The sequence below is a fragment of the Varanus komodoensis genome, unplaced genomic scaffold (genome assembly GCF_004798865.1).
Source record: "Varanus komodoensis strain SLA01 unplaced genomic scaffold, ASM479886v1 scaffold122, whole genome shotgun sequence".
In the NCBI taxonomy this organism is placed as follows: domain Eukaryota; kingdom Metazoa; phylum Chordata; class Lepidosauria; order Squamata; family Varanidae; genus Varanus; species Varanus komodoensis.
The window spans coordinates 101,565-354,077 of record NW_025335356.1 but is presented as its reverse complement, the minus strand read 5'-3'; the positions used below and the strand labels follow the sequence as shown (position 1 = coordinate 354,077).

The window sequence follows — 252,513 nt, the reverse complement described above, 5'->3', positions numbered from 1 at the left end:
TATTATTGCTTACATGAATTTTCAAAGTTTTTATCATAGTGCTTCAACAAACACCATCCAAAGCCAGACTCTGGTTTCCTTTATTACAGGAAAACCCAATTGCAATCTGTGTTAGAATGTACATAAGCTGATATTTTTCACAGGTTCAACTTTTTCATTCACACACAATAACATTTTGGACAACGTTGAGATGTTTAAGGACTAAAGACAAGGGACGCAGTGCATTTATCCATGTTAGCATCTATAGCCTCATCTTTCTGAAAAACAATCTGAAATGCAAGAATGGCGACTTGCTTCACATGCTGGATCGGACTCAGGAAATCCCATTTATTTTATTGGTGTTGTGTCCTTTCTTTCAAACAGTCCAATAATCCTCCTCCTCTCTCTTTTGTCATCACAACAAGTGCATGAGTTAGATTTTTCTCTGGGTCAGCAACTAGCCCAAAGTCACCCACTGATGTCCTTCAGACTTTCTTTCTATGAGATCCGGCACCAGAATGCTTCCAATTCACCACTACTATCAAAGCAGTTTCAGTCACAACAAAGCTGGTTTCCTGACATAAAATGACACTGTCATGGATTGACACCACTAACTGAAAGGCACACCGGGGGTGAGCGTGGTGAGTGCCAGGGCCGTTGTCCTCGGGATCATGGCCCCCTCCTTTTCATTGGCTGCGCAGCACCGGCGATGATCTGAAGTCGTGCTTCAGTGAGGACACTTCCCGTCACGGTTGCTCCAAAGTATTCTTTGCGTCTTCTCAAAGGTTGGTCTTTGGGGAGCTTGTCCATCCTCAACAGGACAAGGAGTAAGTGTGTCTTGTCCCCTGGAGGACTTTGATTGGTGTCACCAGTATAATTCCTAATAAGGCTTCACACAAACAGCAGTGTGCAGAAAACAGGAGTAGCAATAATTTTGCTCTGAGGCTTCTACTTTTATGGCTGGCTTTACCTTAGCGCTCCCTTGTATCATGGAGCAAGACTCTTATTCAGAAGTTGTTAATTAAAGGGGCCATGACACCCTGTGGATTTGTAAAAGACTGTTTATTTCTTTCAGAATACAAAGTCAGATGGGTTAAAGTCATTAAACATTTGCTGTATTGTGGGACTAAAGATGCACAAAAGCCCAGCATTTTCTTAGATTAATGTTGCCAACTTGATAGGTAGGCTGGTCTGTCTCCGTTTGGCTGGACTCTTTGTAGAGATCACTGTAGATTTGTTAAGTGCCTGACACACCCATACACAAGTGTAACCACCACCAGCTCCCTGTCTTGTGCACATACACACAAATGCACACATGAAGGAAGGTACTTAACGAGGTTAGAGAGAAAATTGTGGCTTTTAAAAATGTAACTATCTGACCCCTATTTACAGTCAAAATAAAATAGCTCTTTTAGGAAACTCTGACAAAGGACTGACATATAAATACAATGTGATTTGACAGTTCCCTTCTGTTGACTCAGCTTTGTTTATCAGCAAAGGGACAAGGTGGGCACTAAGCACTGGGGCTGAAACCTGGTTTTGAAATGCGGCGATGCTTGAAATGCAACAGTTGAGCATTTCACTGGGAAATGTGTTCAGAATAAGCATTCAGTCTGTATCAGCTCAAACGGGAAAACAGCAAATGTGAGTCAGGTTGTTGAAATGCTCTTGCATTAAAAGAACGCATGGGAAAAGCAAGCACTTCGAGTTAAAATTCTTTTCCCTCATATGCTACCTTTCTACATGCCAGATTTTATTACATGGGGGCATTCAGATACCTGATTCCTCTACCCCACTCCCCACAGTCTGAGCTGTTAGGGCCCCATGAGGACTGCATTGCATCCTTTTAATCTTAGAATATGAGAGTGCCTCTCAAGTCATTCTCTACTGGAATCTTTTACATGTCTACTCAAAAGGTAGCCCCATTAAGTTGAGTGAGCCTTACTCCCAGAAAAGTAGGCATAAGACTACAGCCTCAGTAGTGTTGCTTTCTCTCACTTCCCCAAGAGAAAGGAGGACTCAAAACTCTGCAACAAGTTTGTTTGGAAAGCAAATTTTGTAATTCTGTGTGGAGAGATTTTAATATTTTTTCAGAATTTTGTTGTTGAATATTTTTTCAGGATTTGGTCTTGAAATCTGGGCATCAAGCTCCCTAGAAGGGGAAGCCTAGGCTGAGAGCTGGGATTCTGTGCAGAACCGAGCCCAGTGGTAGAATGCATTAGCTTGCATGCATCGCGCGCACCAAGTCCTACTCTGGGGCCCTTTCGGTGAAAGGACCGGAGAGCAGGGCTGAGCAAGACTAGTTGTGCTTCCTCGGAGAAGCAAAGGACCGTGTTAGCCTGCTCCACAGCCTGGCTCACAATAATGCGGCAGCACTGGTACTGTACGTTCAATTGGAAACGTGGATGTAGAGCTTTTCACAAATCCCCAGGCACACTTGGTGGACAAATGGCAGAACTGACTCCCCTCTTCTGACAAATCCTTTCCACATCTCCCAGTTGCTTTCAGTAACAGCAGGTTCTTCCTGGCGTGCAAAGAGGAACCCTTGGTGAGCCGCAGTGTGCTCTCTTCTGCGCAGAGCTGGGAGATTCCTTTCACGTAAAGTAGGGGCTGGGAGTTGACCTGTGGCCTTCCGTTTCTAGTTAGCCTCCAAGGCCCATCAGCCCCAGGGCCAATAGTCAGGAAGGAACGGAGTCAGAGGTTCGCAAGCTTTCTTCCCCAAACCCACTACCCTCAACATGCCCTCCACCACAACACCCATCACCCCCAGCCACCATGCTGCTCCTTGGGGATGATAGGAACAGTCACCCAACATAGATGGAGCTTGACCAAAAGGCTAGCAAAATCTCTGCAGTTGCTCCCAGGGGGCGGGGGGGGGGGCCTCTTAGGAAGCCAGAACCGCATCCTATGCAGCATGTGCAGGGGTGGAGAGGGCTGGATGCTCGGGCTCGCTCTGGTGCTGCCGTGGCTGTTTCTGCCCAAAGCCAAGCGCCCTGGGTTTCCCAATGAGACAGCCACCCCAGGAACGCTCCTGTTATGCTGCTGGACTAGTGCCCAGAGGACTGACGCTGCTCAGTGCTGGGAACAGATTAGTCTGTTCTCGGAACGCAGAAGGCCAAGGGAAGAGGGACGGCTTGTGATGGAGACGCTCATCCCGCTTTTGCCTTGCCAAGCAGGTTTGGCAGACTGCGCTGTTTCCAAAAGCAGAGGTAAGGCACCGACTGCAGCTACCTTAAAAACAGATGGAGAGCCAAGCACACTCACACGTCCCTAAGCCTTTCTTTTGGCCTGCTTGAGCCCCACAACCCCACGGTGAGATTCCTGCAGGGCCTTTACCTCACTGTGATGTTGCTCCAGCTGAGCCTTCTTTGCACGCTTCCTGCAGTCTGAAGAAACCCTTTGAACAGGGAGTTGCTCCCATTCAATTCAATGGATCTAATATCCGACTAAACTTATTTATGCATATACTTTGACTGGTGGTTAGATTGCAGCCTTCTGTCTTCCCCCTTCCCACATCTAATAAAAACATGAATTTTTAAATAATGGTATCTTTGTAATAAATAGAACATATAATTTCCCCCTAGGATGTTAGTGATTAATGCTGTTAGGAGATAGGGATGTGGCAGGAAGAATTAGCTTGGTTACAAAGCCTGGAAAAATGAGTTTTGTTTTTTTTTTTTGCATCTACCTGGCTAACAAGTGCTTTGCTTAAAAAAAGCTGCATTAGGAATAATGAACGACAAATATTGGATAGTGCCTGTAGTTCTGCCAACTGGGATCACAGCTATTCAGCTCCTCTTCACAAACCCCAATTTGTCCTTGGTGGACATCTGCGTCATTGGTTGTGCTTGGGCTGTATTTCATGAATTCCCAACTTAAAGACAGATTTTTTTTCTTTCCTGATTTGACAGTAGCTTGATCAGCAAAATACAATATTTTTCTGTACAGTACTAACACAGACATACATGTGCTGGAGATGAAGGATGGGAAGAAACCTTGATAAGAAAGTCTCCAGAGGAAAAGAGGACCCTGATTCTGTAGGAGCGACAGTCACTTTCGCTACCATAGGAGAAACATGATGTGAACTTCAGATGCCTGACTCTCTATGCTGGGGCAGAGGAAGGGCATCACGTATCATTAAACTAGCTTGAAAAGCAGGAGTTGTCTTGAAAAAAAAATTAAAGGGTGAGCGGGAACTGCTGGATTCCTTCTGGGAGAGGCTCCAATTGTGATATGGAGATTTCTTTATTATTTATTAGAACTGTTGGAAATGTGATTGAGCCTTTGAGTTCTGCAGAACTCTTCAGTGTTGGGGAACTCAAAAACTTGCCCATTCCTTTGTGAAATGGTTGGTTAGCTTCTAATAAATGTGTCACCAAACTGTGGCTTTTGGATTGTTTTTGTTTCCCTCTCAGTAATGGAGTAACACAATTACCTACAATGTTTATTTGTCTTCTAGCTAAAGAGGAAATTTACTAATGAGAGGTTAGGTTTTTAAACGTAAGACTTATGACTCCAGAAAGTCATGAGATACATACAGCTAGTATTGTCGATTGGTTTGAGGAATCAAAGATGCTTCTTTTATCTCTTCCAGCACTATCAAAGATAGCTGGGATGCTGTTCTGGTTAACACAGCCAAGAGCAGTGACCTGTTTTGCTGAGTTTGAACAGCTCAAGGTAGGCCCTTTGCCCTCTGAAGAGGATGCATCCAAAAGAATATAAGTACCACAAGACGGAACAGCAAGTTGGCAGCAGAAATGGGCAGATGCTGTAGTCCTGTATCCTGGTATCAGAGGTTAAGATGCTGTAAAAGGCTAGGGAGCATCTGCAAGGTCACCTGTGAACACCATTGGCGCAGTATGGAAGGCTGAAGAGACCCTATTTTGAAATGGAATGTACATTCTAGGCCAGTGCCATTGACCCTCAGGCCCGTGGGCTAAATCCGGCCAACCTGGGGTCCCAATCCAGCTTTTCAGGCTCCCCCAGTTGGCCACGTCCCCTTTCCTGGCCCTCATCCTCTGTCCCCTGACCAATCATCATTCAGTAGTTTTCCGGCTTTTGCAATTCTTTCCAGTTCGAAAAAGTGGGAATGGTTCCCCAAAGGCTTAGTGACTTGCAGTAACAGCTTTAAGTTCTAATATTTGGGTATCTGGGGCCCCACCCCTTTTGCTTATGGCTCTGCCCACTGGGGGAATGAATTTGGCCTCTGGGCAAAAGAGGTTAAACAGCCGCGTTCTAGGCATTATAGCTGGGTTGTCTGCTTTATGGATGCAGAAGGGAAGTGCAACCGATCAATGCACGCCTGGAAAAAACTCTTCTGGGTGCATGACTGGGCATGATCTCTGCAGCTGCTCCTACCACCACTTCACTTCCCTCTGATCCTGTAAATGAAGACCACATGGGGCAGGTAGAAGGGAATTGTTTTGCCCAGGATACATATAAATAAATAACTGGACATCTCTAAGCACCTTCCTGATATTTTTTAAATGTAGGATATTGGCTTGTTAGCGCGCCTGAAACAGAGTTTGGTTCCCAGAGCTTAGAGATGCCTAAAAGCTGGGTCTCAAATATGAAATGGAAGCTTCGGATTGAAGCTGGCTGCTTTTCGGAACAGCGCAGGTGCATACTTGAGATTACTCAATTTATGCCAGGTGGGTTAATCTCACAGTGGTGATCACCATCTAGAATCAGCTCCCAGCTGCACACGTCAGTAGCGAGGATTAGAGTCGACACACTGCGTATCGTCAGTGTGCCATTGCCAAAGTGGGCTGAGACCACCCCCTTACTGTTCTGATGGGATATCCCAAAGAAGCTTGCGAAAAGTGGACAAACTATTCTGCTTTAACGTGATTTTCGGTACGTACTCCAAGGAAGGGGAAAATGCACTCAAAATCAGGACATCAAAGCCATTTGGTGGGGCTGGGATGTCTCAGGGTGGCCAGCTGGGCTGCTTGGCCAAGACGCGTGGCCAGGGCTTTCATTAGACTACAACAGTTCCAATGGGTGGAGGGCTGTGGGAGCTGCCGTGGTTGTGGGGTGGGGGGAAGGCCTCACTTGACTCGGATCTCTGCATATTCAGCCAGCTCCTCCGTCAGGGTGTAGCTGTCCTTGGTGGACAGCTTGGTGAAGTCTATGTTGGCGTAGTCAATGCCCAGGTCCTCACACTTGTTCAAGAGCCGTTTGTCGCAGCGTCTGTACTGCAGAGACAGGAGAGAGAAAATGTGAGTGAACACAGGCCCAGATCACACCTTTAATGGGTGGGACTCACATTCCTGGAGGCTCCCTCTCTGGATTATAAGATTAGACGTATTTATCCCTATGGGGCAGTGGTGTGTGACCTCAGGGCAGTGGGTTGTATTCCAGACACGCAATGCCAGCTTAAGGGGGTATCCATAAGACCATAAAGTCCAAAGTTGAAGATTGTCTATTTGCACCACTGCTTACAAAGCCAGTGCTGGTCCACGGACTATTTGTTTGTTTGTTTATTTAAAATTTTCTAGACTCCCTTACTGTGGTCTTGGGACAGTTTAGCAACAAGACAATATGAAATAAAAGGAAGCACAGCATCCTAATAAAATTTCCAACCAACAATAAAACCCCAATTAAAACAATCAAATCTTAAAACATTGGGAGAATAAAAAGGTTTTAGCCAGGCACTGAAAAGAATAAAGTGACGGTGCCAGGCGAACCTCTCTGGGGAGCAAATTTCACAATCGGGGTGCCACCACAGAGAAGGCCCTTTTCTGGGTAGTTACCCTCCTAATCTCATTCAGGGCGGGCTCCCAGGGAAGGGCGTCTGCGCCAGATCTTAAGGGGCAGGAAGACACATATGGAAGGAGATGCTCCTTCAGGTAACCAGGCCTTTAGGGCTTTATAGGTCATCACCCGCACATGAGGTGGGAAGCATATTACTATCTTCTAAATGTCGTTGGACTGCAGTTTCCCCCAGCCCTAGCTAGCATGGCCACATTGAGGCATAATGGGAGTTGCAGTCCCACATCATCTGCTCCCTAGAGATCTGGCCTTTGAGATCTGCGGGAGAGTCCCTTCTCCGGGAACCCTCCATGAAAGAAATTAGGAGAGTAAGTACCCGGAGGAGGGCTTTCTCTGCGGTGGCGCCCAACCTATGGAATTCACTCCCCAAAGAGGTCCGCCTGGCACCGTCGTTACTGGTTTTTCGGCGCCAGGTAAAGACCTTTTTATTTAAACATCATTTCAATTGTTAAAACATATGATCTGGCCTGGGCAACTTCTTCTTCCTTCTCTTTCTCCTCCTATATTTTTATTTTATACTGATAATTTTAATTTTGTATTTGTAAATCAATGTATTTTTTGTATTTTTATATGTAATGGTAATTTATTATGTACTATTGTATTTCAATGTATTTTATCATGTTGTAAGCCGCCCCGAGGTTTCGGCAAGGGGCGGCATAGAAATGTTAATAATAATAATAATAATAATAATAATAATAATAAGGCAGCCTGTGTCTCTTTCTGTGAAGAGGGTTGATCAAAGCTACTCCCCAGAAAGCATCCCAAGTTCCAGGGGTCTTAATTTCAGGAGAAGGAGCTATTGCAGATTCTTTCTGGAAACATGGCCATGTGATTTCAGGGCTCTCTGTAATGACTTGCTAGTGATGAAAAGCACTCTAGATGTGCATGGAGACACTTGGAAACTCTCAGGACTGCATTAAAATCAAACGTCACCAGTGAAAGCAGAGCTTTGCAGTTTGACAGAATGAAGGTGCAGAGGAAATGTCAGACTGGCAGGGCGCCCACAAACCCTCGACTTAATATTTTTGGCCAAGCCGCTGCAGAGATTCAAGGTCATTCAAGCATATGCTGCGTTGATGCACATGATCTAGAACATTTTCACACATGCAATTTATCTGCAGACAAAGACTGTTAAATGCAAGGCGGACTGTGGAAGGGCGCCGCATACGGCCTTCAAGTTAAACAGATGCTGGAGCACTGGAAGACAAAGCAATCACTTAAGCATCATGCATGGGACACTCCCTCCAAGTGGAAACCACCCTTTCTAGCTGCATCTGAAGTGGCTTAGCCAAGCCTCTATCAATGACTCCATCGCCCCTGGAAGCAGTAGCAGCCTAACATTACTGTGAACTGCTCTGGCTGGCATGCAGTCATTCCGCTCTATTATTTCTGCCCATGGAGGCGAGGGCCCCGCACCACTGCTCTGCCGTTGTCCCGATGCACCGTCTGTCTGGGTTCTCCGGCTGCCCCCACAGCTGGTTTGCTGCATGCACAATTCTGATTCGGCAGTCTAATCCGAGGCTGAACTCTCGGTAATACAAATGCAGCATATTTTGTATGAAGATCTTGGCTTGAGTTATTCTGCACAAGGTAACTCACTGATTTGCTTTAGTGAAAGTCTGGAGCCTGTGACTTTTCATGCTGGCCGTGCTTTCTTCTCTGGCATTCCAGCCCAGACCACTGCAAGGTGTGCTAGGCGCCCATCCTTTTCCTCAGGATGGCTTTCCATCACCCTCTTGCCTGCTGTAGCAGCAACGGGTGAGCCTCTGTTGGCGTTCGCCTGCCAGTCTCTAAATTGCCATGAACTATGGTTGCTGCTGTGCATTTTGGTGCTGTCTCCTTCAAAAATGCCTCTTTTACACGAGGCAAGGCCTGATCCTTGGCAATACACGATGGAGGCTCGAATGGGCGACTGGCATGAACCCCTTGCCAGGACTCAAAGCAGTTTCCTGTTAGTCCAGGGGACAAGCCAGAAAGACATTTTCAAAGTCCAAGAAGTCTTTGTTTGCTTCTGGGACCAGGGAGTTGGCCTAGGGCCTTTCTCCTTGCTCTTGGGATGCCTGCTATTCATATCTATTATGGAGACACAAATGGGAATGAAACCTGGAAAAAGCTGCCGTGGATTTCTGGCTATGTTGGCAAAGTGGGAATGCACATGACACAAGAGAGTTCCAGCTTCTGAAGCCCACAACACCGTACACAGCGAAAAGGGGAAGACGATGTTACACAAGGAGCGGGAAGTCCATACTTACCTGCCAGGGTCAGTGACTCTCCAGAGAGCAGATCTCCTTAGACTATTAGGAAAGGAAGAGCAGTCACTAGTGACCTGAGAGGGAAAGGATGCCCCTGCTGGCGTTCGCCAGCCTCCCAGCCCTGCCACTGGGCAAGATGAGATGGTGGGTTGGGGTACCACTGAGAGTGGAAGGCAGGCAGTTCTGAGTCGTGGTGGGCTCAGTCCAAGAGCATCGCACCCAGAGCTTCCTCCCTGAAACAGCAAGGCATATGGGCAAACCCCCCCTCCCCGCCCCCTCCCCACAGCTCTAGCTTCCACCTCATTGGCCAAACAGGTGGTGTAGGCTGCACGAGGATCACAGACCATTCAAACTGGCTTTGGCATTATTCCTAAACCCAGACAGGAGCTGAATTTGCCCCTTCCAAAATTTGATCGGCATGGATATTGCTGGACACATTTGGAATTGGCACATCTGACCAATTGCAGCATATCTGGGTCCTGATGGCAATAGAGTGGATACCCCCAACCCCTGGCCGAGAACGGGCATCAGGGATCAACCTCACTGGGCACCCACTGAGGCCCCTGATGCCAGTAGCTGAAATCTTTTGACCTGGCAACTCATCCTTTTTGCCTTCTTAAGTGTTCTTGTCCAAGTTAAGAGTTTTTCTATATGATGCATTTACTGTGTATTTATTATTCCCTATTCATTATTATGCTGGGTTTCCTTAAACAATAGAGTGACCCTTCAGATTCACTTCTGCTTTAAAACAGGCCTTTCACTGTTTTTCAGAGCAGGCAAATGTTGTATTGATTTAAAAAAGAAAGAAAGAAAATGCCATTTTCACTTGTGTAATTGTGTGATTCTGTAGCACCACAGCACCACCTAGAGGTTGTATATTGGAAGAGCAGGGAGCAAAATGCTGCTTGCGTAGTGCTCTGGTCAGGATTCTGCAATGAAAATGAAAGCAACTAGAACTCCATGTAGGGAAGCTCTTGGTGAGCTGTGAGAAGAGAAATGTGACCTCTTACCCTCCTACACTCGTGCAGCCCAGATGAAGAAGCAAGGGGACCTAGTGGTGGGCGGTAGAAATAATAGTGCAGAGGAAGAAGAGAAGATGTGCGTCTCTTGGGATGCAGAGGACCGGCGAGCATCTTGCCTACAGGCCTCCAGCACCTAGAACTTCCCACTGCTTCTGCCTACCCTGCCCTCCATTTCGTCAATACCTCTGATTTCTCCAGGTTGCCTGGAATCCTGTAGTCTCCACTGTAGGCAACGGGAGGGTTGTCAGTTTGCATGAAGCTAGAACTTTCATTCATGTTTTTCCTGGGAATGAAAAAAAAAAGGGGGGGGTCAAGGACTCAGAGTGGGAAAGTTGTCCACATTTCCAATCAATGTCTTCATTTTTTCATGTTTAACATAATTGTTCTGAACTCTATGTGGTCTGTTTATGTAGCATGTTGAGTTTCTGATTTTGCGATTGTGGTTGATTCAGTAATGAGAAAACAATTTAGTTGCTCAGTTACATGATCACAAACAAACAAGCCTATGCATATTAAGAACCTGAGGGCTTTTTATCAATCGTCTCCAACAAGCATAAAAGCTTACATCTTTATACTGTTGAGAAATCCTTAATTATATTCCGTTTATAACTATTGCTCAGATAATCTCATTGTTAGCTGGTGATGGGCAGGCAATATAAGGCCAGATTTGTTAGACCAGCTGATTTCAGACAACACAACAACCCACAGTTCAACAGTAACTCATGGACTGACAACAACCCACACTCAACCCATGAATCTTGTAGTTTGAATTCAGTCAATACTTCCAAGTAAGGTGACCGTGTGTCCTCTTCCTACAGTCTTCTATTTAAATGACTACTAGAGAATTGTCTCCTGTTCTGAACATGTCCCCTCTATTTGAAGGGCTGTCCTGTCCAACTCTGGTGTAAAGATGAAGCACCATCAGAAGGAAGAGCTAGACCTTGATGTTGCCAATCATTGCTGAGTGGCTAGACAACAACCAGGCCACCTGCTCTCAGTTTTTCAGAGTATACTGAGACAGCTTGTATTTCTGTTTAAATTACAACAATAATATCTATGTTTAAATATATACATCAACATGCGGATTATTTTTTGCAGGCTGGCATCCTCTTTTTTTGGTGATGCATTTCCATTGCTTTGGCTCGTCATCAAGGGCCATTCAGAGGTCTGGAGAGCATTGCCCCTGAATTCAGGCCCGGATCTCTTGCAGCAAGAAATGGTGGCATCGAAGGGAGAAGGACTTGACCCCAATGTCCAACTTACTTTTTCCTGGTCTGGCTGACATAACACACCACAGCTATGAGGATGGCAAAGGCAACCACTGCTCCCACAGGGCCCACTTTTGCCCACATCAGACTGTCTGGAAAAGAAAAAGACACACGCAGAGAATTGGCAACGAGGCAGTCCCTGCCCTCAGAGGAGAAAGGCATTAAAACGTCAGGGTGGTGATGCAGAGGAAGGGCACGGGCCGGAGGTGGGGAAGATTCACAGCATCCCTGATGGTCCCCTGGGCTAGGAAGAGCTGAGGACTGGACGGACGGGGCCATCAGGAAATGCTAGGAGCGGTGGCCATGAAGGACCTGAGTCTTGGAGGCAGTGTGCTTCCAAATGTGTGTTGCTGGGGGACACAAGCAGAAGGCTCCCCTCACCTGCCCACTGCCTTTGGGGCAAAGGAATGCTGGGCGGCTTGGGTAGCCTTCCTCAGGCTGGTCCTCCCAGATGTGTCGGCTTGCCACACCTTTGCTGTGCAGCAACATTTGGCATACACCAGATCGGGGAAGGCTGACGAAGGCCTTTGGTCTGTTCCAGCAGGTTCTTCTTATGTACTTCAAATCAGGTGCATCCAGCCCTGCTTGGATGGGGAGGGTGTGGGGACCTTCAGGGCTGGGGGAGCTGCGTGCTGGAAAGTATGTCTCCGGCCACCTGGCCAGACCCATCTGCCCCAGGCCAGAACAAGAGGCGTACGTGTGCTAGCTGCGGCCGCACTAAGCATATTCGCCGCCTGTGTTTGTTTGTCGCTCCGGTTGGCATGCAGCCCGGCCACTATTTTTCCTATGCAATCTGTATGCACGGGTATTGATTTCATTATTCCTCCTTTTGGGGACAATCCGATTCTTTCTGGAAAAGCCAACCTTGAGTTCCTTCTCTCAGACAAAGATGCTAAGATCACACATCAAGTAGCCAGTTTCTGCAGGGCAATACGTAGGTGAAGGGAATCTCATGCTTTAATAACAGATCTATTCCTTGTATACAATTCAGATTGTAGGGAATTTGAACAAAAGTTTTATTTATATTACCAATATGCACATCCCTGTGGCAGTATACGTCTTAGTTTTGTGGCCTAGGTTATTTTAATTTTTAGTGTTCATTCCTTACTTTTTGTTTTTAAGTTCATTTTAAACTGTTATTTTAATTGGAAAAGCATTGCTTAATCTGTTGTGTTGTTTTTGCTGGTCTATGACTGTAATAGATTAATTACATTAATTATGCACAGGTATGTGGACACACGAGAGAATGGAAATGCTGCTCCAATGGAAGCGGTGGCCATGTGCTGGCCTACAGGTTCCCTGAAGCCTCCAGAGCGAGTTGAAGATGTTTGCTGATTGCTTTTAGGGGCTCACAGATATTCTCTTGATGCACATTGACAAGATGGTGGCTCTGATTACCCATGAGACCTGCTTAGGTGGGCATTTGGCATTTGGGTGCTGCTTCGGTGAGATCTGTCTTCTGCTCACCTCTGATCTAGGAACAGCCCTTCGAGTATTTAGAGAGGGGTCTCACAATGGGGGTCCCTCCAACTGTCTTTCCTCCAAGCTAAGCCTCACCAACCCCTCCGCCCTTTCCTTCTCAGCTCGCTTTGATCCTCTGGGCCTAATCCACCACTCTCCAGAGGGAGAGGACAAGCCAAGGAGGTGCTCTCTCCTCTGTGCTCGCGTCGCATGGAGGAAAGGCAACGGCAGCAGCAAGGAGCAGGCAGGAGACACGGGAGGCGGTGTCTCAGCAGCAGAGGCGCTGCAGTCTGGGCCTCAGCAGAGGGTTGACAGGACAAGGGCAGCCCTTGGTGCCCGCTTGGACAGGGCCAATGGGAGCCTGGGCAGGCATCTGCAGGGACTCTCACTGGAGTGGTGGAATTGCAGCTGCTGGTTCCTGGTGCCGTAGACGTTTCGGGCTGAGCAGACGATGTAGAGCTGAGAGTCCACCTCCCTCTGAACAGTCAGGATGCTGGTGACGATGTAGCCTGTTTTCTGCGAGTATACAAACTCCCGGTCGGTCTCGTTCACCGTCACATTGCGTGTGGGCAGCTCAAAAGTGATCACGGCCTCTGGGTTGGATTTTGCTGCACAGATGCATTTCACCGTGTCCCGAGCAGCTGTACATTTGGAATCCGGAAGGATAAGGGGAGCAACTGCAGATAGAGAGGCGGGGGAGAGAGAGGAAAAGAGAGAACAGCTGATGTGCAACAGGACACCCCAAATCCGGGGAGAAGGGCAAGCAGGGGAGAAATGTGGCTCTGAAGCTCCATCCACACTGGCAGAAGAGGCATCTGGGATGGGCTCAGAGACACACGGTTTCTCTTTAATTAGTGCTTCCCATGCATGCAGGCCTCCAGGCATAGTATTAGTACGCCAAAGGCATTGCGCAGCTCTTCTGGTTTCTTTCCCTGGTAAGAAATCAGTTGGTAGAAACAGTGGGAAAACATAGGAGGGCTACACGTTGAAGATCTCTCTTGAAATCCTGAGAAAGAGGCACAGCTAAAGCCTTGCCTAGAAGCACTCCTTGGCACCCCAAGTGCTTGGCACCCCAAGGATCTCCCAGGGCCTGAGGGACAGCACTCACATTCGACGGTGAGGTTGAACGCAGTGCTGCGCTGGCCAAACTGGTTCTCGGCCGTGCACCAGTACTCCCCATCATCCTCGTGGGAAATGGATTCAAACTCCAGCGCCACCTCGTTCTGGTAGACTCCCATGGCCACTGCCTTCTTGTCCTTGAAGATGGTGATCATGGGCTCAGGGTTGCTCTGTGAGCTGCACAGGATGGTCACCGGCTCTCCCTCCACCGCCACCACCGATGTATTCACAACAGGTTTCCAAGGGGCGTCTGCAGAGGGGGGACAGCCCAAGAAGGAGGTGCATCACCTGCCCAAAGGCCATATCTAGAACCCCCCCCCCCCCAAACATCGTGGCCCTGGGTGGATCCAGGTGGAATCCTTTCTCGGAAACCAGAGATGGAGATTCCCTTCCAGGGAGAGGGCTCCCACCCAATTGGAGTCTGGACTCCCACATTCAAGTCCCTTTGGTAGAGTTATCTGTTCATTAGGAATCTGGAATTTGCAACACAAACCAGACCAGATGCCTAGCCCAAGCACAAGGAAACGGGGACCGCTTTCCTTTGGGGATGGTCTGCAGGGGTCACACACTGGCAAAGGCAGAGACTAAGGCCAGCAGGGCACTGGGGCCATAGCCGAACATAGACGGGGCCACCCTGTGGGGCAGTGGGACATTCTGAAGTGCAGGTGGTCAGCAGTGGCTGTCTCCTAGCTACACCCTCAAAGGGAGTCCAGACCTTCAGGCAGCTCTCTGGGTCCGTATCAACAAGCCAGTCCTAGTAGTTTTATCTCTGTCGGGAGCAGCTCTGTTGTAAAGACAATCAAGATCTGAACTGCTTTCTCAAGACCAAGCCACCACAAAACCCTTTGCATCACAACAGGGAGCAATAGGTGGCTCTGGGAACGTTCCTTTCCCTCCAGCTACAGTGAGGATTGGAACTCAGCTGAGAAGCAACAAGGAATCCTGAAGGCAGTGGCAGCAGCACCCCGCTAAGAAAATGGTGCCAGTGCCGTGTCCCAGCTCCACAGCACCACTGCCGCTGCCCCTTCTCCCGCTCCTTCCCTGACACCACCTTCTCTTTTTCCATCCCACTTTCCTCTCCCACTTCTTTCCCCTTCACTCTGATATATATACCTTTGTCTCTTCCCATTCCTCTCTCTTCCTCCCATTCTAGCAGGCTGCCAGGGGTGGGACAGATTAATTTTCCCAGAAGTCTGTTCGAATCACTTCCAAAAGACTTTAAGAATAATTAGGATAAAAGCTGTAGGCTGCCTGCCCCGATCTTGCCCGGTATTGTTGTTCTAGCTGGCAGCAGTTGTTCAGAGCTGTAGGCAGAAGTCTTTCACATCTCCTACTATCTGATCCATCTGCCTGCAACTGAAGCTGAGGCTTTCTCCATAAAGGCAGGTGGTATGCCACCAGGGATCTTTTACTATGGGCCATTCCATCACTGGCATGTCAAGCAAAACCTAGCATTCCCTGGGGATGTCCCAAGACCATGTTAGGTGTAGACTTCCAAGGTCAGAAGGTTGACCACACTATCCCAGACTTCCATCAGAGCAGACTTAATACCCATAATTCCTAATCCTGTTGCTGGCTAGGGAGGATGGCAGCTGTCATCCAGCTCATCTAGAAAGCACCACACTGGGAGAGGCTGCTGCAACATGTTTCAGAAGGTAGCTGAGCAATCCCTCTCAATCCTACTGAGAACATCTAAGGAAAGCCAACATGTCTCAATTATTCCTGGAATCAAATTAAATGAGACCCCTAGATTTGATAGGACGAAGCAGAGTTGATCGGATTTGAGGCAGCCTCCGAAGACCAAACTGAACCTCTTGATGGCCCGTCTGGGCTCCAGTCAGTCCCTAGAGAACTTCCCAGGATGAGGGCCCCACCCCATCCCACAGAGTTCAGGGTCTAGCCACTCACACAGCACTGACAAGGCCAGGGACTGGTTGTCCTTGCCGTAGATGTTCTCCGCCACGCAGGTGTAGATGCCATCATGCAGGTGAGTGGCATTATCTAGGTGCAGCGTGAGGTTTCCAGTCACATCCTCGTGCAGAACTTCATCTTCTCTGAACCAGGAGATCAGAGCCATGGGGCTGCTGTCCACTATGCACAGCAGCAGCACTTGGGAGCCATGGATCACCTCCACAGAGGAGTTCACCTGCAGGATGCGGGGTGGGTCTGGAGGAGAATGCCAGAGAGATCAGCTTTGTCCGGGCACGTCTTCAAGTTCCCTCCAGGAAGGATTGGATCGACTAGTAGACGGCTTTTTTAAAAAATAGATTTTCTCAAGGCCTTGCTCAAGCTGTGGCATTCCAATATTGATCTGAATGGTACACAGCTACTCAAAGGGATATAAACATCCATACAAATTAATAATAAATACCATTTCCCTCTTTTGTTTTGGCAAACATAGTTGTAACTTTCCCCAGATCTTTTAAACAAACAAACAAATTAAAAGCAGATGCAGAAAGCTTTCAAATTTAAGAACCCATGCTGGATCAGGTCAAGGTCCATCTAATCTAACCTTCTGTTGCAAGGGACCTTTGCATTAATGGAACTTTTTTTGTCTATGTAACCTTTAAAAGGATTTGGCCATAGGTTTAGCCGTTGCTTTAGCACTATTAAGTGCTGAATTGAATTGCTGTTTCAATTCTGTTTCCATGCGATTATAGAAAAGAAAAGCAGACAACAATGCTCTCCCCACTGCAGTTTTTGAGGGCAACCAAACCTGGCATAGGAACTCAGGATTCTGCCTTACACTGAGTCAGAGTCAGACCCTTGGTCCATCTAGTCCGGCACTGTCAATGCTTACTACTAATCCATTCTTTGGGGTTTTAGCCTGGATTTTTCCCAGACCTATCAGGAGATGCCAGGGACTGAAGCTGGGACCTCCTGCGGGCAAAGTGGAAGTTCAGTTACTGAGCCCCTGCCCTGCAGACTTCCTCCAAAGTTCTCCAGACCAAAAATGTTGGCTGCCCCATGACTCCTGCTTAGCAACCCCAACTTACATTTGACATCCAAGGTAGAGAAGCCATCGAACTCGAAAGTGGTGTTGGCATAAGTGACTTTGCAGCCCACCTCACGCCCATGGTTCTCCCGCAACGGCATGAACTTGAGCAGAGAGATGAGGGACCAGGTGCCATCCTCCTCCTCCACCTGGGCATAGACGGAATGCTCAGCCAGGTTCTCGTGGTTCATCCATGTGACGATGGGCTTCATGTCGGGGCAATTATCAGGCACCACACAGCGCAGTTCTACCTCGGATCCCTCCACCACTTCCGTGGGGACCACAATGGTGGGTTTGTCTATGGGGTTGAAAGGAGGCAGAGATTAGGCTAAGGTGGGATCTGCCTCTCCAAGCCCCTGTCTCTCCTTCCACATAGAGGGTCTAACCAGTAAATTCTACTCCCTTGTCTGAAGCTGAGAGCTGGAAGAAGAGCCCAGATCAGTCAGGCCAAAACTCTAACTCAATATTCTGATTCCCACAGTAGCCAACCAGATGCATCTAGGAAAACCACGAGCATGATTATGTACTCACAATTATTATTTAGGGGTGGAGCTAAAGATATCAGCATGTTTTAGCTTAAAACTGTTACTTGCAGGGGAGACATCTCAACCTTTAAAAATGAGGATGGGAAAATGGCACCAAAGCTGGGATACCACTGGGTGACTGGCAGTTGGGGAAAGGGGATGGGGCCAGGAGAATGGGGCAGAGCCATCTGGAGACCATGATGGGCCAGGCTGGAAACCCATCAGTTCCTGTTTTTGAGTACTGGACCTCCGTTTCTGTAGTACAGCCACAGAGTGGACCCTTACAAACATAATCTATAAGGCAGTTGCTTGTTAACACATCGATTGCCTTTCCAGGTGAAACCTGCCTGCATGAGCAGCTGGAGCCATCCCAGAGCCTCCAAGCCCTTCCGGATCAAAGCAACCTGGTTTGCAACTCGGCAGGATTCACCATACAGAGCAACTCAGCTCAGCTTCGGCATTTCTCATTTCTAGCGTCCGACCCTTAAATATCCTTCCTCACGCCCGGCATGAAAAGAATTCTGTCTGGATCTTTTACTAGCGCAACAGCATGGCTTTTCTGCGCCTCTAAATTCTGTGCCTAATTCTGAGACTGGGAGTAGACAGTACTGTAGTTCCTGCTGGACAGCTCCCTGTGGCTTGCGTTAAGTCCACATGCCTATTAGTCTCAATACGATAACCCATAGTCAAGGGTTGAGCATGGTTTGAGTGTGGGCTGCCATAGAATCATGAGATGTTGTTGAAAATGAGTTATTTTCTGAACCCAACAGAGATAACAAACCATGGTGAACAACTCACAATACACAAACCAAAAGCAAACCATCGGTTCTTTTCATGGGCTGTTCGTGGTTAATAAACCATGGCTTGTTAGTGCAGCTGTTTTTGGACAACAAGATACGTCAAGACAATCCATGGTTCAGCAACAACTCACACACTACCCCTGAGTGTGTGTAATTGCACCGTCTGAACTTTGTCATTACTGGAACTTGAGTAGCTTGTCTTGGCCCTCTCCAAATTTCTGGAACTTCACTGCTTGTATACTGAATTTTCTCCTACCAGTCTCAGCAACTAAGCGTGACACAACACCTTGACTGGAGCTTCCTTCCAAAGCTGCAAGCCACATATTTGTCTTAAGAGGCAACTATGCTAGCATAAAGGGATTAACTCTGACAGGCAGTGGCTCTTTAGGGCAGGGGTGTTCAATCTCAGCTATTCTTGGGAAAAATCTTGAGGTTCCAATCTGGGGCTCCCCAGAAGTGCACACCACCTTCTCCTAGCTCCATGTCTTCCTGCCCAACTCCACTTGGTAGGTGTTTTCCTGGCTTTTGTGCAGCATTTCCCCCATTCTCAAAGATTGGAATAAACCTTGGAAAACTCACTTAGGAACTTTAAAATATGGTGCATTTTTATTTTGGGTATTTCTGGTATTTTAGCTCATTTGCCTTTAGCCCTGCCCACCAGTGGAATAGGGGTCCTCCAAGAACTTCTCCAAAATTGATTTTTGTGTTTTTTTTTTCCTGAAAGAGGTGAGATATTCTTGCCCTAGGGACACAGGCAAACAGTTTCCCCAACTGAGAAGCCCGAGATACTGTTTGGAAGTCTGTGGGTGTGTGTGGAGGGAGAGTCCTTAGGACTTTCTCTATGCAGAGCAAATGCTCTGGCCACTGAGCTGTGACCCTGATTTCCAAGCAGGCAAGTTGAGGTGGTGAGTCTCAGCTGCATTCTTTGCCCAGACACCAGCACTAGGGACAGTATTCAATTCGGGTTTGTCAACTACATATTAATTAATTCCATTTATATCCCACCTTTCTCCCATGATGGAGCTCAAAGTGGCTACATGTGGTTCCCAGCTGGTCTCCCCTCCAAGCTCAGGCCAGCCCCAGACCTGCTTAGCTTCAACAAGGGGGCTTCTTATGTGCCTTCAGACCGTACTCCGGGCTTGTCTAGTGGCATACTATCTTTTGTACTTGTTTTGGAGTCTCCCACCCTTCAGTGACTAAGGATTCCTATCCCAGATGAAAGGGGCCGTTTCCCACAACCTGACCTGCAATAAGTGGTCAGAACTGGCCTCCCCTGATGGCACTGCCTGGAACTTACTGATGATCTCCAGGTTGCAATGTTCTGGGTAGGTGTACTGGTTGTAGCCGCCCAGGTCCCCACGGAAGTAATATTTGCCAGTGAGCTCAGGACTGAGGCGGGAGATCTGCAGGGTGCAGTTGCGGAAATTCAGTTCTCCCAGCAACCGGCTGCGCCCGAGATAGCTCTCGTGGACGATGTTGGTGCGGGACTTGTAGACCACAGGGGGGTAGTTCTTGGGATAGGGGCTGTTGAAGTACCAGATGCCATGCACGACCAACGGACGGAGTTCCTCGGGGTAGCTGAAGCGGCAAGGGATGACGACACAGGTGCCCTCAAAGGCACGAATGTGCTCGGGCATCCAGGCATTCCATGGTCCAGCCAGGAGCACTTGCAAGAGGAACAGAGAGAAGGGAGCGAGTGAGTGAGGCTGGAGGAGCAGAATCTGTCATAGCACCAGCCCCAGTTCTCAGCCCTTCGAGTGAACTGCACAGGATTCTGTTGTGGGTGAGGCACAAGCTATATTCCCTGGGGTAGAACAGTCAGGGCCTTCCCTGGAGTCTTCCCAGCCAGAGCCCTGCCATACTCGGCTGCCTTGGAAGATGAGTTCATGGCGGAAATGCCATCTCCCCAGCCTCAGGCTACAACATCAGGAGGACTGGAGCTGACAGCATGACAATTCTGGTCAGCCTATCTCAGCTTTCGCTCTCTGCTGAGACAACATTCTCCTATTGTCCTAGCAGGAGAGAGCTCCAGTCAGCAGGACTCAGTTCCACCCTTGATCTGCCTGGCTGCTTTGATCTTGCTACCAATTTTCTCCAAGAGATACGGTGAATATTGTCTACTTGGGCACTGCTGGGTCTGGCTGCTGCTTCCAAGACCAAACGATTCATATTGGTTTGGTGCTGGAAGAACCCACCCATCCATTTAGCAGTTATCTATCATTTTCTGACTATCAAATGTGTTCAGCATTTAAAATTCAAGAAGCTGGGCTGCCTCATACTGAGTCAGATGGCTGCGCAAACTAGCCCAGCTCAGTGTGACCCAAGGCTAAGCACCCGGCACCCTCCAGATTACATTGGATGACAATTCCCATTTTCCCTGATCTCTGCCATGCTGGCTGGGGTGACCTGCAGTCCAGTGATTATCTGCAAGGCCCTGGGCTGCCTACCCTGGTCTGCAATGATGGGCAGTGGTTCTGCAGGGATTCGGACAGGGATCTTTACCTGGCCTACATGGACATGTTGGAACTAAACCCCCTGGGACCCTGTGCATTTATTTGGCCACTGCGCCATGGCCAGCCAAGTGGGAAACTAGGTCATAGATAAGAGGTGGAAAAAAAATGTGAAACTACTTTCCATGAGTCTGCAAAGGTCTGCCTGGATCTTTCCACAGGGTGCTTGAATTAGGGAGTGAAAGCTACATGTTCCCTCTGACTTTCCCCCATTTTAGCCAGATTATGTGTCCCTCAACTGCAGCTTACTAAAATGAGTGGCTAAGGAAGCTATCATTTGCATACAATTTCCAGGTGCTAATTTTATGGATTGGTGCAAATTTAGAAATAATTACTATAATTCAGAGACCATTACTATAATTTAGAGACCCAATACCAATGCATCTCACCACCCGGGGGAAGGCTGACTAGGTAACCCGTGTCACCTCTGTCTGCTGTCTAATTGCTAATGTGATAGCAGCTGATGGGCAGCTTCAAAGGTTCTCTTCTTCCCTGCCAGCACTGCAGGCACGAGGGAAGCCTCCCTGCTTTTTAAAAACCAGATCTGGACTGGACAGTCCTTCAAAGAGAGGGCACCTTTAGGAAGGGGACTGTCAGCCCTTCAACTAGAGGATGACTTTAAAGAGAGGACCAGCATCACTTCCAGAATTGGCCTTTCTATAAAACTAGGATAAATGGCCAGGTGTTCCTGAGATTGGAGCACTCCACGCAGATCTGTTAGGTATAATCCTGTGCAATTTATCATGCGCTCTGCTTTAACAAGCTTATCACCCATGTCCTATGTCTCTTTGGTCTGCAGGCAGCAGGACACCCACTCGGATTACCCTGTCTTTGGAGGGCTACCATCCAGGCCTGGCGGGTTTGTCAAGTTGCGATTTTGCAAGCTGGGGAAGTGTTATAGAGACAGATTGCACTGTAGAATTCAGGAAATACCTTCAAATAGGACCCAAAGGAATGAGATGGTCTTGTAGAAGTGCTTCATAGTATTCGTATGTGGAAAACAGAGAAGGCCTGCCTAAAGAAACGGAGAAGCAAATTGAAAGTGAAGGCAGAGCAACCACTTTTCGTATGCTCTAGAGTAGCAAAACGTGTGATACTAAGTGCTGCTCAAGAGGCAGCGGTCTCTGCAAACTGGCCAGCTAGTCCCAGGGCTCCGTCCGGGTGCTTCTCATCCAGGTAGAGGTGCCCAGGGTTGGGGAAGGATGGACGATCTTGCTCCTGCCGGCTGCTGCTCTCACGTGTGCCTCAGGGCTGTAGTCTCCGGGGCCCACGGCTATTGTAGCCACTTACTCAGAGGGAGCTGTGCAGTGACGACCAGAACAAACAGAGTTCGGGTGCAAAGAACAGAGGCCAAGCTCTACTGGGCAGATGGGACACAGGGTTGGGCCCACCATGGAGGTGGGGACACGTCCAGTGTCTAAATGTATATCCACACCTTTGTGATGGGCCAGTTGGGATGTGGAAGGAAAGAGGAGTGAGGTTTCTTGTGTGTCTGAGTCAGTATGGCAAGGAAACGCTACAGTGTGTGATATTTTCATCCTTATTGTAAAAACCAGTGCTTTTTTTGTAAAAAAAAAAAAAATGGTGCCGGAACTCACGTCGCCGCCGGCAGTAAGCACACACACCAATCCCAAGCCGAGCAGTGGAGCAGCATCCCAAGCAGCTCTCTCTCACTATCAGATAGCAGATCGCAGACACAACAGCGGTCTGCAGGCACTATGTTAATGATGTTTGTTGCTGATCTGCTATGCTGTTGAAAATCACTTCGTAAAATCCATTGAAAAAAAGGAGCTGGAACGCCGTTCTGCTGACAAAAAAAGCCCTGGTAAAAACCATGCTAGGAAAATCTCCCTTCCCCACAGCAAGAGTTGGACGAAAATGCTTAAATCAGGATACAACCCAATGCATGTTCAGACAGAAAGGAAGTCCTCCAGTGCCCAGCATTCTCCAGCCAGCACAGCTGGGAAATGTAGGGCTTTTTCTATCTAAATATGCATGGGCTTGCACCCCAACTGAACAAATACTTCGGCTTGCTTTGTTCAAAGATGCCAGCAGAGGGCACCTGTCTTGCTACCGTACAGCAACTGTACAGCCCTAGTGCCTTCATGGGTGCACATAATTACTTTGGCAATCACGGGCTGGCAAAAACTCTTGATGTGCTTTCTACAGTTGCCAACCCGACCTTTTTGGGATGCTTCCTGACAGACAGGCAGAAATTTGCCAGTGAGGCTTTCCCGGGGATGCAGGTGGTGATGCCATGGGAAAAATAGTGGTGTTGAATCTTATCATTTTAAAATCTATTACAGCTAAAAAAAGATCATTATAAAAGTTGTCTGTATTTCCGGGGGAATCAAGCAAAATCTCGCGTTTCCTCCTCAAAGGCGCCTCAGGAAGTCATAAAGGTATGAAAAAGTCCATGCCTCTTCCACGTGCCATTAAAGGCCTACAGTTAACAGATATCTAGAATATAGCACTCAATGTCTGGGACATTCTAGTTCTTGACACGGACATAAGCAGCATGATTGTCTTTAGAATGTCTGATGCCTTGTTCTTTGTACTTGAATCTATCTGAAAGTTGCACCTGCTCAGAGTTGAAAGTACTACCATGCCGAGAGAAATCTTCTTTCACAGGTATAGGAAGAGCAAGTTCCTAGTTTAATTATTTGAGGGGGGGAAATGCCTTTATTGTTGAATATTGCATGGTCTGCCAATCTTACAAAATCAAATATGCATTTGTGTGTGGCTTGCAGGCCTCACCCCTGGCCCAGCTGTAGCAGAAAATAAAATTGTGCTTATAAAATGTGGATTATTGTGTTATCTGAAAAAGATGCAAACAACCATGGCTAGTTAACCACAAACAACTCATTGTTATATCAGTTGGGTTTGGGTAACATGGTAACACATGTTTAAAGACAAGACTCACTCAGTCCTTAAGTGTGGATTGCTGCATTGGGTGAGGCTAAGTATGGAGAAGAAAGGGAAACTTTGACTCACCTGCAAGTGTTCAGATGGTCCGTGGGGGCACAGGGAGCCAAAGCAAAAGGTCTTCAGGACAACAGCCGCCTATTTTCTGTGCGTTCCACACTGTCCACGCTGAATGAGGAAACGGTTCCATATTAGCAGTGCTTTGTCAGGCCCTTGGAACTAAAAGATTTCCCCCTGTTATTCTGTTTTATTTTTAACTTTTTTAATACACCTATTCCTAATATTTGAGGACACCTCTGAGATGTATGGCCCAGCATATGGTCTGGAGGCACATAAGGCATCCACCATGTGGAAGCTAAGCAGGTCTGGGGCTGGCCTGAGCTTGGAGGGGAGACCACCTGGGAAGCACACGTAGCCACCTTGAGTTCCACAGTGGGAGAAAGGTGGGATATAAATATAGTAAATGAATCAATCTAATCATAATGTATTTCAGTCCAGGGCCAATTTCCATTTCAGAGATGCTTTTTGGGGGGGTGGGGGAGGACACTCCAGTGGTGGGAAGGGGAAGACCAAAGAGGTGGGGTCAAAATTCTAGCTTAAGGCTCTTACTACCAGTAACGGTGTCGTAGAAGTGTTTCAACCTGCTAAAATGCAGTGGGGAGTCGAGGGCAAGCAGAAGCTGAGAAACCACCAAATGCTCCATGGTTGTAGGGAAAAGACGAGGCCTTCTGTGGATGTTTGATCTAAAGCACCCTTCTCTAGCCTGGTACCTTCCCGGATGAGTTGGACAACAAAGCCCATCATGCCCAGTCAACACGGTGGCTCAGCCCTGTCTGATTATTGCTGTCAGAATGGAATAAGCGAATGGTTTATACAGCCTGGAGAGAAACCAAAGCATGAAGGGAATAGGCAGAGTTTCGGAACCCTGCTAGGGAGACGAATGCGAAGGGACACCAGATCCTCCGCTAATGAGGGTATCCGATGTCTGATTGCATTGGCTCAACTGAGCTGGGCTCCCCGGTTGCAGCTCGCCTGTTCCCTTCAAACAGTGATGGAGTTGGTAGCCCAGCCCTGCGCTAACGACTCCCAGACTTAGGACACCACGAAGGCTTGCTAACCCAGTGCCTAACCCCAACCAGCCACTCTGAAGTCTCTGCCCAAGAGGGGTGTCCCTGTGTCAGGGCCGGGACCTCCATGGACCTCCATGTGGTGCTGCACTTCAACCCCAGTTGCCCCGAGCATTGGCAAGGCTGGCTGGAGCTCATGGGAGCTGGAGTCCAGTGACAGCTGGGAGGATGACAGGGTCCCCACCCTTGCTGTATGGGCTTCTGGGTTGGAGGGGAAGAGGAAGGAAGGGTGAAAGGGAGACACATGCAAAGAAGAGGTTAGAAGGACTGGATATAATTCACAGTCCCCATGGTCATCATGTGGATCTCGCTTTCCCACAGCTCATGGGCTGTACCCATTCTGTGGAGTGTGCAGGGTTTGACTGAGGCAGGAACAAAAAGATGGGAAGTGTGCTACTATAGACTGCCTCATTCACAGGAGGCTCTCCCGCCGGTTTAGATTCATCTCAAGCATTATAATCGACTCTGGTCCAGTATTCCCAAACCTAAGGCCTGACAGATGTTTTGGAACGATAACTCCCAGCACTCCTGGGCATTGGCCACACTAGGTGGGGCTGATGGGAGCTGCAGTTCAAAACATCTGGAGGATACCAGGGTGGCACCAAATTGCATTTCATCACCATGGACAACACCTATCACAAGTTCAGTCACATGTGGTGCAACATCTTTTGCTCTAGCAACACCATCTCAAACTGTCAGTATCACAAAAAGTTATGCTGCAGAACAAAGATTTCTTTCTACTCAAAAAACTTAGGGGAGCCAACTTGGGGTTCAGAGTCCTTTAGTTGCCTGTTGTAAGAGACCTGTTGGGTAAAGACCTGTTCTCCCCTGCAGAGGAAGGTAGGACGCGCCCCAAAGGAGCAAAGCTCAGGGAGCCAAGTTTTCGTTTGGGTGCCAGGAAGCACTTCCTGACAGTCAGGACCCTGAGGGTGTGGAATGGGCTTCCACGAGAGGTCGTTGAGGCCCCATCGGTGCGGGTGTTCAAGGATAGGCTGGACGTTCATATGGTAGGCATGTCATGAGCGGAGCCGGCTGGAGCTGGGGGTCAGACTAGACGGCCTGGGATGATTCACTCCATTTCTATGTTGCTAAATCTGAGTGCCAAGTGACAGATTCAGATTTTGGGATCCCGAACTCCGCTGAGGCCCCAGCGGAGTAAAATTCAGTAACTTATTTCCTTGTTTAATCAAACAATGTATAATAACTTCCAACTGAGGTATCTTACTCTTTTCCTTCACAAACTCACTCACAGATTCTCCTTGCTCTCCTGAGTGTACTTTGTCCAGTGTATTTTATTATCTCAGTTTATTCTTTCACTTCTGCACTCACGTTTCTGTCAGCTTCTACTTCTCACACCCTTAGAATACTTGACAATATTAGGTTTGGCTATTCCTAGTCACTAATATGTCCTCTAAGATGCCAGGAAGCACGGGAGGTCGTTGAGGCCCCATCGGTGCGGGTGTTCAAGGATAGGCTGGACGTGCACATGGTGGGCATGTTGTGAGTGCAGCCGGCTGGAGCCGGGGGTCAGACTAGATGGCCCGGGAGACCCCTTCTGACTCGCTCTGTTTCTATGCTTCTATGTAAGACATTTTTCACATGAACAGCCCCAAAGACCAGGCAATCTCACTCATAGCTGCTTCCTCTTGAATGCCCAGCCAAAACACCATTCTTTTTAGAACACAGATCTTTGCTTAAAAAGGAGGGACACAAGAAAGACTAACACAGCCACAGTGTAGAAAAGCGAGACAGCAAGGTTGAAATGTTCCCCTTGCTCCATCTCCTGTGGCTAGTATTTTTTTAAATGGACTTGGAAGACTAGGTGACTCCCCACTGGTGGATGCATCAGTGTGGGTCTCTTATTTAACATTCTAATTCGTTTGGGTTTTTTAAACTACGTCGTCCTACAGAATTGCTCCAGCAGGATGGGTGCAAGCCCCCCCTGCCCAAGGTCCCATCACAGGCAGCAAAAGGCTTGCTCTACCTAGGCTGCAGGGTTTGGGGGGGATGTGGCCGCGCCCCCTTTGCCCCACCGCCCGGTGGGACGCAGCACTTTCCGCGGAATTTCCCGGCGGCGGAGTCCGGCTCCCTGGCTGCGCGAGGCTCGGCGCCCTCTCCTCGCGGCGTCCCTGCGCACACGGGCGAGTGCGGCGCTCCTGCTCAGCGGGGAGGCTGGGCGTGCGTCTCCTCTGCCTGGCTGCCCCGCCGGGCGAGTACGCGCCGAGCCGGAGGGCCCGGCGGGCTATCGGGCGACTTCCCGGGCTCCCTGGAGCAGAGGGAGCCCGGTGTGCGGGGCCAGGCGCATCCCCGCGAGGCGGCGCCGGGGAGCGCGAGTCGCACGTGGCCCGGGCCCGGGCGGCGGCGGGCGGCCGGCTGGCCGCGGAGGCAGGGGAAACAGGCCCGCACTGTGGAGCGGCGGCGGGGTCACCCCCTGGGCTGCCTCCGTCGCGAGCAGCCCCAGAGCCGCTTCGCAGGCCCCGCAGGGGCTACCTGTGCGTTCGCCGGCCCCGCGCCTGCCCCGCGCAGCTTTCCAGCCGCCCCTCGCGCCTCCTCCGTGCGCCCCAAAGAGCCTGTCGAGCAAGCGCAGCTTCCCTCGCCTCACCTCCGCTGAGCGGCGGCCGCGAAGGGCTCGCTCTCGCCTGTCTGTCTGTCTGTCTTGGAAATGCTCCCGGGGTCGGCGGCAAATCCCCTTCCTCTGGCCGGTTGCGCTGCGAGTGGCGCTCCCTTGCCCGGCCACGCCAGCATCCCTCCTCCAGCAACTCGGAGGCAACTGACACTTAATCAGAGACACTGACACTGGCCTGGAACATTCAATCCTCAGAGAGTGAAGGGCAAAAGGGGTCAGTTCCAGAGCATGGGATGTGATAACGCAGGAGAGAGTGCCTCTGAGGACATGCAGAGAGCCATCTTCTCACCATCGCTTTCACAATGGGTGGCCCATTCTGGGATATGGGAAGGGGGAAAGGCTTCCGGTCAAAAAAATGTGGCTTATTCTAATTTAAATAGAAATGCAGTGTGTCTTCCTGTGATGGAGGAGACTTGTGAGTCCCTGAGGGCTGCTGTCCTGGTCCCAATTGCTGAGCGACACTTTCATGATTCTCTGCTCGCTCTTCTATTTTAGGATTCTTTCCCGTTAAACTGGACTGTGTGGCCCTTTGGGAACAGCGTCAAATGCTCCTTTAGCAGCCCTTTCATTCTTGCTAATGGTGCACTGATGCATATAAATTAGAATAGGCAAACATTATGCAAATTACTACCCTCTGTTTTGGCAATGCACTGCCTTTCTTTGTGGGGTGATCCATAAGTGGCCTCCCTACTTGGGGCCCTGTGTGATGAAGTACCTGGAAGCTGCCATTTTAATTTCCCACACTGCCGCTGGTGTAGCATTGCCGGGGCATTGTGGGAAATTGAAACAGGAGTGTGGAGTCACTGGGTGTTGATTCGAAGAGCCATTGCCTGCCTGTCCCTGCCACCACCAAAACGTGAGGATTCCCTAAGGGAAAGGGATGCAGGGACTGCTTGCTACGTCTTCCCTAGACCCAGAGTCAGCCCCCCGTCTCAGTGATCGCTACCTGGAGGGAAATCCCGGGTGAGCAAGCTTTCCTTTATAAAGCCACCTCTGGGGCACCCGGATTTGGGAGTGTGCTCTGCTGGATGCAGTGCATTTCCTTCTGTGAACCAGCCAGGGCTGGAAGTTGTAAGACTGGCCATGTGGCATGGAACTGGGAATGGCGCAAAGGTGGGGGGATCAGTGGCTTAAGAAAGGTGGGGGGGGGTTAGGGGAGATTATCTCGGAAAGGCAGTTCAAGCATCCATCCATTCCAAGCATCCACACAATTCTGAGATGACAGTCTTAGTGGTTCCCAAAGCCATTAGGGAAAGGGGGCTAGAAACCAAACCTCCATGTCTGGGCCTCGTCGCCCCCTGCACTTTTTATGTTTTGCTGTGAGCAGAAGTGAAACACGGCACCCCTCAATGCCTGCATCGCCAGGATCTGTTCACAGCTTTTGCCTCGCTCTCTGTTTGCCACACATTCCCAGCCAAGTGTGTGGTGTGCTGAAGACACACCAGACAGTTTCCCCTCTGTTTCCATTCCCTGCACCCATATAGTGCAGGGCATTGCTTAGGCAGAGCTGGAAAAGCATCCTCTGCTTCCCCGGTGTTTCATAATGTATCAGTTATTTCTTAAAAGGACCTGTATCTCTTCGGCTCTCTGGTCCTGTGCACTGAGGCTGCAAACTGATACGTACTTAGCTGGAAGCGAGCGCGAGGCAAATTGATAGGAAATACTTCTGGGCAGACATGCACAAAATTACACTGTTAGTAATGATTGCTATCAAGCGGCGGTAGGCGAGCCCGTGTCTTCCAGATGTTTTGAACGAGCGCTCTCAGAATCCCAGACCATGTTGCCTGGGGGCTGATGGAAGTCACAGTGCAAAGGACGGGAGGGTCGCAGATTGCCTACCGCTGTTAGAAACAATCAAAGAAGACTGCATTCCATATCTTCGTGTCACAGTTGGTAGCACTGCTCTAGAGGCTTAGAACATATCCCCTCAATAAATACTTAAAGCATTTTGATAAAGTAATTGAGGCACAGATCCTAAATGTGCCTTTTGGGGGAGAAAGTCCTACTGAACACACTGGGGCTGACTTCTGAGTAAACTTGCTCAGGCTTGCATTCTGAACTGGTATATATTTTTGCAAATAGGCCTTTAAATCTTGCTTGGCCCTCATGTACATCTCTGCCCTTCTCTACAGGAATCTGCAATCAATCTGACAGACAGACATATGTGTGCATGCACACACTCACACAGATGATCACCCATCCCACAGAAGGCAGAGATGAGCCCCCTTTAGGGCCTTCGGTGCCCCACTTTGAGTGCCTCCACCCAGATATCCTGGCTGTCCATCACTGTTCCTGCACTGGGTTCGGCATTCGGCTTTGGATGGCGCTCCTGCCAGATTGCATCAAAATAGCTGTCATCAGGAGCTCTCTCCCAAGGGCTCCTCATGACCACTGTCAAAGGACAGAAATCCTGTCATCGATGAGTGTGGATTTTTCCTAGACCCTACAATCAGGAGATCAGGGCCTCTTCAGTTGCCAGTGGGACTGCCTACCTCCCCCAGACAGAATTCAGGCAGAGAAACTGGGTGCTTTCACGCCCCTAGTGATGCAAAAGCAGACCTTTCTGTCTCGAGAAAGGAAGCACCACAAGAGATGGGCTCATGTAATAAGAAGACCTCTCAAGCACCCAGCTCTTGCTGATGGTCTCTACAGGATTGGGACTACAATTCCCATTACTGGCCATGCCAGCTGGACCTATAAGTGTTATAGTCCCAGACATCTGGAAGGCACTGCTGTTCTAAACTGTGTGGCCCTGAGCAGAGCTGGCTCATACCTCTTGATGGTTTGTCCACCTAGCAGCCTGGCATGGTCTGTACTCTGCTTGGCAAGGGCTCTCCGGAGTCTTAGGCACGGCTCTGCGTAATATCTGCTACCTGGCCAGTTCCTTTTTGCTGGAGTCACTATGGACCGAACTCTGTACCTTCTGCATGCCGTGCAGCCGTGAGTCATGGTCCCTCCCGAGAACAGAGCGATGGGAGCAACAGGGGTGGGCCAAACTATTTTGCTGTCTGGGATGAAAATGACTCCCACCCTCAAGGGTTTTTTTCCCAAGGACACCTTCTTTGCCCTGAGCCATCCAAGGGAATACGCACATGTTCCCTCCATCCATTGAATGGAGCAAGCCCCCCCCGGTCACAAAATACACCTGAACAGGTACACAGTTGCCCCAAATCTCACACCTGGTTTTCCTAGGGGTAGGAGAAGGACATCTTTGGAGATTTCCCAAGTAACCTGGGCCCACCAAAATTCTGCCTGTAGTGCCAGACAGGCTGGGTTGACCCCATAATCATGCCATGGGGAAGTCAGTGTGGCCAGAGAAGGGTCAGGAGGCCCCAGAAACCCCAGGGCATTCAGGCTTCAGCAGCTTTGAGATCGGCTTTGGTCGGGAGGGGAGTGAACTGCTCCGGCTGGAAAGACAAACAGCAAGCAATGGCGATGCTTCTGGGCTTCTACATTCAGGCTGGGCTTCAGGAGCGTGCAAACTGTTGCTCTGGAAGCCCAGGAGGAGTCCTGCTGAAGCTCTATGGGCACATTTCTGCTGGTAGGACTGCCCTTACCTTTCAGTAGCGTCTTGCTGGCGTTCTTGCCTCTTGATGTTTCCAGCATCGGGTTTGCCAAACTGGATGAGGATCTGGAACGGAGACAGCAAGCCGAATTGGAGCCTCAGTGTCTTGGGGGCAGGAAGGAAAAAAGGGCACCTTGCAGATGGCAGCAGAAAGAGGCTTGCCCTGGGGCTGCTGGCCACTAACAGAGACGGGGTGCTTTGGCTCGAGAGAGACAGTGCTGCGGAAAGTCCGGGTCAAGCTGGCCGATCTGAAGTTGGGGGTCTCCCTTTAGTCCTGTCCTGGGACAGTCGCACCCCACGCACAGCCCTCCAAGAGCGAGCAACATGGGCGATGCCAGACCACCCTACAGTTGGAACCTGCAGGCAGCTTCCTGGGCACGCGAGTGTTAGTGGGTGCCTGGCTATGTCAGCTCTGCATTTCTGCAAGTGGAGCCCACACACAAATTCCACCGGCTGTGTGTGCTTGTTGGGGATGGGGTGGGGGGTGGGGGAGAGAGCGAGAGCGAGAGGGGGAGAGGGAGAGCAGACAAGCTGCGGTAGGAGTGGGGGAAAGGCTTGGCTCAGTGCATTGGCTGCTTCTCGCAGCACATCTCCCTTCCTCTCTTGTGGGCGGATGCAATCGGGGCTGGGCCCTGGTGCTCCCCTAAAAGGAGCCGATCCTTCATTCGTGCCCGCCAGCTCTCGCGCGTGCCATTATCTCGCAATCAGTTAAAAGGCTGTTCCATTAAGCAGACTGCCTGCGTGACACCAGCAAGCAGCCCCAGGACGCACGCTGGAGCCTGGGAGACCAGCAGCTCGAAGGAACGCGGGCGGACTCCAGCATCGCCTGCTCTGACCGGCAGTGACTCCAGGGCCGAAGCAGAGCTCTTCCTCCCCATCCTGTGGCCGGCACCCGGTTGATCCGGGGCCCTCCTGCGTGCCGCTCATGGGTCCACCGTTAAGCGAGGGCACCTGTGTCCCTCTTGTCCCGGGTCCTTGTCCTTGCAAGTGCTTCCCTTTGGCTGTCCCACTGCAACCATCAGGGCAGAATGTGGAGGTGCCTCTTTCAGCTGTGAGCGCGCAAACTAGCCCTGGGTTCCAGCACCTGCTGGGGGGCTGGAGGAAACGAGGACTTTTCTAGGCTCAGCACAGAAACTCAGTGGCTTGTCCAAAAACAGACACCCCCCCCACCCCCAACCCATGTGCCTGAGAAATATGGAGGTCTCCTCTCCCCCTTGGTCTGGAGGCTGGCAATCCTGTTGCTTTGATGCAGATTTCTGCCAACTGCCTGGGCTACACATCTTTTAAGGGCTTACACCCCCCCCACCCTTCGCTTGTCTTTTTCGGACTCTACAATGTCCTTTTCTGGGTGCAGTGACCAAAATTAAACCCAGCATTCCAAGTGCACAAGCACCAGAGATTTGTAGAAGGGCAGAATGATCTTGGCAGCTTCTTCCGATGGAGCCTTTTTTCTGCGAGGAATTCCTGATGTGCCCAAAGGCACATTCCTTGCGAATTTCCCCTCCAGGACAGTGGGCAGGCGCACCTCCCCACGCCCTGCAGAAAAGGCAGCAAGCCACAAAAGCTCCCTGTTTAAGCCACACCAGCATCTGCGTCAAGGCTACCAACGTCAACAGAGCTTCAGAATCAGCCCTGTCCGGTGCTCCTAAACATTGCAAACAATTTATGTACATAAATCTGTCCTTGCTTTCCCTTGCCTCACTCATTGGATCATTCTGCACATTGTTCGCAAGGGCCTCTTCTTTGAGCAATGGCTAAGACTGAGTGGCATTATCTGCAAAGGGGGAGCACGGTGTTCCTCACCCCACCCTCCCTGGCAGCCACTTCTGGGGTGCAGCTTTGCAGCTGAGCGGCTCAGCGGAAGCCACGGGCAATTGTCTAGCCACCAGAGTCAAGGCAATGGAGGTGAGGGATGAAACAGCTCATTTAGGGTTGCTTGCATCAGCTCAGTGGACGTGGTCCACCATGGGTGTGAAGCGCTCTTACCTTAGGTATTCCCCACCTTCCTTTACAGAATGATGCTCAAGCTGGCATGGACCGCATTCCCAGGCAGCCTGCCATTCAGCCAGAAGCCGGATCCAGAGCACTCTCCGTGCTTCGGGTGGCCCCTTATGAATTGCCAGCAAGAACAAGAAGAGCAAAGGGGGGGGGCACATAGCTGCATAAAATTAGCTTGTGCTGATTCATCAGTATAGATGTAAATTTGGAAATATGTATCATAACTTCATGAGAAATGTAGTGCCTCTCAGTGCAGAAGATCCTGGCCTGTGACCTCCTTGCTCGGTCTGCTGCCTGGTGTGAAGCGTGGATGAGCCATGGCAGGTGTTTATTTTTAAGATGGAATTCAACAGGGCTGCCTTTCAAATATTTTATTTATTTTTATTTATTTAAAACATTTCTATGCCGCCCCCATCGCAGCAAAGCCTCGGGGTGGCTCACAAAAAATACAAAAAACATTTAACCCCCCCCCCCGTGGTGCATTCTCGGCTAATTTAAAATCCTAATAAATACAATAATTTAGCAATTTAAATAAGTTTTAAATAAAAAGGTCTTCACCTGGCACCGAAAAACAAATAATGAGGACGCCAGGCAGACCTCTCTGGGGAGCGCATTCCATAGATGGGATACAGTCCTCTAGCAGGACTGCCCTTGTCAAAAGGAAGCACATGGCCACCTGTGTTATACCACAAACCAAGATGGAGCATAGGAAACATAGAAACACAGAAACAGTGCGAGTCAGAAGGGCCCTCCCGGGCCATCTAGACTGACCCCCGGCTCCAGCCAGCTCCGCTCACGACACGCCCACCATGTGCACATCAATCACAATGGGTTGTGCGGACTCGAACTGGCAACCTTTCGATCAGCCAGCCCTGCAGCACAGCAGTTTAAACCACTGCGCCAGTGGTGAAGCTGGGCCTAGACTCTGGGGAGGGAGTCCAGGGCCCCAAAGTTCAGAGGGTGCCCAAATGACTACCGCAAGGTTGGCAGGGGAGGGGGGCCGGTGGCAAGCAGGTTCCTGAGCCAGCAAGGGTCTGTTGGGGCTGACGGGCACATCCTGTCTGCTGGTGCTTAATTATGTTTTGTAGCTGAGGGTGGCCAGCGGGGGCACACGGCTCGAGAGGCTCTTTGTTTTTCTTCATAAAATGAGCTTGGAGGTCTAAAATGATTTAGATGCACCCTAGGAGAAGCTGCTTATGCCAGAACTGGCCATCTGTGGACCTGGCCCAGTTGTAGCCACTTGGATTGGCAGCTGCTTTTTGGGGTCGCAGGGAGAGAAAAGGCCTTCCATCAGCAGCCTTGGTGGCTTGAATGGGACTGTACACACAAAGCAGGTGCCCCGGCACCTGCCCCTGCCCCTGCCCCGATCGGGGCAATTCCTAACAAAGTGCATTAGGATTGAGTAGGAGGCACTCGGGGGGTGAGCACCAGGCACAGCCTCAGAGAGACGCAAAGGATCTGCACACACAACCATGTTAGTGGAAATCAGGCTATCTGGACACCCCCAGAAGGACAGCCTTTGCCTTCGTTGCAAACAGGACCCTTAACTGCAGCGCTTTACTTCCCTCCCTAGCACCTGATGGGAACCCCGGATCAAAGGGATGAATCCTGAAGTTCCCCTCCAAAAAAACAACTGTTTGGCATTCCCTGGCTCGTATGCAAGCTCGTCCTCCATTCCATAAGTTCAAAATGACAGGAAGTCTTAGTTACTGGCAGTAAGAACTTTAAGCCGCGGTAGGCTGGTTTTGCTTTTTTGAACTTTTGGCCCAAGCCCCTTTGCCCACCTACTGGAATGCAGCCCTAGCCCCTGAGAACGTTTGCAAAATAGAATCCAACCATTTGGTAGAAAAAGGTTTGCCACCCCTACCCTGAGCCCCTGACTTTCAAGCACCCACAGCACTGATTTTTGAATTATCTTTAAGCATCGTGAATCTTGGAAAATGCCTTTATCTGCACACAACTCTAATGTGTCAGCCTTGCCCCAGAGGTAGGCACATCTCGGCATTAAGACCAGCCAACTTCACAGAGGATTGCTTTGCACTGGTCGCTGCTCTACTCCTTGGAGTAGGAGCTGCGTGAGGCAAAAGGCCTATTTTAATTTCACAGGCCTTTGCTCTGAACTCCGGTCACTAGCATAGATGTGACTCCAGTTCCACCCTGCTTCCCATGGCTGCAGCCTCTTTTAGCTCCTCTGGTGAAATGAAAGCAGAATCTGTCCTTAATTATTACTGTGAATTTGCATCACTCCAAAGAACATATGGGGGAGCCAGCATCCACTTCCTCCGAACGGCAGCTCCCGTCTGCCTGGGCTCGTGTGCCCTACACATTGCCATGGTGAATCTGATCGTGCTGTCTTCACAGCCAAGTAAACAGCCTCACACTTGGGCCTGCTTGGTTCCCATGCTCCCTCGAGCTCACCTAGATGTGGGGAAGGGATCTAGGGGACCAAAGGAAAGAAACAGAGACGCTCTCGAAAAAGAAGAGGGAACGGTGGACAGGGAAGCTTTGTAAATCAGAGCAAGTAAACCCAGCAGCACTTGGGGCTTGGGGGATTAGGTGTCCTGCTTTACAGAAGACAGAGCTCTGTTTGAAGGTGGCTTCTCTTTGAAGGTCTCTTTGGTTGAGTTTAAGGATAAAGAACTGTGGGAAAGGAGAGGCGGCCTGGCTCATGAAGTTGCCTGTCAACCTAGACAGCAGGGGGATGCACAGGTCACTGGGTCAAGTCTCCTCTACTATGATGAGAGGCATTGCTTTTGCCCACCTACAACATCTCAGCCTTGTCTGGATGAATTTTCTCCTGCTAGCATTGTCAACCAGTGCATTGTCGCGTCACACACCTTTCGCACATCCTCAGCTTCACCTGCTGAAGGTGGAAAAGAGAGATTGTTGAGCTGCGTGTCATGTATGGCAATGGGCTCCAAAACTCCAGATGACCCTACCCATTAGTTTCAGATAGATGCTGAACAGTGTGGAGGACAAGACTAACTGCTAAGCAACCCCATACTGAAGAATCCACAGGGCCAAGCAGTTACCTCCCAAGTACCACCTTCCAGAGTTGACCCTCAACGTAGGAGGAGAACCACTCCCAGCTCAGAAGGATGCCATGGTTGATGGTACTGAAAGCCTATAGGAGATACAGGAGTATCAGCAGAGTTGCACTCCCGCTCTCATTCTGCACAGGCCCTTGTACAGTGCGACCAATAGAGAGAAGAAAGGACTAGAACCAGCAGCAGAAATGGGGTAAGGAAGGCACCTTAGCTAAACTTGAGAAGAATGTTTCCAAACAAGGGTGAGCTGTTTGATCATGGAACGCGCTACCTTGGGAAGTGGTGGGCTGGGTCACCATAGGACGGTTAAGCTGAGTCCATCTGCCTTGTGATTCCTACACTGAGCAGGGGGTTGGACTAGATGACATCCAAGGTCCCTTCCAATCCTAAGTTTTATGTACAGTTGCAGCCAGATCATGGCTCTCCTTTGCCTTTCCAGGAACAGTAGTGGAAAGGACCATCACAAAGGTGAGAGGTGTCGCATTACTGTAACTGGCCATGAAGCTGCTGGCTTTACAGGTGAATGTAGGCTTCTGCTTGCCTGGGCTGTTGAATGCAGAGTCAAGGATGTGGCCTGAGGACCTTCCAGTGGTGCTTGCAGTAGTCCTGCTGAATCTTTAAGCTCCTGCAGTCCCTGCTGCTTTCTGCCACATGGCAAGACAGCCTAGAAAACCAAGGCTGAAGAAATGCAGCTACTGTACCGACTGCTGCAGGAACATTGGTTGCTGGCCGCAGGCATGAGTCTCCTGGAAAGCAGCAGGAGGGGTGATGGCAAAGGAGTAGAAAGAAAATCTAATTGCTATGGGATAATTGCAGTATGTGGAGGAAGGAAAAGAAAAGAAATTAGAACAGGCTGCATCACAGGAGGGATGCTGGAGGCAATTTCTCTGTTCAAGAAGGATAAACAAAGGAGCCAAACTCTAGCAGCCAACCCTTTCCTGTATCACTTCTTTGCCTTACCAAGAAGTGAGTCAGCTGCTAGGTTTTGTTTGCTCACTATGCAACTGTTCAAGGCAGAGGAACACTTTCAGTAAAGAAAGAGTTGGCAGGAGCCGTCCTAGATGCAACGGATAGGGAGAGCTGATCCTCCTGCTGGATCCATTTCAGGACGGTCTCCTGCAGGAGTACGGAAACTCTTTAAGCCTGAGGGGCAAAAGGCAAATGCAGCGGTATTCGAAACACCAGCACATGTTAGTTGAAAGCTGCTGGATGTGTCAGCCTTTTAGAATGGGGGAAAATGTGCAAGGTCCAGGAAGCCACAAAGCAATTGCAAGTTGAAGAGAAAGGGCCCAGGGGATGGGGCCAGGACACCCGAAGAACCCGAGAGCCAGGCTCAGCACCTGGGCCCACGGTTCTGCTCCCCTGAACTGCATGTTTATATCACCATACTTTGTCTTTTTGATGTCCTGGAGCATGTGAAGTTAATAGTAACGTGCTTGGTCAAAGAGGAAGCGGTGGAGAGAAAGGCTATTGTACAAAATGATTACCATCGAAAATTTTCATCGAATGCCAACCCCTCTGTGGGAGATCATGACAACCCCTGCATTTTTTCCTCTCCGTGGCATCTACTCAATTCTCCTTCTTAGCCTCACCGCAAGGGAAGGCCTAACCTTTTGCAAAAAAACTCTCAGCTCCTGTGTTTTAGAGAGCTGTGACTTGGCAAAAATTGTGCCGAGTCATTCAATTGTACCCAGGATTAGACATGACCCTCCTCTCGTTCAACCCACTGTTCAGTTCAGGATCTGCAATCTCAGCATGCAACTACATCAGTCCCGACTGTTGACCATTGAGATTCTGTTAAATCTCTGTTGAAATCCAACACTCCTGAAAGTTATCAGACTGGGGAAGGCTGGACTAGAAACTTGCTTTTAAAGAAAGCTGCGGCATCTGAAAAGGGCCAAGAAGACTATTGCTCATGATCACCCAGATCTGAAACATGCCCTTCACTGGGTTTATGGGTTGGTCAGACCTTAAATAAAGGAGCCCAAGGTCTGTAAAAATGGACATTTTAAGTCACAAACACTGTCATTGGTTTCACCTTGGTTGCACCAGAAGACATCTGAACCCACCTGAAACCATGGTTCTGCTTCTGAGAGCCCTAACGGCTACAACAATTGAGTGGTGATAGCAGTGCCAGTCTTGAGGACTGGAAACTTGCTTTGGTTGGGTCAGACTTGGTGTTAGGGTATGTTAAGGGACAAATCCAATGGCAAGTCAACAGATAGGCAACTGGACAAACGCAGAGGTATCTGTTCGAGGCAAGAGCAGTCAGGAAACAAGCAATGGTCAAAAACATAGAATTACCAGGAGCAAGAAGTTCCCAAAGAACGGTCTGAGACACAGCTAAGGTCCAACACGAGTGTGCCGTCAAACAAAGGAAGTCCATGAAGCAGATGTTGAAGGGTTGGCGACACACAGCAAGATCCCAGAAAATCAGCTAGGGAGCCGGCTCTAAGGGACACCTTAGCTGTCCAGAGCCCAACCCCAGCAGCCGTTCATCACAGGTCCTCTAGCAAAAGTCATGCTTTTGAGGAGGGCTGTGCTCATGAGAAGGCCTTCACTCTTGAGGGACTGTATCTCCCATAGGAATCCTACTGGCCTTTTGAGACAAGGAGGCTCCCAGAGGCTGAGAAGTTGCCGAGTCTCAGTCTCAGAGGCAGACTTCTCCATCTCTTGCAAGGATGGACCCAGGTCCACCTCTCATGAGGGCCCAGGTTCTTCCAGCTGTTCCCTCATCTCTGGGAGCTCCAGCTCCACCTCTGGGAAGGACTTTCCCAGTAGGGAAATGATGGATCCATAGACTCTTGTGGTAGTCAGAAGCTGCTGCTTCTGTCTTTTCAGGAAGACTCGGCAGTAAATACACCCACCAGGATGGATCATTCACTGGTTCATTACTCACCAGGTTCTTGACTCAGCCATTCAGTCTGCTGCTGCCAGTATCCCATTTGCCTCCTGTAGGGACAGCCCTAGATGGGGGTTAGTTTCTAAATCAGCCTCCCCCAACCTGCTGCCTTCCAGCTATTTTGGACTTCAGCTCTCACCAGCCCCAGCCAGCATGGTCAATGGTCAGGAATACTAGAAACTCCAGCCCAGAACATCTAGGAGCCACCAAGCTGGAGAAAGTTCTTCTAAAGACAGTGGTATCTGGGATTAAACCTGCTGGAAAGGCATATTCTGGGATTCAAAAACACATATTCAGGGTAGGTCTCCTTTGAATCCTATTGCTAGGGGCTGATCAGTTTTTCTGCCCCACATCTTGGTGTATGTGTGTCTGTGTGTGTTGTGGGGGGGGGACATTGTGTAAAAGCTTGCAATGGAAGCAGGGGTGGAATTTTGGTGATCCAGTGGGTCACGCCTGCTGCAGAATCTGTTGTCATAAGGTCCTGGCACAGTAGAAGGGAAATGGTATGTTTCTACAGGTGGCAATCGCGCTGAAGGCTGCCCCTTGCACCTTGACTTCCTGTGCCAGAGACTCTCCTGTGCCAAATGCCCAGACTCTTGCAATCCACATCATGGCCCTCTTTGGGGCAAGGCACAGAGTCCAAACTGGCAGAGTTGGTATAAAGGTCTCTCCCCTGCTGCTCTCTCCTCTCCAGCTGGCTTAGAGGAAACCTTAGAATCACGGTCATTTTACTAGAGCTTCACAAGTTGCAAAGCAGCATAAATCGAAATCACATTCTCTCTGGGATGCGGGAGAAGCATCTTCCCATTTGAAGAGCAGAATCCAAACTGAAACTTCCTGTCCTTCCTTCCCTCTCAGAAACTTTCTGCTGCTTAAGGGCCGGACAGCAGGAATGTCGGGTGCTTCTTAATTGGTCCACTCACTTTTCCTGTCATCTCCTTACAGAGTCAAGAAACGTCCCCTCAGTCCCATGCTCTGAAATGTCTCCCTCTTCTTCCAAGGCTAAGCTGGTTCCCACACTATGAGTATCTCCCCCAGGAGACCTTGAAGCTGCAAAGTCGGCTGCCTCGGTCGTCCCCGTTGCCTCTTCCTCAGAACTGGGCAAAACGACCTGGGCAGCCTGGGACCCCTCTCTTGAGAAGGCTCAATTCAGACAACATACAAATGGCCCCACTTGCAGGGAATGGGGGGGGGGCTCTAGCCCAACACCCCTGGAGCGTAGTGGATTCTGGCTGTCTAACTTTCAAAGATGGATGTAGTGAACACAAGTTTCTCTCATAGTCACACATCTCTTGAAACTGGGGCCTTGTGCGGTCGTATAATTGAAAAATTAATTGCAAACTGGTTGGGCTTTGACAACACCAGGATTCATTATTTGGTCCTTTTAGTTATATTCTGTGTGCAGGGAGTGATGTGAATTGGTAGTCAAGGGAACCATCCTTATAATTTAGCTGAATGAAAGGCAGACGCAAGGCAGATTAATCTAATCTTTCCTTTTCTACATTTTTCTGTTCTTGCTTCACCAAGGCTGTTAACACTATATATTCCTTACAGATGTCTTTGTTTTCTCTTCTTTTTCATCATAGCCAAGAACAACAATTCAGGTCACCAACAAGAGGACTAAGCAGAGAAAACAGAAACTACAGTAACATGGCATCCACCTGATCATTTGTTGCACAGATTATGACTAAAAATGGCAAGCGCTGGTGACCACACGGGGTCACCTGTGTCGTATGAACCCAGCCAATAACTCATTTCATTAACAGCCCAACTCAGCCAAGCTCAGCCCTGGAATCAGGATTAATATTATGACATTGCATTTATATCCCAGCTTTCTTCCTCTCTGAAGAATCCAAAGTACCCTGCATAGCTCCTTTATAGCCTTACAACATCCCTGTGAGGTAGCTTTTCTTGTGAGCCACCCCGAGGCTTTGGCAATGGGTGCAGCATAGACATGTTACAAATAAATAAACAGGTTGGCCCAAAGTCACCCAGTGAACTTCAGGGCTGAGCAGGTACTGGAACCCGGGTCTCCCAGGTCTGTTGGCTGAACCCAATCAATGCGATCTTGTCAGGTCAGCCTCCCTCAAGAGAAATGGGTCTTCACCCATGTATTAAATGAACAGTAACATTCCTTAGTCGCAACATTCCTTGGACAAAAACAGACCCTGCTGAAATGGTTGACTTTGTCCCATTTTTATCCTGTGTGTTCTCAAGTGGCTCTTGGATTAAGCGTGATTCTGAATCCATTCCTCCACAGCCTGTCAGACCACACTGAAGGCTCCCCACTTACATCTTGTTAAAAAAGAAGGGACAGGTTTGCACAAAATGTGTTCATGCTGTTTCAGAAATACCAATGCAAATTCTGCTGTCCAGGAGCAAAGTTCTTGGACAACTTCAAGGCTTGACTTTCTCCCTGTGTTTTTGGTGCATGATCTTTACACTGGACTTAGCTTGAACAGCCCTTCAAGAAGAACAGGGTGGGGGGCAGACATCAAGCTCCTGGCGCCTACTTTGGTTTTATTAGAGCCAACCAAAGCTGGGTGCAAAAGTTAAACATTTATATTTACACTGTTCTGAGCCAAGGGATGTGTTCAGAGCAGACAGCCCTTTCACACAAAAAGCAACCCCAGGCTCCAAGCTCCAAGCTTTCTTTGTTTCAGCAGATAATTGAGGGTGGAGGAAGCAGCTGTTTTGTTGTTGCTATTGTTAAAAAGCAAGTGTCTCCGATCAGCTACCACATCTCCCAGGGACCAACCAAGACCTATCTTACACCCTCTGCCAGAAGTACAGAATGGCTTCAAATAGCATGTTGTCTTCTGATAACCCAGGGGTGGGGAATTTCAAGCCTGGGTCCACCATCCTGCCCTCCTGGAGTCCCAGTCTAGCCCTCCAGGGTTCCCCTGCTTCCACAACCAGTTGTATTGAGAGTGATAACCGGAAGACATTGTGACACGGTGTCATGTTCACAGTCATTAAGGATAGCCTCAGATCTTTGTTAGGCTGAATTGCTGTGAGAAACCTGTAGGGCTTCACTGTAGCTACCAGGTGCTGGAAATTCCTTGAAAGAAGGATGGCCCCATCCCAATCCTTTTACTGAACTTAGCAAGGATAGCTGAGCCTTGTCTCCCAGCAAGTAGTGGGAGCTCGTGTCTACCGACAGCCTCGGAAACAGAGGGCATGAAGAGCTGGGCGAAATCCATGGCAAAGGGTGCTATTCTGTGGCTTTCCACTTGGAACCAGGAGCACAAAAGCTGTCCAAGCAACTAGCATCCCAGGAGCAACATCTGTCACATCAGGAAGCCCTGTGGGCAAAGGAGTGTCCGCTCAGGCTGATGGAGCAATAATCGGCATCCATTTTTCATCAGTGTACATAGTCAGTTTTGGCACAGGCGGTTTCTTTCATTTCTAGGCATCCCTGAATCTGCAGTGAAGTTCCCTAGCTGGACCAGGCCCCTGGGGTTAAAAGAAGCAACACCGATTGTTTCATGATTTTCTGCCACCCAGCCCCTGCAAGTTCTCAAAGGCTGAACGGCCTCTCCTGAGGTTTAGCTACTCGCAGTAAGAGCTTTCCCCTGAAATATGGTAACATGTTTCTGTGTTGGCCAGAGCCAGGGTTGACTTTTGCCCTAAGCACTGCAGACCAAAGAGCATCTCTGAGATGTCATTCAGCCCTCCAGCTGAAGGTTTTTCCCTGCCTCTTTGATAGTCCTTCCAGTCAAGGATGGTCTGCTGTGAAGGCCACATGAATCACACGGACACTTTCCCACTTCTGCAGGACTATTAGAAGCACACGAGTCTTGCCTTTGTTCTCCCACATCCCAGGTCCTAAGAAATGGAACTAAGAAGCAGGAACACCAGAAAGCAAACGGCTCACAGCCAGAGACATTTCCATGCATTGCAAGGCCAATCTACCCAGATAAGCTTCTGCAAATTAATCTGATGGTGAAACTGATTACAGGACAGAGGTGAAATTGAGAACCGTATCACTGCGGGACTCAGGTTCCCAAGTGGCTGCTGCAGAAGCTTTTGTAGAGGCACAAAAGGCATGGGAGCACCTCCTTGGTGGAGTGAGTGTGCCTGAGCGTGTGTTTGTGTATTCTAGAACACACAGGCATGTAGGCATGGGTGCTGGCTGACAGTCGCCTTTCCTGCCTCCTCTGTTGGTGTTAACTTCCCTCCTACAGGCAGCAGCTGCACCCGCCCACCTCTGGCAAGGGGCCCAGGACTGCTAGTAGCAGGAGCACCTCCGGCCGTATGGCTGCGGCGAACTTCTCCAAGGGAAAAGCTGATGACTGCTGCAAGGAGGATTTCACGAGGGGGACGTGCAGGAAAAGAGCCGGGGCAGGGGGGTTTTCTGCCCTCCCCTTTTCTCTGGCTGCTGAGCCACGAAGGGAGAGTTGCACTCTGAAAGACGGGGCAGAGCCGAGCTCCTGGGAACTGTGGATGCAATTTAAGAAGCTCATGGTCCATACAGGAGGAGTGCTTCTAAATACTACACCAGTCCCAATTCATGTTCATTCTGCCATCCTCCTCCTCCTCCTCTTTGTTTATTCGCAAAGTCATGCCCGACCCATCTTGACCCCATGGACAACATTTCTCCAGGCTCTCCTTTCCTCCACCATCCCTGGGAGTCCACCCAAGCCCACAACCACTGCCCCGGTGACTCCATCTAGCCACCTCATCCTCTGCTGACCCCTCCTCCTTTTTCTGTCAGTTGTTCCCAGCATCAGGGTCTTCTCCAGAGAGTTGTTCCTTCTCATTAGGTGGCCAAAGTATTTGAGTTTCATCTTCACCTTCTAAAGAGCAGTCAGGGTTGATCTCCTCTAGGACTGACCGGTTTGATCGCCTTGCAGTGCAAGGGACTCGCAGGAGTCTCCTCCAGCACCACAATTCAAAGGACTCAATCCTTCGGTGCTCAGCCTTCCTTATGGTCCAGCTTTCACAGCCATACATTGCAACTGGGAAAACCATGGCCTTGACTATACGCACTTTTGTTGGCAGGGTGATGTCTCTGCTTTTCAGTATGATATCTAGATCTGCCATAACTTCCCCCTCAAGGAGCAAGACCTATTTCATTAGGGGGTGTTATGTCTTGAAGTGGGTGTGGCTAGAACAGGACAGCAGCTTGGAGTCTTGCTGAGAATGCAAGGGCCAGTTATTCTTGGCATGTGTTCCAAGGTCAGGAAGATTTGGACTGAGGGTCCAGGGAACCACAGTTCTCAGACACTGAGATGGGAGAGGAAGAAGGGCTTATCTCCAGGGCATTCAGGAGCATGTTGAGAATAGTCAGGATCCACAACTGCAGGGGGAGGGGGTGGGAGAAGAACTCCTGCAGCCAGTTGAACCTGGTAGATCTTGACCCCATGACACGCTGCCAGGAGAGAGAGGCCAACCACCAAGAGGGGCAATGGACAGAGAAGAGGCTGTCCGTCTCCAAAAGGACCACCCCAAAGTGAGGGACCCAGAGGGACTCAAAAGGAGGGTTCTGGGAAGTAGTTGCTAAATTGCGTTCAACATCCCTCTCTGTGCATGCTCAGCTACTCATTCTCTGCTGGTCACTGGAGAAGAAAGAGCTTTTGCCAAAGAACAGCCTGTCGTTATGGAAGTGTGAATTCCATCCTTGACAGCTCCAGTGATTTTTTAAAAAATCAAAATAAAAATGACCTAGCTGGTGATACAAAAGACCTCTGTTTGAAAGTTTGGGAGAGTAGTTGCCAGATCAGGTTTCCCCCAACCTGATGCCCTCCAGATATATCTGGTACAGCTCCATCTTCCCCAGCTTGCTGCTCTTCAGATGTGTTGGTTGGTTGGTTGGTTGGTTGGCCTAGATGGGAAGTCTGCTGTAAAGCAGCATCTTCTCTCTGGGTTTGTATGACACAACACTGCTTATGGACTGCTTCTCATACGGAGTTGCTGTGTTGTGTGAATCCAGACCAATTTCCCCAGAACTGTTGCTCAGGGGCAGCAAGCCATCCCAATAACCCATGTGCTTTTTTAGGGGTTGTTGTATCCATGCTTGGTTGTCACATCATCTGAACCCAGGAAACTGACTCTATCATGGGTTTGGAGTATCAGCTACGAAACCACCTGGCAAGAGTTGCAAAAATTGTTGCAGCTTTTGCCAAGAAGTTCTGGGGCTAAATATAGTCTCTTTCTTTCTCTAGCTATATATAGAGTCTAGATCCCAGTATAATTTCTTGCCAAAAACAATTCTTTTAACCCTTTGTAAACTCCAGTTTAAAGACAAAGCATTAACTCTGATAGATGAAAAAGTTAATTACTCCTGCAAATTGGGTGCCTTGCACTTTTTTATGACTCATTAATCAGCAAAAAAACAACCAACCCCCTTGTAAAAACAGAACCCCCTTTTCATAAACTAAGAGCACTCACACCTTTGGTTACATTTGACAGCTCACCTCTTGACAGCTGTCAGATGTAACCCAAAGGAAAAAGAAACCTACCTGCAGCCTCTGTGGGGTTACGGCCATAGTGGGTTGCTGCTGGACTTTGCTACCCTGCAATTGCTCACCCAAAACATTTCACCAACTGTGCATCAGTTGTGCAAATGCAGATAGACATGTGCAAATATTAGGGAAATTATGTGCGACAGCCGTGGGCAGCTCCTCCAAGCTGCTGATAAGGTACTTTGAAGGGATTGTCCCTGGCTGTCAAAATGGAGAGCCAATCTGTAGATGCCAATGCAGAGGATCTGTCAGAATGGGAACTGTGAGTGCCAGTTTAACAAGCGTCTTTCACCGTTGCCAGAAGAAAAAGGAGGCTTATGGGAAAAAAGGTCACAATGAGACAAACGTGGCTCATCACTGGAACAGGGAGTAGGGAGACATCTGGATCCTCCCTTGGTGTCTCCAGGCATACCCATGGGAGGACCAATGGAGAAGGAGGGGGGAAACTGGTCTAAAACCAACAGTGAGCCTGGTCAAATGTTGGGTTCACTCATGGGTTGTTCTCAGGACAAGCAGCCCTCTGTGGCTCATCACCAGGCTGGGATACTGTGAGACAGGAACTGTGAGGAAGGCTGGTTTCGTTCTTTCGTTCGTTCTTTCGTTCTTTCCTTCGTTCTTTCCTTCGTTCTTTCCTTCGTTCTTTCGTTCTTTCGTTCTTTTGTTCTTTCTGCTTTCAGTTCATGGAAAATGTGCAAGTGGCCAGACAGGCCCTGACCTGTCATGTGGACCACGGGACTATTTGCCCGTGCTGTAAGCAAGGTCGGGCTTTTGCGCACGTTATTCCCCCTGCACCAGCTCCTTCCACTAGGGTTGCTTTCCGTAGCGCCCTGGACACCCCTCCCTCACCTTGCCCTCCTCCTCTTCCTTTCTCCTCTGCTCCAAGACGACAGCTTGTCCCACAAAGCAAATTGTGCTCAGTGAGGAGACTTTAGAATGGCACTGCCAAGCAGTGCCACTCAAGCGACGGTCGTGGAACAACGATGTTTGTCCGGGCTGTTTCCTGGAGAAGCGGGCCTGTTCCCTCGCATCGCAAAGAGCAAACAGTGGGCTCCAGATCCGAAGCAAGCAAAAGGGAATCGAGATTTGCCCCCTTTTGGACTGAAGATAATAAAGCTGCACAAACATACAATTTGGTGAGATTTTGAAGTCTGGCATATTCAATCTTCTGCCCTGGGTTTTGCCTAAGCAAGGCAATCTTAGGCCAGCTTGGTACCCTCCTGGTGTGTTTGACTATGGTCCCCATCATCCTCAATGACTGGGGATAATGGGGGTTCAGGGGGTTGGTTGTTTTTTGCTGATTGACGAGTCAGTTCAGGCTGCCATCTTGGACCCAGTTACCTGACAGGAAGCCTTGTGGACATAAATGGGACTTCATTCTAAGTAGACATTGCATTGTAGACCTGCCTAAACTTGCATAATCTGGGGATGGTGGGAGGCAACTTAGTTTTAGAATCTAAATACTTTCAGAAGCTTAGTTCAGACCATGCATGTGGATATTACAAATACTGTCTCCTGATCCAAATCATCCTTGTCTACACAAGAGCCAAGAGAGCTAAGAGGCATTTTATTAAAGATGTATATTAAAATTATTAATGTTTTTAAGCCTGGTTAATCTGACATTTCTTTGAGCTGATTAAAAAGATTGAAAAATCAGTTGCAACCCTAATTCTCCACAAAAAAGAAGGGAGGCACCCAAATATGAAAAAAGAACATATTCTCAAAGATACAGAAGGGAAATTGTTTAAACTCGATGTATTTTCTTTATTTACCCTAACACAGTTCGGAGACACAAACCCCATTTAGTAAGATCAAACTTCGGCGAATGGGGCGGCATAGCAATTTTCTCAATAAATAAATAAATAAAATACTAGAAAGAGATTAAGCTAGCAGAAAGTGCTGCCTATTCTCCATACAGTAAGCCATTTCTACCTTTTTCAGGAATTGCTTTCAAAGAGCAAAGGACACTTACAAGAAATGTAGATCAGAACCCTTGAAAACTTTCTGATTGCCACAAAACATAACCACCATTATATTCTGGCAGAGAAAGATCTGTCAACATAACCTCTCTGTGCAGGATGGGAAAATAGCTCTGCTATTAAAAACATCACCACATCCTACAGATACACTGAAGTAAACATAAGTTTGACTTGTTTGTATCCAAATGGTTCTTGCCTTGTTAAATTGTGAAGTAGAGACATACAGTGAGACCATTTGTCATGTTTTCACATTGTTACATTGCAGTACTTCTCCACGGAGAAGCTAAAAAGACATCATGAAGTTCTTAAGTAATTTTGAAAGCTTTCGAATGTGCATTTTGTCATTACGTTACCAGGCGACCGACTGGATGAGGAAGAAAGGGCTCTTAAAATCACCACTCTGGAATATTTATGAGCAATTGAATCGAGTAATTGAATTTGCGTGTAGCCATGATGCATATTCTGTAGGTCTTAATGCAGGAGGCAGAGGGAATATCTGAAGTTGGTTGATCTGTAGGGAGTCACAGCGGTGCGGTGGTGACAGCAGAGGGCTGTGGGTGACCTCAGAATCTCAGCCTAACTACCTGAAAAGTTTGTTGAGAGGATAAGACAGGAGAAGGTGGAGAAGAAACATGTGCCCTACTCTACGGTCCTCGGAGAAAGAGTGAGCTAAAACATCCCCTGTATCAGGCTGGATAGGGTTCAGACATCTATTTTATTTTTCACTAGAACCCTGAAATCCACCAACCCATGCCAAGCACCTCAAGAAAGTGGGCATGCAGAACAAGCTGCTTCTTGCCCTTGGAGAAAAACAGGAGTGGATTTGTGTAGGAAAGGATTTGTGGCCGTACTCCAGTTCTGGTCCTGCAAAAAAACCTCCTGGGTTGAGAGCCACCCTGAGGCTTCGGCAAGGGGTGGCATAGAAATGTTTTAATAAATAAATAAATAAAATAAATTTTCAAGGATCTACAGTATTAAATTAGGCTTTCAGTATTCCACCCTTGCTTGTTAAGAAAGCAACTGAAATATTTAGGACAGAAAGTTCACTGATCTGCTACATCTTTAGACTGGGTAAGCATTTGCAGCCTGGCTCCTATAACAGGCCAGAAAAAGCACCCATTTTATAAATGCTTAATTCTCTGCCTAATCTGTTTTCATGTGCATGTCATGCCCTGTCACTTGGTGGTTAGTGTGTGCACAACACCATGTGCCTGAGCATGCATTTCTAAATCACGTTCTGCATTGTGATGCAGTAGTTTGGGTTAGGGTAGTAATCTGGGTTGTCACCCATCTCTGCTTGGTGTACATGTGTGCATGTGTGGCGAGGGGCCACCTTTTACTTAAATTCAGGTCCCGCACCTGTATAAGGCTGCATTTGGCACTCTCAGTCCAGGTGTAATCCCCATAGTGGTTCAGTAAGCAATTCAGGATGCAGTCCACCGAGGCTGCTGATTCCCCTCTGAACTCAGAGGGTGATGGCTATCCTATGCAGAGCGAGGAGAGGGCAGCTTCCCTGTGCATCTCCGGCTCTGCAAAGCAACCCGATGTGATTTTGGCCATCTAACTGGGGCACTTTGGAGCACCAAGGAAAGAAGCTGTAGTGGCACCAGGCTGGCTGATATCCTGGCAGCACCTCTCCCCCGCCCCCTTCCCTGCCCTCTAAATCCCTTCTCTAGGGTTGCCCTTTGAGAAGTGGCCATGTGGTGGTCAGGTGTGGGAAGGCTGGTCCTCCAGGAAACCTTATGTTCCTCCAGACACCATCCTAGGAAGGCTCTGGAAGTATTCTTAACCCTCATGTTGCAGATGGAAGGAACTAAGCTGGGAGGGGAGCGGAGGGGAGGGGAGGGGAGGGGAGGAGGGATGGAGGGAGAGGGGCTAACCTAAAGGCATTTCAAGAGTTATATTTCTGTATTAACTGTCTTCCCACAGTAGCTTACAATATAAAATATAGAGCGTAATAAGAGTGTAATTACGCTGATTCAAAATCAGCATAATAAGCTTATAAAATCATAAATTGGTTTTAAACAAGGGTAAGAATGAACCAGTTAAAGCAAACCAGATCTGAAACTTAAGCAAGAAAAGTAGCATCTGTAAAGGAAATATCCACAGTAAAAAGCCAAAGAAGAGTTTAGAAACGAAACGAAAGGAGATGAAGCGAGATCAAACAAGACGGAACGCTCAAATGCAGCCAGCGGAGCCAGCCCTACTCAGGAGCAGATCCCAGGGGCAGAAGCCACCACCAAGGAGACTTTGTCTCTAGTGCCCTCCGAACTGTCCAGCCTTGGCTGTGTGACCTGCCCAGGCAGCCTTCTGCCACTGGGCACAATAGAAACAGCACACATACAATGGTGGACCCGCGAGTGATGGGCCAGCCAGTGGGCTTCCAACGGCAGTCTTAACACATGGGGAAGTTTATATGGGCATGAGCGATATTTCAAGGAACCTCGCAGGGTCCGAAGTCAAACCAGCACTTTGAACTGTGCCTGGAAATGCACCAGGGTGAGCAGACCAGGGCAGCTGGTACGGAATTCATGGTATCGACTCGAAACCACGTGGACTCAGCAAGGGTGTGAGTGGCTGCCTTCTGCATCAACAGAAGCATCTGGGCTGGCTAAACGCAGCTCTGTATGGAGTATGTGACAACAGTCCAGCCTGGAGGTCATTAGGACATGCATAACTGAGTCCCTGGCCAAGATCAGATATTTTATTAATTTTTCTATAATTGAATGTATAATCCACCTTAACCAATAAATTAAGTTTTTGAACCAGAGACATATGGATTTACAGCTCAGCCACTTTCCACCCACCCACCCTTTCCATCTTTGCCCATCTAAGATTCCCCTAGCTGGAATTTTCAGGATTGTCATCATATGTAAGTTATGCTGGAAGGAGAGAGAGAAACCCTCCTTTAGATATGAAATAGTGAGCGAAGGAGAAGTGGCTTAAAGGAGTGTAAAAGATAACTTAAAGGGGAGTTATTCCTGAATAACTGGGGAATCCTATACTGGGGAATCCTATCCTATCTAGTCAGAAGGAAGCCATACTGAGGTCAGTGGGTCTTAGTCCCAGGCAGTATGCATCTACTTAGAATTAAGTAGTTAAACACTTCTGGAATGGAAAAAAAAAATCCTTGTTCTTCTTCTATTTTGATATTTCTGCCATTACCAGAAAGGTAATCGGTCTGTTGCAGCAAAGAGTCTTATGGTATATTAAAGGCAGACACATTTACAATAGAATATGCTTTCCTAGACTCTAACTGACTTCCTTGGATACAAAAATTGTTAACCTCAAGTTGGCAGTTTTATGTACACACAGCCTGGGGTGACACTGGTAGTTTGTAAACAGGGAGGTTGGAGGGAACTGAAATGTAAGTAGTACAGCCAGTAGTAATTACTTTAACGGTTGCAATTTGCATCAGCATCTGTAGTTTTTGGATTTCAACTCCCTTGGATCAAATTCATTACAATCCATCCCTAAGTATATGTATATAAATCTGTCAACTTGACTTAAACATAACACTTCATGCATTGGCTGAAGCAAACAGTGTCTGCAAAACCTTCTGCCAGAATCAATTTATTAGTCCTCAGTATTCCACAAGACTAACAATTTATTCATGGCTACGAAAATATACTTTGATTCAGGCTGGATGACACTGTAGGTTCTCAAATGTTCTGTGGGTTTGAAAAGTATCACAAATGGAACAGTAGAGTTGGAAAGGACCAAAAAGTCACACGATCTGAGCCCAACCCATCTGCTGATGCAGAATATTTGCTTCTAGCAATGTGTGAAGTACATTTGCTTTAAATTGTCCTTCTGACTAATATGTCCCCAGCCAGCTAAAATCACGCAGACTAAGCACATAAATATATTTTGCCAGGGAGTGGATGTGATGAATACAGCTGTAGCTGCAGAAAACTAAACCTGCTGCTAAAACTTTGGCTTGCGCTGTTCAGAGCTGCCTTCACAATGTTGATGTGTTTCTGCTGCCCCCTGTTGGATGACACTAAGCAGGCATTAGCTGGGGGCCATGATGCTTCAGATTCCTGCATCCGAGGTTGGCGACAGACACCCAACCTCGGAGCTGGAGATCTGCACTCAGATTCCCTTCTCTCTGCAGCGGGCATGGAAAGAACGATGCCAGTTGCTTCTCTGATAGGAGAAGGGGCAGAGGGGGTATATGTTGGGGTGGCTGTGCAGAGGAGGAGGCAGTGGCCACTTGATTAGAAGACATTCTGGGGGGCTCCAGCCTCCTTTTCTCCCGCTCCGAAATACGACACTGGCCACCGAGCAGGGAGAGGAGAATGCCTCTGCCATTCTTCCTGCCCGGAAGAATGCACGCAGGCCTCTGAGTCTGGGGTCTTGCAAGTGTCAAGGGTGCAACCCACTCTTTCTCTGTAAACCAGAAGTGGCGTGGATCAAATAGTAGATGGAAGCCTTCAGATGGAGGATGGCCCTCTGTAAAGTAGGGCACATGGCCACCCTGCACTTGAAAACATTTCAATTGGCGTTGCTGGGATTGAACCGGGGACCTTTGGCATGCAAAACAAGGCTCTCTGCCACTCGGCTATGCAGCCCCTCTCCTTGCATGCTGCTCCTGCACCGCCAGTGTTACATGCCATGTAACATGACTTTTGCATTCCTATTTTATATCTTGTTTGATCTGGATTTTGCGACTCTCAGTTCCACATCAGCCTGCTCTTTTAATTTATGCTGCTCTTTCAGTTTATAGTAAATTTAGGGCGTATCCTATGGAATACATCCCATAGGTTCCCACAGGAATACTCATGGCCCTTCAGTCCTGGAGGACTGAGGCATCTTGAGTGGAGCTGGAGGGACTTGAAGGTGAAGGCAGCTGCTGTGCCCCCCACACCCTGCAAAGGGCCAGCTTCAGCTTCAGGTGGGGAGGGAGGGAGGCTGGGGTACCAGCAGGATCCCACACATCCTGATGGTGCCAGTCCCCATGCTCCCCACCCAAGGATGCCCCAAAGCCCTTTCTTCAGGGTTGCTTCCATGATCTCAGAGAAGCCACTGGACTGGTTCTTTCCATGTTGGCTGCAAGAGCTGGGAGGGCACTCCCAACATGGAGTCCCAGCTCCAGTACTGGGACTCTTCCCTAAGATTGGAGCTGGGACACCAGGAAACCCTATGGATCTCTAGACAGTGACATAAAATAAAGAATGACATGATTCAGTAGCTGCTTAGCCAGAAATAAGTCCTACACAGCCAAACAGAGGCCATTTCCCCCTCTTCTTGATACAACGAAGTGTAGTTTGCCACTGAAATTCAGTGCTGCAAGAGCACAGTAACAAACACAGATAACTTGAAAGCAAAGCAGCCCTTCCATGCTGGCAGCTGCAACTGGGCAGTAGTGGTGGGGGCAGAGATTGATTGATTGATTGATTGATTGATTTAAAACATTTCTATGCCGCCCCCATCGCAACAAAGCCTCGGGGCAGCTCACAACATAATTAAAACATATAGATAACAAATAATACACTTAAAGATTAAAAAACATCCCCGGCGGTACGCAGGCAGAGGGATTGCTTCCTAGACCCTCTGGAGTTGCCCACCCCACTTGTTGCTTTCCAACAAGTTGAAAGAGTGAGACTTTCAAAGTGGCCTAAGACTTCTCCACATCCAGCTGTTCAGTTCCAGAGGTGATGAAGTGTTCTACTCTGTCCCCATTCTGCGGTGATCCCTTCCAAAACAGAAGACAACCTATTGACCACGTATCTCTTGCTCCCATACTTTAAGCCAGAAATGGATGAATTCATGTAGGTCCACGATAGACATGCAATTGAAAAGGGCAATGCCACATTAAAATGTAGACGTCACTCTGTGCATTTCTTCAAATGCAACAGGATGTAGTGACAGAATCTTGAATTTAGCACAACTGCAGGAGAAGATAACCATTTCTAAAGGCTCTCTCTCATGTAAACATTCTCTCTAAATAATGAGCATTAAAACAAAAGAAAGAAAAGAGAAATCTAGTACATCAGGATTCAGGAAAGTTCTAGCCCAGTCGTTCCCCCACCCACTTGCGGGTAGATTTTCTATAGGGGAGCATTTGAAAATTGGCCCTCACCCCACAGCTGGAGTCTGAAGTGATAAAGTTCTCAGCATAGGATTCTGTGGAATTCTGCCTATTTATTCTGTTATAGAGCTGAATAGTTCAAATCTGTAAATTTGTTCTGTATAGATCAAATCTCAATTTTATTCTCTTTCTCTCCCCGCAACTTGGAAACATCCCCACCCATTTCTTCAGAGTGAAATTGTAATCAAGCTTTTTGTCTCTGTATCCTGATTAAAATTTTGCAGGATCAAAAAGCTTGGACCATTTTGATTGCTGAGTCAAAGGTGGCTCATCGGCCATACCTTTTCTTCCAAAAGACAGGTAAATATCCTGAGTGGATGTTCTCAAGTCCGATTCTCAGGGCTGACCTCTGGTGCAAACACGCAGCTTTAAACCCCAGGCTTACTAGTCTTGCATGCAGTCAGGTGTGCCCATGTATGCTGCGAAAGACACAACGAGCATTTCTCTTCATGCCACCCTCTACTACCACACTGTTCGTTACAACTTCTCCTACATGCTTGGTATGTTAGAAAAAGAACAATCACAAAACTGATTTTTAAAAATACTCAGTATGTGCAATTTTGGATTTTAAACTCACTTGAATCATAGCTTATCAGATGCCCTATCGACTGTAGCTTTCTACATGATAATTTTGGGTGTAGGGTGGACTGAGCTAAGGATTTGGGGGCTCTGCCCCCAAGGCCCTGCCCAAAATGTATCAGTGGGGCTGATGCCACAATCTTTCCTGACCCTCTGATACTTTGATCCACAACAGTTAAGCATTGCCAAAGCCCTCAAGGATCATCCAGGGCTTCTCTTGCTCCAGAAGCCAGCCAGCCGAACAGCAAAACTCAGAACTCACCCAGAATCCGAGATCAAGGTTCTTGTACTTGCTTTCCACGAAGAAGTAAGTCCTGGGAAGCCAGACAACTCTCCAGAGCCAGCCAGGGGTGCCAGGGTATGCCAGCCCCAGTGGCCAAGTCGAGGAAGATCAGCTCACAGGGAGAAACCGGCAACTCTGGAACAAAAGGCTCCTGTGTCACTTGAGCGCAAGGAACAGCCGTGGTGAGATGATGTCGGGATGAAGTGATGTGCAGATGCGGCAGGCGTGGCAACTGGGCTTAAGTATTGATGGAGGGTGGAGAGGGAGAGGCAGGCCAGGGTGGGAAAACCGAAGGAAGAGCAGGAAAGGAATGCTCTGCAGAAGTCAACGGGGATCTGCGATCTTGCTGCACAGCGAACCTTGCCAAGCCGTGCTTGCAGTGAATAATGTCATCTTATTCCTGCTAGTGGTTGTGGTGGTAGCATTTTACCCTCTGTGTAAATAATACTTTGCAATGGATATGTTGACAGGCTCCTACTCCAAGGGGCTTACTATCTAAAATAGACCTAGGAGGCAGGGAGGGGATGAACTTAGGGCTGTCTATCTACCCGTTAGACTAATGCATCCGATGACAGTACAAATGCTAATTAAAACTGAGAGACACCTCAAGGGAGGGGTGAGCCCTTCACTTTTATGTTAGGCCTGCTTCCTTTGCTCAGTTCTGTTTCGGAGCAGGACTAAAACTGCAGACTTTAAAGCTCTTCGCCTTTGCAGGGTCCTCTCCTGCCTTCGCATGGATACTGTTGTTACCTGCAGAAATACATCATCAAAGACTGGTGGGGGTTCTAAACGGTGGGGGTTAGAACAGAAACAATCTTGGCAAATGCAAATACATTCAAGCACTTCAGCATGTTTTATAACTGATTTTAATTTTATGGCATCGTTTTGCAGGATTGTATTCATTTTGCCACTCTTGTGCCCATGCTATTATTGCTTTTAAAAAATATCAGTCTTGTTATATATGGGTGTTTTGTTTTGTTTTGTTTGTTTCATTTTTACTAAAGGTACACTGAAAAGATGGTCTACCCTGAAATAAATAAGCACACATTCAATGAGCTTGTTTCCAATTATGTAAGTCACGGGGAAGATATTATCTATTCTAAGTTCAGGTTGTTATTTTCTGCCTTTAAAATCTCATCGCTTTGTGATGTGTCCATTTCTGTATTCTGCTGTTTTATTTGAAAAGAGGCATATATATTCCTTGAAAATAACATAAAATATTCTGGCCTTGCAAATGCCTCAGGTGTTTTTTCTGCCCTGCCCAGAAGCACCATGTGGACATTCTGACCGTCCACATCATTATGTATCCGTCTCCATCATTATGCATGGGTGGGAAAGCTGCATTCAAAATGCATGCATTTGAAACATGGCGCTGGAGGAGAGCTTTGTAAATGCCCTTGACTGACAGAAGGATGAACAAGTGGGTCCTGGATCAAAACAAGCCACAACTTGCCCTGGAAGCAGCAGTGATGAAACTGAGGCTGCTGAACTGTGGGCACATCATGAGAAGGCGAGACTCACTGGAGAAGGCAAGGCTGCCTGTGAAAGTTGCAAGCAGCAGAAGAAGAGGAAGAAGAGCTTTGGGGTGGATGCATTCCGTAAAGGAAGTCACAGCCTTGGACTTGCAAGAGCCGAGCAGGGCTGTCAAGGGTAGGTCATTTCGGAAGATAGTCACTCATTCAGAGGACCACCGTGGCCCAAAAGGACAACAAATCCCTGTGCAAGGTCATGTGTCATCTCTGACACAGGGTAGCTCTATTTGAAAGGCCACCTGGTCCCATTCAGGTTGGGAACCAGAGGACCCCTTGCCTATCCACACTTAGTGCCTGGATGGCCGACTGGACAGACATTTCTCCTGGTCAGACCCTTATGCATGGTGCCTGTAGGGTATTTCTGGTTAAATCACCATAATTATTTCTAAAGTTGCATCTACATTTATAAATGTGCACATGAGCATTTTATGCAAACCCATGTCCACTTTTTGGAAATGCATGTCCTCCTTTTTGGTGAGGCATTCCTTCATGCCCAGTGGTCCCCATCATTCTGAATCTGCCCCCAGCACAAGGCCTCCATGGGACAGATGGAACATGTGGCCCTCCAGGTGTCGGGTGGCCAATGGTAAGGGAAGATGCAAATTGCAGCGCAGTGATATCTGGGAGGGCCACAACTTATCCACCACTGCTCTAAATTCTCCAGGAGATTTGGCTGTCATTGAAGGAGTGCTCAGATTGGCAGGAGTGTCTTATCAAAGGGAAGCAATAATGTAAGGTAAGCATATTATTTATTTAGTCACAATGCTCCTTAGATTGCCCTCATGCCCTGCTTGTGATGGACATCATGTGAACAGAATACCGGACTTTGGTTTGATCCAGCACAAATCCTCTTATGTTACATGCTTGTGCACTTGGAAGTGAATCCAATGGAATTTCACGGAGACCATGTCATCACAAAGATGCTTGCAGCTTAAGCCAGGCCAGGCTTGGTGCGGCACATTCACGCCTTTCTCCCTGAGATGCTATTTCTTTAAGAGCAGCTTCTCGACCAGGGGTTTCAAACCCTTTGGGACCATGGCACGTTTGGGAATTTGAGAAACTGTTTTGGCAGCAACACAAAATGTCTAATTTGTGGATTGTCTAGTTGTCGTTTCTATGGAACATAGGCTGCCTCTTTTCTTTCATGCCCATTGGACACCAAGCATCTCCAATAAGTGATTGTCCAGCTTAGCTCATTGCTGGCGGTGCGATACGGCTAATGCTTCCTTTAAGCATATGATCTGGCGCTGTCCAGCAGTCCCTTCTTTTTACGGGGAGGTTAATAAACACATTTTGTACTGGAACAATTTTTAATATTCACTCTTTTAAATTACTCATTTGCTTCATGGAAAATAAGATAGGACTGCTGCAAATGGATTCTCGTGCCCTTTGAACAACTAAAAGACCGCTATTTCAACATGAAAATTCAACTTTGGCCACCTAATGGGAAAGAACAGCTCATTAAGAAGACTCTGATGCTGGGAACGATCGGCGGAAAAGGGGAAGAGGACGGCAGAGGATGAGCTGGCTGGGTGGGTGTGAGCTTGGGTGGGCTACAAGGGATGGTGGACGGCAGGAGAGCCTGGAGGAATGTTGTCCACGGGGTCAGGCATGGCTTTGCGACTAAACAAACAGTTTCAACATCGGAAGGACAAACACCTGCCTCTGATAATGCAAAGCATTGAGGACATCGCAACATTTTGCTAACTGAATGAGTGATGTACAGACACCATCTTCAAATGGGTACCTTGTTGAATGTTTGCTCTGCTCCTGTTGAAACCTCTGTTTAAGCACTAGAAAGCTGTGTGTGTTCCATATGCTTTCCTTGCTATGGATATAGGTGACCCATGCACTTGTATTAAAAAACAGAAAATACAATAAAGGGTGCAGGGACCCTGGGGGCTCCGCATTAGAACCTCGGCATGCACGTTCGTAGAGGAAGCTGTGGGCACCATGCGGGAGGAGACTTGCTGTGATAGTAAGAGTGATGGAGCCAATTACTTTGCTGGAAGTCTTCAAGCAGAGAACTGGGAGCCATCTGTTAGCTATGCTCTAGCGCAGGATTTTCAACATGAGGCATAGCTTGGAAGAGGTAGCCTGCAAGGCCCCCTCCAACTTGAATAGGACCAGACTTGGGAGCTGGGGTCCACTGTTTGCTTCTAGGGAACTCATTGCACAAAACCAGGTTCTGGGTACACGAGCCACACAATGGCCACACCATGGCAGAGCGAAGGCCTCGGGCAGGTTCATGTACAAGGCAGCAGCCCTTCAAAGGACTCACTCCCAAACTGCTCAGAACTTTAAAGGTGATCACCAGCACATTAAGTCGGGTCTGGAAATAGATGGGCAGGCAGTGCCAATTAGTGCTCTGTATTCAGGTTGCCCGGCTCCCACAAGCAACCAGTGCCTATGCTAGCTGAAGCTTCTGAGCTGTTTTTCAAGGCAGCCCCATGTAGAACAGGTTAACTTGTGGCAAGGTCCAGCTGTTTGCTCAGACTATGCAAATAAACGCAATTGAAGTTCTACAAAACATCATACGATTCCAATGAACTCATTAACAGGAAAGCAAACCAGATTACATGTTTGCAACCCGGAATTCTCCACACTCAGAGAAGTGGGGTGCGAGCAACTGGTGGAGTGCCACATTTTGAAGTGCGGGGGCTCATCATGACAGTCCCCACTGCCAGGACCCCAAAATGCAGCCATGTTAACCCATATCAACAAACCATTTCTATTCATGTTACCTCCATTGGGAGGAGGTCTGTTGGAAACAACATATTACTCTGGGGGTGGGGGAGGGAAAGATTATTGTTCCCTAGCTATTGTAAGGATTAGATATAAGATCAGAGAGGCAGGAATTCTGAGTAGTGAAGGTGGGCAGATGAGATCAGCATCCTGTTAATTAAAAAGTATGTGTCCTGCATCCCTGTGAGCCCTGGTAAAAGTGTAATATAGCAAGATGGTAGTGGTGGACTTGGTTAGCCATATCTTTGATATAAGAAAACATGTGCCATGCATGTTTTTATCTGTGGATTACAAGAGGCTGCATGCTCAGAAATACCCCTTGTATGGATTCACAGTCATTTGGCTGCCCCGGGGGCTCAAGCAGCCTCACAGTCCCACAGCAAATATGCGAGGAGCACGAGGTCCGGGCCATATAAGGGTGATTTCTGCAAACGAGGGCAGTTGCTTCACAGCAAACGATTAGGTATTTTCTGGGTTGGGTGGCACTTAAAATGTGCTTCTTTCTGAAAGCAGAGCTGCTCGTCCTTATGTGACTACACATTTACAATTTAAATGCACCACATGGATATGCTAATGAGCATGTGTCATTATATAAATGCTCCCTCACAGGGAGATGAGGCCTAGCGGCCCCTTGGCAGCCCTCCAGCGGCAACAGGGCTGTGCGGCGTATGCCAGGCACCTGCGGCCCTGACTGGCCGTGCAGAGACGCCGAGGGCCCACGCACAGGCGCCGTCCGGCTCAGCGTGCTTTGGGGAAGCCGGACCCCCGGCCGACTCGGATGCAGGAGGCGCTGGGGGGCAGGTGGCACGGAGCGTGCTGCTCAGCCTCCGGAGCCCCTCTTGTCCGCCCCTGCCTTTTGGGTGTGCGATGTGGGCACCTCGAGCCCAGTGCCTGGTTTCCCCCAGGAAGGAGCGGGCGAGAGTTTGCTTCCTCCGTGGAAAGAGGCAGTGCCCTTGCACCCTGTGCTGTCCCTGGCACAGGGCGGGGGAGCCGTGTCAGTCGCCCGCTGCGCCATCCTGGGAGCTGGACACAAAGGCTGCGGTTGTGAGTGGGCATGAGTCAGTCGACAGCCACCGTGTGCACCGGGTGTGTGATTCATTGTGGAGACAAAGGCTGCCCTGGCTGCTAAGCCACTGCAGTTGGAGGCAGAGAATCGCCTTATTGTCCCGGGGTGAAGCGTGTGGATGTTTCTATGCACTCTGCTGGGGGGGGGGGGGCGCTGACCGTTTTACTGGCCCTGGAGCACTCTGGTTTGAACTCCCGCAGCTCCCAGCTGCCCGGAGCACCCCTGCATCCACCCCGTATCTGTAAACAAGCAGCAGACATATTCCAGAGAGCCCCGGGCTCACGGTTGGCAGCATTTGATCGATGCATGCTCCTGTGGGGTCAGAAAGCTGAAATGTTTGCTAGCCTGCCTCAAAGGGGCGCAACTCTGCCATGGGAGCTGGGGATGATGGGAACTGTAGCCCAACCAGGCCAGGGAAGAGTTAGGGCAAGAGCCATTTCCTTCTTGCCATGAGCAGCAGTTTCAGCTTAACGATCTGCACAGGATTGCATCCCTGGGCGGGGGGGGGGGGGGGGTTGACCCTGTGATCCTGACCCCTCCCCCACTATAGGGAATGGCTCTTTTTATAAGAAAAATGAGGCCGACACAGTAAATGCACTTGTCCATTTAATGCATCAGAGTGTTTGCTCCAGAATCTGGAATCTGGCTGGTCTGTGGGCTCTCGGAAGAGCAGAGGGCTCTTTCTGGCAGGAATGGAGAGCCAAGCGGCCCTGCCGTGCCTGCCTCTCAGGCTGAGACACGAGGCCGGACGAGGCCTGAGGAAGCAGTGCTGCAGCCCCCAGGCAGCCCCTAGTCCCTTGACCAGCCGCTGCAGAAGCCAGAAGCGAGTGTCCTTCTGCTCTGCAGTCCCAGGACCTTATATGAGAAGCAACCCATGTGTACAAAAACGAGGGACACTGCATCAAGGATCAGCTGTCTGGGCAGCAATTTGTCGGGGATGCAGAACGGCACAGGGCTGGACCAGATGACCTTCAGGGCTCCTTCCTACTCTTATGATTCTAGCCCCACGTGGCTCCTGCATGTCTGCATGTTTTAATGCGTTTAAGAATGTTTCATGTTTCATATTCTATTACTTTGATGCTTCTATTGTACGTGACTTAATTTTTTACCTATGGCTATTTTATTCTTAATTTTGGGCTTTGTGACTGCAAAGTGCTTTAAGAGCAGAGAGCTTAGGCCTCCTCTCTGTCTAAACAGAATTGAGCTGCCAGGTTATTTTCGGGGACCGGCAGATACTCCCACATCATGCCAGTCCTATGCCATCTATACTGGCTGCCAATTGAAGTCTGGGCCCAATTTAAGGTGCTGGTAATGACCTATAAGGCCCTAAATGGCCTGCATCCTGGATACGTACCTAAAGGAGCATCTTCTTCCCTATGTGCCGGCCCACCCCTTGAGCTCTGAGGCAGAGGTCCTTCTCCGGGAGCCCTCTTTGAAGGAAATTAGGGGGGTAGCTACCCGGAGAAGGGCCTTTTCAGTGGTGGCACCCTGACTTTGGAACATGCTCCCCAGGGAGGTTTGCCTGGCGCCGTCACTTTATTCTTTTCAGCATCAGGCAAAACCCTTTTTATTTTCCTGACATTTTAATATTTAATTGGTTTTATCTTTGATTTTATCACTAATGGTCAGAGATAGTGTTGTTTGCTGGTATGTTGTGGTTGCTTTTTGTAAGCCGTCCAGAGACTGTGGTATTGGATGGCATAGAAAACCTTTAAATAAATAAAGTAAACATGCACCATCAGGCTCTCGGGTCTCTTCACATCTCGTACCTAAGAACAAACCTTTGTACCTGTTGCTGTTGAACGCCCTCCACTGTCCGCAGCAGCCTGGGGTTCCCCCGGTAAGACCCTTCAGGGGCACAGAGCTGGAATGCACGACCTCCAAGGGCTCCTTCAACATGCTGCACGTTTGCACGTCGTGTAACCTGGCAAAAGCCTCGGCGGATTGGCTCTTGTGTGAACCACCAGGGGGAGTCCTGGCGGATGAGTGGGTTGCAGTGGGTTGTCCTCTTTCTCTCTGCCTCCCTCGGCTTCCTGCAGGCACCCTAGGGGTTATCTTGGCCAAGTCTTTCCTCCCCCCGCCCCCCGCCCCGGTCCGTGGGCCATCTGGGGTTTGCCACGGTCACTTCACCTAGCACAACATCAGGGAGGAAGGGAAGTGTCAGCCGCTGCAGGAGCCACTTGGGCACCGAGGGGTCAGCTGGGGGCCGGAGCTTGTTTGGGTGGCCCATGTCAGGGGCGGCAAGGGCGTTCTGCCCCCCTGGCCTTGGGGATTCCCGATTCCTTGTACCCACCATTGACACAGCTACCCATCATGGGCAGAACAACCCACTCAATAAGCCGTGGGCTGTTCTGCCCATGCACAAGCCACCTTGGGAGGTTCATGCAACATGAAAGCCCAAGAACGCACTGCCCACATTGTTGTGGAAACGGGTTTACTGCCAGGCTTCCGACCTGCCTAAAGCCCATTCCTTTCATGCTAGGTATGTGTGGCAAATGTATTTTTATTTTAGAATTACTGGGGTCAGTGAGGAGCAGCACTCAGTACATGCTCAGAGGCTCCCCTCCCCAGCCATGTCAACAGGTATAAGCTATAGTCTGACTTTTCACCCACAGTTTGGCTTTCTGCCATGAATTGCAAGACACAAAGCCATTATAAAGGTAGAGAAGTCTGAAAAAGACTGTCCCAAGACTTTGTAGTCGGACAGGATATAAAAGCTTTAAATAAATAAATTTTTTAAAAGGTACCAAAAGAGGATTGGATGAGTTCCAACCTATTTCTTGACTCCTACTTCACATATTGGGAGGGGGATGGAAGCAAGGTGCCAGACCGAGCCCTGGCTAGATTTAAGGCACGGTGATCGCTGACAAGTAGCTGCCCAGCTGCCCATCTTCTCGCACAGTCTCTCTCTCTCTCTCTCTCTCTCTCTCTCTCTCTCTCTCTCGCTCTCGCTCTCGCTCTCTCTCTCTCTCAATCACACACACACACACACACACACACACACACACACAGAGAGAGAGAGAGAGAGAGAGAGAGAGAGAGAGAGAGAGAGCAGTCAGTGCTGATCCCACAGCGCCCTCTAGCGCCAGAGTCAGTGCATCGTGCCCAGTACTAACCTTGGCGTTAGTACACATTAATCTTGCTTTCGCCAAAGCCGGCTTGGCCACAGCCCCACCACTTCTGCCCTAGAGGCATGGAAGCCCGTGCCCTCAGAGGCAGCGGCCGGGCAACGGCTGAAGCAGGCCGCAGCGGGACAGCCTCCCACCACTCCGCCTTGCCCTGCGCATTTTATCTCGATGGCCGTTTTCAGCTGCCTAGAACAAGTGCCCGCGAGTGCCTGGAGAAGGAAGCTGGCCGCCGAGAGTAATCAGCCCCAGCCCTGGCATAGACATGCTTCCATCCTCAGAGAGACGGGGCAGGGGTTTGGCAGCCTGGAATCCTGTGGCCCCCAGAACAGTTTTAGGAGGCTGTAGAATTGTGCCCTTCCTAAAGCTGCCAGGAAGGAAGATGAAGGAAGGAAGGAAGGAAGGAAGGAAGGAAGGAAGGAAGGAAGGGCAGAAGGAACGAAGGGGTCAGGCTTAATGCAGCAAATTAAATGTCTTGTGGCTCCCACCATTTTTCCCTACTGAAAATTGGCCTGTTTCTATTTGCAAATTCCCAAATTCAACAAACTCCTTCAGTTATGTTTAAAGAGACTCCAAGGCACTGCATTTGAGTGGCAGGAAGGCCATAGGGAACAGGCTTAGAAAACACGTCCTATTATGCTGGCCAGGGAAAAGCCTGGGAGTTGCAGGACGTTTCCTGCCTCAACAGGTCTCAGAGATTCTGTCTGCAATAAGCATCACCTTAGGGGCCGTTCGCAGTGCGGGAGAAGTGGGATCTGGGCAGGAGGTTGGTGCAGTGCCACAACCTGGATTAGGAAAATGATGCCAGATCAGGACGCACAGAGATGTTTCTTCTGATGGATTCGGCAGCATTAAGAACACTTTGTGAAAAGCTTCCATGGATGGAACGTATGGTTTGGTCCTCGTACTCCACAAGGCCCTGCTTTTCCTGGCATCATGCGGAAGGACTCCTACCAGCATTGACTCTGAGCTTCCCCCTCCCTTCTTGCAGCTGCAAAGCTCAGCCGACCTGGGATGCACCGCCAGGCAATCTCTTTATTAGTCAGCCCTCCACGGCCCCATGCCTGCGATGTCCATGATGCTGCATTTTTAGACCATGGTGGTTCCTGGCTTCCTCCGACAGGACTGGATGATGCTGAGGAACATCAGGAAGACGAGGAAAATAGACAGCCCCACGACCAGGGCTTCGATGACCAAGTAGGTGTGGGACAGCTCCCCGGAAAGCGCCATGGAACCAGGCGAGGCCACCAGAAACTTGCCCGCCAGGTGCCCACTGACATAGCAATTGTAGAATTCACTGTGCAGGTCATTCTGGAAGGAGAGGTGCAGGATCCCACCCCCGGTGGCTTTGTCCAGGCTCTGGGAGCTGTTCTTCTGGAGGAGTCCGAGGCGTGTCAGTGAGGTGGGGCCTTCCTGCCAGTAAACAGGGCTGAACGAGGAAAGAACGACATTTAGCACATGCTGGGTGGGATCCAGGCAGGCAGACACCTCCGAAATTTTTGCAGACAGAAAAAAGGCTCTTAGCCAAATAAAGGACGCTCAGTTAACCAATTGCATGAGCTTGAGCTGCTTAAATTATTTTTTTGTGGAACAGACGCTTTGGGCAAGACATGCTCAGGCTTTCCCTTGTCCGATACTGCCAGCCTCCACGGCCACCTCCTCCTCCCTTGCCAATGTTATTTGCCTTCTTCTTTCTCTGGGCCCAGTCAGAATTACTTCCCCAGAAGGGAGAGGATGAGCCCTTCTATCTCTTCTCACTGCCCCCGAAAGAGGGAGAAAAGAAGAGACAGGTATGGCAAGGAGGAGAAATATGGCCGGCCAGCGGGCTCCAAGGCCTGGAAGTGCGCCCTCCACTGGGGCTTGGGGCTGCCTAGGCCCCCGGGAAGACCAATCCCTGATGCTGGACTTGCTGGATTCTGTCCTATCCATGCTGGATGTACATGGATAGATTTGTAAACATTCCCCTCAAATGTCATTCAGCTACATCTCTACACAGCTTTTCATCTAAAAACACCTTGCTGAAAATGGTCAAACTGAACGGTGCTTGGAGGTGAAAGTTTCCTGTAACCCGTCAATCATTAACCAGTTCAAGTTTATTGAGAGCTTACGAAATGCCCGAAAGAAAGTGTTGTGGAAATGCATAGGCGGATTGTTTCTTCATTCCTACAGCAAGCTCCTTATGACACCAACGTTACTTAGAATTCTGTGTCACTCACACCCAGTTAGAAAATCCAGAAATTTGGGTGATCACACAGAGGCTACAGTGTTAACCTATTTTAGATTTTATCTGCAAATGCCCCTAAGAGCTAAAAGCATGTTTATCCCCTGCTTGCCCAGTCTTATGTTCAGAATATAGCATGTACAGAAGCCTGAAAAGTATGTGTGGGGAATATTTAAGAAACATGTTTCTAGCCCCTATGGACACTTGCAGATAAAACCATTGCTGTTTGGAGGACTGAGTGACAGGGGTATTGGTCCAGAGATAGAAACGGGACTCCTGTGCTGCAAGGAATTCTTGGTCCACGGCTCAGCCTCATCACCATAACACACGGTAGCTCCCTTCCTGAACCTTTAACAGTCGTGTAGAAGAGGGAATTTCCACGGCCCCATCTTGTCCTGGAGCGGTGAGAAAAGCCACACCAGCTCAATGGCCTGCCCTGTGCAACTGCTGAATGCACCAGAACCCTGTCCTTCTCTCCACTGACACCTCATTTCCTTCTCCATTCCCAGGGAGGGAGCAGGACGTAGCCTGAGCTCTGTACCTGTAAATGGAAGAGGCTGGGCAGTGTAGGTGGGCCTTGAGCTGGGGATGGTAGGTAGCGAAGACAAGAGGTAGCTCCACGTTGGGCTTGTCCTGGCCCAGTAAGAACGATGCAGCGCAGGGCACCTGGCAGGTTTCCACTCTCAGCTCTGGTCCCCGCCATGGCAACGTGGGATGCTTCCTTCTGGCCATTCCACAAGGAAGAGGCTTTTTCAGCTGATGGTCCTTCCCAGTCACCTGGACGTAGCAGTATCCCACCTGCTTCCTTTCTCCAGGCTGGCTGCAGCGATCACAAGCCTGCCAAGGACTCCACGAAGTAAAAAGTGTGGCCACGTCCCCACTTGCTAACTTGACCGTGGTGTTGTCCAGGGTGGCCTCCCCCAGCTTAGCGTGTGAGACGTGGATGTACCCCGCATCCTGGAAATCCACGTGGTAGTAGGCGATGGTGGCATCCCCTGCGCTGCAGGTGTACAACCCAGAGTCCTCCACGCTGGGGCTTAGGATATACAGGTTTCCAGCAAGGAGCTGGGATTTGAAGTGTAGCCTCTGCAACTTGGCATGGATGAGCACAGGCGAAAAGGAGCCCCTTGAGCACTGGAAGGTGGCGGGCTGCTCCTGCACCCAGGCGGGGTCGAGGTACTGCCAGCTGACGTGGTCTCGGAAGTACACACGAGGGCAATGCAGGATCATGGGGTTCTCAGAGATAAAGGCGAGGATGCACGGGTGGCCCGGGAGGCACGATGAGCCCAGGGAGTAGCCTTCGTACAGGTCGCCCTCGGCCACAGCCAAGGCCAGGCCCAGGAGCAGCACCACGGAAGTCGCCCGACAGGACATGGCCAGTTGAGCATCCACTGCAAGGGGGACTGGGAAGGAAAGTTCCAGCTGACCTCACTGTGATGTCATCATGGTAAGCAAAAAGGGTGATGTCACAATGGCCACCCAAACTCTGCTGTTTCGCAATCCAGGGTCCTGAATCGCCTGAGCCAAGGCTGTTGTGGAACATTGTTGTCTTATTTCCAGGCAGAGACTGCAGAGTGGCATTTATTACTTCTGTTATTACCACAAAGGCAGCTTACAAGTAATATAAGCATGATAAAACCACGATAAACAATGTTTGCTTCATTTTTAATTGGAAGTTTCCACCCCTCAGGGCAGAGGGTGGATCATGGCCTTGGGACAAGTCGGTAGAGTCTAGGGCAGGTGCATGATGCAATCCTCACCCCCCCCCCCCCATGCTTGGAGTCCTTCCCAGAGGAAGGGAAGTTGGCAGAAGAAGGGGAAGGGGCAGGGGAGTCCAGCTAGAGTGGTCCCTGAGGCTTTCTCTGCCCCCCCTCCAAATGATTCACCCCTTCCAATCCATGCCTTGCTTGATCAAAATAATGAGTCGTCTTAATAAACAACTGGTAGGAAGAAATGATGGCGCTGCCATTTCTTTGCCTGGCCCAATCCTATGTATCAACAGAAAACTAGTAAACGTGGCTGCAGCAGAATGATTGTTGATGGCGTAGTTAGAGAAGCACTTCTCTTGATAAAAGTGTATGGGCTGGACCTATACAAAGTGTAAAGGAAGAAAAGAAAGGGGGCCATTAAAAGGATAGAGAAAGAGATCATGAGAGAATAGAAAATAGGGACAAGGAGACAAGGGACAAGGAGAAAAGACTTCTTGCTTTAGTGCTGTCCTTCTGGTCCCATCAACTATGTGGGAAATCCTGCCCACAAGTAAAGGAAGTTGGCCACATCACAGAGGCTGTATGTTTGTGGCTTGGAAGCGGTTGTGGAGGGGAGAAAACAGAAGAGAGATGCTCCAGAGCAAGAGGTAAGGAGGGCAAAGCCACTGCAGCCTTCAAAGAATTAAACAAGAAATGATATTTTAAAAGGCAAGAGAGCAATCAATCTGTTGCCTTAAAATTATGACTGGGATGCAAATCCTTTTAACATCATAATATTGTACTGCAAGGTAAGAAAGACTGAAGGCATAAGAAGGGGACAGCAGAGGACGAGGTGGCTGGATGGGGTCCCTGGTGCAAGGAACATGAATCTGGGTGAACTCCGGAAGACAGTGGAGGGCCGGGGCCTGGCGTGCTGTGGTCCATGGGGTCGCAAGTCAGGCACAACTTTGTGACCAAACAAAATGATCTCGGCTGTTGCAAACTTTCCTGGAAGGGGAGCTACTTCCGCCCCCTGGTTATTTTAAGCGCCTTTTCTGCATTTTTTTCGATTCTACAAAATCCTAAGGTGCAGTGGCAGTATGACAATGGCAGTTTTATTTTCAGTTCTTTCCTGATCACACCTCTCACGGAGTTGGCCTTTTTTACAGCTAGGGCTGCCCGGGTTGCCAGTTTCATCGCAAGTGCAGAGATCTCTGCACTCCTAGTGGGCAAAAATAATGACCGGCCCTTCATCCTTCACTCAGTTCAAAGTGTGGCACATGCTAAGAATTTGTTTCTGACCAATGGAGCAGCCTCTTGCACTAACCGTCCTTTGTCGACGCCAATCGCTCTCCTTTCCTTGCTCTTTTAAAACGGCTTTCCCGGGCAGTACCTGGGTGAGTTCACTTTCCTCTCAAGGGGAGGAGAGGAGGGTTAACAAAAGTTTATCCTCGCACCCCTCCCCTTTTCTCAAGTAGCTTGGCACGTTCTCAATATCTTCAAAGGGAAGGGAAGACTAAACTATTTTCATAACGGGGAGCACACGCACAGGTGAGGTTTACTGCCTTAAAAAAAGAATCCAGCTCGTTGCGCAAAGTTGGCCGAGGGAAGGAAAATAAACTGCAAGCCACGAAGAGTCTTCCGCAAGGAAGGTGCGCCTCAACGATCGCCTGCTCCCTCCCTCCGAGGGGAGTTGGTAGTTTCCATTCTCGGGGCGAGGCGCTGCGAGCGCGAGCCGCACCTGAGCTGCGCCCGGAGCTGGGCGCGCACGGAGGGCGAGCGGGTGGCGAGCGAGAGAGGCAGCCGTCCGTCCGTCGAGGAAGCGAGCAAAGCGCTCGCCACGGCGGCGGGGCCGGCTGGGAGCGACCGCACGAGGCCCCCGAGCGCCTGGCGCCCCCTCCTCCCTGGCGCCCCGGACCGTCTCCGGAGTCCGAGCGAAGCGGGTGGAAATGGAGACTCGGACGACGCGCCGGCCGGCCATGCTGCCCCTGCTGTGGTTTCTGAGCAGCGCCTGGATCTTAGGTAAAGCAGTCTGAAATGCGGGGTCCGCGCAGCACGCTCGTCGAAACACAGCACCTCGCACGCCCCTGCTCCCCCCTCGGAGGAGACGCTCCTTTGGGGGCTCCCGCTTTAGGGCACAGGGAATGCGGGGGGGGGGGGTCAGGGACTCGAGAGCTGATGGGCTCAAGCAATCCAAGGTGGCTTACAGAGCCCTTGTAAGGTTTTGCCCTTACAACAGCCGCGCGAGGTAGGTTCGTTGGGATTCTGTCACTGGCCAAAGTCACCCATTCATACCTGCATGGGGACTAGAACCTGGACTTGGAACACCCGCGCCTTTCAGGGTGGTTCCCTGGTGAGGGCAGGATGCCAGCTCCCCCGAGTGGTCCTAAAAGCTGTGTGGCAGGCAGAAGCGTACAAGGGGCAGCACTTCCTTGACATGGCGATTCCTCCCACCTTCATGGAGAATATGCACCTGTTGTGTTTCTACCTGTTCCTTAGTTGTCTAAAGCTATGCAGGCTGGTAATGAGGGGAGCTGCACTCAAATCTGTGTGGGGGGCATCTGTTTGGGGAAGATGGGTCTAAAGGCATGATTGCCATGTCAAGAGAAGTTGGCAACTGGGGGAGACAGGACAGGGGGTGATCCTAACACCCTTCCCCAGCATGGTCACAGGAGTTGTAGTTCTAGTACCCTGAGCAGGTATGTTTTACTCCTTGGGAGTCTTGGGCATCACACAGCCACAGTCACATGGGGGAGGCCTTCCTCTTTTGATGGGGTTCTGCAGTAGTTTTATTATTTATTTATTTATTTATTAATTAAAACATTTTAATGTTTTCCATGTGCCTTCTGGCCTGGCCCACATCTGAAGTCTCTGCTGCTTTCTTCATAGCCTGTTTTGGCAGTACCCTGCCAAATCCTGGGGTATACTGTATGCCAGCCAGAACCAGCTTGGAGTTCCTGCCTCCCCACTGTTCTTCCAGCCATATCTTTTCAGCAAGGTTTGTAACGTGGGAAGGCCAGGAAGCTTCAGTTTCCTGTAATCCGCTCCCATGTGTGCCTTATGGCTGACCAGTAGCCTCCTCATGTTATTCCCCTCCCTCTGGAATCTGGAGCATAAACTGTTTCTCTTCAGCCCCTCTTGGGCCCACCTTCTTAGAGTCAAGATCTAATTTGTCATCTTGGCTTCCGTCCCACTGGAAAGTCTTCCTTTTCCTCAGTGTGAGGTCATGTCTCTCTTGATTTTTGCACGGTTTCCTGCTCACAGCCTGAAGATCTGCTCTGTAGTTCTTAATCACCTAATGTGGCAGGAGGCGAGGCAGCAGCAGAATCTCTCTGCACCCCTGTCCTGTTGCCCGCTGAAGACGCTGCTACAGAAAGTTGCAGCGCACATAATGAGGGCCATGTGGGGAGGAAATGAAATGGTTTGGGGAAGCCATGACTAGCTGCCTCCCTGGGCACTGGGGAACTCAGTATTCCCACGTCCCTATCCAGAGATTGACAATCAACATGAAATGAAAGGCCTTTGTGTTCCAAAGGCATAGGTGGGCAATCTAATGCCTTCCAGTTGTTTTGGATTACACTTCCCATGAACCCAGATGTTGGCCATTCTGATGGGGCTTGTAGTCCAAAACATCGGGGGACCCAGAGTTGCCTATCACAGGCTCAGCATCTGAGACCATTGAAGCGACTGTTAACTGAAACTCCAGCAACTGGGAATCCATATAATCTCTTGGGCACCATAATTCCTAGCAGGAGGTGTGAGGGACTAAAAGCATTTTGTTCCCAGGGTAAAGATGGAGGTTGGCAGTGGGGACCCAAGGAGAACGTTCTCTGGTGGGTTGTGCTCAGGGCTGCTTTCATATCCCTTTCCCAGCACTGGCCAGGCTGTCGCTTGTGGGAGTGCTGGCAGGGTGTGTGCTTGGCGTGTAGCCGCCTTCTTCCAAAGTAAACACACCAGGACTGGCTGATAATTGCCAGTGCTCAACCCTAGCCTGTTAATGTAATCCTAGTTTCATGAGTCTGGGGAAGTGTTATGATTGGGCCTGTTGCCCTGCCTGTTCGAGTGTCTGTTCGGAGTGTAGGCTCTAGGTGTGCCTGATGGTGGGGAACATAACTCCCGTTTCTCCCCAGAAGAATGATGTCTGCAGCTGGCACGCAGTGGCCATGACACACAATGCTTCCTGTCCTTTGTGGGAGGAAACAGCTCTCGATACCAACCCCCTTCAGGTTGGAGTGAAACCGCAGGAGCAAATAAAAGGAATAAGGAAGAATGTTGATGCAAGCAGTGAATGGGCGCTTGCTTTGTTTCAGTGGAATGAAACTCTGGGGAAAAATAGCTGTCTTGTTAACTCAGGCAGTAGAAAGGAGAAGCTTAAAAAAACTTCTTTCCATCAGAAGGCTTACACAGAAACAATCTAAATAAAAGTGGTGATTCTCTGCTTGTGAAAAGAAGATGAAAACAGCTCTGTCCTTAGGAGGAGGACAGGCAGCAACAGGGGGCAGCTCTTTCAGTGGTCACTGGGGAACCATTAGCCCTGAGGGGGGAACCATTAGCCCTGAGGGGGTGACTTGCATCATTGCCTGTCCTTTAGGAACCAAGTTAAAATGGTTTTAATTGACGCTTTTGTGTGTGTTGATATTCCTGACCTCTTGAGTTTACTGCTGGTTTTTGTGACATTGCTTTTAAGTACAGGTTGCATAGATATGTTTTAAAGATACTGTATTCAAGCATTTTGTGTATGTTGTCTTGAACATATGTGGAAGGATGGGGTGGTCTGGGGACCATACAAGGTTTTTTCCACTTGAATTTGGCTAGAGCTTATGTTGCTTTTGAACAGTGGGAAGTTCACGATGTGGAAAAGATTGGCGCCTGTAGATGTTGTGAGTAGGTTAGGGTATGCTTGTATTTAACAACTTGCTTTGTCACCATACCTGAACAGGTGAGTGAGAAGGCTGGAGGAACAAGAGGTATGAATCTCTCCCCACACCTTTCCCTCACAGTCCACTTGGTTTCTGTGCTGGCTGAGGAGAAAGGAATACAGAGCACTGACCCTTGGAAAGGTGGAATGGATTGATCTGTGTCCCCCACACCAGTCCATTTGGGACAAGGCTTTTACACAAACAAACAAACACAAACCGGTGCTTGCTGAGTGGCATGAAGCCTGTGTTTCTGCGTGGCACATGGACACCGGAACTTCCCTTCTTTGGCCAGCATGGGAATGAAAGTTACAGAACATGTACTGTAACATCCCAGTTTTTGTTTTGCTTTGCTTTGTTTTGCTTTGCTTTGCTTTGCATTGCAAGTAAGTAACTTTGGTTGGATTATTTACAAGACTAGCTTAAGGAGTGTCTGTGGTCAATTGTCTTACTTGAGTGCTAGGATGATTACAGGGGAAAATTTAAGCATAAGAAAATGTCTCTTCACACAGGCTTGTAAATAGCTACTTTCCCTGTTTGTCTGTTATAAATAAGAATTTCCTTGAGTGACCAGGCATGACTGCTCTGCTAAACTGGAAAAACTGTTTTTTGTCAACAGGATGAAGAGGTGTAGTTGGAGACTGGTATACTTTTTATATGCTTTTTGGTTTGCAGGGTTTGGCTGATGAGTAGCACATGTTGGTAACACTGCTGGGGAGGATGGGAGTAGGAAATGCTAAAACCTAATTACCCCTCTGTTTGGTAATCCATAAACTGTGACCTTCAGTCTGGTTTTAAATGCTGGGGAGGTAGGCTTGATCTTTTCCTCTCCATCACCCTATTTCAGGCAGGACTTTGGTGGGTGGTTAAACCACCTGGTGTAGGTTATGTAATTCTGGCTCTGTTTGGCATGACCAGGCAAGCAGCTCAATTGCTGAACTTAGAGGAATAAGTTAGGGGGCTGGAGAAACTGCAGCTCTCCAAGCTCGCTATTTCAGTGAAAGTGGAAGAAGCAATCTTTTTGGGAATGAGAAGACACAGACTGGAAACTGAGGCTCCTGGTGTTTCTGTGCTTTCTTTCTGGAATCCTGTGTTTCCTCTTAGGTGAAGGATACATAGACATTATGACTGTCTGGCTCTCCATTCTGAGACGTGGCTGGTTTAAGAGTATGAATGAAGTTCAGTGCACAGTGATATTCTTGTCTGTGGTGGTCTTGTTCTTACTTCCTCAGGCCCTCTTCAGTCCAGTTCCCACTGCTTGTTGTAAATGTGACAAACTTTTTATTTGATAAATAAGCCTGCTTCTTCCTTCACGATAGCAAAGCTCTTGAGCCCACCTCATGGCTAGAAAGTTTTCCCTTTGCCAAGAGCTCGTGGACTAAGAGTATCCTTGCCCTGTCCATCACCATAGCAAGTGCAAACAACCAGCATTTTAGTTTAAGACAATATCATGTTTGATCTGAGCTTGTAGAAACCATGGCTGTCCCTTGATACATCCCATGCTGGATGCTCTAATGGTTTTCTCCTGCGGAAAGAGGAAGCAGAGAAGCCAAATTGGCTTCACAGGATGGTGGAAACAAGCCTTTAACAAGTGTGCGTGATGTTTGCTGAGAGGATAAGCTTGGTCTGGCAAAGGAAACGCCTTGCAATGAGAGAACAATGTAGCTTTTCTGCATATCGTCTTGCCTTGTCTGACCACCTGCTCCTGTTCCAGGCCCCGCCACTGCGATGCAAGTAACAGTGCTGAACCCCTTCAATGTAGCCATCCTGTTTCAGCCGGTCACGCTGCAGTGCAACTACCAAACCACAGCCACCCAGCCACCCATTGTTCTGTGGAAGTACAGGTCTTATTGCCGGAGTCGCCTGGCAGATGCTTTTAACCCCAGCAGCCAAGAGAGCCAGATTAACAGCCAGCTGCAGCAGAGCAACCCCGGCTACAACCCCTACGTGGAATGCCAGGACAGCTCCAGGACTGTGCGTGTGGTGGCCACCAAGCAGGGCAACACAGTGACTCTTGGCCAGTTCTACCAGGGCCGGCGAATCACCATCATCAATGGTAAGTGTGCAATGCCAGTGGCTGGCTGGCTTAGGCCTGTAGTAGCCTCTGGCCCTGTTGCTGGTGGGATGGGTGAACTACCTCCAGGCTACCAAGAGGGCAAGCTTTGCAAAGTCTTGTGCTTCTTCTAGAAGCCACAAATGATTAGCATAGCTGTGTGTGGCCAGATGAGTGTGAACATTTATGTGGGCTGAGAACTACTGTGGACTTACTTACAAGTCTGGCCTAGAGTAACTTTTTCTGGTCTCCAGGTGTGTTGGGCTCTTAACTTCTATCATCCCTGTCAATTCATTGAGAGGGCACTGGCTTGGGGAAGGCTGATCTGAAGCCTTTGCAAAACCCAGCTGGACCCAGGACTGTGAGGTACCTTCCCAGTACTAAACAGTGTGCGTGTTTGCACCTTGGAGTGAAGAAGTCAGGGCATTCTGACAACTTGATTTATGTCACACAAAGGGTAAAAGCTATCTAGTCTTACATCCTGCTTATGGTGGCCAACCCAAAGCCTGGGAGATGTCCACCTGCAGAATATGAATGGATCACAACACCCGCAGCACATGTTTGTCTCGAACTCTTCTCCAGTTACCTAGTTGACTAAATCTTTGTATGTTTGCATGAGAGAGGAAACAATGCTAAAGGGAAAAAAAAGAATATGATTACTGTTGATCATTACGTGTGTTGCAACAGCCATCCTCCTGGAGACATCTCCACCTTCTCTCTTGCATAGAGTAATACCTTGTAAATTTCCCTTGGCATCGGTAGTACTTATAAGCATTTTTATTTAAAGTGTCTTGTAAACAACCATGACTCTGCTGACAGAATAATCAGGAGCATATTTTCAGTTAATCAAAATATTTTGACTATGTTTAAGATTGCAACTTAATACACTTAATGGGGAGGGAATCCCACTGGTTGCAGTGGGAAATAGTGCCAAGTAAACATGCATTGATTTGTTTTGTAAATATTGCAGCCCTGGTCTCTTGCAAACTGGGACCAAATTTAGTTTCCCTTTTGTAATCCTTCTACCATATTGTCTGTGCTGAAAGACAGCCCCTGTTAAACTCTGTCCTGCTTCATTTTTTAAGTCTGTGTGGGTGTTTTTTATTTTATTTTATTTTATTTTATTTATTTATTTATTTATTTTACGTGAGCCCTGACAACAACAAGGATTTGAGTGGGAAGGCAAAACAAGAACAAACAGCATTTGCTGTTCTGGCAGGTCAAAAGTCCATGGCAAAAACCTCCAGCCGTGATAACATGTTTCAAAACAAGAGGTGGTGGTCAGATTCTGAAGCTTTGTATGCTGTGTTCTGTCTCTCCGCTCCCTGCACACCCACAGAAATTATACTGTGATTTAACAGAAGGTCATCTTCTCATGACTCAAGCTGCAAAAAGTCCCCCTTTGGATATCTGTATGGCATTTCCTTCTTTATAGTTCTCTTCCTGAACACAGAGTAGATCCAGGAGTGAAACCTGACTAGTTGGTCTGCTGCACCACAGACCTTGCTGTTAAATAACATACTTAAATTATATACCGCGCTGCAAACTTTCCATCCTCCCAGCACTTTCTAACTAATTGCACTTCTGAGAAGATGTACAGAAAAGTTTGATTGAAACCGTGTGTAGCTTGGGCTGATGATCAAATTATGGAAGATTCAGTCTGCAAAATGTGCTTTGTATTCTGAGCAAGGATGGGGAACTGACAGTTCGTAAGCCAGATGTGGCCCACGAAACTGCCTTCTTGCTTTTAAATAGTGGGCGTCCGTTGTCCAAATACCTAGGGGGACATAAAAAATAGGCCATGGGGACAATGAATCTGGACTTCAGCACTTGATCCTTTCAGTGATTTTACTGTTCAAATTTTGACACAAACCCTTGGAGCTATGAGGAACTGACACCCATCTTTAATCAATGGAAGTAGCCAAAACATCACTTGAATCACATTTCTTAACCTCCCTGTTGCATCATATCATGTGCAGTTTTGCAAAGTTGATTGCAGTTAGCAAACTCCTCTTGCTCCACTCAGAGCTGATGCCAGATTCTTGGCATAAGCCGATCAAGGGGTCTTTGCTGGCCCTGGCCCTGTACCCCCCTTCTACCCACCTAAGCCATCACCAGGCAGCCAGCCAGCTAACTAAATCCCCTCACCTACTGTTATCTGCCACCGAAGCTTGCCTCCCTTGCTCTGGGTTATTCTGAAGGGGGGGCACCCTCCTCCTCTTCGCCTGGCCAGCGCCCCGCTAGCAAAGCACTGGGCACTCACTGAAGTCTTCAGGCCCTGCGCTCAATTTGAAAGTCGTCTTATCTGCACTACAAGGCCCAAGGGCCCCCGGTGGCGCCCAGTCAAGGCCGGCAGGCCAGCACATCTGGAGACCACCAGGTTAGGGCAGGCTGCCGCACTGTACTGGATGCCCGTTCGTGCATTCGGGGGCCATTCCACGACTCCCTGCTCAGCTTTTCCTTTGTGCAGATGTGTGTTCGTGGCCAGTGCAAGTGCAAAGGTGGTGGTCTTCTCCTCTATTAACACTCCTTTGAGAGGTTGATCAGTTGACCACCCACCGGGTGACTTCCTGGTGAGCGTGGAATGTGGTGTCCTAGGAGACCTTTTTGCCAGTTTCCTGCTTCATTCCCTGGCAGGGTGTGGTGACTTGTCTTTAAGGAATTTTGCTTGAAAAAAGGTCTCTCTCGAACAATGAGTCTTCCACCAATTGAGAACTTCACACTTTGCATTTGAAGACCTACAATTGCGTATTTAGAACTTTGGAGACTACTAGCTTCATTTTCTTTGTCAGTATCTTACATTTTAACATATAGCTATTTATTCAGAAATTAATGTGTGTATTTCACTTGTGGAGTTCTGGTGGATTTTTGCATTGTTACCCTTCTGGAGATGCATGTTTGGATGTTGTTGCTTGGATGATACATTCTTATACCCTACATGTGATACACGCATAGGCACTTTATAATAATCTGGTCTTTGAAACTTTGGGGATGGGGAAGGGATGAAAGCTGAGGCTACTAGGACTCCACTGAAGTTGCAACATTCAGAGCAGGTCTGAAATCACTGAAGGCGTCCGCCAAGCTGCAGATAAGCAGGTCTGGGGCTGTAAATGGCTGTTTTGCCTCGTTCTTTGTGTCAACTGGTTGACCATGTGCAGATATCTTGGCGAGGCAGATTTTTTGCAGCCTTACTGTGAGTGATCTTGTGTGCATGGACATGTCTCACTTGCTCCTTTTTCCAGCAGGAGTTCCCCACATATCCCAGTGTTTTCCCCTGTATTTTGTCCATTGCAAGAAATCTGGCACAGCAGCATTTTCAGTCTTCTTTCCACCCTTCACTGAGCCTCACAGCTTGAGTTATTTTTTCTTTTTTAAAATGCAGTGCAGCTATTGTGCTTTGCACCTGTTGTGCCTGTATGTTGTGCCTCTGTTTGTCCACAGCAGTTCTTCCCTATACTCTTTACTGGGGCTGTAGGCATTCACTGATAACATTTTCATTGCAGCCCTATGCATGTTTGCTTGCAAATAAGCCCCACTGAATTCGGTGAGATTTTCTCCCATGTAAGCATTTGTGGGATTGCAGCCTTTCAATTGAAGCTTTCATACATTCATTCTGCAGTTCAGTTTTACTGATGGCGACAAACCTTAATGGATGTAAGACGTGGGTTAAGGGCGCTCTTATTTCTGAGGCTGTTTTGTTTCTGGCAAGTCCCTGTGGTGGGGGAAGGAAAAGACGATTCCATCTAACAATAAGTGACAGCGTTTGTTTTTTCAAACAGCATGTTACTTCTATATCCTGCAATATCTTAAAAGAACATCTGTACTGTTGACACATAGGTACGTTCATAGGCAGCTGGCTACCGGGTGATGTCCTGACTCTGGTTTATTTTTGCATCACGAGCGGTAGGCCTGTGCAAGAGCAAGGTGGCGGCACTGCCTTGGACAGCTTTCCCTCTTCTGATGCTCTCCAGATGTGTTGGCCCACAACATTATCATGTAGTCAACATTTCTGCAGGGCAACAGGTTGGGAAAGACTGGCTGGTAACAGCTGAGGGAGGGGTCCAATTTTCTCAGGAACGCTATTTCCCTATCCTGGGGGTAATGCTGTCTCCCTGCAGATGCCGCCTTGAGGGAAAATGCTGCGGAGACTTGAGGGAAAATGCGGAGACTCCGCATGGTGAAGGAAGAACATGCATCTGTTTTAGAAAATTACTTTCAGCATCCATGTGGACATATGTTTTTGGCCTTCTCTCTTCTCCTCTTCTAGATGCTGACCTCAGCATAGAACAGACGGCATGGGGGGACAGTGGGGTTTACTATTGCACCGTGACGTCCTCCCAAGACTTGCAAGGCAACAACGAAGCCTATGCCGAGCTCATCGTGTTGGGTAAGTCAGGAGCCCCCTGTATGCAAATTGCTCGTAGAGATCAAGGCAGCTTAATTGCACGTTTGGGGAGACTTCCCAGGAGAGGATGCATTCCTGTAAGTCTAGCTGGGCTTTCTAGATTAATCCCCTGAAGGGAAGGAAGCCAGGTTGGCTGGCAACATCCGTTTGCCCAGCAGAACTGGTGCCATGTTCGGTTCCTTCCCAAAGCCCACTCATTCAAGGTGAGAGCGTGAGTTTTGGTTTACCTGCAGAGCAGAATGATGGCACAGCTCCTCCATATTAAAAAAAAGACAAACCAGGCAAGAAGAAAAATAGTACAGGAGGGTAGACTCTGGCGTAGATATTTTTTTAATGCTGTGTTAGTTTTCTCTTTGGAAGATTTGATTTCTTAAAGGAAACGTACAAATGTAGGGAAGCATTCAGAATTCTGACCTCTCACTGGTGGTCTGGACTGGTATGATCCACTATTACATCATTCTGCCACATGGAGGTGCATGGGGCGCATTGTTAGGGCATCTGCACTATGCTTCCTGCCCCGGACTCAGTTGCAAGCTGTTCTATCATTCAGGCTGCTTGCTTGACAGCCACATCAATCCCACTGCCTTTCCTAGGTTTTTTGTGGCTGAAGCCTCCCTCTTTCTGCGCACATCCATCGTTGTGTTCTCTCTCTCTCTCTGTTTCTCTGCACCCCATGCCTTGGCAAAGAATCCGTTGCAGAAGTAGGTTACGTCCTGTATATTCCCGCTATTACTCTGCTGGGACAAAGCAGGGCCTCTGGACTGTTGCCAAGGTACAGGTTAAGCTTTGTTTACTATGAACACACAGCTATTTTTTTTGCACCCTGTGTGTGTGTGTGTGTGTGTGTGTGTGTCTCGGGTGCATGCATGCGCAATGGTAACATTGTTGTAGTGGAGGAACCAGTTCTGAGTAGCGCGTGGAGGAAAGCATTGCGGAGTTTCCTTTTTGTTCTGTGATAATAATCGTAGCCCTGGGGATTTGTGCCCTCCGAGCTGCTTAAATAGGCTTGTTCTCGAATAAGATGATTTTAGCAGACATGCTAATCATGCAGCAAGGCAGAACACATGGCTTATTTTGTAGTGTTCTCCCCTTCTCCTTGGTTAGCAGGAGTGAAGAGCTGCATGGGGTCCGAAAACTTGCATTCTACTCGCCGGGCTTTGACTCAGTCCTAGGCGTCTTCAGTTGCAGCCGTCTCTGGTGAGCAAGGCTGGGGATGACCCATCTTTGCCTGAGATCTTGGACAGGTGTTGACATTCTTCGAATGTGCCATCTCTGTAAGGCTGCGGCCTGTGTTCCTGAACATCCTTAACTGTAACTCTGAAATCCTGTGAGATTGGATGACCTCCTTAACGAATTACCTGTGTACTTTTAAGATTTCTTTGTATACATAAGAACTAGAAACTTTTAAAAAATGAATTCTGTTATGTGAATGAGATTTCTGTGTTTGCCCCCTGCACACAGCTCAGATCCACATGCAATGAGTGAGAAAAGATGAATATGCTAATTTCCGTTTCTATTAGTTTCCCTTTTTTAATCTTAATTCTGCACAAGCACATGATTTCTCTTTTTTAAAGTCTGTACGAAAAGGTGCATGTTTTCATGCTTTTTCTTCTACTAAAACATTCTTACAAGCAGTTTCCTCTACTATAATGCATTTTATGCTATTTTTCACTAATGTACACTATTGTGTGTACTTACCCATGATAAATGCATTTTGTAAACAATTTTGATTGGACTACTGCTTTGGAAATATTTAGAATGCAAATATCAAAAGATAACTACATTTTAATTTAGGAAGTGCTTTCTAAAGTACGCATTAAGGAGATTAATATTAAAATGTTAACTGAGCAATTTCCTGTCTTCCTTGTCCCCCAGTCGCAAGCAGGGGTCTCACTGTTTCAAGCTGAGAGAGAGAGTCGGTTCTCAGCAATGCTGGGATTCAGAATGTGGAAGCGATCTGGCTTCAGCACATGACTTGCTGAATAGTCACCTGAGGAGAGGCCCCTGCTGTTGAAAGAGAGCTAATAGGTGCAGGATAACCTGCAAAATATTTGGTTTAAAAGACCCTTGCTTATAGAGGAGTGCAATTCTTGCAAACAAAACTTTGGACCTTTTTCACTTGGCTTTACCTTGTCCATCCGCTGAGTTGCTCAGGGCAGTTTACTGCGTCGTCTTATTGTCCATCAAAACCATGCAAGGTGGATCAGGCTGGGAAACAGGCAGTGGGTCTTGGCCGGTCACTGAGTCTCATGGCTGACTCTCCCATTCTCTAGTCTAGCCTTTCCCAATGTGGTGCCTTCAAGCTCCTTTGGATTATAGCTCCCATCAGCCCCAGCTAACATAGCCAATGGTGAGGGATCATGGGAGTTCATGTCCAACTCATCTGAAGGGCGCCAGGTTGGAGAAGGTTGCTGGAGCTGGCTGGCGCAGCCTGATATGCAAGTACCCGGCATTTAAAACCTGTGATCTGATTCCCTCACTGTGCAGTTAAGTTGCTGACATTCCTCTGGGGGGCTTTGGGAATTCCCTCTGTGAATGGGAGCAGTGCAAGCAGGGGACCAGCTACTTCAGCGCACCCTTGGCACAGCCGAGAGTTATTGCCCGAGGCTTGGCTCCAAGCTGGCCAAAATAGGGAGTCCTCTCTCCCAGAAAGCAGGGTCTCCATGCAACCCCTGTCCGCAGCCTGCCACTTCTTCCCTCGACTTCCCCCTTTTATTTTCAGCGCCCCTCTGTGCTGAGAACTGCAGTGGAGGGTGTGCCTGCCTGTGCCAGGATTAATTGTTCTGAAAATGTCGGCTGCTTTACAGCAGGGTCCAGAAAGGAAATGCACTTCCAAACACTTCTGCCCCGTAGAGTGAGCGTCTCTGTGCGTGCCTGTTTCTGGTTTGCACGTGCTCCGTCACACACGGAGAGGCCGCAGGAATGCCTGAGCCTTGTCTCTGTTATTCCTCCATTTCTGTAAGATAAAAATTGTGGCTTTAGGGCAAGTTAGCACATGCATGTTGTTAGTTCTTGACTACCAAAGTTACGGCTTGTGCATGTGGCCAGCCCAGATGGAGGGTCTGGTGTTGCTGTGTGTGTCTCCTCCAGCCCAGAGGTTTTCCGTGAAGGAAGATCGTGCCGTGTTTTGCATGTGCAAATGGAGCAGATTATGAACAAGAAACGTGCTTGAATGGAGGGCCAAGGAGCTTTGCTGAGAGATTGTACAGCAGGAGTTGCTTGGAAGGAAATCGGGCCCTTCCAGAGCAGCATGTTGAACTTGCACATCTGCAGAGATTGTGCCTAAGGCTTGTCACCCACTGATGGTTCAGAAATGAGAAGTTGGTGTCGATTTTGCAGTGGTGCTACGCAAGCCTGTTTCATTACGCACTATTAACTTAGGTTTAAACGTACTTCAGAACAGAGGCAGGGAAATGTAATATGGCTTGGGGAGAATTCTCTTCTCTTTCAGTTGCTTCTGAGAAATTCCATTTGTCCACTGGGTCTGACTCAGCTGTACTCCTTTCCTTGCTGTTTTTATTTCTTCACAAAGCAGGCGCTTCAAAGGAGCAAGCCTGAGCAAAAGTCCTCAAACGCTACTAACCAGAAATCCTTTTGCTGGTTACCCATCTACCCATACACACCTTATTCATTTCTAACAACAGCTCACTTTAAAAAATTCTATCTCTTTACTGGCATCGGAGATGACAAATAATTTATGGAGTAAACTGAACCTGCTCTCTTTGCTCTTCACTCTGCTTAAATAGAGAAGGGAGAGGGGAGAAAAGGTTATGCAAAAAAGTACAGGAGAAAATAGAAGACGAGGGAAAGAGAGCACAGGAATGGGCAGCTTGTGGCCTTCTGAATGTTTTGGCCTGTAACTCTCACCATCCCTCACTAGTGGTGGTGCTGCTGCTGTGGCTTAGAGCATTTGTAGTCCAGGATATCTGGGGGGCTGCTGGTTCCTCTCTCCTGATGTAGCAGAAGTTGGAAGCTAAGCTGCATAAAGCGGGAGTGCTGGATGTCTGGCTTTACAGAGGCCAAAAGATCTGACTTTCAGAAAGCATTCCTGCCTCTGGCTTTGCCACAAGTGCCCCATCAGGTTCTTCCCTGAGACGTCAACTTCTTTTACTGGGGCGCTGCTGAGTTGGTGCTTTCCCAACCCAGCCTCCTCCACATGGGTTTGACTGTGCTCTCACCAACTTTAATCTGTCTGTCCGGGGATGATAGGAGGTGTAATGCAACCCATCTGGAGGATCCCGGGTTGGGGAAAGCTGCCTTAAATGATGACTCCATCCCTTTGATCCTTCTGGCCTAGAAGTGCCTCTGGGGCAGCCAGCTCTATTGAGTAACTCTCTTTTTCTGTGTTTTTTGTTCTGTAGGCAAATCCTCCGGTGTCTCAGAGCTTTTGCCAGGCTTTCAGATAGGGCATATGGAAGGTACTGGCTTTGCTTCTTTTTCCATGCTTTCTTTCCACGGGGTTGTTGTGGGGAGTTTTGATCTTTAATATTCCCTATCCTTCAGTGTCTCAAGGACAGAAATAGGAATGCTGGTTTCGAAAGGGTTCCAAAATCCTTCCTCTCTCTCTCCCTCTGTCTCTAGAGAGCGTCCATTGTTTTCCTGCTGTAATTAAAGCACGCTTTCACCTTTTCCAGATTTCACAACCAACATTGTGTTGTAACATGAGAAAGTGCCCTTTCCTCCTCATGGGCTGACTGTGTGAGCCAGTATCAGCGTCTCAGAGTGAGCGATTACATTGGAAATTTAGTCCGTGGTCCCCTTCATGCGCACATCCTATTTCTTGGGTGTGCACCCTAAAAAATGTAGCCAAAATATGCATCACACAGATATATATGTTGGAAAACTGGGATTGGATGCAGCTCTCCATTGAGTATAGACTTCATGGCAAAACCTGGGTCGTAGGCATGTAATGTGGGAAAGCGCCTTTTTGAAGACCTGGACTAGTAACCAGTCATCACTCTTGTCTCCTTGCCCCGTGGGCTTAAATCATGGGGGTGGGGGTGCTAATTTGAAGTATTGGACTGATTCTCTTGCTTAGTGATATGAATAGGAGACAGGGTCCCCATATTCGGTTGGTGAGGGTCTGCTTGGAATGCTCACAAAGCGCTTGTCAGCATAGTCAGGATCTCTGTGAGGGTGAACCCTTCAGAAGCAGGCAGTAACCAACAAAAGGTGTAAACCGAAGAGGAAGAAAGAGGCAAACCCGTTGGGAGTTGGCGTGGGGGTCCAGGGAGCAGTGCCTAAAATACTGCTCTGTAGCCAACTCGACACAGGAGCTGGTTCCAGAATTCAGTTTAACTTTTGATAGCCAAGGCCCAGTTGCACGGAATGACTTTATAAAGGGTACGTTCTGCATCATGGACCGTCATGGATGTGGCACACCGTGGCTCAAACCCACGTAATGTGTGAACCAGGAAGGCTGGCTTGTGGCGGGAGAGACAAGCCAGAGCTGAAGCACAGCGAACACGTGCCTGGCTTGTTTCTTTAATGTGGGTCTGTCTCAGTCCAGCACTGCTTGAAAAATGAAGGACTCGGGCTGACCACAGTCCTGTACTCCTCCACGGGAAAGAGAAAAGAAAGGAGGATTTTGAACCTGGGTCAGTTTTTATGTGAAACTGCTTGATGCAGCACGGGAAGCCTTGTGCTTCCATGACTAATTTAAGTCCAACATTTGCATGACCATGGGAGAGATGCTGCCTCCCCAGAGCTGTTATGGAGCAGTTCTCCTGGAACCGCAAGCTATTAAAGCGTGGCTGAGGCCTCAAGCTGTGGAAGGGGAGGAGATCAGCAAGGGGGTCCCCCAGACCTTGGATGGGGTAGAAATTGAGAAGCCTCCTGGAATCCCCGGCTTGGGTGGCTCTCTTGATGCCCGGCATGCTGCCGGTGCCGTGAGGAAGGGCTCCCGGGCTCTGGATGCAGGAGCTGTGGCCCAGCACTCCGGGAGGGCGCCGGAGTGAGAAGGCTGCCCCAGAAACCTGCCGGCTCCTCGCCCACTCTGCCTCAAGGGCCTCTCCCCTCTTCCCTCCCAGACTGGCTCTTTGTGGTCCTGGTGGTGCTGGGCTTCTTCCTCATGGTGCTGCTGTGTGGGATCTGCTGGTGCCAGTGCTGCCCTCACACCTGCTGCTGCTACGTCCGATGCCCCTGCTGCCCGGAGAAGTGCTGCTGCCCGAAAGCACGTAAGTTCCTCTCGCAGATCTGCGTCGCCTCTCCCGCTGGAGGGCCTCACGTTGCGGATTCCCCCTGAGCTCTCTGCCTGGCCCTTTGGCCAGCCTTCTGCCCAGGGGCCTGCCCCAGAGGTCGTCGTTTTTATTTATTTATTTATTTATTTTTTCGATTTATATCCTGCCTTTTTCCTACAAAGGGCTCAAGGCAGCTTACATCATTCTCCTCCTCCACCTTATCCCCACAACAACAACCCTGTGAGGTAGGTTGGGCTGAGAGTCTGTGACTGGCCCAAAGTCACCCAGTTGGCTCCATGGCCGAGCGGGGACTCGAACCCAGATCGTCTGAGTCCCAGTCCCATGCTCTTAACCACTGCACCACACTGGCTCGTTGGTCCGAATATTCCAGAAGCCATGAATATGGCTTTCCCAGGCAACCGGCGTTATACTGAGGAATGTGTGTTTTCTGGAAAATTTGGAAATTTAAGCTGGATCTGAACCAGGAAGGGCTTTTATTAATGCTTTAGAATAGCCTTGTCCTCCAGATGTTTGGAACTACAACTCCCAGGATTCTAATCATGCATCAGCCATATTGTCTGAAGCCGATAGAAGTTGACGTCCAAAACATTTGGTGGTTACCCTGTTGCTTAATACTTCCCTAGGGAGTGATCTAATTTAGCATATTTGTTTTACTAGTGTGATCAACAACGTTTTAAAAAAGAACCTCATATTAATGTTTCGTTACTAAGGGTCTAATGAAAAGTAGAGGGTGGGAAATTCACAGAAAAATGCAGCATTGGGATCTTTTTCACCATCTGTACGACAACAGAACGTTGTTGCAGGGAAACCTTGGATACGGAGGATGCTGTCTTGTTGAATGCTGAAAGGTGAAACTGGGGCGAGATAGCTTGATTCCTGACATGGGTGTGTTCAAGGTCATGCTGTTTCTATTTTGACGCAGCGTAAATTGCCTCCGTTTATGAATCATCTCTAAGACCACAATGCAAGTGATGCAACCCTTAGTGAAACTTTATTTGCAAATGCCAAGGCAGGTAAAAGAGGCACCAAGCACATTTACAGCAAATGTGTAAATGTTTAGCTTTAGAAGGCAGACCCCATCTCTGAATGGCTCTGTAACCACCCTTACTCTGTGATCAAAATGGGGAGTTACTCGGATAAGGAATGTTCAATTATTTCATAACCTGCCTGGTTATGAAAAGGAAAGATCCATTGTTTGTGAGCTACATGCGAAAGGGCTTTTTCTAGGGTGCTCCCAAACTGTGGAACAAGCTCCCTCAAGCTTTCAGAAAAGGTATGAAGACTAATATTTTAAAGTTTGCTTTTTAAATTATCCAGTTCTCTTCTTCATTTTCTCATTTTTATTGTGTTATGCTTTTGTTTTTCATTTTTTACAATTGTTTTGTATTGCCTTGATGGCTTATTAGCACATAAAGTAATATATAGACCTTAATAAGCAATGAAAGTGTGTGATTTTATGGACCCTCTTAGGGAGGAAATTAATCTGTGGGCCAGTTCAAAAAATGTCCATATAGGATTTTTTTTTGCCCCCTTGGCTGGCCTGGCTGTGGATTTCTCAGTGCTATGTCTTTAAGAACTGCCATTCACATGGGTGGGTTAATCCCAGAAGGGGCTTCAAATGATTTGAATTTTGCAGGGCAGTCTCTTTTCCAGGTTCCTCGGTCTAGAAGGGAGTGTTGTAGCTCTTAGTCAGGATCTTTACTGACGTGTATCCATGTGCATCCCTGTGCGACTGGAGTCATGCCAGCTTTACATGTGCACCTTTCATAACCGTGAAGCAGCATTTTGAATGTGGTTTGAAAAACTTGCGAAGTCTTTGATATAAAACTCTGTTCCTTTCTCCTTTCTTAAATCACTTCTGATTCCTACACAACTCTGTCTCCCTCCAGTCTACCTTGCAGGGAAAGCAGCGACTGCTGGAGCTCCCAGCGTTTATGCCCCCAGCCTCTACACATCCAGCAACCCGTTGCGACCAGCGCCCCCAGGCACCGTTGTCCCAATGGGCTCCATCGCTCCCATGTACAACGGCTATGGAGCGGATTACGACGGGGCCAGCTCAGGTGGGTGGCTTCCCTTAGCCTTGTTCACGCTGGCCCAGCGCTGGTTCCGAGCTGGTTTGAACTGACAGCTCTAAAAGGACTGGGGCTAGCTGGGGGCCTGATGATGCCTTTGAATTCTCATTTGGGCTCCTCCCCTGATCTGTGTGACGATATTGCTGGCTGCCCTCTTCGGAGACTCCCCAGTGTTATGGGCAGCCGCTGGCTGGATCAACACAGGAATAAGCCCATTTGACCTTGGTACCAGTTAGCCGACAAAACCAGCCTCCTTGTGAGTGGGGGCTTTCCCTCACCAGAGGCCTTCTGGAAGAGGCTGGATAGTCATCTGCTGGGCAGACTGTACCTCTGGATTTGCTTATGGAGCAGGAGCAGATGTTCTGCAAGCTCCTGTGGTAGCTTGTAGGCTTTGTGGTAAATGGCGTTCACTTTATAATGTAGACCTGTGGGGCCTGGAGCTGCAGCCACACCCTGAACAGGCTGAGGAAAGCTTGCAGGATCCAAGGTAGGCTTGGGTATCCCTCCTAGGCTTGCCTACCTGCCATTCCTCTAACAGATCCCCCTCTCTCCTTGGTTGCATTCCAGTTGGCGGAAACAGTTCCCAGGTGCCTCTCCTGAGGGATTCCGAGAGTGCCGGTAAGCAACACTTGTATGCCGTCCCGAATGTGTGAACAGATGGGGTGAGCCACCCTGTGCATGGGTAGTTGAGCATACCTGGTTGTGGGGAAGCTGCTGATAACTGGCTCCTGGACCTTGCATGTTAACCATTTACATGGCTGGTTTGGGGTGATCCAGTCACTTGTATTAGCAGGCGACGGAGAGGTGGGAAAAGACCATGTTGAAGGTTAGTGCTTCCCCCTACTGGACAGGACTAGAATTGCTTAGTCATGATGTCGGCATGAGGATGCCTGCGAGGGCTTTGTTCTTTGATGTGCAGACATGGCCTGCCCTGCAGAGTATATGAGGGTGTCCCACTGCTCTCTGCCTGGGATGCCTTCTCCTTTACTGCTGGAGAGGATGGCTCTGAACCTGGAGAGCTTGGTCCTTCCTCCTCTGAGCTAAGCGGGGCCAGCAGTGGCGCTGGAGGGCCGGGCCCCCATTTCTCCCAGCTGTGGAGAATCTGGTCCCTCATATCAAAGCTGTGGCCACTGTTAGCAGACCTTAGTGGGTAGGCAACGTCCTGTACTATTGAAATGTTAGAAGTGCATTTAGTTCCTCCAGGCAGCACTGCCTGAAATTGCAAATAGCTCCTCCAGACAGCGCGTATTTACTGCTGTCAGTTTGCATCCTCTGTTAGGGATGTGTTTAATACCATTTTTATACTTTTCCGTTCAGTGACACCCAAAGCAGCTAACTAGATGAAAGAAGGGGATGAGCCTTTTTCAAACCAGCTGAATGTAGCTTCCTGCCAATCATTACACCTTTTTATTTCAAACTTGAAGAAAGGGGGGAAATGCAGAAAGGCTGGGACCCCAGGCATGAGGTTCTGTGCCCTTGTTGTAAAACTAGCAACAATATGAACACCAAAGGGGGGGGGGTAACAAAACTAGAAGCAGAGCATCCATAAAAGCTAGCCCAAGAAAGACAGATGAAATGCCACATAAAATTAACCTGACAGATTTATTCAAAATACTTGCCAGAACAAATTTGTCTGCATGTAGGTGGCAAAAGAACATTAAAAAGGGCAGCAGACAAACAACCTGGGGGAGAGCTTGAGCAGCATAAGTCAAATGTGGATCTACAAGACTCCTGTCCCTGCATGGCGTGAGATCCCAGTGTCCCAGAAGTTTGGATGCTATGCTAGCGTTCGAATGCATTAAAGCAGCGAAGAGAATGAGAGATGAATAACTAACGCTTCTTTGCAAGAAACTCCCAGTTCAGTTGAGGAGCGACTTTACAGGTTACAGTAGGAAGGCCTTATCCCTTAACAGGCAAGGCGCAGACGCATGTAGATTTGTCCGTGGGGCATTCCTGCTGCAACCTGGAGCTTTCCCCTTTACCTTTCTAAGGCCACTGCTGAAGCAAGAGATAAGATGATTTCGCTCTGTGCCTGCTTCATGACCCGCCTGCTGCAGCAAGCTGGGTGGGTTGCAGAAATGTAGCCCTGCTTGGCAGGGGCGGACAGAAAGTCTGGGCAGGGATGGTGAGCAGGTGGGATCGCTGCTGCCGGCATCTCCTCCTGACTTCAGCTGCAGTTGTGAGCAGGGTGGGATGGGGTGGGGTAAGCTCCGCTGCCACGGAAGGGGCATGGCTCCCATGAAAGGAAAGGTGGGCCCAGTGTCCTAAAGCCTGCCCTGCCGTCTGCTCCCCAGCTGTTCGCAGTGGGTACCGCATCCAAGCCAACCAGCAGGACGACTCCATGCGGGTGCTGTACTACATGGAGAAAGAGCTGGCCAACTTTGACCCCACTCGCCCGGGCCAGCCGAATGGAAGGCTTGAGAAAGGTACTTTGCGTCTCCATGTTCTGAGGCATCGTGGGTTTCCCGTGGGGAAAGTTGCTTGTGAGGAGAGCATGCCTAGGTGATCCCGCGGGCTCTTTTCTTCAGCACAGTGCCCTCTAGGAGCGGTTGTGACCCTCTCTTGGTTCTGTTCTTCAGCCTCCGTGATGAGTGAACTGAGCTCTCTGCACGAAGAGGATCGGCGCTACGAGCTGCGGCAAGGCTTAGGGCGGCTGCGTGGCCAGGCCATGTCTCCCATCAGCGATGTGGAGGAGGAGAGCCTCCGGGGCAGCGAGAACAGGCGCCTGCTGCCCCCTGCGCGGCGGGAGCGCCACGAGGACTCGCCCCCACGCAGCTACGCCCGACGCCCACGATCCCGCTCCATGGATGCTCTGGATGATTGGGACAGGGACTCCTACCCTGCCCGGCCCAGAAGTCGGGGCCGCCGTGGCTCGGATGAGGAGTGGCACCACCGCGACTATTCCCCAGACTCCCGCAATGACTATGAGCGCTATGGTGGGCGGCGCAGCCGGAGCAGGGATGATCTGCGGGACGTGGAGAGGTCTCACTACGATGACCGGTTCTTGGAGGAAGCCCTGCACAAGAAGCGGCGGGCCGGCAACCGTGAGGATCTGGACCAAGCAAGCGCCTCCAGTGGAAGGTCTGGCAACCGGAAGCATCGAGATGACGACAGCAATGGCTTCCCACCACCGCCACCACCTCCGTACACAGAGACGGAGTCCGTCTCTTCCCATGGCAAGAACGACCGCAAGCTCCGGAAGGTAAGAACAGGCAATATGGGGCAGGGAGGCCGTTGAACATGATCGTACAGCCTTGTAGTTGCATGAAATGGGGTCTTCAAGGGGCTGCTGGAGCTATAACAATTTCGTGAGTTCTCATGACGAGGGAAACGGAGGAGAGATTGCAGCCCTTCCTGCCTCCTTTTCCTTCCTCTGAACAAAGTCATATTGAAAGGGGGAGTTAGTGAGGGAGTTTACGTGAGGTTTGTCCCAAATTGGAGAACCAGCGAGGGCAACTAATGGGGTCAGGTTGGTGGATCACCTTACTTTGTGAAGGTAAGAGTGAACCATGTTGACTTATTAAGGTGTTAATAAAGCGATTTCTGTAGGATGCACAAACTGGGGAGTTGTTGATCTCGTTGGATGGCAGAATAATGCACGGTGGGTGATGAACCATAGTTAGTGGTCATGCCATTCGAGCTAAGACCACTCTTCCCCAGGTGGCCTCTTTTGCCCTCAGCAAGACACCCTGAGAGCCCATGCTCTGCCTTGGGTTGGTTGGTTTCACCCATGGTGGGTTGGCATGTCATCCGAACCTGGACAACTTTCTTCACTGCTGGTTGAGTGAGTGGAAACAAGGAGCAATTCACTTAGCAACAGCCACAACCCTGCCCCCTTGCTGAGGTTGCTTTAGTCGTAGTCAGTGTCAGCCATGCCTCCAATGCTGTGCTCAGGAGCCAGGTTGGCTCCCCACATTTTCACCTTGGAACTGGTTTTTGGGACCTCCATTTTGACCGTCCCTTTAACGTGCGCATGAAGGCTATTGGAAGAGCTGTCAGTGATTCACCACCCTTAAAAAATGGTGCCCCAAATATGTGCAGGTAGTATTAGTTCATTAAAAAATAGCCAGAATTGTGTGATTCTTAAGGTCAGTTATCCTTTGCCATTTTCTTTATCTTTACAGCTGTTGAAAGGCAATGGCAAAGATGCAAGTGTTCTTTGCTCACACAATGGTGGAGGGATTTATTCCCCCTTGGTGCTGAGGTCCCCTATACTCCAAATGGCTGCTGGCTGGTAGTTTGAAGGGAATGGAGGGGACTGACGACTCACAGTTAGCTTGATTGTCCGTCAGATGCACTGTCATTTGTTCTTGCAACAACCAACCCAATCATGGCTTATTGCCAGGTTGATGGGATGTGCAGACCTGCTCATCGGAGCAAAGTATTCCTGGTAGCAGCTGCAGGATACTCAAATTCCTTCCCCTTTATGACCCACCAGTTTCTCTCTCTAAATTAAGGGATACTGGAAGCTGTGTAATGGTGCTTCAGGTTTCTACGCAGATCTGCATCTTAGTGAGATGACTCTGTGCACCTTCAGTTCATGCCATTTGCACTCTACCTTCTGGTGTTAGCTGGCTTGCATTGTTCCAAAGCCGAGGAGAGAAATAATGTCTCACATTTCTGTTTCCCCTACAGAATCATGCTGTCAGTAGAGAAAGTTTGGTGGTTTAACGGTTTCCATTTCTACACCTCTTCCTTGGGCGGATGAGAGGAGGACCTGAGCCTGGGATGGTTCCAGCTCGGTTTGTTGGTGTCCATTTTATTCAGCAGGGCTCTGAAGGCGGAGCTCTCATGTATCCAGCTGTCGACGGGACAGGACAACGGAATAACACTTGGGGAACTGTGCCTCTGTGCCTTCTTTTAACCTCATTGGCTGTAGGTTGAGATTCCTGGGTTTGGGTACCAAGTTTGCACTGCAGGAGAACACTTACCATCCTTTTTGGTACCCTTTTCAAACTTCAAGTCTAGATTTCTATTTTTAAATGTAGTTTCATAAGCAGAGACTCAAAATTTGTTCCTCTATGACTGGAAAGAAATGGCCTTATTCAACTAAATGCCAGATGGGAATTCACCTGTTTTTTATTATTTTATAATGTTTAAGATTATTCCAAAGAGAACCACTTGGCTGTATTTTCCATTTAATTTTAAAGCAATTGAAACACATTTGTTACTTATGTCATGCGGCCTTTTGTATGTATGATTTTTTTTCTGGGGGAGGAAGGGTGTTTGTTTTTAGCTGCTGGTGCTATAACTACTCTGAAATAATGAGCAGACAGATTTTCTAATTTGTATACATTTTTTTAGATTACAATTGCATAGAAATTAAAATAAAATGCGTAGAATGGAAATCTTTGCTAAAGTGTAATACTAGAAGGCAGTGGACAGAAGATGTCCTCACTTAGTAACTTTGCTGTATGGAGGTGCATGCCACTCGTCCCTTCATTTCACAACCCCTGCCACATGTCCACTCCCACGATCGCTGTCTCCCAAGGCCACGGCTTTCTTGGTTTCCCAACATCCCCACTGCTCCCCGCCCCCCTTTGATACCTCCTTGAGGTACCATTGAGTCCCTAGCTGATGGATCTCCTGTCATTTTCTGATAGGCAGGCGTCAACTGATAAAGGACAGAAGACTTAATGTTGATTTCAGATGTTTGAAGCATATTTTACAGGGTTACTTTTTAGAAGAGCCTTTTTAACAGAATTTTATCAGGTGAAGGTACAGCTATAAACATTGTATACATGTTGAAGTTTCTGCAGAAATAGTTAAGTCTGAATAGATAGCAGAACTGAAAGGTTTGTCACTGTGATATGGAATAGGTTTATGTCCCAGTATTATAACTTCATTCGAATTTGCAGGGCTGAAAACTGGTGATTACTAACTCTTGTCCCAAACTACGGTGCATAATTTCATTCCAGTTGGTTGTCTTTTTCTTGGCCTCCCATGTTAGAGGCATATCCTGTATCCTGCACTGCACCAGTTTTTAAAAAGGTAAGAAAAAGAGCTATACTGGATTCTACCATAGGTCCATCTCTTCAGAAGTTTGTTCATACAATGGCTAAGTAGCTGCTTGTGGGAAGCCAGAGGCTCCCTTCCCCTTGTATTCTGGTGCATATAAGCATGTTGCCTCTTCAAACCACATAGAAATGTTTATTACATTAAGTGGTATATAAGTATTGCTAAATAAATCCTGGAGGTAGCCAATGGCCATCTCAACTCATAGCCATCGATAGCCTTCCATGAATTTCTCATCTCCTTTTAAAGCCATCCAGATTGATGGCCATCATGAGATCTTGTTGTAGCAAATTCTGTAGTTTAACTATGTGCTTTGTGAAGAAATGTTTCCATTTTCTATCCTGAATCTTGAGGCAGCAAGTCTCCATCCTGCAAAGCAATTTTAAGTATATTTTCAAAACTTTTGCCAGAAGTTGCTCATGACGTACTAAAAGTGTCCGTTTGCAATTGATTTCCTTGCTGTGTTTCCCACTGAAGAACTCTGAACTGCAGTGTTGTAAATGGCTGAGGTGTTATTTCTTCTTTTTTTCATTTGAAGATCTTCTTCCAGCTCATAAGCAGCCCTTTTGGTAGGGGAGCATGATATTTAAACTCATTTGGGGCTGGAGTACATGTTGGAATGGATACTTTGCAAGATGGACAAAAAAATCTTGAGGGCGGTCTTTTGGTCATTGTCCCGTGGACCATGGGGCAGCTTGGACTCTCCCTGCAGAGCCTGGAGACCTTGGAAGGGGAACGAGAGCTGATCCCCCTCTTTGCTCTTGGAGAGAGCCAAGCCGGCTGCTTCTCAGAGGCAGGAATAGCCTTAAAGAGGGGCGAAAGGGGGATTTCTGGTAGGTGGGGCTGGGGAGGGAGACGACCGGAAATGACACATGATTTATCCTGACCTTCCTGCCCTCCCCTTCAGAGCTCCCTTCCTAGAAGGGCAAAATCAAAATCACCTCCCCCACTCCTTGTTCCTTGCTGGCTTCAGCCCTGCAGGGCTTGGGGATCTCAGAAGCCTGCAGCTTCAGAGGCTTCCTATGCAATTGAAAGTGGGATGGGATTCCACTGGATCTGATGCACATTCATTGGATTGCACTGTGGGCATGACGAGCATGCATGTAGCAATCCCCACCTCTCTGTAAGTGTTTCTGTATGTGCATATATGAGAAAATGAAAGGTATCCATGGAAGAAACCTTGACTGTGTAGGAAAAAGGATGGGGAAGGGAGCGGTTACTTCAGATTTTCTCGTGCCCTTTCATCTACTCAATACCTTCCACCCTTCAGCTGCTTTTCCAGTATGGGGAAAAGATGTATGTTGCCAGCAGCTGAAAAGCCACTGCTCAAGGAGGAAAAGCTGGGCCCTCTCTATGCCCTTCCTTCTGGCCAGAGCCTTCTACAACTGCTTTTGATAAAAAACCCAACCTTAGCAGGGGCTAGCTTGCTTGTACACATGCTTGCCATGTGGTTTGGCCATGGTGTGGTTGTTACACGTGGGAAATAAATGGACTACAGTGATGGCGAAACTGCCCAGGAGGGGGCAAATCACGCACAGCACCTGGGTTTATTTGGGTGATGGTCATGCAGTGGGTCCTTGCTGGGATGGTGGTGGTTGTTGTTGCTAGTCGCGAAGTCGTGTCCGACCCATCGCGACCCCGTGGACAACACTCCTCCAGGCCTTCCTGTCCTCCACCATCCCCCGGAGTCCACTCAAGCTCACACCAACTGCTTCCATGGCTCCATCCAGCCACCTCATCCTCTACCATGGGATGGTGGTATGAAAGGCTAAAGTGTACTTTACACACTGGCCACAAGGGGGACTGTTTGGGTTTTGTACTTTCACAGATTATGCTTCCTGAGCAGGGCCTGCCAGGGCATGTGAGAAATGCTTCTGTGGCTACAGGCAATGAAGGGCACAGGCCACGGAGAAGATGCTTTGACCGAGAAGTAAGAATGTAAAATGCTAGTATGTGCATCGTCAGCAGCCTAATCCACAGATACGTACAGCCCTCAGATACATGGTGCATATGTCTGTGAATACACACATGGCTTATAACGTGCTCTTTGGGGGCACAGGTAGAATTTAACACAACTCAAGTTTTGGGAGTGGTTGCAGGGCCAGTGTGAACTGGGGCTGAATTTTTGCTGTGTGTAATATTTGGCAGGCGGTCATGTGTATTTCAATCTGTTTGTCTTTATGACAGTGAAGATCGCTGATGCTATATATATGTATATACATCAGTCATGCTTGATAGACTCTGCACATAGTTACGGGGAAGATTCAGGGGGCTTTGGTTTGCACCCATCATGAGATGCTGCTGCGTGAGACCGCGATGCTCCGTGTCAGCCTTCCCCATCGTGGCTCCCTTCAGCTTGAGCTGGAGAACATCCCCCTCTGCTGCCAGCTAGGATGATGGGGGGGGGGGCTGATTCAGCACACCAAGGAGGCAGCGGGGGAGGGGAAGCTGGTCATGCACACTTAACCTGCCTGTAAATCTAACTGGATTCCACTGGGCTTCCTTTGAATAGCTGCACTCACGGCATTGTACTAGGATGCACGCATTGTATGGTCGGTCTTCACTTTCACCTTTGAAAGCTGGGCAAATAACGGGTTTTCACAAGTATGCGATTTCAGTTCAGCAATGAAGCAGTCGGTTTAGGCTGCAAGATCAAGATTCAGCCCTGTGGCGAGACTCGCATATAAAACAGGTTAAATGGAAGTTTTGCTTGTGCATCTCAGTGGGGACTTGGCCAAGCGGAGGATACAAATGTAGTCAGACAAACTACAGGGAACAAAAGGCTGGAGTAGGACCTGTGCTGACGCCTGTTCTCTAAAAACCCCACAGCTTTGGCTTGGGTTGGCCTTTGGTGAGGGCACCAAGGCCTGTACGTTGCCGCTGATCCTTGCTAGAGAATGAGCAGCCAGGCTCATCCTTAGAATCGGGTTTTGTCTTGGCATGCTGCTTCCGAGGGTGCAGCTCTCTTCCAGTCTTTCAGATTTGACAAGCCTGCAGGGCACATGTTCTGCCCTATTTCCACTGTGTTAAAGCTAAGCTGACATGGTGCTGGAAAGTTCAAGCCTTTGTACTTTAATACCTTGCGCAGATGTGGGTTTTGGGAAGGTGCAGCTGCTGGCATCGCAATGGCACTTCAAGTGGGAAAGTAAGTTATTTGGCTTTGTTTCAGAGAACTTACTGCAAACATTGGTTTTGTAAACGTGTTGATGGAATGAAAAGATGAGTGTTGATCGTTAGCCACTGAAAGTAATATTGAGTTTCCTCTAAGCAGTGGCGGAGTTAAAATTCTTGGTGGTTGCCCTTATCAATGGCCAGGGAGGAATGTAGGAGCTGTGTCACTCCCCACCCTCCGCTGCACCCGCCAATCAGGCCAATGCCCATGTGCCACTGATGGACAAGCTGAACTGCATTGGCTATACTTGTTCAAGTTGCTGTAGGCACTAGTGAAAATAAAATAACTAGAGAAGTGCACGACCCTGCTACTCTGAATCCCAGTGCTGCCTTTCTATTTTAGTTTGACTTTTGGAACAAATCATGTGTCCCAAGCACACTCCCCACAGCCCTCCTCTGAGTCTTATGTGCCATGCTGAATTATTTAAAATGCATTTTTTAAAATGCTGAGTCACTAAAATCCAGGTCAGTGAGGAGATGGGCTGCGGCGAGGCCTTGAAGATACCAGTGCAAGCTTGTCTGCTGGAGACTTTCTAAAGAATCAGCTGTGGAGACATTGCATAACATCTAATCTCCGTCTAGATCTGCTTGAATGATGTTCCTTCTTTCCAGCTGTCTAGGCAGGCAGCTGGGGACCTGCCGCATGGGTGTTATTGGAAATCGTCATATGGATGTCTGTTTTTGTCCCCTGCAGCTTCAGGTCATGTGCCAATTCTGCTCTCTGTCCAGTGCCTTTTCCTTCCTGTCTTTTCCTCTTGCTCTCGATCGTTCCTCTGTATTACTCTCTCTTGTAGCCTCATAGCTTCCCTTGTCTGCTGCATTTCAGGTGCTGGCCTGCTTCTGTCCCAGGCTCCTGTTTCTTCTAGTTCTCCTTCCCTAGACCCTTGCAGCCATCTTGTTTTTTGTAAGCTCCAACCAGCTTAGTCAACATTCACCAAAGAAACATCTGCTCTTCTGAGACATCAGGGCAGCTTATCTAATTACTGCCAAGAGCTTTATCACAGCTTCTCCCATGAAGGCTCTCAGCATGTAGCAATATATTTATTAAGAATGAAGGCCAACTACAAGAGTGGAATGCAGGGCCAGCCCTACCGTTAGGCAGCGCTTTCTGGGAGCTGGCAGGAACATGCCAAACCAGAGGGCCCTGCACCAGCTGGCTTGCCTTCCACTGCCTAAGCTGGCCTTCTACTTTCAGGTGCATTCAAGGACACCATCCTGTGCCAGTGCTGAAGAAACAATCTGACTGTCATCCAGTCTGCTTTTTCACATGGAAGTGGGGAGGCTGTGGGCACAATCTTTTGCCCTAGGCAGCAAAATATTTTGTGAAAGCCCTGGTGGAATGTGATGATGGCAAAAAGCTTTGCTTTGCTTTCCATTATTTGCTTTCCATTATTATAGCTCCATTATAGCTCCCCGAGGCTTTGGCAAAGGGCGGCATAGAAATGTTCTAATAAATAAATAAAACAAATAAATTATTCTTTCTGGAAAATCTACCTAAGAAAATTTACAGCCACTTGAGTAACAAAATGTATATAGCTGAGCAGGCTGGTCATGAATAACAAGCTTAATTCAAGAGACTTGAAAAATGGTTTCTGAACACCGCATTTAGTTGTACTTTTGCAAAACGTGAGTTTCTTGGCATATTAACATAAACACTGGTAGCAACTTTCAGTGAATCTGTTTAGATTTGTTTTATCCTAATAGCCCAGTTCACGCAAAGAATCTTGCATCCACCCGCACCATCTGATCATGTTCCACCTCCACCAATTTCTCTCTTTTGTAATTCCTTCCTTCGCCATGGCTGTCTGCCTCCCTTGCACGCGCCGCTGGATATCCTGATGGGCTATTTTTAGTCTCGCTTCACCACTGCCCCAGGCCGCCTGACCAATCTGCAGCAAAAGTCTGCAGAGCTGAAGTGCTTCTAGTCTCCAGCTGAACTCGCCTGTCCTCCAGCTCAGCCGGGGCATCTGTGGAAAGGATTGGGCTGGGCGACGGGTGTTGCAGGGACCATCTCAAGACAGCGCTCTTGAAACGACTGAGTCAGAGCAGGATGGGGCATCTGGCTGACACCACCTCTAGAGGAGACAGTCGCTTTGTCATATGGATCCACGCTGGCAGCTGCATTATTGACACTCATTGATTCTGACCCCACTGCCTGCTTTTTGATTCATTTACTTGGTGAGGGAAAATGTATTTTAAAACAGGGAGCATCTTGGTGTGCTGTCTTGACTCTTGCTAGATGGAGGATATTGGGTTGCCAATCTCTGTTCTACCAAGCACGATGAGTTCTATTCTGCTCCAAACTTGTCTTCTACTGTGTTCTATTTTATTGTTTTATGTTTGCCTTGTGAATGGCCCAGATAGTTTGGCTGACGGGCAGCACAGAAATGTAAACAGAGCATGCCAAGACCCATGCTGGAGAAGATCAACAACCCAACTAGTCCAACTTTTTGGTTTCATAGTGGCCAAGTGGATGCTTATGAGAAGCCTATAAGCAGGATGTGAGAACAGCACCACCTTCCTATTCATGTTCTCTAGCAACTGCTACAGGAATGGTGGGCAGTCCAGATGGCCACAAGTTCTTCTAGATGATGTTGGAGGTACTATATTGCCAGCATAATCAGGAGCCACTGGTCATGTCATCCTCCATGAATTTGTCTTGGTCGAAATGCTTGACCATTGCCACACCTCATAACAAATTTCATCATTTTTAATGCCACTGTGTGAAATGCGTGCTTTTGTCCTGAATCTCTCATCACTCAAATTCATTGGAGAAACCCCACGTTCTAGTATTTTTATCTGCTTTCTCCATCCCTTCATGCCTAATTCTTTGTGCCTCTACCATGTCTTCCTCTACTTGTCCAACATCAGGAGCACCAGAGTTTGCCCTGTTGTGGGCAATCCTGAGCCAGATGGATCGATAGTCCCTAATTCAGTATAAGGTGGCTTCCTATTTTCCTGTTCCTTCTCTTCATCATCAGAATTGAGGGAGAACAAGAACACACTGGAACTTTTGGCTCAGCCAATCTGGACAGACTTGTCATTCTGTTTAATGACAAGAAGTCTGTTCAAAACAGTTTTGGCCTGTTCCTTTCCTTGGAACTCTTGCTTCTGATGCTGCATATTATTCCAGGTTAAAATTGCTCTTCTTTGCAGAGTGTTCATGTTTCCCTTGAATGTCCAGCACAGAATTGTGTATAGGGCAGTCCCTGGGTTACAGATGAGTTCTGTTCCTGAGAAAATGGAAATTCATCTTTAAGTCAGATTTGTACAGAAGCCAGATCACTTATAATTGGCCCCCCACATTTGTGGGGGTTTAGGGTGCTGGACCTCCAAGGAAGTGAAAAAACTGAATAGCCCCTGACCCAACTCATTAGTGCCACTTCTTTGGAACAAAGAAATGCCGAAGAAATTTCCCTCTCTGGATGGGTGAGGCAGGGAGGTGTGCTTTGGAGACCCTCTCTCCCCTCGTACTTTCTCTCTATGGTGATGCTTCAGAGGCCCTCCCTCTCTCCCTTTTCACTTCTTCTCTATGGTGATCAGGATTTTCTGCAGTAATCTTTAAAAAATTAAAAGGCTGTATGGGAATTTGTTTGCAGTATGGGTTGTTGTATCTCAGGGACTACCTGTATGTGTGGTTGGGGTCACAGAGGAGAAAAAGAATATAATCCTTTGTCCCAATAATGAAAGGCAAGCAAACGGAGGGGGGACTTGCTCCCACATATTTGAAACATGTGTACTATCTCAAAATGGAATAGTATTTATTAGCAAGAATGTGTGTTTGTGAGGAAAAGGACTTGCTTCATTTTGATGGTAGAAACTGAGTTTCTCTTTGTTTCCCAACAGCCCTCCCTAACATGGTATCTAATATTAGTCCTATATAGAGGAGACCCATTGAAATGCATGGAAGAAGTTGTAACTTCATCCCCATTCCTTTCAATGGGTCTACTCTATGTAGACTAACATTGGCAACTACCCATGAGGCCATCTAGATCAGCCTTCCCCAACCTTGTGCCTTGCAGACGCGTTTGGACTACAACACCCAAAATTTCCAGTCAATGGATATGCAGGATGGGAATTCTGGGCATTGCAGTCCAAATGCCTCTGAAGGTCACCATGTTGGGAAAGGAACATCTAGATGTTCTAGGCCAGGGGTCGGCAACCTTTAACACTCAAAGAGCCATTTGGACCTGTTTCCCACACAAAAGAAAACACCAGGAGCCGCAAAACCCTTTTGACATCTAAAATGAAGATAACACTGCTTATATAGTTTTTTACCTTAATGCTATGTATATCTTCATTATGATTTAGCAGCAGCTCTTGTTCAGTCACTAAGAACTCTTATTTTTAATCTTATTATAAACTAGTAGGACTCCTTTCAAATATTTTGAATAGGAGAACAGCTTCCTGAAGAGTCAAAGTCAGTGCTAAAGGGCTGCATGCATTAAACAGCAAACCCCATAAGTTCGTCAGCAGTAAAAGCAAATGAATCTACCCACGTACCATTAAACTTTTGGGTTTTCTTCTGAAACTTTGCTTCAGTTTATCCATGGTTGGCCTACGGGTGGGGGTTGGGGAGCTGTGCTGGAGATAAAGGTATGTTTAGTGACTGATTAGCAGATAAACAGTCAAGTGCTGTGCATTGTGACAGGTCCCAAGCGCAGCTTTTAACATTCAGAGGAAGGAGATTAAGTTGGGACAAAGAGAATTCTTTCAGCCAGTTTCGTGTAACATGAGAGCGTGCAGGAAGCTTGTTTAGCAGCGGAATGTAGCGATTTACTTAACTAGCTGATTTACTTAACTAACTAGCGGTGCGTTACTGAGTGGAGCTTTGAGCTTGTTTTGAGCGACGGAGCCGCGGCAGAGGGGTTCAAGAGCCACGTGCAGCTCCAGAGCCACAGGTTGCCGACCTGTTCTAGACTATAGCTTCTGTCATCCCTGACCTTGCTGGCTGGGATTAATGGGAATTGTAGTTCAAAGCATTTGAATGGCTAATTGGTGGGGAAAGCATCTAGTTGATTCTTCGTCCAAGGTGCAACTTCTCGACTCGTCAGTTCACATTACCAGAAATTCCCTGGGGCTTTTTACAAGAGTGCAGAAAGATGTGGCTAGTAGTCATTGTAAAGTGAATGCCTGCGCTGGAAATGGGGTAGCTCTGAGTTTTGGGGGACACTTGGGCAAGGCAGCTTCAGTGGACCCCTTTCTTCAGTACAAGCTGCTCTTGCTGCTCATCTCTCTTTTCCGTGCTACTGCTTGCTAGGCAGGCGGAGAGCCAGGGAGCAGGTGTGTGAGCTTTCCCCATGGCCACTGGGCTGGAGCAGACGGCAAGGGTGGGCTGTGTTCTTCTCAGTGGGACCCTGCTGGAGTGGGGGTTCTTGGGAGGTGCCCAACCATACCTACCTTTGGTGCTGGTCCTGGCTGTGGGAGCAGGCTTCTCCTTGGGACAGGCCTTTTCAAAGTCATGGGTGAGAGCAGCTGCTTCCCTCCCACCCTATTTCTCCTGTCTCCTGCATTATTAACAGCTCAATTGTGCTGGCTCATTGCGACGTCAGCACGGAAGCCAGCTTGCGCTGTGGCTTCCCCCTCCCTTTCTGGCTGAGGGATGGAGGAAAGCAACAGCCAGCAGCAGCAGCACGCAACCTGTTTCCATCTCCGTCATCGTCTCTCTCGATCTGCCCCTCATTTTCCACTTAGAGAAACTTGGAATTCCTGCATGTATTTGCCCGCCTTTAATCATGACTCTATTTTACATGTATTTGGTTAGGCTATTATTCTGGTTGCCCTATTTTATTTTCTTGCTTCAATGGATGCAGAGTTTTATTCTGCAATTGTGGATGTGTATTTATAGGCATGAAGGAATGATCAAATGCACACATAAATATACAGCCTAAAAAACTGTCTTTGCAAGCCAAAACAAAGCCTATCCAATGGCAAAACAAAAAGACCAATTTTGTGCAAATTAAAAAGAAGATATTCTCTCCTTGGATTCTTAATTGCATTACAGTTTGGAATTTAAGTTCAATTATATTCCACATGTTCTAAACAGTATGTATGTATGTATGTATGTATGTGACTGTCAATTAAAATACGTTCTTTAAGCAGCTTAGAACATCCAGACAATTTGCACTGACTATTTGCATTGGCAACAATTATTCCAGCAGGAACACAGATTATAACTGTTCTCGACATTTATAAAGCACCTGAAAAATGAAAACATTTCACTGCAGAAGAATGAAAACATGACACAGGTTGGCTTGCAATAGTACAAAAGTAAAATAAAGGATAGGAAGGAGAGAAGCAGACAAGCTAATTCAATGCTTTGTTATATTCATTATTAATTCTAGTATCTATTATGACAAGGTTGTGTGAGCTTTTTAAAATTGATTCATCTTTCTGGAAATAAGAGCTACAAATATGACTTCCAAACTGGGAAATGTGCCGTTCTTAAATTGCTCGGAACCGTCGGCTATAGGACGGTATACAAATGCAATAAATAAATAAATAATCCGAGAGCTCCAGCCTGCAAGGAGGATAGAGAAAACCACAGGGCCCAGAAGCCACTGCGCATCATCCTCCCGCCACCACATCCACCCCTTGGCCGCGGCCACAGCCACCCGCACAGCAAGCTGCTCAAGGCGCAGAAGTGCGCATGCGGGCTCGCGGGCGCGCGCTTCGCGGCCGTTGCGAACGCCTCCGGGTACCACTTCGTCCTGCGCTCACGCGCGGCTGGCTCCGCGGGGAGAGGCGACGTCCGCCGGGCTGTTCCTCCCGCGCACGCGCGCTGTGGCTCCCTGGGCGTTCTCGGGGAGAGGCGGGGGCGTGTCCGTTCGCGGCTGAGGGCGGCAGGAAAGAAAGGGAAGGGCGGGGCGAGCCGTTGCTAGGCAGCGGAGCGGAGGGTATATAAGCGGCAGCCCGGCCGTTGCTCCGCTTGTTCGACGCCATCCTCCCTCTCGCTTGGGTAGACACTCAGGTGAGCGGCTGCGGAAAGTGGGTCCGGCTCCAGGTGGGGTGGGAGGCAGGTGCGGGGGAGATGGAGGGCGGGCCTGGAGGGAAGGGCAGCGTCGGTTGTCCAGCTGGCGGCTTGGGGGAGCCTGCCTTGTGCAGAAGATGCTAGAAGGGTGCGGGGGGAGGGAGGGCGGGGGGGGGGGGGGAGGGTGGGGGCCAACCCCAGGGGGGGGGGGGGAGGAGACTGCTGACTCCTGTGTCAGTGGGGCTTCCTACCCAGGGCAGCGTCTATTCTATGCTGCTGGGAGCTGTCCGTGGTGCTGAACTGTGCCTTCTTGGTAGGTGAGCCACCGTGGAGCACCACACATCGTTCCTCTAAAGTTTCGAGTAAAACTGCACGAGGCAAACAGCTCCATTGACACAGGAGTCATGCTGTGTACACATGGGTGTGTGTGTGGGGGGGGGGGGATAAGGGATGGAGTTATCCCAAAAGGTGGCTTGGCTTCAGCTGAGCTTTCTAAACTGGGAAAAAGGACCAAAAACCTCCAGAGTCTGTTCTCTGCTCTGAGACAGATGCCTGCATAAGGGGGTAGGATTGGTGTGAGCCCAGGTAGTCTGTGGCGGGGGGGGGGGGGAGTTACCTGTAGAGAAAAAGCCATGTTTTGGGCCATGAGAGCATTTGACAGAGTGGCAGCAAGTTGATTACCTGCCAGCACAGTGCTTTCCTTTGCAGTACCACGGGAAAAAAGGAGCCCAGAAGCAGGCTAGGGTGCAGGCCCCTAGATGGGGATGGCCATTATGGGGTGACTGCCTTCTGCAACCTGGAGCAATCCAGTTACATTGGATTACTATTTCCATCATCTCTCTAGCAGGATCCTGGCGGGAAGAAATAGGAATTGCAATCCAGTATAATATAGTATAAGGAGGGACCCGAGTTAGGGAAGGGGACTGCACTGGGGAATGTCATGTCTGTCTGGCTTAATGGATGTGGCACTAGAAGGATGTAGAGAGCGCAGATGGCGGAGAATGCTGCTGTGACGTGTTCGTAGCCCCTGGGAGGCAAGAGGTGGGATGCAGTATGCGGTTTGTGGGGGCCCAGGCTTGGTTGATGCAATGGCACACAAAACACACGGGCTGCTTGGGAATCAGACTGGGAAAGGGGAGATGGTGCTCAGCTTGGTTAGATTTGCTTCTGCTGTATTTGCAGCAGTAAGGATTATGGGCACCGAGGAAGCTTTTCCTCCTCGTGAGCCATCGGAGGAAGGATAAGCTACTGCTTAGAGAAGGCACTGAGAGTGGGAGATGATGCTGCAGATTCATGTGGTGGTGCTCTGCGTGGATGTCTCTAGAAATGCAGCTGCGTCAGAAAATCAACTCCAGGCAATCCTGGACAATCCCGTTTCATAAGATGGGCCTCTCCCGCCTTTGCCTTCGCTTACATATCCACTCTGCCATTCCTTACAGGGTTTTAGTGGGAAAAGATGTTTGGTTTGTTTCCTCTTATAGCAGATATAAGCCCAGCCTGCCTCTTACTTTCTACTACTCGTCCCTTTTCAGGGAAAGGGCTGGGTGAAAAATCCTGCACAGATTTCCCTGCAGGTAAACTGCACCATCAAAATAGGGTAGGATGCAGCGGTTAAGGCGCCCTGCCCTGCAGTATCGGTTTCAGGTGAGAGAAGGGTGTTTATGTACGGCGGCTTCACTTAGGCTGGGCTCATTCTTCTAATGCTTGGGAACGTTTTTGCTTCGTCAGGGAGGCAAAGACCCCTGTTGCCTAGTGAACCAGGGAGTTGCTTTTAGATCAGCAGCCAACTGTTGGGGTGGGGGGGCACCCTGTTCACGTGACTGTGTCATCAGGGGGATTAGGAAGCGATGGCATGCTGTGTGTGCAGGCAGGCATGCCGAGAGAGCAGTGGCTGAAGGTGGCCAGGATTCCTTGGGTATTTTAGGAATTGAAAAGCCAACTGAAAATTGTTGGGAAGGAAATTAATGTGCCCTTTTCTCCCTCCCTAGTGGGAACTAGTCTGTGCCATTGCAGATACAGTGCAAGAATTAGGCTTTGCAAGCACATTGCACCATATAGACGGATTCCACCCTCTCTCTGGCCAAGGGGCCTATGAGCAAAACAGAGTATAAATCCCAGTTATATCACTTGTGTTCATGTCGTGCGTGTATGGCCCTAAAAATGACGAGTCTTTTTTAAGACTCGTCAGAACTGGGTAATACTGCTGTGCTCCTGAATCGTCGAGCCCATTGAAAATCTTGAATGGCTTGCCAAGTGACAGAAGTGGAACTACGTAATCTTTCTGAAAAGACAGCTGTGGGTCTGCACTGCAGCTCTGGGCAGATAGTTAACTCTTACGTTGCTCCAGAGTCCCCTACGCATCCTAGTTGCGCCAGAGTTTAAATAGAATAGACTTTCTCTCTGCTTGTTGAAGTAAACTATGGGCTTTCGAGTGATGGGGAGAAGAAAACCTATTTTCTGATGGAAGATCTGGATCCCAGCTGCTAACACAGATATAGTCAGTGGTTATGGACAGCCATGTTTCTCGATGCCCCAGGCGTGCCTAAGACCATTCCATAAGCCCAGGCATGCCAAGCAGTGCAGGGCTGGGCTGCTGGTAGCCTTCCCTGCAGCACCACTGGCGGTCAAGGTCACTGCTGCTGCAGCAGCCAGGGTGTGATGGTTGTAAAGGCTCACAGGCTCTGAGTACGTGCCGAGACTGGCCTGGGCTGTGGTGTCGGCTTAATGCTCCCTTGGGCGGGTTTGGCGCCAGGCTGTGGCCGCTGAGCGTCACTGCAGCAAACGGGATGCCTGCGATAGGATGGAGCTGTACCCTTGTCTGTGCTAGGCTGGTGCTTCCGACCTGATCTGTAACATGCATGCAAGGTCAGAACGGTGATAAAGCAGCAGACGAAACAACACGTTGCATCAGGCTGGGACTCCTCTTTGTCTTGTCCATCTCCAGGGGCTGCTTTATTCTATCCTATTTTGGAATTTAACTTTTTGTGAGCTGCTGAGAGAGTTTTGGCTACGGGGCAGTATATGTCTTGTAGCAGTGCTGTGAAATACAAACCATTGCTACTGCTGAGGAAGAAATGTATGCTGTTTTCATTTTGAAAAGTGTACAAATTATTCTATCTATCCTGAGAAATAAAAAAAATCCCTTTTTGACCATACTGTGTTGTGCAAAGGTGTTAATATATAATATATTATATAATTCATATATATTATACACTGCCAGACTACGTAGATCTTATACACAACTAAAACATTGTTTTAGTATTAGAGTAATTTAAAATGTTTCTGCGGAAGTGTGGAAACGAGCTGGCTGTGTTAAAATAAAATGGCTTCTGCTTCCTTCCAGTAGTGGCTGCCTAGTTATTATATGGCATGCCATGTTATAAGAAAAAAAAGTGAAAATGCTGCAAATTTAATGAAGTTCTTGACTGAATCCAGGAAATCTGTTTCTTTCCCAAAGACAGGTTAATTGGCTTGAGACAATTTTTATCTCCTCATTTGGGGCAACACTGGAATTGACCTTGCTGGCTGGCAAGTGGCCACCACATTCATTGTACAGTTTGGTAGAATTGCTTCTTGCAGAGTTACGTGTGTGTGTGTGTGTGTGTGTGTGTATCTGCCAATCTGAGGATAACAGTTCTTGTATCTGATGAAGTGGACAATGTCCATGACTGTTTTTTTCCCCAAAGTAAATTAGTTACAGTTTAAGGAACAACAAGATTCATTGTTATTTTCTCTCCCAGAAGGAATTGTTACCACTTGATGTACACAATAGGTGCAACGTATTTTTCGTTGCGACACAAAAGTAAACAAAAACAAACTGGCACTTGTTGGTTGCATAAGTATCTACCCCTTTTGCTGCAACATGTCTAAATATGCTCTGGTGGAATGTGCTGCTTCCAGAAGTCACACATTGTAAGCATGAGTTGAATGGAGTCCACCCATGTGCAGCGCCAGTGCCGCATGTTCTCAGATCAAACATACCCCGGAGACTACAGAGTTTGTCGGGGAGCGTATCTAAATAAACGGCATCAAGAAGATGAAGGAACTGTCAAAACAATTCCAGGCAGAAATTGTTCAGAACCAGAACCCCCAAACAACGTTAGGCTATTAGAAAAGACCCCAAACAATCAGCATTCTTTGGAGCACAGTTAAACCCACCATTGGAAAACTTAAAGAATATGGCTCAACAGTGATTCTGCCTAGAGAAGACCACCCACCAAAACGTAGGGACTAGATAAGAAGGACATTTGCCAGAGAAGCAGAGCAAGAGGCCAGTGGTACCTCTGAAGGTGCTGAGATGCAAGAAAATGCCCATGAGGCACCTATGACTGGGAGGACCCACAGAGCTAGACTCGGCGGAAGAATGATGAAAGGAAAGCCATTGCTGAATTTGCAAAAGGGCGTGTGGGAGACACAGCAAACATGGGGGGAAATCCTCTCTGGTCTGTCGAGAGCAAAATTGAACTTCCGGGCCTTGCTGCAAAATGTGGTGTGCGGCACAAAGCTAGGAGTGCTCGTCGCCCTGAGAACACCATCCTCACGTTAAAGTATGGGGGCGGGAACATCAGGTTGTGGGGATGAGTTTCGTTGACAGGGAAATCAGCCAGGACTGCGGGCAAGAAGTATGAATCCAAATATATTGCAATTCTGGGGGCGGGGGGGAACTTGTTTGATTCTGTGGGGGACCTGGGATGGGGAGGAGGTTCCCCTTCAGGCAGCACAATGACCCTAAACAGCCAGAAGAACTGGAGTGGTTTAGAAACAAGCTGAGTGTCTTAGATGAGTTGAGAAGCTGTGGCAAGGAGTGAAAGTTTCCAGCTGAGAATCCGTGGCAAGAAGGGAAGGCTGCTGTTGACCAGTGGTTGCTAGTCAGAATGGGCAAACATTGCAGGATCCAGATGTGCACAGCTGAGAGAAACTTGCCCAAAGAGACTCACAATGGTAATTTTCACCAAAGATCTTCCATGAACCATTGGTGTGGGGTTGAATAGGTCTGCAACAAACCAGTGCCGGTCTGTTTCTGTTTACTTGACCTCTGTTTCACAATAAACGTATTTTGCACCATCACAGTGTTGAGTATCTTGTGTACATCAAGTGGTAACCATGCCAATGAAACCCATTTCTATTCCAGGGTGCAACACAAAAAAGGTAGAAAAATCAAGTGGCAGGGAGGGTGCGTACTTCCGTAAGGTGCTCTATGGCTATTTGGAAAGTTACCCAGAAGCCATCTTTTTACAGGTGGAAGTTAATGCATGAGAGCAATGGCTGCTCAGGATCAAGGTACTGAGATAGGATTATGACTGAGACTAGGAATTTGATTCCAGTTTCGTATTGTCGGACCACTTATCTCAGAAGTAGGGAGAAAGGAAACCAGGGGTTCAAGCTATCAAGAAAACAGCTCTCCTCAGCTCCTTTGTATTTTAGGAGATTTTTTTTCAGCTGCCAATGGCTAGACTAAGGAGCAGAACTCATGAAGTGAATGGGACAAAACCTGGGGAAAAACCTGCACCACCATGAGAAAATGGCAAGAGTTCCTCTTGTGCAAACCAAGTTCAGCTATGTTTGGAGACATTTCGGTTATGTTTGGAGCAGTTGATGTTTGAGAAGGTAGTTTGTGGCAAGCTAGAATTCTGAAGGCCAAACCTGGAAGTTCAGAGCAGACCTGTTAAAAACATTGGTTCTGCACTAAAAAGTGTAGCCAAAACTTTTACAATATCTGGAAATCCATATACTTTTCTCATGGTTGTTTAAGCATCTAGCTTAAGCTCAGTACAGATGATATAAACCGCACCCTGTATAAACCGCACTCACAGAGTCGTCCTGTTAAATGCAGACAGGAGACTCAGGGACACAAATGGAAAGGGTAAGATTATATAACTGTCCTAAAATGTGATGCTTCATGACTTCATTGAACATGTACTTCTGGGTCTAGGCAAAAGCCGTATTGGTTTTTCTGGTATTCTACCATGCCTGTCAGAGCCTCCCTCCATGAAAAAAAAAAAAAAAAGGTACCATCGCTTTTCAAGACTAATGGGTTATGCATAGGCCACTGAAGTACAAAACGGACTGAGAGCTGATACATTAACCTCCATGGCAGGGATCAGCTGTGCAGCGGTATTGGTATCATCACAGCCATTTCAAAAACTTCAAAATTGTGAGTTCCCATAAAGCATTACATTTGTGGTTATTTTCATCTCTGCAGAGATGGGTTGATAAAAGTTTATCGAAATCAGATCATTAGAGTAGAATTGGAACGCAGTCTAACTGAAGGTTCTAAACACCTGTAATTTTATTCTGAATTCTAGTCCTGTTCAAAGATGTGTCAACTTTTGCACACACATCACTGGAAGCTAGTTTTTATTTTTACACTGATGAGATTACTTTTACAGTAGTATTTCCAACACAGCAAGACACACAGACAATGTTTGAAGGTGTGTATCTAAGAAGCACTTCTCTGCCCCAGCCTTTACTCTTATTTTAGCCAACTTGTGATGCATATTAAGAATACATCAGGAAAATGCAAGTGCTGCTTTGAAAGGGTAGAAAAGATCCTCAGAATGATGGGTGCTAAAGGATCTCTGGAGTGGTTACAACAAGCTTAGCTGAGTAAAAGTTAACAAGTCTCTTGAAATCCTGTTTCAGTATTTCTAGGTAGAGAAACGGTAGATAGGTCAGCCAGCAAAATGAATCACCGCAGTAGCTCCCCAATAACGGAACAGGGCAGCACATCCGTTAGTGTCAAAGTTTTCAGGTAAGCAAATTTCTCATAGGGCTTCAGTTGGAATTCAAGTATAGCTTCCTTCTCCACGTGTTTATAGAGTCACCAACTGGTGGTAAGGTCTTTTGACTTACACACTTTAACAATACTAATGATAGGTCTGCAGATGCACAATAGTGCTTTCATAAAGGCTCCTATTCCATGTATATCTACAAACTAAGATCTCCGCAATGAACAAAGGCTATGGCTTGGAGCAGAAAATGTAACTGTTTGAGGTCTTCTGAATATTCCTTTGAAAGAATTATTTTTCCCCAAGGGAGCAACTCTCGACCAGATCCAAGATATTCAGGGGCTTCTTCTTGCATACAGTGAACTCATACTGAAATTACACTATAGTTGTGTGATCTATGGAAAAACATATTCTGGATATTAAGACAGCTTGAATATAAAGCCCATGTTAACATAGACAGGAACACTGGAATGTATTGTCCATGTCTCCTTGCTTGCCTGTCTTGGTGTATTCTGTGCTGAAACATCACAATTGTGATTCATGAGAGAACATACAGAAAATAACTAACGGACTTGTGCCATTTACATGCTCAAGGGCATATTTACTGTACATGATAGACCCATTCCTTCTGTCCTGGGGATTATAGTTCTATTGGAACTGCAATGTCCCACTCACAGAACTTTCAACAACCTCATGTGTCTGCAGTTCCCAGGAAAGGGGAACCCATGCTAGACCCTCTGAATCTCACCCTCTGAAATGGCTAACTAACAGTGATACGTGAGCAATTTCCATGTTGAATGGTTCAACAATTGTAGCCTGTAGAAAGCATACCTGGAAGTGACCAAACCTTTGAGCCAGCGTACACTTATTTTGTAGTATACTGTATCATCAAAGTGTGTCAAAAGTAAGAGTGGAGATCCTTTTAAACTCAGAGTGCTTAGGAAGAAGGATAAGGAGCTCTGGATAACAAAATGGCAGCCCAGTCATCTTTGCTAAGAAAACTGTTTTTGGAAATCTTGGATGTTAATGACAGAGTTTTTGGAGAAATAATTGGGAGTATCTGGAAAACAAGAGAAGATAATACAAAGATTATATCAACTTGTATAATATCTATACTAATCTAATGATCTCCATCTCCTTTTTGAAAAATCTTGGGAATGGTAATTAAAAGAAGTTGCTGACAATAATTTGAAATCTCAGATTTGCTCCTATCTTATCTATTCATTAAATACCCTGGGAGAAAGGGTATTTAAACCAATTAAAACCCAATGCAGATCTGTGATTTAGCTGCTTCTGTCCAAGCCACTATGCTTACCCCTTCTTGATTCTTCCAGACTTGAGATCAGTGAAGGGTCTCCTCCAAAGATCTCTCCTGAGCCAGTGCCACCCACCCCTGTACCAGAGCCGGAAACAGCACCACCAACCCCAGAGCCAGAGCCAGAAGCTCCTCCTCCACCACCTCCTCCACCTCCACCACCACCTCCAAAACGTATGGCTGAACTAGCTGTTGGGATCAATGGGTAAGCATTTTCCCCCTCTACGTGGGTAAGGATTTATATATTCATGATATTATAGCTGATTATCAAATAGGCACTTGCAAAGAGGCTTTCTAGATTTTTAGTGAACATGTATTTACACTGATGACAATAAAATAAGTAGCTTTCTTACTGGTTTCTTGCAACATTTTTTAAACTAGGATGGCAACACCCACCAACTGAAGCCAAGTACAGAATGGTAGCTTAGATGCAAAGCTAATTGCTTACTGTACCCCTTGAGCCATACTTTAGAAATACTAATCTCAATCTGCATATAAAAATACCAGCCTCGATCTGAGTTGCTAAAGATCATGGATTCTAATTTATATTCAGGACGGGGAAGGTGTTGCTGCTCTTCAACAAATCAATAATCGTAACCCCTTTTGGATCTACGGCAAATCACCCAGTGATCAACCTGTAGACCCAAATCTGTTTTTCTCCACCCTTGCTCTCAGGGCCCAGGTCTTCTGGTCCTCAGTCAATCTTAAGAAACCGAGCACAATGCTCTGCTATTGAAAGAGGGGAGCAAAATATTTGAAGAACTTCCTGATTCTCACCATGACTGAACTTCTGACTTAAGAAGCTTCTGGATAAAGTTCTAAGGAATCCCAATACTCCCAAGAAAACAGCTTGGTTTGAATATACCCTGTAATGAGCAACAGAGTTGAGTACTATTGGCAAGTTGAACTTCGACACGTAACTTTTGCAATCATTCTTTAATTACTTGAGATGGAGTCTTGTTATTTTCTGGAGTTAACTAAAAGGAAGCTCCAAGTATCCAAACAGAAGCAAAGAGCTTGGAATATCTTTCCTCTGCATAACTGTGCATTCTAAATTTCAAGGCAGGCATGTGCCCATGGGCTCTGAGCAAAATTTTGAGCTTATTTGTGCACACTGCATACCTTCATGACAACTGTGGGTCTCAGTAGAAAGGGGCCTTTTAATGCTGAAGAAACCTTCATAGCAGCTGAGAGAAGGACTGTTCCAGTTATATCTTCCCCTTGTCTAAATCGTGTAGCAGGATGGAGGGAAGTTTGCCACTCTAATGGGTTGGCTTCTCTGTTTTTGCAGATTTGGACGTATTGGGCGCTTGGTTCTCCGAGCCTGCGTTGAGAAAGGGATCAAAGTTGTGGCAGTCAATGATCCTTTCATTGACCTGAAATACATGGTATGTGGCCATCGAACGCCAAACTTAAGTCTGTTTCCCTGATAGACTCAAAAGGAGGAAGTTATGTAGAAAGCTGAACTAAATTAAGCATTCTTGATCTTGTTGGTTCAGCGGATGTCATCCCAAAGCTTGAGCTGAGCTGCAGTACACCGACAAGTAAGGTACTTCCTCCTCCTCCTATGTTCTTGGAGTACCGTATGCAGCCCATCTGCTTGACTTCTGCCACTGTGCTCTTGTACTGCACTACAAGGCAGAGATCTGTGGCCTTGTGACAACTGGAACATGAGCAAAGGGTACACCCTTTATACCAGGGGTGAGGAACCTCCAGACTTCAGGGGACCCTTGCCAGGTCCAAGGCAGCCTTTCTCTAGCATTAAGTGGAGACTTGTGCTTATGCATGATCACTGATGGGAAATATGAGTGCGGACCCCTGATCAGTGTGAGAGGGAGGCTGTCTTACCCTAACCAAAACACTGACCAACCGTTTTCTCCACCCATGCAGAGGCACTGAATGAGTGCTTCATTCCTCTCTGCGCATGGAGAAAGGGAGTCCTGTGACGTCAGAGGTGGGGTTGCAGGGGAAGGGACGACTCCCAGGCAGTGAGGGGGAGGGCAGTCTGGTCCCCGGGGCACAAACTGAGCACTGATTGGGCCTATAGTAAATAGTTCTTGCTTCAGAGGCAAACTCAGAACAGAGGGGTAGCTGGAGCAGTAGGCCTGGAAGTAAACACTCTTGCAGTGGGATGTTATGGCTCATGTGGATTTATGTCAGAGGAATCCCATCTTAGGACAACCTGGGTGTTATATCCTTTTAGCTATTTTATATTCCATAAACTGGGACAGCTAACTCACTCCTCCGTACCCACCATTTTACAACTGCTCCTAGCAAATGACCCCTGATCCTTACAGTCCTGGCTATGTGGTGAAGGATCATTGCAGCTGCCCCTGACCAGGCCCACCGTGGGATGCAACTTGCAGCCACGTCCTTACCTTGTTTGGACATAGCAGTGCTGTCCGGTGGCAAATCCTGGACTGTGTAACCCACAAACGGGAGAGTCACACGCTGTACCCAAGCTGCATGTGAGTCACTTCTTATGCCCGTTAATTTCAAGTACAGCATTGGAGGCTCATTTCTGTCATGTCCAAACAGGGACGCTGAAGATTGTTTACAGGTTACACAGCCCCAAGGTCAGCCAGGAACCAGCCGCAGGAGAACTTCCAGTTGTTTAACTAATGAGCCCCCCAAATGCCCCCATGTGGATGTTGCAGAAGCAACCCTTGAATTTGGCAACTGAAGGTGGTTAATGGGAACATGAAGCGACTCAGGAATCGCAAATGTCCCCGCGACTCCTGTTTTGTTTGACCCACACTTTAGGGCAAGATATTGTATAAGATGCCATTATACAGAGACACTGGCATCATGCTTGCAGAGGAGCTGACATGAGTGAAGTCCAGGCGCAAAGCACATGGAATTAGAATCAGGAAACTGGAGAATATGAGTGGCATAGCTTCTGCCTACACAAACTGGCTTCTGCAGAAGCAACCATAATGATATCAGATGGTACACTCCTCATGCTGGCTGCACAGGCCTCCTTTCCTAGTCAAGAAAGAAGAGACTGTACCATCTGTCTTGCAGAATCTGGTTTGGCTGACTCCTACCTTCTCCCCTAGGTCTACATGTTCAAGTTTGACTCTACCCATGGACGCTTCAAGGGAGAAGTGAAGGCTGAGGATGGCAAGCTAGTAGTGAACGGTTCAAAAATCTCTGTATTCCAGTGGTAAGTTGGAATAAATCTGCGTGCTTTTGTTCTATAGCTGTGTGGCATCTTAGCCGTGGTGCTCGACTGATGGCTTCTGAGGCTTACTGCTCTTAAACTGGCCAGAAGGCTGTCCTAAACTTTGCATCCTCATCTGCATGCCTTCACAATCTGGTTTGCATGCATGTTGATAAAATGCATGCCATCTTTCCGCAGGTGGTGACAGACTCAAAGAGCAGAGTCATTGTACTGCTTAGCCCTTGGTCAGTAGTTTTAAAACACCGATCATCTGTAGGCCCTGCAGTTCATCCGGGTCATGACTTTAAGGCTGCATGTGTTCTTTAGCTGCTAAGAATTTGAGGAGGGCAGTGGTTCTTTGTACAACCAGCTACTTAACCTGCTTGAGCAGAAGCTGGTTAGGCAGCTACTGATAAAAAGGACTACGCTCTTTTGTTTCACAGCATGAAACCCACCGAGATCCCCTGGGGAGAGGCAGGAGCTCTGTATGTAGTAGAATCCACTGGAGTCTTCCTCTCTGTTGATAAAGCTTCAGTAAGTATCTGGAGGCGTCAACCTTCCAGCTCCCTCTGAAAAGGGAGGCCAGGCTTGGGCCCTCTCATGATGTTATCCTGGGCTTCTCTCTATGCTGGGCTTCTGAGTGTCTCAGCACTGCTCCCTGGCGTTTTGGAGCATCTTTTGATGGACTGGTGTCTCTTCTGTCTGAGACTGACGTAAAGCCTTCCTTCGACAGGCTCATCTCCACGGGGGAGCCAAGCGCGTGGTGGTGAGCGCACCATCCCCTGATGCGCCTATGTTTGTTATGGGAGTGAACCATGAGAAATATGATCCATCTAGCATGAATATTGTGAGGTAAGATGAAACCTCTGGAACAGGTGAAAAGCTGGAATAAGAACTGCCCGAGTGTGATAAGATGTCAAGGTGAAGCTTCTGCGTTTGTCGTTAAGTGAAAATAACATGCGTGCAGAACGTTTCCGCTGGTGGGGATCACGGTTGATAGCTAGTAGGGAGATGATGCAGCAAAGAATAATGAAATCTTTCTTTGTGTCTCCACAACCTGAGTTGGCATTATAAAATAAAGTGCAGAGAAGTATATAGACAATAGAAAGTGTTCTCAGATGGTTTGGGAACACTTGCCCAGCTGAAATTTGGCACCTGGGAGTAGCCTGTTCTGCACATACGGATTACCAGGTAAGTATGAAAATGGGGCACTTCCCCTAACCACTGAAAACAGAAACAGAGAATTTTACCTCGCAACAGGAAAAAAAACTAAAAACAGGCCAAGCTGTTCATAAAATGGAATACCAGGAGTACTTACTTGAGCAGTAGAAGCTGTAGACATACATCTTGCCAGGTTCACTTGCGCGTGCACGTGTGTGCAACATTGTCACTGCCGATAGTAGTAATGCGGAGCCTTCAGCAGCGTGCAGGCTGGTGGGCTGATGGGTCTGCTGAGAATGTCCCCTTGCCTTTCAGCAATGCTTCCTGCACTACCAACTGCCTGGCGCCCTTGGCCAAGGTCATTCACGACAACTTTGGAATTGTGGAGGGCCTCATGGTAAGATTCCCTGTGGGAACAGAGCTTGCCCCCAAGAACAGGGCTGCTTCCTTGGCCAAAGCCTTGGGTATTCTCGCGTCTGTGCTCCCCTGCACATTGCACGCTTCTCAGAGGATTTGTGAATGTTTCCCACTTTGAGTAACTCAGTGTAGGAACACTGGACATATCCAAAACAAGAATGTTCCAGCTCCAGTCCTTATATACTAAGTCTTCTAATTACAGATGCCAGGGCAGTAATCCTGCCTGCAAGTGTCTATGACCATGAATTTACTCTTGCTCAGAGAGGCAAAATATACCAGAGGTGGTTTTAGGATGCAGCTCAGTCTTCATGTTCCAGCTTGCTTCTCCTCTGAAATACCTGGCAATTCTACGCTAACCGGCTTCTCCTGTTTCCAGACCACTGTCCATGCTTACACTGCCACTCAGAAGACTGTCGATGGCCCCTCTGCCAAGGCTTGGCGTGACGGGAGGGGGGCCCACCAGAACATCATTCCAGCTTCCACTGGTGCTGCGAAAGCTGTGGGCAAGGTCATCCCTGAGCTCAATGGGTATGGAATGCATCTCATTCTTGGAGGCCGCTGGGGAGGCTTTTTGTCCATGTCTTCCGAGCTGGCCTGGCTGTCTGGCTCTAGGGAACGCAGCTTCCACATTGCCGAGTATGACGAATGCTGCTTCAGTGTAGCCCTGCGGTGTGCGTGAGGACTGTATCACTGCCCCACTCTTAGGACAGCAGCTTCAGGTCTCTGCATCAGGCCCCTCGAGCATTTCCACCTGATTTCTTCTCTGTGGATTTTCTGGAAGAAGCTCAATATTAGTGGTAAAACCATGCGAGCGCCTTGGCTTGTTTGGCACAAAAACGCAGTCCTAGTCCTTAGCAGGACCATGATGGCACTTACTGCACGCCGTCCAGGTTTCCCCAAGAAACGCATTGTGCAGAGTTTTGGTCAGCCTTCCTCAGCCTGCTGGCCTTCAGAGGCATTTGGACCACAGGTCCCAGCATTCCCATCCAGCAGGTCATGGCCATTGACTGGGGACTGGGGGTGTTGCAGCCCAGATGTGATGGGAAGGCACACGGCTGGGGAAGCGTGGCTCTAAGGGATGAATGCCGTGTCCCAGGCCCACTAGTCGAACATGTATGTACTTCGGCTTGTATTAATAGTGTTCTTGGCGATCATGTTTCCCTCTTGATAACTAAACGTCCTTTTAACAGGAGGCTCACTGGCATGGCATTCCGTGTGCCCGTCTGTGATGTCTCAGTTGTCGACCTGACTTGCCGCCTCTCGAGGCCAGCCACCTACGCCCAGATAAAAGAAGCGGTCAAGAAGGCATCTAAAGGGTCAATGGCAGGGATCCTGGGATACACAGAAGATGAGGTGAGGATGGATAGTATTATCAGTTGGCCAAGGTGAGGAGAACTAGCTGTAGGCACTGAATCCGTCTGCCTCATGAATAGAAGAGAGGCGGCCTTGGGTTCTACTGGAGCCCAAGAGCCTTCCTGCACAAGGCAGTTATTGCGCACCCACGGGTCTCACACGTGGCCGTTTCTTCTGCATGAAGTCTTCATCCTCCAGGGCCTCTGCCATGCTTCCGAATGGAGTCAACCCATCTCCTACTTGTGGCTGAGTAATAGAACATACAGAAAGGCAGAGAAAGAAAACTGATGGAAGCAGGACGCCTAAAGGAACCTACCTTCACCCCATGAAGAATCTGGAAGCAGAAGCCTCATCAAAATGGAAAAATCCTAAACTTAAGAGTGTGCTCTTGGTCAGCAGCTGCTCTGTTCTACTCTCAATATCTAGAGAGTGTTCAAAAGAGCGTATTCCTTAGTGATGCTACCTCGGGTAACACGGACAAGCCTTGTGCACTGTTGACCTTGGGGTGCTGTTTTGTCACCTGCCTTTGCATCCCATTGATTTGTTAAGAATATTTTTTACCCTGCTCTTCATTCAAAAAGGCTTCCACAGCAGCTTACAAAAATCAATTACGTCCTGCCCTCAGACATAAAATCTAAAAGTCACTCCACAGAAAAGGATTAGGAGGGAGAAAGACAAAAGCGTGGTGGGTTGAGTCAGCTTCCCAAGGGAATGGCAGTGCACCTAATCTGGACGAGATTGCACTCTGATTTGCACTGCACCTGCTCCTTGGGGTTTGTCTGTTCTTGGATGACCTATTCCTGTCTGTTTCCTGCTCTTTTCTTTCTCCCTTTGCTTCTGAGCATAACATGCTGCCTCAGGCTCACCTTCGGGCAACCTGCTTTTCTTCTGGCGGCAGTTGGGTGGGTAGGGACAACCAGGCATAGCTGGATGGCATCTCAGGAATGAACAGTGACCTCCCCACCCTTCCTTCTAGGTTGTTTCTACTGATTTTATTGGTGACCATCGTTCCTCTATCTTTGATGCTGGAGCAGGGATCGCCCTCAACGATAACTTTGTGAAGCTCATCTCCTGGTAAGAAGCAGCAGAGGACTCTGCTATATCTCCTGGCTGGGCCTTCTTTGCCCAGTTATTCCCCGCTGGGACAGTCGGCCCATTACCTGGTAACCCCTTCCTGTGAGAATTGGCTGCAAGGAGAGCTGCTTTGCTTGAACAGCAATTCGACTTCCGTTGAAAGCTGAGCCCACCTAGTATGGGGCATTCCTTTCTGACTAAATGGGGTGCAAGTCAGAGCTTGCAGGTAAAGGTGAGATCTGGTTTGTCACTGAGTAACCTTACTGTTGAACACCAGCACGCAGATGAGCAGGCACACACAGACTGGGGCCAAAGGTGTGGGGAGCGCCGCGGGTCAGAGGCTGCGTGAAACGGGTACAGGGGCTGCTCATGAGGGTGTTTCTGTTCTGCAGGTATGATAACGAGTATGGCTACAGCTGCCGTGTCGCAGATCTCCTGAAGCACATGTTCAGCAAGGAGGAGCACTGAGCACGGCCCACATGCTACGGTCCAGGCGATCCGGCAGAGTGGCCTCACCCCTTTAGTCCGTAGGTTTGATCTCCTGGCCACTTCTTTGCTTCAACCACAGCATCCTGAACACTGCACCTTCTGTGTCCCTGTAAAGTTTTGTGCGTGTCCATGTGAGTGTGAATCCTGCTTTCCACAGCAGCTTGTATGAGCTTCAAAACTGTAGTGAAGAGAAATTGCACCAAATTCCCCCTAGAGAAAGAGAGTCCAGCCTCCAGGGTTGCACATTGGTTTGTGTGGCTGTAGTGTCCTTGAGATCTTGTAAATGTTGAATTAAACCACTGAAGTTATGTGAACCTGGAAGTATTCTCATGATTCTTTTAACTCCCCGGGAGTCCAGATACTCAGATTTTGGCCATATCAGAAATGGTACTGGAAAGGCGACAAATCCATATCAACTAAACATCTGAAGTTTTTAAAATGCCTATCTAGACATCTGAGACCTTTCAAATACCAAACTACATCCTTTGCCATTGAGTTAGAACTCTTTAAAGCAATTTTAAAAAAAAGATAAATTAAAAAAACCCTTAATTTTCATGGCGATAGAGCAGAATACTGCTGCTTCTGCCAAAGATACTGCCATTCAGAGATGGAATGCTGGGATATTCTGTCCTCAGGAAGGCAGCCATACTTCTAATGGTGCGCCCATTGCACAGCCCCTTCTGTGGCCATGGCTGCCAAGCGAGCTTGATGTGCTTAGTCTACTGATGATTTTCTTTGTGACTATGGCTCTTCTGTCGCTATTGAGATCTTGAATTGTTCATACCATGTCATCTTTCTCTTGGTAATCCTTAGAGTCCCATAGCTATTATCACTGATTGCTGGTGGGCAGCTAAAGCTAAAGGGGTGGTGATTTGCTTAAGACAAGCCTAATGAGTTTATGGCTGAGAAGAAGTTCGAACTGCGGGGTTTACTAGCTCACAGCTCAGACTTAGCCCAGCATTGCTGTACCAGGATCCTCTCCTTTGTACTGGAAGACACTGGGGGCCTTATAACCTACAATCCACCCATCAGAGGTCACTAACTGGCTAGGTAAGTGCCTCCCCACTAGTCAGATTCTTCAGATGAAGCTGCCCCTAATCTCCACCTCCCAGCTTTTTGAAAAGAGCTATTCAGTGTCTGCAGAGCGCTTATCTGAAAAGTGCTAAGTCATGTCCATAAGAACGGCTGTCAGTTTTTGGCCTGGCAAAGGCCCTTTTCCTCTTGCAATGCCTCAAGGAGCCCATTGTTGAGCAATTCTATCTCTTCCAGAGTTGGCGGTTTTGGCAAGTCCTTCTTGCCTCCAACACAGAATGGAATGCTTTCTGCTCTTAACTCTCCAGAAACTCTAGCTGTTATTCCACAAGCACTTTGCACAGTCAATGTATGACTGTAACAGCAGGCGCACAGTGCTCAGGATTGCCAAAAGTTAAATTGAACTTGCATATTGACTGCAACGGCTGGGATTGTTTCTAGGCTCTTTCAGGATATTCAAAACTCGTCTTTCTGGGTAAGGTGGGGAATTGATGTCAAGCACTGGCAAGAAGAACCTGCCACAGAAGTGCATGGGCAGGGGAACCAGGACAGAGCTGTCTGCCGTTTTAATGGCATTTTACTGCTTTTACAATACCTGGCCTACTTCTTCCCCCTCTCAGCAGCACCTGTGAGAATCTCCTATGGCTTACAGCAGAGGGGGGCAGAAGGTTGATCACCAGCCATTTAGGACTTCAGCTCCAAGAAGCCCCTGCCACTATGGTCAATGGTCAGGAATGCTGGGAGCTGATATCCGGAGATGTATCTTCTGCTCACCTCTAACTTAGAACTCACTGAGTTCCAGGTTCCAGACTCGATTCCTAGTACGGCCAGGTGAAGGACCCTGGGAAGCCAGGCAAGGAAAGACCCCTTGCAAAGCTGCTGCCAGTCAGGGTCAAGATACTGAGCTCAGTGAGCCATATTCTGACTTGCGCTCAGGCTGCTGATGCGTTGCCGGTTCTCACACTCCCAGATCCTGCAAGTAGTTGCGCACACCCTTGTAGCAAGAACTGCTTCAAATGCTGTGTTGTGGCCACGCACAAACAGCAGCGCAAAGGGGCTTAGAACTGTTGTTTGTTCAGAAGAACTGGGACTGGAAACGCTAGTCGCCTTCCTAGTCTTAATCTGACAGCAAGTGCCCTATGCTCCAACTGGTTATCTCCGTTGCAGATTTCCTGGACTTCAAACTAACTTTAGCGCACTGGAAACTATAACTGTTAGTGAAAGAGAAGGGTGTTGCCATCTCTGATGGAAGTAACAAAGATTTCACAAAAGCCAAGGTGGGTCAGCATAGAAGGCCAAACGCAATTTAGCCACCCAGAATACTTTCTATTTTCTTGATATGGAATAATAGCCTACAGTGTTCTTATCAGCTACAGCATCCGTCACAGCAGTTATTCCCTTAAAATGTTGAGAGAAACAACACAAAGGAGGATGGAATGTAGAAGCAATGTGTCAGGAGCCAAAGTTCCTCCTCTGAGCATTCAAAAGCCATAGGTCATTATCCTGGCAAAACATTCTTTGTTGACCCAAAAGCGCAAATCACCCAGAATGAATTTCTCTCTGAGCATGCGCAGAGCGGTCTGTTGAACCCAATCTAGTATTCACCTCCAGAAACTCTCCTTATGAACACATCCAGGCCCCATCCCTTCTGGAGGGGCCTTCTGAAAGCGAGTGCGCCACCTCTCCTCATTCCTATCCTGTATTTGGGCCTCTGCTGCCACTGCATCATGGGGTCACGAGCCAGGGCTGCCCGGCCTCCTTCAGGAAAAATCCCGTGTTCAGGGTCCCCTCCCACTCGCTGTATATCTTGAACATTCTCATGGGCTGCCTCCGCTTCTTTCATCTCCATGTCTTGGCATGGCCCATCCTCTCCAGCCCCTTCCTGTTCTGTTTCGCATTCCATTTTGGATTCTTCTGAAGTCCAGCCAGCAGTCCGTGCGAAAGAATGCCCACTCCCGACACAAAGGGCTGGGACTCTTTTTTGCTTCTGTTGTTCGAGAAGGGCTCAGCCGGGAGCTTGGTTAAAGCAGGGCAGTAAAAGGAATTAACCAACCAGGTCAGATGAGGGCGGGATTGCCTTGACTCTGCGGTCCAGCTGGAGTGCTTCACTCTAATGCAGCTGTTCTCTGCTCACGTCTGAGCTGTGCATGATAACACACCAAGAATGTTCCCAACTTCTGAAGAAAGTTGGCTTCTTGGCTACAGTGCCTCTGTGCACATACAGAGTACCACCTTAATTTTCCTTTCTCCCCCCCCCCCATCCACCTCACCACAAATGATTAATTTTCAAATAGAGATCCAAGCCCTGCTAAGCATATGCGGACTGAATGTACGCAGAACAGGGGTTTAGAAAAGGGGGCCCACGGAGCTTTACATGGATGTCCTTGCAGTAATGTACAGTTGATAAAGTACAGGAAGGGGCTGCAGTTCAGTACAAGGGCACAAGCTTTGCTTGCAAAGCATCCCAGGTTTAATTCCTAGTTTCTCCAGGGAAAACTCTAGTCTGAAACATTTGAAGTGCTGGTAGTCAGTGGGGAACAGAGGACTGCCTTCCTAACCTAGCCTCTCCCAGATGTGTTGGACTACAACTCCCAAAATGCCCTGGGCAGCTATGCCAACACTGGTTGGGCCACAGGTTGGCAAAGGCTGAGATAGACAATACCATGCCAGAGGCCGCAATGCGCTTGCTCAGCATGTAGCAGGGTCCCCAGCCCGTTTGGGCCCATAAGCACACTTGAGAAATTGCTGTGGACAAATGCCTAATTTGTGGCCCACCAGCATTTGCATCCAGCCACCACAGCTATGGATCTCACTCAACAAATTGTTCGCACTGTGTCTGTCGGACCTTTTACATCCCTTTCAAAATCTATAAACATCTCTTTAATAAGGGATAAATTGATTCAGCTAATTGCAATAAAGCTAATGGTTCTTTTAAACATATATTTTGGCAATGTGAAATAGTTGCTTTCCTGTGGAAGATTATTACAGAGATACATTTTGTACTGGAACAGTATGTAATATTCACCAGTGTATACACTCTTAAATAATTCACCTGCTTCATGAAAATTAACAGATGGACAGGGAGATGGATTCTGTGTGTCCTTTGGCAACAAAAAACTGTTATTACAATCCTGAAAGAATAAACACCACCTACATTGCAATGGTTTAAGCACCTTATAATGCTTTCAAGCTATGAATAGGGGCATATAGACAGTTATTTGGATATTGGGCTTGCTTGTTGAAGTCTAGGTATACGTGCTAGAAAGCTGTATGCATTTAATGCAATTTCATGTACATATATTAAAAAAGGGGGAAATTGTTATTTTTTCAAAAGATATTTGGGACTGGCTGGTTGATCCCATGTGGGGGACCCATGGCATAACAGATAGTTTCCTCCAGTCTACTGTCCCTTGACTACCCACAGGACAGACCATGCTCAGTCCAAGGTAATTGTGCATAGGCTCACAGCATCAGTGTGCCTGTCGCAGGACTGGAGGAACTTGTGTCCACCAGATGCCATAATCCACAACTTGTACAAGCTTCAGTCAGCATGACTACAGGGAGGTACAATGGAACTGTAGTCCAACGACATATGGAAGGGGCCAGGTTGACCATCCCAGCCTTGAGAAAATGTCTTTTTCAGTCTAAGAAATTAAGAGAGCGGACCTCTGGTGGCAAAGCTGGGAAGTTAAAGGGTGTCTTTCAGCTGCAACAACTGAAGTGTAAACAAATAAATAAAGACCGCATTAAAAGGCAGCCATCATTTCACTTGGTGTGATGCTCAAGCAGATGTAGATCTGCCATGGTGAGACATCTGCATGGAAACCAGAAAAGCATTCTAGAGAAAAACTAAAACCTCTGGTTTAAGTGAAGACCAGTTCCCCTCCTGACCTCTAGACTTGCCTAAATCTGAAATGGAGGTCGAGCTGATGCTTTACGGCTGGAAAATACGGGCTTCTCTCAATACAATTTCGCAGATGACCTCTTACGCTTTTCCATCTGGGTCTGCCTACAATCAATGCGTCTGTTCTCCCACAGTGCCGCCTAGAGCTTTCTCTTGCCATTACACAAAAGCAACCCATTTTTCAGCTCCTCAAGGTCACCCCGCCTTTATCATGTGGTTCCGTAGAGGCGCATGATGGTGTATGAACCACTCAGGTGATCACATCAGCAGCGGGAGGGGATCCTTTGACACAGAGAGAAGAGCACTGATCTGAAATGGCTGCTTTGTCAAGCCGGGTATACGCTCTCCATCCTTGCAATTGTGAAGACGATGCAAAATGGTGGATTCACCCCTGGCTGTCTAAACTGTGCCCTGCTTGTTTACAAAGCAGATTAGGGGACTAACTGAATTCCACTTCTTTCTTCTAACCCGTTCATAATCAAGGATCTGTCAAGCCAGAGACTTCATAAGCAGCAATATTGTTAAAGGATGCGTGCTAGTTTTTCACCAGTGAATGCAAAGATATGCTTGCAGTTCAGTGCTGTTGGGAACCCAAGTGCTGCCCAGTTGCCCATGCTTAAGAAACAACTCGACTGCCCTTCAGCTGGCATTTTAACATGGATGTGGAGTGGGGGCAGCAAAATATCATGTAAAGGCCCTGCCTCAGAGTCTTGTCTGGGAGGGCATTAGCAGGGGAGATCCTCAGTAAGAACCAGGGCTGGCGTTGGGTGCCGTACAGAGGGCGGCGGCAGCCTCCAAGCTCCTCTCTCCAGAGCCGTGTGCCTGCATGTTGCCTGGGCCATGGGCTAAAGGTCTGAGTGATCCCAAGGAATTGACATGCTAGGCCCAGCTTTGCCTACAAGGAGGCTTTATGGTTGCAACAAGCAAATTATTAGCTAGCTTTTCAAAGGTTTAGCAGCAAGTCACTTACAATGCTCAGCATGGACTTGCCTGCAAGGCAGACTCTGAACAGCAGGAACAGACATTCAGCAAAACCCCCTTGAGGATGGTGGCTTTATTCTCTACTCTTTCTGGCACCAGGTAAAGACCTTTTTATTTAACCACCATTTAATAATTAATATCAATAATTTTAATAATAATAATTTTACACAGTTGCATTTTCTTTTTTTTTCTTTTCCATCTGTTCTTTGTTCTTTAGTTATGAATTGTTGTTTATGCCATATTATTGAATGTTTAATTGTATTTTATATCATTATTTCTATTCTTTGTAAGTCATCCTGAGGTTTGTTGCAAAGGACGGCATAGAAATGTTTTAATTAAATTTAAAATTAAATGGTGGTAAGCAAACAAGACACAAAGGAAACTGGCTAGCTTATATAGACCATTTGTGGGAAAGGGGCCGGCTGTTATACAGGTACCGTGATTAAGTGGTGCAAAACCTGCTTACTCATTAGCAAGCTGAAATGTATCCCATGGGCAGCTTCCCATCATTAGACTCCATAGCCCTTGATGTTCCCCATCCTTGATAGCATGTCTCAAGACATAACAGTGGAGGTTTCCCATTTTAGCCAGTCAAGATTCTCATACACTTGAGAGTCTTATTCCTGTTTCCTGTGCCAAAATGAAAGGATAGAATAGCATAAGCTAATTAAACTAAGCACACAGCAAAGTATAAGCTCATTAGGTGGTTTGATAAGATGCATTCACTCAAAACAGGTCAGCTGCATGTTCGGACTTTGGCCATTTTTCTCAGGGCCAGCAAACAGTAACTAAAATGAATTAAGCGCAGCAAGATAACTAGAATGCAGCCCTCCACTCATGCTAAGCAAGGCTGATACTTTCAGGGGTTGACCCCCGGCCTGGATTTTTACAGCACAGGCCCATTGCACCCTGCCCTCCGTAAGCCAGCCGGAGGCCTTCAAGAGTTGTGCAGAGGCTGCTCCATTCCCAGTGTGGGCACAAGACAACTTCCAGTCCAGCCCGGTTCTGTAGGTATAACACATCATTTCAGATTACAAACCTATGTGGAACGGCTGCCTTGTTTAACCGATTCTGTGTAAGCCATTCCAGAGCTGTTTTGATTGAGCAGCTGCGTATGAATGAAGAAATAATTTTGGACAGCAAATCCCAACAGCCCCAGCCAGTATGACTGATGGTCAGTAATCCTGAGTGTGTTTACGAGCAGCAGCGGCTTTTGAGCATGGGGTGGGGGGAGCCAGTCAGGAGATGCTCTTCAGCCATCGAATCAACTGAATTGGAGATGGGAGTCAGGCTGGTATCCATTCTCTCCCCCACCCCATGCTCTGCAAACAAAGCTTCCTGCCTGGATGTCAACAGTTTTGTTACAGTGGTGGTTGGCTTCTTTTGAAAGGAAGCTTTTGTCCAAAACAAGCTTCAGTTCCAACTGGTCTCTTGCGGTTGTAGGGGCCGGCTGGGCTGGTGACTAGTAAAAGCAGCAAGGTGGGACGGGTTGGTCCTTGTTCTGATCTGTACCCCACCCCTCTGATCCTTTCACCTAAAATGGGGAAAGATAATCCCCCTTTATGTAATGGGATTAGGCATAAGGAAGAGAGAGAATCCCAAATGAACTGCGGAGGCATCAGCAGAGAACATCTGGCTCTGCTGAGATGGATTTAGCCTTCTTTAGCTTAGGAGAGGCTGATTGCAAAGGGAAGGGAGAGAGTCAACAGTAGCAGACTTGCAGGATTCATTCATGCCTTCATAACATCAAACGAATGGTGCCATTCAGGCAGGACTTTGGGGAAGATGCTCACGGCCCCATGCAGCAGAATGGGCAGTGGGGCATCTGGATGAAGCAGGGCTGGCTTAGCACAGTTTGAAGTAGCTGCAATAATGCACAATGCTAGCTAAAGTGCCTGATCTGTGCATGGCCGGGGCACACGCCACTCGCATGTTCTCATGGTGGCCTGCAAAATGTTCACTAGCTGCCCACAGGATCCCACAAACAGGACATGAATGCGACAGCGCCCTCCTGCCCATGTTCCCCAGCAGCTGGTGTACAAGGGCACACTGCCTATGCTACTGGAGGGAGCACTGAGTCTCAGGACCAGTAACCATCGATGGCCTCATCCCCCAGGAATTCGTTTCATCTCCCTTTAAAGTCATCCAAATTGGTGGTCATCACAGCCCCCTGTGGAAGTGAAGTCCATAGTTTAACTGTGCACTGTGGGAAGCAATCCAGCTTATCTGTCCTGAAGCTCGCCAGATAGAAACGTAGAAAACAGAGCGAGTCCGAACGGGTCTCCCGGGCCATCTAGTCTGACCTCCGGCACCAGCCGGCTCCGCTCACGACATGCCCGCCATGTGCATGTCCAGCCTATCCTTGAACACCCGCACCGATGGGGCCTCAACGACCTCTCGTGGAAGCCCCTTCCACACCCTCGGGGTCCTGACTGTCAGGAGGTGCTTCCTGGCATTCAAATGGAACCTGGGTTCCCTGAGCTTTGCTCCGTTGGAGCGCATCCTGCCTTCCTCTGCAGGGGAGAACAGGGCTCTACCCACCTCCGTGTGACACCCCCTCACATACCTGTATGTCGCCACAATCAGCTTCATGACATGGCGCCGCTGGGCTCTGGTATTAAGACAAAGGGAGAAACCTTCTCCTCACCCTGCCCCATTCTACACACCTCTGTTCTGCTACCCGGTGCCCCAACAGCAGAAAAATCTCCAGCCATCAGTGTTCTGGCAGAGGAGGCAGCCAGAGGTCTTTTTATTCTCCCAATATTTTAACTGTTAATTGGTTTCATCTTTGATTTTATCATTAATGGTTGGGTTGAAAACACCACTTTCCTCCCCTTGTTACAGCGGCGGGCCAGTGAAAGCTGATGGAAAACCACAATTCCCATAATGCAACGCAGGGATCAGTTCCCCTCTCCCGTCCTTCCGCCGCGCCGTTCCCAGAGTGCATCGCTTCCGGAAAGACGTATCTTCTTCTTCCCGTTCTTGCGGAAGGGGCGTCGTGGCTGCCGCAGGAAGGGTGTTTGAACGAGGGACTACGACTCCCGTCATGCAGCAGCTCCGCTCTTCCAGTGCATTCTGGGGATAGTGTTGTGCCGCGCGCCCTAGGCTCCGCGGAAGGAGAACCGGCGAGGGAAAGAGCTGAACTACAAGCCCCATCATAGAATGGGGCCGCTCCGAGGAGGGCCGCGGACGCATGCGCAGACGCCGCAAGGCAGGAAGACTCGCCCGTGTCCAGTAAGTTCCACCGGGACAGATGGAGGCGGCAGGGGGGGTGGGCCGCGGGGCGAGGCCGCGTGCTGAGAGGGGGCTGGGGCGACGCTGGGGCTCGCCGTGGTGCGCGCTGCTGCGGGTGAGTTAAGCAGTCCCCGCCCCGAGAAGCTTGCAGTCCGAACCGGGGTTCTCCTCTCTTTGGGACCGTGGCCCCATTTGGCGACTCGAGAAACTGCTGTGGGGACCGCCACGGACGGCCTCGCCCGTGCATGGGCGCGTCGGCCTCCCGTGGAGGGCCGGCGGGTTCGCGGCTGGGCCTTATTTGGCGAAAAAGTTCGTGCCGCGTTCGCGGGGCTTACTCCTAGGTAAACGTGCCGCAGCCAGGGGTGACAAGGGTGTGTGTGTGTGTACGATCCCTGATCTGGCCGGGAAAGGATGTGCGAAGGGCCCTGGTCCTTTGCTCTTTTTTCTTTCTTAACTCTTTCTTTCCCTACCCTCCACCTGCTTTCCCAAGGAAAATCCTAGCTGTGCTAGGTAGCGAGAAGCCCACGAAGCCAGCTGGTCCTGAACAGCGACCTGCCAGGCTGGCGCCGAGATGACCCTCTTCCACTTTGGGAACTGCTTTGCCTTGGCCTACTTCCCCTATTTCATCACCTACAAGTGCAGTGGTCTGTAAGTGGTGGCTTTGGCCTGGGTTTGGGGCTGTAAGGTGGGGTGATGCAGGGAGGTTATGGCAGGACTGAGGCAGGCTGGCTGGCTTCTTCATCGATGCACCATTTTTGAATGCTGCAGCGAAGTAGCAGATTTTACAGGCACTGCAGTAGTTGAACTGTCAAGATCACCAGCCTGGCAAAAAGCAGCAGTCACAGATAAAATGTCACATCCCCCAAGTATCTCATTCAGATTGCAATTTTCTTGCAGCTGCTGGGAAAAGAGCCAACTACCAGGGTTGCTGGGAAGTGTATGCACACATATAGGGGTGCGCCAGACATAGGTGTGTGCACATGGCCTTTAAGTCAGCATCTCTTTGGGGGCCTGGAAGCGTGTGCATCCTGCAGTAAAGGGTTAGGGCCCATCTCTTGTTGAGGGCTTGGCATTCCTATTCACTGTGTTTCATTTATTTCATTTCTGCACTTCTCAATAGCCAAAGATTTCTGGTTGGTTTGCACAGATTAAACATTTAAAATACTGTATATTTGTTTTCATACACATGCACAAGCAACATGCACAAATGTATCTAGAAAAATTAACCCGCAACAATAAGAGACATCCAGGACCAGATCCAGCCTTTGTCCTTCTAGTTGGTTTGGTTTTGTCCCTTGGCTTCTGTTGGATGGTGTGCAGCAGAGGACCTGACTGGGAGGCTCCAATTTTATTCTTGTTTACTGTCTTGGCCTATGCTCCTGCAAAATTCAATTTCTCCCAGTTTCTGTGAATGAGGTAGAGCTCATAGGGAAACCTGAGGCAGTCCATGTGCTTGTAAACTTCACCTCTCAGGCAGCATGGGAGGGGGAGGATAGGAGCTGTAGTTGAACAATGTCTGGATGGCCAGAATCTCCCCAGCCTTGAGATCAAGCGAGCATAGCATGGTGCTTTATAAAAGGGTCACGGATGTTGTGATGTCCCCATCTTTCTATTTTTGTCTCTTTCAGGTCAGAGTACAATGCCTTCTGGAGATGTGTGCAGGCGGGAGCCACCTACCTCTTTGTCCAGCTCTGCAAGGTACTGTTTTGCTACTTGCTTGTGGCCCTGGAAGCTTAGGGAGGAATGAAGTTGCAAATGAGAGCCACATAGAATGCCATTTTTCATAGAAAGTTGGGGTGTAAACCAGATAAAGCAATAAAATATTTGCTACTCAGTGAAACTTTTAAAATGCCAAATGGTATTAACCGTTGTTTCTTCCCAAATAGGCGGCTGATCTTTCTCTTTTTCTGTGTCGTAGATGCTGTTTTTAGCTACTTTCTTTCCAACCTGGGAGGGTGGTGCAGGCGCTTATGACTTCATTGGCGTAAGTTGGGTTCCGGGCCAGTGGGCAGGGGTTGAGGGCAGCACTGAATGCATTTGGAGATGGGGAAAGGTTGGCGCACCTTGCAGACAAGCAAGGGCAAAGCAGATTGGGGCTCTCTACAATTTTATTTTATTGGTTTTCATACATGGAGATCCCATACTTCTAAATATAAAACACTCAGACCATTGAATGGTTTCATTTAATAGCTGGCATTCAGGCAGAGCAAACCCCACCAGAAGAACTCAGCAGCAGTGTTGCTATGATTGAAGTGGTTAAAATGCAGCCAGGTTGGAAATTTGCTGAAATAAGATAGGCTTTTGCTCCCCACGTCAAGGGCAAGCAAAGACAGAGTAGCGGAACGGTTGTTGATAATGGGGTGCAGGAGAACATTTTTTCTTCCAAATACCTATTTTTCTTTGTTCTCATGGTCAGGGGGTGATCCTTTGATGCCCTGAATAGCTTTTTGCTCCTCCTCAGGGCTAGCAGAAGCAGAGTAAAGTACTCTTGTTTGATTGATTGATCCCGCATGCAATTCTTTGTTCTTCTCACTATAACATTGGGGTGTCTTGTTTCAGAATATTTGGGGAGTTTCTGCATGATGTGCATATACTCATGTCTGAATAGTAACATCCTATGTTTCTATTTCTGGATATCTGTATCATCGAAAGTACTGGATACTGCTAAGCAGGGATACTGCTTAGAGGCAGTATTGTGGTTCAAGCTACTGATAGTTGGTCCAAGGAGTGCCTATTGCTAATGTTTTGATGTTTGGGGACAGAGCTAAATGGAAGGAAGTTCCAGGGCTGGTTTGTTAAGGGCTGCAGGCCTGGCATTAAGGGGGAAATTTCAGGGGGCAAGGAAGCCAGAGGGGTGCCCATCCCACAGCTCTGAACCCTTTTTGTCATGGCAGGAATTCATGAAGGCCACCGTGGACCTGGCTGACTTGGTGGGGTTGCATCTGGTGATGTCCCGAAATGCAGGCAAAGGGGAATACAAGATCATGGTGGCTGCCATGGGATGGGCCACTGCAGAGCTCATTATGTCCCGGTGAGTCGGGTTCCTGGAAAAAAAGGATGGAATTGGATGCAAGTGGCAGCTCACATCAGCTGTGGGCAGAGCTCAGTTGGAGTGGCTGGTCACACATCCTTCGTGCCCATTGGCTTAGTGGTCTGGGATGTTAGAGCATGGGGTTGAAGGCGTTCCTAACAAGATTGCATGCCCATAATCCTCATTCATCTGAGCAATGGCTCGCTCATGCATTTAGCATGCAATTCTGTGCATGATTAGGCAGAAGAAAGATCCGCAACTCCCAGCCTTCTCCAGCTAACCATGCTGGCTGAGGGATGCTGGGAGTTGTAGAACTTCTTGCTCAATGCACATAGGATTGTCCCTTTAGCCATTAAAGGACTAACTTTCTGAATTTATCCACAGCATATGTTTATTTAACATGCACTATTACTGTTTTTCAAAAATATTGGTGCATATAATTCATAAGTCTTTTAATAAGAGAAAAACCTTCAGGGTGGCAGGTCCCTTCTTGCTGACCTCCCTGCCTCTGAAGCTCAGATGAGCACCAACATTGTTTTGGTTTTGGCATCAGCTGAAAATGCTTTTATTTCAGGAAGCCTTCCTGAACTAATTGGCCATGGTTTTATTGATTTGGTTTTTAAAATACTGTTGTTCATTTACCTGTTTTATCTTTTACTGTTCACCATTCTGAAATCTCCATACCAGACTATGGAACAGTATAAGAATCTTGTAAATGAATACAATATTAGTGCAGGAAAACAAACTTTAAACAGCCTTTGCAGTTTTGATGTCTTTGTAAAAGCTTTCCGTATCTTCCAATGTTCCTTTGTGTTTGTGTGTCTCCTGACTCCTTTTACACAGCTCCCCTAAGTACAACTGGGCATTTAAGGGGTACAAACAGGGGAATGCTACCTCACAAAGGGGTGGTCTGGGTTCTGAAGTGACAGATGCTGAAACTGAGGTTGGCCAGAAAGAGCTAATTTTTAACTACCCTGCATCTTGTCTCACAGTTGTTCATTGAAAGACAAAAAACACTCTCCACATGTTCAGGGGGATTGTCAGCATGTTCCAGTGTTAAACTGTGAAATTAAAATTGGGTGGTTGCATAAAACCAAACTCCATTTAGTTCTTGTGATAGGTAGTTTTTGAGCTGCACCCTTGAAGTTTAATACTGAATTTGGGAAGAGCTTCATACACAGACAGGAAGTTCCCGGGCTGTGGCTCGGAAGGGGATTTTTGGACTTGCCTTGTTTGAGTGGAGATGTGGCTCCTCTTCTGTTTTAAGCAGCCCTGTCCGCGTGGGTAAGTTTCCTGGCCCCTTTTGTGTTTCCAACAGATGCATCCCGCTGTGGGTGGGCGCTCGTGGCATCGAGTTTGACTGGAAATACATCCAGATGAGTATTGACTCTAACATAAGCCTGGTGAGTCCTAATTATGCCACTGCTTGCTGTGAGCTTCCCTTAAACTGTGCCCAGCTGGCGAAGAGGAAACTCTGAATGAAGGCTTTTGCCTTCGTAGCATTCTGTGACTTTTTGTAGTTACGTATTATTTATTTATTCATTGCTACATTTACATCCCTGCTTGGTTTCCTCCTGCAAGGACCCCGAGGTGGCTTACATGGTCCCCTTCCTTTCCATTTTATCCTTGCAAGACCCCTGTGAGGTAGGTCAGGCTGTGCATCTGTGCCTGGTCCAAAGTCACCCTGTCAACTTTATGGCTGAGCGGGGATTGGAATCCACACCTCCAGGCAATATTCATTGTGACACCCCGCTGGCTCTCCTGTTATTTCTGGGGACCTCCTTCCCCCGGTGGAGTGTTGTGGTCAATGGAAGAGAGCACACTTTTTGGGTCCATTGTTCCGTTTTTGTCCCATTTAAAACATCTGAATCAATCAATTGAGTTACTGAAACTGTGTAGCTATGCATACGGGGGTGGAAATAAGGGTTCAAATGGGATCAGCATTGCAGCCTTTCCCATGTTGGTCAGATGTGATTTTAAATCCAGGTCCATAAAAGTCCGCAAAAATTCAAGGTTTTTTTTTTTTTTTAAAGATTCCCTCCTCTTTCTCCCCTTGCTGTGAGGCTTTTGTAATAGGCAGCCCAAAATGTAATCTCTTGCCCATAGTAAGAGTAAACTCGGTCTCTTTGCCTGACTCTGTGTGTAGCACTGACAGCACCATCTACCCACAAGAAGAGGGGTTAGCTGCCATGAAGGAGCTGCTAATTTGAAGGACAAAAAATTCTTTAGAGAGAGATCCTTAACCCCAAGACAACCCAATGAGGACTGAGTATGATTGGTAGATAGTGCTGGCTGGCTGTCCAGTGAGCATGGGTGGGGAAAAGGAAAGCTAGAGAGGAGGGGGAATGGAATGGAGAATCCTGGGAAAGGGGCATGGCCAGCTGGCTGGAACCCAGAGCAGCAACACTGCAAACGGCAACGTTTTCTTGCAGCTCGTACTCGTATTGCGCGCTGGATATCTCACCGAAAGCCACTGCTTCATTCTCGACTGTTTTTCCCCCCGCTTCCATCCTGTTGTCCCCCTCCAGGTGCACTACATTGCCACGGCGGCCCTGGTGTGGATGTTTACACGCTACGATTTACCCAAGCACTATCGTCTGCCCCTCACTTTCCTCCTGGGCATCAGTGTTTACAAAGCCTTTTTCATGGAGTGAGTAACTGGATTTTCTTTGGTGGAGGCGGGAGAGGGAGTGGCTGTGGGCCTTGTCCGAGGAGCTGGTGATGCCTCGAGGTGCGGAAAGTGGACTCACGCAGCTGGCGCCGGGGTTCCGTGCTGCCCTTGAGACATCCTTGGGGGCCCCCCGGAGCCTGTGTGGGGCTTGCCTGAGCCGCACCACGTCCCTCGCCCTGCGCCAGGCCACTGGACCACTCACCAGGGGCACCACCACGCCTGGGCGACCAGGCACCGTCCAGGGCCTTGCAGCCCCAGGGGTCCTCAAGCAGGTTCCACGATGCCAGTTCTTAAAAAAGAGAGAGGGGCTCCTGTCCACACAAGAGGTCGGGCACTGCAGTGTCAAGCCGGAGTAATTCCCAGTATTGGTGTTTCCCTGGAGGGCCTCCCTGGGTGGCCCACATCAAAACATTGCCTGGCCCACGGCTTTGCTCAGTGCTGTGTGGGGTGAGGGGCGGGGGCTGGAATGAGGCGCCACCCAGCCTGCTGCTGCATTGTGAGGGGTGGAGTTCAAGCCGGGGGACCGCGGATGGGTCGGGGGGAAGAGGGGGAACACCGAGAGGTTGGGAAGAGCGTCATGATCACACAAGTTGTGGGTGGTGAGTTAGGGTGACGAGAGAGTGAGCAAACCCCGAGGTGAGTGCGAACGAGCAAGGAGAGCATGTGGGGTGTGAGGGCAGGGCAGAGACGGGGTCTCCGGGAGAGTGTGTGTGCTCCTGCGGGAGGGAAACGGAGAGGGAACCTCCTGGGAAGAGCGTGGCTGGCCGGCATCCTTGCTTGGTGCCCTCTGCCCTGCCTTGCCTTCGGTCCTGCTGCAGCGTTGCCTTGTGTGCGCTCAGGCGCCCAGGCTGAGGTCGCACAGGGAAAGCCTCTCGGTAGCTCATCCAGAAAGTCTGTTTCCCGAGATGCCAGAGCACCTTTCCAGCACCCCCACCCCCGTAAACGTGGCGGCGCAGCTGCCCTTGTCACTCCTCTTGTTCCGCCGCGCTCTTTCCGTGCCCTCCACAGCCAATCTCTCTCTCTCTCTCTCTCTCTCTCCGCAGATCTTTCGTTCATGTTTTCCTCCTAGGCAGCTGGATGGCGCTCTTGGTTAAAGCCGTGATCACCGGCCTGCTTTCCCTCAGCTCCCTCACCCTCTTCGTCACTCTGGTGCACAGTAACTGAGGCGCTGCCGGTCCCCTCCCCACGCAGGGGAGCTGTCGCCTGCGCCTCCAGGATCGTCCTGCCATGGCCCAGCTGGGGGCTTGGTCGTGCTCGCCGCAACGTCGGTTTCTGCATGGCCCCTGCTCTTGAGCCACAGGAATAATAGTAATAAAAAGGTTTTTTTAAAAAAATTGCTGCAGATTTTAGGATCTGGCTGTTGTTGGAGCATGCCCAGTGCATTCCGTGGGAGGGGGTGCAGTGGGACCTTCGGTCCGCTCCTTGGAGCGGTCATGCTGAGCAGAGGCCGGTGAGGCCTCTTGCTGGACGCCATCCGTTTGGCAGGTTGCAGGGAGTACGATGTCGGTCCCAGGCAGGGTGGCGAGCAGGTGTGTGGAGTGCGCATCGTGACGGCCCCCTGCTGGTGTGTCCTCACACCTGCCTGCCCCAGACATGGTTGGGGAAGCTGTAAGATTCTTTATAGTTGCAGCTTCTCAGCTGGGCACCTTGCAGTGGGAAAGAGCTGTGCTGGCAGGAGGAGGAGGGGGCATCCTAGGGGTAGGGAGGAGGGGAGGCTGCGGCTGCAGAATTGATCTGGTTCTGTTTGGTGACCCAGCATCCATCCTGCTTTGGTGCTAAATCTAGACAATCAAAAACGGCTGTCTTGAGAAAGTGAAGGGTGTGAGATGTGATGATTGTGGAAATGTGAGTATCTGTTGGGGGGCTGGTAGGATGTTGCCATAAATGTAGACCTTGGGGACAGAGTGAGGTTTTGGACAAATGCTATGAAGGAGATTATGAGTGGCCAGACGAAGCAAGGTGAAGTGGATTCTTTGTAGTGGCTCGGAGAGAGTGCAGCTACTTCTGCAGTGTGTCTGTTCAGGGTTAGTCCTGGCACAGGATTCTTGAACGCATGTGGGGTCTCTGTACATGTCTCCATGTGAACCTTCACCTTAGCCTTGTGTTTACTATTTCGCTGTAGGTGATCAGAAAGTCCAAGCTGGTGAGTCACCAAGTTGCCCTGGCATAGGGGGGACGGGTCACTGCATTCCTTTGTCAGCCTGCCTGGCTTGTTTGCTAACTGCAGAGGAAAAGAAGTCCCTTCCTTCACACATAGCAAAGAAATGCAGTGGACTGGCCTCCTCCAGAGGCCTGCTTGGCAAACTCGGGGTTCTTTCAGGAGCCTGTTTTCCCAAAAAAGTCCTGCTCATGGAGGGAGCTTGGAAATGCAGGCTGTTAGCCTCTTAGCGGTCTAATATGCCGTGCAGACTTACTTTCAAAAGGCGTATGTGCGTGCTAATGTCCATGCTAGCTTAGTGCATGAGGGTGCTGGAGGTTCGACTCCCTGCTCCTTAGGTGGAGGCAGAGTTGAATCCCTGCAGCACCAGCTGATCGTGTATTTTGGTACATCACTGCAAACGTCAGGATGGATTCAGGTGGCGGTGCCATGAAAGAGCAGTAGCCACTTCTGGCAGATTAACTGAGTGGCCTGTGGTTGGGATCTGCTGTGTGCAGAAGGTGGGGGAGAGACGGAAATCGATTGCTACAAACAAATGAGTCGTCACAGTCATACTTCACTGTGTCCTTGAGGCCTCTTGGGGCCCTTGCAAACTGACCACGAACAGTATTAGGTCGTAAAAGTGTTGGGTGCTTTTCAGTCCACGCATGGTGACGATCATGACTTACACCTTACAGAACTTGGAACGCTTCATCTCTGGTCACCTTGCATTGAGTGTGACTCAACATGGGTGAGCAGCTGCTTGGCTAGTTGGTAACAACCCCAGTTTGCTCCATTATCGACCCTGAGCTTAAATAAAATGAAGAAAAATGTTTAACGAAGGCAACTGGAAGTGAACACCACAACAAAGTTGAACTTGGGGTCCTGTAGGAAATGATCTTGATTTGCATAAATGTCCTTATTTGCTATTTTATCTTACATTTTATTTGAGTTCTGCTCCTCATAGGGAGGGACGGAGCTTCGCAGGGCACTTGCCCGGCCTTGCTGGTCCTCCTGCCCTCCCTCTTGTCTTGTTGAGATTTGGTTGATATTTGCGTGGTTTATCTTGGCAGCCTCTGAGGTGAGACCCCCCCACTTAAAAAAAAAAAGCACACTAAAATTTTCATACTGCAGAATTCTATGCCCAGTACCAATTTCTATACTTAGTCACCATCTCAGCGTATACACAGCTTTGTTCCGTTTCTTTCTGTCTTTGGACATCAGCAACCGCAAAGGGTCGTTATTTGCCCCAGAGCAGCTGGAGCAGGACCTGTGGAGCGGGAAGCGTTTGTCTTAGAGGCGTGAAAACAGCAGGCGCGATGCAGCAGGACTGATGATGGAGACAAATCCTTGGTTCCTTCTTACTGATTTCTTGCATCTCCAGGGAGCGGTGTGGACTGCACAAGCAGGGCGGGGTGAGAGAAGCGCGGTCCGAGAGGCTCCATCTTTAATAGTAAAGTTCTTTGTCCCACCAGCCTGAAAGAGGGAGAGAGGATGGAGTGAGGGGATGGCCCAGGAGGGCATCGGAAGACTGACACAGTCTCTCAGATGGGGGCGGAGGGCTCCGCAGAGGCCTTTCTAGACCTCCTGCCCCTGCTCCCTTCGGCTGCAGAATCTCCAAGCGAAGTTGAGAAAGGGGATGTTCCCAAGGGGCTCGTCCTTCACACGGAAGTGGGCAGGCTGGGGAGGAGAACCTGTGCACTGGTGTTACCCCCTTGCACTGGAGGTGGTGTCTGTTGTGTTTAAGTGAGAGCATTTTTCAGGATAGTGGTGCCTTTGGAGCAGAAGTCAAGGGCACCACTTGGGGATGCACAGGAGGGCCAGCACCATATGCTGAAGTTAGTGACGTGATACGCAAAGGCAGAATCCAGAGGGCTGCCTCCACCAGTTCCCTCCTGCAGGGGGTGGGCACCATCCGTTCAGTTGTGTAAGGGGGACCTGCGTCTTATGGAAGGGGAGTTAATGCTTCCTCAGGGGGCCCCAAAATGAGCAGGAGCACCAGGAAGGAGGCAGATTGGTGGGGCTCCCGTACACAAGCCCTGCCAACTGCCTCCTTCCAGCAAGCAGCGTTTCTGCTGGTTTTGGGTTGCCCTGGAAATGCTCAATTTCCATTCTGCAAGCAGCGAGGGCCATTTGTGCCATTCCGTTGGCAGGGGTGCAAGTTCCCAGCTGGATTCTGCTCATTATCTTCTATAGAGAAGGGGTGTGATTAAGCTGTTGAGTCCAGAGTCAATGGTGAACTGTAGCCCGATGGTTCTGACTCATCTGCTTGCTGGGGCTGATGGGAATCAGGGCAACAACATCTGGAGAACCACAAGGTCCTCATCCTGGGTCTTCACCTTCTCAGTTTGCACCGCTGCTTGGGAACGGGGCATTTCCAAGAATGACTTTGCACCCATTTGGTCTCAGATCAGACTAGCTGCCCACGCTTCTCTCTCGCCTGCTCTCCTCAACTGGCTATCATTGGGACTGGGAAGAAAAGGTGGTCTGGATGGCAGCCACTGCAGGACAAGTACAGCCATGGCTCCCCACCTTGGGTCTTGAGTTACTTTGGGACTGCAGCTGCCATCGCTTCTGGCCAACAGGGCCCGTGCTAAGGAATGATGGGCGTTGCAGGCAAGCTGCATCTGCAGGCCCCAGGCGAGGACGCGCTGGCGTGTGTCTGCTTACAGCAACAGACGTCTCTGCATTTGCAGATGCCAAACCGATGTGAGCCCATCCTCCCGCCCCCCGCAACTTACTTCCAGGATGCCTCCGGACTCCCAGCTTTCGGATTTCATCATAAACAAAGATGAGGATACCAAAGGGCAGTGGCACCAGCCACCACTGGAATCTAGAGTGGATCAGGGAATGGAAAACATGAACACGATGCCACAGTGCTGAACCCAGCTGAACACGCCTGGCTCTGCTTTGGCTCGGCCTGATGGAGACGGGGCGGGGAGGTGCTCCAGAACCCGAGCACGACCGGGACTGGTAGCCTTTTGCCACTGGCTTTCGGCTGATTCGTGGCCTGGGGTGCTTTACAGCCGTAATGAGGAATGGTAGGGTCCCTCAAGTTGCTTGGTAGGAGCTGGGCAGTTCACCGGCAAGGAGGAGCCAGCCAGGTCGTCGGATGGTTGTGACTGCTGCTCATGGTGCTGGCCTGAAAGAGCACCCGCATGCGCTCAGCTGCTGTGCGCAGCTCTTCTCCCCCTTGAGGCGAAATGAATTAGGCGAAATGAACGGAGAGAGCTGAGCAAAGGCATGATGATTGCAAATTGTGTCTCGGGATTGCCTCCAAACAGTGCGCACGGTTCGTGTCCACATTGTTGCTACTGTCTACAAAGTATTGGGGGGCTGACAGTCCCAGTGAGCTGGCAGCCTAACGTGAACGAGACAAGGAAGGGAGGCCTAGATGGAGGGAGCTGCGTTCATGTAAGTTGCAAGTACTGGGGGTTAGTTCAAGCAAGGTCTGGGGGCAAAGGAGCGTTGTGCAAAGGTGTCATGCAAAAGGTATGACCGGAAGGGAGCGAAGAGCCTTCCTTGAGGGAACCAGCAGAGACTGGTGGAGCTGGAGGAGCAAAGGTCACAGGTATGGGTGCGTTTTGGGATGCGGGAGCGGAGTGGAGGAGGGAAGCAAGTGTGTGTGCCTGTGTTTGTGTGGATGAGAAAGAGGAAGACGGGGAGAAGGTCTAATGAGAGCATACTCGGGGCAGATTGTCCCCCGTTTCGGCTTTCAGAGGCGGCCCTCCCCCAGTCCACCAAGGCTCCTGCACATACGCACCGTATTGGCATGAAGTTGAAGATATTGGGCATCCCAGGGCAGTAGCAGAGGAAGTTGCCCAGGCAGAGCTGAAACACGATGGCAATCACCAGGACTCGGTTTCTGGAAAGGAAAGGAGGAGAGGGGCTGGTCAGGGGAAGAGGAAGGCGGCGCGTTGCTGTCCATTTCTGTGTGTGGGTGGCAAAGTGGCGGGGGGCTCTCCTGCTCCCAACAGCTCGTTAAGTGGGGACGGGGAAAAGATGGATTCAGGAGGGGGCTGCAGGCATGCCGACCCTGCCCCGCTTGGGGCAACCGTCTCGGGGATGCAGGCAGTTCCAGATTTGGGACAGGGTGTAGGGAAAGTACCAGCTATGCTTGTATTATTTATTTTGTGTTCAATAACTTGGTTTGCTGAGTCCAGGGCTGAGCTAGTGTCACTCGCCGCCACTGCAGGCGGGATCGTGCGTATGAAGAGAAATGCAAGCGGCCAAAGCTGGGACCGAGCGGAGCGCGTGGTTGGTGGGGATGAGCGGGGAATTCCAGTCCAGAATTGGGAAGGCGGCAGCCTAGGGAAGGCTCGAGTGGAGGAAGGGTGCTGGATTCTGATGCGGTCAGTGGAAGTTCAGTGTGGCGCCAGAGGTGTCTTTGGTGAAAATGGGAATGGGGTGGGGTTCTCTCCCCAGCTCCGGGAGAAGGGAATGAAATCCACATGGGAATGGCAGAGGCCCTGTATCCTGTTCATGGAAGAGCACAGACTCTTGAAGTTCAGAGGTTGTCCTCTGGGAGGATAAGCAGGGCACTTAAATAAAATATAATGAAATACATCTGCTCTGCTTTTAAAAGGATTGCAAACATAATTATTATCTAGACATTCCGTTTCATACGCATTTGTTGATACAAATGGGCAACACTTTCATAATAAACATGATAATAAATACACAGGGAAGCAGCCCTATTCCTCCAGCCTTATAATGTAGTACCATCATCCAATTCAGGCAGAAATCCTATATAAATTTATCTGGGAGTAAGTCTTACTAAATGCATTGTAATTTGCATCTGAGTAGACACATACAGGATCACACTATTCATCTAACATTTCCTTAGTATAATAATGCAAAGGTGTTCTGGCTTATGTAATTACTATTATAATCCTGCCTTGCTTACTACATAATCCTACACATGTCTACTCAGATGTAAGCCCCATTTAGTTCAGTGTAATAATGAGGGGACTCACTGGCATGAGAGTAGCTATTGTATTGGAGCATTAGAATCTTAATAATCTGCAAAATGTCCCCAGTATTTTCTGCACTTGTTATTCCAATCCATTTCTCCTCAGAAGTAAGTCTCATTGAGTTCCATGGGTCTTACTGCCAGGTTCATGGGTGCAAGTTTGCAGTCTAATCCTACACTTTATTTGTTTAACCTCATTTTTGTTCAGGACTGCAGTGGTCCATATAGACAATTCCCTTCTCCCATGTAGACTTTTTCAGCGTGTAGCCAACAATAAGCTTGCTGCTAAAACCTGTGCAATGAAACATTCTCTTTGTCTGTATTTTGGTTTTAAATGGTCAATTCATGGAATAGGGAGGGATAAGCATTAAGATTGAGAGTATTATGCGTATCAGTGTATAAACGCTTTAAATAAGTAAGATTCCAGCTCTCAAGCACCCTGGGAGAAGCAGAATCGGACCTCTTGGAACCGTGTGCCCCACTTACCGGAAGAATCCTTGCTGGAAGACGGAGAGGCGCCGCGTCTTGCGGATGAGCACGTCCGCGATCTGGCACACCTCAATGCTGATGAAGAAGACGGTGTAGCATGTGTACTGCTGATACAGGCGCTGCCCAAAGGTCTGTGGAGCGGAAACGATGGCCGGCGGCCAAGACATGACATGCAGCGGGTCCTTCCTCATTGCCTGCATCCCAGCGTGGGGTGGACCCCTTGCTCGGTGCCCTCCGTGAGCCTCCCACATTTTTGTTTGCACGAGAAGGGAGGTGGGTACATCTGTATGAGATCATTGGCTCCAGACGGTGCAGGCCTGGGTCATCCCCACACCCTTGGGCAGCTGCTGGGCCCAGCCCCCCAGCAGGGCCCACTGCCATCGAGGCCTGCTCCTTGCTTGCAGGCGCCATTGGGGCACCGTTTTGCATTTCCCACAAGGCTGTCTGCCCATGAGGAAGAGGAGGAGAACATTTAGGGGGCTGTCGAAATGTTTTTGAGGGCATTACATGGTACATGCAGGTGGATGTCTGCAACCTTCCAAGTTTGGGAGGTGGTGGGCAGCCATACAGGATTGTGCCCATAACTGATTAATGTATCCAGTTACTTGATTAACTGTCAAATATTTAAAGTTTAAAATATCAGAAGTACCAGCCCAGACCTCCATCTCCAGCAGAAGGTGTGTGTATGGTTGCGGTGACTACGTTTTCCTGGCTTTCTAGCTATGGATCAGCCCCTTGTCTGCTGCCTTTTAGCCTTGTGAGGGTAGGGGTAGGAAAGAAATGGGCACTGCCCATATCTCCCACTCTAGGCAAAAAGTAGGTTGGGTGTAATCTGGAGATGAAAGCATGGCGGTCAGGAAAGGGTTAAGGTGGTCCCCTCCCCCTGCTGTTCATCTGCTCTTTAAGGGCATAGATTGCAACGTGCAACAGAGCATTCAGTATCATATCACCATCTGCCTTGACTTTTGGATGGTGGGAGTCCCGGCCCCTGTGGCGTCTCTTCCACTCACCCACTGCTGTCCGTAGCTGTCCTCCAGGTCCTGGAGATGGACGTTCTCCCACTGGGCCCGGAGGCCCAGGCACTTCAGTGGGTACCAGCCCTCCTGGGCCATGGCGGTGAAGTAATCGGTGAAGCCGGCAAAGGACTGTATGACTCCTGGATGGGGTGGAGGCATAAGGGGGTTTGGAAGAGGGGGCCACCGATCACACATACAGTGTTTCTCTCGGGCTGTTTAGCTCGCTCCAGAGCAGCCTTCTCGAAGACGGCGTCCTCTTTTGGCACCACAGCCTCCAGCCATGGCTGGGGTGGATGGAAGTTGGGATCTAAGACATCTGGAGAGACTCGCGTTTGCTGAGCCTGCCAGATGCCAAGCCACGTCCTCCTGATGGGAACTGTGGTCCCACTGGGAGATTCAGAGGACTCGACTTAAGCCATGCACTGTCGATCAAATGTTTGAGGATCTGTGATGTATCTGACAGACAACTGGGCTCATTGTGGGTTTGTGGCTGACCCCCTTCCCTTCCTTCCCATAGATACTCCTGCAGATGTCCAAGGGGGCACCGTGGAGGAATGTGTCCCTCCCTGCTCCCTCCCTGCTGGAGGAGTGGGGGAGGGTGCCAGCTTGAGAGGAGACCACCTCTGCTCTGCAGGCCATCCCAAGTACCACTTGGGCATTTGGGGGGGACCGCCTTCAGCACCCCTTGCAGCCGCTTGGCAAGACCATCTGGGGAAGGGGCTTGGGAAGAGGCTTCCTTGACCCATGATGGGCTGTTTTGCCCTGGGTCAACATGGTTAATCAAGGCAGTTTATAATCCAAAATTAAGCTGACCAGCCCATCGTGGGTTCCCAGGACACAAGAAGCCATGGGGATTTATAGTCCGTCGTGTGAACTCAACCAATGTCTTCTCTCTAACGCCTCCAAGGACAGAATCTCAGCAGAGGCAAGCTTTGCTTTTATTTCCTGAGACTCCGCCCTCCAGCCGTGATACGCACCAATCTGGAAGTAGGAATACGCAGCCAGTGCTTCATTGACCAGGCGGTCCCGTCGAGGGTTGCGCGGCTTCAGATGCATGATGTCGCTCTCCGCCTTTTCATAGGCCAGGGAAACTGATGGGAACTGCAGCGGGAGAGGGGAAAGCAGGGGGTCAGACACAGCCCTGGGAGTCTTGGGGGAAAGGGTCTGCCAGAAACTGCATGGAGACTGTGTTTGCCCCTACAGATCCTGCACACTCAGAAACATGGAATTCTCTCTGGCAGGCAGGAGTGGTCCTCCTGATCGGGAATCTGTGGGGAAGGTCCTTGAGAAGCAGCAGCTCTTCAGGCCTTTTCTGACACCAGTGCAAACACTGTTTGGATTCTGGGGGACTACGGAGCCCAGAAAGTGCCTTATGCATGGCCTGCTGTCAGTCCGTCAAACCAAGTGCTGTCCACTGTGCCTGGTAGTGCCAGGCCAGTGGTTCAGGCCATGCTGGATAACACATGAAACCCCAGCTTGCATTTCATGTGCTCTGAGATGGCCTGACCAGGAGTCAAGCCATGCCGTGCTGGGAGGGTGTCATTCCTCCCTCCCTCCCTCCACCACATCTCCATGAAAACTTTCTCCATGCCAGCTTGGCCATGTACCTCATGCCAGCAGAATTCCCCTCAAGGGAGAACGCCAGCAGCTTCAGGGGTGTGTGATGTTTTGCAGGAGCATGAGAGGGCATAAAAGGGTTAACCGTTCCTTCCTGCATTCCCAGCCCTGATCACCCCTTCTAATAAATAGATCTTCTATTTAATTAATAGAATTTTATTATTATTCTTTTATAGTATTCTGTTTTGTTCTATAGAATTTTATACAATTTTACCTTCTACTTTGATTTTAATAGAATTTAACAGAACTTTAACTCCCCCTTCCCTCCTCTTCCTGCTAAGTCCCTTTTAAAGCTATCAAAAGTAGTAGTCCTGATCACATCTTGAGGCAGTGAGTTCCAGAGGTTAACTATGTGTTCTTGAGTTAAGAAGACTTCTCCATTCTGGGTCTCCTGCCCATCAATTGCACTAGCCTGAGTTCCACGGATGGGAGAGGCCTGCTCTCTTCTTTCTACTTTCGTCACACCACAGATGCTTTTATAACCCCCCATCATGCATTCCGTGCTCCTCCCCCACAGGTTGAGATGGGGTGGGATTTGGGTGCATCATGTTGGCAGAGAGGGACGCTTTGAAACCCGATGTTGAAAGCCTGCTCACTTCCTTGAAGACCATCAGGAGCATCAGGTCATTAGAACAGGAGCTCAGGACCTGAGGCCCAGGGGCTGAATCCAGCCCAGCTGGGGGCCCAGTCTGGCCCCCTAGGGTTCCTTCATGACAGTGACCCCTTTCCCTAGGCCCGGCCCAGGCCACTGATGGTTTTGTGGCTTTCCAGCTTTTGCACAGCCTTTCCCCCCATTCTAGAAGGGTGTCTTCGCCCTCCGCCCCATTTTCAGTTGCAGCCCCCACTGGAATGCAACCCAAAGAGCTTCCCTGAAATAGAATCCATCTCTCAGTGGAAACAGGTTTGACACCCCTGGCTTTAGAGGCGTGTCCCCTAACCTGTTTCTCGCAAACCCCATCCCAGCATGTTGTTACTCACAATGTCCGTGCACAGTTCGATAAAGAGGATGGTGATGCAGCCCAGGGGAAGCGGGACGCTGGCGGTGATGTAGATCAGGTAGGGTGCCAGCTCTGGAATGTTCTTGGTCAGGGTGTAGGCAATGGATTTCTTGAGGTTGTCAAAGATCAGGCGCCCTGCAGAGGAGAGACAGACGTGGCTTTTCCCCGACCGCCCCCATTGCTGAGGGCAGTCCTCACCACAGGCCTTTCCTGCACTCTCCCCATGCAGCTCCACCAGCCATGATGTCCTTCAGAAGTGTCAGACGGATACCCCCATTATCCCCAGACAGCACGGCTTGGCCGGAAACAATGGGAGCTGCAGTCCAACACTTCTTTCTTTTTAAGTAATTATTCTGAATTGCAAAAATTTGTAACAAGAACAGAAAAACTTAAACGATAAAAGAAGGAAAATAGTTGCAATAAATATGTATGAAATATAGACACATATCTCTATATTCCATGTGTATATAAAAAAGATGCCACTGTCCATAGGGTTAGTTCTGCATAAGTAAGGAAAGGCAAGCTAGATATCCCCATGTTTCTTGGGGTGGGGAAAGGGAAGAATACATGTTTTTAAAGTGACTAAGGGCACACTCCTGTGGCCTCCTGACATTGTCTGGGTGGCCATAGGATTTTTTGGAGTCCCAGCTCCAAGATCCTGGGAACATGGAACTAGAAATCTGAAAGCTGAGTTCCTCCCCTGCCCCGTTGCAACTACCATGGAAAAATTGCTGCCTATCCTCTGGGACCACCATTGGATCACGGGGTGGTGGGTGGTGGAGGGAGAACAAACGTGCCTGGGGGAGAGGGAGGAGGCTGGGCCCAAGAACTTGAGCCAGCTGCTGCCAGCATCTCAGCCTCCTTCCCCCTGCATCCCTCTTCCAGCCACCTGGCAAAACACCTGGTGCAAGGTGAGGCAGCTGTGGGCTGCTGCCACAGCACCTAACTGGAGGCAGAGGATGCTTGTAAGCCTCTGAGTTTAGCAGGGATGCCAGGTGTGGCAGTACCAGCAGCATCGGTAGAACGTGGCACCTACGTAGTATCCTGAAAGTGAGCCCTGCTTCAGTGGTAGCACCGACTCTCGCCAGACATGGTGGGGTGCTTGGGCCAGAACCTGCGGGCTGGACTTGGGTGGCCACGGGGAGCAATCCCTGCAGGCCCCGTTGCTCAGAACGGCTGACGAGCTCCCTGGCAATTGCCGGGATCACACCAGAGGGTGCAAGCCCAGGGCGCCTCCCCTGCCCACTGTTGCCGCCGCATCCCCACGACCGACCCTGCTCGACACCGGTGACGATGGATGCAAAGTTGTCGTCCAGCAAGATCATGTCGGCAGCGTTCTTGGCCGCGTCGGATCCAGCAATGCCCATTGCCACGCCGATGTCAGCTTTCTTTAGAGCCGGGGAGTCGTTCACTCCATCCCCTGTGACTGCCACGATGGCACCCTGTGAGCAAGGAGAGCAAGAGGTGGGCATTCAGGGGTCTGCAAGAGAGACCTCAAGCAAAACGTTGCAGTGTGAATTGTTTGTGTTCAGGATTTGTGACAGCTGGGGCACTATTCTACTTTTCTAGGCATTGCCTTCCCTTTTCGTACTTGGCTTTCTGTCTCTGGTTCAGCCGCAAAGTCACGCTCGACTCTTTGCAACCCGATGGACAACATCCCTCCAGGCCTTCTTGTCCTCCACCATCCCCCGGAGTCCACTCAAGCTCACACCGACTGCATCAGTGGCTCCTTCCAGCCACCTCATCCTCTGCCGCCCCCTTTGCCATCTATTCTTCCCAGCATCAGGCTCTTCTCCAGGGAGTCCTTCCTTCTCATTAGGGGGCCAAAGTGTTTGAGTTTCATCTTCACTGGTGAGGTGGCAAGCTGGGGAAAGCTCCTCTTGGGCTTGGGGGTCTCTTACCAATTTCTGGCAGCTCTCTACAATGATGAGCTTCTGCTGTGGAGATGTGCGAGCAAAGACCATCTCTGGGTGCATCTTGAGGATCTCCACCAGTTCCTCGGCATCCATATCTTTCAGCTGCCCCCCATTGACTACACATGCCCGGGCGTCCCTGGGAGCAGAAATAGAAAAGGTCAGAATCCCTGATTCATAGCAACCAGGAAGGTCTTCCCACCAGGGTTTTCCCCATCTTTTCCTTGGGCACTTGATGGGTTTCCAGCAGTTTAGTCTCGTGTAGGATCAGTGCTGGAGGGAGGTAACTTCTGGGTGCCCGCTGCACAGCACGGCAGGTGCAGGTGCTCACCGCTTGTTGACCTGCTCCACAGGGATGCGCAGGCGGGTCGCAATATCTTCAACTGTTTCACTGCCCTCTGAGATGATTCCCACACTGGCAGCAATGGCCTTGGCCGTGATGGGATGGTCTCCCGTCACCATTATCACCTGGAAAAGAAATGGAAGCAGATGGGGAATGAACCTTCTCATGTGGGTTTCTTGGCTATGCTGACTGGACAGTCAACGCAGGGAAGCAAGGAGGTGGCTGGCTTGGGGCTGGTGGTTGAAAGAATGGAGTTCAAATCCCTACCCATCTGTGGAGTTGCCTCCATAGTCTGGGGCCAAATACACTCTTCCAGCCTAACCAACTTCTCAGGGGTCTAAGGAAGCTAAAGTAGAAGTAACCCCCATGCATATTGTGCAAACTGTCTTGGGGGAAGGGTAGAATATACATTATTTTTGGAAGGGCATAACATGGCCTGGATTAAACAAAGACTATAGGGATAAGGGAGCTAGGGACACGGCTTGAAGGTCCTAGTGGAGCAGGTCGCTCACCCGGATGCCCGCAGTGCGGCATTTCATGACCGCATCCGGCACAGTGGCTCTGGGGGGATCAATCATGGAGATGAGGCCTGCAAAGCAGAGTCCGCTGGTGGGAAAGTTCATTTCCTCCGCATCAAAGGTGTAGCCGCGTGGAAACTCATTCTGTGGAAGGTAGAGGTGGCAGAACCCTGTGGACAGACAAGAATTGGGTTGAAGTCTGCACCTCGGCCCATCACGCAGCTGCTGTTTCTGCGCTCACTGGTGTTTCTGCAAGGATTGTTTCCTCCGGTACAGGCATCCCATCAGCTGACACCCTGGTAGGTCGGGACACTGCCAGCCAGTGCCTGGCACTGTAAGGGGGGGAGCCAGCTCCCTTGGGCCTTCCCTTGAAAGTCCTATGTTGCATCATTCTGAGAAATTGTGGGGGTGTGAAAGGAGGCTCCATGCCGCTCATGGAAGCACTGTTGCTGCCACCAGTAAGCCTAAAGAGGGAGCCCCACCAAGAGTGAAGAGGGCCTTCCAGGGGACATGCTACTAAAGACCTTCCAAACCTGGAGCTGGCCCTGCCATTAGCTCAGTGGCAGACTTTGCTGGGATTGAATACCACGGGTCTCTTACCCAGCACACGCTCGCCCAGTCCACCAAGGTCCATATACGCTGTTTGGAAAGCTTCCTTCCACTGCTCATCGAGGGGCAGCTCTTGACCCTTGATCATGATGGTAGAGCAGCGTTCCAGGATGCGCTCGGGAGCACCTTTCATCACCAGCAGGTAGCGCTGGTCTCGCGGGTCTTCTAGCTCATGGATGGACAACTGAGTCAGGGGGGAAGAATGTGGGACCGGTGAGGATCTACTCACACATATACTGGGCTGGTTCCCGATAAGGATTTATGGATTTTGATAAATCTGTCCTATCTGTGTTTTATATATTGTCAGGTCTCCTTTGTCCTGTTGCCTGCTTACGGATGGAATTGTAGGAGAATTTTGTTCTCTTTGCATTAATTTGCACACATGCATAAATACTAAGGTGCATTAGGTAATGCAAACTTATGCAAATATCACCAAAAGTGATTGAAACACAGACGCACCCCAGCATCCACATTTCCATGCTTTCACTTACAGTGGGAATTGTAGAATTTTGTTTTTCTTCATATCTTTGTATAAATCAATATGCCATGGAAGGTCCCAATGCTAACAGCTGCCTTGGGTTCCCCTTAGATTTGTTTTTCAGCGTAGCAGCCCTCAACAGCAACATCTAGCTGCATATTCAGGACCCATGAGTGCAATGCTCTGGGCAATTTAAATGTTGGTTAGACCCGACTTTCTCTCAGAGAATTACTCCAGGACCTGTGAAGAGATGAGGAACCCGACTTGTTCCTGGGGCAGGCCCTTTCGTTGGAGATACTTTGGAGGAAGGAATAAGATCACTGCAGCTTACATTCCTGGAATGCAGTTGCATGCCTGTGTCCAACATAGACAGAGGAATGGTGGGCTGCTGTGACCACAGGCAGGACCTTTTTAGTTGTGGCCCCCTCTTTGTGGAATTCCCTCCACAGAAAAAGATTGCTTTTGCTATGTTTTGATGTCACAGAAACCCTCTCCCCCAGATTTGCCCAAGCTTTTTAACATAAGCTCATTTAATGCGGTCACTCAAACTGTTCTTTGTTGGATTTTAGTATATTTATTTATTTAAAACCTTTATATGCCATCACCACATGCCTTGGCATCTCGGGATGGCTTACAACATAAAAGTATAGCCTTATGTTTAATTTTTTATTTTATAAACTGCTCTGGAAACAATGGCTGAAGAACAGCAAGTACATCGTTTAATAGAAAGAAATACATGGTTGGTAGAAGTCAGGAAATCACCCACTTCAACAGGTGTTTAGCTTTGCTCAGCTCATGCTGAGCTGTGCAGACTTGTATGCTGGGTTTAAAAACTGCTCTTCCTGTTTCCTTGGTCACCCTTCCTCCCAACTTGCTTACCTGAGGGGAGGTGTGATAAATGGTTCCACAATGGTGGAAAACAAGGACACCAAGTCCTAGCTCTGTGTCTGAAGGCTGGGCACCTATTATTATCGATCAAATCAGAGGAGCCGAAAGGAAGGGCAGATTGTGGTCCGTAGCTCAAAGGAAATGCAGAATGCAGCCTGTGTTGATTTCTGGCATCTACTTTGAACAGCAAGACTGAGAAAGGCCTCTGCCAGGCCTCTTGGAGATCTGACCTATCATGGCAGAGAGCAAGAAGGACTATTTGGGTCAATGGATGGAGAGGGAACATCAGCCGCTGACCTGGAACTTGTTGGTAGAGTTGAAGGGGATCTCACAGACTTTGTTGTGGCGTTCTCGGTACTCCAACACGTTGCCCAGGGTGATCTCAGAGAATTTCAGCAAAGCAGTCTCCGATGCATCTCCGATCACAATCCTCTGGGGGTCAGGAAGGCCAAAAAGACATGGAGGCAGGTTGGTTAGTTCTGTTGAGATGCCCCATTGGAGGGGGACTGCCTAGCGCCATTCTAGATGATACATACAGGCAGCATGTCCCATAAAGGATCTGATAACTGTACATGCAGATGGACCACAGAGGACATAGCCTCCGAGCATGAGCAGAAAGTCTCCCCGCTTCACTAAATTGTCACTTATCTGGAAAAAGGTGAGCAGTGGGAAGGTTCACCTCACATCAGGTTTGACAGAGTAAGTGTTGGAGGTGTGGGCAGTGGAAGGATGCAACGGAGGATCAGCACCTGTATGGCTGCCTTTGTACTTCAGGCAGGAGGCCTGGAAGGGGGGTGGGCAGGAGCCTGGAGGACAGGCCATGGGCCGGTGGAGCTGCTCCCCAAAAGGGGTGGTGCGGCCAAGCCCAGTTCCTTCCGCTGGTTCTTGCCTGAGCTGGGGCGGAGCCACGGCATCATTGCCCTCTTCTCAGGGCGGCTCCAGGGTCCTGTCTGGGTGCAAGCTGCAATGTGCTTTCTGGCACTGCCCCAAGAACAGGCCAGCTTTGTGGAGCCAATGCCCTTCCACCAGGCGGCACCCCCACCCAGATGATTGCCACGGGAATGAGACACCCCTGCTCTTGTCTGGCAGGTTTACTTTCAGGTAGGAGTGGTGGGTGGTGTCCATTTGGGGGCAGGCCCACCCAGCTGGCCAGCCTTGCTCCTGCCCCAGAGAAGATCTATGGGGCACGAGTCAGGAGGAGATGGGATGATTCTGACAGCTGCACCAATCTGGGTCAGCCGTCAGCCGTGCTTCCTGGCTGGCTGCTTGGCAAGCGGATCAACAGCCTCTCACCTTGAGCAGCTCTCTTGTCTGGGGTTTCTACCACGATGGGTTGCATTGCCTGAGTTTGAATGACACAGCAAGCAGCTGTGGTGGGGAGCAATCTTAGTACTGACCATTGTGCCTAACTCTGGTTGACAGCCATGATAATTTATCATGGTTTGCTAGTTGTGTTGTGTGAACCCAACTGATGCTAGCAATGCATAGCATTTGCAGGGAGCTGGAGGGGCTGCTGTGGGAGCGAGGGAGTGGAGAAGGCCAGTGTAGTTGATCCAGCTTAAATCCCGATCCAGTCTGTTGGGTTGCAAAATGCAATATGCATTTTAACTGCAATTGTACGATGTTGTTTTGGCATGTTTTCTTGGGTGGTCGTCAGTTATGTCTAAATTCAGTGAATATTATTTGTATTCCATCTTTCTCTAGGAAGCTCAAGCATCTATTTGAGGTCCTCGGTCTGCCATCCAGGCCCTGACCAGACCTGACCAGTCTGCTGAGCTTCAGTGATGTATCATTAATCACAGTGAAATGTTCCCCATGATCATTCTTACCTTTGGCACTGGCACATTATCCTGGCCTGATTTGAAAAAGGCACGGTTGCAGAGGCTCACCACTTTGCATAGCGCTCTCCATGTCTCTGATGACTGATCGAAACTCTGCCCTGAAAGGAAGGACGAGAAAGTGGAACTGCAGAGTTGGCAGCTGCAGGACCAGAAGTGGCTGTGGCTTCTTGCAACCCAGCCCTGCCTGGCTCACGCTGCCTGGGAAGCAGCTGCCAAATCAAAGTGTTAACCGAAAGCATCAACAGCAAAGCTTGTGTCCACAAAGCAGTGGGATGCAGCCCAATGGCAGGAAGTCTTTCTCAAATTTTGTGTGGCCTCTGCTGTCAACAGAAGCAGCCACATAAGAAAGCTTGAAGCCAGAAATGCTTGGCAAACCTGACTGAGTCATGAACAGATCAATCGCTGGTTGAGCAGTCAGAAGCATGAAAGAGCAGAACAGGGCAGGGTTTCCAATAGAAACCACCCCTGCCGCTCAGCGCAGTAAGCGTGCTGGCCTTTTAAACACAAGAAACCCAAGCTAAGAAGGAAACCAATTTGGCTCGACTGAATCCGCCCTGTCCTACCAGCAAGCAATGCCTGCCACTGTTCCTGGCCTGGCCCCTTCTAAGTGCAGCTCTACCTGACTGGTCTTCTGTGGTGTCTGCAGTATGGATTTGGTTGTCGAACCAAAGATGGGAGACCGTCATGCGGTTCTGGGTGAGGGTCCCAGTTTTGTCAGAGCAGATGACAGAAGTCGAGCCCAGAGTCTCCACCGCCTCGAGATTCTTCACCACACAGTTCTTTCTGGCTAAGCGTTTGGCAGTGAGGGAAAGACAGACCTGCCCAGACAGAATCAAAGGGAAAGGGTGAAAGTACGAAAGTTAGGTCAGCTATCTCAAGTTGAGTCTCTCCATATCCCTTTGTCCTTCAAGCTCAGTTTTGTCTCAGATTGTCTCAAGCTCAGTTGGCAGTAGCTTTTCGAAGTTTGAGGCACATGTTCTGAATTTTTACTTGAGAGTCATAGGAATGGAGATGCTGGGGGCTGAACCAGGACAGGCTGTGGGCAAAGCATTTACTCTTCCAAAGCAGATGAGAAGCGGCCCTCTGGGACTCACCATGGGTCTGTGTTTGATCACTCCTTGAACCCCTGACCAGTGCTTGGAAGCAATGTGGCTGCTCAGGTAGCCTATAGGAAGTGGCTTCACCCACACAAGGGAAAGAAAGCTGCACACTTGGGGGGACCCCCCCCCAAAACCCATCCTAAGTGTGTGTGTGTGTGGGGGGTCAAAACAGGCCAGTGAAGATGGGGCATGCATAGTGGCCATGGAATACTGACTGACTGTTGGGGGAATGGAATGGGGTGTCATGCAAGGAGGCATTCGCTGGAACCTGGCACCCTGAAATCGGAGCCCTCTGCATGGCAATGTTTCGTTACAGGCCCCATCTTTTTATTCTAATCCAAATAGAAGCAACTATTCGGATCTTTTGGGATAACTGGAAAATACTGCCTGCTTAAGTTCTGTTTGTCATTCAGCTGTTAATGTTACAGGAGCCCTCTAAGATGGCCTAGCTATCCCCCGGCAGCATAAGTGGCTCTTCCCAGAAGTGATTCACCTCCATCCATAGAGAGGGAGGGAGAAGCCCCACCGAGATAGCACTGGTTTACTCCCAGGTAGCCACAACACATGTGGACAGGGCCATGGGATGTGTGTGCGGTGGGAGAAGATTGATGATCCTTACAGTGACAGGTAACTGATGAAGAGCGATACTTACCGTGACCGTTGCCAGAAGGCCCTCAGGGACATAGGCCACCACGATGGCCATGAAGAAGACCATAGCCCTGAGGAAAGGGTAGCCAATCACCATTGCAACCACAAAGAAGGTGGCACCAAAGAAGATGGCCAGGCCAGCGATGATGTCGACAAAGTGCTCTATCTCAATGGCGATGGGCGTTTTCTCATTCTCCACACCCGAGGCCAAGCTGGCGATGCGGCCAATGATGGTGCGGTCCCCAGTGTTGATGATGATGCCGGTGGCAGTGCCTGAGGGTCATGAGAAGATGCAGAGCTCAACGGGATCCATCACCATCCTGCCCCATGGGCATGTCCACCACGGTGCATTTGCCAGGAACACCACCATCATGGCAGGCTGGGCAGACAGTGGATGCCCCTTGTATGGACCCTTGTATGTGCCAAAGGACAACGTTCTCCATTGCAGAGAAACAGGCAGGGCACATGACTCCTGCTATATCAGGACAAGGCTTATGGTGCTATTTGGGCCTATTGGTGACAGAAAGAAAGTCTCAGGCTAAGTTTGGCTGGCTACTCAGGAAGCATCAGGAAAGAAAATGCATCAGCATAAAATGTGCATATATATACAGAGATGCAGTTTTATATCAAGTTAATATAATTTAGATAGAAATACAATACATCCCATAATAGCGTGGAAGACAATGACAGGGTCTCCTGCATGTGTTGACTCTGCTCTCTGGGTGCTAACTGGTGATGGCTCCAGTTAGCACCCAGATAAATAAATCAGATAAATAAAGATAAATCAGATATAAACAGATTTGGACAGCTGTTCAAATGGAGGACACCTTCAAATAGCAGGTGGACCTCTGGCAGCCCTTCGAGCAGAGAAATGTCCCATGCAAAAGAGGACATCCCTGTGTCAGCTCCAACTTGTCTTCCTACGAAGTTGCCGCAATCAGCATCTTTCTCCGGGGGTGTTCCTGACAATGCGATTCTACGCGTAGCAACAAATATTCTCCCACCTACTGATTAGAGGGATTTCCCCTGTCTGTCCATCAATAACTCCCTAACTACACAGAATAAGATTGGGAAAATTTTATCTTGTTTTGTCCACAGCTACGAGGAGCTAAAACAACATCTTCTTTTTTGTTTTAACTTAGAGAAAAGGCAAGTAAGGGATGGGGGACCTGATAGGGGTGCACAAATTTATACATGGGGAGGAGACACTGGATCTTTACTTGCACCCCCATAACACTAAATCTCTGGGTGATCCAGTGGAGCTGAATGGTGGGAGAAGCAGGGCTTCGGCCAGAGCATTGTCTAGTTTTTTGTATTTTTGTATTTAATGGTAATTTATTATGTTCTATTGTATTTCAATGTATTTTATTGTGTTGTAAGCCACCCCGAGGCTTCGGCAAGGAGCGGCATAGAAATGTTATATTAATAATAATAACAATAATAACAGTAATAATAATAATAATGGAATTTGCTGGTACAAGATGTGACAATGTACACCACCAGCTTGGATGGCTTTGGAAGGACACTGGAAAAATTCATGGAGAAGGCTATCAGTGGCTGCTGGTCATAATGGCTATAAATTACTTCCAGTATTGGAAGCAGTGGGCATATTTAAAAAGTTTGCCGGAGAACACAAGCTAATGTATTCACGTTCCCTTTGTGGGTTTCCCAAAAGTATCTGGTTGGCCACTGGGGACTAGATCGCCGCTGGTCTGATCCAGCAGAACTTGTAGCGTGTTCTTAGGTTCTTAATTTGACCCCTGCTTTCCACATGTACATTCTGAGACTTAGCTACATAATGGTTCAAAGTCAGCTACATAAAAGCTTTTTTATTTGATTTTCTGCTGTACACCATTCATTTATGCTTGATTAAATCTAACTTCAGTTGGACTCTGAGGTTTGTCTGCACAGCGTAAGCAAGCAGACATTTATCTCCTGTTGGCCAGATCTCTTGATGCTCATCCCATACACTGACCCAAGGGGGAGAACAAGTGGGCTGAACACTTTCTCAGTGGTGCCTGGGAACTTCATCTTGCAGTGCTCTTGCCTTCACAAATAGCCCATGTAATTCTGAGGACGCCTCCATCTTGTTCATGGTGCCCTCTATAGTGGGAAACCTGCTTCAGAAACGGATTTCAGCACCATGGACAGCTCTTCCGGAGCACAAAATGAAAACCAGTGTTAGATGACCAGCCCTATGGACAGCATCGAAGGCTCCCATGGCAGAATGTTTTTTAAAGGCAATGGCAGATCTGAAGGAAAGACTGGCAGAAGTCCTTCTTCACAGCCAACCTGTTCCCTGCAGAAACCAGTGATGAGGACGGCATGTGGTCCCATGCATGACCTTTTCAGCTACATGTATCTTCAGGGATGGTAAAGCACCTTGCCACTGGCAGAGCACAGGCCTATGCAGAAACCCCATCCTCCTACCTTCTAAGCACATGGTGGAGAAGAAGGCAATGTTCCTCGTTTCCAGGGGACTCTCATGAGTATACTCTGGGGTTCTTGCTTGGGGCTCTGATTCTCCTGTCAAAGAGGAGTTATCCACCTGAAAAGGGGGTGGGGGGGGAGAGAGAGAGAGAGAGAGGACTTGTCTTACTCATGGGGCTAACATGGACTCACATGGATCCACACATCCATTCCTTTGTGTGGATCAGCTCCCCCAGGTGGCTTGGCAGATTTAATTTTGAGTCTTGCAGCCCCATTACAATATGCAATTCCTTTCCCCATTAAAAAATCTCAAAATGGGTGGGAAGGACATACTCTTCTCCCTATAGTTTCTTAGTAGGAAATGTCTCTGGATTAGCATCATGTTCGTATTTCTGAGCCCAGGGTGTGTCTGAATGATTAAGTATTGATCTAAAAATGTGGGGGTGGATCCTGGACCTGCCTTCTGCAACAGCAAGATTTCCTTTCATGGAGGTCCCAGTTACTACCCTGGGAAACAGGGAGTGGGAAACATTGAACCCTTGAATTTTAGATATGTTTAAATAAATGGTTACATTTTTATCCCGCCTTGCTTCTGTAGAGTTCCAAGGCAGCCTACATGATCCTCTTGCTCTTGTTTTAAACCCTGCAAGGTAGGCTAGGCTGAAAGTCAGAGTTTGGCCCAAAGTCACCCCACAGGCTCCATGGGCAGGGTCAGGATTGGGATCCAGGTCTCCTGAGGCCCAGTTCAGCATTCAAACCACTACACCACACCAGTTCTCCCACTATTTATTACAGAACCATATATAATCATATATCAAATATCAACGTGTGTGTCTGAAACTAACAAACACTCAAAAGCAAAACTACTTGATATGTAGCCAAACAAAACCAAACCAACCAACCCACTAGCTGTGAAAGCAATAGCCATGTCTGTTCTTTTGCAACAGGGCTTGGAGAAAAGGTTTCTTGTGAAGAAGAAAGAATGAGCAGAGGAGGGGTTGCTTAACCCTTCCTCGGCTCATCATTTTCACTCTGAGTTATCCCCCACTGCAGTGGGATGCTGGAACCATTTCTAGCAGAAAGTCCACTGCGTGTGGACAGTAGCTGATGTAGGGAGAATTTCCACAGGTACATGAAGTGATGATGGGGAAAGGGTGAAGCTCCCACTTGCCCAGCTCTGCTTCGTGGCTGCAATGGCAAAGAAGCAATGGTTGCCAGGATTCCCACACAAAAGTGGCCATATGACATTCTCATTGCTTTCATAATGAATCCTTCTCTCCTCTAAACAAACCATCTAGTTCACAGCTTCCCCCAACATGCATTCTCAAGCTGCAAGAAGGGGAGGTCGGTTAGGACTGGGCTTCGTTTCCCACCCAGGCTGGTCGTACCTTGCACCCTTGCCCACTGATGATCCTGATATCCGCTGGGACTCGGTCTCCCCCTTTGATCTCCACCAGGTCACCCACCACCAGCTGATTGGCATTGATCTGGAACTTGTCCCCGTCTCGAATTACCGTGGCTTGCTGTGGTCAGGAGAAGCAAGAATCAGGCATAAGAACTCTAAACTTACTAACTTTGTTTATTTTCTATCCCCCACTTAGCCATGGCCATCTGAGTCTGGAATGAAAGGAGCTGCTTCAGGGCAGACTGTTGGTCTCGACTGCCTAGGACTGGACGTCTTTCCAGGTAGTGGGACCTGATTGTTTTTACTAGAGGCAAAAGAGGTCACATCTTTTGTATGCTCTGCCCCAAAGTCAAACTCTTTCCCCATGAGAGTAAGGTGCAAGTAAAGGAAAGGAAACCCATCTATTTTTTAAAATTGTTGGTCTAATCTATGACCATCTCCAGCCACATTTGCATCTGTGGGGACCGAGGCCCTTCTACTTACCTGTGGCACTAGATTCTTGAAGCTTGCAATGATGTTGGTGCTTTTGAATTCCTGATAGTAGCCGAAGCAGCCGGTTACAACCACCACTGCAATGAGGGCAATGGCCAAGTAAAGCTACATGGGTTGGGGGGGAGGCAGAGGAAAGCCAAAGGTTATTGCCCATCTGGGCCTACAGGAAGGGCAGGCATGCTTGGACACCCGCACCCCATCTGGCACGGGCCCTCTGGAGTGGCCCTCTGTTTCTCCACTGTAGCTTGGTTGAGCCTGCAACTCTCACTCGGACTCGGAGGCCACGAGGAGGAGGAGCTGCTGGCCTGTCAAGCAGACAAGTGGGCACGAAATTGGTGAGCCATCATGGGGGTGCCAGTGGCCTTGGGAGGTGGACCCATTGATGCAGGGGAGCCCACGGGGGGTGCTGTGCCCCACAGAGGCCCTCCCACTCCTGAAGCTGAACTGGCCCCCAGGATGCCTTGGCCACTCCAGTTCAGCATCTGCTTGTGCTATTTCTTGGCACAGCAAGCATCTTCCATTGCTGGGGAAAACTGGCTCCAGAAATCTGTGCTTCCAGCATCCTGCTGGGTACTTACATTGTCTGCACTGGTCAGATCTCCCTGACCACACTGGATGCCAAAGGCGATGAGGCAGATGGCAGCCGCCACCCACATGAGACACTGCAGTCCTCCGGCCAGCTGACGGGCGAATTTCACATACTCGGGGGTGCCCTTGGGGGGCTTCAGCTCATTGGGGCCGTCACGAAGAAGGATCTCTCCTGCCACAGTGCTTGTCAGACCCTGCAGGGGGAGCAAAGGGTAGACGGGACAATCAGAGGACCTCTCCTAGCCCAGGGGTTGGGGATGGGAAGAGACAGAGTTACTTAAAGTATCTCTTTGTATCCAAGCTTCTTGGAGCACCTTACATACAAGTGGTAAAATGAGGCAGCCTAAAAGGACCAGGGAAAAGGAATGGAGAGGGAAGGAGAAAGGTTTTATAGCAGTAAAACCTATGGAATGGTGCTACTTCTTAGTACACTGTGTTGGAAAGGCTAGTGCTTTGACACTTCCAATCCCCGGTCTAAATAAGGTACTCTCTGCACCAACACATTTGCATTCTTTTTCTTTTCCACCTGACAACTACAGAGTTCCCCATATTAGAACCAAAAGTAAAAATAGATGGGAGGAAAGTCTCATTAAACTAAAAAAAGCACAATGCAACACAGCACAACACAACACCAGTGTGAGAGCCAGTGTGGTGTAGTGGTGAAGAGCATGGGATTGGGACTGAGAGGATCCGGGTTCGAGTCCCCGCTCGGCCATGGAGCCAACTGGGTGACTTTGGGCCAGTCACAGACTCTCAGCCCAACCTACCTCACAGGGTTGCTGTTGTGGGGATAAGATGGAGGAGGAGAGATGATGTAAGCTGCCTTGAGCCCTTTGTAGGAAAAAGGCAGGATATAAATTGCAATATAAATAAATAAATAAATAAACATGAACAGCACTACGGTGATGGGCGTTAGTAATTTAAGCAGAAATCTAGAAAGGGCAAAAACTCCGCTTCTTCATTTTAATGGATGATAGTTAAGCTCTGGCATGGCTGAAGAAGAGATGCTCAAGCAGAAGGGAGCCTTCAGCTATTTCAGGAAACACTCTGTGTTAATGGGTTTCTTGCATTTCTCTAGAGAAGCACATTTTTTTTCAACCAAACCTAATAGTGATGGGGGAGGGCAAAGGCTTTTCACTCATATTTGTTGAATTTATGTGAAGAAGCCGATCTCTGAAAATTCTGGAGAGTAGTTTGAAGCATTTCTCCAGCACTATGGACCATGCCTGCTAAGTCAGATTAGCTTGACACTCACTCTGGTACAAAATCTGGGAAGGCATGGGAGCAGGGAAAATTGCACTTGCGAATGTTCAAAAAATATTCTCATTCAATCCCTCACTGCTCCTTTTTCCCTAAAGAAGGGACTGATCCTGTGCTCCCCACATAGTATGTGGGGACCCCAAAAGAGCTTGAATATCCAGATCTGAGGCTGGAGACTGCTCCATGACCTTGTGGTTGGGAATCTGAACTTTGATTCCTGGTCGGGGAAGAACCAAGGCAGCTGTCTCTCCAAGCAACTCTTCCTGCTCTTCATCTTATCCCCACAACAGCAACCCTGTGAGGTAGGTTGGGCTGAGAGCCTGTGACCGGCCCAAAGTCACCCAGTTGGCTCCATGGCCGAGCGGGGACTAGAACCCAGATAGCCTGAGTCCCAGTCCTGCACTTTCCCCCAATACACCACACTGGCTCTCGTTCCCTCTCCTTCCAAAGCACTCCATCTAGATGGCCAGAATCAGCCATCCAATGGAAATGCCCAGTGGGAGAAGATCACCTCTGCCACATCTTCCACTTTGCACTGGATGATGATCAGCTGCTGAGTTCGGAGTCTGATAATCATACCAGTAGGATTGTACCCTAAGAAAGTTGTTTGCTTTGGGGATTTCATGGGGTATGGAATCCAGCAGTACAATAGTGTGATCTTATAGAAGAATGCATGTAAAGAATACATTTAGTCTGAAGTACCTAATCCGGCCTAATCTTGTAAGCTAAGCAGGGTCAGGTCTGGTTGAAATCTGGAAGGGGGACTTAATGTTGTGAGCTGCCCAGAGAGCTTCGGCTGCAGGTGGTTTAGAAATGTAATTGTTGATGCTGCTGCTGCTGAACTCCACTTTGTTCCATGGGATTTTTTCATGGAACAAAGAGAAAATTCCATGCTATAAGAACGAATCTTAAAAGCATCATCGATAAAATTAATACTATTCCCTTAAAATGTATCATAGCATTGAAAGAAATCTACCAATTTGGGTCTGGAAGGTGGGGGGGGGGTGACATCTGAAAAAAAAATCTACAGTTTCTGAATGCTTTAGGCCACACTCTTATTTAAATGCTATATTATTTCCCAGCTCCAGGTGGCGCTCCTTCTTTCATTTGAGGAAGAAGTCTTCATAACATGCATCACTCGCTCTGCTTGCTTCATTTCTCCTCCTTGAACTGAGGGCATCACCTTGGTGACACTGGTCTGATATTTCAGTTCCAACTCCTCCACAGTCAACCGGTGATCATCCTAAAGGGAGAACAGGTCCAAGGTGAAGAGAAGATGACTTCAGAGAAGAGACAGCCCATCCCGGCGCCCCCCTTTGACTGTGACACAGTGCCCTGGTGTGTATGACACAGGAAAAGAAATGCAGTTTAATGCTCCGATGAGACAGACAGAAGAGCGATTAGCAGTCCTAACCGATGGCCGCTAGACAATGGTGGGATAAGATTTTCCAGAGTCCCAAGTCCAACCTTGGAGTGCTTGCCCTTTGTCCTTGAAGCTTGTGCAGAAAAAATTACCACAGACTGTGGCTCAGGGGTCACCAGAGTGACCTTAGGGACGGGAGTTGGTGGCTGAGAGGAGAAAAGGCGTGCTGTGCCAGTGTATGAGGCACCCTGGTGGCATCTCACGTACCTTCCTGCCTGCTCGGAGGCTGAACACCTGGATGGCTGAAGTTGGCCACCACTCAGCAAACCTGATGGCTTAGCAATGATTCGAGCCTGGATTCCAGCTACCTCCACTTCATATTATTTTTCCAAGAAGCAAAAAGCAACTGTACTGGATGGTTGAATCAAGAGAGCTTTTCTCTCAGTGCCTCTCTGTCTCGACACCACCCACTGCTGGCGGAATGAAACCCCCTTTGGGCCCACTCCATGCAAGAGCTGCTCCTGACTTACCACATCCATCTCTTTCTTCATATTCTCCAGCTTCTCCTTTTTCAAACCTTTTTTCTTTTTCTTCTTGATCTTAACATCCATCTCTCCTCCAGAGTCTTTCCCCATTTCCACTGAGTACATATCATACTTCTCCTGAAGGGAAACAAGAGAGCCAAAGAGAGAAGCAGAGAGACGGACCATGAATTCAAATTGAATCACCACTGCAATTAATCTCTGAATGCTTTATGACAAGGGACAGGCACTCTGTACATGCTCAAAGGCATTTTTTTAACCCTTCCACGCATTTCAAGGCTCAACTCTGGCAAGCAAAACAGAGTCCACAATCCTCAGCTGAAACCTGGCCTTATGACCTGTACAGAGTGACTACCCAAAAGTTCAAAAGCCATTGAAAATTGGCGTTTGGTTTTTTATGAGCAGTAAGGATTTTCTTAGAGTAAAAATTCCATCCTTTGGAGGTGGGGAGGGCTGTGGAACAGAAGCTAAGCAGGATGATTGCTTTCCATCCCAAATTTCCAAGCAGCATTTAACCAAAAATCTGACGTTCCATTTTGATATAAATCTGGCACTTGTTGCATTCCCTCGGCATGAGAAAACCAAGGGAACATTAGAGAGAACTGGAGCTATTAAGGAAATGTGAGTTGATTAACTGTACATGTTCTGGTTGATTACTCTGCATACATTTCTGCATGAGAACAAATCCAATGCTTTTGAAGACATGCTTCCTCTGGGTTAGATATTGACTGCTACCTTAGGAATGTCTACTTGGTAGTAAACCTCATTGAACAGTCAGTCTTACTTGGGCTATCATGAGGGTGAAGTTGGAGATAACTTCATTTGCGCCATTGATATCAATGGGAATGCAATTCAACTAGCTAACTGCACATATTCTGCATGTTTTCAGTGACACAAACCCCATGCATGTCTTCAGTGACACAAACCCCGTGCAGTTAAAAGAGTCTCACTCCCAGGTAATTGCATAGAACGTTCCTGGGGACACTTTCTCCAGTTAAGATCTGCCAGGGCCCTGTTGAAATGTATTGGTGTACAGATTTCAGGAGAGGACACAACTGGAGCAGAAAATGGGCAGGGCCAGAATAAAATGTGGGAGGAGCTATGCAAGCAACACTTTTTCAGTGTGCAATAGAGGAAAATGTTCCCCATCTGTGGAAGATTCTGTCCATTGGCTTTGTAGTTGGAGTGACAGAGCAAGACAGAAGAAACCACATCAAAATCTGGGTGTGGGGTGGGGGTGGCTTGGGGACAGTCAGGAGACTCGGGTTGAGAAGCTGGAAGTCCACATTCTTCTGAGATGCTGGAAGTTCCTGAACCCTTGAATACAGGACTGCCGCCTCCATCCAGATCTAACCATTTGTTCTGAAACAACGCGTCCATGTGCCACAGCAGGTAATCAGCTGTGTGGTGGCCTTTGTTCTCTTTCCAACAGAATGCTTCTTTTTAAATGGATGCTTGCCACTTACAGATTTCTTTTAAAATAAGCACTTGTAGTAAAAATGGCAAAAGTGAAGCCTCTCTCTGATCAATTTCATCCACACTTTGAGTTGCACAAAATGTTTTTAAGCAATTAATCTCTCCAGTGAAGTGCCTCCCATATTGCAGCCTTGGTAAAGAGGTTTTGCTTTTTAAAAGAACAATGTGGCTTCGCACACCCTCATTTCTCTGATGGGTGGACGTTCAGCGGTTCCTGCACTTATTGGATGGCTTTGATTCCCTTTGAATGAGGGCACTGGTTTATTGAGCCTTCTGTATGGTTTAGGCATAAGTGGGGGCTTCCCACATAATCAACCCAACAGGTATCTCAGAATTCACTTTTCCAGATCACATTTCTAGGGAGACAAGCCAGCAGCCCCAAATGCCATTACAGTGCACACCCACAGCCTTCTGAATCTACTCGGGTCTCTTCTGTCCATTCACTTGTTCCTTTATCGCATTTCTATACTACCCAATAGCCACGGTCCTCTAGGTAGCTAACAAAGGTTAAAACTATAAAAAACTGACCTACGACAATATATTGATGTTAAAAGAATCAACCGTAAATCCAGGACCCAGTACAAATATCAAATATTGCCAAATGCCCGGGAGTAGAGGAAAGCCTTGACTTGGTGCCAAGAAGAGGATAGTTGGTACCAGGTGGGCCTCACTGGGAGGAATGTTCCATGACCAGGTGGCCGCTATCAGGAAGGCCCTGTTGCTCTTCGCAAGAGCTGCCATCTCCTTTGCAGACTCAAAGCTTGCTGACCTCCTCCCAGCAGAAGCGAAGGGGAGAAGGTGGAGGAGGAAAGGTCTACTCCCAGCTAGCGGGAGTTTTTAGTCCAGCCTTCCCCAACCAGGTATGCTCCAGATGCGTTGGTTTAAAACAACCCTATCATGTCACTGCTCGGGAATTCAGGGAGCAGTAGTCTAAACACATCTGGATTTCACCAGATTGGGGAAGGCTGTTCTGCCCTTAGTCCTTAGCCTTTCTTCAGGCCAATCCTTAAAAAAATATTTGCAACATGATAGCAGTAAGAAGAATGAAAACATGCAAGCTATGCACGCATTATGTCTCAAGATTTACATCACGACCTTTGATCAAAGGAGCGAGATAACTTAGAATAGGTGGTAACAGGAGCCAATAAACTCTCTCCTCCCATCTGCACGTATGCTTGAACTGCCATCTAGTCCGACCCCCGGCTCCAGCCGGCTCCTCTCACAACATGCCTCCCATGTGCTTGTCCAGCCTATCCTTGCACACCCGCACCGATGGGGCCTCCACCACCTCCCGTGGGAACCTCTTGGGGCCCTAACAGTCAGGAAGCACTTCCTGGCATCCAAACTGAACCTTGGTTCCTTGAGCTTGGCTCCGCTGGAGCGCACCCTGCCTTCCTCTGCATCAAATAAGCAACAATTTCCTGTCCTTTCAGGACACCCCAATGTGCTCTGCGCGGTGGCTCTCCCTCTCTGCCTAATGGCTGGGTTGGCTCTGCGCCACAATGCTCTTTCCTTCAGTTCTGCAGTCTGGTGGTTCCATTCTTCCATTCCTGCACCCTCTGCAAGGGGGGCTTCTGAGCCTGCTTAGCTGATGCACATGGGGAGGACTGGAGATGTGCGGCTTGTGGATCTGCTCCCTGGCCAAGCCCACCCCAGGAAGTCCCTTTCTGCCCCTCGCAAGCTTACATGGGGGTGGGGGGAGCTGTGGCTGGAGGGCTGAATGAGTGCTTGTCCCTGTTCAGCTTTGGCTCTAGGTTTGTAGCTTTGTCAACAGCCTCAGGATGTGAGTGTTTTGTGAATCCCCAGTATCCCATGACTCCCCCCTCCCCACACACACACACTCCGTCCTGGATACTTGGAGGGGACCTGTTAACCAAGCTCTTTCTAGTCCCGTGGCTTAGATGGTCCAGCAGGGAGACTTGACCATCACAGTTGACCATCACACTTCATTTTAGTTCATGGGCAATTGTGGATCTTGTTTTTAGCAAAAGCTGACTATATTCCTCTTGGTCCTCATGAGGTTTTTTTTTAAACTTTCGAGCATGTGTTTGCTACGTTCTGCTCAGCTGGTTGGGTCCCTCCTGGTTCTGCTCTGTTCAGTGCACAGAATTTTGGCATAGAACCTGGATATGTGAAATCATTGGTTCTTTTGCTAAGCAAGCCCAAAATGGAATTTTATTTCTGTGCAAGTCCCAGCAGCTGCTTTAATTCTCTCTCCTGGAACTAGTGAAACCTTGCCGTGGAGCACTGTTATCAGCATCTGTTGCTCTCAACCTTGCTATCCTTTCCCTCCTAATTTCTCTAGGCTGACTAATACACTGCAGCAAAAGACACATGCCAATCATATGGGTTGCAATACCCATGTAAAAGTACACATTGAAAGGAAGAAAACGAAGTACCCTGTTTGCTCTTTCTAGCTGGCCAAATTGTGATCTTACAGGGAGTGTCATTGCCCTGCTTTAAACACAGAATTTTATGGGAGTCTAGCAGCTGCCATCTTCCATTTGCAGTCTTCCTGTCTTTCCCCAAAACTTCTGAACTTTTTTCTTATCAGGATAAATCCATTACAGAGGGAAAACAAAACAAAACAAAGTAAAACAAATACGCAGAAGAGCGCCACATGCCTTTTGACCATAGCTAGAAATAGTCCACCTGGAAGTGCCCACAGAGCACAGCCTTCTTTGCGTCCATTCAGTAATAGCATTAAGAAAGTTAATAGCAGTATACAAATAGAGTGAGACTAGAGGAACACAGACAAAGAGAGAAGGCGTTTAGCGGGGTGCTTCTGTATAGCACTGAAATATTTTGTTTTTCCTGCATTCATCTTTATTGGCTGGAATGTACCTTGGATTTAAAAATGGTTTTTTTTCCACTCCAGTTAGCATTCGTCTAAGCATACACATAACACAAAAAAGGCCCAAAACCTTTTCAAGTTTTATGGACAACAATCTTTTCTTTGGCTTTCTAGAATGATCTTTTCATACTTGAGGCACGAGTATTTTTTTTCTTCTTCTTCAAACGCATGTAATATGCAAATACCGAAACCACATTGGCTGGATTAGGAGATCAATTTGTCATTAGGTGCTGTCAAGTCATCTCTGACTTACCGCAACCTGATGAATGAATGCCTTCCAAAATGGATTGCGCACCACACAAATTGTGCAGTTAATGTTCAAATGCACGTATGAGCATCGTGCATGAAAATGATTCAGTGCGGACAGTCTCCCTAGAGAAACTCCCAGGCCTTCTGCATCAATAACAGAAAGAGGAAACCAACAGATTTTCATAGCTGCGGTTCAACATGTTTACTTGCTAGTGTGAGAAAGCAAACCACTCGTTTAAGGGGAAGCTTCAGCTGAAACGGGAAACCCAAAGCCTCCCTTTTCACTGGAGTATCCAGATGAAAACAGAAATGCCCTTACCGCTTTCCCCATCTTGATTCCTTTGGGCCGAGTTCCTTCTGAGATCAACAGGTCAGACCTGGGTAGGTCTTGAGTATTGGAGGCTGCTGCAGATGCTGCAAAGACAGCAGCAAAGCCGGGTAAACGGTGGACCCTCTCTGGCGCCCTCCTTTTATCAGTTCCTGTGGATGCCACCTTGCCCCAGGAGCAAGAGGCGGGCCCCAGTCCCACGCAGAAAGGCCCTCTTGCGTGCTTGAAGTCACACTCCAGGAGGTGACGGACCTGGAGGGGAGAAAACAAACACCCAGCAGAAAACCTCACCTTGGAGTGTCCTTTCCAGGCTATCTGCCTCTGGAGCAAACAGACCCAGCGGCCAAGGCAAAGACCTTGAAGGTCTGGAAGAACGAAGGAGTCCCTAGTAGAAAAGGACATAAATAAGAGGCCTGGGAGCTCTCATAAGGACACACGCATATCATTGTGGGATCAGAGCAAGGGTCTATTGACGCCATCATTCTGCTCCCCATGATGGCTAACCGCTTGCCTCTGGGAAGGTGACAAGATGGGTCTGAAGGCAATCTAGGGAGGGCCACATGTCCTATTTCACACAGGGAGTCTGTACCCCTGGTCCCAGTCTGGTTCCCCCATGATGCTGTCGACTGTAGCTTCCAGCACTTCTGGTCATTGGCCGTGCTGGCTGGAGTTGCTGGGAGCTGATGCCTTTCATAACCTATCAGTGACATGCACAGTTTGGAGGAGGGGTGGGGCACCAGGTGGGGGGGGCACATGCATAGTGTGCTAGAGGCAAGGTAGGGTAAAGCCAAAGGGATTAGGGCAACTCAAAGTGACGAGCCTTCAGGGCCGGCAGGTGTCACCATCTCTAAGGTGTGCCCCCAGAGGCAGACCTTTCAGGGCAGGCACAGGGGCATTTCTAAGGTGTACCTGCATGGAAAGCAAGACGTGCAACATGGATTCCCGATCGGATCAGGAATCCCACCTGAAGCCATTCTTACAGTGTCAGGCTTTTAGCAGCCATGCTATGGCAAAGCTTTTGCTTGTTTAGTCCTGACATGCCCTGACATGAAAGGCTGTTGAGGTGGTATTCTTCTGTTTGAAGGTGTCCTTCAGTTGCAGGGCTCTCTGGCCCAACTCTGGTGTGAACCCTAAGAACAGAGAGCAGGGGCCATGCCTTTGCCAGTCAGCCGTCATCAGCCAGGCATTGGACTGAAAGCCAGGCCAGCCACCTGGAAACTGTCTTAGCTCCCATGCTATGATGCATGTCTGTTTAAATTGCAGTAAATAGTTCAGTTCCAGAGCTAGTCATATTTCAAGTGCATCCATTGAAATGAAGGAGAATTTAGTTATTCCCATTGACATCAATGGGTCTACTTTTCGTTTGTCAATCAGGAGCTAATCTTTTATTTTTAAATTTGCACCTACAGCAACTTGCAACTATTTGCAGATTTTGGTCCTCTTTCTTCCTCTTTCCTTCCCCTTTCCCCTTTCCCCCTTCCTGAACATAAGGAAAGCTATGCGGGATCATACCAAAGGTCCATCTAGTCCAGCACTCGTACACATGGTGGCAAACCACCTGCCCATAGGATTCCTCGCTCAGGATGGGCTTGAGACCCTCTTCTGCCCATCTCCTCAGCAATTTCCCTTTTCCCTTTCCCTTTTCCAGAAGTGCATATACGGCCACTCTAGGCCTCTCCTCTTCTTGCTCCCCAACGTAGGGTTGCTGCTTTTAAAATGCAGTCTAAGATGAAATTCAGTGCCATTGGCAAGACATGCTCTTCATCTCTTTGGTGTCTTTCAGTGCTCGGCTCCAACCTCCACTGACATCAAAAGGAAGCGTCATTTTGCAGCAGTAGCGAAGCCCACGCCGTGGAGAGGAAGCCAGCAGCAAGCTTGCAGCAGAGATCACACATGGTGAGGCTACACCCTCGGGTGCTCTGAGGGCTATGGCGGACACCTCTTCATCCCTTTCCCTTTGTGGACGCTACGTAAAGAGTGTGCCACAGATGTGCACATGCGTCTGTTCTAAGGACGGAATGCTGGCATGCGTGTTCTGCAGCTCCCCAGCTTTGGGGGAGACTTCTTACTCCCAGAGTTTCTCAGAATGTTCTCTGAAGGCCAGCATGGAATACTGGTTTGTGCTGGACTGGGGACCACAGAATCTGGGTTCTAATCCCCACTTGGCCGTGGAGTCCACTGGATGACTTTGGGTCAGTCACTCACTCCCGGCCTAACCTTCCCCAAAGGACTGTTGTTGTGAGGAGAAAATGGAGCTGTGCAAGCCACCATGGGTATCCCACAAGAGGAAGAAAGATGGGGTTTACGAGCAACGTCGTTGTGATAATAACAATAATACTTCTCAAAGTGGCTGGACTTCACCACCTCCACTTCTCTTTGAAACCCTTGAGAGGACCTTGCACTAAATTGCCCCAGGGCTGGTCCGGAGCTGCTTCTGAGAGAGCTCAGAGACTCCCGCACTGTACTGGAACCAGAACTCTTTGGAGAAAGCTGTGCCCTCCCTCCTAGTTATCCACAGGTGACCTTCTGGAAAGAAAAGGAGAGATAGGGAGGAGGAGGAGCAATGCGCCGCGAGGCGGGCGCATGCAGCAGAACAGACCCATGCGCCAATTTGCCTTTTGCACTGTCGCTCAGAATATCTCCTCCCCACCCCTGTTAAATCTCTGCCTGGCTGCATGCTCAAGGCTTGGAGTTTTGCCAGGGAGCTGTGTATAACCTTGAAAATAAGCTGTGTGTCCCAGCTTGTGGTGGCGGCATACACAACAGGCCTGTGAGCACATCCGTGACGTACGATTTGCAATCAGCGGCTTGGAAGGCAAACTCCGGTAAGGTGGCATTTCACGTTTCAGAGGCATACCGCTGTGGGTGGGTGTGGTGGAGAGAGCATGTCAGGACAACCCAAATGGTGCTGCAGCATTTTAGATGTCCATATTCCTAATTGGAGTCAACAGGACTGATAAAACATGATGCAGTGCCTAGAGTGATGACGTGCCGTGATGTATGGAGCTGGGATGGATGCCAAGAGGTCACTGAAACGGCAAACAGGTTCACTATTTTAGGGTAATAAGTATGCATTAAAAGGAGCACAGAGCACACACAGGGAACGAATGTGGTGTAGTGAATAATGTGTCTGTTGGCTCTGGATTGGGCCAATCCAGTTTCAGACCAGCCCTTGGCCACAACATTTTCTGCATTGCACTCCGTTCTCCTGGATTAATTGCTTACTGTCCCTTTGAGGACAGCCCCGTATCTCAATGTTCTTCCCCATCTTCCCTTGGATTGGGATGTGCAGTGTTGCAGGTCCAGGAGATCATGGTCACATTTCCCTCCTACGTTTCCTTCCTCTTGCGAGGGACCCAAAGTGGCTTACAGGGTTCTCATTCCCTCAATTTTATCCTCACAACAAGACCCTACAAAGTAGGTTTGCGTGAGAGTCTCTCACTGGTCCACAGTGAATTCCATAGCTGAATGGGGACCAGAACCCAGACCAGATGGAGTGTCCATCCAGCACTTAATCACTGCAGCACAGTGGCTCTCTTGCAAATATAGCCATGAAGTTTACAAAGAGCTGTGTGAAGCCTTATTGGGCCCTTCCAACTCTACTGCCCTCTGATTCTATGATGCTTCATGGTGCTACTCACTCCTTGCTTTGCTTAACTGGTATTTGACTGATGAGCCTTCTGGGATCTTTCCTATGCTGAAGGTCTTGGAGCCTGACCCTTAGCTGTTCCTCCCAGAATCCAGGCTCTGCTTTGACTGGACCCAGTTCTTCAGACCCTGTCACTCAACTTGCTGATCAGCTTCCTGGAAACCTGGGAACAGTGGTACTTTCAGCTGGGCTAAAGCCATATTCAGCAGGATTCAAGACCCAACAGAGTGCCCCAGAGAGAAAGCCAAGACCTTTCATAGAAAATACCCATTAACTGTACAATGAAAATCAGTACAATGGTACAATATAATTTCATGTTGATTTATTTGTTTAGTTCCAGGAGGATCTCAAAGGATTACAAAGCTTGTGCAAGATTCTTGCAGTTATAATCACAATCAAGGATAGGATCAGGAACAGAATGCACGTACATGGACATTTAGCTGCTTTGCTTTAGAGCTGGTCGTACCACACGGAGAAAGTCAGGCACGGTTTTGAACCCTTGATCACAGACAATGGAAAAGATAAGTTTTTCTAGTGGCTCTTTTCAAGGAAAGGACAACCACCTTCTTAGTGTTTAAAGCAAGACATGCAAGCCATTGCAGAGGAAATGAGGTGGAACATGGAGCTGAGCAATGGCTGTTGGGGGACAGCAGTGGGGGACAGAGTGTAAGACTAAAGTTATTACAAACCTGAAGCCTATTTTTCACGAAACAGTGAAAAGTGGGAGGATTTGTAAGCACCTGGAGCCAGGGCAGATGTCCCAGTAAACCTTTAACTTGCACTAATTCTAGTCATTAGCTGCAAGCCTTTACGCATAATCCTAATAAAGATCCAGAGCTACCAGATCACCACAAGGCTATTTGAAAAGCATCAGTCAATGTGCATCACAAGAAAAGACCCAGCCATCCTGAGCTCAGCACACGAGTCCCAAGAAGTTCACAGTCCAGGAAAAGCAGGGACCCTTCCAGATGTAGTTTCCAGCAAAGTTTAGTGCAGGTTGCTTGAGGTTAAATACAGGGGAATAGCTGCTAATGATCATTTTATTCTGGCTGGGGAACTTGGCTCTCAGGAGGTAGCTCTGTTTCCCAAGATGTCTTTGCCCTGCGCTTTTTGTTGTCCTCCCAAACACCCTTTCCTGCAGAGACCGCCTCCTGCTGTCCCGCCCTCATGGGAGATGTCTCTGGTTTAGAAACATGGACCTCTTTCAGAGTCATGTCTCCCAGGCAAGGAAGATAAGCTGTATCAGAATCCTGCATTTCACCCCCTCTTGGCTTGCCAGGGGAAGTGGGAGACCTGGTCAGACTGATTTCTCAGACATCTGCTTCCTGTGGTTGGACCTGACTCTTTCGCTTCTGACTCAAAACTGGTGTCACATGCTATTGTTTTGTGTTGACTGGGGCAAGGTCTCACAGCAGTAGACTAAAGAAGGCAAGCGGTATATTTGGGCTGGTCAGGAGAGGGAGTGGCCCAGAGGAACCAGAGACAGAGGGAAGGGCTGAAGGAAGGGGGTTAGAATAGGGAGGAGATCCAGTGAGTGGTAGAATGAGATTAAAGGGGAGGAACTGATCTAAGGCCATCTCATTCTAAGAGGATGGATCATGATATTTGGTCACTAGAGATACTAAGACAATTTGGTCAACCCAGAAGAGAATATGGGTGCTCGCCAGACCTCAGATGCTTCCTACCTGACTTGGTGCCCTGTTACTTTGCCTGTCCATGTTTTGTTGTTAGTTTTGCATCATACAGCTGTGTTGTGTGCAGTGGACGGGCCATCACTCGGTAGGACTTCCAGCTCACTTGACATCACCTCCCATGTGAAGGTTTGCGGTTCACACAGTCCATTGCTGGTTCCGTCCCATGATGTACGTGTCTGGGTGAGCCAGTCCATTTGTTTCCCATGATGGGATGATCCAATAGTCATGATGTTATAACAAGGCTTCTCTGATTTGTTCAGCGGATGGGGATGAGGGAGATCATTATTTTTTTCTTTCATGAAGGGATATGGCCATTGTGCAGTGCAGTTCTCAAGGGCTTCTCAGGGATGTGTCATTTCTCTAAACACTCTGGCTCTGGACTATTATTAGGGTGAGATAAAAAATCCAAATTGCAATCCCAAATCCGAGAGATAAATGGCCCATCAGATATGCCAGCCTGGAATTTTTCTGAGCAGATGTGCTATTTTCTATGCGGTTGGCTTCTTTAGTCTGGGGAGAGAGAGAGATAAGTATTGAATCAGTGAATACCTGCAACTGGAGAACACATTTTCTCAGCATGTAGAAACAGGCAGTCTTGTGTACCACAATCTTCATAAGCTCACTGTCTGGGCCTGAATCCTAGCAAAGCAAGAATCATGTTTTACTGGCAGCTCACCAGATTTGTTTCCCAGATTCCAAGAATCCACTCTCTGGAGCCAGATGCAAAATATGTTGTTTGAATACGAAGATCTTTGAGTACAAAGATCTGAAAGATGAAACAGGTACCTTCAAGCACAGCTGTAGCCAGGGAATGTGTGCTTGGCACAACAGCCAAGCTCAAAAATCCTTTCACGGATACATTTGCTCCTGTCCCCCCCAACCCCCCCCCCCAGCGCATGAGTTCCTGTTTCAGTTGCTTTTAGGTGATGTCAAGTTTTCTCTGACTTAGGGCAACCCTATGAATGAATGCTCTTCAAAACATCTTGTTCTTGGCAACTCTGCTCAGCTCTTGCAAACAACTGAATTTCGGAGGAGGAAGACCCTTTTGTGCTGCATCAGTCAGCGATCTACTAATAGATCCAGGTCTCCCTTCTGCCCTTCCCTGATGTATGGTCAAGGCTCAAACCATCCCTTTGGATGATCCTCTCAGATTCTGTAGACACAGATCTGACCACTGGTGTGCTCTCCCTGTGAGCAGTTTGCATATTATTCCATCACCCCTCCTACACACATAATCCGGACCGTTCACAAAGAATGCCACGCTTTCAGAGCCAACTTTATTGCAATGCCCACTCCATCCTCATCTCAATGTTTCCTTCTCTCCCTCCAACTACAGTGGTACCTTGGCTCATGAACCTAATCCATTCCAGGACTCTGGTTGTGACCCAAACTGGCCATGAGCCAAGTTAAATTTCCCCATAAGGTTCAATGTAAATAAGGTTAATCCGTTCTGTAACTATTTTTTAAATCAGAAAAATGTGAAGTGAAGTGACATAGAACAACAAAGATTGCAGTCATCTGCACCTCCCCCCCCCACAAGCACAAGTGCGGCCATCTCCCCGCGCCCCCAGACCATGATCGCGCCCATTATCCCTGCATGCACCGGTCATCCCGACACGCTGGCGGGGGGTGGGGGGAGACGGGCGTAAATGTGGGCGTGCTGGGGGCGGGGAGATGGGCTTGATCATGCTGTGGGGAGGAGATGGCTGAGATTGCGGTTGCACTCATGCAGGAAAGACAGGCGCAATCACAGGTACGCTTCTGCAGGAAAGACGGGCGTGATCTCAGCCATCTCCCCACTCAGGGGTGGGGTGGGGTGGGGAGATGGCTGCTATTGTAGCTGCCACCCAATGCAGAGTTCGCAACCTAGGTCAAATTTTTAATGACATTTTTGTTCACCACCCGATTTGGTTGTGAACTGAGGTGTTCGTGAGCCGAGGTACCACTGTAATTGACTCACACAGTGACTGCCCCTACTGCATATGGATTGCTTGCATGCATTCCTTTTTGCTGACAAATTCACAAGCTCACGCACCATGAGTGCTTGTGTAATCCGAAGTCTGTGCAAAAGGGGAGACTAAGGAAAGGAGGAGGCACCGATCGGACACCAAGGAAAAGGCCTCAAATCAATTCTTGCTCTGCAACTGGGTTGCATCCTGATTTACAATTCCCAGCCTATGGCTACAGCCCCTAGCTGGGGAAAGGCCAGACTGGTGCCAGGAATAAAATATTGGCGGACAGACCCAGAGCAGACAGTTGTGGCCGGTCACAGTTTCCAGCCAGCTCCTGGACAAGGCTGATTGAATTACGGGGCTGGACGGGGGCGTCTGCGTCATTGTGTTGAGCCCGTCCGCACCAGTCTCTGCTCGAGTCCCTCCAGCAACAGCCCCAGTGCGTGGCTGCGTTGAGCATTTGCTTGCCAACGCCACAATATCTTTGTTGTCATGAGCACTGCCTTGTGAATGGCTGCAATAGCCATGCTTAATGCCCGACCTTCTTTCATTCCTTGCTTACAGTGTTGAAGCGGACTTTAGTCCATGGTGCCCCAAACATTGCCAGGTGCCACAGAAGTCACTGTGGGTTTCGCTGCCCTAAGGTGTTCACAGTGCTGGTGCTGCTACCGTTTTCTTTATGTCAAATTGTTTATGCTGACTTGAAAGGAGAGGGAAAGGGAAGGAGGAGGAGCAGAGAGAAGGACTGTGAAAGAGAGAGAGAGGAGGAGACAAAACCAGGGAAATGAAACAAAACATATATATGCCCCACCGCCCTGGCTCCTTGTGTGTACTTCTAAAGTGTGTCCAGTCTGTTGTGGTAAAACCAACAAAGGTCTTGCACTACCTTAAAGACCAGGAGCACAATGCTCTGTATGTTTAGACAGAAAACATGACTGAATGGGGGTGCTGAGAGTTGGAGCCCTTGTTTCTGCCTCAATGTGTATAGGCTCGGGCCTAACAAATCTTACCTATTTTTTTAGCATGAGCTTTTGGGGACACCTACCACTGGGTGCCTGTACCAGAGAAAACCATGGTGCAATTACTCTGGTGCGGGCACTAATGTCCCCTGCTTCCTGGTATGGAGAAAGAAAGGCCATCCACTTCCTTTTCTAGTGGAGAAGACTCCTTTGGTCCTTCTTCCCTGCAGCATCTCTATTGCTTTGTCTGCTGGTGATCTGGTTATGGCTTATGTGCTGTAGCTGTGCAGCTTTGAGATGAGCTGTAAATTGGGTTGGATTGTCCACCATGACTTCATCTGGAATGGCAAAGCAAATGGAGGCATTCTTCAATTACGCATCAGTGCTATGGCACATAATATCAGGTGAGGGGAGTACCTTGATAGAACTGTAGAGCAGGGCTGCTAACATTAGCCAACCAATTCCTAGAAGCCAATGGCTAGCATTTCCCAAAGTCTATAGCAGGGATGGATAACGGGGTGCTCCTGCAGCTCCCCAGGGTGGACCCAGAACTCCCCAAAATTCACCTTCTTCAAAATGTGACATCTTCTCTCAAACAAAAGGGTGTCCAGTGCTGCTAGGAAGTGCCCAAAGAGGCAAAGTCAGTGGTTTGCAATTGTGGTGCTTGGGGGACCCCAAAGGAGCTATACATCTGCCAATATGTTTGGAGGCATAGTCTGGTGCATAGGCGGTTTACAAAAACACTGGCAGGTTCTGTATTAGCGATGGTTTCATTGCATCAGAAGCCTGATCTGGTTTATACTGTTGAGTATTTGGCCAGCAGTTTCTCTGTTTATACTCATTAACATTTTCCAAGCAGTTCCCTCTTCGATTCAGTTTACTTTATTTTGCAACCACTGCTAACTTGTTCCACATTTTGTGCATGCTATCTGAACACATGGACTGCCTTCCCTCCTGTGACAGAGTGCTTTTCAAAATGATGGGCTGCTTTTCCTGGCCAAAATCCTGGCATGGGGAGTGAGTGAACCAACCTTTTTTCAGAATGACTTCCCTGCTGGTTCTACTGTGCAGTGGAGTAGAAAGTCTGGCTTCCAACTCACTGCCAAGATGGTTTTGCTCTGGATTTTGATCCATGGAAACCCACACCTCTATGGCTTTCAGCAGGGTTACATCCCTTTTAGACTACATTTCAGAAAGTCCTTTTACCAAAGCACCAATCTAAAGTGGCCCTCCGTTTTATCAGTAAAGAAACAGTATTCAGTCTGTTCTTAAGATCCAGCAAAAGGAGGGACCACATGCTCCTCAAGGCACCAGGGGAATTTTCCCAACCAGTGTGCCCATTTTCCCCATCAGTTTTCCCACACATCGGTGTGCCAATCCGTGTGCAGAAGGCATGGCTGCTCAGAGCAGCTGTTAGCTTGCATGGCTCCACAGCCCTCTCTTCAATGTGTGTGTGTTTCTTCTAGTGCAAACAGTGATATTGCTGTGCTGAGTGGTGACTTAACAACCATTTGTTTGTGATGAACTGGCTAGCTGTAAGATCTAGCTGAGTGGAGACCCCCTTAATCTACAGAAACCAGGAAGGGGTCCAATGCTCCCTAAGGCTTGAAGGGATGCTCCAGAAGGTCCTTTTGCCAAGCCATGACATGCACAGCAGCTATGGCACAAGGGGACAAGGCTCTCTCCTGAGCTTAGCAAAGCCGAAGCAGAAGTAACACCAGAGCGATGCTTGATCTCCACAGGGCTCCGCAGTGATATGTCGCAGCTCACCTGGTGGGTCTCCAATCTATCAGAATGGATGCCACTCTACATGGGTTTAAATTGCTGTCTTCTTTCGCTGTAACGGAACAGCTGCAGCTCCAGAATTCCCCTGAGGCGATGCAGAGCCTCTCTGCACCTGTCGCTCGCTACACCAGGGTTTGCTTTATGGGAGGAAAGGTCCCTTCCAGAAACCCAGAAGCCCCGGGGTTTCTGAATTTGGGACAGACCATTGGCCTCCCCACAGGCTTCTAAATACAGCTGCTAAGAAACTTGCAAGGCAAAAATAAGCCCTGCTCCATCCTTGGTTATTCCAGCATTGCACATACACACATAACCCAGGCTTACCTTTACAGAGAAAATCAAGGCGGCAATGCCAAAGGGCAGGCAGCAGCAAAGCATGGTGAAGATGGAGTAGGCCAGGTGATCTGGCTGGCTGCTATACTGGGCAGGTGCAATGAAGACATCCTGTGGAGCCTGGAGATTTGGACCTTGGCTGGATGCTTCCTCAGTGGGGGCATAATACGCCTGGTACTGGGATGGCATCTGCTGAGGTACCCCATAGGGGGGCGGAGGTCTAACAGGAAGTTTCAGTGGTCTGTTCTCCTCGTAGTGTTGTTGTTCTGAGTAAGTGGTAGGGTTCGGAGCAGCGGGAGCGCTGTCTTTGATCTCTTCATAGTTTCGGTGGCTCATAGTGCAGCCTGTTCCTGTTCTCAGTTCCCACTCTACGATTCAGCAAGCATGCTCGCCCTTCTTTCTCAGCGGTTAACATTCAGCTCTCTCTCCTTGGCTGCACACTCAGTCTGTTCCCTGCTTTATATCTTCCTTCTCCCCCTGTGCCTGACTCATCCCGCCTTCTTTTGGCAAGACGATGCCCAACTTATGGATTGCTCTGTCTCCTGGACAGGATGACCTCACTGTGTCTTACAACCTAGAAGGGAGGCTAGAATGGACATTAGGCGAGACAGGCAAACACATGCAGACTGTTGCTGCGGGGTGTGGAAGCCAGAGCCTTGAGAACAAGCACTGCGGAGTGGCCCGAACCTGTAGCTCTCTTTCTACAGGGGTCTTTTAGCACCCTTTATTGATACCAAGGCCCTTTTGGCCAGCCTTGCCACCTTCTCTATTATGCATCTTTGGAGGTTATGTATCCCTTGCTCTGTTTGTTGATTCCCTGTCCTCCACTAAACTGAAACATGCTGAGAGGGTAGCAGGGCTTTTGCTTAAGGACCTACTCAAGGGAAGAACACCATTGCCTTGCTTGAAGTCAACCCTCTGCAGCCGCTGGGCCCATCATTCCGTGATGCCTCCGCATGCATGTGCGTGCAGCCTTCTGAGGCATGTGCAACAGAGGAATACCTGTGGCCACCCACCCAAGCACAGAGAAACCGAGAGTCTGAAGACTTTGCGGAAGAGACTGAATCCCGAGATGGGACAAGGTATCATCACCCATGAACAATGTTTTAATGAGACATCCCCTAAACTACAAAAATAGGGGCAAAGCAGGGCCTGTGACTTAGCAGAGCCATGGCTGAAAGTAGGGATGCTCATTCTAAAATAGGGAGATGTGCAGCTTCTGTGGCAGCACACAGATGGGATGGTCGTGTACATCTGCAGGATCGTTTTCACATCATCACGCATGTGAAAAACTCCCTCTTCTAGGGCCTTTAATGTGTTTGCAGTCATGGCAGGCTTGGTCCCCCACGAACTGGGGGTCCTGCTTGCACCCTGGAGTGGGTGCCGTGGTGGGAAAGGCGGAAGCCGGCTCGGCCTGGGTCTGCATACAAACCGCTCTGTGTGTGTGTGGGGGGTGGTGGTGCAGGGACTGCTGCACAGTCCGCGGCTCTTCGGGCCACTCAGGAGTGCCTACTGGGCTCGGGGGCGGGGCACCACTGGGACCAGGGTGGGTGGGCGGTTCCCCCCCGTCCGCTCCACGGCTGGGAAAGGGGACCATGCCCTGGGCTTCTCCTTCCCTGTGCAGAGGCCATCAAGATCTCGCCTTTCCCACCATGTTGCCTGGAGTGATCGATCTGCATGCCACACCGGGTTTTGCCTCCCCACAACAGTGCTAGCACTGAATCGACCTGCGGGCCGTGGCATCAGACCCTCAGCGCAGATGGCAGCGCTCTGAGTCGACTGTGGAGGAAAAGGGGTATCTGCCCCCTCCTGTGCAGGGAACGGTGGCAAGCACCAACCTGCAGCACCCTGCAGGGGCGGCATCACCCCCAGGGGAGCAAGGAAACACGCAAACAGCAAGGGCACCCCTTCCTTTGGTAGAACATCCATCCCTCTTGCAGCCTGGGTGTGAATTGGCCAGCTCATCCATACTGGAGCCATGTCAAACTTGGAGCTGCCGTTCCTAAAATTGAGGTCAAATTATAACCCAGTCCAAGTCAATCTCCCTGCTCAGTGCTTTCATGAAGACCTTCCACGAGGGAAAGCCCGTTCCCTTCTAGTCATTAGTTTCCCCCTCTCTGTCTATCCCTCTGATTCAAGATCTGCCTTCTGGGGCAGCAGAGCAAAAGTTTACCCACTCCCTTTCACTTTTCATCCACAGATTAAGCCTGCCCGATTCTTTCAGTTTTCCCTTTCAGGACTTGCTTGCCGATCATCCTCACCCTGCTCCTCTGAATGCAATTAAGTTGACACATCCTTCTTACAGTGCAGCAGCCAGAACTGGACACAGCTCCAGATGAGGTCTGGCCAGTGCAGCACGGAAAGGAAAGGCAATTTCTAATTACTTGGAGCCTTGGATTTTGTTTTGGCTGCAGCTAATCACATTAAGTGTTTCTGAAGACACATCACATTGCTAACTCCTGTGCATTAGATTATTACTTATTGTTGCTATTACTTTGGCCTGAGCCAAGGACTTTGCATTTGTTTCTGTTGAATTTCATTTTGTAAATTTCCACTTGGTTTTCCATTTTCTTGAGATTCTTTGGGACGATAGTCCTCTCCTTTGAGGAATTGATGCTCCTTCTTTTTTGGCATCCTCTGCAAGTTCATAAGGATTGCCTCCACCCCCTCATCTGAATATTTGATTAAAATATTCAAGAGTGCTGGGCCTAGGAAGCTTTTTACTGCACCCCACTGGCAACATCTTAGCACTCTGATGAGGAACTATTCATGAGCACACCTTGAATGGGCTCATGAATATTCCGGCTCTGCCCGGCTCTGATAGCGTTCCTTCCTAGTGTTCCAATCTAGCCCCCACAGAACCAACTTGTGAGCCAAAATGCCATAAGGCATTTTGTCAAACGCCTTGTTGAGATAAATTACACCTGTAGCATTCCCACTATCCATCAGGCTAAGCTAAGCAGGGCTTATTCCGTTAGCCTGGCTGGAAGATTTATTTCTCCCTCTTCCCTCCCCATCCCTTAAAAATGTTGTGTCTTTGTAGACAGTAAGCCTGCAGGCTGGGAGGGTCATATTTTACTGATATGTAAAATGCTCTGGGAGACATTTGGAGTACAAATGTTTCAGTAAGTACAACTCCAACCCAAGTATTTGAGTTTTATTTTCAGTATCTGACCTTCTAAAGAGCAGTCAGGGTTGATCACCTCTAAGACTGACTGGTTTGATCTCCTTGTAGTCCAAGGGACTCGCAGGAGTCTTCTCCAGCACCACAATTCAAAGGCCTCATTTCTTTGGCACTCAGCCTTCCTTATGCTCCAACTCTCACAGCCATACATTGCAACTGGGAAAACCATAGCTCTGACTATACAAACTTTTGTCGGCAGTGTGATGTCTCTGCTTTTTAGTATGCTGTCTAGATCTGCCATAGCTTTCCTCCCAAGGAACAAGCGTCTTGGCTGCAGTCCCCATCTGCGGTGATCTTGGAGCCCAGGAAAATAAAATCTGTCACTACCTCCATTTCTTCCTCATCTATTTGCCAGGAAGTGATAGGACCTGATGACATGATCTTAGTTTTCTTAATGTTGAGTTTCAAGCCAACTTTTGCACTCTCCTCTTTCACCCACATCAAGAGGCTCTTTAGTTTCTCTTCATTTTCTGCCATGAGAGTGGAATCGCCTGCATATCTGAGGTTGTTGATATTTGCCCTATCAAACTTAATTCTAGCTTGTGATTCATTGTCATACTGCACTTCTATTCAAATAAAGATACTTCTCAGTTTGCCTTGGCACATATAGATTAGCATATGCAAATTGTTATGCAGTCTGGCATGCTCTTTGCCCCCTCTTTTAGTGCTTCATCGCTACAGAGAACAGTGTCTGGGCCTGAGCAAGAGGGCTGCTCTACCTCGAATTTGGAATTTTACTGAGCGGATTAAGATGCCTTGCACGTACCAACATGTGCCCTCAGTCCAAGCTAGACATTACTTTAATCATGTGGCTAGAAGCCAAGTCTCTTTCTTTCTTTTTTTAAATGACAGGCCAAAAAGTTAGTTTGGACCACAGCACACAGGGGGGCTTAACCCTTCTCTCCCCAGACACGAACCTGACAAAATCCCCCAGCCCATCCTGTCCTTTGCTTCTACTGGTTCCCGCAGGAGCCCTCCCCCAGGGCTAATTGTGAATCTGGGACGGGGGATTTGTATTGAGCTCCTGGTGGGCAACAGAGGGTTAAATATCCCATCCCATGCATTTTGGTCCTAATGAAAATTGCCTCTCCATCCCTGGGAAAAATATTATTATATATGATCAAATTTATTCTAATTAAAAAAACCAGACACAGCGGCTTGCCGTGCCATCATAGTAGCATCTCCTTTCATCCTTCTTCCAGGGCCACATGTAGTGTCCTATTTTAGTTCACCGTATTTCATGCCTGATCCCTGGAGGTTTTCCTCTCTTGACATTCCAGCTCTTACATCAACCGTGCGGAGCATCTTTCAGCCCAGGGCTGCATCCTGTCAGAGAAATTCTCAGGGTGCTGCATCCCAGAGTTGGGTGGTGCGGAAGGCGGCGGTGCACTGGGCCCAAGGCGAAAGCAGCCTATTGAGGGCGCCTTGCCCAAGCACCTTCCGAAACCCGGAGCCGGCACCAGAAGCAGCCAGGCATCGCAACAACAGGCATTTCGCTCATCGGGGATAAAAGCAACAGAATCCCTGAGGCCAGAGGGATTTCAGATAACTTTAATGAAGCAAACAGCTTTTGTTGGCTAGTAAATAACTAGGAAAGCCATCCTCATGCCTTGCATCAAGCGAAATAAACCCAGTTCATGAAATGCACAGATGGATAAATGCTGAGGGGACTATCATATTTCCTACTTGTTGTGGCCCGGGCTATTGTTCAATGGTGTAGATATTCCCTTGATCATTGGACACAGTCTATTTTATAGCTGCTATGTACATTTCCTATTTGTTGTATTACAATCCTAACTTGTGCTCCCCTATTTTGTAAGCCACCAAGAAACTAAGTAATGCTAAAACAGACATTCCTTTCATTTATCACATTATTACTAGACATTTATGAGGGTCAGCAAAACATGCTTTCAAGCTTCGACCCTAAGATCTGGTTAATGAACTTGTTAAATATCATTACAGAACCAGCACTGGAAATGAGTGCATGCATGTGTGTGTGCTTTCTAAAGGTGATCACAATCAAATTGAAGCTTGCAATCATGTATACATTCATATAATTAATTTATATACATATAGCATCTGTATTAAAATGCAGTAAATAATTTTGCATGGAATTTACTCTCCTGCAGGGAAAGGACTGTACTTCAGGAGCATGCTTTGCATGTAGAAGTTCTCAGGTTCAATTCAAGGGATCTCCAGGTGTGAAAATACTTCTGCATGAATCCCTGGACAGCTGCTACTCCATGTAGATCAGAGGCGGAAAGCGTGTAGGTCTCCAGATGATGTTGGACTCCTATTCCCATCACTCTAGTCTGTGGCCAATGGGCAGGATGCAGAAGGCTGTAGTCCAACAATCTTTGGAAAACTTTTGGTATAGAAAATACTGATATGGTGCAATGGTGAGGCAGCTTCATATGCTGATATTTTATGTGGCATCTTTGATTATTGATGGGGCAACATTGCTATATTTTCTCATAGAATCTAGAGCCATAGCTGTTAGCACTGAAAACAGGGCAGGGCAGGGCCTGCAGACTAAACAAGAGATTTTTATGTGCTGTCAAGTCATCTCTGACCTTATATATGAAAGCCCCCCAAAATGTCCTATTTATAACAGTCTTATTCAGCCTTGGTAAACTGAAGATGGTGACTTCCTTTATGCAGTCAATCCTTCTCAAATTTGGTCTTCCTTTCCTTCTCCTACTTTTCCTAGCATGATTGTCTTCTCCAGGGAGCTTTGCCTCTTATGATACATCCAAAATATGACATCCTCATTATTTACCTTTTTTTTTGCTACTGGGGAAAGTTCTGCTTTGATGTGATCAAGAATCCCCTTGTTTGTCTTTCTGCTGGTGGAGAAACTCCTGAAGGGCAGCTCCAGGGCAGCAGCAGGAGCTGAAAGTGACACTGGTGGAGGATCTTTCACAGCGAATGGGGCGCTCAAGCTAACTCTGGTTAGTACAGCATGGAAGAAGGACATGGTAAACCACTTCTGAATTTTCTGTGATGAAACAGTCCAAAATGAAGAGAGTAGATTGCATATAGAGCCGTAAATGGGATGGAGTTAGAAAGCAAGACCTGGGTAGTAGTTCATGGTATGAAAACAGGGCTTTTCCTCTGTGAAATGTTGGAGGGCAATGGCAGCAGGTCAAGGGAAGACAGGGAGCTTAGGCAGGAAGCCTGGAAAAGGGAGTGATCCAGGGAAAGATCGAGGGAAGAAGGTTGGAGAATAGGAAGTAATCCTAGGAAAGGGGAGGAAAAAGGAGCTATGCATCAGGGAGGATAGGTTATGCCTCCACTGAATAATGTTAAAGGGATGGATATTTTATTCTTGGCAATACAGGGGTCAAAAATAGGAGCCGTGTCCCTCCATCAACTGGGCCAGTGATTTAAATGTGACCTTGGTGACAACCAGTATACCTGTTCTCATGGTATAGTTTTGAGTTGGGATCTTTCTTTCTCGTAGAGCTGCATCAAGTATGATGTTAAACATTTGATGCTACTGGGCCATTGCAAAGCTATTAGTAGCTCTGCCTTCCACAACCTGGGGCCCTCCGGATAGTTTGGCCTGCAGCTCCCCACTTCCATTGCCATTGGCCAGGCTGGCCATGGAAGCTGAAGTCCAAAGCATCCAGAGCAGACTCGGCTGGGGCAGGCAGGCTGCACTAGGCAGAGCTTCCAGATCCCTTGAGGGTCCCTCAAATGCAGTCCTTTGCAGTGTGCACAGTTTGGTCACGCATTTAATTGTATGGAAATCGCCTTGTGTATATGCGTATGCGAAGCAGCGGTTCTTGATGAAACGATGCAAAGCGCGTGATGGCAAAACGGATTTTCTCTGACTTGTGCATCAGGGCGAATGCTCTTTATGAATGATCCTGAGGCTTGTATGGTGGGTGCTGATCGATGTTCTTATGCCCTTAAATAACTCTAATTAAAATGAAATACAAAACTGAACCCACTATCCCCACCCCAAGTGATACGTGGCCCAAGGTGCGAGCCAGTGACGAATATTGCCGAGCAGCTCTGCTGTTTCCGGAGCGGTTGGCATTTTTAGTCTGGGGAGCAAAAGAGATAAGCGATGGTCAAATAAAAATGCAACTGGATAATATCCCTTGAATGAGGTACTGCCTGGACCTCAGCAGTTGCCATCTATATCCTTAAGAGAAAACAATGGAGTTAAATGCTCAGATTAAATCACCTTTCCCAGTGATCCTGCATTTTGTTTTCCTAAGCAGCAGTCAGCTCTGACCACTAAACTGCATTAACATACAATTAAATACGGCCTTATACAGCACATTGCACTGTAGTGCAGCAGACTGCAGCCAAGGAACCTGCTTGCCTTGCTCCGTCTTCTGTACTCAGGTGCTAACTGTTGATGGACACAGTTCTTAAAGTTTAAACTGAAATTGGGCAGGATAACTCTTCAAATGGAGGACACCTTCAAAGAGAAGAGCATCCTTTAGCAGTCCTTCAAAGGGAGGATAGTCCTGTAACAGAGGACATCAGCCACCCTAACTGGTATTGCTCCTATTGCACAGAGGGAAGCAACAGTGTCTCCACCTTCCCACTCTCCGTCATGCACCTTCTCAGTCTTGAATATCTCTGCACCTGCATGGAGAGACCTACCCTTTGACTATGACCTCTGCACATAGAATCCATTGCATGTAGGCCTGAATCATGCAACTGATATCCAGATCTAATATGGGAAATGATTTACGTGATCCTCGCCTATGCTTATTCGGTCTCGCATTTGTGTAGTTCATAAAATAGCAGAGTTGGAAGAGGCCATGAAGACCATCTGGTCCAACCCCCCGCTGTTGCAGGACACCACATTACACTACCCCACTCAGATGGCTGTCCAGCTTCTTTCTGAATGCCTCTAGTATGGGAGAGCCCCCCACCTCTCCAGGCAGCTGGTCCCACTGTTGTACTGCTCTGACAGTGAGGAAGCTCTTCCTGATGTCCAGCCTGGATCTGGGTTCCTGATGTCCAGCCTGTGACTCTATGATTCCTCCATGTGATAGGACAGACGGGTGAAGGATTATCCAATATGGCTCTCCTCTCCCTGATGTTATGTACGAGTTAGAATGTGACCACAGGGTGCATATATTCGAAACTGTTCCTCTCCAGCACTGTTCCAACAGAGCAAAGAGCCCCATCTAAAGATGCAAGAAAGGGGTAGTCTTCATTGCATGGCAGGATGTGCCAGACCACCATCTTGCCCAACGGTAACAGGATCAAGTGCTGTGCTGATGGTGCTTTCTGAGTCACCCACACTCCCAGCTGCCATCGAGACTGTTTAACGAAATTTGGAAGGAAGCAACATGCATAACAATGCTCACATATATGGCAGTACTTCATAGTGGCACTTGGGAGCCCTGATCCCACACTAACGTAAGTTCTGGTTGACAAAAAAAGCTGCCACATTAAAGCTGCCTGCAAAAATTGCTCCCTGTTTTTGCTTCTGTGCAGTCTGCATAAGAGTTAAGAGTGCCACAAGAAGTTTGAAAGCATCACTCGAACACTTTCATTTCCCTGTTTTGGCTCTCTTTGTAGTAGTGCAGAGATATTGCCCACACCTTCAATAACTCATCAAATCCAGGCTTCAATTATGGGTGGAAAGGGCCTTAATCAAATTATGAAGCCCTGATGCCCCCAGATTTAGCCATTGTCTAACTCATAGTCTTCTTCAGTCAGTAGCAGTGGTCCAGCACAAACATTTTATCTGTCTGCCTCTCTCTTACACCCACAGACAAACAGACACACACGCCTCACCTTTACAGAATAGATCACGGCAGCGATCCCCACGGGTATGAAGCAACAGAGCATGGTAAAGATGGAGTAGGCCAGGTAATCGGGTTCATGGACAGGCTGGGCAACTGAGAAGACGACAGTCTGTGCAGATTGAAGGGCCAGACCGTGGTTGAATCCTTCCCCAGGTGCAGCATGGCAGGGTTGGTACTGGGGTGGCATAAGGAGAGGAGCTGCAGATGCCATGGGGGGTGCTGATGGATCAGGTGCCTTGTAGGGCTGCACAGCTGGATAGGGTGGTGGATTCTGAATGGCTGCAGGACTGACCTCAATTTTCTCAGCATTTGGGTTGTTCATAATGCAGGTTTACCCTTGTCTTTTTCCTCCTTTCCACAGTCAGCCCCTTCCTTTGGCGGTTCTTCCTTTTGCTGGGCCTGGGCACAGGTATTCTGCTCACTTCTTGTTCGTTGCACCTTCTTTAGTCTGTCTTCTGCTGTGGCCTGGATAATGGCTGGACAACACAGGCTGCTTTGCTCTGCGTTGCTTCTCTACTTCAGGAGACTTTACGCATTGTTTGGGGTCCTGGACAGAATGACGTTGCTATGCCTTGCAGTCCAGAAGAATGAACAGGTAGAATGGAAATGCAGCAATGTATATCCAGATCAGACCAATTTGAACTAAGTGTAGAAACTCTGGTGAGAGGAAATATATTCCCCAAAAGCAGGGGGTCTTGAGCACGTCACTTCCCTCCCTTTCAGTAGACTCAAAGTGAAACCTTCAAAGCCCAACACTTTATCAACACTTCTCTGTTTCCTGCACAGTCACGATCAGAGAAGCAAACACTCTGAGATGTGGGAGAAGCCTCTGCCCATGCCCAGGGCTGAATCCAAGTGGGAATCTCCCCTCCTTTTCTCCCTTTTGGCAAAACGTCTGGCTCTGTGCTTGAGGTGGATCCAGCTGCTTGTGGGTTAGGTGAAACCTTCAGAGCTGGTCTTCTCTTCACATGATATCCCCTGACTGGATCAAGGGACTCTGTTTCTATCAGTCCCCCCTGCAGCTCTGAAACATCTCCCTGCCTTTCTCCATCTGGAAGTCTTCACTCGGTAATCTTGAAACCTCAAAGCCCTCACCCCGCACTTGCTCCTCTGCCTCCTCCTCAGAGTTGGACGACTCTGTCTGAGCGGCCTGCCGTGTGTGTCTCTGTGGTTTCACTTTCCCCGCTTCTGTGGTGTGGGCGCATGTGTGCTTGCACGCTTGGACACATCTGCTCGCCACATCCCTCACTCTTGTACAGCAGAAAGTAGAAACAGGCTCCTAAATTCACACCACGGATCAATCTGAAAGTTTTGCCACCTCGCTTTTGGTGCCTTGTCCATGGTCCTTCCCTGTAACCATGATCTCTCTGTCCTCCACTGACTGGAAAATGCCGAGGGGGAGCTGTGCTCTTGGTTGCAGACACGCCAGAAGAAAAGACACCATTGCCTCACAGACAGCTTAAAACCACATGCTGTGGTTGCCATGCATGGCGTGACAAGCTGCGCCACTCCACAAAGCTCCAGAGCATTTGAATGCGTATGCACCAGACACACGGTGCACCCACCAACCCCCCCAGAGATTGAACTTCTGGTGCTCTCAAGGAGCTCAGGGTTGATTCTCGGGGCAAGTCAACATGAGCGGCACCTTCACACCATGTTCTGCCAAGGCATCCCCTAATGACTTCCTGCACGTTGTTGAAGACTAGTTATCAAAAAGCATCAGTGACAAAAAGGCTGCATAGTTGTTGATACAGCTCTGTGCAAAGGGTAAGTCTGCAGAGTGTCTCTGTGCCTAATTCCTGCCATGTGCTTCAGGTTGTTTGCTCGCCATGTCAAAGGCAGCAAATACAATCCCTGTGTATGTATTTACTGGAAGGGGGGCAGCCTCGGGCAATCCACACTTTTGCAGGCATTGTAATACCTGACTAACTGGTGTCTCACAAGATGCTCACCCCAACCCTCCTCCTCACATGGTTTCTGAGGACTTTTTTTTGCTGAAAGAACACTATATAAAAGTCTTCAATAAATAAAATAACATTTCTGACCATTATATCCCAGGTTTCTTCATACCAGTTACATCATGGCCATTTTATTGTTGTTTAGTTGCAAAGTTGTGCCCGACTCAGCACAACCCCATGGCGATCATTCCTCCAGGCTCTCCTGTTGTTCACCATCCCTTGGAGTCCACCCAGCCCTACACCCATCTGTCCAGTGACTCCATCCAGCCACCTCAACCTCTGCTGTCCCCTTCTCCTTTTGCTATCAATCGTTCTCAGCATCAGGCTCTTCTCCAGTGAGTCCTTCCTTCTCATTAGGTGGCCAAAGTATTTGAGTTTCATCTTCAGGAACTGGCCTTCTAAAGAGCAGTCAGGGCTGATCTCCTCTAGGACTGACCGGTTTGATCGCCTTGCGGTCCAAGGGACTCGCTGGAGTCTCCTCCAGCACCACAATTCAAAGGCCTCAATCCTTCAGTGCTCAGCCTTCCTTGTGGTCCAACTTTCACAGCCATAAATTACAACTGGAATTAACCATAGCTTTGACTATATGCCATTTTATATGTTATGCTTTTCTTATGCAGTTTATTTTAGTGTGTGCTAAACTTGAGGCACTGTTCTCTCTGTGGGGAGAGAAGCAGTTTTAATGTGTTGAGGCAGGGAGTGGTACTAATCTGATCAGACCAAACTGATCTGACCTCATTCGCTTTCTCACCTCCCTTGTGCCCCCTTCCTTCCTGCAGTTTCTCTCTACTGCTTCCCCCTCCCCTCTTTTCCCTGCCCTTGCCTTTGAAAAAGAGTGTTTGCACTGTCTTTTCAAGCCTTCCTGTTTGCCCCTGAATGAACAACTAGTTGAACCACCTGTCTTCTCAAATGCAGACCATAGTCTCTTCAATGACCTTACTCAGAAGTAAATCACATTGCCTTCCATGGAGCTTCCTTGGGGGGAAATCAGCATGGGAGAGCGGCTGCATTCACTTGTTTTCAAGTGGAATTGGGGGAATTGGGGGTGTCACCCACATAGAGAGATGGTGCCTGAAGCACCAGCACCATCTGCTGCCTTTCCCTTTCCCCTTCTTCATGATTTTTTGCAAGAGGTCAGAAAGAGATGTCTTCACCCACCCTTTTAAAGGTCCCCTCCTTTGCACCTGTGCCTGAGTAATTCTTTTAAAAAGGAGTAATTGCTTGCCCACATCACCTGCCAACCTGCTCCTGCTTCTCTCTCTGGGTGAAGAAAGACCATACTTTCAACTCAGGGCAGTTTAATGTGTCACAACAAGCAGGGCTGCGGGTTTGCCACCACTGGCCGTAGCCCACCAGGCTTCCACTCGCAGAGGACTGCATAGCCTGGCTTGTTTCCTCATTTTCTGCCCGCTTCATCATGCATCCTGGGAGCCCCTGGGAGCAATACCCCTTCCATTATTATTTGGAGAGAAAATAGCAGGGGTTGAGATTATGGGACAGGAGGCCTGGGTCCTAGTCCTGGCTCAGCCATGCAGCCAACTGGGTTACTTTGGGCCAGTCACAGGCTCCCAGCCTGACATCCAGATAAGCCCCATCGGGGATAAGATTGAGAGAAGCAGTAGGAGCATGAGGTAAGCCTCTCTGAGTTCTTTGCAAGAAAAAAGGCAAGGTATGCACCTAATAAACATCTTGCTTCTTCTTGATTAGTCCTCTGAGGTTTTGAGGTGAGCTCTCCCTCTTGCCACCCATCTCTTCAATGCTTCCTAGCCAATCCTGTCCCTAAGGGGGGTGCTTTGACATTAAACTAAACACCTTTGCTGTGACTGTGCCCTTCTCTGGATATGTACTTGCCTGCTTTCTCCATCTTTAGAAACCAGGGTGATTGGCAGAGTGCTCAGCCAATGGGACAGAGATCGGATGTCTGAAGTGGACCTCTCCCTTACATCTCTTTCCACAGGACTCCAGCAATGGAAGAATGGAGTTCCACAACAGACAACCCCAGTGAACAGAAACCATACAACAGACCATTGTTTTCTGTCATGGTTTTCTGGCTTGAAACAAGCTGTGGAGTCCAGACAACATGACATCCCCTCCATGGGAAAACCCGTGATTGCTTGTGTTGGCATGTGGACCCAGTCAGTGGAGACAACAGTGCATTTGTCAGCACGCGTCCCAACTGTGATTAACATGTTTTGTGTGAAGATTGCAACTGTGCTTCCTCATAAACAGAGGGGGCCCCTGTGTAGGATTCCCCGTGGTACCTAAATCCCCTGCCACAGCCGAGCTGGTTCACCATCTTCCACCTTTCATTCCATTTGTTAAAGCCTGCACCTTATCTGGGTCGCAGGAGCACTTCCTCTGAGATGTCAGATGTACCAAGTCACACTTCAGATTCCAAATGCAAGAAGCTTTATTCAGATGAGCGAGAAATCGGAATGGCAGCACGGAATACAAATAAAACACTTCACTTTCCAACCTCGTAATCGTAGGGGTATCTACTCATGAGTAGACCCCATTGAGTTCAATGGGCCTTACTTCAGATGGGTTGGAGAGGGGATAGCAGGAAACCCATGTTGTGAGTACAGGACAATTGTAAAGAGAGATTACGCATGTATTTCAGCCTTCTGAACAAAGTCTGTTGCAACAGTAACTGCTTTTGCCATTAAAACAGAAACTATGATAATATCAACAATCACCAGCAGAATCCCCAGTCCGAGTGCTGTGTGGGATAAAATAAGCGCCAGCTTGGAGTACTGCCGAGCAGCCATGCTGTTCCCAGAGCGGTTGGCTTCCCGGGTCTGCAGACAGAGAACAGTGATGGATTAGTTACAAAAATGCATGTGGTCACAGCCGCGTGTGTCCTTTCTCCGTTGTCCTCTTCTGGCATGGAGAGAGGAACTCAAGGGGTGCCAAGAGGAGCTCCTTCCTGGGGCAGCTGAGTTGGGCCCCTTCTCATGCTCCAACAAGGGGAACCCTCTTCTGAAAACATTCAGCTCCCAGTCACTGGCTTTGCTCAGGAGTCACCCATGCCTGTGCTCCAGGGAAGAACATCAAGGGTCCACTTTACCTCCAAGAAGAAGAGAGCTGAATGGCGCACCAAGCCTGTGCTTCAAACTGCAAGGTTGGCAGGAGCTGGGACGGAGCAACGGGAACTCACCCTGTTGTGCAGATTCGAACCGGCGACCTTTTGATCAACCAGCCCAGCAGCACAGCAGTTTAAAGCACTGCGCCACCTGCATCCCAAGAGGGGTGGGTGCAAAGGACTCTTAATCCAATTATGCAGCTCAAACTGTCCCCACATTTGGCGAAATCACTGTCCACCCTGCAGGCTTGTAAAAACAGGAGCAACCAGAACCATCTCTAAGCCAGGCTGCCTGCCTGCCTGCCTGCCTGCCTGTCCGTCTGCCTGCCCCTCTCGTGCGCACACAGAGACGCACATACATGCACGCCTCACGTTTACAGAATAGACCACGGCAGCGATCCCCACGGGTAGGAAGCAACAAATTAAGGTGGAGATGGAGTAGGCCAGGTAATCGGGTTCATGGACAGGCTGGGCAAGTGAGACGAAGATGGTCTGCGCAGGTTGAAGGACCAGACCCTGGTTGAATGCTGCCCCAGGTGTAGCATAAGAAGCCTGGCACTGGGGGGGCATGCTGGGAGGTGCCCCGGTGCCCATTCTGGATGCTGACAGATCCGCTTCTCCGAAGGGTTGTTTCTCAGAGGCAGGGGGTGGATGCTGAGTGGTTGCAGGATTGATCTCGACTTTCTCACCTTTTGGGTTGCTCATAGTGCAGGTCTGCTCTTGTCTTTTTCCTCCTTTCCACAGTTCTGCAGGTGCTGCCTTGGCCGCTTTTGCACCCGGTTTCTCCTTTTTGCTGGGCTCGATTCTCGGCCGGGTGCCCTGCTCTCTCTCTCTCTCCTCTGTGGAACCTTCAGTCCTCTGTCTTTCTTCTGCTGTGGAATGAATCTTCTTTCTTTCTGCTTGGAGGTTTGCTATATAATACAGGGAGCCTTGCTTTGCTCCTCTATTTCAGGGACTCTTATGGGTTGCTTTGGGTCTCGGACAAGATGCTTTGGTGTATCTTGCACCCAGAAGAATGGGTAGGGTGGACATGTAGCGATGTGTCTCCAAATCAGACCAATTTGTACTAGGCATGGAAACTCTCATAAGAGGAAATATATTTCCCAAAAGCAGAGTGGTGTAAGAAAAGTTTCCCCACTTTTGTGGTGGGAACACGCACACTCGCCACACCTTCCTCTGTCACACAGCTGAGAGCAGGTGTAGATTTTGTTGACTCTCTGTTCATGGTATGAATCTCTTCAAGAGCTTCGTGACTCGCCTAGTACATATTGCAGATGGTTCTTTCCCTCTTACTGTATTCATTCAATCTCTGCCCACCATTGCCTGAAAAACGCTAACACGGCAGTGGCACTTTTGATGAAGGACACGCTAGAAGAGACCACCACTGCTCAGAATGAAACCTCTTCAGTTGCGCGGTGAGGCAGGGCAGTTTGCATCAGTCTGTGATGCTTCATGCCACACAGCACCTGAAGTGCAATGCTGCACATGTTTAGACTGGGACATGCTGGATGTTGCTGTCCTTGTTTCCTGTCTCAGCATGCACAGAATATGCCTTAGATGTGTCTTTAGCAGAGACAAGATGTAGCCATTGACTTTGGGACCGGACTTCTGGAGTCATAGAAACATGGAAACAGAGAAAACATACGGCATCCCCTGCAAACCGGCCACCAACCTTGTGGCCCTACACTGCACTGACTCCAACCTGGCTATATCCTTTCTGTAATGAGGGGCCCAGAACTGAGCACAATACCCCAGTTGCGGGTGCACTAAAGTCATGTAGAGTGGTAGTAATACCTCTCTTGATCTAGAAGCCACACTTCTGGCTATGCAACCAAGGGTGGCGTTCGCCCTCTTGACCACTGCATCACACTGCTGACTCATGTTTAGCCTGCAGTCAACCAGCACCCTGAGGTCCCTTTCACAAGTGCTGCTCTCCAGCCACTTGTCACCTAACCTGTACTTATGACAGCTATTCCTATGCCCCAAGTGCAAGACCTTGCACTTATCCACATTGAACGCCATCCTGTTGTCTCCTGCCCACTTCCATAGTCTGTCCAGATCCTTTTGGATCTGGAGTACCTGCTCCTCAGTTGTGGCCACTGCTCCAGTTTTAGTGTCATCTGTGAATTTGATCAGCAGACTGTTCACCCCTTCTTCCATGTCGTTAATGAAAAGATTAAACAGGATCAGCCCCAGGACAGAGCCTTGGGGGACCCCGCTTGTCACTGGCCGCCTTCCCGATGATTCCCCGCTAATGGTTACCTTCTGCTTTCGGTCAGTCAACCATGCCCTAATCCACCAGACTGTGCTTTGGTGTATCCCAAAACTCGTCAGTTTCTCCACCAGAGTATCATGGGGCACTTTGTCAAAGGTCTTGCTGAAATCCAGGTATACCACATCCACTGCATCCCCTCCATCTAGACATCTCAAAACCTTGTCATAGAATTCCGCAAGGTTTGTCTGGCAGGACCTGTTTTTGCGGAAGCTGTGTTGTGTGGCTGTCAGCTTCCCTTCTCTATCTAGCATCACTAGATTTCTCTCTATTATGAGCCTTTCCATTGTTTTTTCTACAATGGATGTAAGGCTAACTGGTCTATAATTCCCCATGTCCTTTCTACTACCCTTTTTGAAAATTGGGACCACTGATGCCACCATCCAGTCCTCTGGAACTTCACCCATTCTCCACAAGTCCTCAAAAATGGAGGCCGGCGGGCGTGAGAGAACCCCTGCCAACTCTCTAAGTACTCTTGGGTGTAACCCGTCAGGGCCTGGCGCCTTTGTAATGTCCAATGCCCCGAGGAGCCCCTCGACTTCAAGGGGGGTGACTCTAATCTGTGCCCCCAAGTCCCCAGCCTCATCTAATCTCCTATGCGGATATCCCCCGTCCTGCTTTGGGGAGAACACAGAGGCAAAATAGTCATTTAGCATCTGTGCCTGTTCCCTCATATCAGTCACTGGATCTCCTTCCTCCTTATTTAGTGGTCCCACCACTTGTCTCCCCTTCCTCTTCCTATTTACATGCTGAAAGAAGCCCTTTTTGTTGCTCTTGATATTCTTGGCAAGAGGTTCCTCTTTCGTCTAATCCCTCTAACCACCTCCTTTTGCATCCATGGTGGCACTCTCCTCTGCCTCCCCACCTTACTGACTAGAGGTATTGTCAAGGCTTGCACCTCCAAAACCTCCCTTTTGAGTGCCATCCACTCCTCTTCAACTTGGTTACCTTCCTGTAACCTATCCCAGGAGACTTTCCCCAGTCTGGACTTCAGTTGGCCAAAGTTGGCCCTCTTGAAGTCCCAGCTTCTAGTGCTCGACCTGCTGCATGTCCGCAGTCCCCTGATCTCAAAGCAAAGGATGGAATGATCACTCGCATCCAGAGCTCCCCTAATCTGTACTTCACCTATCAGCTCCTCCCTGTTGGTCAAGACCAAGTCAAGGATGTTTCCCCCTGTTGTCGCCTCTCAGACCCTCTGTGTGAAAAACCCTCCCTCTATAGCTTCTAGGAAGCAACGTGACCTGGCTGTCATTGCCGAGTGAGTCCCTAACTAATATCCGGGAGATTGAAATCTCCCATAATTACTGTGTCTCTCCCCCAAGGTATCCTTAGAATCTGGCCTGTCAGGACATCATCCAGGGTCTCAAGTTGACCTGGAGGGCGATAACATACCCCCACTGTCAGGTCTCTTTCCCTGTCAAAACCCCTAAGTGTCACCCAGACTGCCTCTACCGATCCCCATCTGTGCTACATTCTATCTCACTGCATCCTATCCCTTCCCTGACGTATAAAGCCACACTCCCACCTCTCTTTCCCTTCCTGTCCTTTCTAAAAAGTTGATACCCTTCTATGTTCACATTCCAGACTTGCCTTTCTGTGATTCCCACCAGGCCATACCCTCCTATTCCCAGGAGAGCCTCAAGCTCTTCCTGCTTATTACCCATGCTCCTAGCATTGGTGTACATGCACCTCAACTCCTTCCCACCGCTTCCCTTCCTTGGAGTTCCCAGCCTCCTCCTTCCTTCCATCCTCCCTGATACCTGGCCCCTCTCTGTAGGAGTCCTGTCAGTCCCTGCAGTATCTCTAAAACCCTGCTCCCAGAGCCCTGATCCTCCCCCCACACTTGACCAGTGCAGACACGTTACTGGGGGGCCTGAACGCCCCCCCCCTCCGGCTCAGTTTAAAGTCTTCCGGACGAAGTTCACTAGAGCATCTCCAAAGGATCTTTTCCCCATCCTCGTGAGGTGTAACCCTTCCCTTGCCAGAAGTCCATTGGCAAGAAAACGAGTGCCGTGGTCGAGGAACCCGAAGCGTTCCTTCGGGCACCACACCCTAAGCCAGTCGTTCACCTCGGAGGCCCTCCTGTCCCTTCCTGGCCCAAATCCCCGGACAGGTAAGATTGACGAGAAGGCCACTTGGGCCTTCAGCTCCCTGAGTTTCTTCCCCAAGGCCTCGGAGTCCCTGGTGGTCTCGACCACACCCTGCCTGGCCACATCGTTTGTGCCCACATGGATCACCAGGAGCGGCCGGTGACCCCCGGAGCGAACAAGACACTCCACTCTGTCCTTCACGTGCCGGATGCGTGTGCCCGGCAGGCAGCAAACCTCCCTTGTCTTCAGGTTGGGGCGGCACACTGCCGGCTCAGTGCCCCTCAGCAGGGAGTCCCCAACAACAGTCACCCGCCGCCGTACCTTCCCAGTGCTGGTGGGCGGCCGTGCCCTGGCCCTCGCCTCTCCCGCAGCGGCCCCCTTGCTGCTTAATGTCCCAGGCTGGGGGTCCTGCTGGTCCCCCGAGGCCTCATCAGCCCCAGCCTCCCCAAATGGAGAGAACCTGTTTCCCAGCTCCAGATTGGTGCCAGGAGGAGGAGGAGGTCCTGTGGGTGACATGCCTCCAGGTCTCCGCAGCTGCTCCTCCCGTGGCCTCTCCCTCAATCCTCTGTCCAGAGGGGGGCTGCTCCGGGGGGGGCCTGGAGAGCTCTCTCGCCCACAGGCACCTCACCTCCTCCTCTAGCAGGGTCACCATCTTGCACCGAGGGCAAGTGTATCCCTGCCTCTCCTGGGGGAGAAGGGCGAACATGTCACAGCTGTCGCAGCGGACAGCAACACCCGTGGCTCCCGCCAAGGCCATCTCCTGGTCTGCCATCGGGATCCCTTCCGAGACCCTACCTTGGTCCCCTGCCTTGTCTGCCTTGCAGTTCCTCTCACTTGCCCAGTTCTCCCAGACAAAAACCCACTCGCACACACACAAGGATAAAATAAACTTAAATTGGAAGAAAAACAAAGCAAAGCACAGCACAGCAAAGCGCAAACAAAAACAAACAAACAATCAACCCTCTGCATCCCAGGGAAGGGCGTCTCCGGACAGCCCGGGCCGCAGCCAAGGGACGCAGACAAGGGATGATGCCTTATCAGTCCCTCCGGCCGGTGGCCCTGCCCCCTGCTCCCTCCTGGCCCCTCCCACCCCTCTGGCTCCGCCCCCTTCCTCTCCGCTGCTCCTGGCCCCCTGCTCCCCTCCCAGCCCCTCCCTTGCCTTCGCCAGTCCCCTGGCCACTCAGCCTCTCTCCCAGCCTGTGCCTCTGCTGCTCTGCCAAGAGGCCAGAGCCAAAAGAGTCTTTGAGGAAGGGGCCAATGTTGAACTCTGATGGGGTCGGTGGTTGCAACCCCCCCAAACGATGTTGTGGCAAGGCATTTCCTAATTCCTTGTTGCATCTTTTTGAAGTCTCTTTGCCACATGCGGAGTTCATTGGTCCTGCAATATCCCTTTCCTCTACTGACTGAAAAGTGCTATCAGGACAGCAATTCCCAGGACAGCAACACGCCCCCCCCCCCCAAAAAAAAACAGCACTGACCAAAATTATCTTGGACACTGCTCCTTCCTCCTGCCCTGCAGGGTAGGCCAGGCTGCCGAATCCCTCCGTTCACAGTCTCGGCCACCACACACCAAGTTGATCAAGATCTTAGGTGACAGGTCACAGCATTCAGCGGGCTTTTACCTGGCAGGAAGCAACTAGCAGCCAAGTCCCTTGCCCTGTTTGACCTACTCCAGCATCTTTCCCAGTTTCCTTTTCCTTCTCTTTGTTAAATCAGGAAGGCAGCAGGGAAAAATCTCTGGGTTACTAAAAGCAAGGAGTCAAATTCCAGGTTCTAAATGCAAGAAGGTATATTTAGATTAAGGGATGAGATAGATTAAGATTTGGGATGAAGGAGAAATCACAGAGGTAGCATTGAAAAGACACAAAACAGTTTTGTGTCAGTGCAGTTGTTTGTCTATTCAGAGGTGATCCTATTGATTGCAATGGGATAAATAAAGATGTGACTTGGTACAGGGTTAGGGTTAGGGTCTTTGACAAAAAGTCAATAGGAAGGAAAAGCTGAATAAGGTAATAGGAAGAGAGATGTACACCGAAGACGAGATCAGGCTTCTGCAGCTTGGTACCGCCTAGATTCTTTGGACTACCATGTCATAACCACTGAACACTGGGAAAGGTGAGGGTTGATGGGAGTTGTCTCATAGGATATGGGCATTATACAGGGGTTGCTTGTTGGCCAAGCTTGCCTAGTTAGGAGTTTCCACCTTTATGATAATCTAAAGAAACCAGAATATGAACTGCACTCAAAATATCAGAAGAGTATCAGCATGGATTTTCTCTAAGCTGCCATGTCGTTCCCAACACAATTCCTTGTCAGGTTAAGGACAAAGAGAGATAAACAATGGATTAGTGAAAAATTGCCAGAGAACTCTTCCTCTCTGCAGAAGTTGGTGCTCTTCAGCAGTCATGAACAGCTGCCCTTGCGTTGAATAGAAAGAATTGAGTAAGGTCCTTATCAGTACTTTCCAGAGACTGGTTATGCAAAGCAAGACTCCTTTATGAGTGGACTTTATGACCTGGCTGAGACTCAAACTGCTTGTTTGGAAAAGACTTTCTTTCAACTTTTAAGGCACAGATGTGACGTTTGCTTGAATGCATCCCTTAGGAATTCTTATTTTCTTTCGCACCAGACATGGGCATGGTCTATGAAGTATGCTACACTTGTTAAAAACTTTTCTTTGTCATCTCTCTTGTCACAGGTCTTGTTTGCCTGGTTTTAAAAGGAAAGAGACTGGAGGCAGAGATAGGGAAATAAGACAGCAAGGGACTGGGAGATTAAACATGCATGCAGAGAAAGATTAGATGTACACAGAGTCACATGCACACACAGTTATTGGTTTTACGTATCTACAATCTCTTCAAATGTTATGTTTCCATGTACAAGTGCATAGCTACTTCAGGCACAGCAAGTTCATGCGGTGGGAGAGGCATGTGCTTTCTTCCCCTGTGATAGGCCGGATTGGGAGTAGTACTGGAAATTATGTCTCCTTCTCTCTCTCTTTGACGTGCAGGATACTCAGGGAAATTAGACACCCACACACTAAGTGGAAACTTGCAATAAACTGATCATCTTTAACAAGTGGAGAACTTGGTTTGGACTGAAAGATGCAAGGTAGGAATTCAATACCCCTTGGTGCTTGCAAGGATATCCCAGAGAATTATCTTGCCAAGTGGTAATAAGAAGAACTTCTGTGAGGATTGGCTGGATCTATCTGGAGTCCTACACTGAGCTAGGTGTCAAACCCAAGAAGTGTTGTCATGCATGTGACTTTATCTGCATCAAACTGTTTAGGGTTGGGACCACTTCTTAGTAATTTGGAAGATCCATTTTTTGCTTCCCTGAACTCAAATCATACTAATTATGCCTTTTCTTGGTTGATCTACTGAATGAAAAGCTTTGAATATGAAATAACTTGGGATGGTGTTTAAATAAATAAAGGATGCAAGATTCAGTTTACATGCCTGGAAGTACTTCCTGACAGTTAGGACCCCAAGAATACGGAATGGGAGGTGATTAAAGCCCCATCGGTGCGAGTGTTCAAGGATACTCAAGGAGTGTTCAAGCCAGGGGTCAGACTAGATGGCTCAGGAGGACCCTTCTGACTTGCTCTGTTTCTGTTTCTATGTTACTATAAGTTCCTTCGAATTTTATGGTTCTATAATTGCTTCTCTCACGCTTGCAGGAAATAATCCTGTACTAACCAACCCAGGCAAAAATATTGTCCAAAACAATAGTCAGAGTCCTGAGTTCCATGATAGCATCCCAGAGAGCACAAAGAACATTGACTGACAAAAGAACCCTCGCTCAAGGGCTGAATATTATCCATTTTAACAATGGTATTATATGCTGTTTTCAGCATTTGTAAGCTGCCCAAAGAATCATTTCATCAATTGCATTATATGCTGCTTTCAGCATTGGTAAACTGCCCAGAGAACCGTAAGGTTATGGGAAGGCATAGAAGTGGAATGAAACAAGCAAACAAATTAATGTTAAGGGAACTGGGTCTCTTCAGCTTGGAGAAGAGGAGACTCAGAGGCGTTGGCGACATACAGGTATGTGAGGGGATGTCACATGGAGAAGGGTAGAGACCTGTTCTCCCCTGCAGAGGAAGGCAGGACACACTTCAGTGGAGCAAAGCTCAGGGAGCCAAGGTTCTGTTTGGATGCCAGGAAGCACTTCCTGACAGATGGGACCCCGAGGGTGTGGAATGGGCTTCCACGAGAGGTCGTTGAGGCCCCATCGGTGAGGGTGTTCAAAGATAGGCTGGACATGCACATGGCGGGCATGTCGTGAGCGGAGCCGGCTGGTGCCGGAGGTCAGACCAGATGGCCCGGGAGGCCCATTCTGACTCGCTCTGTTTCTATGTTGCAGCTGAAAATAGGACTGCATTTCTAAAACCACATATTAATCACTGGTGGCTGGTTAGAAGGGCAGCAGGGCAGCTAAAGGGAAGTAAATTCAAGGCAACCCCTTGCACAGAAAAGGGAAACAAAGGGGAATTAATTTTGAAATGCCTAGAAAGCAGGTGTGGGTGTAGAGAACCATACAGCAAGATATAAAAGCAGCATTTTGAATCTCCAGTTAACAACTCATGGCAAAGAGAAAGGAAATGGAGGCAAATTAACTTTGGACTCACACCTGGAAGTCAGGTTCAGTAATGAACATAAAAGCACACATTTATTTGGACTTACATTTATTCAGCTACCATTCCCAAGGCAGAGAAAATGGCAAAATGAAGCAAGAAACTTTAAGACTGGAAGAGTGTTGAGCAGTACCTTCCTTTGGATAGCGGTTTAGCTTGCAGTGACCCTGTTACACAAAAAAGGGGAATTGCAAAATCACGCAAACCACAGCAGTGGAAAATCAAGGACTTGCTTTCTTCTCTCTCTCTCTCTTTTGTGTGGATATTGCTCACTCTGATAAAAGGTGGTGGGGGACTCAGCACTCAGCTGTGCCCCTGACACGAGATGAAGTGCTATAGGAGATGAGTTGCTGGTCAGTCTAGGCACAAGAAATATTTTATTTCATTTTTACTTTTTAAAATCAGACTCCCTTTGGTGACAGCTATCCCACACTCTGAATACAAATGCTTACAGAGACACACTACATGTGCATGGAGATCACCATGGTATTTATTTATATCATAGTCGTCATGTGAGGGCTGGCTTCCCCCAGGAGTGCTTCTGTCTGCATCTGTGAGGTGGTGCATGGAAAATAGACCAAACGATGCTGGGAAGCCTAGGCTGGATTGCCGGAAAAGTTATCAGCAGAAGTTTCTTCGGCTTTGTCCAGGGATGCTGGGGCTTGGACCTGGAGCACAGCACCATGACCCTTCTCAACATCAAGTATACAGAACTCATGCCATTGCAGATGTCCATTTCTGGAATGTTTTAAGAGAAGAACATCAAGCCAGGACATGCACATTGTATAGGATACCCTCAGAAGTTGTTTGGTGGCTTAATATTTCCCTGAAGTAATGATCTTTACTAAGATGATGGACACACTTAAGAGCATGAGCCCCGTCCCAAGTGTGGCGTGGGCCAAGTTTCATGCTTTCCCAGAGTTGTGCCGAGCAGCCATGCCATTTCCCACGCTGTTCGCTTCTCGGGTCTACGTAGGAAGAAAGAAAGAAAGAAAAGGTGATGGATTAGTGGGGGCGGGGGAAAGAACTGTATGCAGCTAGAGAAGGCGAGGGTTGGGAGGAACCCTTTTGGAATCCATCCTCCAGCATCCACAGACTTCCTCGAATTCTTGGCCTGGTCCTGCACCATTCTCAAGGACCAAACTTCTTCTCCACCTGGTGTAGCTGATGTGGCAGAACCAGATGTGGAAGAGGGGTGCTGTGTGTGAAGTGTGTGGGGCTCCCCCACAGGTGCTGGGCACACACAAGAGGAATTTGCACCCAGGGCAGCTGCGAAGCGGACTGGAGTCCCGGGAGCTGAGCCCAAGGAATCTAGCAGATTCCCACCTCTAAATTCTTTCCTCACACACCCCTAGAGAAGACACTCTCCTGTTTGCAGGTGGATGGTTCCTGAGCAGTGATAGAACAGCTGCTGAGAAAGAATCTTTTTGTCTCAGCCTGCAAGTAGGTCATCCGAGGCCCATTCGGTGGTCACCTGAGCCCAGGGGAGCAGAATCACAAGCCTGGGGCTGAAATCCAGACCCCAGGGGATCCCAATCTGGCCCTTGATGCTCCTCAGGGGGCCACAGCAGCTTCTGGTCCCGTCCCTTTCCCCACCCACCTGCTATCTTTTGGTGGCTTTTGACTTTTGTGCAGTTCCCCCTTTACAGAAGACTGAACTGCCTCTCCTAAGACTTAGGCATTGGCAGTGAAACAGTGTCACGAAATGAATTTTTTAAAAAATCCTGGCATCGCTCTTCATGCCACTGGCCACACCCACCTCTGGAGGTATCTCCCAAAATGGAATTCGACTTTTGGTCCTGTATCACAGCCTGCGGTTCAAAGGGGAAGCTTATGGGGCCAGGGGACCCTTGCCCAGACCCATCTGGAAACAATGTCCCAGTAGGTCGGGTCTGATCAAGCTCAGCAAAAGCAGATGTCCTTTTGTAGCAATGGGAGCTGCATCAGGGCCATGGAAGCCACTGGGCAGGCATTGCTGGCTGGAACTCCAGCTGATTAGAGATGCGGGCAATGCTGGCATCAGCATCGAGCTAATGCTGCGTGGAGGCAGCGGTGGGCCAGATCGGCCCCAAGCTTTTACTGCCGTCCTCTGTCACCGGAGTCACTGCTGCAGCACACGACTCTGCTTGCTTCCATCTCAGGGGTAGTGCTCCTCTGCTTTTATTCCAGAGTTGCTGGGACCAGCGTTGCTCCCACATTGCTCCCTCTTGCACCTGTGTTGTGGAGTAGGGGTGTGCAAACCTGGTGCGTTCATGCTGTTGGGAGTGAGAAAGATGGCTGGCTTGGGTGCGCATTCTCAAGGACTGCTGGCTGGACTTCAGGGGAATCAGGGTGCGAAGCAGAACCGGGGTTGCCTGGGAATGAGGGCCAAGCCGAGTCTCTGAGATGTGAGAAGCAGGGACGCTTATCTCAAGGCCAGACTCCCCAGGTGGGCAGCCAGTCCCTGGGAGTAACCGGGATATACAGCTGGCAGGAGGGGCCTTGGAACAGGGGAGCTTCTCAGATTCAGGTGAGGTAAGCATGGCTCTTGCTCCTTGATGTGTCACCAGAGGAGGAGGGCAGTCCGACTAGAGGATCGGTGCGCAGAGTGGAGGCGTGCTCATTTTCAGAAGCCCCTCCCCATAGGGATGGGGTCCAGTCTTTCTCATAAGGAGAGCTTCCAGAGGGGATTGTGTTAAAAAAACTGCTCTGTGCCTGCTCGGAGATTCATTCCTGGTGATGTGTGCTTTGGGGTCAATAAAGGACACTTTGCAAGGAAAAAGTCTGGGGTTTTTGAATGAGCGAAGGGGAACTGCTTCTCCGATGCTTCCCTTCCCTCCTGGGAGGGGATGGAGAGAGGAAGTGTCCCTTTGGGGCCTGGGATCCAGCCAAACACGGAGCTTCTCCACTTGCCAGCGTGCCTCCTGCACCCCCTTCAGTGCTCTCTGGCTTGCAAATACCCCCTCCCCTTCTCCTCCCATCACCCCTAAAAATAGTTTGAGGTGTGTTTTCAAGCCTTCCTCATGGTTGTTTTTGTGCTCCTGATAAAAGCAACTAACTGAAAGGCTTTCCTACTCAGAGGTAAATTGCTTCATCTTCAGCCTCTTACTAGACTAGGTTGGTGCAGACACAAGCTGGAACGGAAAACTACACCCAGTGGTGGCTTTTCAACAAGCTGTACATGCCCACCTGTTCTTCTGCAACACTGTGCAAGTCGAGAAAACAGCCCCGGTGCAAGGAAGTGGTCAGGCCCTCTTCTGTGCTTCGCAGGATGTGCCATACCATCCTATTGCTCTGTGGTGACATGCAGAACCATGAGGGTAATTTATGCCTTTGTAAATAGTCCTCTGTTCCAGGATATGGCCCTCGGAGCAGGAAACGCAATCAGAAATCATGTCCGTGGCAACACTTGGATTCCAAAGTCCAGGCTGTAACTCAGATACAAAGCTGTAGGGAGCGCATGCACTGCAAATAGAAGCACAGCGAATCTGCTTGCACTGCAGCTTTACAAGACCTGTCCTTGTTTTTCCTGTTAAAGGAGTTCCTATTTAAGAAGAATCATGTGCTGTAGCAAGTCTCCTATCCATGCTCCTGGAGGAACCACCAGCCACTTGCATCCCACAGTTCTCTGTCAGTCCCCTTTCCAGTAGCTGTGCCCATCCCAGCCCTAGAAAAATAATGAGCTGCCACATACTGAGTCAGACTCTTGCTCCATGCAGCCTAGTATCGTCAACACAGGCAGGCAGCTACTCTCTGGTACTTCCTGCAAGTCCTCTCCTAGTACTACCTTGAGAAAAGGAATCAGACTTGGGTCCTTCCGCATGCCAGCCTGCTGCTGTGCTACTGGATTCGACGCTTCCTGCTTCACCTGTAGCACGTCACACTCATGGGCGGGAAAGCCTCTTTCGCAGAACCTTGGTCCCCAACTCCTCCTGGGCTTCGCCAAATCATGGCCAGTCCCTTCCAAAAGCAGGTGTTCTGCAGGCCTATAGGGAAGATGAACCGGCCAGCCTCCTCTGTCCCCTGTTTTCCTCCATGGCATCAGGCCCCTGCCCTCCAACACAGACTCATCTGTGTGGCATAAACCAAGGCAACAATGCCCAGGGGCAGGCAACAGCAGAGCATGGTGCAGATGGAGTAGGCCAGGTGATCCGGTTCATGGGTGGGCTGGGCAGGTCTGATGATGGTGACCTGAGGAGGCTGGAAGACCGGACTGTGGTTACCCCCGGTGCCAGGGAGGCCAGGGTAAGGCTGGTATCAGTTGGTGGCTGCCCCATAGCCCAGGGGTGGCGAGGGCTCACCGGGACATCCCAGCTGATCATGGGTTTCCCCAGCCACTTCCCAGCTGAAGCCAACTGAACAAAGCAAGACACTGAGACAGGCCAGTGCTCAGGCACCCAGGCTTCCGTTCCATGGGGACTGGGCTGAGGCAGGAGTGTTTGTGGTAGAGGCAGAGCTCAAAGGACAGCTAAGCAGTCAGATAGGTTGGCTCAAGCTGAGGCAGGAATGGTCAAGAGAGAGCCAGTGAAGGTCAAAACACAGTTTGGCCATCACAGAACAAGCACCAGCCACTGACTCCCGAAAAGCAGCCTTGGTTGGGTGGCCATGGAAGGCTTCATTGGTGGGGCCAGCTGAGCCCACCTCCAGGAGCTTAGGACAACTGACCGCTGCCTGAACAAGCATGGGACCAATGCGAGGTCTGCCTAGAACTTCCTAGAATGCCGTCATTGTCCTCTCCAAGCAGCCAAGCACAGCAAGGGCGAGAAGCCATGGCCGAGGCTGCCATGGGGCTGCTTGGGAACCAGCCGCCTCGACGTATTTCCAGCTGCCTAAGTCTGCTGCATGCTTTCGCTGTGGCCTTTGCAGCGACCCAAAGGGATGTGGCCAACGGCTTGGGCATCCCAGACTTGGACGAATGGTTGCCATTACCTCCTGTGGCAGGGATGGGAACCTGCCCCCCACCCCCAGATGGTGTTGAAGTACAGTTCCTAGAATGCCTGTCCGTCAGCCATGCTGGCTGGGCCCGGTGCAAATTGGTGTCCAGCAGGAACATCTGGAGAGCCGCAGGGTTCTCACGCTTGTCCTGTGCGATAAAGGAGCACTTGCAGAGAGCGTGGCAGTGGGACAAGGTCCCAGCAGGGCACCTGTGTGGCCGGCGGCTCATTGGCACGAATCCCACCAGCCATGTCTCGTGCGTCTGTCTTATGTACACAGAGCTGTAATGTGACTTTGCCATGACACACCAGGTTTCTACACTTTGTAGGCACCCCCAACTAACAAAACAAGAAGCCTTTTGTTAGTTTGAAAGGAAATCCCACAGCATTTTGAGGATTTCAGAGCTCTTTAATGAAGGTGATGCCTCCCCTTGATTAAATAACGTTAGTAAACCAACTTCATTCCCTGTGACAAGTGATCCATACACAGTTCATGGAATGCACAAGGAGGGTGGAGGTGCTATTAGAACAGGGGTCTCAAACTCAACTTACCGGGGGGCTGCTGGAAGAAGAGTCTGGGTGAGGCTGGGCTGCATCAAGTATTCCACCCCCGCGGTGTTGGGGGGCCGCTCATCCCGCCTCGCTCCCAGAGGCTGCAGGGCCCCTCCCCGTGCCCCACCCGTCCCGGGAATTGGCCCGCGGGCCATGAGTTTGAGACCCCTGTATTAGAACCAACTTCAGTTGTAGCTAGGAATGCATGATTCTGATAGGAATTTGTTCATTGGTCACTGCCCATAATATATTTGGTTTTATGCTTTATTTATTTATTTAAAACATTTCTATGCCGCCCCCCATTGCAACAAAGCCTTGTGGCAGCTCACAACAAAAACAAAAACAAACAAAATCATACCAAAATTATACACTAACAATATTAAAACCTTGTGCACCTCGGCTTAAAATTTAAAAAAAAATCCTGCATAATAAATTAACACTTAAAATTAGTTTTAAATAAAAAGGTCTTAGCCTGGAGCCAAAACACAAATAACGACGGTGCCAGGCGGACCTCTCTGGGGAGCGCATTCCATAGGTGGGGCGCCACTGCAGAGAAAGCCCTCCTCCGGGTACTCACCCTCCTAATATCATTCACAGAGGGTTCCTGGAGAAGGGCATCTGTTGCTGATCTCAAGGGGCGGGAGGGCATATATGGATGCAAGCGTTCCTTTAGATACCCAGGGCCCAAGCCATTGAGGGCTTTATAGGTCATGACCAACACCTTGAATTGGGCCCGGACTTCAATCGGGAGCCAGTGGAGCTGACGGAGAACTGGGGTTATATGGGAACAACACCCATTCCCCGTCAGCAGCCTGGCAGCTCTATTCTGCACCAATTGAAATATCCGGACCGTCTTCAAGGGTAGCCCCACGTAGATCGCGTTGAAGAAATCTAATCGGGAAGTTACCAACGCATGTGTCACTGTCGCCAGGCAGTCGTTCTCCAGGAAGGGACGCAGCTGATGGATCAGCCGAAGCTGAAGGAAAGTGCTCCTCACCCCCGCCGTCACCTGGGCTTCTAAAGACAGCTCAGGGTTGAGGATCATTCCTAAGCTGTGAACCCTGTCCCTCAGAGGGAGTGCAACCCCATTTAGGACAAGGCCCAAGTCCCCATCCCGAGTCCCGAACCACCCACCAACAGGACCTCTGTCTTGTCTGGATTGAGCTTCAGTTTATTGGCCCTCATCCAGCCCATTACCTCAGCCAGGCACTGGTTCAGCACAGCCACTGCCTCACCTGGGTTGGTTGAAAAAGAGAGGTAGAGCTGGGTATCATCAGTGTACTGATGATTCCGCAGCCTACACCTCCTAATGACCTCTCCCAGCGGTTTCATGTAGATGTTGAATAGCAAGGGGGAAAAAATGGACCCCTGCGGAACTCCATGGCATAACTGCCATGGCGCAGAGCCATAGTCCCCCAGCACCACCTTCTGAAATCGGCCGTTGAGATAGGAGCGGAACCACCACCACGCGGTGTCTCCAACTCCCAATCCCGCCAGCCTATTCAGAAGGATACCATGGTCGATGGTATCGAAAGCCGCTGAGAGGTCCAGGAGAACTAACAGGGACGCACTCCCCCTCTCTCTCCCTGCACAGGTCATCGTACAGGGCGACCAAGGCAGATTCAGTGCCGTACCCGGGTCTGAAGCCAGACTGAAATGGGTCCAGATAATCAGTTTCATCCAAGAATGCTTGGAGTTGTCCCGCCACCACCTGCTCTAGCACCTTGCCCAGGAACGGGATGTTGGCCACCGGTCTATAATTGGCAGCCACCTCTGGATCCAGGGATGCCTTCTTTAGGACTGGTCGGACTACCCGACCGTCTCTTAAAGAGGTGTTGACCACCTCCAGGATCCAGGTGCCAATCCTGTCCTTGGCTTTCTTAAGTAGCCAGGATGGGCATGGGTCTAGTAAGCAGGTGGTAGGGTGTACTTGTCCAAGCACCTTGTCCACATCATCAGGCCGCAACAACTGAAATTCATCCATTAATTGTGGACTCGACGGCGTCGTTGGCATCTCCTCAGTAGAATCTGGTACAATAGTAGAGTCAAGCTCGTGACGAATCTGAGCGATTTTCTCCCTGAAATGCCTGGCAAAGTCGTCACAGTGGGCCTTTGAGGGTGGTACGAGATCTTTCTTTGGGCCTGGATGTATCAGCCCTTGCACCACCCAAAAGAGCTCCGCCGGACGGCATTGTGAGGAGGCAATGGAAGCGGAGAAGAATTTCTTCTTCGCCGTCCTCACCACCACAGCATAGGCCCGATAATACGCTCTTAAGTGTGTTCGGCCAGATTCACCCCGTGATCTCCTCCACCTACGCTCTAGACATCTCCCAGCCTGCTTCATCGCCCGTAATTCAGGTGTATACCAAGGAGATGAACAGGCTCTGCCAGGTGGGAGAGGACGCTTGGGAGCGATCATGTCAATAGCCCTGGTCATCTCCCCATTCCACAGTTCAGCCAGGGCATCGACAGGATCACCAGCCTTGTCAACTGGAAAATCCCCCAGAGCTTTCAGGAATCCATCAGGATCCATCCGGCTCCGGGGGAGGACCAATACAATCTGGTCTGCACCCTTACAGAGGGAAAGGCTGCTCTCGAGCTCAAACCTTATGAGGAAGTGATCTGACCATGACAAGGGCGTCAAACTTAAATTCTAAATCTGTGCATTGTGTATGTTTTGCTGAATTGCAAGTCTCATGCTTGTTGCCCTGTTTTGAAATTATTGGCAGCTGTAAGGAACTACATTATGCTGAACCTGAAACAAGAATTCATTTGTTAGGGTACTCGGAGGGCAGAGATCTCTGGGTGAGAGATCCACTGCTGCAAATAGCGGGTGGGCAGGGCTCCACCACTGCGACCAGTAAAAGGCTTCTGCTCCATCCGAGTTCTGCATGTTTTCAGGGACCTTTTGTGCCACGTCCACTCACTGATGGGAATGGATTTTGTGCAAATGTGTTCATGGACATTTACATTTGCACAAAACTATGCAGATTCCTGAAAAACATACCTTTTCATGCTCTGGTGCTGTATGTGTGCAAATGCATATTTTCAGGGCAGGGGGTTGTATTTTTCTATGACTTGACTTGTGCAAAAGAATCAAAAGTTTAAAAAAGGTAAAAGAATCAAAAGTAAAAAAAACAAGAATAAAACCTGACTTTTCCATACCTAGCATCCTGAAGTTTATTACCTCTGTCCCAAGTCTCTCTACTCCTTAGTTCTGGTTACACTAGCTGATGCAGCTGTTTTAATCTGCTGAAATAAGAAACCGGGGGCTATTAAGCCATGTCAGCATTGGCTTCTGGCTTCTTGTAGGTAAGAACCTGACCTGCTTTGAAAATCAGCCTTCTCTAAGGAGGTGCCCTCCAGATGCACTGGATTGCAATCCCCATCATTGCATGCCACCAAGCCCCAGCCTTCCCCACTCTGGTACCCCCCCCCCCCCCGTTGTGTTGGACTACAGCTCATTATCCAATTCAGCAGGCCAGCAGCTATGTTGGCCAGGGATGATAGGACTAGTGGTTCCACAGGTGTTGCAATGTTTGGAGAGCTGGAATGGGAGTCAGGAAATCTAGGTTTTAGTTCCTTACTCTCGGGGTGACTTTGGACCAGTCAGACTCTTAGCCTGATCTGCCTCACAGGGTTGTTCTGAGGACAGAAAGTGCGGAGACAGATGTAAGATGCCTTGCGTTTCTTCCAAGAAGAAAAAGCCAGGCTTTAAATGTAGTGTAATACTGTTTAGTGGGCAAGGCCAACTTCGATTTTAAGGAGAGCACCCTCTGCTTTAGGAAGCTGGTGAACTGAACAGATTAAGCCCAAGATGAAGGCTGCAAGCCTACATGCACTTCCTTGGGGAACAGCCGTCTTGAACGCAGTGAGACGGGGAGGTAGTTCTGCGTAAACATGTGTAGGCCCCCGCTGTTAGCGGCATCAGTCGAAATCCTATGAAATGATGAGGATCTGTGCTGGATCCAAGCAATAATCAAGGATCGGGTCCATGATCGTGGGTCAACACTGCAGAGTAAAATGGCGGGTTTGTGGGGGGGGGCCTTTCGTAATCCGGTCGCTCCCTTTTAAACAGGCCGTGACAGTGTATTTTGTTTCTTTATTCCTTCATTTTCCATACTGCCCAGCAGCCAAAGCTCTCTGGGTACTTGTTCACAACAGCACATGCAGCAAATCACAACAGTTGGGCTTGAATGCCCACACAATATTCTGTGCTAACAATGGGGTTATATCTGACAGTTGCAGGACAGGGGAAAAGAGAGCAATCCAGTGAAAGCAGCCCAGCCAGCCAACTAAAGAATGCGGCCAGCAGGATCCAACCGGTGGCACGACGGGGACTCGAATTGAAAGAATGCACGGGGGCGTAGAGCGACCCGTGGCTTGCCATATTTCAAATTCACTGAGACCGGAGCTCCATTCTGAAGCAAAAGGCAGTAGGAACCCACTGGCAGGCCTCGCTTACAAGTGATCCCACCAGAGCCACCCGAGGTGGCCTGGACAGCATCCAGGTGGCCCAGCTGAGCAGGTTTGCTGCACTTCCATCCCGCAACGGATTCCTCAGGCATCTCCCCCACTATTTGAGTGTTAAGAAAATCACCAAGGTGATGTACAGGATCAGAAAGCAGAGGCCCACCCCAACCGCTGCGTGGGCCATGATGCGTGCCAGCCGGGAGTTTCGCTGTGCTGCGGTCAGGTTCCCCGCAAAGTTGGCTTCTCGGGTCTGGGGAGGAAGAGCAATAAAGGCTGGATTAGTGAACGCATGACAGTGCTTGCCACCTTGGGCAGGCAGCAGAGGGTGGTCCCGAGCCGCTGTGGCACTGGCCTGTGCACTGGCTAGCAGACTTTTTTTTTGCCACAAGTAACCCTATGGTCTGAGATTGTGTATGTGAGGGAGTGCCAGAAAATGGGTGGTTCCTGATGGGCAGCTCCTAAAAGTATAAATCAGAAGGCATCATCCAGCTATTCCAACTTCCCCTTCTTTATCAGTGTCTGCGTTGGGATTTGAGAAGGAAAAATGCCAGGGAGATGAGTTGGGAAGACATGGCGGGTTAGGAGTAGCTGCCTGGTAAACATTCCATGCTCGCCACAGAGGGGCCACACAGCAAAAGCTGCGTCTGGAAGCAGCCCAAGAAAGGGGAAATGGAAATACAATGTGCTGAAGCGTAAACAGAAGGCTTCTCTGCACAAGGCATTCCTTCTGTGCTTGTGAACTCCTCAGTCACGGAAGTTTGCAGGGCCTTTTCACCCGAGCATTTTCCTCTGGGGCCTCTCTCACAGAAACCCCAATGCCTGAAAATGGTTAACATGCACATAAGCAGTAAGAGAGTGTGTGTGTGTGTGTGTGTGTGTGTGTGTGTGTGTGTGTGTGTGTGTGTAGATGGGGTATTGCAGGAACAAGGCGTGTCTCCAGTCCCCAAGCTTGTACTACGGACCTGTGCAATAGTCCAGAGAACCCAACACCTGGCTCACACCCTGGTTCCTCCTACAGCTTCCTTATCTTTTGTCATGAAGACTTACAACTTCGGATGAAATTAGATAGCCTCTCCTCCTAGGTCTGCCCTATTGTACGGCAGGGAGCGAGAGAGACGGGAGATGTCTGTGAAAACAGCTGTAACTGGAAATCCACTCACCTTTAAGGTTTCACAAGATTCGCTCTTGTATTTGAGCAGCAGGCAATGGTGGCTTTCCCTGGGGAAGTTAGTACTGCTCAAGGGCAAACACGCTTCCTCAGATCCTGCTCTTTCTGCTTTTTGATTGCCATCAACCTTTGTACTTTGCTGGGCCTTTTCCCTCTAGGCAGCTGCAGGCTTCCTACCTTTAGGACAGTGCTTTAGTGGCTGAAAGATGAGTGGGGGTTCCTGAAACCCAGGAGCCCTGATAACTCCCCCCTCCCACCATCATTACCAAAAGCTTGGCTAACACCAAAGTTAAGGGGTTGCCTCCTGGTCGCACTCAGGAAGAGACCAGTCCTAATGTGATTCTAGCTTTGGAGCTCCACCCCACCAGCTACCACCTTCCTTCACACAGGCTTACCAGTATAGAGAAAACCAAGGCAGTGATCCCCAGTGGGAAGAAGCAGCAGAACATGGTGAAGATGGAGTAGGCCAGATAGTCGGGTTCCTGGGTGGGCTGGACAGGTGTGATGAAGACGGCCTGAGGAGGCAAGATGCTGGGGCCCTGCTTGAATCCTGTCCCAGGTGCACCATATGGAGGCTGGCCCTGGCTGGGCTCAGGGAGAGCTGCCCCGTAGCCGATGGGGGCCAGTGGCTCAGGATGCCTTAGGCTGTCTACTTCTGAGTAGCGGGGTGGCTCGGGGAGGTCGGGCGCCTTGCCTTCGACCGTCTCGTAGCTTGGTTTGCTCATTGCGCAGCTCTCCTCTGCTCTCCCGCCCTTCTCCGGCGATGTCCCGCTGCTTCCGTCGAGCTGCTGCGGAGCCCCTTCCCTCCTCTCTCGTTTGCACTCCTTCTCCCCGCTTCAGCGCGCTCCCCGCAGCCTTCGCCTTCCTCCTCCTTGGGTGGTCTCCTCGTGGGGATGAACCCCCCTTGGCTGGACCCTCGCCGGGCGACGCAGCCCCCTGCTCCCCGCTTCTTTGCTCACGGGCGCTCTTGCGTGTTGCTCGCAGCCAGGACTTGCCCAGCCGTTCGGGAGAAGGAATGAGCAGAAGTTGGATCTGATCAGTGAACGATGCGGGGCGGGCTGGATGAGCAGGAGCGCGGGCTCCGGTTTCACTTCCCGCTTAGATGCGAAGGACACGCTCTTTCTCTGGAGCGCATGACCTCACCCATGACTTCAGAGCTGCGAACAGGGACTGCGTTATATTAACCGATATCCATCCCGAGGATCTTCTTGCCAGCCACCCCCCACACCGTCATTTTAACACATTATGCAGATAATCGTGTTTTGCTGTTCCTTTTGGAGGAACGGGTATCTCTGCAGAATCAAATCAGCACAGAACTCTTAGTTTAGATTTGATATTGATGCAACAGGAAGAACTTGACTTGAATGCAATGCTTTCTTTAAAAACCTTAACTCATTGCACTGCTTTGCTGTAAGAAAATGAATCCTTTGTAAAGCAGCCTATAATGACAACCCACATTCAACTCATAGTCAGATCGTGAGTGTGAGTTACCATGTTGTCTGAACCCAGCTACTGCCTGATGACTTTCCTTCCTCTCCCACTCCATGTGAGGGTATATGCATGGGTTAATGCCACCCATAATTTTAGAATCCCCCGTGTGGAATCACAACACTGGGCAGAATACAGGTGGGGTTCTCCTGAGTCCACCACAGGGGCCAGTGGGATGACACACCATCACCTCCCACTCCAGACTGGAGTATCCCAGGAGCATACTGTAAAAATGCAGGTACCATAAATTGTTTTGTGGAATTCTTAGGGTTAAAGGAAGCTTGGCAACAAGTTAGTCTACCCCCCCCCCCTTTCTAGGACATACCGAAGAGTTACTGCCCAGCCTCTTCCTGAAGACCTCCTTAAGAGAACCTACTCACTCCTCCTGGTAGTTGGTTCCTATAGAAAGGCCAGGGAACAAGCTATACTATCCAGATGTTTCTCCAAATATTCAAACAAAAGCTACCCTCCAGAAACACACACCCATTAGATATAGTCCTGCTGTCTGGGGAAGCAGAGACAGAGGGTCTCACAAACACACACAGCAAGGACAACAGAAGACATACATTTGCATGTGTTTTGAACATGCTGATCTATACATATAGCTGCACTGTTATAATAACAGTTCTAATTTATTCAGTCTGTCTCACCATAAAATTGGAGATTGTGAGCAGGGGACCTTTGTGCCTACCTGTTCAGTCTGCTGTCCAGGTGGTGCGGATAGACAATGTCAAAGCCCAGCTCTTCCTTCTGGTGGTTCATGATCTTTAATCTGGAGTTTTGCACAGCACATCCAATAGACGTCTTCTGGCAACCCTTCAAGTAGAGGCCTGCTCTCTCTAAAAGAGGACACTTGGCCACCCTGTAACAAGACTTTGCCTTTTTCTGTGTCACAACGTTTGGTGTCCCTCCATCTTCTCTTCTTCAGGCTGAATGCACTGAGTTCCTTTAACCTTTCTTCATAAGAATCAGTGTTTGCATTACTGACCATCTTTGTAGCCTTCCTCCGAAACCACGGCTCCCTTGATACAGCCTGAAATCCCATTAGCTTTTTTTCTTTTATGCTGACTCGGATTTCATTTGTGATCGATTGCTATCTTGAGGTCCTTTCCAAATATACTACTGCCAAGTCAGGTAGCTCCCATATGATAAATGGGCATTGAACCTATCCACTCCATCACACACGATGCAGAACTTTGCACAGAATTGTGCTGAATTTCCTTGTGTTAATTTCTGCCTCATTTTCAGGTTTTCAAGGTTATTTGGAATGGGATCCCTTTCTTTTGAAAAGTTGGCATTCCCCTCCTCAGTTTCATGTCATCTGCACATTTGATATGAAATGAAGCCATTTCCTAATTGAAGAGGAAGTGAAATGTGCTGATCTTTCTCTCTTTCTCCCTGCCTGCCTTTATTCTGTTTCAACAAACAGATGCATAGCATCATGGGTAGACATGACTGGGCAGCTGCTGAGGGCCCACACTCCACCAGGATCCCACTGATAATGGCCCGGCGCTTGTGTTCCCTCTTCTCCCCTGAAGCCTGCTTGTCCACCTGCCTTTCATGGAGGCCCAGGTCACAGTGGTAGGGAGAGAGAGCAGCAGCACATACTGTGACGTGTTCTCTTACCGCCTCTCTGCCTGTCAAGCAGGTGATGGGGAGCAAAGATGAGAAAGAAGATGAGGAGCAAGAGCGACTGGGGACGATGTTGGTGAGGAGCATCTGGAGCTGGCACTGCTCTCTCTCACGCACACCACTCATGCCAATAGCAGGGTTTCACAGACCTGAGCATGAAAAGGGGCTCTGGAAACAGAAGGTAGTGCTTGAGGCTGAAGAGCAGGATATTATGGAGGGAGAAGTGGCTAAACATGCTGGTTCAGGCCTCAAGATAAGCTGAGTCAGATCTGGTACCGCACTTTTGTGAACTCAGTGGGTAGGGCTTATTTATAATTCTGCCTAGTTAGGGACATACTGCATCCTTCTGGTGGTCCCCCTTTATCAAATGCAGCTTTCATTCTAGCTTCATAGGAACCATCTGCATTGCTTCATGGTCGAGACCAGCAACACAGGTTGTTCCCATAAAGCTCAGAATAGAATAAAAGGTGGTATATAAATGCTATCATTTACTCAGTGGATCAACCAATGAATCAATCAATTGTTGTCTTGCTGGGCGAGAATGGCAAGAACCTGTTGCCACTTGTGCCAAGTGTGTCCTTGAACTTTCCGGTGTCAACTTTCCCCACATGGCCCAGATGACACATGGAGGCAGCTGGCATTGGATTTTCTCTTCCCACGTGTAATTGTGGCTGTTTTGGGCTTGCTGTGGTTTTTTTCCCCTCTTCCGATATTTTGTAGAGGGTGGAGTTCGAGAAAACTGGTTGCCATGATTCACATTGTAACATGCCCCAGTGGAAGCTTGGATGGGGTGCTCCTGGCTGATACATATTTTGTTTTTAATTCCCCATTAATATTCCCAAACATGCCTATTTTGTATGCACATGTGAGATTTAAGACATCCACCATTGTGCAGGTTGGAAACTGGGTACCTTGAACGGGCAGTGGGCAGGGAGGCGCCTAGCAGCAAAGTCCAGCAGGTAGCCACCTTGGGCATCACTCCACAGGACTTGTAGGTAACTTTATTTCCCCATTTGACAGCTGTCAGAAGGTGAGCTGTCAAATGTCTCCCAGGGCATGAACAATCTTAGCTCACAAAAGTGGGGCAGCAGCTTCTTGATCCCCTCTGTTTCTTTGATTTTGGACTCATGTGTCCTAAGGTTGCCATCACTTCTGGAGTTATTTGCAAGTTTCTGCCACTAACCTAATGACTTCCAAATCCATTGGATCACAAGAGACAGTATGGGGTAGCAGCTAGCATGTCCGACTGGGACATTAGAAGACGTGGGTGCTACTCCTTATTCAGCCATGAAACACATTGGGTGACTCTGGCCACTCACTAAAGCTCAGCCTAACCTCACAGGGACGTTGTCAGGAAAAATGCAGAGGAGAAGGACCATGTCAACCAACTTGGGCTCCTCAGTGGGAAGTTGGAATAAATGTAACAAATACCTCACACCCATGCTGGCTGGGCACGAGGAGACTAGTAGTGCAACACTTGCGCAGTGCGCCAGGTTGAGGAAGGCCGAATCAGAGCAAGCTGTGTGTGTGTGTGTGTGTGTAGGAAGGGCTTAGAGAGCAATCGGGGCTTTATAAATGTGTCCCTATTTCATCTGTGAAAGATGGGAGAGTGGGGGAGCAGACTAAATAAATTGGGAAGCATAGGCAGGAGGGTTGGAAATGGGAGCTATCAAGTAAAAAATGAAGAAGCAATGATTAGAATCAGAAGGGAGGGTGAGTGAAAGAATGGGCAAACAGTAGAAATGCACCTGGAAAAGGCAATCATAACTAACCCATCTCATGATTTTGGGACAGGGGAGTCAGACCATGTTTCCAGTTTTCAGAAGACCAATCTTAATTTATATATGGTACTTAAAATTATTTTTAGACTATCTTTAAGGTTAAAATCATGTGACCTATGGATCCAATTGCATTGCCTGTTCTCATTGTACTCTTGTGCTATGTGGGTGTCATACAGCCTGATCACACACGGTGTTTATCCCTTGCTGTGGACGACCCATCACAAATCTTTCACTAGACTGAACTGTCAGATCCCCTGAAGTCATTTCAAATGTAGCACTGTGCATTTGACACAGTTGATCATGGGTCATCAATGTACGTGAATGTACATACATGTATGTTCAAATGCATGTTATTTGCCTGATGTGCATGCACACGTAAACCAGCCTGAGGCACATCCTTTTGCTGGTTGACTCAAAGAGCATGGTCAACCCAAGATTTCTTTGATGTGCATCAGTGGGGAGGTCTCTTAGGATACCTTAGGATTAATGTGTCCTTGCATGTACTTCTCCCCCATAGGCTGAAAGCTGGCCTGCTCAGAAGGGTTCACCAAACAAGTATGGTGATATACACAATCCAACATGCAAGCCCCACTCCCAGCGCCATGTTGGCCAAGATGAGTGCCAGCCTGGAATACTGTTGAGCAGCGGTGCTGTTTCCAGAGTCGTTGGCATCTTGGGTCTAGGCAGAAAGGGAAAGAAGTCATGCCTCAGTGAAAAAAGCAATAGGCCGACATTCCTCGTCTTCCCACAGGCGATGGGATTTGCATTGGCTAACAAAGAATTGTTTTGTTTGCTCCGAGCTAGACCGGTTTTAGACAGTACGTTCTTGGTACAGCTGCAGTGGGAGATACAGAGGGTTGGCTGGGTTTCTACATCTAACAACTTTACCAAGAATGTAATCTCATCATTTTAGGTTTAAATGGGGAAAGGAAGAAGGAAAGAAATGAAATGAAATAGAAAGGAAAGAAGGAGGAGAATTATACAATGAGAAAGATGATACACACACACACACTCACACACATTAGGTGTAACCAACACACAAGAATTCCCCTATTAACCCATCTCCTCTTCCACTCTGCTTCAAGGAACAAAATATCCAATAAATTGGCATAGCTGAAACTTTTGGTTCTTTATAGAATCAGTCATTCATCTGTGCCACACCCCATCTCTTCCTAATTCTTTCTCTTTCTCCTCACAAAAAAGTTTAACTAGATGGCATTTCTCTTCTTATCTGAGCTATTACATGGAGGGGAACAGAAAAACTCAGCTGGCACATCTGGCCTACGTACAATACTACCAACCTTCAAAGAGACCAGTGTTTGAATACAGACCATGCATGTCAAATCCAGTGTGTAGGCCCAACACATGCAGCTGATTTTATTTGGTAAGTTAAGCATCGTTTTATTCAATGCTCATTGGACTTTGTGCAAAGAGGTCATATTCTTAAGTTAAGTTGTGTTGCACTTCATATGGAAGTGGCAGGATGGTTGAACCTGGAGGGCAGGGGATGTGCTCTCCCCCTCCTCTCTCCAGGATGTGCTAGAAGAAGGGAGAAGCATAGTCCAGTCTGATCTCTCTGTCTTTATGTCATATTAGAAATGTAATAATAATAATAATAATAATAGTAATAATAATAATAAGAGTAATAATAAGCAGAGATCTGTCTTGGACCTTGCCAGTCTGTATGGGACAAGCTGGTCATCTGCAACTTTCACCAGGTGGAGCCCGAGCCCCTGGCCAAAAGATGCAAGAAAGGTAACATTACCCTTCCCTCTTGAAAGGGTATTCCAGAGAATCATCTTGCCAGGTGGCATTTCTAACATGTTAAGTTACCCCTTGGTAAATTTTCCTGCAATTGATTCCTTCATGCACCCTCTTGAAGCAAATTCCTGCCAAAGCTCTGAAAAACAGACGTTTGCATTCCAGAGTTTGACGATGGCATGTCGCAGCTCAGATAAAACACCAGCATGTCTTGAAAACAGCTGCTACCCTAAATCCATACAGCTCTATCTTGCCTGTGCTGCAGTGGACTTAACACAGCTTCCCCTCTGGGGACTAACAGGACATGCAGCAAGCGGCATATCGTGGTCTCCATGCATCCAGCCTCATTCTCTCCACTGCACATCGTTCTAGTACTGGAGTTATGGGGTTCAGGGAAGGGCTTTTGGAAAATGCAGAAGCCCAGGCTCTCCCTGGTGTAAGGCAAACCATTCCCAGCCCCAATAAAAGAGCAGCCGCCATGGGGTAGGGGGTGGGGGTCAGGCCTTCACTAACTATGAAAGCAGGCTCTCACCCATGTTATTCTAGCACTGCATCTCCTGCTTCCACCCCCACATACTTACCTGGATAGAGTAAACCAGGGCAGCAATACCCAGGGGTAGGAAACAGCAAAGCATAGTAAAGATGGAGTAGGATACATAATCAGGTGCTCTGGTAGACTGGACAGTTGAGATGAAGACAGCCTGTGAAGGTCGCAGGACAGGACCTTGGTTGGCTTCTGCTGCAGGTGGGCCATAATAAGGTTGGTGCTCAGGTGGCATAGGGAGAGCTGTCTCATAGTACATAGGGAGTGCTGGCACAGTGGGAAGTTTCCACGGATCGAGATCTCCATAGGGCTGGTTCTCTGAATACGGAGGCGGACTCAGAGAGGCAGGATCATTGCCTTCCATGTTCTCATAGTTCGGGTTGTCCATGTTGTGGGTCTGCTCTCTTGCTTCCCCCCTTGTGGTAGTTTTGCAGGTGGTGCCTCTCCGCTTCACTCAGTGCTCCATGTTCCTCCTTTTCAGCCACTGGGATCAGCTGTGGGACGCCCTGTTCTTTCACCTTCAGTCTTTTCTCCACCCTTCGTTTTCCTTCTGCTGTGGTACCCAGCTGATCTCTCCGTCTCCTCTTTTGGCTGGATGCTTGCCTTACACAACAGCCCGCTTTGTTCTGCTTCTCCGATTAAGGGATTCTTAAGTATTGCGCTGGCTCTTGGACAAAACCACCACACTTCACCTCTTAGAAGAAATGAGTGGGTAGCATGGGGAAGTAGGTGATCAATAATCCAGGCAAAGAGATTGATAAGGGGTGTTTTGCTTTCCCCATTCCTGCTGTGGGGCTGGAGGGGCACATGCAGATTGCATACCCAGTGTGATTTCAGAGCTGAAAGTGGGACATGGACCTAACGCAGATAGGGCAGCTCCAACCATCATGCTCACTGGGGCCGATGTGAGTTGGAACACAGGAAGATTGGGAGGGTCAGTGGCTGCCTGGCACCTCCTCCTGATACTTCTGGATGGTTAGAAACTTAGACAGGAGATGGATAATGGGCCCAGGGGTGCTGGAGGGAATTGCCCTGCTTGTCCTGGCAAAGTTGCCACTGGCTTCTGAGAGAGAGGGGGGGAGAGGGAGAGGGGGGCTGGGGTTATTGTAGTCTGTGTTTCAGTGCACAGCAACCGGACAGGTTCTGAGCCTGAGGACATGGTGAAGAGGCGTACGGAAGACTACATTTGGGCTCTGCAAGCAGCTTAGCACACCGGTTGTCTTCACAACAATGTGATGTTGGAGTACTGGATTTGGCCATCCAAATGTTTAAGGGTGCAATCCTTCCTTCCTTCCTTCCTTCCTTCCTTCCTTCCTTCCTTCCTTCCATGTATAAACTGCCTCATCACCCATGGGGTTCTCTGGGCTGTGCATAGAATAAAAACAGAATTGCCTGGAACTCAGCAACTCAACTAGGCCATAACAAGAAGTAATACAACTTATTTAGACAATAAAAGGCCCACAGCTCATGGCATTCCCTAGCCAGCATGCGTAGGATTGCTCCTGATACTCTCTGGATGTGGTGGACATCAACTCCCATCAGCCTCAGTCAGCATGGCCAGGAGGAATGCTGGGAGTGAGTTATGGTACTGAAGGTCTGGTGTAAGTGATGTGCATCCAGCTATGTTCCACTTGCTTATTTTTAAATCTGTGCACATGTTACAGAAGGACAACAGGGTTCCAGGAGCTCCTTCCTAAGGAACCAAGCCCAGGTGGGTGGTGCACCTCCACAATGCCTGTTAGTTCAGAGAAGCTGTGGCCCCAGCATCTTAGAAGGGCGTGTGGGTGGGTCAGTGGCAGAGTGCAAGCTCTGCATGCAGAAAGCCCCAGGTCCAGTTTCGGCATCTCCAGGCACATCTGGAAACTGTGCAGAGCTGCTGCCAGCCTGCGGCTACAATACTGGGCTAGATGAATAAATGGATTGGATTGGAGGCAGCTGCCTGTTTTCCTAACAGTACCAGGAATCATTTTGCATAGCTGTCTCCACCACTGGTATTAGAGGCTGTAGAAGAAACAAATAGGGAGTGAATTTGAAGCTGGTGCTGAGTCGGGAAATTACTGGAGTCAATAAAAATGATTGCACAATCAATATGTGTCAAGGAATGTTTATATCCTCTTGTTTCAATTCATTCTAATATATTCTTTACCCCTTACCAGCTGGAAGTTTGCCTCTGTTGCATTTTGCCGCTTTTTATTAAATGCATTTCCCAGTGTCCCCAGTATTTAAGGATTCCGAGAACATGGAGATTATGTTGACAGAGAGGCAAAGTCACAGCTGGTGTCTGGTGCTGTGCACATCCCTGGCAATCTGCAGAGGTGGTACAGGGCTTAGGCCACTCATGGGCAGAGTTTTCCAGCAGGTCGGTATCCCTATTTCACATATCAAGTAAACCCTGCACAATTCATTAAATGAATCACATGTAGGTAGGGACTATCTTATATTAGAGATTTAAAGACTGGGCTATGTGTCATGAGCATGTTCTGCTCCTTCCCTCTTTTCCAGCAGATCAAGACAAGTCTTCTAAACACACAGTTCTTTATTCAAGCTGGACTGGTTTGTGTTACAAGTCGGTAATACAGAAGTGACATAAATCAAAGTAACCATCACTCTGGTTTGAAGGAGAAGCTTCTGCCCATTAGTCCAAAGCAGCTGAAGACTCCCTCCTCCTTCTCTTCCCCCAAAGACTTGGCTCAGTCTTCAAGGAGGTTGGGGGCCCATCAGCAGGAAATGCTAGATGCTAGTTAATCGGTCTGCTAATTTGGATTGATGGTGGATCATTCAGTAGATAAACTCACACCCATCCTCTCCTTCAAGTAGCTCACATTCTGAGGCCAGCTGTCTAGTTTGGAAAGCTGTATATTGAGAGAACTGATTCTTGATCCCTGTACTATCCTCTTAGTAGCATTTATATGCTTTTTCATTTGAAATCATCTACTGTATAACTGGTTCTATGTCTTGGACTTAAATAGAGTGGAGTTTGCTGTACTGTGATGCTAACATTTGCTTCTGATTAGCAGTCACAAGGAACTAAACAATGCTAAAACCAGAACTTCCATTAATTTTCAACATTGCCACTCGGCATGGAGGATGGTTCTGATGAGAATCCAAGGAATGATCCAATTTTACACTGCTGATGCACTGCACGGGCTTCAGGACGAATATTGAGCTCATTGTGTCTATTTTACAGCAGGGCAAATTCAGAATTGGACTCTTATTTGATCGTCGGCTTCCGAGTCCATTAATATGGGTCTTGACTGACCATCACATGGGCCAAAAGCTCCCAGATGACCATTGATGCTTATCTGTTTGCCCCTCCCCATTCTATTGTTTTGAGTCACCATTGTAAATTTATCAGGTACAGCTTTCAGATTGCTGGATGTTCCATCAAGTGCGACGCGTTGCAGTCGGTGCATTCTGTTTCTAGGCATTTAGTCAAGGGTGGAGAAATCGCATGGCATGAAAGCACATGTGAACTGGCTCATGGCAGATCCCTTGACTGAGTGATTCCAAGAGCAGGACTCTAAGCCAAGACTCCTCTGACTTGTGCATCACTCAGCTAGGGGTGGGTGGCGGGTGCCCAGGTGGGAAGTGCCACTTCAGATGGGAGCCTCATGGCACCGTGATAGGTGATTAGGGGTTGTACTCAGTCTTGCTGCCTGTCTGGTTAGTAACAAAAAAGATGATGTACAGAATCAGGAAGCTGAGCCCCACCCCAAGTGCTGCATGGGACAAAATGAGCGCCAGCCTGGAGTTTCGCCGAGCAGCTATGATGTTTCCAGCGCGGTTGGCATCTTGTGTCTGGAGGTAAAGAGATGAATGGTGGATCAGTGGGAAAATGCACCTGGAAACCATTTCTGTCATGCTGAAGTGGCTAGTCCCTTGTGTTTGTCTTGGGCTGTCAGGTACTTGCCAGAAATCATGAGGTCTGAGGCTGGAGCCCAGCAGAGGTACTCAAGCCTTGATCTGCATGTTCTGGCTGAATCTCACACTGTTAGTTTGGATAGTCCCTGGCTTCTTTGTGTGTATATGCGTGTGCATGTTCAGACACACACTGTTAGGAATTTAGACATTATCCTCTTGCTCATGTTAGACGTGCAGAAAGAGAACCAATGCAATAACACAAGCTTTCAAAGGCATTATTATTATTATTATTATTATTATTATTATTATTATTATTACATTTTTATACCGCCCATAGCCAAAGCTCTCTAGGCAGTTGACAGCAACAATCATAGAAACATACACTCAGGTCACCCATCCCACTTCTGCCCAGGCCTGACCCTGCTTAGCTTCCAAGATTAGGCAGGATCAGGCACTTCAGGCTACATGGAAGCTACCTTCACTGAGAGAGAAGGCATTTATATTTCCAGCCCAGTCCAGTGCTGTTAGACACATTTCAAAGGGGTGCTTCCCAGATTTCACTTGGGAAATCGACCATGCCATTTTAGGTGATGCTCAATGAGCTTTGTGCATTTCTTACTGAAATGTTGCATCTTCATGCAACACGGAGCTGATGAGAGGCACAGCAGGGCCCCCCGAGGGTGCTGGGTGGGGGAGACGTTCCTCTCCCTTTGATGGGTAGGGCTGGGGGCGTAATGCCACCCTTCCCTCTTCCTTGATGTGCCAGGTCCTGGGGGAACATGGAAACTTGGTGGGACTAACTGGGAAGTTACCACAGTCTGCAAAAGGCATGGAGGTTTTGGCATGTGGCAACCCGTCCCTAGAAGGCAAGGAAGAGATGTGGTTCTCTCTACTGTCCGACAGGTGGTTCCAACTGGCCATAGGATCCTTGTGGTACTTTACTCCTTGGAAAAGAGTCACAAATTCTATCTGTGCAATGCCAGCTCTGGGCATCGCGTATTCTCATTTGGGCAAGGCACTTCAGTGGGCCCCCTCCCTCAGGAAGTATGCCTTTGCATCGCCATTGCCCTGGCAATGGGTATTCTTCCATTGCTCCTTCCTTTCTTTCTCCTGACTTTCTTCCTCATCATTGCTCCCACCTGCTTTCTTGGCAGGAGAAGAGCCTTTGAGCAAAGAGGCCGTGGCAGAAGCACCATTCTTAGAAGCGTCGTTGTCCGGGCCAGACCAAGAGGCACAAGAACAAGCAGGTTGCCAGGGTGAAGAAGAGAAGCAAACCCAGGGAGCGTTTGCTAATGGGTCTCTCCTGGGGTTTGGGCCCTTGGCAGATGCCCCTCCTTGCTCCCGCCACTGCTGATCCTACATAGTGGCTACAGACGACTTCATTTATATTGAGAGAACACAGCAAATTCCTGGGCTGCGGGATTCAGTGGGGACATGCCATGCCTCGGATAAAACGCAGAAGAAAACCCTAGCCTGTGAAAATGCATGCAGCACTATGCCAGGCTGTATTTAGGCTGTTGCACAACTCTTGTGTTTGTTTGCAACTGACTGACAAGGTTACTTTGGTATTTACCATTTATGAGTTAATCATCGACTGCCACCACCAACTTGATCTGGACCTTGCTGGAATGGTTTCCGGTGGCTCAGGCCTGAGGATGTGGACTGGCCGAGCCTGTTCAGTCACCTCTGTGCTCGTTTGGCCCTTTGTGTCTTGTTAAATCTGGTTGGGAGGGAATAACTGACCAGGTCCAAGGAGGTGCAATTTTTCTTGAGAGGGATGGTGGCAGCCTCTTTACAGGAGATGGTTGATAGGCCGCTTCTGGAAAAGCCTAAACTGGATCTGGTCAATAGCCAACATCCCTTTCCTTGACCTAATGCTTGGCCGGGTTGTCACTAGTCACTCATGAATGAAATTGTGTACCTGAACCCATTTCAAAAGGGCTTCAGGTCTGTTTCAGGGACCGGATCTGCCTGTCTTGTCCTGTGGGATGACTTTTGTTGAGATAGTGGCATGGGGAGTATGAGCCTGTTGATTCTTGTGCACCATTTATTTATTTTTGGATTTACAGGCCACTGAAGAGCCTTCTAAGGGCTCTCTAAGTGGGTAACAACATTAAAAACAGGCTAAAATACCATTATAAGTACAGGTGGGGAGGAGGGGGGACCTGTTGGTAGCAGGGTCAGCTCTTTCAAGCAGGCATTAAAGTCTGATTTAAAAACCTGGAAAAATCTGAAAAGCAGCAACCACTGTATCCTTGGGAAGGAATGCCTGGGCTGGGAGCTGGGGGTGGTGCGCTGCGGGGGCCCCGTTCCCACTCGGGTGGCTGCTTCCGGAAGTGATGTCGAGGGGGCATTGTGCTGCATCTCCATGGTGCTCAGCATCTATTGGAAAGCAATGGGGAGGCTATCCATAGGACTGCAAGCACCAGGCCCCAATCCAGCCTCCTTGCACTCAGCAGATTCCTTTGCCATTCTTGGCCTGGCCAGGAGGCGAGCTGAGCCAAGATCTAGTCCACAAACACTTGGGAAGGCCAGCGGCTTCCTTACATAAACGTTGCCAGGTGCACAAGTCTTTGCACAATCGGGCCAAATGCATAATTGTTTGCACAAAGTATGCAAAATGTGCAAACCCTGCAGGTCACATGCATGGAAGCAGAACTCTGCTTGCACAATGGGACAGACACTTGCTGTGCACCCGTTGTGCAAGCGTGTGTGCAAGCTGGCTGCAGGGACTCACACGGACTTAGGGCAGAGGTAGACCTAGGGCAGAGAGAAAGCAGGCGAGAGCCTGGGGAGCTGAGCCGAGAAAATCCGATGGATTCCTACCCTTGAACCAGACTCCTCACGCATCAGTGGGCTAAAGTCTCTCCAACATGTAGTTGACTCCAAGCTCTATCTTTCCTTTTTTATCAAGGGCTCTTCTGAGCCAGAGCCTGGGCAGAGTAATGGACCAAATGAAGGTCTGCAATCTTAGACTTAATCCAGACAAAGCTGGAGGCACTGTCAGTGGTTAGTGGATCAGGGCCATCATTTGGATCCAGCATGGTCCCTAGAGGCACAGGTGGTCTGATATACCAGCTCTGTCTTTATTTGGCCAGAGGCAGCCTACATACTTCTCATCTGGGTTGCTGCAATGAGTTATGTCTGCCAGTCCATTTCCAAACCCAACTCAAGCTGTTGGCATTAGCAGTTAAAGTTCCACAGGGTTTGTGACCTGGTTACCTGAAGGATTGTCTTCTCTCATTGAACCTGCCTGATCTCTAAGATAGAAGCACAGAAACAGAGCAAGTCAGAAGGGGTCTCCCAGGCCATCTAGTCTGACCCCCGGCTCCAGCTGCTCTGCTCATGACATGCCAAGATGATCGTCAGTAGTCCTTCCCAGTGTGATGATCTGAAAACACATCAAGGACCACTCCTATGGCCTCCTGACATCATCTGGAAGACCTTAAATTTACTCGGAGTCCCATCCTGAGAGCTTGTGATCTCCAAGTTGGAGCACCAAAGCCTGGTGTTTGGTTGCACTTTCCGTCCTTCCTTCTCTGGGTCATGCTGAGGGGCGAGAAGGGGATAAGGGTGGGACCATGGAGTGATGCCAGCTCCTGTCAGTACTCAGCCTCCTTCCCTCCTGCTCCCTGGAGCTAAATTAGGTGGCAGTTGAGGAAAAGTGCAGGGCGTGAGTACGGGGGCGAGCGAGGTGCCAGAACACCGTCTCTCTCCTTGCGTAGATGTTCGCCAGCCCTGTGTTCAGAGGCTTAGGAGTTTCTGCTGCAGGGGTGATATAGGGCTGCTCCCCGGGGCCCATAGGACAGCTTGAAGTCCCAGGTCTGAGGCTGGAGAACAAGGGTTGTGCTCCGATCCCCTTCCCCTCCTTGCAGCCAGCATAGGAAGACACCTGCCAGATGCCTCTGCAAGGCCACTAAATCTATCTCAGAGAGGGGGTAAAGTGGGCAGGGAAGGGGGCAGAGAGGAGAGGAGATGGGGGTCAGCAGGTTGCAAACTCTTCTTGATGATGCCCCAGCCCAGCTCCTTCCCTCCTGCTTCAAAGCACAACTATATAGCCACTCTTGGGCTATCTGGAATGGAGAGCAGTATGCATGGTGAGGCCTCTTGATGTTTTCTAGAGGCCTCTCCGACCCTGTGTCCTTCCCTCTCTCTCCTCCACCCGCCACTCTCACCTGTGTTGAGTAAACCAAGGCAGCGATGCCCAGGGGCAGGCAGCAGCAGAGCATAGTGAAGATGGAGTAGGCCAGGTGGTCCGGTTCATGGCTGGGCTGGCCTTGTCTCATGATGATGGTCTGCGGAAGCTGAAGGACTGGTACTTGGTGGGTTTCTGCTCCAAGTGGGCTCCTGCAGGTCTCGTACTTGGGGGGCATGGATGGAGGTGACTTGTAGCCCATGGAAGGTACTGGTCCCGCTGAAGGCTCTTCGTAGGGGGGCAGAGGAGGAGTGGCAAACTTACTGTCATCGATCTGCACATATTTTGGGTTGCTCATGGTGCAGGCCTTCTTTTTCTTCTTTGCACAGTTCTCTGTGTTCTTCTCTGATCACCCCGACTGCCCCTTTGATTGCTTGCAGAGTGTCCTGTTTTCTCTTTTTGGTGGCACCTCCACTTCTTTGCTCGAGTGACTTGTAGCTATGGCTCCGGCTCTTGGGCAGCACAAGATCACTGTGACTCACAGCTCAAAAGTCAAAGTGGTTATAGAGAAGAATTAGGCAGTGAATAACCCAGCCTGACAGACTGTCATTGGGCAGCAGAAGGACAGAAAGGGTTTCATGTAGCTCATCTTTGTGGTAGCAATAGGCAGACAAACAAAAATGCCCCCCTCCCCACGCTCTTGACAACACCCTCAGAGCTGTTTCATAGCCACCCTCTTAGAGAGCTAACTGGGGAAACCTAATTAGGGGGAAAGCTAATTGCTCCATCTGTCTTTTGGAATATTTCTTTATCAATGTTATTTATTACTACCTTTATATCCCACCATTTTTTTCCATGAAAGGACCCGCAGGGGCCCACAGGTTCCTTCTCCTCTTCTCTATGTTTATCTTCACACCCATCCCATGAAATAGGTTAGGCCAAGAGTGAGTGAGTGACTGGACCAAGCTCACCCAGCGAGCATCTTGGCTGAACGCAGATCTCCCAGGCCCCAGTCCAGTAGTGCAACACACCAGTTCCACCTATGTTCAGTTTCTGTATTTCTAAAGAAATGCGAATCCTAGGAAAGGCTTTCTGAAGGAGGAATCAAACCAGGATAAGGTCTGTCTGGTGGAATTTAATCCTTACAAATCCATGCTGGATTGAACGGACCACTGACCTGGCATCAAATATTTATTTACTGCTTTTGCATACCATTCACGCAGGTATCAAAGCTCTCCGAATGGTTTACAGCAGAACAGATATCAGGGTCCTTACTGTCCTTTCTCACCTCTTCAGGTGGTTTGGGCAGAACCCTTTGCTGCAGGTGAAGCACCTTGCCCCCACCCCCGCCATCATCTGAATAATGACTGAACTGAGAAAAAATATTCACACAAAATAAATAGAATCCCCAGTAAGAGGCTAATTGGGTCAGAGCAATTCCTTCACATGTTAAATGTTCCTGGGGTAGTCCTTGGCATCTCCAGGTACCAGGTGATGCTACCAGGTGATCCACCTGAGATCTTGCAGAGCAGTCAGAACAGAGCAGGTCTGTCTAGGCCAAATGGGCTCATCTTGTTTTCCTACTCTGGTCTTCCTGGGTTTCCCAGGTTGCTGCACCCCCTTTCCTGGACTGAACCCCCCCCCCCCGCAACTGTTGTATTGGCTTTTCCATCTTTTAAAAGGTTGAAGCACCTGCCTGGCGTTGTGGTTCCTGTCATTAAAAGCTTTATAGGAAAATAGGTGGGTATTCTGACTTTTGGCCCGGTGTGTTTTGCCTTCAGTCCCATCCCCTTTTGCCATTGGCTCTACCCATTATCTGAAACAAACCCCAACATCGACCCCCAGAGATGACTGGAAATGGTATTTGGCTCTGCAGCTGTTTGGACATGCCGTCCATCTCTGGATAAAGGGACCGGGAAGACTATAAAGGCTTATCTTGACATCCTGCAGTCATGTTTTAAAGCTGAAGAAAGACGGAGCGTGTGCATACCAGCCGGCTTTGCCCTTCATCACACGCACTGGCATGTTGCACAGGGAGAAGGAAGGCGGGAAATCCCAGGTTTAAGAAGTTTTTGTTGCTTGCCTTGGAGAATCCTGGAGGGTAAATGTGTCCAGTGCCCTTCCCTGCAGTGGCTAAATGAAGGCTTGCTGACCGCGAGACAGTGCAGTTGCCACAATGTTCTCATTGCGTTTGCTGATTTGTTGACTTTTAGCAGTTTCTGGGAAGGTCCTATGATCTCATCCGAGCGGTTACAAAACTTGTTCTTTTCTCCAGATTCAGTGCAGTAACAGCTTTCTGGGGTCACTGACCCACTGGTAAGTGCTAGCTGTATTTTTCTTTTCTTTTTAAGAACTGGCAGTTATGACATCTGGAATAAAGGTGGTGGAGGGATGCTATGAGATAAAGAGAAGACAAATGCCAGAAGTGTTTCCCCAGCTTTTATTCCTACTTCTGTTAGTTTAAAAGCCCTTGTTTTGTATCTCCAACTGCTCTACATGGGCTTTTCAACGCTGTTGTTTCTGCACATGTGGTGGACACTACTTAATTTTTTTAAAAATTTGCCAGCCGTTTCCCTTTGGGACATAGGTGGGAGCCTAATGCTACAGGATCAAGACCATAGGACCTCTCAAAAGTCTTAAACTTAAAACATGGGGTGGTGGAAGCTGGACTAACAGGGTTGAAACCCAGAGATTTGCTGGCATCTGCCTACCCAACTCACATCAGGCTTCTCGGCTTTCTCCGGGTTAAGCTGCCATACTAACAGTTGCGGGAGGAACAGCTGAGCAGTTGGAAGAAGACACATGGGGTTCACCTCCTGAGCCACAGCTGTTTCCTGAGCCTGGAGCTGGGACCCCCCCAAAATGCTAGCGCTCTCTAGACACTACCTAGATGCATACACCTCTAGGGCTGCCTCTGCAGGCATACAGTGACTGCCGGCTGATTAATTTTTCATTAAATCTTTCCGACGTTGCATAAGGATAAAGAGGTATTTCTAAGGGTGTGGGGACACATGCCCTCTTAATTTCAGATGCAAATTTTGGAAGGGGACACACATTGCTTAGTACTAAGAACCAATTTTTAGCAAGCCTGTTAATTATATTGCTTGCACCTAAGCAGGATATAGCCCTAAAGACATTTCATAAAGCAAACAGAGCTATAGCAAACATTTAGGTTCTTTCTTGCTTTGAAAGTGCAAAATTGCCAGACTAATTTCTCCCCCAGCTTGCAGCTTTTATTAACATCTTCTCCAAATTCAGGAATAAGCTACCAGTTTTTATTTCTTTATTGAATTTCCTAAAACATTGATCCTGCTTTCATTTCTCAGTGTAGAAACCCAAATCATGTTTTCAGAAAAATACATCATCCTGAGCCTATAATATATATTTATTTAGAATATTTATATCCCCCTTAATTCCCAAAGAGTCTCCCAATACTGCTTACAAAATATTCTCACAGTACAGTCACATTCTGCAGTAGGAGTTCAAGAAGAGAAATAAGATCACTGAAGCAATACTTTCCCCTTCATCCTCAGTTTTCCAGATTTCTATCCTTAGGCCTTCATTTGGTAGGTAGCGGAAGCCTGCAAGGTTCTCCATGATTAGGTAACAGGGATGCATACTTGGTCCACCAGGGAGGCAGGATGTTTATTTCCTGCAGTTAGCAGCAAAAGAGGAGAGCACCCAGACATTAGAAAGGAAGCAAAGGGAGGGTGCATTCCAAGGTGGTGCAGAATCTGGAATTTATGGGGGTGGCTAATAATGCTTATGTCTATCAATGTGTGAGTTCTTCAAGGATGATTCACATTCTCTTCTTTGAGTCCATTCCAACAAATCCTTCATTCCAAAGCAGCTGGAGCTTCCATAAGGCCACTAAAATTTTCTGAGGACAACCCTGGTGAAAATGCAAGGAATGCCCTCATCTTTATGTTGCTCATCAATTCAGCCTTAATGTTTTGTTGCGTTCCTTAAAAGAGTGCAGATTCAAAATTGAAATTGTAACTGGGTTGTTGTTAAGTATTAAGTCACAATGAAAGTGTGTGTGTGTGTATGTATGGGGCAGGAAGGAGGGTGGGAGAAAGGAAGGGAGAGAGGGAAATGTCTATGAATCATACTATCTAGTGGAGTAAAGATTTTTGTCATGGCAGTGAAACTGTTGACAGCTTAAGGGGTCCCGATAATGACAGAAGGGACAATGTATTGGCTGACCCCTTCTGATCCTGGAAAGAATCAGGGCAGGCTTATAAGAATCAGCTGAATGGCTTAGGGAGAATGGGCATATACCTGAGATGAAATTCACACATTCCAGCAAACTCCAGTTTAAATTAATGGGGATACTGGGCCAGTCTTCTGGACCCTGGTACGCTTTGCCTTTTGGAAATATCTTGTGGAAACTGATTAGCATGAGTTACTGACATTACCCTTCAGCAGCCTGCCTAGGGTCTGTAGACATGAAAATCTCTGAGTGGGGGCTGGAAGGGGCTGAGGAAACATCCTCCAAAGCACACCCACAGCAACGCACATTTGTGAATGTTGAGGTGCCTGACCACGGAGTGCACGGCCTGCCATCTTTACACGCCAAGGACGATCGCAGATTGCAGGGCAGCCGTGTTTCCCCATCGTATCTTTTTGCTGCAAGTGCAACCATCATTTTGGCAGCGGAAACATACAGGGCAGGCAACTAAAGGAGCAGGACAGGCCACAATGAGAGCAATGCATGCTGGTGGCATAGCTCGGGCACTGCTTCATTCTCGGAAAATAGGCATATTGCTTGAGTGACTCCTGCTCTCTTCTCTGTGGCAGAGCTAAAGAACCCACAGGGGTAAAGCAGGAAGGCTGGAGCGGGGAACACTTGGAAGAATGAGAGAAGGCCAGAGAAGGAAATGCAGAATAGGAAGGAAAGCTGGGCAGGGGCGATGATCTAAGCCCATTTTATGATCTTAAGGGCAGTCATGATAGTTTATTCGTGGGTCAGTGGATATGAGTATTGCCCCCCTCCCCATGAAATAAGCCAATGTTTCCTGTTTGATCATTGACAGTAATCCCATTGCCTGGTCTATTGTTGTCTGGTTGCTATTGTTTGTGTGGGAAGCGCTGTGTATTGTACAGCTGGATCACAACTGGTATTCAGCATTTGATGCTGGTGGCCCTCGCTAACCTATCACTGGATCACCTGCTGCCACCTCGGTCGCAATGCTTTGCAAGTCACACCTGGTGCCTCTGGTCCTCAAGCCAAGCATGTGGGAATCAAATGGCATGCGTTGGCGTGCGATCCAGCCTGCACTGCATGCATTTATGGAACATTTCAAATGGCACGATGCCAGACCAGGACGCCCCTGAATTGTACACTGACCAGCTAATCTTTTTCAGGATGAACACTGTGCAGCACATTCTTGGAGTGTCACTTGGTGGCTGCTAACTTTCCTAGTGAAAAACATAAATCTGTAATATGAAATACATGACACAGAACGCTATTCCCACCCCAAGTGCTGAATGAGCCAAGATGAGTGCTCGCTGCGAGTTTCGGTGAGCAAGTGTGCCATTCCCAACACTATTGGCTCTTTGGGTCTGTGAAGAAAGAGAGATCAGAGATAGATTAGTGGGAGAAAGTGCAAATGGGTAGCATGTCTCAGACACAGAGGATGGCGGTTGCCTTAGTATTGGCAGACAAGGGCTCCTTTAGTTCAGGCTGACCTTTACCAGCGGCCTCTTGGCCTTGGATGGGGAACTAGAAGAGCAAAGCATTACTTGAACAGTGTGCTCTGGCTGAGGCTTGAACCATCCATTTGGATGCCGCTCAGGGATTCTGCAGAGACAGATAGGACCAAGCTCAGATCTGTCCATGCACAATGGGCATATTGTGCAGCTGAGGGACGCAGAGTGAGAACGGCCCATTTCACCCTTTCACCCCGTCCTGGGTTCTTGTGGCGCTCTCCCTCTACCCGTCTACAGTGTTGTGCTCTTGGTTGATACTGAATTAAATGAGAGAGAGAGAGAGAGAGAGAGAGAGAGAGAGAGAGAGAGAGAGAGAGAAGGGGAAAACAGGAGAGGGGAAAGGTAGAGAGGGAAAAAAGTAAATGAAGCATATAAAGAAAGGCAAGCCCAAAGGTATTTTCGCTGCTGGTTGAAAGTGTGAAGCCTCCATTCAAAGTTGCGCCTCCATTTGGAGGAGCAGAGCTGGGCAAGGAATGAATAGAAGCTTTCTCACTGCCTTCCACATGATCACTATGTAGGTCACTGCAACATCGTGCCAAGTGGAGAACCAGCACCTGATCCAAAGCTGGAAGGAGGGCTTCCTGTTTGAGAGTGAGCAAGAGCCCACAGGGTTCACAGGAAGGCAGTGGAGATGCTACAGTTCCTAGGGAGCAATTTGGTCTTACACAGTCTGAGTCCAGACTGAAGCCTTGGATGCTCCCTTCTAGACTCTCTCCCAGTTGCTATCTCTTCCACAGAATGGAAGCCATAAAAAAGGGCCTCTGGCAAGGACTCCTCAGCCTCTCCAAGGACTCATGCCAAGGAGAGTGGCAGAGCTGCTGCACTGACTTCATGGACCATGGAACTCTTGAGAAGGTCATGCTGGAAGCAGGTTCATGGACCAAAAATGTTGATTTGTGCTTGGGATCTTGAGTTCAGGGTTCTTTGCTTCCACCATGGTGACTGGGGCCAGAGCCTCCTCCATTGGCACCATTGGTTCTTCAGCTTCTGTTTCTGCTAGTCCACATGAACAAAACTGATCCAGATGTGCTAAATGGTCTGACTCAATATAAGCCAATGTCTGGTGTGCCTGTGGGAGGCCCCATTGGTGTGGGTGTTCAAAGCTAGCCTGGACATGCACATGGTGGGCATGTCGTGAGTGGAGCCGGCTGGAGCCAGGAGTCAGACTAGATGGCCCGGGAGGCCCCTTCTGACTCGCTCTGTTTCTATGTTTCTATAGCCAAGTCCTTTGTGGACTTTGGAGGCTCACCCATCCTCCCTGTTGCAGTAACTTCCTTGTAGAAGCCTCCAGAGATGCCTTGCCCTGGATCTACCCATCGTGTGTGGCTTTATTAAGATCAAAGCTGCTCCAGGGACAGCCAGAGCAATATTGCACAGGCACACCAGACATTGGCTGATATTGAGTCAGACCATTTAGCACATCTGGCTCAGTTTCATTCATGTGGACTAGCAGAGGTTTTCTGGATTTGGTGGAGGAACCTTTCCAGCCCTGTCTGGAGACCTTGTGTATCAAGCCTGGGGACATGTGCATGGCCAGGAGTGATGGTTGTGACACCACCTGATCAGGCCTTGGATCTAAATTGACACGGGTTAGAATCTGCTGAGCTGGTTGGGAGAACATACTTGATGGAAGATGATGATCAACCTTGGAGGTTTTCAGAGGAAAACACATGCAGAGCAACTCACGTTTTCAGGGTTGTTGTTGGTTTACAATTAAAAATAGAGTAGTAATCAGGGATTATGTTGTGTCAGAAATGCTTCAGAGACAAGCCATTTGTCAGATGGTCAAAGAAAGGTATGTTAGGGTAAAAGAACTCAGCATCAAGTATCAACAGATGCGGTTGCGGAGCTAGAAGGGAGCGACCAAAATTTGGCAAACTCCAAATTAAGGATAATTAGGAAAGGAATTGGGGGGGGGGGGGGGGGGGTGCAACCCTGCCAAAGTCATTCTCCCTTTGTGTAATTGTACAGTGCAACTACACTTGGGATGCTGTGTGCAGATCAGGTAGCCACACCTAAAAGGGGCACTGTAGTGCTAGAGAAAGAGGAAAAGCCAACTAAAATGTTACTGAGCTGGAGCAACTTCACTAGGAGGAATGGTCACAGTGCCTGGGATCGTTCAGGTTACAGAAAGAGGTGAGTAAAGGGTGACATGATGGGATGTTCAAAATTACATATGGTGTGGAGAAGTGGATTGGGAGACTCGGTGCTAGGACCCAATGGGGTCATCTTGCAAAACCGATTGGTGGGGGCTTCTGGACAGGTAAAAGTGAACAGTTAAGCTACGAATTTCACTTCAAAAAAGTGTAATGATGGCCAGGAATTGGGATGGGTTCCAGAAGGGGTTTGGGAAATTCATGGAGGGCAGAGCTTTCCTCAAGTATTGGTTCTGATAGTGATGTGTTGCTTCCAGTATCAAAGGCAGCTTGCCTACGCACCTCTGTTGCACTAATGTCCCTCTTGGGGGCTTCCTATGGGCAGCTGGTGGCCACTGTCTGAACAGAATGTTGGACTAGATGGACCTTTGGTTGGATCCATCAGGGCTCTTCTTATGCTCTAAAGCTCTCACAAGAAGATGTCCATCAAGCACCTCCTCCAGCAAGGGAACTCATGGGAATGGCATTGGTAGATGAAACTTAGAGATGAGACTCTTAGCAGAACTCAGGGATAATATCATCCAAGACAGTGCTTGGATTCAAGAGTTCAATGTTGTTATGCGGTAGTCCAGATAAAATTCTACAGGGGGCTCAAGTCCATGAGAGCAGACTGCCAACAATCTCCTTCTTGCTTTTTTGCTGCAAGAGTCTGAACAGTTCCTAACAATGGAAGTTACTTCCTAAGACTTGAGCTCATCCCACATCCTGGTCCACTGCAACAACCACCAGTTTAGGCTCTCTTGTTCTTTCCCCAGGGCTGACCTCCTTTGCATAACAGTGTGCAGCCCTCTTAGTAGATTGCACATTTGAGGGTGCGTGCCGTGTCTTCCAAGACCATTTGCAAAAGCAAAACAGGCAACAAGGATGGCTCCCTTTCCCTTTGTTATTGCTACCTCCCTCCTCCCTCCCTCCCTCTCCCCCTGCCCTCTTTCTCCACACACACACACACACACACACACACACACACACACACACACACACACTGACCTGTATAGAGAAAATCAGGGCAGCAACACCCAGGATAGGAAAACAGCAAAGTGTAGTAAAGATGGAGTAGACCAGGTAATCAGGCTCATGGGTGGGCTGTACAGTCGTGATGAAGATGGCCTGTGGTGCCTGAAGGACTGGAATTTGGCTGGATCCTTCCCCAGGTGGGCCATAATACACTTGGTACTGATTTGGCATAGGGGGAGCTGCCCTATGGTCCACAGGCTGTGCTGGCAAAACAAAAGATTTTGGTGGCTCAGGGTAGTCATAGGGGGGCTGTTTTTCAGAGTAGGGGGGTGGATTCTGACTGGCAGCTTCCCTGTTTTCAATCTTCTCATCGTTCAGGTTGCTCATAGTGCAGGTGTGATCTCCTTTCCCCTCTGCAGTTCAGGTAAGCCCCAGTTCTCCTCTTTGCCGTGTTTTTCTCTGGTCAGCTCTCGGGTTCTGAGCTCACTCCCTCTTGCTCCCGTTGCAGTCGGTCCTTGCCAAGCCCTTTATCTTGCTTATCCTTTGATGTGTGCCTCCTGTAGAAAAATCTCCTTTTTAATGCTTGCACAGACTGCTCTGCTTCCGTACATTAAGGACCTTTATGCATTGCTCTTGTTCCTGGGGAGGGTGACTTCAGTGCGCCTGACGGACTATTTTAATGAGTCAAGTGAAACGAGAAAAATCCTAAACCAATCAATTGACATCGGAAGCAGGAACCTGAGGAAGAGAGCCACTCTCCGCATCCTTTCCATGGGAGAAGGTGGATGCAGGCACACCATTCCCCAGCGGAACATAGAGATGCACTCTGAATATCTTATATTCTTTAGGGATCTGCATTTAGAAATTCAAAAGGAAAGCATACAGAACAACTTCCGTTCATATTTATTTTGTGGTGTAGTAAATCTGAAGTCGACTGAATCCATGCTAATGATTCTCGCATGGAAATTCCCGTCCTTTTGACATTTGCTTTCAGATGCCTTCTTTCAGATTTATATTTCTTGCAGATGCTCAGTGCATTTCTGTGCAGATACTGAATGGGCGTGGTTGACATGGCAACACATCACGTATGAGTGCAGTGTTGCCAAGAAGAAGCTTGGATCAGCAAGGGAGAGAGCACCGACAGGCGCATAATCCCTCCAAACTAAGGGCTTCAGTTCCCTTCGCTCTACAGCACTGTCCCCAATTCTGACCAGTGCTCTGTCCTCCCACCTCTACCCCCGCACCTCGTACCACTGAGCTGCACCAAATTTGAGAGCAAAAGAACAAGAAAGCAGAGGCATCCAGGATGGACAGATGCAGTGCTTTTTTTGTAAGAAAAAAGGTGCCGGAACTCATGAAATTATTTACCTTTTGCATGTAGTCAATCACTGTACACACACCCACACATGTCAGTTGTGTAATGAAACATAACGGTTGCCACCCGCAGTAAGCACTCAGCACGCGACCACATGACCAATCACAAGCCGAGCAGCGCCACAAGCCGAGCAGCGCCATCGCAACCAGCGTGGACGAAGCGCGCATGCATCGGACTCGACACACAAGCAGCCCGCATGCACTGTTTTAATAATTTTGCCACCGACCTGCTACGCGCGACAGGGCGATTCAAATCCACGTGGACCAAACATCAAATTTTCAAAAGTTACTTTTAAAATTCGGAAAATCTGTCGAAAAAAGGTGCCAGAACTCCGTTCTGATGCATTCTATGACAAAAAAAGCACTGGGCAGATGTATCCCTTCCTTGGTCAGAAGCACAGTGGAGATGGCCACAGGAAGTGGGTGAGGCCAAGATGTGACTTATACTGACTGGAAGCCTACTCAGAAGTAAGATAAGTCAAGCTTCCACAGGGCTAGCCTTAGAAGTAAGCAGGGCAACCGGTCAGCAGCTCTGCTTCCTCTTCCTGGCAGGGGAAGGCTCTTATTTCTGCTCAGCAACTGAACAGAGAGAAAAGTCCCCCTGTGAGGGTCTCTTCTCAGCAGAGGAGGCCTTTTGCAGTACTCAGCATGGGGAAGCTCCGTGACCAACTGTGAGTTTTCCTTCCCCTCAACAGACAGACAGACAGACAGACAGACAGACAGACAGACAGACACAAGCACATTTAAAAATTACAAGTGACTTATCACACTCTCACTGTTACAGGAAGAGCTGCAGCTTGGGACCAGCAGTGTCTGTGTTTATTTTAAAGATCCTTTCTGACAACTGTAGTGTAAATATCTCACAAATCTCCACTCTGTTTGCCTTTCTGTAATCTGCAGTTGCAATCATTGTTTTTCACCAATGGGAAAATTGCACAAACATGGAAGTTGAGAGAAAAAAATCCCAAGTATGTGAATCATTCCCCAAATTGCCCAGTTTTTCCTTGTAGACGAAATGTGGGCAGTTTAAAAGCCCACATCTGGTTGGCAGTGCCTGGTTGGAGCCCACGTGGCATGGAGACTGTGCTGCACAACTGGCTTTTGTTTTTCTTTTTTAAGATAACCTGTGTAATTGAGAATTTAGTCCCTCATCTAAGCAGTGACAGATGCCACTGTGCTGGGCTCGGCAATGACGGTGTTTCCACATGCCATATCAGGGCTGATTCTCCAGGATTAGTAAGTAAAGTGGCAAATTCCAAGGACTAACTCAAGCCAGCTAAAAAGGAAGAAGTCGAAGAGGCCAGAGAAAGCAGTTATACGAGTTTAAATAAAAGGCTGGACATTCCAGGAAGTTCTTTTCAACTGATGAGGAAAGTATGATAGGACAAGATGTTTGTGTTTGTGCAGATGCTTGCTTGCTTGCTTGATTTATTTATCTATCTAAAACTTTTGTATACTACCCACTACGAAATGGTCTTACAATAAAACAATGTATGTGTACACGCACATTTTATCTATATTTTCTTTTATGCAGGAGGCATAATTTATGTGTCAGGTCACTTATATTTGTTTCATTATGATTTAATGTATTTTAGGAAGATTTATGTTGAAAATGTATGTTAACTTTGTTGGGAAATGTTTATTCTGTTAATGTTTTTATTCTGTTTTATATTGTACACCACCCAATGGGGTGGTTTATAAATTTAATCATCATCATCATCATCATCATCATCATCATCATCATTTTGAGATAGTTGAACATTTGAGGAAGTTCTACATTTTTTCAGGTATATGTTCTGTACATACAAATGGAAGTTCATGTATCTGAATATGGTTTGGAGAAGATGAACTCCTGTTGCAAATGGGCCATTTTTCAGTGATTTGTGAACAGAAACAAAATTTGCATACATTCCCAAAATTTTGTGTGCACATTTTAAAAAAGTGCATGCTTTCTCCTGCTGAAGTGGGTGCATTTGTATTTTCTGGATGTGATTGAATCTTTGAGCATGTCAAGCGTTTTTTTTGGGGGGGGGGGGGGGGGAAGCACTCCCATTCCTGTTTGCATTCACTGTTCCAAGCAGGACAGGCTCTGATTATTTCTGGACTTAAGTGAAATTCACATGGGTGCCTACCCAAAGCTGCGTGGACAAGGCCTACCACTGGTATATATGGTTAGCTAGCACTTTGGCCACCATATTGTGGGACAACTTCTTAAGTTTGGTACCGGTGGTCACCCTATCTAGGGAAAGGCATATTTCATTATGTAGAAGTCATGCCTTTTTGTGCTGGGTAATTTGGGAAAAGAGAAAAGGAAAAAGAAAAAAAGGAATTTTAAAAAAGACAATTGGAGAAAAATCATTCTTTTTTGTTATTGTTAAAGTCTATTATTTGCAGACTTCTTTGGAAACTGCCTGGAGGAGCAACAAGGACTAGAAGAGCAACCCTGCCATTCAATCTGATTACAGAAAGAGACATTTCATTCCATATTAATACCAGTACATTACACAGGTATCTTCAGAAGTAAATCCTGCACTGAATTCGGCTGGATGGTACTCCTGGCTTGATTGGCAAATGCATTAAGGCTGAAGCACGGGTCAGCCTATGTAGCTTCACAAAAGAAGATGTTTGTGGAAATTTGGAGAAAAATCTGTCCTTTTTTGCATTTTCATTTGCACATTTATTTCGGAAAAGATTTGGGGCATTCTGTCTGAGTGCAGCTATTATTAGATTCAGAGTGGCAGGACACTCAGTTCATGGTCCTTGTGCATGGAGGGGAAGCTATTTTGTTTGGTGGTAATAAGTCAGTTATGCAGAGCATTGTGCTTGCAGTCAATGGTTATGAAGGGGGAAATCTCATCTTGTTAGCATTTATAAGCATTTTGGGAGAAGAAGCTCAGAAATGTTTGGGGGAAAGACTTTATTCATTCTGTAAGGTACAGGAAATAACTTCCTTGTGTTGCAACCTTAGCAAAAGTTTGCAATCATGCTGTGTGCATTATTATACAGATTTCATCCCACAGTTTCCTCCCCAAATATATACAGGTAATGAAATTGCTCAGCCAGTTGAGAAAGAGAATGATTTCTTTGCAGATATATCTTCCCTCAATGCATCTGCACGGATTGTATGCCCAGCCCCACACCTTTGAGTAAACACGTATTTCAGGTCAGTTTTGTTACTGTTTGCAATGCATGTAACAGTGTCCCATGTGAACCCTGAATGTAATTCTTGAGGATTTTTTATTTCAATTACCAGAACTTGTGTTCGTGTTAAAAGTGCACACATGCATCACACCCAACACCCACATGTTCACATTTCAGCCTCTGGAGAGGGGGGCGGGGTGTACATTTTTCCTGATTCCCAAAGGAGGTGCTCACTTTTAGGAAGACAAAGGAAATGAACTGAGTTCCAAGGAGGACTTTTGGAGAACTTCCTGGAATGTGAAAAATCACTTATTTCCCCATCCTTACCTTTCAAGTAAGAAACATTTCTCAACATTTCAAGTGAACAACTCAGCTGATTAGAGTGATGTTTAGTCTATATTATGTACTGACCTACATGTATTTCAGTGTGATTTGCCCTGTATCCTGTACATACTTTCTTGGAAATAAATCCGTTGATACCTCTTGACCCTTTTTGTGTGCACTTCCCAGAAGGACAAATTTTTTCATGCACATTCTTCAAAGAGACACTTGCTGTTGATCACTTTGTTGGGGGATTTGAAAACTGCATCACCAGTTAGGAAATGCATGGACTTTAACCATAGATTATGTCTGAGTCTGTGTTCAGGATTTCTCATACATCCAAAGGAGCTAGCAGGGCCATCTGATTCCAAACCTATTCAATTCCTCCTTAGCCACTGGAATGCAGATTGGTTTTAAGCCAAGCCTGAGCAACTTATGGCTCTCCCACCAACTCAGGCTGGTATAATGAATAAAGAGAGGCTGTAGAAATTTTAGGCCACAATGTCTGGAGAGACATTAGTTACCTACCTGTTTTAAACTTGAGTTGTCATTTACAATTATGTCATTCTCAGGTGATGCAACTAATGAAGGAAACATATCCAGGTGCAATGAAAATGCCTTGCAAGAGCATTCAGGATGGTCGTTAGCAGCTGTTGAACTGTTCCATACAAAGCTGCCCAGGAACAGGGGGTTTTTTCGATAAGTGAAGCAGTATTTTGAAGGCAAGGAGAACTGAAAGAAATATCGTATAACCCTAGCACTTCTGCAGCAAGACCGGAGAACCTGTGGTCCTCCAGCTGTCACTGGACTACAACTTCCAAAGTTCCTCATCACAAGACATGCTAGCAGGAGTTGACGGCAATTTCAGTCTAACAGCTTCTGGGGGACCACAATTTCTCTACCCTTGACAGGTATATTATCTGCATGTCAATGAGATCCAGAACTACATTGGTAAACACAGTGGCGAAAGGGTTAGCCGAGTCCCCCTAGCCATGCTTGCAAGGGAAGCTCAAAAATGCGGGTAGCTCTGTTGAATCATCTGCCTGCCTACCTTCTATCATCATGCATCATCCGTCCGTCCATCTGTCCATCCGTCCATCCATCATCTCCTATCATCTGTGTATGTGAGAATGTTATAGCTCATGACATCATAGAATTCCTGGGAAAATCCACTTTCCCTCCTAGCAGGTGAGCTCAGAAAGATCAGAGGAGTCCGAGAGGGATGGTCCATGAGGATATCAGCCCTGCTAATCAAAGTGTCCCATCGCTCTCACCCTCAGGAGCCTCGATTCTACTACACCACTGCCAACAACCTTGTGAAGGAGGGCCATTATAATGTGCTATGTGTACAAGATGTGGCGAGAATCCTGTGTGAAAAACACTGCTGGTATGTGACCAAACCACTTCCCCTGAGACAATTTCTTGTGAAGTCCCCTGATTTGCATGACAGTACAGTTCCTGTAAGTAGCTGGGCTGCATTGCTATACAGCTGTAGATCAACCACATTTAAACAGTCCTGACATGCTGGCTCGTGAAACAGAGCTGCACTGATCCGAGCCCTCGGCTTACACCCCATAAGGCATCCAGCAGCCTTTGACCATTCTTACGAGTGTCCTGGGGGCTGTCCCAGGCACAGCTTGGATCGCGTGTTTTTATTGCAGTCACAGATACCATCAAACAACACACAAAATACCGCCAAGTGTAAAACAGGAGTAAGAGTGAAAATGCACATAAAAAAAATTCTAACCACATTATTTTAAGATCGGCTTCCAACAAGCGATAGCAGCTGCACAAAAACCAGCTCTTCTTGCTGTGACTGATCCAGTAAAAGACAGGATATGTAAAATGAGACAGATTTACCAGGAATTTTCTGTAAAGCGGAGTGATGAAAGTAAGCCGATGATCATGATAAAAGAAGCAGTGGAATTAAACATGCCCAACTGCCTCCACGTCTCCTACTTCACCAGGGCATAACTGTTCATGGTAAGGTCCCCCCCTTTGAATCTTCCTTCCAAAAGTGCAGATGGGATTGCATTAAATCTGGATGGTGTGTTGCAAATTGAAAACAAAACAGAAACTTTGCCAACACAGCCATCTGAAATGCATGAATTGGCACGAGCTCTTTGGGTTTGCGCTGCCCTCCCTTTTAGCTGGGCCTTTGTGGAGCCAGTTGGATTGATGTGATGGTTTTCTAGGCAGCTCTGCTCCATTTCAAAAGATGCAGGCTTCTCTGTTCTGTTCAGCCATTTATACTGATATTTAGATTTAATTGCTTCCAGAACCATGGCTGCAGTGTTAATTGACATAATCAGTGATTTTATCTGATTAACCTTGAATCCAGATACTGTGATTTGTGGTTACCTCTCACAAAACTGGTCGAGGTAGGAAGAGCTCTGTTTTGCAAAACGCTGCATCATCAGTAAACTGATTTGAGGGCTTCTTTCTGTGTCCCTTTTGATTTAACATCCTTGGCTACTAGTTTAAACAAATGACGCGGTAAACTAGGCAAACAGAAAGAAGAACAAAGGACAGTGCTGCTCTTTCTCCCCCTTCGAATAGGGAGAACTTTGGACCAAGGCAGCTCCAATTTAAATAGCAACTGTGCAATTTCAAGGAAGGACAGTTTTGCCCTTCATCAGGGCAAAACTTTAAAGACATCCCATGCTTTGCTTTTCTGTGGCTAGCCTATCTTTTGGAAGACTGGTTGTGAAACCCATTGTACATAACTACGGATGACCCCAGTACAAAGATTCTCCCCCCCAGTACCGTCACCATATACCACTTTGGCAACCCACTGGCTTCTTCTGCCCCACTCCGCCAGGATCCCTTCCAGAGTGCTAGCTGACAAGGTTCAGGGGAATGTCTCCACCCCTCCAGCATCTTCTGATTGTGTCTGCGGCTCCGTGATGCTGACAGTGAGTTGACCTTTTCCCTGCTGTTGTTGCCAGCCAGTATTGCACCTCAGTCCCCTTTTTCAGCGCTGGCTTGTCTGCTAGCAAGGCAGGCAGGCAGGCAGGCAGGGAGCACGGAGGGAGGGTGATTTACTGCTCCTCCTTCACTGCCCGGCCACGGTTTGAGCCAAACAAACCATCTGCAGTGGATAACAGAGGGAGCAAGCCCTGGAGGCTCCTACCGGGCTCCAGCCAGTGCCCAGCCGTGTTTGCTTTCGATCCTGCAGCTGGCTGCAAAGAAATTCGCTTTTCCAAATTCCGTGAAATAACGTTATATCCAGAATCTTGTCGCATCTCTCAGCTTTATTTAACCCACTGACAACTTAGGTCCAGGCCAAGACCCAAGACAATGGATATTTGTGTCTTGAGGTATTTTCAGTGGTTTTAATGCAAGCATATTTTAAGACCTCTGCATTGTTTACTGTTAGCTGCACCTTTGTTGCTCCTCGTTGTAAATTGGGCAGGCCGCGTCTTTGACTTTATGCCATCTGAGGGATTCCGATTCTGATTTTCTTTGTGCCTTAGAAAAGCCAGCTTGAGATGGCTGCAAGAAGGGAAGTGCCTTCCACATGTTGGAAGATTTCTCATCATCTCTGACCCAGCATGAAATGGCTGCTATAATAATTACTACTACTATTAATTGCATTTCTAGGCCACCCATAGCTGAAGCTCTCTGGGTGGTTCACGGCATTTAAGGCACCCATCCAGATTTCACCCATCCAGGTCCGTCCCTGCTTAGCTCCCAAGATTAGGTAAGATCAGGCACTTCAGGCTATACAGAAGCTTAAGCAACTCACAACGCAAAATGTACAAACCTGTGTTTATTTAGACAGAAAAAGTCCCACAAGTCCCAGCATCCCCAAACCCTAAGCTCGTTAGGGTACACTCTGGCTGGAGAATGCTAAGAGTTTTTTTCTTCCTGTATAACTGTGCATAGCATTGCACCCTTAATCCATAATATCCAAATATTCAATCAAGGTCATAATCCTGGAGAATGTTAGTTGCCCTCAAGGAAGAGCAGAAGATTAACCCTTTTCAGGCACCATTTTCTGGATTTGCCCTCCTGGAACTGCTCTTTATTTTGCAGGGAAAACTTCCAGGTAGCACACAATACGTATGGGGCATTGTCCCTGCTGTAAGAACATTAATTAGGATGACTTTGTTTCATTCTAGTCCCTGGGTTTCTAATAAAATGACTCATTGTATGAGCTTTAATTGATCAATGGTTCAATTAATTTTTTTATTATTTCAATTATCGGATGCTGTAGTGTTTTGTTTTATTCTACCCGTTTTTTTATTGTAAGCTGTCCTGAGATGTTAGTGGTGGATGCATTAGAAAAGCTTTTAATAAAATAAATAAAATAATAAACAATTCTGGATCACTTCAAATGCATGTAAAACTGCAGCACTTTATTTCAGAAGGGAGAAAAATATACTTGAATTAGATCACGTGCCATCGTAAAAGAGGCATTTCTTTATGCATGAGAGAAAAACCTTTTTCTGAAACTGGTTTGCAGTCCCTTTCTGAACCCCAGTGTGGCTTGCAACCCAGGTACCTGAAGCTCTACCTGCTCCTGTCACATCTATTACAGAGTTAATCTTTGGAGATTACCAATTTCATGGAAGTGCGGACCTGGAGAAACCAGTGCATTTAACTGAGTGGCAAAAGTAGAAAGCCAGAAAGCCTGAAAAAGCTGAAGCACAGGGACGTGTCTGCCAGAGAACTTGGAGCAGTCCTAGGCAATGGGAAAGACCCCCCCCCCCACCCCGGCCAGGGCCAGTCACTGGGTCTGAGGGACCCACAGCCTGCCGGAGAGATTTGGCAGCTTTCCGGAGGTCTTTCCATCTTGTCCTTGAAATCCTGACCATCATGCCTGACTTTATTTTCCAAATGCATAAAATCCTCCATATCCAGTACGAACCTTTCAGAATAATAACAGATAAAAACAGAAAAAGAAGCAGTAGGTTAAAAACAAGATCAGTGAAACCATAACAGGTTAGTTCAGGAAGATAATAGTGTTTCAGACATGGATTTTTTTTTATGTGCATAACCTTTTGTGTGAATAAAGAGGAATTTGCAAAGGGCAACTCCTCACAGCACAAGTACTTCTCTGTTTGAGAGGCACCATATTCCCAGAGTTTCAAAAAGTCTGTCAGGATCTACACTAGCTTTCACTTCTGTTTTGCACATGCCATTGTGCTGGTCTTTATTTTTAAGCTTGGGAGGAAAACTTACCCCTTTCTTTCACGTGCTGCTGCCCACTGAAATCCATTCCACAAAATCTCCTCTCCAGAGAGAACTGGCTTTTGATAGCATCCAACTTTTCTTCTCCAGCGTGGGAAACCCAAATGACAGCCAATAAAACATGGTGTGTGTGTTTGTGCAGATGAAATTGGTGGGAAGGGTGGCTCAGACTCGGAGGAGGCAGAGCGGATAGATGACCCAGCCGTGGCTCGGAGTTCTCACTCCGATATGGGAGTTTCTGAGACTAGTGAGGCCCCGGCTGCCCAAACCCTCCTGGGAAGCCACCCCGAGACAGCACTGGATCAAAGCACTCCAAGGACAACCACCGAGCCCCCTCCCACTCCTGGCTGTGGGAAAGAAGCCAGCAGAGAACAGGCTGGGGAGGGGTTCTCGGGAGGAGAACTTGACACCCCGGGAGACATGGACACGAGGGCCCGTCAACACACTCGCTGGCTTGACCAACTGGAAACTCAATGGGAAGAGTGTTGGCGTGCCCATTTTCATAGCGTGCCCCCCTCCAGAGACTGGCCCCAAAGGGTTCATAAGCAGAGCTCTGGGTGAATAGGGTCAGAGGGTCAGAGTGAGGGGTCAACTTTCCACCTTGAGTGCGTGTTTTGGGGCTTGTGAATACTTTGTTGCTGTATGGAATAATGACTCTTTTAATAATTTCTACAGAGCTTGTCTCATTTAGGAGGGGATGCCTAGCTCACGACAACATACAGGAAAAGGATCATCATGATTATGTGATAAGTTTTTATTTAGAACACTTATATCTCACTGCCACAAGGGGTTTTCAAACAGCTCACAAATGTTTCTCACAATGCTGTCACTTTCAAGGATAATATCAAGAAGAGAAATAATACACGGTGCTAAGAAGACTCGTGTAGCACTTCTTCAGCCCCATATTTGGCAACTGATGGGTGGGCAGGAGAGTCTGGAGGGGACCGCCAGAACAAGGGACCTGGGCTGGATAGTTGGATGACATTTGGCCATCATGGACACAAATCATTCCTTTTTGGCAGATGGCAGTTACAGAGCACAGCACCAAAACATTAAAGCAAAGCAAAGCAAAGAGAGGGCAGATGCCAAGATGGTGCAGGATTTAGAATTTATTGCATTGAAAAATGACCCCCTGCACCTATCAAGATGTGATCCCCCCAGGCTGAATAATATTCTCTTTCTTCAATTCTCTGTTATTCTCTGAATAATATTCTCTTCTTCACGTTCATTTCAACAAATTCCTCATGCCCACCAGGCCTCTCCTGGCGTTCATTTTCAGCAAGGCCAGTTTAAAAAAATGGGCATGGTGAAAAATCCAAGAAATATTCCCATTTAACAGTTGCTCATGGATTATACATGGATGCATCAGTTGGCCCTGATGGCTCGTTACTTCTGTCATTACGTGTTAGTGCAGATTCAGAACTGGAGTTATATTTGGCTTGTTTTAAGAAGCAATCACAATAAAGTACAAACCTGAGTTAAAACCATCACACACATACACAGACAAATGAAGATGTTCCATGGCATCCAGACAGAAATGCTCTGAATTTTCTTTATATCGTGGCAATGCAGCCATTGGTAGTGGCTGGCTGAGATGCTGCAGAGGCCGAAGAGGGTCAGAACAGGCCCTTGGCTGACCTATTTTGAGGCAAGAGATGAGTGGGGCAGGCAAAAAAGCCTCAGAGAGGCAGAGGCAGTTGCCTGAGAAAGGCACAAAACTAAGTTCCAGGGACAGACCCATTTCTTTGATTTTTGATTAACCAAGGACATATTTGCCTGTTGGGAACACCTTCTTAATTTGCTATGACGATAACCTGGTGGCATCACCAGACTTTAGCTTCATCCCACTGGCCTCACAAAGTTAAATCTTTGGACAGAGGGAGAAGTGGGAGATTACCCATCCCCAACCTGGCTGTTGTCCAGTAGCTTTGGACTATATCTGGCCACAGGTCCTACTGACTGGACTTGGGCTGATGACAGCTGTTCTCCATAACTTCCAGGGGCAGCAGATTGCCTGACCTTGTAGCAGAAACATCTGTGATTGGGCAGGGCTTGAGCAGCAATATGGGCATGCTAAGAAGTGTTTTATATAACCATGCCCTTGTTTGCACCATGATATTTTGGAAATCACAGGCAGCAGACCAAGGAAATCTAGAAAGTCGAGGCAGGAGAGCTGGAAAAGGTTTGGAGTAGAGGTGGACAAATGGTGGCCCTCTAGATGTTTTGACCTATAATTGTCATCAACCCTTGCTGGTATAGCCAAGGTTGCAAGATGAATTATCTGCAGGGTCCCATATTGGCCACCTCTGATCTAGAGATACAAAAGGCAGAGGAGGAGGCTGGAGAAAGCAATCCAGGAGAAAAGCTGGGCAGAATGAGAGGGGAAAGGCACACATGAAAGGAGGTGATCTAAAATCCATCTCATGAATTTAAGGTTTCAGATCATAGGCAGCATTAATCGGAACTGCAAATCTGCAGGTAGAACTTAAAGATCATTAGATGTTGCATCAACTGCAGTGCTTTGCAGTCCACACATTCCACTTCTGGCCATTGGGTCAGGTGTACAGAATTTGCAAGAAGTCAAGGTCATGTACGAACCAGATCATAGCATGTCCTTTCATAGGATAGTACAAAGAGCACGGTGTCAAGGGAGAAGTTCTCTGACATCTCTCAGTGAGGGGGCCATCCCAACATACAACACACTTTTTCAGTAGTGGTTTGATGGCTGAGGGGTTGTCTATAATGACCTGGTCCCAACAAAGATAATGTATAGGATAATTACCACAATCCCTACCCCAAGCGATATATGGGACAGGATAAGTGCAATTCTTGAGTTTTTTCGAGCAGCAATGACATCTCCAGCAAGGTTGGCTTTTTGTGTCTGGGGAGAAGAAGAGATAAGCAATGGATGAGTGAAAACAGCACAACTGGAAAATGCTTCTGGGATACAGAGGGCCATGGTCCCTCGTGTTGCCTAAGGCAAAACTATTATTTGTTGGCTATCGTGTGCTTAGCTGGGATGTGGGTGGCACAGTGGTTGAAACTGCTGAGCCACTGGGCTTGTCAATCCAAAGGTCGGCAGTTCAAATCCATGCAATGGGTGATCTTCTGTTGCCTTGTCCCAGCTCATACCAACCTAGCAGATTGAAAGCAATCAAATGCCAGTAGATAAATAGCTACCACTTCGGTGGAAAGGTAAGAGCATTCTGTGCGATTCAGCATTTAGTCCTGCTGGCCACATGACCATGGAAACTGTCTGCAGACAAACAGTGGTTCCCTCGGCTAAGAACTGCTCCCTAAAGCTGGACACGACTGGATGTAATGTCATGGGGAAACCTTTACCTTTACCTATGTGCTTAGCAGTAACCAGATGGGCTGAGACTGGAGTTTAGCAGATCATGATTTGGATGTTTGTTTGTTTGTTATTTAAAGGTTTTTTTAGGCTGCCCCAATATTCAAAGTCTCTGGACAGTTTACAAAAAACAAAACACCAAAAACAAAGCAATCATATACAACAAACAACACACAACACACTGCATCCAGTAAATGATGATAAATACAAGGATAAAACCAATTAACTGTTAAAATATCGGGAAAATAAAAAGGTTTTCGCCTGATGCTGAGAAGAATAAAGCGATGGCACCAGGCAAATCTCCCTGGGGAGCATGTTCCACAGCTGGGGCGCCACTGCTGAGAAGGCCTTCTCCCAATAGCTGCCCTCCTGATTTCCTTCAAGGAGGGCTCCTGCAGAAGGGCCTCTGCCTCAGAGCTCAAGGGGTGGGCCGGCACATAGGGAAGAAGGTGCTCCTTTGGGTATCCAGGACGCAGGCCATTTAGGGCCTTATAGGTCATTACCAGCACCTTAAATTAGGCCCGGACTTCAATTGGCAGCCAGTGTAGATGATACAGGACCATCCTGATTTGGGAATATCTGCTGTATGATCTGGATGAGCCTCGGATTGCCCATCTGGATGCTTCTCTGGGACAGATCTATGTGCTAGTCCATGTGCCCATGTGCTGTGAAGAGGGGTGCTCCGTGCTGACACCTGCGGACTGGAAGACCTTCCCCCCGAATGGCCGACTTAAGGGCTTGGCACCCAGGGCAGTGCCAAAGGACTTTGAGTGTTTGAAGCCTGTTTGGTGATGGTTTGGAGCAGGTTTGGGTCCCAGGCTTGTGAGTGTGTGTGCGTGCGTGCGTGCGCATGTGGGGGGAACAAGGATATCCTAGTTCTTCCAAGTCATTATATATGGTTTTATTGTGCTGTGATAATCCATTTTACTGTTCTATGTTTTAAATTTGCTCTTTACTTGTTCACCACCCAGAGAGCCCTGCAGGGTGATGGGTGGTATAAAAATGCCATAGGTAAATAAATAATAGTCAGGTTCACCAATAATGCAGTGGGAAACCAGCAGACCCGTAAGCACATGGGAACACATGGGAGCACCCTTTCCAGAACGAGGCAGCTCGGCACAGCCTGCAGAGCTCTTTGTCCCCGTCCGGAACCTGGTGTGTCCACTCATTTGCAGAACAGCAACTGCATGTGCTAACTCCAGGTGTGTCCCGTGCACCTAGCACAGCTAGCAGGAGCAGAATGCCCGGGCAGGATACTGCCCACAGGTCTGTCCATAAACTGCTTTCATGTTATTCCTTCGTTTAGCCCAGGATGGGCCCCTGCAGAAGGCTTGCGCCCCAGTGGAGTCCCCCGGCAATGCCCTGGGCTGCTCCTCCACTGCACCATTCCAGCATTCTTGTCTGCCGGCCTCTCACTCCAGCCAGACAATGCCGCCTTGCTCTCTGGCTCTCTGCCGGCCAAGCAGAGGTGTGGGACGGAGGAGGAGCAATGGCAGCCTGTGACAGTGGCACTGAGAAGGTGGTCTCACTGGGGGAGGCGGCCGAGGGGGCGGGCCATGCCGAAGGCCCCACGAAAACCTGGGACCTGTGGCATCACTTCAGGTGCAAACCCAGCCCTGAGCTCCATCATGCAGGAGAGGGCTCGCAGCTCACCTCACCGCTTCACAGTGTTGCAGGCAGTTGTCTTGCCAAGTGCTGACAGGCAGAACAATCGCGGTCATTTGGCTCCTGGGAAAGACCTGTCCGATTCACCCACTTTCCCAGTTGCAGCAAAGCACGCTCAATAAACCATGTCTGGAAATTCCAGAGTTGGAATGCTTGTGGCATAAGCCCCCTTAATGTCATCCAGCAGCTGTGTGTGGGAGAGAGAGCATTTCTCTGGTTTGCGCTCCGGCAGGGCTAATCCAGGGCCGATCCAGGGCCGACAGGCAATCGCAAAGCTTCAGCCCCTTTCGCCTGCTGCTCACACTCTCGCTCTGCAGCCGCCACCGGGCTCTGGGCTGGCACTCTCGCTCTGCAGTGGCCACCCGCCTTGCGAGGCTCTCCACGGTCTTTTGATTTTATTAGGCCGCTGCTCACAGCAGCGCCCTGCCTTTCTGCACATCACGTAAGAAACTGAATCGCATGGGGAAACAACCTTAATTAAATCCAGAACTCCTTCTCTCCCCATTGCAGCAAAATCACTCCCCACCCCTTAGTGTCCTGTAACGATTCACTAAGGGAGCATCACAAAATGAAGGGATGGGGTCCCTTCCCCCCTGTTATTCTAGCAGGGGCTCCCCTCCCCTCCCCTCCCCTCCCATACATGCCAGCTTACCTTTTTAGAGAAAATGAAGGCAAAAATACCCAGGACTAGACAACAACAGAGTGCGGTGAAGAAGGAGTAGGCCATGTAATCGGGTTCGTCGCAGGGCTCGATGGTTCTGATGATGACAGTCTGTGGCTGCGGAAGGGCTGGGTCTTGCCTAGGACCTGCGCCAGGTGGGCCAGCATAAGGCTGGTACTGGGGCGGCCCAGGGGAATATGGCTTGTTGCCCGCAGGAGATGCGGGCACGGCAGGAGGTTTCAGCTCATCGGGCTCTTTACACGGAGGGCTTTCAGAATAGGGGGGCGGCAAGTCTTCTTCCAGCCGCTCGTACTTTGGGATGCTCATGGCGCAGGCTGGCTCTCCTTCTCCCTTCCCTCGTTGCAGGCCTGCAAGTGCAGGCTCCCTCTTCCTCTCTCAGCGCTCTGCGCTCCTCCTTTTCCACACTCCGGATAAGCTGCCGCACGTGCCCGGGCCCCGCTCGCTCGCTCGCTCGCTGGGCTCAGCCCTCTGCGGCCTCTTCGCCAGCCGCTGCCTTCCCGCTTGCACGAACACCGAGCCTTCTTCCGTCTGGCTGCTGCTCCTGCGACGCGGGCTGCCTTGCTCTGCGGCTCTGGCTTCCCCTCGTGGACAAAACAACTTTGCAGCACAGTGCGCTGGGAAAAGAAGGAAAGAAAAGAATGAAGGAGTGGGTGGGTAGAGGAATTAGGCAAGGAGGAATGTAGCAATGTAGGAAAACCCGAAGTAGGTCAGCAAAGCCCAATGGCTTAGATTAAAACAAAATTCGTTATTTCACATGGGTCTTTCTTCAGGTAAATTTACTGGAAGAAGCAACAATCTTGTTTATGTGATAGAATTTCAATGTATCCAACACGACTAAAACAATACAGGGTTTTTTTAAAAAGAGACTCAGCTAAAAATGAAAAAAGATAGGCTTGGCATTAAAAGAATCCTTATGAAATCATATAAAAAGGCAACATCTAAGTCATATGAAAATCATCATCATCCCCAGGAATATCTAAACTCACTGTACGTATCTAGCCAGGCCAATAGAACTCTTTCTCCATTCTCCAATCTGCATAAAAAGCAAGAAGAATGAGGCAACCATCTCCCTTAATCTTAAAGCCATCTAGTTTCGTCCCTCAAAAGAACCCTTGTGTATTTGTTTGTATCTTTTGCCTGTTACCCAGGAAAAAATGATATCAGCAAATTACTCTTCCTAGGTCTCAGTTATTGGTGCTCCCACAGTCTGATGTACGATGTTATTAATATATTCTGCATTTCTGTTACTTCTTCTAGTTTTACCTATATACCGTTGCAAGGGGAAAGGATGATGCATGTTGCAAATTTCCCGTTATGCACTGCAAAGCTCTCAGCATATATTCTTTCTCATCCAAAAAATTCATAAATATGTGTGTTGATTCTTTAGGACAATCACTGTACAGCGCAGCAGTGTATGTGGTACAGTGGGCCCTGGAACTCATCTAGTTCTTGTAACGTACTGCCCTGCTTCTTCTTTTTACTGCGTGTATCCATCTTGAATTTCTCTCTACATATTTCTTTTTATAAACTTGAGCATCAGAGGGTACTGGCACTTGCTCTCCATTTCTGCTTTCAGAAAGGAATAGATGCCGAACCTAAAAGCAGTTGATTTCCTCTGCAAAATGCTTTCAGAACACAGAATACTGGCAACATTCTAGTCTCGCAAATAAACGGAGAGAAACAAGCTATGTGCTTAGCAGTAACCAGATGGGCTGAGACAGGAGTTTAGCAGATCATGATTTGGATGTTTGTTTGTTTGTTTATTATTTAAAGGTTTTTGTAGGCTGTCCCAATATTAAAAGTCTCTGGACAGTCTCTGTTTGTTTACAAAAAACAAAACACCAAAAACAAAGCAATCTTATACAACAAGCTAACCTACCAGTGGGCACTTCCATTCTGGGGTGGGAAAGACATGACTCCTTTTGACCGTAGCTTCACTAAAGCAATGAAAGGCACACCTCTTTGCCTAGCTTGAATGCCATCATTTTCGCCCAAGGTGGAAGGCAACTTTGAATCATGCGGAGAGCTTTGGCTATCGGATGGCATAGAGATGAATGAAGGATGACGATGATTTCGAGCTGCAGATTGGAGTAGAATGAGTAAATGTGTCCAATTTATTCATTCTATAAATGGGAGGGGCCTTCCTCACACATGTTCTGCTGGTGTTTTCCCTGAACAGATTGCTGAACTTGATGAACCCCTGGTCTGACCCAGCATTCTTCCCCTTCCCCTTCCAAGTTATTATGTCTCCTCCTCCTTTTCTCCAAGTTATTCTGAAACTCTTTTTATATTGCTTAGACATGAGGTTACAGCATATGCTTTGCTAATGAAGCGCATGGGTAGAGGTGTCATTCCACTCTGCATAGCCTAGTTGAAGGGGTCTCCAGTGGTCCCTTCATGGCCTTCCCATTACTTCATAAGCTCATTCCTCATCAGCTTCTCCTTCCAAGGCAGCCTAAGCCTAAGCATGCAGGTATCTACAGAGATGCCTGTTGCTGCTCCTATGGCATCTGAACAGAAGATGACAAGCGTACTTTGTCTTTGTCATCAGGCCAGATGCCAAGGGCGTGCTTGGGCTGTTGCTAAGACTCCATGGACTTTCAAGTAGTTTACACTGAGCCAGAATTCCTCTCCATGGGAATCCATCATGGCTGCTGTATAGCACCCAGGGCTCTCTTGGGCCTGACAAAGCC

The 252,513-nt window shown here is 48.6% G+C and overlaps 9 protein-coding genes and 2 long non-coding RNA genes across 14 annotated transcripts; 4 read left to right on the top strand and 7 right to left on the bottom strand.

Annotated features, from left to right (window-relative positions):
- Positions 1-9,014: 9,014 nt before the first annotated feature.
- Positions 9,015-19,840, bottom strand: MAG (myelin associated glycoprotein). Its single transcript, XM_044422252.1, has 8 exons — positions 19,492-19,840; positions 16,872-17,168; positions 15,784-16,041; positions 13,865-14,125; positions 13,146-13,433; positions 11,291-11,387; positions 10,211-10,310; positions 9,015-9,047 (listed from the first exon to the last, which is right to left on the bottom strand). The coding sequence occupies exons 1-8, from the start codon at positions 19,829-19,831 to the stop codon at positions 9,015-9,017; spliced, it is 1,674 nt and encodes a 557-aa protein (XP_044278187.1). The 5' UTR covers positions 19,832-19,840.
- Positions 19,841-63,850: 44,010 nt separating this feature from the next.
- FAM187B (family with sequence similarity 187 member B) lies at positions 63,851-66,356 on the bottom strand. The gene is made up of 2 exons (XM_044422237.1): positions 65,524-66,356; positions 63,851-64,190 (listed from the first exon to the last, which is right to left on the bottom strand). Exons 1-2 carry the CDS (start codon positions 66,354-66,356, stop codon positions 63,851-63,853), a joined length of 1,173 nt encoding a protein of 390 aa, XP_044278172.1.
- A 2,226-nt stretch (positions 66,357-68,582) lies between these two features.
- Positions 68,583-91,822, top strand: LSR (lipolysis stimulated lipoprotein receptor). Its single transcript, XM_044422264.1, has 9 exons — positions 68,583-68,692; positions 73,301-73,642; positions 77,907-78,026; positions 84,074-84,220; positions 86,134-86,304; positions 86,884-86,934; positions 88,611-88,742; positions 88,896-89,518; positions 90,952-91,822. The coding sequence occupies exons 1-9, from the start codon at positions 68,620-68,622 to the stop codon at positions 90,985-90,987; spliced, it is 1,695 nt and encodes a 564-aa protein (XP_044278199.1). The 5' UTR covers positions 68,583-68,619; the 3' UTR covers positions 90,988-91,822.
- A 10,596-nt stretch (positions 91,823-102,418) lies between these two features.
- GAPDHS (glyceraldehyde-3-phosphate dehydrogenase, spermatogenic) lies at positions 102,419-118,486 on the top strand. Of its 2 annotated transcripts, none has more exons than XM_044422254.1 (11): positions 102,419-102,472; positions 110,535-110,720; positions 111,807-111,903; positions 113,575-113,681; positions 114,122-114,212; positions 114,412-114,530; positions 115,155-115,236; positions 115,633-115,784; positions 116,447-116,609; positions 117,586-117,683; positions 118,076-118,486. In XM_044422254.1, the coding sequence occupies exons 2-11, from the start codon at positions 110,692-110,694 to the stop codon at positions 118,149-118,151; spliced, it is 1,014 nt and encodes a 337-aa protein (XP_044278189.1). In that variant the 5' UTR covers positions 102,419-102,472; positions 110,535-110,691; the 3' UTR covers positions 118,152-118,486. The 2 variants fall into 2 exon arrangements, with proteins under 2 accessions (XP_044278189.1, XP_044278190.1); XM_044422255.1 differs by lacking the exon at positions 102,419-102,472 and adding an exon at positions 109,141-109,223.
- An 8,625-nt stretch (positions 118,487-127,111) lies between these two features.
- Positions 127,112-134,359, top strand: TMEM147 (transmembrane protein 147). 2 transcript variants are annotated; one of them, XM_044422226.1, is made up of 8 exons: positions 127,112-127,323; positions 127,814-127,971; positions 128,952-129,021; positions 129,242-129,307; positions 130,218-130,354; positions 131,673-131,757; positions 132,883-133,004; positions 134,069-134,359. In XM_044422226.1, exons 2-8 carry the CDS (start codon positions 127,895-127,897, stop codon positions 134,187-134,189), a joined length of 678 nt encoding a protein of 225 aa, XP_044278161.1. In that variant the 5' UTR covers positions 127,112-127,323; positions 127,814-127,894; the 3' UTR covers positions 134,190-134,359. The 2 variants fall into 2 exon arrangements, with proteins under 2 accessions (XP_044278161.1, XP_044278162.1); XM_044422227.1 differs by lacking the exon at positions 127,112-127,323 and adding an exon at positions 127,398-127,438.
- A 2,217-nt stretch (positions 134,360-136,576) lies between these two features.
- Positions 136,577-165,582, bottom strand: ATP4A (ATPase H+/K+ transporting subunit alpha). The gene is made up of 23 exons (XM_044422225.1): positions 165,571-165,582; positions 160,661-160,792; positions 159,951-160,010; positions 157,498-157,701; positions 156,911-157,024; positions 156,411-156,545; positions 155,023-155,140; positions 152,597-152,865; positions 151,464-151,662; positions 150,833-150,942; positions 149,301-149,435; positions 147,629-147,821; positions 147,023-147,198; positions 146,499-146,635; positions 146,156-146,306; positions 145,528-145,696; positions 144,235-144,389; positions 142,617-142,740; positions 141,634-141,779; positions 140,621-140,754; positions 138,926-139,027; positions 137,904-137,995; positions 136,577-136,638 (listed from the first exon to the last, which is right to left on the bottom strand). The coding sequence occupies exons 1-23, from the start codon at positions 165,580-165,582 to the stop codon at positions 136,610-136,612; spliced, it is 3,096 nt and encodes a 1,031-aa protein (XP_044278160.1). The 3' UTR covers positions 136,577-136,609.
- Positions 165,583-169,533: 3,951 nt separating this feature from the next.
- On the bottom strand, positions 169,534-176,925 carry LOC123019405 (synapse differentiation-inducing gene protein 1-like). 2 transcript variants are annotated; one of them, XM_044422244.1, is made up of 2 exons: positions 175,940-176,925; positions 169,534-171,432 (listed from the first exon to the last, which is right to left on the bottom strand). In XM_044422244.1, exons 1-2 carry the CDS (start codon positions 176,282-176,284, stop codon positions 171,283-171,285), a joined length of 495 nt encoding a protein of 164 aa, XP_044278179.1. In that variant the 5' UTR covers positions 176,285-176,925; the 3' UTR covers positions 169,534-171,282. The 2 variants fall into 2 exon arrangements, with proteins under 2 accessions (XP_044278179.1, XP_044278180.1); XM_044422245.1 differs by lacking the exon at positions 169,534-171,432 and adding an exon at positions 173,867-174,171.
- A 3,742-nt stretch (positions 176,926-180,667) lies between these two features.
- LOC123019406 lies at positions 180,668-186,496 on the bottom strand. Its single transcript, XR_006413923.1, has 2 exons — positions 184,905-186,496; positions 180,668-183,184 (listed from the first exon to the last, which is right to left on the bottom strand). It is a non-coding gene; the product is annotated as an uncharacterized LOC123019406 (long non-coding RNA).
- A 2,788-nt stretch (positions 186,497-189,284) lies between these two features.
- LOC123019404 (interferon-induced transmembrane protein 3-like) lies at positions 189,285-191,077 on the bottom strand. Its single transcript, XM_044422243.1, has 2 exons — positions 190,328-191,077; positions 189,285-189,671 (listed from the first exon to the last, which is right to left on the bottom strand). Exons 1-2 carry the CDS (start codon positions 190,658-190,660, stop codon positions 189,477-189,479), a joined length of 528 nt encoding a protein of 175 aa, XP_044278178.1. The 5' UTR covers positions 190,661-191,077; the 3' UTR covers positions 189,285-189,476.
- A 6,116-nt stretch (positions 191,078-197,193) lies between these two features.
- Positions 197,194-235,440, top strand: LOC123019393. Its single transcript, XR_006413922.1, has 3 exons — positions 197,194-197,428; positions 216,170-216,350; positions 234,468-235,440. It is a non-coding gene; the product is annotated as an uncharacterized LOC123019393 (long non-coding RNA).
- LOC123019392 (synapse differentiation-inducing gene protein 1-like) lies at positions 208,507-211,155 on the bottom strand. The gene is made up of 2 exons (XM_044422220.1): positions 210,461-211,155; positions 208,507-209,147 (listed from the first exon to the last, which is right to left on the bottom strand). The coding sequence occupies exons 1-2, from the start codon at positions 210,788-210,790 to the stop codon at positions 209,001-209,003; spliced, it is 477 nt and encodes a 158-aa protein (XP_044278155.1). The 5' UTR covers positions 210,791-211,155; the 3' UTR covers positions 208,507-209,000.
- Positions 235,441-252,513: the final 17,073 nt, after the last annotated feature.

Coding starts and splice junctions, on each gene's coding strand:
- LOC123019404 (XM_044422243.1), bottom strand. CDS start 190,660: ATGAGCAACCCAAAAGGTGAGAAAGTCGAGATCAATCCTGCAACCACT. Junction 189,672..190,327: donor CCGTGGTCTATTCTGTAAAC/GTGAGGCGTGCA, acceptor CTCTGTCTGCAG/ACCCGGGAAGCCAACCGCTC.
- ATP4A (XM_044422225.1), bottom strand. Junction 147,199..147,628: donor ACTGGGCGAGCGTGTGCTGG/GTAAGAGACCCG, acceptor GTCTGTCCACAG/GGTTCTGCCACCTCTACCTT. Junction 136,639..137,903: donor AGTCCGGAGGCATCCTGGAA/GTAAGTTGCGGG, acceptor TCCCTCTTTCAG/GCTGGTGGGACAAAGAACTT.
- MAG (XM_044422252.1), bottom strand. CDS start 19,831: ATGCCCGAGCACATTCGTGCCTTTGAGGGCACCTGTGTCGTCATCCCT. Junction 16,042..16,871: donor CTCTACCTTGGATGTCAAAT/GTAAGTTGGGGT, acceptor ATTCTCCTCCAG/ACCCACCCCGCATCCTGCAG. Junction 11,388..13,145: donor GCTGCAATTCCACCACTCCA/GTGAGAGTCCCT, acceptor TTTCTTTTCCAG/ACAGTCTGATGTGGGCAAAA.
- FAM187B (XM_044422237.1), bottom strand. CDS start 66,356: ATGTCCTGTCGGGCGACTTCCGTGGTGCTGCTCCTGGGCCTGGCCTTG. Junction 64,191..65,523: donor CCAGCCTCTTCCATTTACAG/GTACAGAGCTCA, acceptor TTCCTCGTTCAG/CCCTGTTTACTGGCAGGAAG.
- TMEM147 (XM_044422226.1), top strand. CDS start 127,895: ATGACCCTCTTCCACTTTGGGAACTGCTTTGCCTTGGCCTACTTCCCC. Junction 127,972..128,951: donor ACCTACAAGTGCAGTGGTCT/GTAAGTGGTGGC, acceptor TGTCTCTTTCAG/GTCAGAGTACAATGCCTTCT. Junction 130,355..131,672: donor GCAGAGCTCATTATGTCCCG/GTGAGTCGGGTT, acceptor TGTTTCCAACAG/ATGCATCCCGCTGTGGGTGG.
- LSR (XM_044422264.1), top strand. CDS start 68,620: ATGGAGACTCGGACGACGCGCCGGCCGGCCATGCTGCCCCTGCTGTGG. Junction 84,221..86,133: donor GTGCTGCTGCCCGAAAGCAC/GTAAGTTCCTCT, acceptor GTCTCCCTCCAG/TCTACCTTGCAGGGAAAGCA. Junction 88,743..88,895: donor GAATGGAAGGCTTGAGAAAG/GTACTTTGCGTC, acceptor TCTGTTCTTCAG/CCTCCGTGATGAGTGAACTG.
- LOC123019405 (XM_044422244.1), bottom strand. CDS start 176,284: ATGAGCCACCGAAACTATGAAGAGATCAAAGACAGCGCTCCCGCTGCT. Junction 171,433..175,939: donor CCTTGATTTTCTCTGTAAAG/GTAAGCCTGGGT, acceptor CTCTCTCCCCAG/ACTAAAGAAGCCAACCGCAT.
- GAPDHS (XM_044422255.1), top strand. CDS start 109,156: ATGAATCACCGCAGTAGCTCCCCAATAACGGAACAGGGCAGCACATCC. Junction 110,721..111,806: donor CTAGCTGTTGGGATCAATGG/GTAAGCATTTTC, acceptor CTGTTTTTGCAG/ATTTGGACGTATTGGGCGCT. Junction 114,531..115,154: donor TCTAGCATGAATATTGTGAG/GTAAGATGAAAC, acceptor CTTGCCTTTCAG/CAATGCTTCCTGCACTACCA.
- LOC123019392 (XM_044422220.1), bottom strand. CDS start 210,790: ATGAGCAAACCAAGCTACGAGACGGTCGAAGGCAAGGCGCCCGACCTC. Junction 209,148..210,460: donor CCTTGGTTTTCTCTATACTG/GTAAGCCTGTGT, acceptor CTTCCTCCCCAG/ACCCGAGAAGCCAACTTTGC.